The sequence below is a fragment of the Cynocephalus volans genome, chromosome 7, assembly GCF_027409185.1.
Source record: "Cynocephalus volans isolate mCynVol1 chromosome 7, mCynVol1.pri, whole genome shotgun sequence".
Taxonomy (NCBI): Eukaryota; Metazoa; Chordata; class Mammalia; order Dermoptera; family Cynocephalidae; genus Cynocephalus; species Cynocephalus volans.
In genome coordinates this window covers 43,799,057-44,087,414 of record NC_084466.1, presented here as the reverse complement: position 1 = coordinate 44,087,414, position 288,358 = coordinate 43,799,057, and the positions used below count along the sequence as shown (strand labels likewise).

Sequence of the window (288,358 nt, the reverse complement as noted above, 5' to 3'; positions counted from 1 at the left end):
TTTCCTCGGAGCTTAAAGAGCACCCTAATTACTTACAGCTGCTAATTAACTTTCTAATTTAGTTTGAGAGCCAATTTTCTTCTAAAAAGGGCAAATGAAATTATCTATGGAATTGTGCATTTGATAAAATAGTACATTTATTTTTTTTAATTTATGTAGCAAATACTTATGCAGTAGGTAACTATGTGCCAATCCCTGTTCAAGAGCCTAAAAACTGTTAACTTATTTAATGCGTACAAAAATCATGTGAAGGAGATACTGACTTTATCCTAATTTTACTGCTGTGGAAATTGAGGCCCAGAAAGTTTAAATAATTTGCCCAACATTACACAACTAATAAATGGTAGATCCTGGAAAAATTCAGACTGTATAACTCCAGCGACTGAGCTCTTACCTCTGCTGTCTGTGACCTTGGAAATTGTACTTGTCTTATTTCTTTTTTGGCATGTTTATATTTTTGTTAGGGAATTTATATAGGTTCAAAGGTTAATAAAGAGTAACAACTGTTTAAAATATTAGAAACATACTGGCATCTCTGTGCAGATTATTAGTTGCATTGATTGCAATAGAACAGACAAAAAAAATACCTTTCTGGAACTTTAGCCATTATAGGCAAACACTCTGAGATTGTTGTTTTCATCATCTTAGAACAAGGCTATTCTGAAGATGACACTCTCTGATATCCATCAATGTTTCTGCATAGTCAAGCAAGGTGAATAGAAACTTATCACTCTTGAAAAGTTGTGTCTTTCTCAAATCATCTTCCATTTTTGGGGAAAAGAGAGTAAGAGAGAGAGGAGATTAAAACAGAGAAGGTATGTCCTTCCATATTTCTAAATCAACTATGGTAAGAAGAAAACTGTATATCAGTAAAACATCTCGCATTGTTTTATATAGTTATCTGTCTGGGGAATATCACTGAGGTTATTTAGAAAAGCAGCTTTCTGTTTCTTAGTGGAATACTTTTACTTTTATTGTGGATATTTCTGTAGGGAGTGTGGTAACAGAGACTGTAAAGTTCTATCGTAGAAGAGCTATGAAGTTACAGTTGTTTACAATGAAAACAATTGGAGGTAAGTCATGCCAAGAATTTCATAAATATGTAAAAAACAATGCAATGTTTTTTACATTTCCATAAAATATCATAAATGCATTCAAATGGGTTTTACTGAATTTAATGTTGGTTTAGGGAAGGTTGGGAAAATGTAGAGGCAGGTATATTGAACTTCAAATAAATTTTGGAATTTTAAATGACCATAAACTCTTACTGATAGGGAGCTTGCAGTCCCTTTAGGTTTAGCCAGTGAGATCTTTATCTATTACAGTGGAAAGAGAAGAATTCACAGAAAGATATGAATTAAAGAAAATAATCATGGAGACAGAAGATTTTACCCTTTTGAGTAGGTTAATTCATTATTTTTCAATAAAATGAACATCAATTGCTTCTATTTAAAAAATAATTTTACCTATTTTTATGCTCAAAAAGCATGTCAGTATTCTAGTTATAAATCTTGATGCTTGTTTGTTATTATTTGAGAAAAGGTTACTTTTATATTACTGAGTTTGTACTCAGGGCTTTATGTAAAATAGTTTATCAGACTTACATTTGGAGTTCGATTGCAATTGGCTCTGCGATACATAGTTACATTGTGCCCCATGAATTGTCTCATGAATCTTTGTATTGACAACTCTGGCATAACATAAATGTGGAGCTCAAACTATTAAAAGAAAATAGTAATTTATAACTGACAATATCGTTTACAAAATGAAACAAAAACTTTTTTTTCATGTAGTTATTTGGGCTTTCTGGAACTAAGCAATGCAATACTAATCATAGAAAGAGAAATTCAGTGTAATGTGATTAGCTATAGAGAATAGGATGAAAAGTGTTCAGCGACTCTGCCATTGACCTATCTGAGGTGAGAATTAGTTCCTGACAAGACCACAGACCCTTCTTATCAGGAGGGCAAAGAACAGTCTTAAATGGACCTCAATGGACAAGGTTAATGTAAAGTACATTTACCTTACCACAATTCACACTTTGAAATTCTGCCAAATTTTATGTCAGTGTAAAATTCCCTCTAAATATGACAGAAATTCTAACATTATCAAAATCTTTTTTCACCAAAGTTAATTCTGGGAATCCTAGTTGCTGCCACTGAACACAATCTTAATCTTTACAGATTAGTATTTCTTTATCACCCTACTCGAAGTAGCTTTAAAGGACAATAGGTTTGGAAAGGAAATTGAAAAGAGCTGCATTCAGATCTTACATCAGTTTCTATTGCTGCTATAACATATTTAAACAAATTTAGTGCCTTAAAACAATACAAACTTATTATTTCACAGTTCTGGAAGTCAGAACTCTAAAACAAGGCTTACTGGGCTAAAGTCAAGGTGCAGTTAAGGTGTACTCCTTCTGGAGGTTCTGAAGACAAAATCCATTCTGTTCCCTGGCTTCTGGGGGCTGCCGAACAATCTAACTCTTCTCTGCCATGCTCCTCACTTTATTCTAACCTCTCAACAACAGATTGTAACTTTCATATTTCTACCAATAGTCTATTTATGACAGTTATCACATTTTCTCTCAGCATCTCAAAACCCCTCTGCTTCTGCTTGGTATGTAATTCTAAAACCACTTCCATATTTTTAAGGTGTTTGTTAAAGCAGTATCCCACGACCATGTGTCAAAATCTGTATTAGATTTTTATTGATGCTATAACAAATTATTATAAACTTAGTGGTTTATAACACTATTTATTCTTTTGAGATTCAGGAGGTCAAAAGAATAAAATCAAGGTGTTGGCAAGACTGCATTCTTTCTGGAGGCTTCAGGGGAGAAGCCACGTCCTTGCTTATTTCAGCTTCTACAGATAGGCTGCATCCCTTGGAATGTGATCCCTTCCTTCATCACTCCAACATTTCACTTTCACTATCTCATCACCTACTGCTGTTTCTCAAGTTCCTGGTTCCCGCATAAGAATGCATTGGGATTACCTGCATAATCCAGAATCATCTCAAGCTTCTTTTCTTTTCTTTCTTTTTTTTTTTTATATTGGGACATAGTCGATTGTAAATATCTGCGGGGTACAGCATTGAATATCAATACCTGTGTGCAATATGTGATGTTCAAATCAGGATATTAGTATATATTCAACATTATACAATGTAATTTATTTTCATGGCCCTTTATCAATTTCTCCCTTACTCCCCTCTCCCTCCCTCTTTCCCATCTCTGGTAACCTTAGTTCTGTTCTCTTATTTTGAGAGTTCAACATATTATTGTCATAGTTGTATCTTTCTTTCTTTCTTATTTATTTATTTATTTTTAGTTCCACCTTATAAGTGAGGACATATGGTATTTCTCTTTCTGTGCCTTGCTTATTTTGCTTAACATAATATTCTCTAAGTTCATTCAGGTTGCTGTGAATGACAGTATTTCATTCTTTTCATGGCAGAGTAGTATTCCATTGTGTAAATATACCACATTTTTTATGTCATCTGATGATGGACATTTAGGTAGGTTCCAACTCTTGTCTATTGTAAATAGAATTGCAATAAAAATGGGAGTACAGTTATCCCTTTGACATGATGATTTCCATTCCTTTGGGTATATACCCAGCAGTGAAATTGCTGGATTGTATGACAGCTCTATCTGTAGTTGTTTGAGGAAACTCCATACCGCTTTCCATACTGTCTGCACCAATTTACAGTCCCACCAACAGTGTAGGAGGGTTCCATTTTCTCCACATCCTCACCAGTATTTGTCATTCTCTACGTCTTTTTGATAAATGGCCAGTCTAACTGGGGTGAGATGATTACTCAATGTGGTTTGAATTTGCTTGACTTACCTCTACACAGTCCCTTTTACCATGAGAGGTAACATATTCACAGGTTCTGGGTAGTATTAGGACATGAATATTTTGGGGCAACCATTATTTGGCCCTCCACAGATCTCATGTGCAAATTTTTTTTCTCAAATATAGATAAAATAAGACAGTAGAATTAGATAAAGCCTTTCTGGAACAAGCTTAGCAATCTTGACACATTTGATTAATAGCAAGTGCCAAAATATGAAAGGATCTTAAACTACACAATAGAGTGTTGATGTGATATGTAAGCTAAAAGTAAACAATTTAGGATGTGGAACAAATGCATTGGGGAAGTGAGTTAGCAAGGTGAATAGGAATGCTTAGACTATTTTTGTAATTAATATGGATAAAATAGAGTATCAACAATGGATGAATGTAAAATTGAGATAATAATACCTACACTGTTAAATATTGACTAAGAAATAATTGATAAAAAGTATGAGGAATAGAGCAATATTCAGTTAATTGTAGTTACAATTAGTAATCATTCTATATGTTTTGTATCAAAGATTTTATTGTTTATATTCCCACATAACCTTATTGTTTAAAAGATAATATCAGAATGACCACATTTATATTCACATTTAACATAATAAAAGCATTACCACTTGATTTTAGATTTACAATTTAAATTGAAGACAAACTACTTTCATATTTTTATGAAAAGTGACATTGGAATACATTAAGTATAATCCTTTGAGAGAAGAATTCGTACGTGTGAAATATTTGAATATCAGAAGCTGAATTATAAAAAGTTTTACAGAATTTTACTTTTTGTGGAGACCAGCATTCTTCAGTTATTTTGTCTCCTCAGAAATAAATTAGAGAAGGCAGTGAAAATGATGCAAGAGAAATTTAAGTGTTTTAAAAATATCATGACTTTGAAATATCAAACTAATAATAATATAGTTGATAATATATTAATGTGTTTTACATTGATATGAATACACCATTGTGCTATTTCTGTAATGAGTAAATATTTATAAAAAATTTTTTCAAATAAACCTTTTACAAAATGGGCTCTAAACCAAAATTAATAAAACTTAGTTGCATAATTAAGTTTGATAACCTAATAAAAAATTTCTTAAATTGTTGTAAGGAATTATTGATACTAGAATACCAAGTTAAATAAGAAAACAGAAAAGTAAGCAAAACTGTTTACTTTCATATTGTTTAGATTATTTGAGAAAATAAAAATTTAGGAATTGGTTTATTGATTTTTGTATGACTCTTTTTCATTAGGCTTTTATTTTGGTTTTGCATTCTATTTTTGTTTGGGGGTTTTTTTGTTTTGTTTTGTTTTCCTTTTGGTTTGTTTTTGTTGTGTGCTATAGGGATTACATGCTGTAAGTCTACTGTTTAGAGTTAATATTACACTACTTCACTCAAATTTCAAGATACTTAGACTGGTGTAACCCATTTACCTCACATCCTTATGCTCTTATTTCCATATACATTACATCTAAATAATAATTTTAACCCACAATGTAGTTATTTTAATTAGTCTCGTGCTTTCAACGAAATGAAGAGGAAAGTTATAGCATTTTTTTTAACCAAATATTTACTATTTCTGTTATTAGGTATTTTTTTTTTATGTGCCTGAGGTTAATCTGCTATCAAATCTATTCAACTTGAAGAAATTCCTTCAACATCTCTTGCATTGCAGGCCTGCTGCTGATGAATTCTCTAAGCTTTAATTTATATGAAAATGTCAGAATTTTGGTCTCGTTTATAAGATTTTTTGGTTGATTGTAGGATTTGGTGTTAATAATTTTTCCCAGCAGTTTCTATTGTCATTTGGCCTTCATGTCCCTGATGAAAATATTTGTTTCCGTTTCTGTAATGTCACCTTTTGTTTTTTTCTGGCTGCTTTCACGATCTTCTCTTTTTCATATGTGGTTATCAGTAGTTGGATATTATTTCTAATTGTGTTTTATTTTTAAACTTTTTTTTCACTCTGCTTGGTGATAACTGAGCATCTTGGGTCAGTAAGTTGATATATTTCACCAAATTTGGAGAAATTTTCATCATTATTTCTTGAGTTATATTTCTACCCCATTTTTTTTCTCTGTTTCTGGGAATCAAATTATATATAAGGTAGATAAATAGATAATTCCCCATAGAAGCAAGAATCTTTGTTTTAAAGTCATTGCTCTTCAGATTCATCAATATCTATAAGTCTGTATTCAAATTCATTGAAAATTCTTCTGTCATTCTCTGTTTTTATAGTCATTTACTGATGTTAATTTTTATTTTAGCTACTGTAATTTTATTTATAATATTTCCATTTATAGTTCACAAAAACATGCACATGAATTTTTATAGTAGCTTCATTCATAATTGCCGTAAACTGGAGGCAACCAAGATGTCCCTCAATAGATGAATGAATGAACAAACTGTGGCCCATACATACGATAGAATTTTATTCAGTGATGAAAAGAAATGAGCTATCAAGGTATAAACAGACATTGAGGAACCAAAATTTATATTGCTAAGTGAAAGAAACCAGTCTGAAAAGGCTACATAATGTATGATTCCATCTATATGACATTCTGGGAAGGAAAAACTATAGGGATACATAAGGAAGATAAGTGATTGCTAGGAGTTTGTGAGAAGGAAAAAAAAAGAAGAATGAATAGATAGAAAATAGTCATTGAAACTATTATGTTTAGGTTGTTCATATTTTCACAGTGGTTACATGAAATCGTGAAATTATATGTTTGTCAAAAGCAATAGACCTGTAGAACAAAGAGTTAACTCCAATGTAAACTATGGAGTTAAGTTAATAACAGTGTATTAATATTGGTTCATTAATTTTAATAAATGAAAGATATTTAAAACAAGGGAAGTTGTGACAAGGGAGAGATGGAATATGACAAATCTTTGGGCTATCTGCTCTATATTTCTATAAACCTAATTCTGCTCTAAAAAGTAAAGTCTATTAATGTAAAAAAAAACTTTTTTAGGTTTTGATTTTATTTATTTATTTTTCAGGGTTGTGAATTTTAATAACATCTTCCAATAACTGAGACAAAGAGACAAAAAATTAGTGAGATATAGATTAAATGACATGATTATTAACAAGTTGACCTAATTGACAGTTATGGAATTTCTGTCCTTTATTTTTAAAATTTTAAAAAAATTTATTATTAGTTTATTCCTTCATATAAATTTTGATTTTTTTTATGCCCTTTGCCCAACCTATCACTTCCCAAACTGCCTCTCTACCCCCCCTGCCCTTCTCTAGCATCTTTAGTTTGTTCTCTCATTCTGAAAGTTCAGTGTATTGTGGTTCCTTTTTTTCATTTTTCTTTATTTAGTTTGCATTTTTCTGCTAACATTCCAATCTATTTATTGATATAAATGTATTTTCCTCCAAGTCCTTGAGCATATTTATTATAGTTATTTTAAATTCATGCTAATTTCAACATGTGGATTATTATGTGCCATAATTTTTTAACTCTTTCTTTGAGGACAGTATATCACAGAGACTCTGGATTCTGTTATCTTCCTCTGAAGAGAGTTGATTTTTGTTCACCTAGCAGTTAACTTTACCTAAACTCTCCACTCCAAACTGTGTTTCCTAATATGGACAGCAAGTAAAAGTGTTCAATTCTTCTAAAACTCTGGCTGTTGCTCTTATGGTTAGAAGATTGGAGTCTATTCCACATATGCACACTTCTGAAGTTAACCCAGGGCTTGAGAAATGCTTGAATGCAAAAGTTTGGATTACACCTCTGTGCTTCAGTTTCTTTCTGGATTTCTTCTTTCACTTTCTAGATTCTCTGGTAACTGCAAATTTTATCCTTTGGGTCTTCCAGCTGTTGAGGTGCTCTCTCGGTCAGCCAGGCCCGGGCTCCAGATTTCCCTGGCTGTGGCCACTGAGTGATCCCCAGCAGACTCCCTATACCCCCCAGGCAGGACCAGATAAGTTGCCCTCTGCAGCGTAAGCCGAAGAAGGATCCCCAAAGGTGGGTGAGTGCACCACCCACCTATTCAGCCAGCAAAGGGACACTAAGATGTGGTGGGGGTTCCATCAAGCAGTTCTGTTTATTGTCTTTTAAGCACTTGTATTTATATCTAAGCAAGCGGGGATTTCCACACTGAGAGTCAATCACTGGAAAGGTCACATGTGCATGTGCCTTACTTTCCTATGCTTAGCCTACTGATCATGCACTATCATGAGCGCGGAAAAGCACAACTGCCAATAAAAATTTTTGTGGAACTAAAAGTGACACTCCCCCTTTGCATCCTCTAGGCGCCATGTTGTGTGGACCAGGCAGGTGGGGAACTTAAACAGCTGCCATTTGGTGTGGCCTCCTTTCACCCTAGCCATTGCTATAGCAAGTGGAGCAGTTGCAGCCCAACACAAACCAGTAATGATGCAGCATTTTCTTGTTCTATTCATCCTGTGTTGCTTGGTTGGTAGAGTATCCTCAGACAAAAAGCTGCATAAGAATTTTACCAGTGTAGTTTTCTTTCATGATGTTTTTCCTTCCTGGTTTTTTCTGTACTTTTTCATTCTTAGTTCCTTCAAATGGTTGTTTTTGTAGTCTATCACAATTTACAATTGTGTTCTGCAGAATGGTTAGTTTAATACAATATATACCTTCATTATTGGGAGTAGAAAAATTTTATTGGATTTATTATAAACATGTATTCTGTGATAGCTTTTAAAATTAATATTTTATTATTTTATTATCATTTTATTACTACTATTATTACCACTTTATTGGAAATTCTTTAAATGTGGAGTCCTGAGAGATATCAAAAGAAGGAAGACAAAAATCTACCTACAAATAATTTTGGGGCTTAAAGTTACAGGCAAGATTAAAATGTGGAGTATCAAATATGCCTCAAAATTATACATTTTGACTAAGATGCAATTAGGTCACAGCAACCTCCTTCCCTACCATATATATATTTAAATCTCCTAATTTAAACCCACAGGGTTGTATCTTCATACAGGTTAGCACATGAAAGAGGTGCTCATGGAGTCATTAGGAGAGATGGAAAACAACAGTATACTATTACAGCCACTACCTTTTGCTCTGAGAGTTTGCTTCTTTTCTGCTTTTTATAAATGTTTGGTATTTGTCGGGCCTTAAAAACTAACGCCACCTTAAGTGACATTATAAGCGGCGCCATTATGGGCCCACAAGGGCGTATTAACGTGGCAGCCTAAGATGGCACCAGGAGGAAGTAGGGTGGGGGTGTCTGCAGGAACCTTGCCTTAGCCCTTATTGGCCAAATACGCGCTACCACGCTCAAGGTTGCAATAGCTAGGCATTGAGACAGGATGCATGCTCTCTTGACCTTTAGGCTGATAAGATTATATAAAAAACCTCCCTTCCCCATTTGCCTTTAAAAGCAAGTGCTTGTGTGATAATAAACGGAACTGCTCAACAGAACCCCTGCTGCGTCTGAGTGTCCTTTAACTGGGCTGGTTTGGGGCCGACGGTGTGCTCACCTCTCTTCACGGCTCTCTTCCCCCGTCTCCTTCCTAAGGGGACAGGAGGGAAAGAGGAATTCCGGGCTGTTCTCTCGCCCACTGAAAGGAACGAGGCTAGGGCTGTTTGGGTCGGCCGGCGGTGGACCCGACAATACTAGGCCTACAAATTCACTTACTCACTCACTCACTCACTCACCCAGAGCAACTTCCAGACATGCAAGCTCCATTTATCTTAAGTGCCCTATACAATGTAATATTTTTTTATCTTTTAGACCATATTTTTACTTTATCTTTTCTATGTTCAGATATGTTTAGGTACACAAATACTTACTATTGTGTTACAATTGCCTGCAGTATTTAGTACAGTAACATGCAATATAGATTTTCAGCCTAGAAGCAATAGGCTACACCCTATATCCTAGAAGTGTAGTATGCTATCTGATCTAGGCTATTAGCTGTGTGAATTTTGAAATATTAATTCCTTTAAGTCAATTTCTTCTGACCAGAGATTTTGTGAGAATAAAATAGTATAATTTAAATAAAATGTAAAAGTGCACTCAATCAATAAACACTGTTAACTTTTTAAGCATATGGGGCCGTTTCTAACACATAATAGAAATTATTTGCTTTTTTTCTTCCTTCTCCCAGAAATGAAAACTATATGACATCCTGTAATTTGGAAACTATGACTTGAGTTTATTTATATTAACAATAAAACTAAGGAAAATGTTCCTATAATAGATTTCCCTTGCTCTTGCTTTAGTATCCACTGTATTTTTAAAGTTTTTTTTTTTCCAGCTGCAATTAGGAGAATGAGAAAGTAAATAATTTCATCTTATTTTCATTGCCATCTTTTTTCTCTCTTAAATTGTGAAGAATACAATCTCATTTTATCTTTTCCCCGACATTTCAAATTCACTTCCAACAAGCCATTCTGCACCTGTTCTTTGACCTATACTTTCAGAGCACTGTCTGATTCTCTGAATCCAGTCTTTGAAGTAGATCATTTAAAGTATAAAGCACACTAGGGCAAGACAGGTGAGAAAAGCCAAGAAGATAATGTGTTAGTACTTATCTATTCCTAGTTTATATGGTAAACTTTAACAAACAATTTAGCCATAGTTAGATGCCTTTAGAACTTATCATAAAAACCCTTGTCTCACAGGATTTATTATAAAGAAGAATTATAAACCAGCGAAATTATTGGATCCTTCTTCTGTGGATGCAACAAATCATCAAGTATCTTGAGGAAATATCTGTTTCATTATTATTTTTCTAATCATAACCTTTTCAATAAGTATCAGATAACATTGAGTTCTACACTGGTAACATAAAATGTTACAACTTTAACACAATTCTTAGTTTTTAGGTTAAATTTAGTCCAAAATTATAGATGTGCCAAAGAAAAAGCAAGGTACCAGAAATGGAGTTTGAAATTGTTTTAATTTGCACTTTAGACATTTTTTATCAGAAAAATTAGTCAGATATTTCATCTGGCAGGAAAAAGATATGAAGAAAAAATGTTTTAATTTATTTCTTTATCATGAATTTATATTACATAGCCAGAATTTATCAAGAATAAGTGTATAAAATAGACTATAATTTGTGATAATTTTGATTACTGCAGAAAGATGATGTAATGTCTAATGATTAGTGCTGTTGAGCTTATTTTCATGTATCCGTTGGCCATTTGTATGTCTTCCTTTGAAAAATGTCTATTCAGCTCCTTTGCCCATTTTTTAATTGGATTTTTTTTTTTTTTTTTGGTTTTTACTATGAAGTTGTTTGTGTTCTTATAAATTCTGGATATAAATCCCTTTTCAGATGTATAGTTTGCAAATATTTTCTCCCATTCCATAGATTGTCTTTCCACTGTTTTGATTGTTTCCTTTGCTGAACAGGTTTTTAGCTTGATATGATCCCATTTGTTTATTTTTTCTTTTGCTGCTCGTGCATTTGAGGTTTTATTCATAAAGTCTTTGCCCAGTCTTACTTCCTGACGTATTTCCCCTGTTTTCTTTTAGTAACTTTATGGCTTCAATTCTTATATTTAAGTCTTTAATCCATTTTGAGTTAATTTTGGTTTATGGAAAGAGGTACAGGTCTAGTTTCATTCTTTTGCATTTAAATATCCAATTTTCCCAGCACCATTTATTGAAGAGGTAGTCTTTTCCCCAACATATATTTTTGTTACCTTAGTCAAAGACCAGTTGGATGTATGCTTGTGAGTTGATTTCTGGGTTCTCTATTCTCTTCCTCTGTTCCATTGTTCCATATGTCTGTTTTTATGCCAGTATCATGTTGTTTTCATTACAATATCTTTGCAGCATAATTTGAAATTGGGACATGTTATGGCTCCAGCTTTATTTTTTTGCTCAAGATTGCTTTGGCTGTTCATGGTCTCTTGTTGTTCAATATGAATGTTAGGATTATTATTATTATTATTATTATTATTATTATTTGTATTCTTGTGAAGAATGTTATTGGTATTTTGATGGACATTGCATTGAATCTGTAGATTGCTTGGGTAGTATGGACATTTTCACAATGTTAATTCTTCCAATCCAAGAACATGGGATGTCTTTCCACTTTTTTATGCCCTCTTTAGTTTCTTTCAGCAGTGGTTTGTAGTTCTTATGGTAGAGATCTTTCACCTTCTTGGTTAACTTTATTCCTAGGTATTTAATTTTTCTGGTGACTATTGTAAATGGACCTGATTTCTTGATTTCTTTTTTTGCCAGTTCATTATTGGAGTATGAAAATGCTACTGATGCTTGGTTGTTGATTTTATATCTTGCAACTCTACTGAAATCAATAATCAGCTCTACAAGTTTTTTGGTAGTCTTTAGGTTTTTCTATATATAAGATCATGTCATCTGCAGACAGGGACAGTTTGACTTTGTCCTTTCCAAACTGAATGTCCTTTAGTTCTTTCTTTTGTCTGATTGTTCTGGCTAGTTCTTCCAATACTATGATAAATAGTAGTGGCAAGAGTGGTCATTCCTGTCTTTTTCCCATTCTGGAAGCTTTTCCCCATTCAGCATGATATTGGCAGTGGGTTTATAGCATATGACTTTTATTGTGTTGAGATACTTTCCTTCTATTTAAATTAAGAAACCTGGCCAAGATATTGTTTAAAAATCAAAATACATTGAAATTGCTTTTTATGTCTTATAAACCAAAAGAAATATATACAAATAAAAATAGTTGAATTATATTGTAATCCATCGAATTTATGCCTGTTCTTTATTTTAATTGCCTCAAAAGGTTCAACTACACATTTCCCTAAAATTACTTTCATCAAATATGAGAGTTTTACCTTGGTTAAACCCAATAATTTAAAAGGAAAACTATCATGTTTAATTGATTTTATTGTAATATTCCTTGAGTACAGTATGATATTATGACCTTCAACTATAGTCTTGCAGCCGTTCCCTATTATCAATTTGAAGCAGTAGATTAAAATATGACCTTTAACAATTACCAAAAGAGATCATCTATGTTTTCTCTATTTGAAGAGTTATGGGTTCTTTTAACCTTTTGAAGAAAACATATTCATCTAGTGTTATTTAAAAACCCAAATGACTTTATGAGACCCTTTTAATTCCAAAGAAGGAAGATATTTAAAGAAGGACAAGGTAAGTATTAAAATTAAACACTTGGTATAGACTTGCATGTGATGTATTCAAAAGCATGTGAACATTGTGTTACTGCAAATTGATGTCAACCCTACTGAGAGTACCAGAAGCACTGAAAATCTGTTGAGCTTCTGAATGTTACTGAAGAAGCCTCTGGTGAAAGTTTAAAATGCAGTTTGTTAGAACATATATAAATGCAAAATTACTTTCTAGATATTTTTATTTAACATTTATTTATTTAACATTTCCAACAGATTTAATAACATATTAACAATTAATTAATAAAATGTAAGGGAAATCTATCATAGAGTGTGCAGATTTTATCAGAGATTAGTAAATGGAGAGAACAGTTTCACTACAATAAGGGGCTGTTTTACATTTTGGGGTAAATTTTATCTTGACTGCAATTTTAAGGTAGAGCAGGATTGTAATTTGGCAGAAGGGGGTAAGTTACCTAAAATAAGAGGAATCATATAAAAAATATCTTGAACATTTGGGAGGGAAAATTATATTAAAAATTTCACTTCTTATTTTTGCCTATGTGTAACAGATGGAAATACTGTTAGCTATCCTAACTAATATAGCGGGAAAAAAAAAAAGATAATTAAGAAATATAAACAAATAGACAATGTTTTAAAATATATGGATGATCAAATAAAAACAAGATTTTGTAAACACAAAAAGGAATGGTGGTATTAATATTACCAGAGAGAGGGAAATTAAAGTTAAAACCACTAAATAGTATAAAAAATAACATTATGTTGTGATAAGCGATGTTGATTTTGAAAAAATTAGAACACATAATACAGTATATACAAAACAACATAGAAGGTTAGTATATAAAAAAAAGTTAAAAATGCAAGATTTTGATAAATCTTTCCAAGAATTTGAGAAATCTGGCATACCAACAGAAAGGATATCAAAGAATTTCACAGTACAGTTTACTAATTGCTCTCTTTAGTTACCTTTGTAAAGAGTCGTTACAGGAACAGAATAATCAGCTTCTTCAGAAATCCGTGAACGGTTTACAATCAATCAATCAAATACCTAGTTATTGAAAAATAAAAATAAAAATAAATTAAAAGAGAGAGAGTGAGCATTTTTTTAGGTGATACTCTCTGATCATAACCTAATACGATTAAAAATAAACCAAAATATAAAAGACGTGTATAAAAGATGCCAACAGAACTTAATGGAGATAGATTAGAGTTTTAAAAAATGTTTAAGTGAAATAACTGGATAGCCATATGGTAAAGAAAATGTACCTCAACACCTACTTTACATAATACATAAAAATGAAAAGATGTAGACCATGATCCCAACATAAAAAAGCAAAAGCTCTAAATAGTGTAGAAAATATAAAAGAAATCTTCACCACATGGGACATACAAAGAATATTTAAACAAAATACAACATTAACACATAAAAATAATGAATTGAATTAAAATCAAAATTCATACCACCTGCTCTTCAAAAGTTGTCATTTAAAAAAAAAAAAAGAAAAAGAAAAAGGAAAGGCAACCTACAGCCCAGTGATAAACTTTCTCAATAGCTACTTATATAACTGTCAAAGAACCTATGTCCAGAATATATAAATTACTTCCATGACTAAATATTAAGATGTTAAAGAAAATCTAAAAATGCTTCAAGGACTTGAACAGACACTACAAATAAATAAGTAAATAAAAGAATATACACCACAAATGAATGTCCAGCACTCAAATTAATAAATTTAACATAAATTCTCAAAAGATAAGTGCAAATTAAAAAGCAATCAGTACCATCTCATATCCACTAGATTGTTAAAATTAAAAATACCGATGATACCAATAGTTTACTTGGCTTTGGAGCAGCTAGAACACTCAACATTGCAAGAGTAAGTGCACAATGACTCAACTACCTTGGAAAACAGTTTGACAGATAAAACCCAGCACTTACACTACTAAATATTTCTCAAAATAAATGAATTATTTGTCCAAAATATAACTATGTGTAATTATTTATAACAGTTTTGTCACAATATACTATAGCCATTTTATACATGACACAGGAGCTAAAAATACCCCTCTGTTTGGCTGATCAGATGCAACTTATCATGTCCAGTCTTTACAATTTAATTATAAAAATTAACTTCTGGCTGACTCTAGCTAGATGCTCTCAGAATTAAAGACATCATTTACAGGTACCTCTCACTTAAAAATGCATTAATTTTATAAAACTTCAAGCTGACCAAATACAGGGCAGTAATTCATATGACAGAATTTAAAAACTTACACTAATTAATATTCTTTCCAGATCATTTTGTTCAGTCATCCTCCCAGTGACATGAAACAATGTTACCCATTTTTAATAGCCATTAACTGTTGAGGCAACACAGAACAAACCAGGACAGAGTCTGACGAGTTCTACTCAACAAGACAACTTTGTGATCTGGTAAACGGGACTGACAAGAACAGCAGCAAAGAAGAGATTTTCACAGAAGAAAAGTAATGTAAATTCATAGCTTATACTTACATAGACAAGGTAGTGTTTTTCCAATTCTAAAAATAATTATATGAAAGATGGGGAGGGAGTATAAATAACAGTATATTACAAATGGCAAAACTAAATAATTTCAAGTAATAAACTAAACACAAAGTCACAGGAACAATATTTTAAACTATAAAATTATATTTAAGAATATAAATTAGGACACAAGTTTCTGTTATGTTCCTCCAAAGATTGTCTGTGTGTGTGTGTGTGTGTGTGTGTGTGTGTGTGTGTGTGTGTGTGTGTGTGTGTGTGTGTGTGTGTGTGTGTGTGTGTGACATGTGCACAAATACTCCTTGGAGGAACATAACAGAGTCTGATATCTCTGTAAGGTATCACAAGCAAAATTTAGATAGAATTGACTGAACATAAATTGCAAACTCTTGGCCCTCATTAAGTTGATGGCAGGTGAAATCTATCTTTCATTATATTAGCCTTAAACTTATTTGACTTGCTTTGAAAATGCCACAAATATATGAGATTCATCCGGAGATTTGGGTTAAGCTTACATTCAGAGAGGATGACCCTCTCTGTCTTACCTTTATCTAGGATTTCTCCCTCACTTTCCAGGTTCTATAGTAGCCTCAACTTTGTTGTCTAGTGTTCAAGAAGACTTTAGCTTTTATATTCAAGTTTTAGCCACCCTCATGTCATACTCTTTGGCCTACTCTAAGACTAAAAGCCATAAAAAGTTTTTGAAGAGCTGGGAAGTTATCTAATGAAGTTCCCCTCTTCCAAGTTTCAACTTCCTTTTAGGTTCTGTCTCTACTTGATTGCTATCCAGTGCCTTTAGATATCTATTTGTCCAGAGTTTAGAGGTATTGTCTGCAGGAGGATAGGTTGAAAAGTTGTTTGGGTGAACATAAGTCTTCATTTCTTTGGTATAAATGTTCAGGAATGAAATTGCTGCATCATGTGATAGTTGCACATGTAACCTAAGAAGCAGCTGTCAAACTGCTTGCCAGAGAATGGCTATCACATTTTACATTCCCTCCAGCAATACATGAGTGACCAGTGTTTCCATATTTTTGCTAGCATTTGATATTACTGTTGTTATTTTTTATGTTATCCATTCAGGTAGGTACATTGTGATATTACATTTTTTTTTTTTTGCCCTTTTTTCTTTTCATTCTTTTTTACTATTTTTTTTTTTAGGATGATTAGAATATTCAACATTAGGCAATGTGATCATTTTTGTGGCCCTTTATCAATTTCTTGCTGACCCCCCATTCTCCCCCTTTCCCACCTCTAGTAGCCTCGGTTCTGTTCTTTCCTTTTGAAAATTTAATGAATTATAGTAATTGTTATATCTTTCTCTTTCTCTCTTTTTTTTTTACTTGTTTATTTTTTTAGTTCCTACATATGAGTTAGGACATGTGTATTTTTCTTTCTGTGCCTAGCTTATCTCACTTAAGATATTTTCTCTAAGTTCATTTATGTTGCTGCAAATGGCAGAATTTCATTCTTTTTAATGGCAGTGTAGTATTCCATTATGTATATTTATCACATTTTCCTTACTGAGTCATCTGTTGATGGACATTTAGGTTGGTTCCAACTCTTGACTAATGTAAATAGAGATGAGCTAAACATGGGACTACAGGTATCCTTTCAGTATGATAATTTCCATTTCTTTGGGTATATAGCCAGCAATGAGATTGGTAGGTCATATGCCAGTTCTATCTGTAGTCATTTGAGGAACCTCCATACTCTCTTCCATAATGGCTGTACTAATTTACAGTCTCACCAATGGTGGGGAAGTATTCTTCTTTCTCTATATCTTTGGTTGCATTTGTTACTCTGTGTGTTTTTGATAATAGCCAATCCAATTGGTGTGAGAAGATATCTCAGTGTGACTTTGGCTTGCATTTCCCTAATGCTTAGTGTTGTTGAGCATTTTATCATGTGTCTGGTAGACATTTGTGAATCTTATTTTTGAGAAATGGCTATTCAGCTCCTTTGTCCATTTTCTAATTGAGTTATTTGTTTTTACACTGTTAAGTCATTTGAGTTCATCGTATATTACAAACATTAGTCCCTTGTCAGATGTATATTTTGCAAATATTTTCTTCCACTCTGTAGGTTGTCTTTTCATTCTTATTGTTTCCTTTGCTGTGAAGAAGATTTTTAGAGTAATATAATCCCTTTTGTTTATTTTTTTATTTTGTTACCTGTTTGTCAGGCCTTAAAAACTAACACCACCTTAAGTGACATTACAAGCGGCGCCATTATGGGCCCACAAGGGCATATTAACGAGGCAGCCAGGAGGAAGTAGGGTGGGAGTGTCTGTGGGAACCTTGCCTTAGCCCTTATTGGCCAAATACGTGCTTCCACACTCGTGAACACTGCGTGATTGCAATAGCTAGGCACTGAAACAGGATGCATGCTCTCATAACCTTTAAGCTGATTGGAGGATGTAAAAACCTCCCTTCCCCATTTGCTTTTAAAAGCAAGTGCTTGTGTGATAATAAATGGAACTGCTTGACAGAACCCCTGCTGCATCTGAGTGTTTTTTAATGGGCTGATTGGGGCCGGCGGCTGTGCTCACCTCTCTTCACGGCTCTCTTCCTCCGTCTCCTCTCAACAGGGACTGGGGAAAGAGGAATCTGGGCTATCTGCCCACCCACCAGAAGGGACACCAAGGGAGAGACTGATAGCAAGGCAAGGGCTGTTCGGGTCAGCTGGTGGCGGACCTGACACCTGTTCTTTTAGAATATTATTCATATCTTTTTCTAGTCGTACTTTCTGAAGTATTTTCCCTGTTTTCTTTGACGATTTGTGTAGTTTCAGGTAGTATATTTAATCCTTTGATACATTTTGAAATGATTTTGGTATATGGTGAGAGGTATGTGTCTAGTTTCATTCTTCTACGTATGAATGTCCAGTTTTGTCAGCACCATTTACAAAGAGGCAGTCTTTATGCCAATGTATGTTCTTCGTGCCTTTGTCAAAATTGGCTGAAGGTAAGTATGTGGGTTGATTTCTGGGTTCCCTATTATTTTCTATTTTTTCATGTGTCTGCTTTTATGCCAGTACCATGCTGTTTTGGTTACTATAGCTTCGTACTATACTTTGAAGTCAGGGATTATTATGCCTCCAACTTTATTATTATTATTATTATTATTGTTATTGTTATTATTGTTGTTCTTGTTGTTATTATTATTATTATTGCCAATGATTGCTTTGGATATTTGAGGACTTTAGTCATTCCATAGGAATTTAGTATATATTTTTTTCTATTTCTGTGAAGAATGTCATTGGTATTTTGATGGGAATTGTGTTAAATCTGTAGATCACTTTGAGAAGTATGGACATTTTCACAATGTTAATTATTCTAATCCAAGTGCATGGAATGTCTTTCCATCTTCTTTGTGTCCTCTTTAATTTCTTTGAGCATTGACTTGTAGTTCTTGTTGTAGAGGTCCTTTACCTTCTTGATTATATTTATTCCTATGTATTTTATTTTGTGGTGACTATTTTAAATGGGCTTGCTTTCTTGATTTATTTTTCTGCTAGTTTGTTATTGGAGTATAAAAACACTACTGATCTTTGAGTGTTGATTTTGTATCCTGCAACTTTACTGAAATAATTTATCAGTTCTAAGAGTTTTTCTGGTAGAGTCTTTAAGTTTGTCTGCATACGGGATCATGTCATGTGCAAACAGGGATAATTTGACTTTATTTTTCCTGATCTGGATCCACTCTATTTCCTTCTATTGTTTGAATGCTCTGTCTAGTACTTCCAATACTATATTAAATAATGATGATAGTGGGCATCCTTGCCTTGTTCCTGTTGTGTTTTTTCCATTTAGGATGATATTGGCAGTGGGTTTGTCATATATGGCTTTCATTGTGTTGGGATATTTTACTTCTATACCTATTGAGATATTTTACTTCTACATCTATTGAGATAATCATACAATTTTTGTCCTTGATTTTGTTGATGTGGTGTATCACATTTATTGATTTGTGTATGATGAACCATCCTTGAATCCTTAAGATGACTCCTACTTGATCATGGTGTACAATTTTTTTGATGTGTTGCTGTATTCTTATTGCTAATATTTTGTTGAGGATTTCACATCTACGTTCATCAAAGATATTGGCCTTTAGTTTTCTTTTTTGTTTTTGTATCTTTATCTGGTTTTGGTATCAGTGTGATTCTGGACTCCTAGAATGAGTTTGAGAGATTGGACTCTGTTTCAATTTTTTGGGATAGTTTGAAGAGAATTGTATTAATTCCTCTTTAAAAGTTTGGTAGGATTCAGCAGTAAAGCCATCTGGTTCTTGGCTTTTCTTTGTAGGGAGACTGATGTTTACCAATTCAATCTCATTGCTTGTTATTAGTCCCCTCAGGTTTTTTAATTGTTTATTTTTCAGTCTGGGTGGTTTGTATATATCCAGAAATTTATCCATTTCTTTCAGGTTTAAAATGTCTTGGTGTTTAGTTATTTATATTAGTCTCTCATGATTCTTTGTATTTCAGTGGTATCAGTTGTAATGTCTCTTTTCATTTCTCATTTTTGTTATTTGGATCTTTTCTCTTTTTAGTTAGACTAACTAATGATTTGGCTATTTTGTTTATCTTCTGAAAAAAATAACTCTTTGTTTTGTTGATATTTTGTGTCTGTTTTTGGTCTCTGTTCCATTTTTTTTTCTTCTGACCTTTACTTCTTTCTGTCTATTAATTTTGGGGTTAGATGCTCTGTTTTTCTAGTTTTTGAGGTGTGATATTAGGTTGTTTATTAGGAGGCTTTCTATTCTTTTAATGCAAGCATTTATTGCAATAAATTTCCCACTTAGTACTACTTTTGCAGTATCCCACATGTTTTGGTATGAAGTGTCTTTATTTTCACTAGTTTCAAGTCATTTTTGATTCTCTGTTTAATTTCTTCTTGGACTTATGGGTTCTTCAGGAGCATGTTTTTAATTTCCATGTATTTTTATAGTTACCAGAGTTTTAGTTGTTATTGATTTCTAGTTTTAATTTGTTGTGGTCTTCAAATATACTTGATATGATTTCATTTTTTAAAATTTGTTGAGACTTAGTTGGTGACCTAACATGTACTCTATCCTGAAGAATGTTCCATGTGCTGATGGGAAGAATGTATATTCTGTAGCTGACTTAGGAAATGTTTTATAGACATCTACCAAGTTCAGTTAGTCTAAAATGTAGATAAATCCTGTGTTTCTCTATTGATTTGTTTCCTACATGATTATTCCAATATTGAGAGAGGGATTCACGTTCCTTGATATTATTGTATTGGAGTCTATCTCTTTCTCTAGGTCTAATAGCGTTTGCTTTATATATCAGTGTGCTCCAGTGTCAGGTGTGTATATATTTATGATTGTTATGTCTTCTTGCTGGATAGATCCTTTTATTATTATACAGTGGCCTTCTTGGTCTTTTTTTATGGTTTTTGGTTTCAAGTGTATTTTATTCAATATAAGAATAGCTACTCCTGCGCATTTTTGGTTTCCATTTGCATGGTGTATCTTTTTCTGTCCCTTGACTATTAGTCTGTGTGTGTCTTCACAGGTGAGGCTTTCTATTCTTTTGAAGACAGCATATAATTTGTTCTAGCTTTTTAATGCAATCATTCAGTCTGTGTCTTTTGAGTGGGGGATTTAATCTTTTCACACTTGGGGTTGTTTTTGAAGGTATTGTCTTACTCCTGGAATTATATTGAGTTTTGTTTGGAGGTTTTAAGTATCTTTTAAAAATATCTTTTGCTTTTTCTTTTGTCTTTTATTGTCTGCCTGTGTTATTTCAAAAAGTCTGTCTTCAAGATCAGAAAGTATTTCTTCTGCTTGCTCTAGCCTGCTGCTTAAGCTCTCAGTTGTGTTTTTATTTCATCTAATGATTCCTTTATTTCCAGGAGTTCTACTACATTTTTTAAGGTACTAATCTCTTTTTAAATTTCCTCCTTTCTATTGTGGATACTTTTTCTCATTTTGTTGTGTTGTCTAATGGAGTCTTCTTGGAGATCTTTGAGTTTACTTAGGATCTTGCTCAGAATTCCTTTTCAATAATTTCAAGGGTTTCCTGCTCTGTGGGGGTTTGATATTTGAGAATTATTGTATTCCTTTTGTAATGTTATCCTTTCTAGTTTTTTATTTTTATTTTTTTTATTATTTTTTTCATATTCCTAGTATATCTATGTTGATTTCTGGTTACCCAGTAGAGCAGTTGCTTCTTCTATTACTCTGGAGTGGGTTTGAGGAGAAAAACTTCCTCTTGTAGTTGTGTTTTATTTTGACTGCTACATAGAGTATTTTAGTATTGGTTCTGGGTAGATGCAGTACAGTAGTCTCCATGTGGGTACTTCTTCAGTATTCAACATCAGAGTTGCATGTGACTGCCTCCATGACCTACACTCTGGGGCACTTAATGATTTTTTACTGAGGTTAGCAGCACTGTTGAGTCATTGAGGACACGGGCAGGTTCTCACCCTCAAGAGGGATGCTAGGCCCTTTATTGCTGTTCAGCTGGAGTAACCACTTGGGGCGAGTCTTCTTTGGTTTCCTCAGGCAAAATGGTCTGTCTCACATGTGGTCAATGTGGCTGTGAGTGGGTTTCTGTGCTCCCAAGGGAGATGATGGATCCCTCTGAAGCCTCTTGCTAGGGTGGGCAGCCCTGGGTGAGCTCACTGATGCTGTAAGCATGTGCCTGAGACCAAGAGAGGCATACACATCCTCTACTTCCTCTTTGTGGCTGCACAAAATGCAAGGGCACCTCACCAAAGAAGGTGTGTTTGCCATGAGTAGCTAGATAACTTCAATTAGTTTTCTGACTCTGGAAAGTGTGCATGCTAACCTCTTCTGTCCTGAGTTTGGCATCCTTGTTGCACCAGACCACCTGTTTCCAGGGCACAGGAACTGCCTGGTTCCAGTATGGGCAACCAAGAGCAATGATGTGGCCACAGGGAAGTGAGACCTCTGCTGGGGACAGAGTTATATGGTCTCAGGTATTATGGCTGATCTAAACTCCGTGATCACTGCAGAAGTCTGTATCTTTATGGGTGAGGCCAGTTTAGTGTGCCACCCTCCCCAGGTCAATTCAGATGCGTGTGCCACCAAGAGTTCCCTATAGCAGGCATCTGGCTTCAGAGGCCACACCTGAGATAAGAATGCGGGTTCTCCCCTACCTTGTTATGGCTATAAGTATTGTATGTGCATCTTGCCATGTAGATAGGGTCACCAGTTACAGCACCAGGCCCAAATATGGTTCCTTCTGGGTTTGCAGGGAGCATGCACTGACCCCCTCTGTCCTGATGGTGGCAGCCTTGATGAAATAAACCATCTCACAGAGCCAAAACCAAGGGTTGATACTGGTCTCAAGCTTGCCACCACAGTCTGGAGCCCAGGGGGTAGCAGTATGTGTACCTTCCCTGGCCCATGCAGTCACTCTTGCCTGCAGCAGTTTCTGACACTGAGTCCATGGCCACAGGGGTGGCTCAGACTTCCCCATGGGTTGGGTCACAGATCTGCTCACCTTCCTGTGCTCAGAAACTCCTCCTGAGTCCCTGCCACTCCAGAGTGGGGTACGGTATGGTGTTGGCCAAGGAGAATTTTTCCATTCTCTGTGGCAATCCTGAGTCTCTGCACTCATTAAAGTCTCTTCTACTCCCTTAATGTATTCCTTCTTTTTTCCTTTTGTTTTTCTCCTCTTAGTGAAGGTGTGCCTTGGATGTATTCTCCATCTGTGTGGGAGAAATGAATAATGTCTTCCTCTAGTTGGCCATCTTGCCTCTAATACAGACTACATTTTGGGTTTTTAATGGCTAATGGTATTGAAAATTATCACCTGTGTTTATCTGTTTATCCACTTCCATGAAAGGTCTTTCATATCATTGGCCCACATTCTAACTTTTTTTTTTCTAAATCGAGTAGTATATGAGTCCATATATGAGTCCTTTGTTGGTTTCTAAGTATGCATGTAGTATGTGTATATGTACTTCACATTAATAAAATTAAAAGGGACTTCTGCAGAGCAACAGCTTATAATTTTGATATTCAATTAGCTGTTTTTTTTTTTTTTTAATGCATTGTGATTTTGTTATCATATCTAAGAACTCTGCCATATTCTAGGTCCAAAAGTTTGGCCCTATTTTTTTTACTAATAGTTTTATAATTTGTGTGTCCTATATTTAAATCTGTCATCAATTATGACTTAGTTTTTGTATAAGTTGTGAGAATTAGGTTGAGATTGCTGTCATTTTTGTTGTCATTATTATTATTGCCTATGAATGTTCAATTGCTCCAGCATCACTTTTTCAAAACACTTTTTTTCATCCATTGAATTGCTTTTGCATATTTGTCAAAAATCAGTTTGGCATATTCATCTGGGTCCATTTCTAGGTTCATTCTTGTCCTGCTTGTGGTCTTGGGTGGGGGGGAACATTGAATCTTTCACCGTTAAATGCAATTTTAGCTATAGGTTTTTTTTTTTGTAAATTCTCTTTATCAATTTGAGAAAGCTCTCTGTAGTTTTCTGAGAATTTTTATTATGAATGGGTGTTGAATTGTGTTTTTTCTTCATCTTTAGAGGGTGTTTTTGCTGCATATAGAATCTGAATTGACAATCATTTTCTTTCATTATTTCAGAAATGTCGTGACACTTCCTTCTGATTTCCATGCTTTCTGATGAGAAATGCTCTGTGATTCAACTTATTTTTTCCCTAATGACAAGTTTTAATTTCTCTCCTACTTCTTACAAAATATTTTCTCTGCTTTTAGTTTTCAGAAGTTTGACTATTAAATGTGTTTGTGTGAATTTCTTTAGGTTTATTTCCTTTGGGTTTTTGTTCTCATTCTTGAATCTGTAGATTTATGTCTTTGGTTAAATGTGTGAAGTTTTCAGTCATTATTTTTTCACATACATTTTTGTCTGTGCTCTTTTTCTCTTTTCTTGCAAGAACTCAGGTGACTCAAATGTTAAGTATTTTTGGTTATAGTCTTCTAGATTCAAGAGGAACTGATTTTTTTGTTGGTGGTGGTGGCAAATAGTGGTACTAGGTTATGAGACTCTTGATCTTATTTACGGTTTCTATTTTAGTTGCCTTCTTTTGATACCACATTGATGGAGGTAGAGGTTACTACTTTGTTAATGCGGGGAGCAGGTAGAATTCCAGGTTCTGCACTCACCTCTGTTGACACCATAAGTGATGAGCTTTTCATTATTGCTGAGCAGAATGTGAGTTTTGCTATCTGCTAAGACTCTGCTGCTTCCTCCATGACTAGGACAGCCCTTGTTACTATTCCCCATGTGGTCTCTGCTGACACTGCAGCATGGTACCTCGTTACACACAGGAGTGAAAGTACTGGCTCTCTACTTGGTCTTCTTTGATAACACCTAGGTTTGAGGGGGGTCAGAGTGGTGGCAGTGCCTCATTGCAGCCTGGCTTGGGTGAAAATCTAGGCTCCACACTTGACTTTTTTTAGTGTGCTTGTGCATAGTACTACAGTTGTTTCTCTGGTTTTTGACTTCTGGAAAGCAATTATTGTTTAGTAGTTTTCTATCTCATTAGAGTGCTCCTTTCTTGTTTTTTAGGCTCGAGAAAACAGATTTTTATTTAGGCTTTGTGTGTGTGTGTGTGTGTGTGTGTGTGTGTGTGTGTTTGTTTAGTTACTATTATTTCATATTTCCAGCTTTTCCAGAATCTATTCTGTGATGTATGTAATAGAAAGAAAATTTAGAGACTTCTCTTCCATGTCCACTTTCAGGTCCCGAGGTTCCTAGCCAGTCTATCTTCTGTTCATCACCTTTCAGAACATTCTTACGTTTCTTTTACACGTAGTGCCCAGGGTTTTTGGTGTACTTAGTGGGAGAAATAGAAAAAAGTTTATCCACTCCAACTTCACAGTAACAGAGTTTGGCATTGGGACATTTTGAGAGTAAAGAAATTATGTACTTTAATATTTAACTTTAAGAGAAAAAGCATGAAAATAAAACTCATAAGATGATGTACAATTTACCAATGTATATACAAATATAAATTACATGCATTACAGTGAGTCTAGACTCACTAGTGAGATGAAGCAGTTTTTAAATAAATCTATAGAATGAGAATGCTGTTAATTAAATTAGTGCCTCAATATGTAGCAATCAAATGCCTTGAACTAGTTTCCAAGATGTTTTAGTTCTATAGAATAGTATACATAATATATTTGACCATATATTACATCATTTAGTATTTAAATTTGTTATGTCATGAGATTACAGTGTACAATATAAGGAAGGGTGGAAAAAGTTGTCTACTTTTAAGCTCATAATATTTTTATAGCAATAATTTAGCAACCAATTTACACCTTGTGAAAAACAAGATCCAGCCAATGTGCAGGCATTCTTGCTGCATACTTGCTTATGTTTTTTGTCAAAAGCAAACACAATTAGGAATTTGATTTTTTTTTTTTTTTTCGAACTTGTTAGTTGTGTTTCAGTGACAAAACTTTTGGATTCTGGCTTATATTCTTTAAATTTGCTTTCAGCATATAACATTTTTTCTGTGTGCAATTTTTCACACTCTGGTTAGTTAGTCATGATTTTAGAACTATGTAAAATAAGAAAATATGTAGAGATGAGTAGATATAACTTATGACTGAGGTGGCTGTATAATTGGTCAACAAACTGGGACACTTGATGGTGAGAGGTGTGCTATCAGTAATAACTCTGGGACCTCAGGAGAAAGCTGGAGTTGTAGGTAAAACAGGGCATATGAACCTGCAACCATGAAGGCTTAAATATAATTGATATTGGCATTCTCTAAGATAGGTAATGTTTCCTAATATTATCATTTAAAATAAATGAATATTAGTTATTTTTTATCTTCTATTAATTGATTTTTTTCAGTCCAATCAGAGACAAGGCACATATAGGTAAATATCTCCAAGCACTCCCTCTGGGAAAGAATTTGCTTTTTCCTAGTTGACTCACTGATAATATAATTCAGGCTTTCTTCATTTCTCATTTGCATTGTAGTTACATGTTCTGAATTTATATGCCAGTCTTGTGCATATAAAGAACTCTTGTGCATATGAAGACCTCTAGTGCAATCTCTACACTCTATACCTCTTAAATATCTCTTTATGAAATACATAAAATTTCTACTTATTTACCGTTAAATGAAAGACCTTTCATGGTTTTATTCTTGTCCACCCTTTACTCATCTCTCTGTCTTTCTCTGTCCACAACGATTTTGCACTCTGTACTCCAGCCAAACACACTGTCTGTTGTTTCGTGTCAAGTTTGTGCCTAAGGTGCACTCTCTGCTAGAAACACTTTTGCTCCACTTATCTTCCCATTATTAACTACAGTTAATAAAACTGTATTGGATTAGGGATTTTTGTTAAATGAGTAGATTTCAGTTGCTCTTGTAAAGAAAAGTAACTATGTGAGATAATAGATATATTAATTTGTTTCACTTTAGTAACCACTTTGCTATCTACGTGTATCACATATCATCTTGTTATAAACCTCAAATATGCACCATAAAATTTAAGAAAAGAAAAAATTTATTTCAAATTTTGCTCCTTTGATTAATTGATTGCTATAATTGGCTAGCAACGAAGAGGAAATTATTCTGTGGCATATATTATTATGGTGTTACTTTAAATTTAAATTGTAAATATGTTGTACATATAATATGGAGAAATTGCATGTAAATCATCTACAAAACAAAGAGAAGACTTTATGAGATGAGGTAAAAATATATTCAAAGATAAATTAGGCTATTTCCTTAGAAAGATGACATCTCTCACATTATTTTATTAAATTCTGAACTGTTTAAGACACAGAAAGAAGTGAATTCACACCTTAAAGAAAATAATACATAAGGAAATATCCAAACAATATGTTTTTCAAGGGTAAATGTCAAATTACCTAAAAATTATACTACCCTTTTGTAAGAACTATCCTAACTAATTTGAGAATAGAGATGACATTTAAAAGTAAAGTAGGAATGGGAAGAGAAATTGTTGGAGGAAAGATGTATTTCTTTGGCTGATATTTAACACTACCATTCTTCTTAATTATTCTTGACATTTTACACATTTCCCCCATTATTCCTGTAGCTCCCCTAGAGCACAGTTTAAAAAAAAAGGAGGGCAAGTTTCTTTTAAGAACAAATTATGCTTTGCTGTCCTTTAATAAATTCAAACTTTTATTCTTGATCCTACCCTTCACACATAAGCAGATAGCACCACCTGTCTTTTAAGCAGCTGCATTTATAGCATGGATTTCTGTAAATACATTACTAAAAGTAGAATTAGTTTCTTAAATAAAGCAGAAAGGCATTTACATATCTAGCAATTAGAATAAGTAAACTGCTGAGAATTAAAAGATATGCTGTTTAGATATTTATATTATAAATTTCAAATTTTGAAGAACAGCAAAAGATATGCAAATTTTTAATTAACATTGAATAGAATACATACCTCTCATACTACACATTCAAAAATCTAGTGATTTTCTGTTGCTTTTCTCAAATTAAAACAGCCACATTTATTAATTTACTCTATATTTTTGCTATCTACCCACATATGTTCATACCAATCTCTGTGTATCATTTTTAAAGTTTTTGTAATGTCTGAGATTTCCTATGTTTGTGAATTTGCTTATATAATAAGCACAGTTGTATGCTTATTGCAAGAAAGAAACTTATCTTATTCTCCTTCATATAACTTGTGTTTCAAGCAGTACAGATATTTTACTTAAAATTAGCCTAAATTAATATTCATAATTTTATCTCATATTATATAAAATTTATAGAAAAAAAAGTAAGTGCTATGTAAATGATAGTTCTTATGTATTTGAGATTTCAGAAAGCCATGTTCTTTGAGAACTTAGTAGTATTTTGGTAAAATAAACTCAGACTGTGGGTTAAGATACTGTCTGGCTTAGCTGGCCAAATAAGAAATACAAATGCCTGTGTCAGTACATCTCCAATTTTCATAAGGAGAAGAAAGCACAATAGAATGTGCAAAGAGAAAGTAAAAAAGAAACAAATTTTAATCACCTGCTCAATAAAATTAACAGTGCTAACTGCATTAACACTAGTGCTGTTGATAAATGAATACCTTAATAAAGTATTCAGAAATTGAGATCTGACCTACAGTTAAAATAATTACTTTTGGTAATATATATCTATTTGTCTATCAAGCACAAAATAATATTTAAAAAAAACCCTAAAGATATTAAAATTAAAAATGTATACTGTTGGAAAAAAAGAATAATTTAATCAGGTCCCCTCACCTTAGGCACAGTTGGGGGTGGTGTGGCATATTCTTTGTAAGCAAATTGTGTGTGTGTGGTTGGAGTTAGTGCGCATGTGCTGAGCTGTGACCTTGGCTGGCATCTACTGCCTCGGGCATCTGCCTGCGTGTGGCCATGCTCTCCAACCTATGGCTGCCAAGGACCTTTTTGGCTGGTTATCTAGCTCATAGACATGTGTGTGAGGGGTCTGGGGACCCAGCCTGGTGTGTGAAGGGTTTGTGACCCAGTCTGGACAATGGGCTTGAGGTGTCTGTGAGCTCCAGACCCAGCCCTAGCTTGACATAAGCCTTTCTTTTTTCCCAAGTCTTTTTGGAAAGATAGAAAAATTTACCTTTTTGTTAAAAACTTGCTTGTTTTTTAAGTTAATTTGTTAGAGATAGAAAATGTTTTAGCAGCATATATTGCATCAGGTCTTAAGTTTGTGCAACAAAACCAGTGGATTCCAAGATTCCATTTTAGAGGCTTTAAGGTTATGGCTTAGGAATGTACTGACATTCTAGGGATCTACTGTTGTTTTCTCTAAAGCACAGAGACAATGGACAAAGCAAAACGAATGTTCTGTGAGAGTGTGATTGTATCACCATATTTTACATAAAGGTATACTTTAAACTACAATATATTACAAGGAAATTTTTACATTTCTATTAATACATAGGAAATTTTGTTGACATCCATAACAATTAAAAAAATTAATTTGAAAATATCTCATATACTTACAATTCATAATATTATAAACTAACTAATACTTCAACATTTGAATGATAATATATTCAGTCAAACTAAAATTGTGAAAAAAGCAAGAGCTGTATGGCATCTATAATTATTCATAAATAAATAAAAATACATGAAAACGATATTGAGAAAGAATAATGTCCTAAAATAATTTCATATTACATTAGAGTGTTAAAATTTATTTTGCTAACTTTAAAAATAATCTTTGACTTAAATAGTTGCCATTTATTTCAATATAGTCAACAACACTAATAAAATTTAATGATTGAGTAGCATGTTATCATTTAAAGTGCTTCATTTATGTATTTATATTTAAAAATATTTTCCTAAGAGATAGGTGTTAAAATAGAATTTAGATGTTAGGGAGAGTAGTACTAACAGTATTATTTTTAAAAATTATTTTCGGTAATTTAAAATTATTCTAAAGTGTTGAAACAGTTTTTTCTATATTTTGCATAAATCTGTAAAATTCAGTAAAAATAAGATATATAATAATAAACATAAATTTGCTATTTGTCACAATCCTTGTACAGTAAAAAAACCAATATTTTAGGAAATAGACTGAACACTTCATTTGTGTTTAGAAACCTATATTACTTTTGACTCATTTTTGATGGAAAAATGCATCAACTTTTTTTTTTATTGTTTTTCCTACTGAAGAGATTTTTTTCAGATTTAATGAGATACGATTGATACATAAAAATTGCATATATTGAATGTGTGTAATGTGATGTTTTGATACACATATACATTGCAAAATGATTACAATGAAGTTAATTAACATACCCATCACCTCATCTATTTACCATTTTGTGTATGCGTGTTTCAAGAACACTCGATATCTACAGTCTTAGCAAATTTCAAGTATACAATACAGTATTATTACCATGATGTACATTATGCCTCCTGAACTTATTCATCTTTCATTTGAAAGTTTACCCTTTGAACAAAATCTCCCCTTTTCCCCCCAACCCCAGCCCCTAGTAATCAACATTCTATTCTCTGTTATTGTGCTTTTGACTTTTATTTTTAGATTCCAAGTGTATTTCAGATTTGTGATCATGCACTATTTGTCTTTCTGTGTCTGGCTTATTTCACTTAGCATAATGTCCTCTAAGTTTATCCAAGTTGTGGCAAATGGCAACATTTCCTTTTTTAAGGCTGAATAAAGATGCATTGTATATAGGTATATCACGTGTTCTTTACCCATTCATTTGTAGTACTACCCTCAGCTTGTTTCCATATCTGGGCTATTGTGAATAATGCTGCAATGGAAATGGGAGTGCAGATGTCTTTGTGAGATAGTGATTTTATTTCATTTGGATATATATTCAGAATTAGGATTGCTTAATCATATAGTAGTTATATTTTTAGTTTTTTGAGAAAGCTCTGTGCTGTCTTCCATAATATCTGTACCAATTTACATTCTCATCAACAGCAACAAGGGTTCCTTTCCTCCACATCTTCTCCAATTTTTATCTCTTCTTTTTCTGATAATAGCCACTCTAATGAGTTTGAAGAGATATTTCATTTTTGTTTTGATTTGCACTTCTCTGATGATTAATGATGTTGAACACCATTTCTAATTCTTGTTGGCCATTTGTATGCCTTCTTTGGAGACATGTGTGTTTATGTCCTTTTCTATTTTTAATTAGGTTATTATATTTACTTAGTTATTTGCTATTCAGTTGTATGAGTTTCTTGTATTTTGGATATTAACACCTTATCAGATGTATGGTTTGCAAATATTTTCTACTATTCTTTAGTTTCTATTCTCATTTTGTTGATTATTTCCTTTGCTGTGCAGAAGCTTTTTAGTTTGATGTAACCCATTTGTTTATTTCTGCTTTTGTTGCCTGTGCTACTGGTGTAACAACCAAAAAATAATTGCTAAGACCAGTATCAAGAAGCTTTTCCCATATGTCTTCTTCTAGAAGTTTTATGGTTTAAAATCTTTAATTTGTTTTATTGAATTTTTGTGTGTCGTGTAAGATAAAGGTCCAATTTCATTTATTTTCATGTGGATGGATATCCAGTTTTCCCAGAACAATGTCTTGAAGTGACTGTCATTTACCTATTGTGTGTTCTTGGCACCCATGTCAATGACTAATTGAGTGTATATGTGTAAGTTTTCTTCTGAGTTCTCTATTCTGTTCCATTGGTTGGTGTGCCTGTTTTTATGCCAGTACCATATTGTTTTGGTTACTACAGCTTTGCAGCATAGTTTGAAATCAGTAACTGTGTGATGCCTCCAGCTTTACTCTTCTTCCTAAAGATCAATTTGGCTAATTGAGGTTTTTGTGATACCATCATCACAATCAAAGTAATAGACACAAAAGTGTCTTTTGTGTGTTTGTGTGGTAAAAACACCTAAAATGAGGTCTACCCTCTTACATTTTGAAGGGCACGATACTGTATTCTTATCTATAGGCACTACAGAGAACAGCTGATATCTACTTATTTATACAGCATGACTAAAACTTTATAGCAATTTGGAAACTCTTCATTTCTCCCTTCCCCAGATCCTGGCAACCACTATTGTGTTTTCTGTTCCTATAAGTAGTATTTATTACAGATACTTCTATGATGATTAATTTTCAAAATTAGAAAAGATGCAAAAACCAGAAGACAAATTTCATTGCCCACATAAATTGTAGAGTCTAAAAGGAGACTCTTTTCCTCTAATGATGCAAGCTACAAAAGGATACACTCTCAGTGTGAGAATGAACCCAAAATAAAATTGCACCATTTACCTTTGGATAATATTGCTTTAAGTTAAACAAAAGTCTCTTTGGTGCTGAGGAGAGCATGGCAAAATGATGTTGAGAAGTTGTAAATATAGCATTTTTCCAGTAGACATCCAGCTGAAATTCACTTTACTTAGGTTGGAAAAATCCATCAAACCATTAATTTAGTTTAAAGTACTTCCTAAATTTAGTGCCTTCTGAAGCCTGGGAGAAGTAAGCTTCATCATCTGGAGCCCCAAATTTGTCTGAAACATAATTTTTCTGGGGAATGAATGACTCACTTAAAAGTCACTTGGCACATAGCAAGCAGGAAAATGAATAAATAAATATATGTGACAGTGTGTGTTCATGCATATATACAAATTCATTTATATATAAATAAATGGAGGTAAGTATATGTGTATCACAGCAGGAAGAGGAAGAAAAGTAATTCAGCTATTGGAATTATCAGGAGCATAAATAAAAATCCATAAGACAGTGGGATGATATTGTCAATGTATTGACAAAAATAACTGCAAAAATAGAATTCTATACACAGAAAAATATTTTTAAAAAATCAGAATAATTTGAAATATGTTCATACAACAAAAGTTGATAGATTTTACTCCCAGCAAAACCAAACTAAAAAAAAAAAAAATTCTCAAATATATAAGTGCATTTTAGGCAGTAAAACAGTGATAACAAGGTGAATACCCAATATGTAAGAAATGAAGAGTAAGGATAGTAATAAATATATGGATAAATGTAAATAAACATAGACCACAAAAAAAGTATTGATAATTACTTCTGAATTTTCAAGTATGAGATATTTCAAGAGGCCCAAGATCCAGGAAGACCACGCACCCTCTGGTGCCAGCCTGGTACCAAGCAGGTAGGCCTCGCTGCCTCCAGATTCCATCCCCAGCAAAACCAAGTGTGCACTGACTGGAGAGGAAACTCCCTGGACAGGTACGTCTCCAGAGAGGCCCAAGACCCGAGGTGACCACGCACCTGAGCCACTAGTGGGTGACTGAGCAGAAACTGAGGCGGCCGTGCCAAATTGGCAACCCCAGAAGCATCCTTGCTGGGTCTGCCACCAGATGACCCAAATAGCCCTTGCCTTGCTATCAGTCTCTCCCTTGGTGTCCCTTCTGGTGGGTGGGCAGATTACCCAGATTCCTCTTTCCCTAGTCCCCATTGAGAGGAGATGGAGGAAGAGAGCTGTGAAGAGAGGTGAGCACAGCTGCCGGCCCCAACCAGCCCATTAAAGAACACTCAGACACGGTGGGGGGTTCTGTCGAGCAGTTCCGTTTATTATCACACAAGCACTTGCTTTTAAAGGCAAATGGGGAAGGGAGGTTTTTACATCCTCCAATCTGCTTAAATGTTACGAGAGCATGCATCCTGTCTCAATGCCTACCTATTGCAATCATGCAGTGTTCACGAGCACGGAAGCGCATATTTGGCCAATAGGGGCTAAGGCAAGGTTCCCGCAGACACTCCCACCCTACTTCCTCCCGGGGCCATCTTAGGCTGCCACGTTAATACACCCTTGTGGGCCCATGATGGCACTGCTTTTAATGTCACTTAAGGTGGCGTTAGTTTTTAAGGCCTGACATATCCTAGCCAGATGATAGTGTTGAACCAGAAGACCAAGAAATCCCCTGTCACAATGACTAAACACTAAAGGAAAGATATCAGAAATATGAAAAATCAAGAAAGTACACCACCAAAGTTTAATAATTCTCAAACTCTAGATCCTATAGAAGGAGGACCCAACTGTATTCTGACTTTTAGAGACCCAAATCACCTATGAAGACTCACATAGATTAAGAGTGAAAGGATGGAAAAAGATTTACCATGCAAGCAGAAATGAAAAACGAGTGGGAGTAGCTATTTTTATATCTGATAAAATAGACTTTAAACTAAAAACCATAAATAGAGATACTAAGGGCCACTACATAATGATAAAAGGATTGATCCACCAAGAAGACATAACAATCATAAATATATATGCACCCAATGTTGGAGCAGCCAGATTTATAAAGCAAACTCTATTAGACCTAAAGAAGGAAATAGACACTAAAACCATAATAGCAGGGGACCTGAAAACCCCACTATCAATATTGGACAGATCATCTAGGCAAAGAATCCGCAGAGAAACACAAGATCTAAACAACACACTAGACCAATTGGACTTGGCAGATGTCTACAGACCATTCCATCCAACAACCTCAGAATTTTCATTCTTCTCATCAGCACATGGATCATTCTCCAGGATAGATCACATGCTAGGTCATAAATAAAGTCTCAACAAATTCAAAAAAATTGGAATTTCGGGCCGGCCCGTGGCTCACTCGGTAGAGTGCGGTGTTGATAACACCAAGGCCCCGGGTACGGATCCCATATACGGATGGCCGGTTCGCTCACTGGCTGAGCGTGGTGCTGACAAAAAAATTGGAATTTTTCCATGTACTTTTTCAGACAAAAATGAATTAAAATTAGAAATCAATAACAAACAAAATTCTGGAAACTATACAAACACATGGAAATTAAACAGCATTTTACTTAATGACATATGGGTCCAAGAAGAAATCAAACAGGAAATCAAAAAATCATTGAAACTAATGAAAACAATGAGACATCATACAAAACCTGTGGGATATGGCAAAAGCAGTATCAAGGGACAAATTTATTACCTTAAATGCTTACTTCAGAAGAATGGTAAGATGGCAAGTGAACAACCTAATACTTCACCTTAAAGAACAAGAAAAATAAGAACAATCCAAACCTAAAGTTAGCAGATGGAAAGAAATCATTAAGATCAGAGCAGAACTTAATGAAATTGAAACCCCCCAAATGATACAAAAGATCAAAGAATGAAAAAGTTGATTTTTTGAAAAGATAAATAAAATTGACAAATCATTAGCATGGCTCACTTCCTCACTTCAAAAAGAAGAGAGAAGACCAAAATAGCAAAAATTAGAAATGAAATAGGTGATATTACAACTGAAACCTCCAAAATTTATGCCAACAAATTTGAAAATCTGTAGGAAATGGATAAATTTCTGGACACACACAAACTACCATAACTAAGCCAAGAAGATGTAGAGAATCTGAACAGAACAATAACAATAAAAGAGATTGAAGCTATTATCAGAAGGCTTCCAACAAAGAAAAGCCCAGGGAAGTTCTAGCCAGAGCAATCAGAGAAGAGAATGAAATAAAGGGCATCCAGATTGGAAAAGATGAAGTCAAACTGTCCCTGTTTGCAGATGACATGATCCTATATTTCAAACAGCCTAAGCCTCTACAAAAAAAAATCTTCAATTTGATAAATGATTTCAGTAAAGTTACAGGACACAAAATCAACACACAAAAATCAGTAGCATTTCGATTCTTCAATAGTGAACATGCAGAAAGAGAAATCAAGAAAGCTTGCATATTTACAATAGCCACCAAAAAAATAAAATACTTCAGAATAGAGTTAACCAAGGATGTGAAAAATCTCAATGAGAACTTAAAAAAGACACAAGAAGATGGAAAGATATCCCATGCTCTTGGACTGGAAGAATAAACATTGTGAAAATGTCCATACTACACAAAGTGATATACAAATTCAATGCAATCCCCATCAAAATTCCAATGACATTTTTCTCAGAAATGGAAAAAACTATCCAGACATTTATATGGAATAACAAAAGACTATGCATAGACAAAGCAATTCTGAGCAAAAAAATAAAAAATAAAAATAAAGCTGGAGGCATAACACCACTTGACTTCAAACTATGCTACAAAGCTATCATAAACAAATCAGCATGGTATCAGCATAAAAACAGACACACTGATCAATGGATTAGAATGGAGAATCCAGAAATCAACCCACACACCTACAGCCACCTGATCTTTGTCAAAGGCACCAAGCCTGTACACTGTGGAACAGACTGCCTCTTCAGCAAATGGTGCTGGGATAACTGGATATCAATATGCAGGGGAATGAAACTAGACCCATTCCTCTCACCATATACTAAAATTAACTCAAAATGGATTAAAGAATTAAATATACACCCTGAAACAATACACAATAAAAATTCTTAAAGAAAACATAGGAGAAACACGTCAGGAAGTAGGACTGGGCACATACTTCATGAATACGACCCCAAACTCATGGGCAACCAAAGAAAAAATAAATAAATGGGATTGTATTAAGCTAAAGAGCTTCTGCACAGCAAAAGAAACAATTAACAGAATTAAAAGAAGACCAACAGAGTGGGAGACAATATTTGCAAAATATACATCTGACAAAGGATTAATATCCAGAATATACAAGGAACTGAAACAACTTTACAACAAAAAAACAAGTAACCCAATTAAAAAATGGGCAAAAGAGCCAAATAGGCATTTCTCAGAGGAAGATATACGAATGGCCAACAGACACATGAAAAAATGCTCAGCATCACTCAGCATTTTAAAAATGCAAATCAAAACCACACTGAGATACTATCTCACCCCAGTTAGGATGGCTAATATCCAAAAGACTGTGAATGATAAATGCTGATGATGTTGCAGAGGAAAAGGAACTCTCATACATTGTTGGTGGGACTGCAAAATGGTGCAGCATCTATGGAAAATGGTATGGAGGTTCCTCAAACTATTGCAGATAGATCCACCATATGATCCAGCTATTCCACTGCTGGGAATATACCCAGAGGAATGGAAATCATCAAATCGAAGGTATACTTGTTCTCCAATGTTCATTGCAGTGCTATTTACAATAGCTAAGAATTGGAACCAGCCCAAATGTCCATCATCAGTTGAGTGGATATGGAAAATGTGGTATATCTACACAATTGAATACTACTCTGCTATAAAAAATAATGAAATACTGCCATTTGCAACAACATGGATGGACCTATAGAGAACTATATTGCATGAAACGAGTCAGGCACAGGAGAAATATCACATGTTCTCACTTATTTGTGGGAGCTAAAAATAAATAAATAAGTACACAAATAAACTGGGGGGCGGGGAGGGAAGAAGACACAACAATTCCAATTCCTTGAAGTTGATGTAACAAGTGAACAGATGGGAGGTTGTTGGGTGGGAGGGGGGAGAGGGAGGAGTGAGGAAGTCTTTGGTAATGGGCCATAATGGTCAACATCATTGTATATTGACAAAATAAAATAAAATTAAAAAAAAAATACCTAAAAAATAAGTTAAGAAAACTAAAAAAAAAAAAAAAAAAAAAAGAGAGAGAGAGATTTCTTTTTTAAAAGTAATATACAACTTAGGTGAGGACTAGATAAATTTAAGTTTTTTTCTAAGCTTGCCTTATTCAGTAAAAAGATATATTTTTTATTGCAAACTATTAAATGTACATGATAGGATTTCAGGTGGAACCAGTAAAGTAATGGAAAAAAATATGTCAAAAACAGTAAAATAGTAGAAATATCTTCTAAAACATTGAAGAAAGATTAAAATAACTACAACAAAATTTCATCAATCCAAAAGATGGGAACAAAATAGAGAGAAAAAGAAATACAAAACAGGCAGAAAATAAAAACTTAGCCCAAAATAACTTTGGATATCTAAATATATCAGCAATTATATTAAATATAAATGAACTAATTATGCAATTTGAAAGATAAAGAGTATCAGACTCGAAATAAATTACATTCTCTTCCATATGGCAAGAGTGAACAAAACTCAAATGGATGAATATTTAAAATACATAGTGTATTCTCAAACTACAAAGCAATTGAGATTGAAACCAATGGCAAAAAGACTAATTAAATAATCCCATGTTTTTATACATTTCAAAAGATAATTCTAAATAAGTCAAGATCAAACAATATGAAATAAGAATATTAATAATATTTTGAAAAACACTATATGAAAAATACTACATATGGGAACTGTAGTGAAGCTATCTAAAATATATAAAAAATTAGAGAAAAATATGTGTTATTTAAATGTGTTAGTTCTCTACTACTGAGAAAGGATGGAAATTCTCCTTGGTGTTAATTTATAATATATGCTATTGCATAGTCCATGTGACATGAACTGCTTCTGATTAGGAGCGGAAAAGAAACAAAACACATTCAACAAATGAGTGGCTAATACCATCTACCTGAGGTTTTGTTAATACGCTCTAGAAAAGGCACTGTACCTGGCATCGTAGCTGTGATTGGGGACACTATTTGGTTATGTTTGTGGTAATCTATTATCATTTCCAAGATCTATCTGGAGAATTAAGTGGGGATATGAACAAAACTATAATCCTTGCATTCTTAATATCCTTAAAAGTAGTAGTGAATTCTGCAATCCCCTCAGAAAATATAGTTGTTTTTTTTCTGTTTTTTTTTTTTTGTTGTTGTCCTGTTTTTAATTTACTCTCTTAATTGGGCCTGGAAGGAAAAATTTTGGAGGCTTCCATTTTCCCTTTGCCATGTTAAAAGCTCTTGTTTCATAAACTGAGGACCCTGTACAAACTTCCAATTATGTCTATCCTGATCACATACTTATGGACCAGGAAAATAACCACTGGGTGAATTATAGAACTAGTGGAGTCAATGGCAGTCAACTCTTGGACTGGATTCCATTTTTACATGTATTCTATACGTCCCAAATTAATAAGGGTGCCATTATAATTCTTCATGTCCTTAGTTATTGACTGCCTTGTGCCTAAGAGTACATAGTTATCTGAGTTGTGCACTTGCACTGTTGCTGCAGGATTCTTCCTCCTGAAATTCCAAAGCTTAAATCAAAGGTTCTGAGCTCAAAATAGTCTTAGTCTTAAGAACTGGGAGAGAGATGCTGACATTTTTTGGGCAAGATCCCTGTGCCTCCTGGTCATCCTTTATCATTTTTTAGAAAATTTAATTGAACCTTTAAAAAATAAGTAAAACTTTTGTTAGATGCCCAGTTATTCTTCCTTGGGGTGCCATTTCTGTAACTACCTGTGGGTCAGTCTCTCCTAGTTGTCCTTTTGACCTTGTCATATATCACAATAATTGCATCCTCTTGACTTGCCTTAGTCCATTTTCTGTTGCTGTAACAGACTACTAGAAACTGGGTAATTCATAAAGAAAATAAATTTATTTTTTACAGTTCTGTAGGCTGGTAATTCAAAGGTCAAAGGCTACATCTGGTGAAGACCATGTTGCTGGTGGGGATTCTCTGCAGAGTCCTGAGGCCGTGGAGGACATCCTATGATGAAAGGGTTCAGGAGAGAGGGCCAAACTGGCTTTTATAACAGACCCACTCTTGTGATAACTAATCCGCTCCCTTGATAACTCATTAATGTATTAATTGGTTAATAGATTAATCTATTCATGAGGACTGTGACAATCTCCTGCCAAAGGTCCCACCTCTTAATTCTGCTGCATTGGGGATGAAGTTTCCAACACTTAAACTTTTGGGAAACACATTCAAAACATAGAACTTGTCAATACATGAGTCCTATCATCCTAATTACTAGTGGTATGCCTAGCTCCCTAGTGTCCTCTCATAGTGTCATGAGTGACTTATTTGGAGAGCCACCATCAAACTTTTGGTGATGCTGGTGCCCATCTCACCAGCATCTTACTAGAGGACTTGGTAAATGGTGTATCAACTGAAGCTTCCCCTGCAATACAATCACCTGACAAGTTTTAGGCTCTTAAATAAGATAGCCACTTTAGCAGCCAAATTTCTAGGTATTTTAATCTTTTCATTTCACTGTATGCAATGCCAATTCTGACATTTCAATGTCATTTCTAGTAGTATATTGCTTCTTTCATGTCTCTTCAAGTCATTCTAGGAATAAGTCTGCCCTGTATCCTGGGGTTTTTGCCAAGATTTAAATACTGTATTCCACATCATTGCTCTGAAATCAATGAATTCTTTCTTAATCAAAGAATCTCAAAATTCAATCTGTCACAGACTACTGCTTTCTGGTGGTACATGCTAGGTAGGTCTTGCAGCTCCTTTGGTTTTTAGTCCCTTTTCTCCTTTTCTGATAAGGTCCAGAATCTTCAGCAAGTGGTGTAACAACTCTAGTTATAGTCCTAATGAAAAGTAGGAGCAGCTCCTGATTGTGGTGGGGGTTATCCTGTCTCACAGCACAGAGGACTCTGCAACATCTCAGAAAAGAAATGTGTGCTAACTTAGAATATGAGGAGTGGCCTATAACTGCAGGACTTATAAATTCTCAAGAATCTGAATATACAAGATTTTCCAAGGAATAGAGCCAGATATTCCTGTCCCATGTGTTAGGGTCCCATTATTTCCCAATCAGGGCTCTGACCTTCATATAACACACCAGCCTTGTTTGAGAGGTCAACTTTCTTTGGAACTCAGCTATTCTGACAAGTAAACTCTCTGGTCCTCAGCTATTTCTGAATTCCCACTGTTGCACATGAAAGCCTACTTGCACAGTTCCTACAATACTGCCTTTCGAAGGTTAAAACAAAGATTTGATTCTCCTGTTCTCTAAATCTGCTAATAATAATAATAAATTAATAATAATAACTGGCACTTACTGAGCACTTATCATATGCCAGACACTACGCTAAGTACTTTGATCATGGTAAAATTCTTACGAATATGACTTCCTTCTATTTTAATTCCTGACAAAGTTCCAGAGAATAACTCTGAATGTTCAGCTTAAACCTACTGCTCATCTCTGTACTAACCAACTATGTCCAGAGGTTTCATCAGGATATAACTGTTCCCTGCTGCAATCACATACTGGACATAGATTGTGAGATGAGGAGGAAAAGCGGTCCTCAAAAAAAGGGGTTGATAATAGGTAAATATAATTTTTGATGTCCAATTATTTACTAGTAAAGGAAGATGTAAAGGACAAATGAGATTACATACAATTATGATGATACATTTTAACTGCTCACAGTAATTATTTATTAATAGAATTCATTAATTAAGATTCTAACTATTCAGAAACAAAAGGGTAAATTTATAATATTACACACTTTAAAAATTATTATATCAATTCTTGGAATGTTTACATTTTTAATACAAAAGAACTACCACTTTAATGCAATTATTTATAATATACAAATGACATATTCTTTAAAGTACATTATCTAAAGTATCTAGTTAAATTTTGTTTTCAGAGATTAAGCATCAAGAATTACATATTTTTATTAGTAAGTCTACAAATACACACATGCACACATGCACAGACTTTTTCACAATTCTAACTTTGTTCACCAATTCTTTTTTGTTAATTTACTTATTTATTATTTTAACTTTACAATGAATATACATCGTAGTTGATTTTCATGACCCTTTACCCATTCCTCTTCTCCCCCCTCCCCCCACATCATATCTGTTCACTTGTCTTAACAATTTCAAGGAATTGTGATTGTTGTGTCTTCTCCCCCCCATTTGTTTGTATATTTATTTACTTATTTATAGCTCCAACAAATAAGTGAGAACATGTGGTATTTCTCTTTCTGTGCCTGACTTGTTTCCCTTAATATAATTTTCTCTAAGTCCATCCATGTTGTTGCGAATGGTAGTATTCCATTCTTTTTTATAGCAGAGTAGAATTCCATTGTGTAGATATACCACAGTTTCCATATCCAATCATGTGTCGATGGACATTTTGTTCCAACTCTGGTTCCAACTCTTGGCGATTGTAAATAGCTCCGCAATAAACATGGGAGTACAGGTATCCCTTTGGCATGATGATTTCCATTCCTTGGGGTATATTCCCAGCAGTGAAATAGCTGGGTCATATGGTAGATCTATCTGTAATTGTTTAAGGAAACTCTATACCGTTTTCCATAAAGGGTGCACCATTTTGCAGATTGTTCACCAATTCTGAATTCAGATTTAAGAGTGAGAAGTTTTCATAGAATCTTCAAAATATATTTACTTATACTTGAAAGCATTACAACATAATGTAGTAGTAAAGGATTCTGTATTAATTTGGGAAGGGTTTGAATCTTTCTATGTCACTATTAATTAGAAAAAATCTACATTTAGCTGTTAAAATTATACTTTCTTTCCTTATTATCCTCATTCATGCATATATGTATGTGTTTCTGATATTTATACTAAAACTTGGGGAGCAAATGCAAATAATCATTGGATATGACTTCCAAATTAAAAAGTAAATACAGTACTTCTTTACTCTCCTATGTACAGGAATTTCTTTAAGAGACATTTTGAAACTGATATCATCAATAAAAATACGAATAAAAACCTGAGTCTATTATATATTGCCAATATAATTTAAGATTTCTGTTGAGTTATATCTTTGAGCCATGAGCTAGAAGCAATAGATACACTAAGTAGTAATGTATAACTCTGAGCACTATTGATAAATTCACTAAGCTTGATATATGGTAGAACAGCACATCTCTTTCTATATATTGCTGCATCTATCTATCTATCTGTTTACCTTCCTATCTGTCTTTATATCTATATCTACTCCCAGATATACACAAAAATACACAATTAACACACACACACACACGCAAATATTTCGCATAATGATAATTTTAACTGTAATATACATATTATAATTTCCTCAATCTATATCAATTACTACCTTGAAAAAGATTGAAGCTCAATTAACTTATTGTAGATCATCTTAGAATGCAAACAGGTAAAGCATAATTGTCCCTACAAATATGGCTTACTTTCTGTAACCATCTCTTCTCAGTTCCATGGCAAATAACTCAATGAAGTCTTGCAACAAATAATGCAACTATCATTCTAACACTTCAATAATTTTAGACTATAATATTAGTAGAGGATAAACGTAAGCAAATAGAATTTCATTTTCCTTCTGATTTGTAGATTAAGTTTAAAAATACAATTTTGAAAGCTAGTACAGATGGCAAATATGTCAAAATGTGGAGGACATTCAATCTCATTGCCTAGTGCTCAATTTTCTAAGCGCCTTATATTGACCCCAAAGTGTTGAGATGAGTTAGATGGAAATACCTGATCAATCAAAGGGAGTAGCTTGATTGCACAGCCAACCTTTATAATCTCCCATTGAACCAGAGAGAGGTAAAATGGTATATATAGCAAAGTCATGAAGATTGATGGCACCTGCTTCTTCAAAATGTACCCTGTCTGCATGCAAACCATTCGACACGCGAACTGATGGAAAACAAAGGGTGTTTGCCTAAGAAAACTGCTTCGGCAAGCTTAATTTCCATAGCCATTTGCACAGCAAAAGCAAGATCTAATAGGTCCCAGAGAAATCAGCAAAGCCATGATAAGAATTCAAAGCCACAAACTAAATAAAAAGAGATTATTAGCTACATTGCACTAGGCAAACAGTAAAGACTTAAGTGATCAATACTTGACAAGAGACATGCCACAAACTTCATGTATAGGTCAGGCTCACACACCGTTTTTTAAATAAATCGACTGACTCTTGGACAAGGCACATAAAATGTCACTTTTTATCTCTCAGTTGATATTTTCCTCCAAGAGGGAAAAAACCTATCTATTCACCTCCCTGAGAGATTTGATGGAAAAGATAGTCACTCCTGATATAAGGTTTAAAGGGGAAAACTGCAATCAAGTGGAAATTTTTGTCAGTACCTTAATCTCTGATTTGTAGAAGGTTTTGCTTTGGGATATTTGGTATATCTGAGGATTGCCACCAAAGAGCCCTTCTGTTCTTTAATGGCTGCACTAAATCTTAACAAACGTGAGCATGAAAACTATTGTGCTGCACTTGTGAGGCATATATCAAAGTTATATTTTTTAAAGCTTGGGAAGGCAGTTGAATCATGCATGCTCTTTATGGAGCTCTGATCAGGCTGATAAAGGCAGTTCAGCTTCAATAAATGCTTTTTAAGTGAATGTTTTGGAAAGTGAATAGGAAATTCAAAGCTCAAACTGTTGCCAAACTGCTCCCACAGCACTTTGATCACTTTGTTTCTGACATTTTGTTGAAAACGTCTTGTTTTTATTAAAATGTTGGCATCTAGAGACCAAGAAAGTTAACTGTAGTCACTGAGAATATAATATACAGTAAATCATGGAATGACATGACTTATTAAGTACTTTGTACACATTCCTTAAAAAGAAAACTATTTCCCTGTGGGGTCAAACACAGCATTGCACTTGTCTGAAAAAAAAGTTCATATTGTTAAAAGAAAGACAAGTACAGAAGATAAATCAAATACTAGTACTGCCTCAGGCAAAAGGAGAAGATATATACCTTTACTATCCAAAAGACTAGGAATTCTATAACATAAAAATTAATTAAAGATATAAAGAGACATTGAGACCCGAATTGAAAACCATGCATGCATATGCTGCCTTTAAATTATGATTATGGAACATATATCTTTAACTGGAAGGACAGAGAAGATAGAATATTATGATCCTCTCACATTTTACATGCTAGAAGAATGCTTCCATAATTATTGATTCAGATTTCTCTGATCACAAAAGTAACAGTTTAAAATATATGGCTTCTGCAAATTTAAAAGTTGAATTTATCTGAAGTGTAGGATATTTGTGAAAACCAAAAATAGTCACTTGAAAATTACTCAAATATAGATACATACATTAGTATAAGATCAAGAATCTAACTTCTTTATACACTTAGATATATGTAAAAGTTATAGCAGAACATTCTCTGCTGCTATTGCCAGCAAAATAATAATATTGATGAGGAATTGAAGAAGAGAAAGTAGTATATTTCTTTCTTCCTTATTCTAGTTACAAATCTAATTTCTCTAACATTTGCTTAACATCACTAGCTGTAATTTTAATACACTTTTTCAAAATTTTTATTCCATTAATTTGTAAACTGATGCTATCCCCCTGAGCCACTGCATGAATTTGTGACAATTTTCATAGTTTTCATGTACTCTGAAGTATCGGGGAGCATAAAGTAAAATGATGGCTCTGAAGAACTGAGGAAAATCAATGAATAGAGATTAAACTCCAAATTAAATTATCAAGGAATTACCAAGGGTGGAAGATTATGTATATACACACACACACATACATATGTATATACATACATATAGCTCCCAACAAGAGAAGTAGAACATTATCATTTAACACTGACCTGGGTGTTTAGGACAATGCATTGGCATGTGTCACTATTTCAAACACTTAGATTAATTTTCAGATTAAATAATTATAGAATCAGAGATTTGATTGAAGACTCATAGAAACAGCTCTATCTTTGATAATGGTGAGTGAGTAATTTGGAACAAACCTCACCTCACTCAGGGAACTACTGCTGAATAACAACAGCAATAATAATCTTTTTCAATAAGTGAAGGCTCTGGAAAGTTAGGAAGACAACAAATAATTACTATATAAGAATCCTTGAAAGGAGAAAAACCAGGTAGGTGAGTCTGGCAATAGAGACTGCTTTTCTTTTGAAGATGTTTAATTATGGGGGTGGGAGCTGAAAGAAAGAGGGTGGAGTGGAGCTTTTGACAGCTCCCAAGGAGAGGGAAAGATTTGATTCCATATCTTGACAAAGGAGAATGGCTTAGTGAACCTTGTCACAATGAGTTGAAACACTGATGGTCTGGAACTTATGAAAAAGGATCACTCAGAATAATACAGACTCTAAAGCGCATCTTCAAATCATATTAATTCCTGATATTGCAGTAATATGATGTGGGAGAGAGAGAGTGCCCTCTGTCTCCTTGGAAGAAAGAAAAAAAATTTCCTGGAGGACAATATCATTATAGTCTTGAAAATATTTCTTAAACAATCTTCCAAATATAGCATCTAGACATAAAGAAACATGGCTAAGTACATGAGGAAATAAGACAAGATATAGGAAAAAATGTTAGAACAAAAGATACCTTCAGAAAGTGAATGTTTAGAAATAAATATGATTTCTATATTCCAGGAAATTAATGGAGAATTTTAGTAAAAAACTAGAAACTATGAAGCAAAACTTAAAAATAAAATTGCTAAAATAAACCAATGTTGGGCTGCAACCACTCCACTTGCTATAGCAATTGCTAGGGTGAAAGGAGGCCACACCAAATGGCAGCTGTTTAAGTTCCCCACCCGCATGGTCCACACAACATGGCACCTAGAGGAAGCAAAGGGGGAGTGTCACTTTTAGTTCCGCAAAAATTTTTATTGGTAGTTGCGCTTTTCCACACTTGTGATCAGTGCATGATCAGTAGGCTAAGCATAGGAAAGTAAGGCGCATGCACATGTGACCTTTCCAGTGATTGGCTCTCAGTGTGGAAATCCCCGCTTGCTTAGATATAAATACAAGTGCTTAAAAGACAATAAACAGAACTGCTTGACGGAACCCCCATCGCATCTGAGTGTTCCTTTGTGGGCTGAATAGGCGGGCGGTGCACTCACCCACCTTCCGGGATCCTTCTTCAGCTTACACCGTAGAGGGCAACTTATCTGGTCCTGCCTGGGGGGGATAGGGAGTCTGCCGGGGATCACTAGGTAGCCACGGCCAGGGAAATCTGGAGCCCGGGCCTGGCTGACCGAGAGCACACCCCTACAAACCGAAAAAAGGGTTACTTAATAGTACATTAGAAAAGCTGAAGGGATTTTTAGTTGAATAGATACAGATTTTAAGAAAATATTTAGAGCAAATTACAAAAGGACAAAGTTGAAAAATTAAAAAGATACAGTTAGATATAAAGAACACAGTGAGATGGTCAAATATATACATAAGTGAAGATGCAAAAGAGGCAAGAATGTACCGGAACAAAACTTGAAGAAACTGTGATTGAGAATACATAACATTGATTCAAGATAATCCTCAGATTCTAGATTTGAATACTTTGAGCAGGAAAAATAAGAAAATAATCCACATATAGATACATCACGGGAAAACTTCTCATAAATCAAGACAAAAAGCAAATCTTAAAAGCATTTTCAGAAAAAATAAAGGTTACCTTTCAAAGAGCAGAAGTCAAGTTGACAATTGATCATTCAACATGTATACACACACACGTGCAAACACAGATACAAATGGAAACCAGAATACAATACTGACAGCATAGAATTTTATCTTTCAAACATGAAACTGAAATAAAAACATTTTCAGACATAGAATCCAATGGTATATACGGTCCAATGGTTTAAGTACTATTCATGTACTGATAACTAAATACCTATCTCAAGCCCGTTACTATATTCAAATGTCTACATGATATCTCTGTTTGGATGTTTCATAAACATCTGAAACACCGTATCTTATATCAAAACTGAATTACTGATCTAATTGCCAAGAGTTGCTCCACCTACAGCTTTCCCAGGTAATGGCTGTTGCATGTGCCTGACAACACTCTTTTACTCTTTTCTTATATCCCCTAGGCAATCACCATCTATCGTGCTGTTTACCAAATATATCAATTAAACTACTAAACCATCCATTATCACTCTTTTGCAATCTCAAATTATGTTAATCTTTTCCTGAAAGCCCTCAATGGAGTCTCATTTTACTAATTACAGATACATATTTTTTTCTTCTAATGACCTATAAAACCCTAGGTGATACCTTCTTACTTCCATTTTCTTCCTGTCTGATAGCATCTCCTAATACCTCATCATTGCTTTTACTCTGTTTAATTCACATTGGCTTTTCTGTTGTTCCGCAAACACATGAGGCATTCAAGAACTGTGAAATGTATAAGATTTTTCCTTACTTGAAAGTTAAGCAGTGAGATAGCTATAGTTCCACAGGAGCTGGCTGAAGAGATGAGATTTTTGTATCAGAAACAAAAACATTTAATACAGCAATAAAGTAGTGAGAACATCATACTTTCTTAACTAATTCTCAAACCCCAGTTTCTACAAGACAGTCTGCCAAGGATCAGATGATGCCTGTGCATGCATAAAGTTGTGTCACAGGAGAGGAATAATTTTGAACTTAAGAAAACATTTTAAGTTCATTTAACATTTTAACTTATTTTTAAAAAGGACTATAAACAACCTGCCTCCCCTCAAGAGGGAAACATTAACATTATTATAACATACAGCAAACGAACCTAGACATGATTTCTGTTTTCCATGGATGTTGGTGTACAAACAACATAGAAAAGTGCTTTTTAGAGGGATAAATACCATATGTACTCTCTCATAAATGGGAACTAAGAGATAAAGAAGAAAGGAAAGAAAGTCTATAGTGCTACATTGGACTTGCAGAGAGGGAGAGCATATCTAGGAATAGAAAGTGGAATGGGGAAAGGGAGATGGAAAGAAAGATTGGGGATAATTGATGGGATAATTGGGTGGGGGACACGGGGTAAAATCACAATTTGTGGTAATGGACATGCTTCCAGTATGAATCTGGCCATCACAACTTAGGCACAACTGGTGACAATTTGCTTTGTATCCCATGAATATTCATAACCAATAAAAACAGAACAAAACAGGAAGAAAAACTAAATAAAGTGCTTTTGCTTACAAGATGTACAGAAACGTGATTGATCCATGGAGAATTGTTTCCTGATATGGTCCTATTCTTTTAGGTCTTTTAGAACTTTGCTACAGAGTAATGTCATACAAAATAGCAAAATAGAAAACTCATTGGGGTCAGTCCCCCTACCAAAGCCACAATTGAGGTAGAAAGAGAGATTTAGAATCAAATAATTCAGAACTGTGGCACCTAATTGGATACTTGTAACAACTAGGAGATTGTTGGATGAAATGAGAGGTTGGGACTCGTAGGCAAGAAAGTGGCATGCTTGAAAAGGCTATCATCTCCCTTTCCTCAGTCTTGGCAAAACCTGGGGAGTGAGACGTAGTCTGCACTTCAGGAGCAGCTGGCTGGTGGCAGGTAGGTCTTTGTTTACCAAAATGTTGTGGTTGGCCACTTCATGGGTATGGCAGTGCCCTGAAGGACCTGTACAAATGTTTGCCTTGGGTTTAGCCCTCTGGACCACAGCAGCTTTTTCAGATACATTGATCAAAAGAATTTTAAAAATCTTTAAGTAAACTTTTTTTTTTTTTTTTTTCGGAAGCAGACATGAAAGTCTTAGTCATGTCCCTCTCATACTTCAGTGATAACAGAACAGAAACTACAGTGAATGCATATAATGAGAAATACACGAATTGCAAAAATAGTTTGGGAAAGTAAAAAAACACAGAGCTGCAGACCTCATCAAATGAAAATCAGCAATTCCTGAGGAGTTAGAGAATCAGATTTTCAGAGTTATCAAATTATAATACTCAGACCATGCAATTCTAAGAACAAACACAAATCATATAAAGAAAGAAGAAAGCATGGGCCATTTACAGGAAATTTAAAAATAACAAAAATTATCCCTGAGGATGCACATACATTCATAATACTGAGACAAAATGAGAATATCAATAGAGATAGAAATTATAAAAAGGAGCTGAACAAAAATTTTAGAGCTGCAAAATACAATAACTGAAGTAAAAGTCTTCTAGAGGGGTTTAGTAGTAGATCTGAGCAGGAAAGAAAGAATCAGCAAATTTGGTGATAAGGCAATTAAAATGATCAAATCTGAGGAGTGAAAAAAGAATAAAGAAAAATAAATAGGGATCTGTGAGATACCAACAAGTATATCAATATATGCTGTAGGAGCCCTAGAAGTAGAAGAGAGAAAAGGGGGTATAAAAATGGTTGGAAAAAAAAAATGCTGAAAACTTCTCAAATCTGATAAAATACATTTGTGCAAATCCCCAAGAAGCTCAAGGAACTCCAAGCAGGATAAACCCAAGAAAACTCATGCTGAGAAATATGGTCAGATTGTCAAAACTCAAAGAGAAAGTAAGGATTTGAAAGCAGTAAGAGATAAGTGACTTGTGTACAATGGATACTCAGATTAATAACTGATTTCTCATCAGAAATTGTGGAGACTGGAAGGCAGCAGGACAACATATTTAAATTCCTAAAAGAGAAATAAAACAAACCTCTCAATGAAGTATTCAGTATATGACAAAATTATTCTACAAATAGGAAGGAGAAATTATGACATTTTTGGATAAACAAAAGCAGAGGAAAGTCATTGCCAGTAGAACTGCCTTAGGAGAAATGCTAAATGGAGTCCTTCAGGCTGAGATGAAAGGACATTATTCAGTAACTTGAAGCCATAAGAAGAAATAAAGATCGCTGGTAGAGGTAACTATGTAAGCATAAACACAGTATTATTGTAGTTTGGGTTTTCATCTCATCTTTTTTTCCTATATTACTTAAAAGTCAAATGCATAAAACAATAATTATAAATCTATGTTAAAGAGCACACAATGTATAAAGATGCAATCTGTGACAATAAAAACATAAAGAGGGAGAGACAGATATATAGAAGCAGAGTGCTTGGATACTATTAAAAATATGTTAGTATTATTCAAACTTGTTATTTTAAGGTTATGAATTCTAATACCCAAGTTAGCCACTAAAAAAATAACTAAAATGTATACATAAAATGAAAGAAATCAAAATAGTTCATTATAAGATATTAACTAAATACAAACAGAAGCAGTAATGGAGAAAACGAGGAACAAAACATTCAGAATCAAATAGCTAAATAACAAAAGTAAATCATTTCTTATCAGTAATTACTTTAAATGTAAATGAATTAAACTCTCCTTTTAAAAACAGAGATTGGCAGATTGGGTTTTTCAAAAACGTGATTCTTCCATATGCTATCTACAAAACCAACAAACTCACTTTAGAAACAAAGACACAATGAGGTTGAAAGTAAATGATGCACAAAGGTATTCCATACAAATGGGAACCAAAAAATTGCTGAGATAACCATATTATTGTCTGACAAAATAGATTTTAAATAAAAAAGTAACAATGGACAAAATATAATATTACATATCGATAAAAATTCAATCAAACAAGAAGATATAATAATTATAGACATATTCATACATAGTCCCCAAAAGTATGGGAAAAAACAGAATTTAAAGGAGAAATTGACAGTTCTACAACAATAATTGGCGATGTATGCCCATTTGTTAATAGCATATGGAACAATCATACAGAAAAGCAATAAATTAGATCAAACAACATATACAGAAAACTCCACTCAACAACAGTAGAATACATATTTTTCTTAAGTGCACATAAAATGATTTGTAGGGTAGACCATATATTAGGCTACAAAAGAAGTCCTAATACATTTTAAAAGATTGAAATCATATAAAGTAACTACTTTGACAGTAATAAAGTAAAATCAGAAAACAACAACAAAAAGGAAACTAGAAAGTTTACTAATATTTGAAATTAAACTATGCACTTTTTTATTGAAACGTAATTGATTGTACATATTTGTGGGTTACAGTGTTGAATACCAATACCTGTGTGCACTATGTGATGGTCAATTAGGTTAAATACCAAACATTTAATACAATATTGACACTAATTTCTCTCATACTCTTCCAAATAATTGAAGAGGAAGGAATTCTTACTAACTCAACATTACCCTGATACAAAAACCAAAGATACAAGAAAAAACAAACAAAAAAACTATAGAAAATATGTCTTGTGAATATAGATGCAATAATACAAACAAAAAAAAGGCACACTGAATTCAGCAGCTTATTAAAATGATGATTCACCATAAAAAAAGTGGGGTTTATCCTAGCAATGTAAGGGTGGTTCAACATATGAAAATCAATTAATGTCATGCAACACATTAATAGAATAAAGGGGGAAGGAGGCAGGTGATTATCTGAACTGATACAGAGAAAGTATTTAACAAAATCCAGAACATTTTTATGTTTTTTTTTAAAAGTTAACTTTCAACAGAAGGAGACTTCCTTAGTATGGTAAAAGTCATATATTAAAAACCTATAGCTAGTATCACATCAGTGGTGAAAACATAGCTTTTTATCTCATGTCAGAAACTAGACAAGGATGCCTCACTATTATCACTTCTATTTAGCATAGTACTGCAAGTTCTTGTTATAGCAATTAGACAAGGAAAATACATAAAATTCACCTATATTAGAAAGGAAGAAATAAAATATTTTCTGTATGGAGATGACAGGATTTTATATGTAGAAATCTCTAAAGAATGCACCCCCCAAAAGAAAACAAAATCCTGTTAAGAGCTAAAAACTAATTCATCAGAATCATAGAATGCAAAAATCAGTTGTATTTGTATATATTAGTAACAAACAGTATGGAAAGAAAATTTAAAACATGCATTTACAACAACATTAAAAAGATTAAAATACTTAGAAATAAATTTATCCAAAAAGGCAAAACTTCTACACTGGAAATTGCAAAGTGTTGCTGGAAAATATTAAAGTGACATGGGTACAATTGTAATTTGTGGTAATGGGCATGCTGCCAGTATGGATCTGGCTTTCACATCTTGGGCATGAAGGGTGACAATCAGCTTTGATATTCATAACCAACAACAAAAAAGACACAAATAAATGGAAAAAGTTTCCATGTTCATGGGTTGAAAGGCTTAACATTATTAAAATGTCAATACTAACCAAAGCGATTTACAAATCCAATGTAATGCCTATCAAAATCCCAATAATGAATTTTTCCATAAATTAAAAAAAAATTCAAAATTCATATGGAATCCCAGAGACCCTCAAAAGCAGAAACAACCTAGATTAAAAAAAGAAAGTTGCAGGACTCATACTTCGTGATTTCAAAACTTAGTACAAAGCTGCAATAATCAAAACCCTCTGGTACTGACATATAGACCAATTGTATAGCGTAGACCCTACACACTCACATATATATGGTCACTTGATTTCTGGCAAGGATGTCAAGATTACTCAATGGTGAATGGACAGTCTTTTCAACAAATGGTGATGGGAAACAGGATATCCACATGCAAAAGAATGAAGCTGGACTCTTACCTTACACCATATACACAAATTAATTCAAAATGGATAAATAACTATACTTAAGAGCTAAGGCTATAAAATTCTTAGATGAAAACATAAGGAAAAGTATTCATGGCATTAGATTTGGCAATGATTTCCTGGATATGACATCCAAAGCACAGACAACAAAAGGAAAAATGGATAGATTTAATGTTATTAAAATTAAAAATATTTGTACATCTAAGGACACTATGAAGAGAGTAAAAAGACAACCCACAGAATGAGAGAAAATAGTTGCAAATCACATATATGATATGGGTTTAATATTCAGAATATATAAAAGAAGCTCTTTGAACTCAACAACAAAAACAAGCAATCCTATTCAAAAATAAGAAAATGACTTGAAAAGACATTTCTCCAAATAAGATATATAAATAGCCAATAAGCAAATGAAAAGATGCTAAACATTATTAAGCATTAGGGAAATGCAAATCAAAACCATGAGATAATATCTCACATCTATTTCAATAGCTACTATAGAATAAAACAAACAGAAAAACAAAAAATAGCAAATGTTGAAGAGCAACTACAGAAAACAATTTGATGGTTCCTCAAAAAGTTAAATATAAGACCCAAACGTGTACGTATATATTAATGTTTATAGCAGCATTATTCACAATAGCCAAAAGGTGGAAATAATCCAATTTACTATCAATGCGTGAATGAACAAACAATGGGATATTATTCAGCCTTAAAAGGAATGAAGTTCTAATATGTACTTCAACACAGATGAACCTAGCAAACATGATGCTAAATAGATTTAGCCAACACAAAAGAACAAATATTGTGTAATTTCACTTGTATGAAGTATCTAGAATGAGAAAATATAAAGACAGAAAATAGAATCAAAGTTACCAGGGACTCAGGGTAGGGGTAATAGGGAGTTATTGCTTAGTGGTTACAGAGTTTCTATTTGAGTAATGAAAAAATTTTGGAAACAGATAGGTAAAGGTTGCATGAGATTGTGAATACACTTCATGCCACCAAATTGTTTGGTTAAAAATGGTGCAAATGGTAAGCCTCATTTTATTTATATTTTACCATATTTAAAACGAACACACAAAAAATCTTTGCTCTAGAAATTCCTTTTCTTTGAAATGGATTTTCCCTAATATCTACTTGGCTAACTTTCTCTCTTCTTTCTTTTTTTTTTTTATTTTTTTATTTTTATTTTTTTAATTTTATTTTGTCGATATACATTGTAGCTGATTATTGCTTCCCATCACCAAAACCTCCCTCCCTTCTCCCTCCCCCCCTCCCCCCAGACAATGTCCTTTCTGTTTGCTTGTTGTATCAACTTCAAATAATTGTGGTTGTTATATCTTCTTCCCCCCCCCCCCCCCGGTTTGTGTGTGTGTGTGTGTATGTGTGTGTGTGAATTTATATATTAATTTTTAGCTCCCTCCAATAAGTGAGAACATGTGGTATTTCTCTTTCTGTGCCTGACTTGTTTCACTTAATATAATTCTCTCAAGGTCCATCCATGTTGTTGCAAATGGCAGTATTTCATTCGTTTTTATAGCTGAGTAGTATTCCATTGTGTAGATGTACCACATTTTCCGTATCCACTCATCTGATGATGGGCATTTGGGCTGGTTCCAACTCTTGGCTATTGTAAAGAGTACTGCGATGAACATTGGGGAACAGGTATACCTTCGACTTGATGATTTCCATTCCTCTGGGTATATTCCCAACAGTGGGATGGCTGGGTCGTATGGTAGATCTATTTGCAATTGTTTAAGGAACCTCCATACCATTTTCCATAGAGGCTGCACCATTTTGCAGTCCCACCAACAATGTATGAGAGTTCCTTTTTCTCCGCAGCCTCGCCAGCATTTATCGTTCACAGTCTTTTGGATTTTAGCCATCCTAACTGGGGTTAGATGGTATCTCAATGTGGTTTTGATTTGCATTTCCCGGATGCTGAGTGATGTTGAGCATTTTTTCATATGTCTGTTGGCCATTTGGATATCTTCCTTAGAGAAATGCCTACTTAGCTCTTTTGCCCATTTTTTAATTGGGTTGCTTGTTTTCTTCTTGTAAAGTTGTTTGAGTTCCTTATATATTCTGGATATTAATCCTTTGTCAGATGTATATTTTGCAAATATTTTCTCCCACTCTGTTGGTTGTCTTTTAACTCTTTTAATTGTTTCTTTTGCTGTGCAGAAGCTTTTTAGTTTGATATAATCCCATTTGTTTATTTTTCCTTTGGTTGCCCGTGCTTTTGGGGTCGTATTCATGAAGTCTGTGCCCAGTCCTATTTCCTGAAGTGTTTCTCCTACATTTTCTTTAAGAAGTTTTATTGTCTCAGGGTGTATATTTAAATCCTTAATCCATTTTGAGTTGATTTTAGTATACAGTGAGAGGTATGGATCTAGTTTCATTCTCCTGCATATCGATATCCAGTTATCCCAGCACCACTTGCTGAAGAGGCAGTCCCTTCGCCACTGAATAGGCTTGGTGCCTTTGTCAAAGATCAGATGGCAGTAAGTGTGTGGGTTGATTTCTGGATTCTCTATTCTATTCCATTGGTCAGTGTGTCTGTTTTTATGCCAGTACCATACTGTTTTGGTTATTATAGCTTTGTAGTATAGCTTAAAGTCAGGTAGTGTTATGCCTCCAGCTTTATTTTTTTTTTTTTTTTTATTTTTTTTTTTTGCTGAGCATTGCTTTGGCTATTCGTGGTCTTTTATTGTTCCATATAAATGTCTGAATAGTTTTTTCCATTTCTGAGAAAAATGTCTTTGGAATTTTGATGGGGATTGCATTGAATTTGTATATCACTTTGGGTAGTATGGACATTTTCACTATGTTGATTCTTCCAATCCAAGAGCATGGAATATCTTTCCATCTTCTTGTATCCTCTCTAATTTCTCTCAGCAGTGGTTTGTAGTTCTCATTATAGAGATTTTTCACCTCCTTGGTTAACTCAATTCCTAAGTATTTTATTTTTTTGGTGGCTATTGTAAATGGGCAGGCTTTCTTGATTTCTCCTTCTGCATGTTCACTATTGGAGAAAAGAAATGCTACTGATTTTTGTGTGTTGATTTTGTATCCTGCTACTGTGCTGAAATCATTTATCAATTCCAACAGTTTTTTTGTAGAGGTTTTAGGCTGTTCGATATATAGGATCATGTCATCTGCAAACAGGGACAGTTTGACTTCATCTTTTCCAATCTGGATGCCCTTTATTTCCTTCTCTTCTCTGATTGCTCTGGCTAGTACTTCCAACACTATGTTGAATAGGAGTGGTGAGAGTGGGCATCCTTGTCTAGTGCCTGTTCTTAAAGGAAAAGCTTTCAGCTTTTGCCCATTCAGGATGATATTGGCAGTGGGTTTGTCATATATGGCTTTAATTATGTTGAGATACTTTCCCTCTATACCTAACTTATAGAGGGTCTTTGTCATGAATGAGTGCTGAACTTTATCAAATGCTTTTTCAGCATCTATAGAGATGATCATATGGTCCTTGTGTTTGAGTTTATTAATATGGTGTATCACATTTATTGATTTGCGTATGTTGAACCAACCTTGCATCCCTGGGATGAATCCCACTTGATCGTGATGAATAATTTTTCGTATGTGTTGCTGTATTCTGTTTGCTAGTATTTTAGTGAGGATTTTTGCATCTATATTCATCAAGGATATCAGCCTGTAGTTTTCTTTTTTGGTTATATCTTTACCTGGTTTTGGTATCAGGATGATGTTTGCTTCATAGAATGAGTTTGGGAGATTTGCGTCTGTTTCAATCTTTTGGAACAGTTTGTAAAGAATCGTTGTCAATTCCTCTTTGAATGTTTGGTAAAATTCTGCTGTGAATCCATCTGGTCCTGGGCTTTTCTTTGCTGGGAGCCTTCTGATAACAGCTTCAATCTCCTTTATTGTTATTGGTCTGTTCAAATTTTCTACGTCTTCACGGTTCAGTTTTGGGAGCTTGTGTGTGTCCAGAAATTTATCCATTTCCTCCAGATTTTCAAATTTGTTGGCGTATAGTTGTTTATAGTAGTCTCGAATGATTCCTTGTATTTCAGATGAATCAGTTGTAATATCGCCTTTTTCATTTCTAATTTTTGTTATTTGAGTCTTCTCTCTTCTTTTTTTTGTTAGCCATGCTAATGGTTTGTCAATTTTATTTATCTTTTCAAAAAACCAACTTTTTGATTCGTTGATCTTTTGAATTGTTTTTTGGTTTTCAGTTTCATTCAGTTCTGCTCTGATCTTAATGATTTCTTTCCGTCTGCTAACTTTAGGATTGGATTGTTCTTGTTTTTCTAGTTCTTTAAGGTGAAGTGTTAGGTTGTTCACTTGCCATCTTTCCATTCTTCTGAAGTGAGCATTTAATGCAATAAATTTTCCCCTCAATACTGCTTTTGCAGTATCCCACAGGTTTTGGTATGATGTATCATTGTTTTCATTAGTTTCAATAAACTTTTTGATTTCCTGCTTGATTTCTTCTTGGACCCATATGTCATTAAGTAGAATGCTGTTTAATTTCCATGTGTTTGTATAGTTTCCAGAGTTTTGTTTGTTATTAATTTCTAGTTTTAATCCATTGTGGTCTGAGAAGATACATGGGATAATTCCAATTTTTTTGAATTTATTGAGACTTGATTTGTGACCTAATATGTGATCTATCCTGGAGAATGATCCATGTGCTGATGAGAAGAATGAATATTCTGAGGAAGTTGGGTGGAATGTTCTGTAGATATCTGCCAATTCCAATTGGTCTAGAGTCTTGTTTAGATCTTGTGTTTCTCTACTGATTCTTTGCCTAGATGATCTGTCTAATATTGACAGTAGAGTGTTCAGGTCCCCTGCTATTATGGTATTAGCGTCTATTTCCTTCTTTAGGTCTAATAGAGTTTGTTTTATAAATCTGGCTGATCCAACATTGGGTGCGTACATATTTATGATTGTTATGTCTTCTTGATGGATCAGTCCTTTTATCATTAAGTAGTGTCCCTCATTGTCTCTTTTTATGGTTTTTAGTTTAAAGTCTATTTTGTCAGATATAAGAATAGCCACTCCAGCTCGTTTTTCTTTTCTGTTTGCATGGTAAATCTTTTTCCATCCTTTCACTCTTAGTCTGTGTGAATCTTTATGGGTGAGGTGGGTCTCTTGTAGGCAGCATATAGTTGGGTCCTGCTTTTTGATCCAGTCAGCCAGTCTGTGTCTTTTAATTGGGGAATTTAAGCCTTTAACATTAAGAGTTGTTATTGAAAGGTGTTGATTTATTCCTAGCATTTTATTGGTTGCTTGGTTGTCTTAGGTGTCTTTTGTTCCTTGCTTTCTGATTTACTGTTTGGTTTCTTTGTTTGTTGGTTCCTTAGGTTGTAGATAGTGTTTTTGTTAGCTTGTTTTCTCTTCATGAATGCCATTTTTATTGTACTAGCGGGTTTAGATTTTTCTTAGGTTTTTATGGCAGTGGTAGTTATTTTTCAGGAACCAAACCCAGTACTCCCTTGAGGATTTCTTGTAAGGGTGGTCTTGTGGTAGTGAGCTCCCGCAGTTTTTGTTTGTCTGAGAAATATACTATTTGCCCCTCATTTCGGAAGGATAGCCTTGCAGGGTAGAGTATTCTTGGCTGGCAATCTTTGTCTTTTAGTATTTTGAAAATATCATCCCATTCCTTTCTAGCTTTTAGGGTTTGTGATGAAAAGTCTGATGTTAACCTGATTGGGGCTCCCTTATAGGTGATTTGACGCTTCTCTCTTGCAGCTTTTAAGATTCTCTCTTTGTCTCTGAGTTTTGCCAATTTGACTATGACATGTCTTGGAGAAGGCCTTTTTGGGTTGAATACGTTTGGAGATCGTTGAGCTTCCTGGATCTGAAGATCTGTGATTTTTCCTATACCTGGGAAGTTTTCTGCCACTATTTTGTTGAATATGTTTTCAATGGAATCTCCATTTTCCTCCCCTTCTGGAATACCCATGACTCGGATATTTGAGCGCTTGAGGTTGTCTGATATCTCTCTCAGATTTTCTTCCATGTCCTTGATTCTTTTTTCTTTCTTTTTGTCTGCTTGTGTTATTTCAAACAGCCCATCTTCAAGTTCAGAGGTTCTCTCTTCAACTTCGACAAGCCTGCTGGTTAAACTCTCCGTTGTGTTTTTTATTTCGCTGAATAACTTCTTCAGTTCAGCAAGTTCTGCTACATTTTTTTTCAGGACATTGATTTCCTTGTATATTTCCTCTTTCAGATCCTGTATACTTTTCCTCATTTCATCATGATGTCTAGCTGAGTTTTCTTGTATCTCATTCAGTTTCCTTAGAATTATCACTCGAAATTCCTTGTCAGTTATTTCAAGGGCTTCTTGTTCTATAGGATCTAGAGTATGAGATTTATTAACTTTTGGTGGTGTACTTTCTTGATTTTTTGTATTTCTGGTGTCTTTTTTTTGGTGTTTATTCATTGTGGCAGGGGGTTTCACAGTCCACCGGTTTGAGACTAATGACTAACTAGGATGTTGCTGTGGTTGCCAATTTGGTATGGCTCCCGCCGTGACTGCTCAGTTGGCCTCTAGTGTCTTGTGTGTGTGGTTGCCTCCGGTCTTGGGCTTCTCCGGGGAACCACCTTTCTGGTCAGCTTGTACTCTGCTGGGCTGGTGGATCACGCACCACAGGGTGTGTGATCTCTGTTGAGCTTTCACTTTCTGTACAGGACTTCTCCCCGTTCCGTGTGCTCTGGCCCAGGCTGTTAGATCGTGCAGTGGCGACCCCACCGGGTGTGTGGTTTCTGTCAAGTCTCCGCCTCCCTGGCCGCACGTCTCCCCCCTCTGTGCACACTGTGCTGGGCTGGGGTGTGTCTTCTGCACCCCTCGTCTATCAGCTGGGCCTTCAAGACCCTGCTCAGCACCGCCTCGCCCAGGAAGTCTACCAGGTTTCTGCTAGGCACAGACGACCGGTCTCTCTGGGTGCCTTTGTAGCACTGTGTAGTTCTTTCTCGGGTCTTGTTCACCTTTGTATCCCCCCAGTATAAACCGAGTCTAGTGCCCGCCTGCAGCCTGCTCTCCGGCAGGTTCTAGCGGACCTGGGAACTCTCCTACCACACTATTCCCAACCAGAAATTCGTTAGGCTTTTTTCCAAACTGGTGGTCGCAGAGATGGTATCTGCCTCCCAGTAACAGGAAGTTTACCGGGCCGGAGTCCAGGGTGTGGTGGAGTGACAGTCGGCCCGCCCGTATTTCCTAGCCCTCCCAACACTGGTCGGGACGCCCCACACCCCCAGCCCCGCCAGAGAACCGCGGAGGGAGTGGGAGAGGAGGCCGGCCCGCAGGGTCCGGAAAGCCCCGCGCCAGGCCAAGCAAATGGGCTCAGTAATGGCCGATCAGGGCGGAGCTGCCCGCACCTGGGAAAATGGAGGCAGCACTGGGGCAGTGAGTGGCCTGGTGGTGCAGGTGGGAGCCGGGTGGGCAACCACCCCCCGAACAGAGCTGTGCCAGGGATCACTCACAGTGCTGTGCCAGGTCGGGCGCTCGCTCTGTCTCTGGTTTGTTGCCTTCCGTGTTCTCGGCGCTGCCGCCTCGGGCTGTTCAGTCGCGGCGCGGCTCGGGCGCTCCCCGGAATCTTCTTTAATGCCGGCCTGAAACCTCGAATCCTGAATAGGGCAGCTGGCCGCCTTCAGTGCGGCCCCAGCCTCCGGGATCCTGGCTGCATCCACAGCAGCCCTGACGCCGTGTTCCCTGTTTCAAGACTCGCTTTTGCAGCTAAGAATCAGTTCTTTTCCTGCTCCACACTTCAAAGCTGTTGCCGGTAAATGAGGCAGCCTCTCCTGCCGGGGGCAAAGTGGCGTTGAGCCCCCACGACCGGCCAGCAGCAGCAGTCCTCCCTTAAGAGATGGCCAGAGGAAGGTCCACAAGTTTCCCGGCTGCCTGAGGCCCAGTGGCCGCCTTTTCCACCTCAGCTACTCCGCGCCAGCCGCCGTAGCCGCCGCCATCTTGAAACCAGCTCCTTTCTCTCTTCTTTCAAGTCTTCTCACTGAAGCTTACCCTGGTCACTCTATGTAAATTACAGCATAACTGCTTCTTTACTTCTACCTTTTTTTAAAAAGAACTTATGATTTTCTAATATATGAGTATATTATTTATCTGATTTTTCTGTTTACTGTGTATGTTTTGTTAACTACACTAGAAACTAAATTTCCCCAAATTTGTAATATTTGTTTTACTCAAATACAAAAGAAACAATATCTAGCACAAGTCACATTCATGGAATATTTGTTGAATTAAGAAGTGAATTATAAAGTTTTATGCTTAATAACACTCTTCAGTGGAAGTGTAAAATACTGGGTTTTATTTGGAAATGGAACATCGAAATATGTTGGGGATTTCTGTGATTACGCTTAGTGAAAGAAGAGATTCTTCATACTTTGCTAGTTTTAGCCATTCCTTTTGTGACAATTAATGGCTGAATAGTACAAAAGCTCTTGACGTATATACCGTGGTTTGATTCAATAGAATGCCCTTGGGAACATGTAGCATATGAACATATTTAACTGAAGACATTTATTTTTTCCCTGTTTTGCTTGCCCTAAATTGTTTGACAACCCTGCCATGTAGACTGAAAAACACAAACATTGATTTAGTTATCTATAGAGTAATCACACATTTTTCACACGCACATTGACTTTTGGGAAATGCCTTTTGCTGTATCATAGAAGAACAATATTGTATCAAGGCTAAACTTAAGAAAAGAGACTTACTTGTTTACTGAATCAAAATTAGCCTCTGTGGGTGTTGAATTGAAATCAAATTTCTGTTAAATAGGGCCCCAAGAAATCAATTGTAACCAGCAGTTAATGACCAGTTTGCTAACAGCTTGAGGCAAAGCCAAGGGCAGTTAACACTCCAACAAATTAGTTGTTAACTGTGCTAATGACCGATTTTGCAGGGATTATTACTATTATAAACAATCATCAATCTAGCTTTACCACTGAGTCTAGGAAAGTTGGCATCTAAAAATGATTTTTATTTCCTCAGTTTGATACTCTGGATTCTAGTTAATATGATAAGCTAAAATGATATAATGCTAGATTTTCTGCTTTGTTGGGAGTAAAATTAATAAAAGTTTTTTTTCCTTCTCTTTATTTGTGATATAGTTGCATGAATATTCATATTTCTGAAGGTTTGTTATGAGACTCAATAAGAAATAAGCATAAGAATATGCAAATTCTGAATGTATATTTATTATCAATTTATAAAAATATGCATTTTAAGATCATTGGACATCATAAAACAAAATTGGTCAGTGACAGTAGTTTAACACTGGTAGCAAATATCAGGTTAAAAATGGAATACAGAATATATAAAGTAGATACAGTTTCAAATTAAGTTTTGGGAAACTAAATCTTAAAGCATTTAAGAAAAATATATATAAGTTTTTATAAATCAATATTAATCTTAAGTTGTAAAAATTATTTTGAAGTAAATTTCCTACTTACCATTAAATAGAGGAAAATGAGATTATTGCTAAATTCTGTATTTTAATTAAAAACATAATTTTAGACTTATCTCTAATTTAGTTTTAGATTGGTATTTTGAAGTGACTTGATGTTAATTAACATTTAATTATAATTCATTGCTACTATGATTTAAGTGTGGCCCCCAAAGTTTGTGTGTTGGAAACTTAATCCGCAGTGCAACAGTGTTGGGAGGTGGGGCTGTATTAGTCTGTTTCTGTTGCTTATAGGAAAATAGCTGAAACTGGGTAATTTATAAAGAAATGATATTTATTGCTTACAGTTTCAGAGATGGGAAGTCCAAAGCACAGATAACACATCTGGCAAGGACCTTCTTGTGGTGGCTCTACAGCAACACAGGGTATCACATTGCAAATAACTGAGCAAGAGAGAGGTAATCTCCTCACTTGCTCTCCTTTTAAACCTATCATAACCATGCCCATGACCACCCATTAAAACATCAATAGATTAATCTGTTCATGAGGGTACAGTCCTCACCATCTAATCGCCTTTTAAAAGGCCCCACCTTTCAACTGCCATAATAGGTTGTCCCACCTTCAACATTGTTACAGTGGGGATTAAGTTCTAATACATGTATCTTAGGGAGACACATTCAACTCATAAGAAGGGCCTAATGGGAAGCCTAATGGGCTCTGTTCTCATAAATGGATTAATGCCATAATCATGGGGGTTGGTTTCTTATAAAAGTGAATTCATTCTTCTGTTGCCCTCTGCCACATATTCTCTTACCATGTAATGCTTTTCAACAAACTATGATGCATCAGAAGGTCCCTACAAGATGTTACTTCTCATTCTTGAACTTCCCAGCCTCCAGAACTATGAGCAAAATGAACATCTCTTTATAAATTACCCAGTCTGTTGTATTCTGTCATAGCAACACAAACGAAGACAGGAAATTGGTACTGAGATGTGGGGCGGTTGCTCTAACAAATACCTGAAGATATAGAAGCAGCTTTGGAACTGGGTAACAGGTAGAGGCTGGAAAAATTTTGCAGGAGCAGGCTAAATAAAGCACAGATTGCCCTGAATGGAGCCTTCTGGTGAGGACTCAGAAGAAGACAAGAGCTGTAGAAAGAGCAAAAATCAGCTTAGGGATTATTTAAGTGGTCATGATCAGAATATTGGTAAAAATATGGAGAGGAAAGGCCATTTATTCTGATGAGGTTTCAGACAGAAATGAGAAACAATGTATTGAAAACTAGGGTAAAGTTTATTTTTGTTATACCATTACAAAGTATTTGGCAGAATTGTGTCCACATCGTAGGACAATGTGGAAGGGAAAACTAATCAATGATAAACTATGATATCTGGCAAATAAATAAATACATAAAAAATAAATCCAAGCATCAAAGTGTTCAAGGTGCTTCATAACTTCCTATACTAAAATGAGAGAACGGAGAAACGATTTAAAGTTGGAATTTATATTTAAAAGGGAAGCAGGACAGAAATTATTGAAAATCTCTCAGCCGGTCCTGTAAAGAATAAAAATATGTGTTTAGGAGAGAATACTGAGGGTGTGACAAAGTGACTATTTGCTAATGAGATTAATATGAATAGAAGAAAGCTTGGTTCTATTCATCAAGCAATGACAGACTGATCCCAAAGGCATTTTAGGGATCATAGAGGCAATCTGGGACCTTGAGGGCAAACTTTCCTGAGACATGATGCTCATAGTACCTCGGCACTATTGCCCAAGGCTGCCTCAGGACTCTGCTCCCTGCATCTGGAACAGCACTCTTTGGCTACCCCAGCCTTGGCTCAAGTGGATCCAGGTGCAACTTGTGCTGCCACTTAAAAAGGTGCAACTTGTAAGCCTTGGCCACATCTATGTGGTGCTAACTCTAGATCCACAGAGCATGAAGGCTGTGTAGCTGTGGTAGCCTTCACCTAGATTTCAAAGAATGCCATGGACTGCCTGGGACCAGGGAAAAATGAGTCACAGGAGCAGAGCCACTACAGAGAATTCACACTTGGACAATGCTTCGTGGAACCATGGAAGTGGAAATGCTATCAAGACCCCAGAACTATAGTGCTACCTGTGTGCAACACTAGCCTGGGACAGCAGCAGGCATAAGACTTTAACCTGTGGGAGCTGCTGGCTGGACTGAGCTCAGCAAAGCCACAGGCGCAGGGATGCCTGAGGCCTGGGGGGCTTAACCACCCCAGTGTGCCTAAGATGCAGGACATTAAGTCAAGGGATACTATTCTGCATCTTTAAGACTTAATGCTGTTTCCCCTATTGAGTTTTACACTTGTTTGGGACCACTTACCTCTTTCTTCTTGTCTGTTTCTTACTTTAGGAATGGGAATGTCTTTCCTATGCCTGCCCCAACATTGTACTTTGGAAGCATGTATATCAATAATTTCCATGCTCACAGCTGGAAGGAATAAGCTTCAGGGTGAGTTTGCACTTAGAACTTTTGAGTTGATGCAGGAATGAGTTAAGTTTTTTAAGACTATTGGTATAGAATAAATGTATTTTTCATTGTAAGAAGCGCATGAATTTTGGGGGCCAGGGGCAGAATACTATGGATTGAATGTGTCTCTTGATGTCCATGAGTTAAAAACTTAATCCCCAATGAAACAGTGTTGGGAGGTGGGGCCTGATATTATGTGTTGAGGTCATGAGAACTCCACCCTCATAAGTGAATTAATGTCATTATCGCCAGATAGGGTCTAGTAGAAAAGGGAATTCAGCACCTTCTTGCCTTCCTTCACATGCTCTCTCTCAACATGCTGCCTTCCATCATGTTACTATTTAGCAAGAAGGCCCTCACCAGATGTGTTTTTTGATTTAGACTTCTAGCCTCCAAACCAGAAGAAATAAATATCTGTTTTTTTATAAACTACCCAGTCTCAGATATTCTGTGATAGCAACCTAAAATAAACTGAGACAATTGCCCATATCACGACTTTTTTGTAATACATATATTTTACCAGATGGATAAACATTGTGGTTGTTGTGTTGAATTTTAAGTGCAGTTGCAGTAGTGTTATTATTTAAATGTTTGCATATAACTTCCTTTAAATGTTTTACAAGTACAGATATAGGCACTGGGAATTAACAATAATAAGGTGTTTTCATTGCTATAAATGTATTTTTAATTAGAGGACAGTAATGATAAGTTATTAATAGTTTCACTACATTCTCCATAGACTGTTAAAGTTGCATTTCAAATTAGGTAATTATTTGAGTCATTAAAATATACATTACTCTACTTCTCTTAAACTATTCTAGAAGAAAAGTATGGCTACTTTTGTAACATATAACTTACATTTTAAAAGATTTTTGTTTTCCACTTGACATTTGTTATATTACAATAATGCCTAGAAGTCATCTGTAATGTTAAAAAAAATCGAAATAAAAACACCATATCCAGTCCCACATAATTAAAGGTAATAACATAATTTATTTGAGTAGTCATCTATCTCTAATTTTGATATAGATACCAGAAATAAGGGAAATAATGTTTACCTTGAATGACTCTATTGATACTTACTGCTTTTCAATTTGCTTTAATTTGCTCTTTTATAAAATTAAAGAAACATTTAAAAAGTCATTTGAAAATACAAAATTTTAATTTATTTCAGCATTGTCTTATGGATTAGATTTTTAAAAAAATATTTTGCAAATAATGTTTGTGACCTTTAAACTTCTTGAATTTATATAAACATTGACATAAACTCTGTAATTTTAGTAACTATCTCAATTTACAGTTATTCTCAGTTAAGTTTATAATCCTTGAATACAGAAACTTTATCTATATGTACTTTATATTCCTAATAAAAACATACTGTTATTTTCTTCATAACATGATTGGTTTTAGTGATTAATTCTATTCCTCCCTTTCTTATTTCACAACCAACTATAAGCTGTTTAAACATGGATTTCTCAACATGTATAAATAAAGAAGTAGAAAATATAGGTGAAACTAATAGACTTAATGTTTACCTTAATATAAGGATCTTGTAGAAGCTGTTTTACCCAAATTTTTCACTCACTGTTTTACTCTGGTCTTTGATAATTGTAGACACTTCATTTTTATTTTATAATGTTTAAATCCACTGATTTAATTGAAATTTTATTTTTTTCCCACAGAAATATAAACTCTTTGGTTCTCTTGCTCTATTATTTTATTCTAATGATCTTTGGTTTACCTCACCTTCAATACCTGGTTGTCCCAAAGCTATTTTGTCTTTGGGCTGATTTCTTACAATATTGTTTATGGTCAAGACATAATTCATGATATTGAGGTTATGGCCTCCCACATGCTCTTTAAATACCTATAAATGGAAATGAATGACTTGAGACCAGAACAGGAGTTTTTCTTATGCAAGTATATCCTTCTTTTGGTTTACTTAAGAGATATTTAACATTCCACTTTAATCTTTTCTCATCCATGATGGCTTAAGAGTAACTAGAGGTCTAAATAAGCTTATTTCAATTCCTATAGGAGTTTATCTTTGCCACACAATTTATCATTGCCCAATGCTATTATTAACTTTTTTCTTTTGTTTGATTCATTGTTTTTGTAACTAATTTTAAAATTTTTGCATTTAAGAAATTATTTCATATTTTTTCTCTGTAATCTGTACTTACATTTTAAATATTGTATTCAGTAGAGTGTAAATATCTATAGTGTCTTTAATGAATTAAGGGATAACTCACACACATTTTAGATTAGTAAAATTAAATATGCATTGGACATCTTCAAGTAAAAAATGTAGAGCTTCACGAGAGATTGTCACTACCGCCATAACAAAAATAGCAACCTATATAAACTGCAAAATTATAATGTTTTAAAAAGATATCAAACTGTTGAGAACTCCAAGCAAACCTAAGTAAACTAAATTCCAAAAAGTGACTGGTCCTTCTACCCAGGGGCTCTAAGTTTGCTTTCCTCTCTGGATGATAGGCAGGTATAGTCAGGTCAAATATAGATGGGAATAAGAAGAAATAGCTGGTGTTTAAAATAACTTCAATTGTTGCATATTTGGTAGTGTTGAGGATTAGAATTTTGTGAGGTCTTAACTATAACCCACCAACTCTATCCCACAGTCTCTTTCTTACTAAGTTCATGAACATAGTACACCAAAGGGCAAAAGAGCTCACTCATACTCATATTTCTGTAAATTATCCCAGGATTTCACAGAGTGCAAGAATTCATAGATTGCTCAAGACAGGAGTGGGCTGATGTTTCCTGATTCTCACAGTGTTTTCTCTATGTGCAAAGTAGTGGCCCACAGAATTCAGGCAGAAGGGCAGAAGAACTAAAATAAATTACATGTACTTATTAAAAGTAAATAAATAAAAATGAGGATTTTATTTGAAGGGCTTAAGAAGACCCTGGACTCAACTGAGGAAAGTAGTGACTTAAGGACAGTTCAATTGGAATTATTCAAAATGGACAGAAGGAGAGAAAAACAAAATAGGGTGATAATGGGACAAAAGAAATATCTGAAGAGATAATAGCCAGAAATACTCCAAAATTGCTAACAAGTATCACCTCACAGATTCAAGAAGCTCAGAAAACGGTGAGCAATACAAATAAAACCTCACAGAGACACACCAGAGTGAAATGGCTAAAAATCAAAACCCAAAACAGCCAAGGAATAAAAGTATGTTTCATGCAAGAAAGCTAGTTGGCTTCTCAGCAGAAACAATGGCCACCAGAAAACAGTGAAATATTATTTTTTAATTGCTGGAAGGAAAAAAAAAGAAAAAGGACAACCTAAAATCTATATTCAGGAGAAATTACCTTCAAAAGTAATCCAAATGATTTTCAGGGGCCAAAAGCTATAAGAATTAGTTGTCAGAAAAACTACATTTAAAAGTATTGTTAAAAGATATTTGTGAGGTTAAAAGACATAATAGAAGTTACAGCATGAATCAGCATGAAATAAATAATAGAATAAGACTTTGTATTTGAAAGTTCCTTATGTTTCTATAAAATAGATTAAAAATAAAAAATAATTACGGCAATTATTAAAAACATAAAAGGAGTATTTATTGCATATATATTTGAGTATATACCATATGGAAGGTTTTTGATATATACTCAAATATATAGGAAATAAATACTCCTTTTATGTTTTTACTCTTTTTATGTTTTACTCCTTTTATGTTTTTCAGTATAGAGAAATCTGTTCACAAGGCATCTGTTCCTGACCTTCCAGAAATTAACTTCAATGCCCCAAATGCTGGGCCAGCATCTCTAAGGATTTTGAGGTATCAAGTTCTATTTTTTTTTTATATATATCCATTAGTACTCTAATCTGTTACATTCATTTAATTAAAATCCTATTACATTGACTACTGTCATTGTATCTATGTTATAGCAATATTTATACAAGAAGAAGCCTCTTAGGTTGCCAGCTATTTGATAAGAATATGTAATATTATATAATGCCAATGGGATCCCCTAAACGTATTAGTTGTTTGACATGATAAATGGAAATTCATGCTCCTGCTCCCTAACTTTCTTGAAAAGATCTTCTATATTAAATACATTTTCATCAAAGGCTCTCTAGATACAGTCAGGAGAAAAGACATGAAAAATGTCATTGTCATATATCATAAATATATTAAAATAATAATATTATCTCTTTATTAACCCATCACATTTAAATACACAGAAAAGCATAACTGCCTTTGTGTATTACATTTGATTCATATTAAATACCTATTTATGATACCTTTCTTTAACTTTCACTTCAGACACTAAACCATAGTTTTGGGCATCTAACATCACAGTTTGAAAGCAGCACTAGCAAAATATTAGGGAAGATTGTCACTATAGAAAAATGGATTATCTACCCAGGTAATAGTATCATCCATCTAGATTTGAGGTTTATTCAGGTGTTCATGAAACAAGAACTAATTTTTTTCTCCCTGAGATACCAAACATTTCGATTAAAATGAGGGAAAAAATGGCCACTGACTTGGATGCATCTAAAGGTAAAAACATTTTGTAAAATTCAGTGTTCCTCCTGGACTCTGAGTATTTGTATTTTTTAAAAAAATAACTTTATGCTTCGATCAATTGGGAGATACAATCCTATTAAACATTGTTAAGTTTCATAACTTAAATGTTATAAACTGAAATAATGGGATTTTGTTAAAAATAATTGAACCATACTAAATCATATGCTCTTCTGAATAGGTTTTCAGTAGTATTGTGTTATCATTATTTAAAAAATGCGCCATTTTACAGCTTTATATTAGAAAAAAATTGCAAGAGATCTGCCAACATTTGTGCTGACCCTAAAACTTACATCAGAAATTACTATCCCCGATGACCATTTGATTAATTTAGACCTAATAGAGTAAAACACATGTAATATACATGAGTATTTATCTTTACAGTTCATGAAGCAGCTGCTAGTCCCAACTTTATAGAAATTAATAATGTGGACTAAAGTGATTTTGCTACCTGATATTTACAAGATTTACACAGTTGCTGTTATGTCATTTACACATGTATCAGAGCACGGTTTAAGCGTCATGTCTTTTAAATAGTTCATCCTTACTATTTCAAACGTTATTATTACCTCTGATATCCAGATTTTAGGAGATAATACCTGTATCAGGCAGAATATTGACCCTCAAGTATGTACAACAGTAATCCCCAGCAACTGTGAACCTGTTACATTACATGGCAAAGGAGAATTAGGATGTTGATAGAATTAAAATAGCTAGTCCAGCTATCTTTAAAACTGGGAGATTATCTTGGATTACCTATGTAGGCCCACTGTAAACAAAGGGACCTAGAGAATGGAAGAATCAGAAGAGGAGGTTAGAGTGATGGGATGTGATATGAACTTGGCCCACTGTTGCTGGTTTTGAAGATGAAGGAAAAGTCCCCTAAATGTGTCTGAACTCTGGAAGTTGAAAGGGCAAAGAAACGGATTCTTCCTAGAGCCTGCAGAAGGAGTGTGGTTCTACTGTAACTTTGATTTTAGCCAGTAACACCTATTTCAAGCTTCTGACCTGCAGAACTATGAGATAATAAATTGTGTCATTTTAAGCCACTAAGATTTTGGTAATGTGTACAGCAGCAATAGAACACTGGAATAGTCCCTTAACATTTAATCAGTAAACTTTGTGATGTTTTTGATTGTCTCATTGCTTTAGAAAGGCTAATGTCTTTTCTCTAAAAATTGCTGATAGCCTTGTGATAGAGACATTTTATCTTTGCTTCATCTTCTTCCTCCCATGTGGCTTGTACATAGAAGGCCCTAAGAAGATAGTTTTGATTCTGTACGTACACAATGTGAGCAAGAAGCTAGATAGAGCCAATAGTTATACATAGTTTAGAAGACAAACATATTGAAATATTTGCCAAAAATTCCCTGAGTATAAACAGATGAAATGCACATTTTAAGTCATAATGCTAGACCAATGTCTTTTCTTTCCCTGGGGATACAATGTTAAAATATATATCAATATTTGTTTGCACATATTAATTTGTATACTATGATATTAAATAAATGACCTGTTGATTTGTACTTCATCTCTTCTACATGTTCTTTGAAATTTAAAAATACTATTATTCTTGCTGACTTACTTGTTTACATTCACTGATATTGGAAATATGTAAACAGTATTATGAAAAGCCATGAGTTAATGTTAATCAGAATCAACTATTTTGTTTAATTCAATTCCTTGAAGTGATTGACTGGATTTGTCCCCAAATATGAGAGGACTCCAAAAAGTCTGTGAAAAAATTGAATTAGAAGATGAAAATGAACTGCTTCTAGAGGAACTGCAGGTGTAGCTGCTGTGTCAAACTTGTGTCATTAGGTGGCAGAGAGAAGAGAGGCTATGTTTTGACCAGTGAGCCTTTGACTCTTGACAATGTACTTGAGCGTGGCAATGTGTGTTTGTGGGCAACCTGAAGCCTATCGTCTAAAACTTTAGTACTTTCCTAGCTGGCCTGAGTCACTGACGGTCCTGCGTTTTCACAGCAGGAGGTAGAAATGGGTCAGGACAGTGATGAGCAGAGAAAGAAGGGAGGCGACTGTTATCCTGGGAAGATCCAGCATGAGCACTGGCCAAAATGCTTGCACCCTCAGCCCAGGTCAAGATGCAGAGGCCAGGAAGGATGTGAGCCCAGCTCAGTAACAGCAGCCAGTCAGAAAAGAGTGCAAATACTGGCTCTGGGACCTCAGCATCACAGGTGCAGCTGTGTGTCATCTCTCGGGCACAAAGACCAGCACCCAGCATAGCTGCAGCCTCATAGCCACTCTTTCAAAGTTTTAAGTTGAAAGATTTGAATTGAAAGATTTATTTAATGCTCTTCTCCAAGGAAATTATTTCTTCTGTGTTGGCGAAATTTGAGGAAACAATTCGTTCTGAATTGAAAAAAAATAGATAAAAATGAAAAACACAAACTTTATTTCTCTACATAATCTTCATCAAGTTTAAGACACTTTTGTAAGTGATGTTACCAGCCATTTAGTCCATTTGTTAAAAATTGAGGGTCCTAGTAATTTAAACATGTCAGTACAGTCTTTTTTTGTATTATTAACTGAAGAAAAATGGGTGCCCTGTCAACACTTTTTAAGATTAGGAACCAAAAATAAAAGGGAGAAGGGGCCAAATAAAGACTGTCAGGTGGATGCCTAATGATTTCTACCTGAAACTCACAAAATTGCTCTTGTTTGATGAGAGGAATGAGGAGGAGCATTGTTGTGGTAGAGAAAGACTCACTAGTGAAGCTTTTCTGGGCATTTTTCTGCTAAAGCTTTGGCAGACTTTCTCAAAACACTCTCAATAAGCAGATGCTATTGTTCTTTGGCTCTCCAGAAAGTCAACAAGCGAAATATTTTGAGCATCCTGAAAAACCGACTCTGTTTTTGACTAGTTTGCTTTTGATTTGACTGGAGCACTTCCACCTCTTGATAGCCATGGCTTTGATTGTGCTTTGTCTTCAGGATTGTACTGGTTAAGCCATGTTTCCTCTCCTGTTACAGTTTTTTCATAGTCATGGTTCAAGATCTTGATCTCACTTGTTTAAAATTTGAAAAATGCTGCTCTTGTTTGCAGCTGACCTGGACACAATAGTTTTGGCACCCATTGAGGAAAAAATTGCTCAACTGTAATTTTTCAGTCAGAACTGTGTAAGATGAACCAAATGAGATTCCTACGGTGTTGCCTATTGTTTCTGCTGTTAATTATTGGTCCTCTTCAATTAAGGCACAAACAAGATTAATTTTTTCCTGGGAAACTGACGTGGATGGTCTTCCACTGTGGGCTTCATCCTCAACATCATTTTGTCCTTTTTAAATATATGTTATCCATTTGCAAACTGCTGATTTTGGGGGGACATTGTTCCCATAACTTTTTTGTAAAGAATTCATGATTTCACTATTCTTCCACCCCAGTTTTACCATCAATTGGATGCTTTTTCTTCCTTCAATTTTAGAATTCATCTTGCTCTTATAGGGGCTTTTTTCAAACTTATATCTTACTCTTCTTAGTGCCTCAAACTAGGTCCTATTCAAACATATTATAACAAATTAACAGGCGTTTATTTTGTGGCAAAGATATTTTGCAATTCGTGCATAGTTTTTTCATGATACACATTTTTCATGAATTTTTGAAGACTCCTCATATATCTGAATAAACATAATCTACTTTCAGATTGATTTTACCTCTGACCCAGAAATACACTATTGTGTAGGTCACATGAAACAAGCATTAATTATGATATAATTTATTCAAAATATTTCAGAAATCTTCATTATTCATAACCCATAATAAAAGAAAAATAAAATGACAAGAACCCTTCTGGGTTATATGCCTCCTGACTCACTTTATCACTACTTATTTTGCAGTGACTTCCTCAAAATTTTTTTAATAGTTTCTATTACCCTGTTGTCTTAGTCCATTTGAGGTGCTATAACAGAATACAATAGATTGGGTGGCTCATAAACAACAGCAATTTATTTCTCACAGTTCTGAAAGTTAGGAACTGCAAGATCAATATGACAGAAATTTGGTGTCTGGTGAGAACCAGCTTCCTGGTTGCCAAATGACTGACTGCTTGCTGTAACTAACCTCACATAGCATGTAACCTCACATGGTGGGAGGGACAAAGAAGCTCTCTGGAGTGTCTTTTATAAGAGCACTAATTCCACTTCTGAGGGCTCCACCCTCATGAACTAATTACCTCCCAAAGGCCCTATGTTTTAATACCATTATATTGGGAGTTAGATTTCAGCATATAAATTTGGGGGGAGCACAAATACTTATAGCACCTCCCAAATATATAGACCTCTTTCTGTCATACAGTACTTTTAATATTTTCCACTGTTTAAAGTATATTTGGTTAGTTGCAGAATAGCAGTGATTTCTTCTCATTTATCTCTTTTATATGGAACCATGCCATTATTACATTTACTGTGCCTATGTAGAGAAGAATTCTGTGAGAGTACTTAACAAAATTTCTGAAATAATATAATTGAAAGATAATGTAAATTTTTCCATGAACTTTTTGAAGTACCCTTGTATATTACCTTTTCAAAGAAAATCAGTGGACTCAATTTATAGACAAATATGTTGCATTACTTTCTACAGTAAGTCAAATTCTTAAAAATATATATTTTCTCTCTCTTTCTCTCTCTCTGATAGCCTTTGAGGAAGTGCTGAGCATATGGAGGTATCATTCATAAACTCATCAGATCTGAGGAATATAAACTGTTTTACAATGTTGTTGTTTTTTTAAAAAATATAAACATCTAAGAAATTAGCTCTGTTAACTCTTTCATATAAACTTTTATAGCCACACCTTAGTATAAATATGGAATTAAATTCAGGGTTTCTCATCAAATATAGCTTGTTTATAGGTTTAAATTAGACATTTTATTAGTTGTTCTTGCCTTAGAGAAACCTAGGAAACTTCACTGAGAAGACAAAACTCAACTTTCAACTGTTTTGATAATAATAATTGCCATATTAATAGCAATTTTCTTTTTTGGTTCTTACTATGGTTCAGTAAATTCCATCTGCATTATCTTGGAAGCACATGAACTGTCATTGCTCTTCTGAACCAAACTGCCTGTATTTAGTGGGTTTAAATGCCCCTTTACTTACTTCTCTACTTCAAATCTCTCATTTGTAACACAAAGGAGATAATGATGGTAGAAACATAATTGTGTAACTTTCTCATACCCACCCTCTGTTTATTGACCTCCAAATCACAAAATTCCTTTACTACCATTTACAGCTCTTTAAGAAATGGTTAATTCCAGGGTCTACTTAACTTCATTCGTCAGTACCAACCTCATCAAATACCTAGTCAATTCCACTTGGCCTATTCGCTAGACCTTTTGGGCATGAATTGCTTCTATCAAATTAACTACCATGCCCTCTGCAAGAAGGTACACTGACAACATAATTTGTTCACCATCCTCTGCTGTCATGTGCTAATTTCAGGAAGTATTGCTCTACTTGTTCTATATGGCCCCATAGCTTGGAATTTAGAAAAGCAACAGGGCTAGATTTTTCAGTGTGTGACCAGTGCAGTCATCCTCTACTTTATTTAATGCTTTATCCTCACTTTTTTGAATTTCCTAAATGAATTTCAATCTAATGTCTTAATTTCTTGAAAATGTGTTTTGTAAACAAAGACAATGGATCATGTGCATGAGCAGAGGAGATACATTCAATATTTGTGTCTGTCATTTCTTGCAAATTCATTCACCTGTAGCACCTGTGACATCCATGGGAAAAGAAATCTGTAGCACTCAAAATGTATGGAAATTTAGTGAGACTCAAAGTCAGTACAAGATACAAGAGAGCCTGTACTTTACATTCAAATCATAACTTGCTCCAAACACAGAAAGAACTCAATGGCATTATCACAAGCATGAATCACTAAGCAGCCCTACTATATCCATTTTTACTTGTGTTACTTTCCTGTAATAGCTAAACTACTTATGTTAAAAATGATGACATAAAAAGGGAAAGATAAGGAAACCCATAATTCTTTATTTTTTTCTGTCCTTTCTTAGTCATCAGTAAGCTTGAAGTAGAAAGTGTTGGTAGAATATGCACATATCATGAAGTGAAATAAGAACATTTCAGCTAGTTTTGTGCAGCATTTTTTTCTGTTCTAGTAACAATAAAGTACATTTGCATGTACAAGCTATGAAACACAAATGGCATATTTTTGGCAATTTTGAATACTAATTAAGAGTTTTTATATTTACCTTTAAAATTGAATTGTACGGTATAAAGATAAATGGATAATTCGTGTTGATGAATATCTACTTATTTTATTTTATTTATAACAGTATTAAATTACAAATAAAAACACCATGGCAAGTCTAGAAAGAGACCAGAGAAGACAGGAAAAAGCTTTATATTTTAATATCTTTAATGACACAATTCCTGATTTTTGAACAAGGTTCCTCACATTTTCTTTTTCAATGTGCAATTCATGTTATGTAGCTGGCTCTGAATGGAAGTGTATTATGGCTAAAGGAGTCTGATTTTAGAAATATTGAGACTTAAGTATGATTCATAGTGTCTTTCTGGCTGAGAATACATGGTTAAATTGCTGAACTTGATTGAGTCTCTGAGTTCCATTTTATTATTTTTAAAGTAGAAACAATTAATATTTTTCTCTTAGAGTCTCTATAATGATAGAGCAATGGAGTAGCTCCCCTAATAGAGCACAGAGCAAGTGTCTTTAACTGGGTATGTTTTCTTACTTCTATTTTGTCTTCTCTGGAAACTCTGAGTATCACTCACTTAAGAGTAAACCCAACATAATCAAGTTTTATTCTAATTATTAAATAGATACTCTAAAACAAGCTGTGGTATAGAAGTGATACTTAGGAATAGCCCCGTCAAGCTACTTTGCTCTTCACTTTCAAAAGCAGGAGTGTTCTACACTTTCTCTCATAAAATGAGAGCAAGAATAAAGGAGCTGTTTCTATGCAGGTTTCTAAGACTCCTGTTGTACTTATAAATTTTCATGAGTCCCTTGTAATAAAACAAACAAACAAACAAAAATGGTGACCTTTCTCTGTCCTGTGCTCCTGGTACCAGACGTGGGTTGATTTGTGCAAAACTTTTAAGAGCAATGTTTCAGTTTTAAATGTCAACTTTCACTCTCAAAGTTTTTCTCCTTATACCTACTACCTTCCTCTTTCTAGGGCTTACCCAATATTAGGGGTGTCTCTATTCTCTAAGCAAGATTGTGCTAGATTCATTTATATAGTCTTATATTGGAATAAAATAGACATTTCAGGACTTTATGAAACAGATTAAGTGAAAAGACTTTTTTTCCTATTAAATGTGATTGCAAGGAATATGAGGTGTCTTCAAAAATTTCATGAAAAGATTTGTATTGTCTTTTAATTCTATATTTTCCGCAAATATTTTGAACTACCCTCGCATTTAGATATTGATCAATCTGTTCTTGATTTCGCCTACCTGAGGGATTCTTCAACAATCCAAATACTTGTGAGCTCTACATATGAATAGGTTTTTAGGAAACAGTGGTTGACCATGTAGAAATTGTCCATGGTGGTGCAGATGACTATTCCTCTGGACATCTGGACAAGGTTGCAAAGTAGGAGAAGTATAATTGCTCAGGTAATTATGATCTAAGAGGAAGAGAGATATTTTATTGGTTATCTGAAAACACTCCCTTGTTGTAAGTATGTAACCTAGTTTTTAGAAGAAGGAATCAGAGAGCTAGACTTGATTGAAAATATCAGCCTCCGATTAGTAATCTGTTTCTCTGCTTCCTTTCTAGCTGCCCTTCCCCTTCCACTCTCTTTGCCATGCCCTCAAGCAAGAGAACAAAGCAGTATCAAGAGTTTCAGGCCCCATAAAATAAATTATATCTCTTATTTATTACTGAATTTATCATCTTGCATGTCTGTCTCCAACAAAGGAAGGAAAGAAACATTAAGGATGTGAAATAAGCATAAGAAGGGCCTAAAAAATACTTGCTTTCTCTCAACAGTGGTTTGTAGTTCTCACCATAGAGAATTTTCACATCCTTTGTTAACTTTATTCCTAAGTATTTTACTTTTTTGGTGACTGTTATAAATGGGCTAGCTTTCTTGATTTCTCTTTCTGCATGTTCACTGTTGGAGTATGTAAATGCTACTGATTTTTGTGTGTTGATTTTGTATCCTGCAACTTTGCTGAAATCATTTATCAACTCTAAGAGCTTCTTATAGAGTCTTTATGCTGTTCGATATATAGGACCTTATCATCTGCAAACAAGGACAGTCGGACTTCAGTTTTCCAATCTGGATGACCTTTATTTCCTTCTCTTCTCTGATTGCTCTTGCTAGTACTTCCAATACTGTGTTGAATAGGAGTGGTGAGAGTGGGCATCCTTATCTTGTTCCTGTTATTAAGGGAAAAGGTGAAAGATTGGTTTTTACAAAAGTATATCTTTCAGGAGCAGTGTACATTTATTCCTTCATCTTTAATTAAATCAGTACCCGAAATGTTCTGAGATGTTAATGAGCCTGAGTTTCTCTTATCTCTTACTTTGACCTTCAAGTGTGACATTTTTTCCCCTTTGGAATGCCATCATGAATGCAGATATGTGAGGACACTCAATTTTGAATAAAATATGTCAAAAAGTATTCTATTGTTTGTCTATTTCTCATTTTAGAAATGATCTATTACTTTTACTCCGAAAGAACAATGTTTCATTCTTCCTCAACTTATCATTTTTGTGGTTTTCTCTTAGGTTAATTTTGGAATAGAAATACGGAGTATCAACTTGAAATTTGAATTATAATAGGTGTGTAAGTGAGCCCAATATCATTCAGAAATATTTCATCTGGTGTAAAATTGGTATGAGACAAGTATTTTTAAAGAAAACATAAACTTGTCAATCAGAATTCCTTTCCCGTTTTACTAGAAGACTGCTGTGGTTACCTTAGAGATCTTTTGATATACAAGAATCAGTACACCAATTTTAATTTTAACAAGATTAAAATTATAATTTTTCAAGTCTAGTCAAATAATAAATTAATCTTCAATGTTAAACTTATATTCTCAATATTATCCAGATATTTTTTCTTTTAGATTTGAGAATTTGTTGCAGACTTTTGTGGTAAAAATGAGATTTCCTTGAACTATTTAACTGTTCTGTTTAACAGTTTCATTGAAGAATTTACTTTGTAAAACTTTTTCCCTAAATTAATAGAACTGGCATTGATAAGCAAGCAGACTACTCTAAAAGCCAGAAATATTAGTACCTAATAAAACATTGATGTCATTTAGCACAATGCTTTAATTTTACAAAACAGAAGTCTGAGATCCACACATATAATAATTAACCCAATTCCAACCACCTAGTAGGGGCTCGATAAATATTATTTGTTGCCTATTTTGAAAATGTTACCAGTTTTCACATGCTAAAAGCAGTATGCAAAATAATGTGCTAGGAATTTTGGAGATTACAGAGGAAACAAGGAAACATCTACTCTCAAGAAGAAAGTGGCATTTGCATAAATAACTGAGAATATTTAGCCATTTGAACATTTATTGGGTATTTACAATGGAGAAATCATTCTGTGAGTTAATGATGAAGTAATAGTGAACTCAGCAATCCTGTACATAGTTTTCTAGAGTTGAGAGTCAATTGGGAGAAAGTTTGTTAACAATTTAATACATTAAAATATAATTAGCAATTATGGTAAGTGCTATGAAGGAAACAGATGACATAATGAGAGATTATATTAAGGGAATCTAATTAATATAATTAATATTGAGGTATAGGAAAGCTTTCTCTAAAAAAGGGGGGTAATAGACTTAGATCTAAAGCAAAACGAAATAAAATATGGATTATTCTGGAACAGGAGAAATCCTTGTATATTTGAAAATTGAAAAAAATCGATGTGGGTAGATCTTAGAAAAGCATGCAGAAAATGACACAAGTGGGGTGGGAGGAGGGATGGAGATAAAGATGCGTTCATCCAAGTCATGCCCATAACATGGGTTTTAACATATTAAGTGCAAAAAAAGGCTGATAGAAGATTTTAATTAGATTCAATATTTTGTTGTTAAAAAATATGTCAGTATTACAAGTTCTGGTATTATTTTTTTAACTCTCTTTAATCTGGTCCTTGAACTCAGCCCTTACTCTAGCTCATTACATGGACTTGGGAAGGCTTATCTTATTATACAGCAATCAGAAGTCAAAAACTAGCCCTTCATTCCTCCACAGACTTACATGCTTGGATATCCTAGTGAAACAAAAACAAAATAAGTTTTACCTTTAATTTGCCATTTTGATCAGGCTAGTCTGCCTATTGTTATCTCAGCCTAGTCTTTTCAATATGTCTGATGTATTCATATGTCACACAAAATTACAGCTCAGAAATTGACCAACAATGATTCATATTATATTTTGAAATTAATGAAACTGGTTGGAATTGGAGTGCTAGTAAGGCCAGGGATGCCAGAGATACCTGACTTTTGCATTGGCTGAATTACCTCTACTTTTTATGAGATAAATATCTTAGGAGGTTCTAAACATACCATATTTTTTTTCTTTCTGTTTTTTAGAAAAATATCAGTCTATTATTTCTGAGCCATGGCCCATCACTCCAATGTGAACTCATTTGATAAGGTCTGATGGATTATGGAGTATGTATGAATCTGTCTTCACAATTGCACACCTACATCATGACTTTTTTAATACCCACAGATAGACTACATCTATCTTATAGATTTGCAAACAAATATCTGTATGACATAACAGAATGTTTATGTGAGAAAAAAAAAAATCTATGGAAGGCAACAGTAGTCTACCGATTCAGTCATACGGAGGAACTAGAAAGCCATGACCATGTACTTTCCCTCTTCCAATACTAGTTCTATTCATTAGCAAGCAAAGCCCTAATGATGTTGAGGTCTCTCAATAATATATTTTTGAAAGTGAGTTGGGGGAAATTGGAGAGACAATTGAAGAATGTGGCTGTCACCCCACTCATAGAAGCCTAGATTGATGCACTTTAATTCTCTCTTTAATCTATTAAGGTCATGTGGTTAAATTCTGTTAGCTTTCATTTACATGCTGTTGAGGCCTCTGTTTCTGCAATCTCCAGCTTTCAGTATATTTATGAAATTATCAATACGTCACTATCACCTCCATTTACTTTATTGCATGTATTTCAAATTAATGAAAACTCAAGGCTTATAATAAAATCAAACAATTCAAAATTTTATAAGGCAAAAGTCAAAATACCTCCTATGTCCCACCTTTTACCAACCCAGCATGTACATAATGTAGCAGTAAACACCGTAAAACATTGGTGAGAGATTATACTGTACTTCCAAATATTTTTCCCTGCATTTACAAATGTGTTTGTGTGCACTCATGTGTATGTGTGTATAGTTTTTCTCAATATTTTTTATGAGAATATTGAAATATACAGAAAACTTGAAAAAATTGTAGAGTGAACAATTATTAATGAATACCATCAATAAGTGTTCAATATTTGTTCACTATCCATTTTTTTTGAATTTTTAAAGTAAGGTTAGTTGATGTATAATTTACTTACAGTAAAGTTTTCCCTTTTTACACTTACAGTTCTATAAGTTTTGATAGTAATGTTAAACTCAATTTATTGATATTCTCGTTACCCCCCAAAAGATCCCTTACTGCTTATTTGTAATCAATTCCTTTCCCCACTCTCAGCCCCTGCAATCACTGCTCCCATATTTTCTCTTCAGTTTTTCCTTCTATAGAGGATCATATAAGTGAAGTCATAGGATATCCATGTCCATTGCCACTTTGCCACTTTCTGAAACATGAGCATTGTAGTCCCTAAAACAGGCTTGTGTAAAACTCATCCTTTCATTTTCACTAATATGCACAAATTTCCTTTTAAATTGTTTCCTTTTGGATTTTGTTTCCCACTTAAACCCAGTTCTATTTCAGACCATAGCCCAGCTTTTACATTTATTTAAGCTTTCTATTTGAAGAGGATAAAGCCCAGTTTTATTTTTTATCATACCACTAAAGTTTATATATTTATTTATTTTTAAGGAAAGATTTTAATTATCTTCTTATTTTTTATTTTAATTATTTTAATTAATCAATATACAATGTAGTTGGTTTTTGTATCCCTTTACCATTTCCTCCTTTCCCCCCTTTCACCCACCACATCACCATAATTTCTGTTCACTTGTGTTAACAAATTCAAGGAATTGTTGTGATTGTTATCCCCCCTATATTTATTTGTTGTAAATTTATTAATTTATTTATTTTTAGACCCCACAAATAAGTGAGAACATGCGGTATTTCTCTTCCTGTGACTAGCTTGTTTCAGTTAATATCATTTTCTCTAAGTTCATTCATGTTGTAGTGAATGGTAGTATTTCATTCTTTTTTATAGCAGAATAGTATTTCATATGTAGATATACCACAGTTTCCATATCCACTCATCTGCTCATGGGCATTTGGGCTGGTTCCAAATCTTGGCTATTGTAAATAGAACTGCAATAAACATGGGAGCACAGGTATCCCTTCAACATGATGATTTCCATTCCTCTGGATATACACCTAGCAGTGGAATAGCTGGGTCATATGGTAGATCTATCTGTAATTGTTCGAGGACCTCCATACAATTTTTAATAAAGGCTGCACCATTTTGCAGTCCCACCAACAGTGTAGGTGGGTTCATTTTTCTCTGCAACCTTACCAACATTTATCATTCTCAGTCTTCTGAATATTAGCCATCTTAACTGCAGTTACATGGTATCTCAAAGTGGTTTTGACATGCATTTCCCAAATGTTAAATGATGCTGAGTATTTTTTCATGCATTTGTTGGCCATTCATATATCTTCCTTTGAGAAATGCCTATTTAGTTCCTTTGCCCATTTTTTTATTGTGTTACTTGTTTTTTTTTTTTTGCTGTAAAGTTGTTTAATTTCCCTGTATATTCTGTATATTAATCTTTTGTCAGATGTATATTTTTCAAATATTTTTTCCCACTCTGTGTGTTGTCTTTTTACTCTGTTAATTGTTTCTTTCACTGTGCAGAAGCTTGTTAGTTTATATAAGCCCATTTGATTATTTTTCCTTCAGTTGCCTGTGCTTTTGGGGTTGTATTCATAAAGTCTGTGCCAAATCTTACTTCCTGGAGTGTTTCCCCTATGTTTTCTTTACGGAGTTTTATTGTTTCAGGATGTATATTTAATTCTTTAATCCATTTTGAATTGATTTTGGTCTATCATGAGAGGTATGGTTCTAGTTTCATTCTCCTACAAATGAATATCCAATTTTCACAGCACCATTTGCTGTAGAGGCAGTCTCTTTCACAGTGTGTAGATTTTGTGCATTTGTCAAAAATCAGATGGCTGTGGGTCTATGGGTTGATTTCTGGATTCACAATTTTGTTCCATTGGGCCATGTGTCTTTTTATGCCACTACCTTTGTAGTATATGATGAAGTCAGGCAGTGTTATGCTTCCAGCTTTATTTTTTTGCTCAGGATTGCTTTGGCTATTCATGGTCTTTTATTATTCCATATGAATGTTAGGATTGTTTTTTCCATTTCTGAGAAAAATGTCATTGGAATTTTGATGGGGATTGCATTGAATTGTAGATCACTTTGGGTAGTATGGAAATTTTCACAATGCTAATTCTTTCAATCCAAGATCATGGGATATCCTTCCATTGTCTTGTGGCCTTTTAATTTCTCTCAACAGTGGTTTGTAGTCCTCATCATAGAGAATTTTCACATCCTTGGTTGACTTTATTCCTAGGTATTTTATTTTTTGGTGACTACAGTAAATGGGATTGCTTTCTTGATTTCTTTTTCTGCTATTTCATTGTTGGAGTATAGAAATGCTACTGATTTTTGCATGTTGATTGTGTCCTGCAACTTTGCTGAAATCATTTATCAACTCTAAGAATTTTCTTGTAAAGGCTTTAGGCTGTTTGATATACAGGATCATATCATCTGCAAACAGGGAAAGTTGGACTTCATCTTTTCCAATCTGGATGCCCTTTATTTTCTTCTCTTCCCTGATTGTTCTGGCTAGAACTTCCAACACTAGGTTGAATAGCAGTGGTGAGAGTGGACATCCTTTGCTTGTTCCTGTTCTTAAGGGAAAATGTTTCAACTTTTCCCCATTCAGGACGATATCAGCAGTGTGTTTGTCATATACGGGTTTAATTGTGTTGAGATACTTTCCATCTATATCCAATTTATAGAGAGTATTTATTGTGAACAAATTTTGAATTTTGTAAAATGCTTTTTCAGCATCTATGGAAATTATCTTATGGTTTTTGTCTTTGATTTTGTTGATGTGGTGTGTCACATTTATTGATTTGTCTATGTTGATTTCTATTAGCTAGTATTTTATTGAGGATTTTTGCAAACTATATTTGTCAAAATTATTGGCCTGTATTTTTTTTTTTTCTGTTGTATTGTCTGGTTTTGTTATCAGTGTGATGTTTGCCTCATAGAATGAGTTTGGAAGAATGGCCTCTGTTCCAATTTTTTGGAATAGCTTGTAGATAATTGGTATTAATTCTTTTTGGAAGGTTTGGTAGAATTCTGCAATGAAGCCATCTGGTCCCGGGCTTTTCTTTGTTGGGAGACTTCTGATAACAGCATCAATCTCTTTAATTGTTATTGGTCTGGTATTATTTTCTATGTCTTCTTGGATAGTTTGAGTGTGTCCAGAAATTTATTCATTTCCTCCATATTTTCAAATTCATTGGCATACAGTTGTTTACAGTTGTCTCTAATGATTCCTTGTATTTCTGAGGTATTGGTTGTACTATCACTTTTTTCATTTCTAATTTTTGTTATTTGTGTCTTCTCTCTTCTTTTTTTAATTAGCCTTGCTAATGGTTTGTCAATTTTATTTATCTTTTCAAAAAACCAACTTTTTGTTTCATTGATCTTTTGTATCTATTTTTGGTTTTCTATTTCATTTATTCTGCTCTGATCTTGATTATATCTTTCCATCTACTAACTGTGGGTTGGATTGTTCTTTCCTTTCTAGTTCTTTAAGGTAAAGTGCTAGGTTGTTTACTTGCATTTTCAGTTCTTCTGAAGTAAGCCTTTAATGCAATAAATTTCTCCCTTAGTAATGCTTTGGCAGTATCCCACAGGTTTTATTAAGATGCGACATTATTTTCATTTCTTTCAATAAATTTTTTGATTACCTGTTTAATTTTTTCTTGGACCAATATATCATTAATTCGAATGTTGTTCAATTTCCACGTATTTGTATAGTTTCCAGAGTTTCCTTTGTTTTTGATTTCTAATTTTAATCCATTGTGGTCTGAAAAAATACTTGGAATAATTCCAATTTTTTTTAATTTGCTGAGACTTTATTTGTGACATAACATACCCTGGAGAATCTTCCATGCGCTGATGAGAAGAATGAATATTCTTTGGTTGTTGGATGAAATGTTCTGTAGATATCTGCCAAGTCCAATAGGCCTAAAGTGTTGTTTAGATCTTGGGTTTCTCTGTTTATTTTTTGCCTAGATCTTTCCAATGTTGAGTGGATGTTCAGGTCCCCTACTATTATGGTATTAGTGTCTCTTTAGGTCTAGTATTGTTTGCTTTATAAATCTGGCTGCTCTGATGTTGGGTGCATACATTTTTATGATTGTTATGTCTTCTTGTTGTATAGATACTTTTATCATTAAATAGTGGCCTTCTTTATCTCTTTTTTATGGTTTTTTTGGTTTAAAGTCTATTTTATCTGATATAAGAATAGCTGCTCCATCTTGTTTTCTGTTTCTGTTTGCATGGTATATCTTTTTCTGTCCTTTCACTATTAGTCTATTGTTTCTTTACAGGTGAGGTGAGTCTTTTGAAGGCAGCATATTGTTGGGTCCATCTTTTTAATCCAATCAGTCAGTCTGTGTCTTTTGAGTGGGGAATTTAATCCTTTTACACTAAGAGTTATTATTGAAAGGTGTTGATTTACCCTTGGCATTTTACTGATTTTTGTATGGATGTTTTTTTTTTTTTTTTTTTTTTTTGTCTTTTTCGTGACCGGCACTCAGCCAGTGAGTGCACTGGCCAGTCCTATATGGGATCCGAACCCGCAGCGGGAGCGACGCTGCGCTCCCAAGCGCTGCACTCTACAGAGTGCGCCACGGGGCCGGCCCTGTATGGATGTTTTAAATATCTTTTTGTTCCTTTCTTTCTGATTTACTGTTTGTCTTCTGTGTTTGTTAGTTTCTTGGGATGGTAGATAAGCTTTTTTTCTCTTTATTGTTAGCATTTTTATTTTTCTGGTGGGATTTGTTCTTTGAGTATTCATAGTACTGATGGTCATTTTTCAGGTACCAGACCTAGTACTCCCTTGAGAATTTCTTATAAGGCTGGTCATGTGGTAGTGAACTCCTACAGTTTGTCTGAGAAATATACTATTTGTCCTTCATTTCAGAAGGATACCCTTGCTGGGTAAAGTACTTTTGGCTGGCAATTTTTATCTTTTCGTATTTTGAATATATCATCCCATTCTCTTCTGGCTTTTAGGGTTTCTGATGAAAAGTCTGATGTTAGTCTGATAGTGGCTTACTTATAGGTGACTTGATACTTCTCTGTTGCAGCTTTTAAGATTCTCTTTTTGTCTTTGAGCTTTGACAATTTGACTATATCATGTCTTGGAGAGGATGTTTTTAGATTGAATATGTTTGGGGATCTTTTAGCCTCCTGAATCTGAAGATCTGTGTTTTTCCCTATATCTGGGAAGTTTTTTGCTATTATTTCATTGAATATGTTTTCAATGCCATTTCCTTTTTCCTCTCTTTCTGGAATACCCATCATTCGGAAATTTGAATGCTTAAGATTTTCTGTTATCTCTCTTAGATTTTCTTCAAATTTTTAAATTCTTATTTCTTTATTTTTGTCCTCCTGTGTTATTTTGAACAAGACATCTTCAAGGTCAGAAATTCTCTCTTCTGCTTGTTATAGCCTGCTGGTCAGATTTTCTGTTGTGCTTTTCATTTCATTGAATGAATCCTTCGGCTCCATGAGCTCTGCCACATTTTTCTTCAGGTCATTGATTTCTTTGTGCCTTTCTTCTTTCAGTTCTGTATACTTTTTCTCCTTTCATTGTGTTGTCTAACTGAGTCTTCTTGTATCTCATTTAGTTTCTATAGAATCGTTGCCTGAAATTTCTGGTCAGTCATTTCAAGGACTTCCTATTCTGTAGGATCTATAACTTGAGAGTTATTATATTCCTTTGGTTGTGTCATACTTTCTTGGTTTTTCATATTTCTGGTATCTCTCCATTGGTGTTTAGTCATTGTGGCAGAGGGTTTCACAGTCCACTCACTCCACCCTGGTGTCTGGCCTGGATCCTGCAGGGGCTGCTGATTTGCCACTGCTGCCTCGGGGCCTGGGTGTCAGAAGGTCTGCCACTCAGGGATGGGGAATCTCCTGAGCTGGGTCCTGCAGTGTGGCATGGTGACTGCCCGGTTCAGCGCTGCTGCCTCAGGGCCTCTTTAGTGCTGATAGAGAGAATCTCTGCTGGAATGACCCTTTTTGTTGTGTGATTTGGGGACAGCTGCATCAGGCACAGGCCTTAGGCTGCTTCTACTCATTGTGAAAAAGCCAGCAGATACTAAAGCCTGGTTTTAAATGACCCCGCAGTCCTGCCTTCCAGTCCTATATGGAGAATTTGTATTTCCTGAGGGTCATTATTGTTTTAGCTTCAACATCTTGTGACTTTCCTTTAAAGAAGCCTGTAACTTTTCTCTTCAATGCCCTGTTAGATTTCAGAATGCTTTGTGGCTAGAACTTCACTCTTAATGGAGATTGAAAAAGAATACATATAGGAGGCTATCTTTCTGGGTTATTGGAACCAAAAAAGTTTATGGAATTAAATGTAATAGTTTTGAATACTATATAAAGAGAAAAGAAAATAAAGAAATATATATTTCAAGACTTCCTTTCTTGATGGCAGCATACATTACTTACAGGTTATTTTACATGAATTTTATTTGTAGGCTTTATGGAGTTACCACTTTTTTGAACAGAAGAGTCACAGGGTTTAAACTCTGTTTTAGGTAGAACACTTATTGGTGGCTTGAAGGAGAAGAAAGGATCTGCAGTGAGAAAAAGTAGTGTGTAAGTCTTTTTTAATAACAGAAATAAAAGAATTAAGAGTACTTAACTGAGTCAATAGGGCTGATAGTAATTAATAGTTATTAATATATATTTTTTTTTTGGAAAGGAAAAGAAACTGGTCAAGAATTCAGTCTTCCAGCATTGTTAAACTACCCTTATGTTTACCATCGTTTATCATCCAAATAACTAAGTGATACTTGTATCATAAATGGGGAAAGTGAATATCACATGGTAATTATTCATATTGGAGGCAGATGAAATAAATGGTAATATAGTGGGTAGGATTTGAAAAATTCTGTGAAAGAGTCTACACAAGTTTCTAAGAGCTGAATTTTATCCAGAGTTTTAGACTATAAACTATTTCAGTGTATCTACATGCTAATAGTGAATACGTATATTTATAGTGAACAGATAATGAATACCTTGTGCATAACTTAAGAATGTGGACTCAAAATGTCAAATATTAAAATGTAAATTTTCAGGGATACAATCATTTCTATGTGAAATTTTATTATTTATTTACTTATTTATTTATGTTTTTGGTGGCTGGCCTGTTCAAGGATGGAACTCTGGACTTTGGTGTTATCAGTACCATGCTCTAACCAACTGAGCTAATCAGCTAGCCCTGACATTTTATTCTCATTAGACAAAGATAGTTATAAGCAAGAAAAGTATTTAAATGATAACCGTATATGAAAATGATATTTCCATTGGCTTTTTTCCATGGGGCTGAAAAACACAGAATTCTGAATGGTCAGAAAATAGAGAAAGGTTGGATTTAGGGGTAGCTGTAATAAATAAAAAGGCTGCTGCAAATGTGGGCATAGAAATAGGATAGAGCTTGTCATTGGGTTTGAAACCTCAGTAGAACTGGGGACAGGCATGAATTAAGTCAAGAGGCTGGAAATTAATGTTCTAGAATAGTTTGTGGTCATAAGATTTAGGTGTTCATAAATTGGTAACTGAATCAGAATCGTTACAAATTTTGACCTTGTGTGAGAGGTTTGGTCTATAGTATTAGTGATAACAATCAGTTAAGCTAATTGTAAGTGAGGTTACAGAATAAATTCTATTTTCCCTCTGGCCTCCCCTTTTTCTCTCCCACAGATTCTCTCTTTATTCCTCCTTTCTACTTCCTTCACACTTTATTCTTCGACACTTATGTATTCTCATTAGTTCAACATAAGAGTAAAATGGTATTTACCCACCCTACAGAAATACAAATAAACAATTATAAAACTTAAAAACGAAAACCTATGTAGTATTAGTAAACATCACAATTACACTGAGAGTACTTTTCTTTCAATAATTGAAATTGCTTGTTACATATGAAACAATTAGTTTCTATTATTTAACATTTCATTCAAAAAGTAGATTGGTCTGTGAAACGTATCAATGGAGATACTGATTATTTTGTGTGTGTCTTTTTTGTTCACTATCTAGAAATAGCACAGTAATATATTTATCCCTCTCCTATAATTTTTATATTTGTTCTTTGCCTATTGCAAGTATAGCATAATTTTATTTTTCTCAGCATGATCAGAAACACAAAAGTGAGATTCAAAAAGGAATTTTACTTGGGTTACTTTAAGTGCTGTTCATGTTGGGAACATGTCAGTCATGTTGGGAGATATATTTCTCACTTTTTCTATAGTTATATTTTGTGACCTAGTGAAGATTTATGCACCTCCAGGTACCTATGTTTACAAGTGTATAGGCATGTTATAAGTTGCAACTTTAAAAGAAAAGAATAGTAATGTAGGAACTTTGGTAATTTTTGTCATGCCTTTAGGGCATTGACAGTTAATAACAATAGCAACAGCAACAAAAGAGCTGTATACTGATTTTCAAAAAATATAAAAAGTTTCAAGATATTTAATTTCATTTTTTTCACTTTATTGTAATTTCAATAACAAGTAATAATAATAGCCATTTTAAAATTTAAAAAAGCAAAAAGATAGAATAGCATAAAGAGGAATATATTTTAACCTTTTTATTCTGTAGCTCAACAGCAACAAGGTACATATTAGTTCTTGTTGAAAACAGGCTTTTCAAGTGACTGAACCATGGTCTTCTGGGGCCCAAGCTTCACCACAACTTATTTCCCCTACCTGTCACTTGCCTTGTTGTTTTAGTTAGGTGGCTGCCAGTATCTAAGAAAAAAAATCCTAGGTGACCACAGTTTAAGAAACATCCCTTGAAAGAACATAATAAAATTCCAGTTAAGCACTAGCATTCTAAAAATGTACTAGCTAACTAGAAAAAGCACACATATAAACACTCATCAGTGATTCTGTAAACTGCCCTGTGTTTCAAAGATAGTAAGTTTTTGTTGATGTTTTTTAGATAAAAATTTCTTAACGAATTGAAAAACATAGATCTCAGTTATCACAAATCATAGTGAATGAGCTTTCGGTTAAAATTAACAAGGCACAATAAATGTCATCCTGTCTGAAGTGACAACCTTGGCTAGGCAATGTAACCTATGGAGCCCCAACCCATGAAGATTGGAGTGGTGACTGTCAACAGAGTCCCCAGGAATAGGATAATATTTTTAGTTTACCTAGCATAGCAAGCATTTTAGTAACTATCCAATTTAAATTACTTTATAGTGCAACTGAAAAGTTTTATCTATTTATTATTTGTTTGTATAATATAGACACACATGTATACACGTGTGTGTGTGTGTGTGTGTGTGTGTGTATATATATATAGAGAGAGAGAGAGAGAGATAAAAGGTAGATAACATATTTACTGCCTCTGTGTTAAAAAAGGCTGATTGCAATATAAAATGACTTATTAACTTGCTCCAGGAAATAACTATTCCTGCAAGATGTGTAAAACAACTATGGGGCTTACTTGTCAGATTTAACAGTGTGCTCACCAAGACTCACATCTAGGCCCTCTCCTCTCATGATCCCCAACCCACTCTGACCATCTGAAACAATTCTTTTCCCTTAAAGACACTCCTTAGAACCATCCAGTCTTGAATCTAAAACCCAATAAATAAAATTTTACCTAATTTTTCTATTTTGGAACATTTCCAAGATTCTATGAAGGTGTTCTTCTCCTAACAGTAACAGATTGAATAAACAATGCTTCACTGTTTGCTCACCATGTTGTTCTGGCAATTATATGTGTATGTGTACTGCATACATATGTACATTCATATGTACTACTTATAGCTATACTTAACGATAACTATAAATAAGAGCTAAAACTATACATCATATTCTTTGAATGTTTATAAATTGGCAAAAAAATGTGCCAAGTACTTTGTATCTTTAACCCTGTCTTAAACACTATCAGGAAGGCAGTAATGTACAAATATTTCATAGTTGAGAAAATGAGTCTTACACATGTGATGTGTTCACCATACCATGAGTATGTGCCAGAATTTGTGCCCAAGCTATGCAACTCGAGTTCAGTATGCAACTTCACACATCCAGGGTCATTAAGAGACATGTGGTAGCCTGAGGCACAAGGAAAAGTCAGTAATAAGATGTTTCTTAATTTAAATTTTTATAGAACCATATATTTTATTTATTCATAAATGCATATATTTATAAATATATTTACATTAAAGAGATTTGGACACATCAGATTACGGTTTGTTGCAACTTTTGAGATAGTTAATTATACTTATGGTGACTCACTCACAAAACTAACAATTTTTATTTTTTATGTATGCATCTTTTTCGCATAACTTGTGCTAAATATCAGGCTATTAATTTTTTAATTAAAACTGTTGTATGTATTTTCAAAATTTTTTCTGTATATTACGATGTCTTAATGTCTTAAAAAACCTTTTTTGCTGGGGGAGAGACTGCCCTTCCTGGGCTAGCCAATTCTTTTTTTTTATTATTATTATTTTTTTAATTGAAACATATCAATTGTACATATTTATGTGGTACAGAGTTATATTGTAATATATGTATACAATGTACAATGATCAAATCAGGGTAGTTATCAAATTCATCATCATAAAGATTTTTTATTTGTGATGAGAACATTTGAGCTTTCTTCTAGCCAGTTGAGAACATACATAAATTATTAATTATAGGCGGCTATCACTATTCTACACCATTAGTACTTATTTTTCCTATCTAGCTATAATTTTGTGTCCAGTAACCAAATTCTCACTATCCTCACTTCCCCCTCTCCTTCCCAGCCTCTTGTAACCACAAGTCTACTCTCTACTGCTAAAAGTTCAACTTAATAATTCTTTTTAGCTCCTATATATGAGTGAGAACCTGTGATATTTATCTTTCTGTGTCTGGCATATTTCACTTAACATAATCATATCTTGTTCATCTTTGATATGTTTATTGATTTGTACTTTTAAAAATACTGCATTAAACTATTTATCTTGATTACTGAGGTCAGCACACCATTAAATGTTGTGCTCAAGGCAAGCGCCTCACTCATTTCACTTGCCCTGGTTCTGTGGCACATCCACTGCCATTAGCACTGCTGGAATGAAAGAATCTGATTGAAATTTCTCATCAACCACTCATTTGTTTAATGATTATGAGAAACTCATATAACTTATCTGGGCTTCAATTCTTTCATCTAGGAATTGGAAATTATAGTGCACAACATATAATGTTATTGTGGTTATTCAATTAGTGATTCATAAAGTGCTTTAAAAAGTTTATTCAAATATTATTTACTTTATTTTAAATAGATTTACTAATAAAGTAAATGAACAATTAAGAAAGATAAGTCTAGTAATCATTAGCTGTTACTCTTGTATATTATCTTCTAATTTAAAAACATTTGCGAATATCTCAATAAAAGTTTTTATTCTCCAAAAAACCCTGTTAAGGTTATGTGGTAAGCAAATTTATACTCATTTTATTGTTGAGGAAAATGAGACATCCAAAAAAGTAATGCAGTTAGTAATTAAATTACTCTCTTCTCTCTGTTAGTTCATTGCTCAGTTCTGTTTTTGTGCTGCTGTGCCCCAATTACCATGTGAAAATATGAATATGTCTTGAAAAGTGAATTGAAATTGCTCCAATTTTATTATGAGAACAGCATTAACCTTCAATTTAAACAAGTAAACAAACTAACAAACAAAACACTACTTGTACATTTTCCTTTCCATTGACAAAAACTCTGTATATGATTACTGAAGTCTGAGCTAGAACGAATAGACACTGAACTATGATTATATAAGATATTATCATTAAGGAAAACTAGGTGTAGGGTACACATAAACTTCGTTTACTAAATTTGCAACTTCGTTTTAGTCTTAAGCTATTTAAAAAATATTTAAAAGCTTTTTTTTTTTTAAGCCTGGGAAAGAATGTGGAGAAAATTACCTGTGGGGAGGGGTGTCATAGAATTTGAGTGATCTTCAAACAAGATCTATAAAATCTCTGTGCACTTACTTGTTAATTTTCAATTTTAGGGATAGAACCAGAGTTTTAGCAGAGCAGGCATCTTTAAAGCCTCTTAGAAGAAATTTTCTTCAGAACTATAATAAGTTTAGAAATAAAATTTACTTTAATATAATAGTAATCGATTTAACATTATACATTGCATAAAGTACATTATTATTTATATTAGATTTAGTTATGTACAGTTTTATATAGCACTTGAGATTATCTACTAAAATTCATTAATTTTGTAGTTGAGAAAATAACTCATACGATGTCAACCAAGTTACTGGCTCTGGCACTAGGGCCCTTTAACACAACATAAATTTCCTACACATTTCTATGCATATAACACAGAATACTGACAAACTTATCTCTGTCACCCAACTCAAAATAAGCAAGAAAGAATGAGCAACTAAATGAGTTTTCAATAATGATGTATATTAAAGAATAAATTTCTTACAGAAAGGATTTAAATCCCTCATTAAAAGCCTAATGTTCTAATTCTAAGAAACTTAATTATTCATCTTTCAATTTATTTTTATTGTAATTGAGATATAATCCATATATCATGACATTCACATATTTAAAGTATTCAAAGAAACGTTTTGAAATATATTCACAGAGCAGTGAAACAGAAAGCACAATTTAATTTTAGAACATTTTTATCACACTGAAAAAAACCACGGAGAGAGGACTTTCTGAATGGGCATGAGTACTGTGGACCTGCTCCCAATGCAACAACCATAACTGATTAACATCATAAAAACAGAGACAAAACCAAACTCTTAAACTCTCTGAAAATTGTTCTGCAGGCATACAACAAATGAAGAACTATTTATTCAAGAAAATGCACTGAAAATAGGTTGGAATAGTTGGAGTCTGTGTCACTGAGCCGCAACTCCATCCTCGCTGCCTAGCTCTGCATGCTAGAAGGGCAAACCCAGGTGGGCATGGCCAAGAATATGAAGATGCTTCTTCCCTGAGTTGTGAATCAAGGGCTACAGTGTCTCCCTGAAACAGGCAGTTTTCAAACATTTCTCATCTGCTGCAGTCCTATGTTGCAAAGGCTAAATTCCAATATAGTGTAGCTAAGACATATGTCTATAAGCCCTTTGTCTATAAGCCCCCACTGGCAGGGCAGGATTTCTGTGCCAGGCACAACAGTCCAAGAATATTGAAGTGCCAATTTTCTTGACCCAGTATGCTGATAGGGTAGAGGTTCAATGTAGGGAGAGGTGAGCTAATAAGACCTACCCTGCCCAGCACCCCACTTATGAAACAGTAATGTCACTCCAAGAGAGGTAAGCCACTGTCCCTGCCCTCAGCCCAGGAGCACTGGCTTGGAGATTTTGCCTAGGAGAAGAGAAAGTTCATAAGAATAGAAGGCTTAGAAGCTTTCACCTAAAGTATTTACTTTATTGAAGTCAGAGTATTGTGGATTTCAAAACTGTGGATATTTTTGTGGGTGGGATGCAAATACTAAAAGATGGGGAGGTCCATTAAAGCAACAAGCTAAAATGTAGGCCAGTTAGTTTACCAAAAAGAACCAGGGAAAGGGATAGCTAAGAGGAGCCCCTCCTGTGGTCAAAACAAACTTCGAAGATGAATTGCACAAACTAACCCTTTAAAGTGGCATGACTTTAATTAGATAAGACTATAAAACAATTTATGCCCCAATGTATTTTCAAAAAGTAGAGAAATCAACTGGCAATTAGTGCAGACTAACATTTGTGGGTAAGACCAACAGAGGAAGATGGCTTAACAGAAAAATCAGTGAAACATAAAGTCAAGGAGAGCCCTGCTAAAATGACAGTCATCACAGGACAACTGTTCCCATGTATATCACTGTCCTCAGAGAAGCAACATTACATGTTTCACACTGCAGGAGAAATTATCTTCTGTAAAGTTATCGAACTAAGTTAATGAAGAAATAAAATTTCAAACATCACCAACAAGCTCTGGGGGTAGAGAAGTCATTCTCTACAGATGTTGCAGTATGCTATCTAAAATGTCCGGAAATCAGGAAAAATATAGGAGACATGCATGCAAAGGAGAAAGAAATTGTGAGCCATAAAAGGAAAAAGAAAAAAAAAAAACCAATAGCAACTACCACAATCACCATCCCCCAAAACAAAACAAAACAACAACAAAACAACAACAAAAAAAGACAAAAAAACAAGCAGCAGAAACTGAGTATACATGCTGGACTTAGCACAAAAACATTTGAAAGCAGCTATTTTAAATATGGTCAAAAACTAAAGAAAACTATGTTTGAAGAAGTAAGGAAAACAAAGAAAGTTCTCATGACAATGTGTCACCAGACAGCATCGATAAAGAGAAATGTTATTTTAGAGAATTGGAAATTTTGTAGTTGAAAAGTACAGTAACTGTATTAAAAAAACTAACTACTCTGGATCATGTATCCCTATGATCTGGCAGAAGTAAGAATCAGCTAACTTGAATATAGATCAAGAACTTTTATGCAATTTGAATAAAAGAAACTAAAAAGAATGAAACAAAATGAACAGTCCCAAAGAAATATGGAATAGCACCAACCACACCAACATATGTGTAATGAGCATACCAGGAGAGGAAAGAGAAAGGAGTGGAAAGAAACTGAAAAATAATGACTAAAAACTTTCAACTTTTATGTAAAAACAGTATAGACATTCAAGAAACACAGCAAACAAGAAGCAGGATAAACAGAAAGAGATTTACACCCAGACACATCATACTAAAAATGTTAAAAGATAAAGAAAATGAGAAATACTTGAAGGCAATAAGAAAAAAAAAAACAGGCAAACAACTTATGTGTAACTTCAGTAAGATCAACAGCTGCTTTCTCATCAGATTCAATGGAGAACTGAGGCAGTGGGAAAATAACTGACCAAATTACTTAAACAAAAACAACAAAAAACTGTCAACCATGAGCATGAGCGTTATACTAGCAAGGGATTTTAAAAATGAAATAAATAAAGTCATTCCATAAAATAAAGTCATTCCCACATAAAAACTAGAAAATTTGTTGTTAGAAGACAACTTTACAAGAAAATTTTCAGGAATTTATTAAGGATAAAAGATCTTCTTCAGAACAAAAGTAAATGCATAAAACATATATTTTTTATTTTTTTCTTTAGCTAACATAAAAAGCAAATGTGTAAAAATATGTCAATATATTATTGGGCTTATAACAAATACAAATGTAATATATTTGACAATAGAGTTGGTAAATAAGAAAATTAATGAAACAAAAATCTACAAATACATATTTGTTCTCCTTCCACCTCTCAATTTTTAAAAAAGACATAAAATTACAAAAAGGAATAATTACAACACTGAATTTTTAGGATTCTGACATGTATATGTAATATGTATAACAAAATTATCAGTAAAAGGGAAGGGAAAATAGATTTATAGAGAGTAACACTTTTATGTCTTTCTGGAATTGATTAGTAAAAACCTGAAGCCAATTCCGATATGTTGCTTTATATGTTAAGCCCCAGAACAAACACTAATAAAATAACTTAAAAATATAGAAAAATAATTAAAGGAATAAAATGGGACATTAGAAAATATTCACTTAATAAAAAAGCTGGTAAAGGAGAAATAAAGAAACAAACAAACCAAAAATGACACGAGATATATTTAAAACAAAAGTAAAATATCAGATGTTAATTCAAATATATCAATGACAACATTAAATGTGAATGGAGTAAACAATCTAATCAAAAGAAAAAGATTGTCAGACTGGATTAAGAAAAGAAGATACAACTATGTATTGTCTACAGGAAACACATTGTGCATTCAAAGATACAAATAAATTGAGAATAAAAGGATGGAAAAAGATATATCATGTAAAGAGCAGCTATAAGAAAGCCAGAGCAGTAAAAACATCTAAAATTGAAGACTGAAAAATGTTGTTAGAAATAAACAGAGACACTTTATAATGATAAAACAGTTAGGTCATCATGAAGATGTAACAACCATAAACAAATGAAAAGTTTCCACTTGTATTCAACATTGTATAGTGGGTTCTAGACTACAAACTAGGTAAAAATTTTGTAAAAATATCCATTTTGATTAGAAAGAAGCAAAATACCTCTATATGCAGATAACATGATCTCATATGTAGAAAATACCAACAAATCCAACAAAAAACCCATCACAACTAATTAATGAGTTCAGCATAATTGTATGCTACAAAATCAATCTACAAAAACTAACTATTTATATTAGTCTGTTTCTATTTCTTATAACGAAATACTTGAAACTGGGTGATTTATAAGAAAATGAAATTTATTGCTTACAGTTTCAGAAATTAGGAAGTCCAAAGTCCAGCAAACACATATGGTGAAGGCTTCCTTGGTGGTGACTTCCAGTGATGGTAGGGTTTCACATTGTGAAAATGGTGGAGCAGAGAGAGAGAGACTCTTCTCTTTTCTTTTAAAGCCCTCAGAACCACAACCCTGACCACCAGTTTTAATCCATTCACTATGGCACAGTTCTACAATCTAATCACCCCTTCAAGTCTCCACCTCTCAATTACCATAACAGGATTTCCCACCCTCTTAACAGTCACAGTGGGGACAAAGTTTCTAATACATAAAAGTTGGGGGACACAATTCAAGCTTCAGTGAGTTTGAGGGGAACATAACTCAATCCACTACATTCTGCCCCTGGCCCCCAAGACTCATGCCCTTTTCACATGCAAATACATCATTTCATCTCCAAAGTCTTAAGTTGTTTCAACTCAAAATTCCAAAGTTCAAAGTCCTATCTGTGAAGTCAAAACAAGTTATCTACTTCCAAGATACAATGGTGGGACAAGCACAGGGTAAATATTCCCATTCAAAAAGGGAGAAATAAGCCAAAAGAAAGGAATAACAGGTCCCAAATAAGTCCAAAACCCAGCAGGGCAGGAATTAAATCTTACAGCTAGTGAATCACATACCTTGACTCTATGTGTGGTGTACTATGCACACTGGTGTGCGAGTTGGGTCCCTAAGTTCTCAGGCAGCTCCACTCCTATGGCTTTCCTAGTCTCAAGCCACAGTTTAGCTCTACCAGGCTGGTGTTCAACTCTGGTAGCTCCACAATTCTGAGGTCTCCAAAGCTTTCCTGCTCCCATGGCTCCACTAGGCATGGCACTGATGGGGTTTCTCTGCTGCAACTCTGATCCCATGTTTCCACTTGGCATTGCTCTAGTGAAGGCTCTATATGGTGAATCTGCCCCCAATGACAGATCTCTTCCTAGGTCCCCAGGATTTCCCATACATCCTTTGAAATCAGGGTAGAGACTCCCAAGCCTTCAGAACTCTGGGAGCCTGAAGACCTAAAACCATATGATGCCGCCAAGACTTCCTGATTGTATTTTCCAAAGCTGTGGGTCTAGTCATACCTGGGGCCAATTTAGCCATGGCTGGAGCAGCCAGAGCAGCTGGGGTGCTCATGCTAGAAGCAGCTGCTGAGGTGGCCCTGAGCAGTGAGACTGTGGAGGGTCCTCAGGCCTGTTCCCAGGACCATTTCATCTCCCTAGGCTTTTAGGCCTGAAATGGAAGGGTTGATGCCAGAGTCTTCTGAAATGTCTTCAGGACCTTTATCCCCTTTTCTTGATAATCCTGTACTTTTGTGTTATTCTTAGTACCTTTGAACTTTTCTTCTGAAAATGCTCTCTGATTCTCTACCACATGGCCAGGCTGTGAATTTTCCAAATCTTTACACTCTGCTTCCCTTTTAAACTCTGGCTTTATGTTGTGCCTTTGCCACCATCAAACAGCATAAAAGTTGCAAGTAAACATGTAGCTTTCTTAATGCTTTGCTGCTTAGAAATTTCTTCTGCCAAATACTCTAGTTCACAACCCCTAAGTTCCAACTTCCACAAAGTCCTAGGGCATGGATGCAATGCAGCCAAGTTCCTTGCCTGTTCACAGAAAGAGTGATCTTTGACCCAGTTTCCAATAAACTTCTTCTGATTTCTATCTGAGTCCTCCTTAAAATGGTCTTTACAGTCCATATTTCTATCAGCATTCTGCTCACCACCACATAAACAGTCTCTAAGACATTTTGAATTTTCCCTCATCTTTTTGTACTCTTCTGAGTTCTCCAAACTCCTCCAGCCTCTCTTCAACACTCAGTTCCAAAGCCGTTTTCACATTTTTAAGTACTTGTTATAAGCAACAACTTACTTCTCCGGTATCAATTTTCTGTATTAGTCTGTTTCTGTTGCTTATAACAAAACACTTGGAAATGGGTAATTTAGAAAGAAAACAAAATTTACTGCTTACAGTTTTGGAGGCTAGGAAGTCAAAAGTTCACGGAACACATCTGGTGAGGGCTTCCTTTGGTGGTGACTTCAGTGACGGCAGGGTGTCACATTGCAAAAATGGTGGAGCAGAGAGAGCAAAGATAGAGATAGACTCTCCTCTTCCTTCTTTTTAAGCCCTGAGAAACATGCCCTGACCACCATTTTAAATCCATTCACTATGGCATGGTCATACAATCAAATCACCTCTTCAAGGCTCCATCTTCCATTTACCATAGTAGGATTTCCCACTCCCTTAACAGTCATAGTGGGGACCAAGTTTCTAATACAAAAAACTTGGGGGACACAAGTCAAGCTTCAGTGAGTTTTGGGGTGACATAATTTAGTCCACTACAGTATTGCTATACAATAACATCAAACAATCTAAAAATGAAATTATAGGAAAAATTCCATTTACAATATCTTTGAAAAAAGCAAAATACCGAGGGATAAATGTAACCAAAGATGCTTGTACACTGAAAAGTATAAAACATTGTTGAAAAATATTAAAGACCTACATAATGGAAAGTCATCTAACATACAAAAATTAGAAGACTTAGTACTTGTTGAAATGGCAATTCACCTCAAATTGAACTACACGTTCAAGGCAATCCTATCAAAATTCCAGCTTGTATCTTTGCAGAAAACTACAAACTAATCCCAATACTTATACACTCATGAAAAAATTCATATTATATTTTTTCTTTTACTTTTTTCAATTTTGTTTATATTTATTTTTGTGGGGTAAGTGTTCTTTCAATACATACATATACTGCACAGTAAATCACTTAGGGTAGATAGCATAGTTTTGTACCCATTAGTACACCCAGTCTCCTCCCCCGAAAGGTCCTCCACTCCCAGCCTCTGTTAATCACTAATCTACTCTCTACTTCTATGAAACCCCTTTTTTTCTTTAAGATTCCACATATGAGTGATATCATGCAGTACTTGTCTTTATGTACCTGACTTACTCCACTTAACACGATGATTCCCAGTGCCGAAGTCCAGCTTCAGTGAGGGGTGAGTACCCGAAAAGGGATGGAGAGGGTTGGCAAAAATAATAAACACAGGCAGAGACCTCAATGCATCAATATACACATTCTCTCTCTGCGGGCTGTCAGCATGTTACAGCTGGAGCCCAGTAGAGCATGAGACAATGCCTTTTATTTAGATTTTTCTCTGCAGGGTTTTTTGGGTACTATTTTTATTGTATCAGCAAGCTTAAATCAATAGTCCAAAAAGCAGGGAGGAAACTTTTTTAGAGGTCAGCCAGTCCTTTCCTTTTGTCAGCATGTCTCAAGTGATCAACTCATGCTTCTTTTTCCTGGAATCAGGTTATCAGATTGGAACCATCCCTTCATTGTCTTGAAGTTATCTTGTGACCTTTTTCTGTTAGCAAGCTGTGGCTAATATCCACCCTATTAACAGGATGGCAGCTATTTTGGTTACAAAAGTGTTAGATAACCTATATCTATTCTTAAATATAAATACAACTTTGCTAAAAGGAAAAATGTTAACATTTAAATTCTAATGGGGGTCTAATGATTTTATGTTCTAATGGAATGAACCTACTGTTCACATGGAAAAAGAACAGTGGATATTTGAGCAGCATTATCATGCACATTTTAAGGTTATGCATTGGCCGTGGCCCTGTAATCTTGATCTAAGTGTAAAGTGTCATTGTGCACAGCACCATCCCTCACAAAACCAGTTGCACTTTCTTATTGTTCTAAGATCTAATTTTGCAGGTTTAATAATTTTACAGCATATATTTTTATCCCAACACCTGATTCTTAATGATTTATTTAAAACTGGACACGACCAAGTAAAGGGAATTCTATGGTTTCATTCCCATATACTTAATTTATCCCAATCATATAATTTCCCATTAATACCAACCATTCTCTTGCCATTAATATAATCTCCAGTAAATTATGTTTGCCAACTTACATCATATTTTGGACATCCCCTAGGGGGATACCGAATTTTTCCTTTCCCCATTTTGTATCCCATATATCCATTTACCCAGATGGTCGGGAGAGGATGGAAACTTCCTTTTTGAAATAACTTCACATGTTTAGGCTGCAGCTCAAATTTAGTCATGAGTGGTGCTTTTGGAACACATGTTGGTGTGGTCAATTTATCATAAGGTGATAATTTTAAATCGTCCAATTTACTAGGATCTTCTGTGGGAATGTTTAGTTCAATGACTGCAAAATCATATGTGTTATTTTTATAATCTTTTGGGAATTCAGAGAACTGCCACGCTAACCAAAATATCGAAAGAGAAAGCAAAAGAAGTACCACAAAGCCCAGGCAGTAGCCCTTATGGTTGTAGTGAGTGCTCGTAGCTGTGGCCTTGCCAACAGCTCTCCCTGCACTGGCCTTGCCAACTCGGAGAGGGCAGCCCAAGCTGATTCCTTTAGGATCCTGCCATGGCGTGGACTGCACCACCCAGTTCCATCCATGTTGCTGCAAAGGATAGAATATCATTTCTTTTCATAGCTAAAGTGTATTCCATTGTGTATACATACCACAGATTTTTTTTTTTAATCCTTTCTTCCACTGATAAGCATTTAGTATGATTCCATCTCTTGGCTATTGTGAATAGCATTGCAATGAACACAGGAGTGCAGGTGTCTTTTTGATGTACTGATTTCACTTCCTTTCGGTATGTACCCAGTAGTGGGATAGCTGGATCATAAGGTGGATCTATTTTCAGTTCTCTGAGGAGCCTCCAAACTGTTTTCCACAATGGCTGTACCAACTTACATTTCCAACAACAATGAAGGAGTGTTCCCTTTTCTCTGCATCTCTCCAGCATTAATTTTCTATATTGTTGATAATAGCCATTTGAACTGGTATGAGATGATATCTCATTGTGGTTTTAACTCAGATTTCTGTGATAATCAGTGATTTCAAGCATTTTTTCATTGTGCTATTGGCCTTTTTTATGTCTTCTTTTATGATATGTTTATTCAGGTCCTTTGCCCATTTTTTAAATTGGGTTACTTGTTTTTCTGCTGTTGAGTTGTTTGATTTTCTTATATATTCTGAATATTAGCCTCTTGTCTGATGTGCAATTTACAAACACTTTCTCCCATTCTATAGGTTGTCTCTTCACTTTATTGATAGTGTCCCTTGCTGTGCAGCTTTTTACTCTGATGTATTCCCATTTGTGTTTTATTTTTTAATTCTATCTTTCCATAAACTATTTGAAGTACTCTCACATGGATATTCCTAGGACCTAGAATAGCCAAAACAATGTTGAAAAGAAGAACAAAGTTGGAGAACTCACATTTCCTAATTTCAAAAGTTCCTACAAACCTACACTAATCAAGACAGTTTGTATTTGCATAAGAATATATGTGTATATCAATGGAATAGAATTGAATTTCTAGGAAAAAAAAACCCTTATATTTACAGTTGGTTTCCTTTGAGAAGGATGACAGCATATTTCTACGGGGAAAGAATAGTTAATTCTAACTATTTTAAGAATTGTTAAAATTTTGGAGGAGATTCTATCCTTTTATGCTCCTTTGGGTAATTGCAAGGCTGCTGTTTTTTCACAGCTACTATAATTACAAGGCTGCTGCTATTCAAGACCACTGTGGAGCTGGGCAGAGGCAAATGTAAATAGACCAAGTTTTAAAAAGCCAAAATCCCTGTTGTTCTTGCCAAGGTTCAGCAGTTTTTCTTGAATAAACACTCCTCAGATTGTTGCAAGCCTTTGGTTAATTTGTAGACTTCTTAAAAATATAATTTTGACAATTTTTTAGCATGTTCATTGTTTTTGTGGTTGAAAGATTTATAGAGGTCCTTACTCTTCTATTCTAAATGTCCCCTTATACCCATTTCTAAAAGTATATAAGAAGGAGCTACAAAACCTTGAGAAAAAATAATTTAAAAAATACAAATATTTCCATGAGCATTTTGAAGTACCTTGTATAAGTAAGATAAAATTAGAATATAGGAGTGTCATTTTGTAAACTGGTACAAGTGACAGCTTTGATGTGTCAGCAGTGATGACTGCCAAAACTCAGGAAGATTCGTGTTCAAAGGCAAGCAATATAGGGATCATGATAGCATTATTCTAAAGATTAAATATAGATTATATATAAGATGATAAGCATCCAAAAATGTATGTTTAAAGATATCCACAAAGGAGACAAAGTTGCTATAAAGTGAGAATCACAGTTAATGAACTAGGATACACGGCTGAATGTGAGTGGGGCTGGGGAAATTTTTGCAAAGTAATATCAAAAGTCTAGTGGAGTTTCCAAATGTGTTTAGTGGTCTCAATTTTGTTTCTTCCAGATATCAATATCCAAGGACTTGAAGGCATACAATAAGTATTTTTTAAATGTATTATTTCATTCAACAAACATTGAACACATACTTTGTTTTGAGCTATATATTTACAAACATTTCAGGCCTTTATTCTTTAAACTCTATGTTAATAAATATGAATATTTTTATTTGGATGACAATTAACACTAAATGCTATTAAAGTATTCTTCAAATGGATTTCTCCTGCATGTCCTTTGTCTCCTTTAACTACCAATTATTCTGTTGTCATAGTCAGAAACCTCACACACTCTCTACCCTAACCTAATTAATCTTGAAGTATTTTCAATTACTTTAATCCAATGTTTCTCAAAACTGTCTAAGTCATCATATTATCTTTAGTTCAGGCCACTATAGTCTATAGCTTGTACTCTTTATCTAAAGCACAGAATATAGTCTTTCCTATGCCAATTCCAATACACTATCATAATCAGAGTAGTAAAAAAGAATATAAATATAATAATGTCAAACTTTCCCAAATAATGTCAATCTTGTTCTAATTAAGGTTTTTGAAAAGTGGTACTATTGGCATTTTGGACTAGATAATTCTTTGTTATGGGGGCTTTCTTATGCATTGCATTGTTGGATGGTTTCTACCCACTCAATTGCAGTAGAACAGTATCCCCTACAGTCTTGAAAGCAAAAATGTCTCCAAATGCCCCCTGCTGTGGCCAAAATTGTCCCTCACTGAGAGCCACTCTGTCAGACAATCAGGAAAAATTTCACATCCTTGAATACGACATATATGGGTCTTCTTAATCAGGTTGCATTTGCCAATTACGAAATTGACTATCTACCTCATTTATTGCAGGGTCACTTGTTTAATTTCATGTCTTTTGAGGAAAGAGAAAACTTTGTGTCTTCATTATCATAATGTTCTAAACGTCTAACATTTGTTAAAATAATCACAGGTAAATCTAATATGGGGTCTGCAGCACACAATTAATCTCAGATCACCACCAAAGGGGATGAAACTTTTAAAGAATTCCCTGTCTCAGTAAGGAGACCCCTGTGCATTGGAAAGTTTGGTTTATGGATGTGAATATTTTTGGCAAATGTAAAGTTGGGAAATTCTGAGGTTGATGCCAAACACTTTTCCTGAAATGCTGAGGGGCTTGTTTATTTACGTAGGTAATAAAAAAAATTAGTTTTAAATTTTATATCATAAATGAAAAATTATCAAAAGTTCAGGAAGTTGTTTTAAGTCACACAAATTAATAATGATTTGGGGCACTGTTTATTTGAGTAGTAGTCTAATGTCATTTCACATAAATAGAAAAGTCTTTGAGACAATTGAAAACCAATAGTGGTAACTTTTCTATGAAAGAAAATCTCTCTGGGTAGTTTAAGAGGCCTTAAGAATTATATTGAATTACAGTGCAATCTGGTAAACCAGATTCATCAAGAAAAATTAAATAATTTGGAATCATGCTCTGTTTAAAAAAGGCAATAGTATTTAAAATATTTTATTTAAAATATTCAAGAAAAGTTTTTTTTAAAATTAATTTTATTGTGTATATTTAAAGTATAGAGCATAATGTTATGGAATACATATAGATAGTGAAAAGGTTACTATAGTGTAGCAAATAAGCACCACCTACCATGTGTTCAGTTCAGGCGCTGTCCTACAATGACAGTGGCTAACATTTGTTGAATAATTTTACTTGGCACCTGGTGAGTGCTTTCTATCAATTATTATACATAGTCCTTAGAACAACTCACTGAGGTGGGTTTAATTGCCTTCATTTTTCTGATGAAAAAATTGAGAACAGAGCATAAAAGTAACTAAACTATTTCCCACTAATGTATACCTTATAAGAAATAAGCTGGGATGCAAACTTTGTTTTTCTTCTTTGTTACACTTCTCATTGTGCAATGGAGATGCAAAGAAGATAACTCAAAGCAATATGAATGCAATGAGAAGCCTGAAGGGACTGCAACTCAGCAACTGCTCTGTTAGAAGGAGAAACTGGGTATAGCCCCAATTCAAAGTTAGCTTCTGTTTTTTATTGTAAAAACAAGGAAGTTTCACAAGGAAAATCAGTTGATTCAATCATTTCAAAAGGACACAAAGATATGGGCAGTGTGACAAAAGTTATTTTGGCTAAATATAGCTTAAACAATAGAAACTAGTAACATCATTTAAATTAACAATGGGATACTCCAAAGTACAATTTGTGAAAAGGTGAGTTGATCAAACTGTGATCATTATCTAATCTAAAATATAACCTCTCCTTAAATGATTTAAGCAAGAGTTACATTCTTATGATTAAATCTAAGTATAATTGTCTCTAACGTTTCCACCAACAAACAGCTTGCCCTTAGCAAATGCTTTTTCACACTTTTCTCTACAGCAATCTTTTCAACATCTTTTAACAGCAATCAGTATGTTAAATAATCAAAGTACATAATCCCATCCCTAAACAGTGATTAGGGTTGTTAGATGGGCCATTGCCACTAGCTGTGGGCTTTTGCCTCCTACCCGAGGACTTTTCTCCCATACATGCATTACCTAAAAACCTATCTAAAAATCAACTGAGAATCAGCATATACTTGATTAGAATTGATTTGATTGGCTTTTGCCCACTAGCTGTGAGCTCTTGCCTCCTAGCTAAGGACTTTTGTCCCATAAGGTTTTAGCTAAAGAGCCCTGTCTGAAATCAAAGGACAATCAAGATTTTTAACCCTCTACACTTATTCATAACTACTATACCTCAGTTTTTTCCTACTAGAACACACTGCCTCTTAATAAATAAACAAAAGAATGAGTGAATGAATAAATGTTGGCTTTATCAGTGAATACACTTCTAGGACTCCTTTATTTTGTAGAAGTTAACTATACAACCTTTTATTTTGGTTATGATGTTAAGCAGAGTAATGCCCCTCCTCTCCAAACATGTCTGCATTATAATCACTGGAATCTGTGAATATATTATGCTACATTAAAAAAAGAATTAAAGTTGCAGATGTAAGTGAGAGTACTAACAGCTGACTTTAAAACAGGGAGATTATTCAGGGTTATCCAGATAAGCCTTGATATGGGTTAAATTGTATCCCCCAAATCCATGTATTAGAAACCTAATCCCTAATGTGGCCATGTTAAGAGGTTGGGAAATCCTATTATGGTAATTGAAAGATGTGGCCTCAAAGAGGTGATTAGATTGTGAGTGACATGCCCTAGTAAATAGAATAATCCATTGATGGTTTAACGGTGTTCATGGACATCGTTCTTCAAATGGCTTAAAAGAAGAGCATGTGATATGGATTCAATTGTCTCCCAAGTTTCATGTGTTAGAAACTTGATCCCCATTGTAACTGTTGAGGGTGGAATATCTTATCATGGTAACTGAAAAGTGGGTAACTGAAGGGGTATTAGATTCTTAGGACCAAGCTCAAATAAATGGATTAATAATGGTGGTTATGGGCGTGGTTCTGAGGGCATTAAAGGAGAGCATGTGAGTCTCTCTCTCTCTCGCTGCTCCACCATTTTCTGCCATGTGAGACTCCTGCATAGTTTTTTTTTTTTTTAATTTTATTTTGTCGATATACATTGTGGCTGATTATTGCTCCCCATCACCAAAACCTCCCTCCCTTCTCCCTCCCCCCCTCCCCCCCAACAATGTCCTTTCTGTTTGCTTGTTGTATCAACTTCAAGTAATTGTGGTTGTTATATCTTCTTCCCCCCCCGTTTTTTTTTTTTTGTGTGTGTGTGTGTGTGTGTGTGTGAATTTATATATTAATTTTTAGCTCCCACCAATAAGTGAGAACATGTGGTATTTCTCTTTCTGTGCCTGACTTGTTTCACTTGAGACTCCTGCATAGTTATAAAGCTACCACCGGAGAAGACACTCATTAGATGTATTCCCTTGACTTTAGACTTCCCAGCCTCCAAAACTGTAAATAATAAAATCCATTTTCTTATAAATTACCCAGTTCCAGGTATTTTGTTGTAAGTAACAAATGGACTAATACAGCACATGAGAAGCTCTCTCTCTCTGCTCAAACCATCTGCCATGTGACATGCTGTGCCGCTGTAGAGTTATCACCAAGAAACAAAGCCCTCACTAGATGTGTCCCTGGACTTTGAACTTCCCAGCCTCTGAAATTGTCAGCAATAAACATTGTTTCCTTACAAATTACCAGTTTCACATATTTCTATTATAAGCAACAGAAAGAGACTAAAACAGGCCTGATGTAATCAGAAGAGTCCTTAAAAGTGGAAGAGGGGTAGACGGTGAGACGTGAGGCAATGTGAGAAGAAATGACCCACTCTTGTGGGCTTTGAAGATGAAAGACAAGAACCATGAGTCAAGGAATATGCTTGTCCACACCAAGCTGGAAAATGTAGGGAAATATTCTCTCCCCCAAAGTCTCCTGAAGAAACTAGGCTTGACAATACCTTGATTTAAATGCAGTGAGACCTGTGTTGGACTTCTGATCTACAGATCTGTAAGACTGTAAATTGTGTTTGGTAATATTTTTACAGCAGCCACAGGAAACTAATAGAGTTGAGCTTTGTAGATTTTAGTTGTTTTGTTTTGATAAAGTATATGATTACTTCTAAAATAAATAATAACTTTTTCATTGTCATTTTGTTATTAATTTTGGTGTGTATGTAGCTTCTTGTCTTAAGAGAAGCTGACACTTATTCTGAGTGACCATAAAGCCTGAGGAACAGGTATGAAGGTACTTCAACAATTTTGTGGAAAAACACAATTAAAACATAATATCAATCTTTCCATGAACTTTCTGAAGTATTCTCCTATGGTAAATAGTCTCCTGTGATAATATTTTTTTTATTTATTATTGAATGCTAAGTCCTAAAATTGGGGGCCTGTTGAAGTATAGTTTCCAGAAAGATAAAATTATGACTTTTATAATAATATAGAATATAGAGAATGTAGAATAAATAGTTTACTCAACTCATTAATAAGGGTTTAAAAGCATCTGGATGGATGGGATAATATATACTTTTAGAAATGAATGCTAGAAAGAAATTACTACATTGATTACACACAAAATTGATAGTATTTTACAGGCAATAAAACTGAAACTTTGAGATTGTATTTTTGACTGAACAAAATTAATTCCATGTTTTCTTTTTTTTTTTTAGGCCTTCATCATGGCATGCAAATTTACATATTCTGTGTCCTTAATTGGTAGGAAATCTAAGGAAAACATAAATACATTCTCCACCCAAATTAAATAATCAATGAGTAGGCCTTTAACGATGATCCTGAGGGACATTGAACAGTTATACTGTGCTCTCTTTTGCTTGTTTCCAAATGTTGGGTCATTTTTATTAACAGTTCCCTAATGCTTACCATGAATAGTGTTCAGAGATTATTCTTGATTACAAAAAACTCCTCATTTTATCGTTCATTTCCCTATTTATATTGATGTTGCAAGTGGTGTTATTGAAAGTGCAATTTCTCCTTTAGTGTATAATACCAAAAAATTGAAGTCAGAGATTTATGTTTTTCTGGAAATTTTGTTAGTGGATATAGGATTGGATGTTTAAAAAGACTATTATTTGTTGTTCCTTCTGAAAGCTAGAAAACCAAATCTAAGAATTTCTCTTCAGAGATTTCTCTTACAATCCCTATAGATTTTTGTTGAATTTTACTGTTCTTGTTTTCCAAAACTGTTGAAGTCACTGGTTTACAAGAAAATGATTTTTATTACCACTTGTGAGGCTGAGATACTTCTAGATACAGTCATAAGTATGAAACTTGTTCTTAATGGTGAGCTTCTCACATCTAGTTAAAGGTGAGTGAACGCTTCTCAAATACTGTACTACATGGAAGAGCCTCAGTTGCACAATTGATGGACTACATGATCCTTATTTTCTTATTAAAAGAGCTATATTGCTATGAAAAATTAAAAGATTCATTAAAATTACTTGACTTTAAACCCTAAATTTTGGTGACAATTAGATCTCATTTAAAATGCTTTATTTCTAATTATAAAATGACAGTATACTCTTGAGGGTTAGAGATTAATAAGAAAGAAGGAATTATTTATACTCTTAAAACCATAGAAAATTAAACATTAAAACATAGTGCTGGTAATATTTCAAAACAAACACGTACAATTAATTTTGTCTCATTGGGTCGCTTGTAAATGATTTTTGTTCCTTTCAGCCTAGGTTCACCAGTTAGTGTCCATATAGTTTTCTGCTGCTTGAAAAGAGTCCTAGAAATTGACTTGGTTTATAGTATTTACTATGGCTCTTTACAGTTGCCTCAGCAATGTCAGTTGTAAGCTCTGAAACCTGTACCAAAAAGTCAATTTCTTGAAATACCATTAAAAGTACCCAGGTTAGTCTTTTTTTTTATGAGGATCTGATGCTGTTTCTTTGTTGAAGACACAAAATACGGCCTATAGCTGATATAGCTAAGCCTTTAGTAAAGTATTAGAAGAAAGAAAAAACTTCTTGTTTATGGCTAAATTTTTATAGTATCTAAACAGTATCAGTACATCGGAAAATAAATTTCCTTTTAAATAAAATAAATAATTATTGCATATTAATTTGATTAATTTTTCCTTAAATATGAATACCTGTTTTTTGTACTGAGGGTATTAACACATATGTCTCTTAATCCATTTTGCCAAGTGCACACATCACTGAAACATTTATATTAAAATATTTTATAAAATTATCCTTTGATTTGGCAACACTTCTTCACAAAGATCTTATAGTAGTGTGGGAGCTAATTGAGAAATCAGAAGAACTCTAAACAAACCAAATTATCTAGTATCATTCTTTTTATACAGTATAAAACAATTCTTTGAAATTTCCCCCAAAAGTCCTGTGGGAAAATTCAAAGATAGTTTTAAGTATGAAAGATACACTGTTTTTTTTTTTTTTCCTTCTAAACTGAGAGAAGACAATATCAAAATGATTAAGAAAATTTTGATCACTTGACTAAGCATGACTGTAGTAGCCTGAGAAACAAAAGTTTGGTTACTTATTAATCAAACTTGCATATAAGTAAACACAGAACATAACACAATCTAAGAAACTATAGCTCTTTCCCAGTCAAGGGCATGGCAAAATCAGCAGAAAGCCAGAAGTGATTCTTGTGAGACCTGAAATTTCCTACCTGAAAAGATTTTATGGAATGTAGCAACAAAATCTTACTACTACTTGTTAGAACTAATGGTCTCAGATTAAATTGTCATTTATCACAGAGGAAACTAAAATCTAGTTTTACATTAATATAATATTTGTCATTAAAGGATTCACAAGTTCCCTCTCTCATTTAAAATTACCTTATGAGTAAGAACACCAACCTTTGTTAAAAAAAAAAAAAATGTGCTGCTTTTAGATTCATTATTTGCAGTAACTATAAAGGAAGGCAAATAACTTACTTTCTGAATGCTATACTTTTATCTAATTAAATATTGTCTTTTTCTAACCTCTTTTGCATTCTGAAACGACCAACACTTTACTTAGGACAAAACTAGTGCGAATTTTTCATTATTAATCAAAAGTCATTCCATTATCTTGTACACTAAATGGTGCTTTTCTGCCACTACCCTTCTAGTATAGTCTTAATGCAAATTAGTTTCACTAGGAACTAAATTAACTAAAATCTATTTCGCTGAGGGCATCAAAAGTATCTTGGATTTTAAATCCCATTTGTGACTAGTTAGAAAGATGGAGGTGCTCTATTTGTAAGATTTTTGTAAACAAAATGTGAAAGTCAAGATACATTATTGAGACATATAAACCAGTTGAAATATTTACATATTCTTTTCCACAATTTGACTTCGGATACTAATTTCTCAATGGGAAGAAGGTGAATTATCTCTTACTCAAATGTGTGCATTTTTTAAATTGTTACCAACATAAATAGATGCTAGCAGTGTTTCTAAACAAAGGATCATTGAAATTCTTCACCAATGCCCATTATTTCTGCTGTGTGTAGATAATCTCCTGGAATTTATTATGAAACAGCATCTTTCATATACTTGTTTTTGTTGTGGTCATGGTGGTGGTGGTTGTTATTTGTTTTCCATTAGAATCCAAATGAACTTCTTAGTGATATTTCCCCAAACCATACTTATTCAAATAAAGTACTTGACGTTCTCCTTCTTTAATATTGCTCTAATTTTAGTCATAGAAAATACTTTGGAGTACAATAATTCTTGAATAAATTGACCGCCCCGTCATTATGTGTTTGACATGACCACTTTAGTTCTCTCACCAAACTTGATGTATTCTCACTTTTTTCCTTCATTTATGCAGTGTCCATTTACACACTATCTCAGTTCTTTAAGTCCCTATTTAACATATCATAGATATATGTGTGTGTGTATGTATATATAGTCATCTGGTTAATAGATTTTTAAAAAGGGCTCTGAATTCATGTGCTTGGGTTTGTATCCTGACTTCATCATGTGACAACTACTCTATTCATCAGTTTCTTCTTGAGTAAAAAGGGTGTTAATAATAAAATCTACCTTATAGGGATGCTATGATCATTAAAACATAAATTAATGTAATGCATCTTTTACAGTGTCTAGCATTTAATAAGTACCTTACTAAGTGTTAGCTATTATCAATCCTATATCTAGGAGAGGTTGCACAAAGTAAGGGATATTCTAAAAGATGAAAAAGAACCATCTGAGATTGGAAGTTATGTATGGTTCTGCTTGCATTAGATCCTCAGTTATCAAAAAGTCAAATTACTGAAAGAAATGATCTTCAAAAGCTTAGAAAAGATGGCATCAGAAAAAGGGTTTGGAGATATATATATATATATTTGTGTTGAGTGAAAATTACTGGGGCCTGATGGGAATGTGGATTGTTAAGCAACTGACTCAGAAAGAAACACAGATGTTCTCACCAAGAAGTTACAAGTTAAACTTTAAGCAAATGTTATCTGTGCATTTTTTTAAAGCAATAAGAAAAGGAGCAGGGGTATGAGAGGTTGTCTCAAACATTACTAAAAGAGAGATATCAGGATGAGCCCAGGCGTCTACTTCAAGGAAGAAAACAGAAAGCAGGAACCATATTGGACCTGAGCAGGAGCCTGGACCTAAGCTATAAAATGTGCCCAATATGCAATACCCCAGCACACCCTGACATCATGTTCTCTAGCACTTTCAGTACATTGAATCTCCCTAATCCTCTACTTTTTTTTTCCAGACCTCTCAGTCCATTTCTTTGACCAAACAGAAACTTGACTTTCTTCAAAGATTTCATATTTATCATCATTTTCTACAGGACACAGCATTTCTTTATTAAAAAAGGAGGGGCAGTTGGCAACTGTGAATTCCTTCATGTTGATTATCCTAAGTGACCTACGCTCTTTGGCTTCCAAATTACTCACTTATGCCACTCTCTCCTGATTGAGTCCATTTACCAGGCACCAGGATACTCCAAAACCGCTTTTAAAAACTTTTTTTTCAGTTCCGCTTTCTAACCTTGCATATAGATAGACTTCAGTGTTTTCACTGTTCACCCATTCCACAAAACAGCTTTGTAACTCCTTGAACTCCTTAATTTAAATAACCTTTACATCCTCCACATTGTAGTTACATGCCTACATACAAACCAGCTGGTTTACCTCTTCAATAAAAATAAATAAATAAATAAATGGCTCTGCTAAAATGCAATGCACATCTGATGTCTGCACAGTTCAAAGCAAAGGCATGCAGACTTGAAATTTTGTTTTAACTCTATAGGTTTTCAATGAGAACAAGACACAGCGTACCTTTGTTTTACATCATTGATGAACACATAAAATGCTTTCCTCATCTCCCTACCTGACTCCAAGAACATATAAGCTATTATTTAAAAAGAGAATATAAAGAAAAAGCTCTGTTTAAAATCACATATCTCATCCATTAGTAACAAGTTGAAAATTATTTAAAAGAAAAAAAAAAAACTACATAGGCAAAATTAGTGCACTTTCATGACCAGTCATCCCTTCCTTGGAAATTTATCACTTCTATTATTTTCTTTCCTGCCTTGGTGGTTTACTCTGCAAAGGACTGTCATCACTTGAGGCTTCAATTGTTGCAATGATTTTTAATGAGTCTGATTTCAATTTGTTCCCACTGTAATATATTTACACTCTGCCGTGCTTGTAACTTCCTAAACTAACTATGCCCATGTCATTTTCTTGGTAAAATATCTTAAAGTTTTATCATTTATTCATTGAATAAATATTTGATGCTTATTAAGATCTACTCACTATTGTAGGTTACATGGATACAATTCTATACAAAACATAAAATGCTTCTAATATCATGAAGCTTAAATTCTAATTTTAAAAAGTACAGAGTAGTGTGATGGAGAGTGATAGGGTAAAGGCTACTTTACAAGGTTTGTTAGGGAGAGGCCTTCTAAGCTGCTGACATTCTAGTTAATTTATCTAGGGGATTCAGCCAGAAAAATTACTGGAAGCAGAGTATTTTAGACAAAGTGCAAAAACTAGTGTAAGACACTAGAGCAAAAACAAACTTCTAATGTCTGAAAAGCACATATGATCTGCTTTGCCCCAGACAGAACATGAGGAGGAGATGGGCAAGAGATGAGGTAGGAAAGGAAGACTGGGCCAGATGGTTCTGGAATTTCCATGACATAGAAAAGGCTTTGTGTTTTATTCTAAGTGCTATGTGATTCTAAGTGCCTGTGATTCATTCTGAGTGTTATGTGATTTTAAAGTGGAATTAGGATTCTTTTGATTCCAAGTTAAATAAGCTTAATTTGAAAAATTTTAAGGTTGGAAAAAAAGGAGAATTTAACGGAAAAATATTGGAATATCTCATAAAACTCAAGGGTAGCTGTGGAGTTCTCAGGATCAGAACTAGGGATTGGAGAACTACCGTGAATAAATGATCATTTTTTTTCCATGTTTGCTTCTTGAAGTGTGTTTGCTTTGTCATTCTCTCTTTCTTTGAAACAGACTTTTTTTGCTCCTTGTGGAACACGGCCATCAACAGCTCCCAAGTGCCATAGTTTATTACTAGTACAGAACCCCTCCTGTCTTCCTGCCAATTTCTGACTTTGTCTCTCTGTCTCTGTCTCTCTCTCTCTCTCTTTCCCTGTTCCTTCTAAAATTTTCACCTAGGTCATGATTATACAACCAACTATGGACATCAGAAAAGCCATGAGCGAGGAAAACATTCATAGGCAGATGTACTAATGTGTTGAACATCCAGACGTTCCTGAAAATGGAGATTAAGACACACAAAAAAATAAACAAATAGCTCTATATTGTAATAATGATTCACACTTTCCAAGCACTTGTGATTTTACATGGCTGTCTCTAAGCAATAGTATCAAGTGGACGTGAGATGAGTTACCCCAGTTTTGGAGATAAATTAAGAGTTAAACATTTAATGACTTGGTTGTGGTCAGCAGCTAGTTGTTGGCTGAGAGATGAGTTCTATTTTTGAGACAAAGTTATCTTCATATCCATATACGTAATGCAATTCATAAGATTAAAGAAAGCATTTTACCCCAGTAATGAAGGGCCTCCATAATTTTTTCCCAAATGCTTTCTATGTGAACTTTCAATGCAATTTTTAATGAGTTACTCAGGGCTGTCAAAGGAAACCTACATGCTACATCTCCACAAGGATTGATTCCATTAGGGCTTATATTCCTGTTTATTTTAGGGAACATTTAAAGTATAAATCTCCTTGATAATCAATTGTTATCCGTATATTACTCAATATGATGGTTAAGCTGAGAAAACTTGCCAAATTTAACTCCATACAAACTTATAACTATATTTTCTGAATTCCCTCTTACTAATAACAAAATTCCAAGATATCCTTACACTGTTTATCATACCATCTCCTAACCCTTTTCTTTAACTGATATATGGCTATTCCTTGAAGATGCTATTTCTCCAGAGACACACAATAGGGGATATTTATCTCCCCGACACCATATAATTTGGGGACAAGAGGTAGGATAGCTGCCACTACTCATTAGAAATATTTACCTTAGGTTTACAGTCTTCCTCTAGATTTCTTTTATTGTCTTTCTTGGTGACTTCAGCATCTAGGGTAATGATCCCTTCAAAATTTATTTGTATCCGTATTCCTCTCTCCATCACTGTGTCTAAATGACCATCACCTTTAGCCAACTAATCAGTTTCTCGTCATCCTAATTTGTCACCTACAATCCATCCATTCATCTTAAATATTCCTTTTATATCTCAAATGAGAACATATAAGTGCTCTTCTTAAAACATTAACATGATTCCTCTTCTATTTAGAACAATACCCTATGCATTATTTCCAGAAGCCTAGGCGAACCTGGCGATTCAAACCTCTGAAGCTCATCTGATGCCTCTTATAGTTCACTTCATTCTCTTTATTTTTTCTTCTCTTAAAAACCCTCTGACATTCTCTGGATAATGTTATGTTTTCTTCCTGCTTCAGGGTCTTGACAGTAACTTCTCTCTCTCTCTCTCTCTCTCTGAAATTCAGAATATGGTCTCCTTATATTCCCTTAAATATAGATATAGTTGATTCTTTCTTATCCTTTAACTTAGATACCAATTCTTAGAAAGAACTTTCTATCTAGTAAGTTCTTCTTCTTACTTTTTATAACAGCCTGTTAATTTATTGGTTTATTCTGTTGTAAAGTGGCATAGGCAAAGATGCATTAAATTGTTGTTTTTCATAAATATCAGTATCCTTTAATAGTTAGAAGTAAATTAGGGCTATATATCTCTTTCTAACTTCATAAGTTACCATGAAAATAAGCTTCAGATCAAATTCTGCCATACACTAAACATCTATTAGAAAAAAAAAACGAAAAACAAAAAACAAAACACTTAGAAATATTTAACATTCACTTCCAAGACTTTGTATCATTTCATAAACTCATTTTATAACATATGCACTAGAATCAAATTAAACAGTGTACGATTGCCAATTAACCGTACAATCAAAGGTAGTTACCAATAGTGCTCGAAGTCAGTGGCAAATGAAAGACTTTCAAGTTCAAGTGTCAAGCATCATTTCAAAGAGTAGAGACAACCGTCCTTATCAGATTCTAATACACTGTTTAGGTAAGGACAGATACATCCACACAGCATTTCTAACACACTTATTTTGAATACCACACACGTCATTAACAATAATTCATTTCTAACACGGATTATGTTAATTAGTAAAACACCTGTGCTGATCAGAAATAAATATAGTAAATGAAAAGATTGTTGGGCTTCTTCTGCAGTGGTTTTTAAATACTATTTAATCACTTCTGTAGAATGTAATCCTGATAAGGACATTGGATAATTGGGGGTGTGTGCATATATATATTTATATGTATGTGTGTGCATTATATTTATATGTATAAATATATAATTATATTATAAAAATTATATTTGTGCATGTGTGTATATACACACACAGAGACACACACATAGAGAGAGACTATTAGTATAAAATGACATAACTCATAACTGTTAAGATTGAGAACGGAGACCATTTGTGTACTATTTAGTGTTCGTTCCAGGAAATTGCACAGGAACCATAAGATAATAAACCAATAAGTAATATCACTCTTTTCTTCCAGAAATTCCTGCAGATTGATTTATCTGTGACAACATTCTGCTCTGCTGAGTGAACACTTTTCTTATCAAACAGTATATTAAGAACTCTTCAAGATCCTCACTGCACAAGTTGACCAGTCCTAAACTATCACATCACGTATCCCAGTCAGTTCTCTATCTTAATGAACCTTCTTAAATGATTTGATCTTAGGCCCCAAACCTTATAAATATCCTCAACCTACTTTGTTCTTCCAAGACATTGCTAAGATTCTGTCAAAGTTGTACTCTTCCTTACTGGAGTGAATTTTAATGAACATAGCTTTACTTAATTAACAGTTGCCTGGTGATATTACTTACTTACATACTAAAGTATTTTCAAATAAACTGCAGACAACATAACTACCTGTATATTGTTCGCACCCCTTATGATGAAAGCTCTATGAGAGCAAGATACATATATATCTCATCCAACATTATATTTCCAGTTGCTAGCCAATACCTGGCACAGAATCAGTACTCAGATAATACTTGGGAATGAAGGCAAACACGAGTCATTACTCTCTTTCATTGCACCGTCTTCCAGATATTTTCTTGCAATCCAAATTTTATTCTGCTACAAGTTTCATTTCAAATTCTACTTGGTTCGGAAAGTCAGCCTGGCTTCACCAGTCCTGACAAATTTTACTGTTTTGGTACACTTTGTGCCATTAATTTACCACATAATATTTATTTATTTTTTGTGTTATTTACTACATGTGGGTGCAGGAGATTTATTTAAACAATTACCCATGTTTGAGATTCTTGAGACCAGTGTTGTTTTATATACTTATGTACTTTTATAGCCACTCTGTTGCTCCCAATTCCACCCAGACATGCTACACGATCTTTTATAGTCATAGAAATCTAAACATTATTCTTAAAAATTTGATTACTAATATTTAATCTTCCTTTTCTACTTGTGATTTTCCTTATTGATATGCTTAATTTAAAAAAATTGAATATATTTATCTCAACTAAATATATATTTGGATAAATCTCACCCAGTAGAATTTTAATTCAATTATCATGGTTTTCATAATGATGAAGTCCCTATGCTCTTAAATATTACTATATGTTCTCCTGACTCAACATTTATGTTAGGAATGGCTATTAATTTTGGAAAAAATATTCTAAATTCAGAAATAGGCAAAAGAGAATAGTGTGTGTTCTGACAGTACGGTGTTGGGATTGATGTGTTATTGTCTATTTTACAACTCTGCAAGGGCAGAGGATAGCTTGTAATTATTGGCCAGTAGAATAGAAGTACTTTTTTTTCATTGGGACCAATAACAGCAAAGATTGTGGTTTATGACCCAGTTGGACATTAACTGATTGTATGAATAACCCACGTTTTGTATCTTATCCTAATATTTCTTTGTTAAATTTCCTGAATTGTCAAGTGTTCTTTGGACCAGTTTTAACATCTTATTTGTTCCTTCAATAATTAATAATTTAAATAAAATCATTGACACATCTTTATTCTATATATTTGAATGAAAGTCATATTACATTTTGAAAATTATGTAATTATTATAATATACATTTAATATAATATTATAACACTATTAATGGAATCATGGTTGATACTGGTGTTTTATACAAGTTTATAGTCATTTAATAAGTAAGATAATGCTTTTTGTTAGCAGAAATTCATACTGAGCAGTAACCTAATTTAACAGTGTTGCTGAATTGATAGTTTCCTCTTACAGCTTATAAAAGTAAGAAAAAGAAAACCCTGCTCTTTAAAATGCTGCCAACAGTAAGAGAAAATTTTCTGACGGTGCAATTCTTCTTAGAGAGTGAAGAGCTTTTTTGCTTGGGAAAACTTTGTTAAAATCTTTTGATTAAACAAACATAAGTAAAAGGTAGTTCTTTTGCCAGTAGTATTTCAGGTGATTCTCTTCAAGTTTTCAAACTTTAATATGCAGAAATTCACCTTGGTGCTGTTTGTAAAATGCAAATTCTTTAGTTTTAATTTCAGGAATTTGATTGAGTAGTTCTGTTTGAAATAACTTCAAATCAGCTTAAAAACATCATACTCATATGCTACCTTTTGCCCTCCCAGTGCATATGTTTTATCTTTTCTCTCCTTCTCTGAGCCCTGAGAGATTGAGTGCTGTATAGATTGTATAAACCCAGTCTCCCTTCCCTCTGCCTTCTGGTTGGCTTCATCCTATGAAGACACAACAGTAGTTCAAAAGAAGAAAAAAGAATGAATTCAGGTTGCATAGTCCCTTACTGCTCTGCTTTTGTGTGTTTCTGAAAGTGGATGCATCCCTGTAGAAGTTCAGGGTCTGTCAAATGACTAAATTATCACTGAGATTCAGTGCTGCAAATGGTTTCTAGATGTAACTGTCCTTGGGTAGCTTGAAACCACCTTTGAAATCACTTAATCTCATCTACAACACTTAAATAGGTGCTTCAGTACAGACTTTTAAAAATACAGATTCACTGTGCTATGTTTTGAGAAAATCACGACTGTTATAACGAAAAGAGTTATAGGTTGTTCATGCTTTCTTCTTTCTAGGAACAGTTCCCTAAAGGAAAGAAAGACCACAGTGGTGCACTGGACTTGTAGAGGGAGAGAACATACCTAGGGATACAAAGTGGAGTAGGGAAAGGGGGATGGGGAGGGAGGTCAGGGATAATTGAGGGGATAATTGGGTGAGGGACACAGGGTATAATCACAATGTGTGGTAATGCACATACTGCCAGTATGGATCTGGCCGTCACATCTTAGGCATGAGTGGTGACAATTTGCTTTGTACCCCATGAATATTCATAACCAATAAAAATAGAACATTAAAATAAATAAATAAATAAATTTTATCGTAGCTAAAAAAAAAAAAGTAGAAATGGAATCGTAAGAGCAGAAATAGTTTGGGGTTGGGGAAAGGGTGGAAGGAATGAAATTAATAAAGGGGTGAACCCAGGAGGGGAAAAAAATGAAGAAGGCTGTGCATTCTTTGGCAAATTTAAAGGAGTTGTTTTATCCTCGCATCTAGTTGGGATTGCTTGGTGTTTTAATAATGGAGGTTCCAAAATAATGATATTACTGTAGGGATTATTGAATCTTAGCCTTTCTGGCTTGTTATTCTTTATACGAAGATGACGATTATATGTCTTCTACTCTACACACACACACACACACACACACACACACACACACACACACACACACACACACACACACGTACAAAATTTTGCATGAAACTCTGAAGGATTTAAGCACCTCAGATTAAACAGAATTCTTGCCTAGAGTATAGACATTCAATCCAGCAAGAAAATGCTTGCAGAGTAATATATGCTTAGATCCATTTGTATGAGTGTGTGTGTGTGTGTGTGTGTGTGTGTGTGCACGCACATGCGTATGCATTTAATCTCATAAGATTCATTACATATATTTAGACAAATATGTTTATGTGCACGTATAACAGGCACGTAAGAAATGTTTACATAACTAAAAAAAAGGATCATAGTACACCTCTTATCAGGTCTGAGATTTCTTTTTTAATGAGGATTTTATGTGCAAATTTCTTGGAAATAATTGCAATTCTTGTTAAATTAATATAATATGATTATATTTTTCAAGTCTACTATGTTGATATTTCTCTTTCTCTGAACTATCAAATCCATAGTTCATCACTATGTTATAATAGAAATCAGGAGAACAATATTTTTGCTTCCCACCTCTGCATAAAACTGCAATGTAATTAAAGACTTTCATTAAATAAATAAATAAATAAATAAATATATATATATATGTAACAATAGCTTTTCGTTTCCATTAACTCATTTGTTTTCTGTGGGCATGTCCCTTGGTGTAATCTTGGTTTATATATCAACTGTACTCTCAAAAATCCATGAACTACAATCCTCCCATTTTCACAACTATAGGGAAATTATTAGTAATGATTTAAATTAATAAAACCCTGTTATGTTCCAACCTGTTAATATAAATATAAAATAGCCACTTGCAAATTATTACTAAAGCGTGAAGTAATACTGTTATTGACTTGCATATTGTAAAATGGCCTTAACTGGGAAAGGATGAGATTGGAAATCCAGGTAGCAAATTAGATTGATGTGCTGTCCTCAGTGTAATGGCATTTTCATTTCTGAGCCCTACCAAGTCCAAAACAAAACCATTTTTTATAGCTGTTCAAAATCCTAACAGAAATGAGTTCAGGTGGTCTCAACTCAGTCTCTCATGTACAAGGGGACATATCAGAAAGCTGGCATAGACTGATGGTAATTTGTCACTTTCACTTTTAAAAAGCCATGGGATTACAAGCATGACCAAACAACAGCAGAAAGAAGTATTTCTAGCTGCAGTGTTTTTATTTTTTATTTTTTTTCATCAGATAGAAGTATCTTGTTAATTTTACAAGAATGGTCTAGTAAAACAAATGAGGAGTATATTTTGTCATGACACAGTAATTGAAAATTTCTTTAATATTTACTTATTAGCATTTACAATAGGAAGTGTATGTCACTTGTAACCACTGTTTACAGTAAACATAGCAACAAAATGTTATCGTACATATTGAAAACCATTATACATCAGACAGGCAAACAAAACTTAAATCTAGGTTTTCTTATGCATTTTGATCCACATGAAAAACAGTAGACTCCTAAAATAACAAAATTCACAGATATTTGTGTTCTAAAGCTTGTAAAAATTTATATTAATGTTTTTTTCAAAGAAATCAAATAATAGTTGAAAATAATTACAGTAAATATAAATAATTGTGTAAAATTCAATAGTTTCATGCCTTCAAAAGTGTAATAATGTGGCATTGCAATAGGGAGAAGTTATTTTAGATGTTTGCTGTGGATTTTCAACTTTTCATTCACCCTCAAATCTCTTGTGACACATTGATCTCATGGAAATCTTAAATGTCAACTGTGTGACAGTAAAGAGAATATATCAGTTTTTGAAAAATTACAGAATGTGGGTCACAAAGACAGGACACAGTGTAATTTATTCAAATATTATTTGGATTCCTTCTCAGATATTGGCTAACCAATAATTATTAAATCAGACAAGAAGTCAGAAGTATTTTTGATAATAAAAAATCTAAAAGTATGCATATCACAGTGCATTTCCATTTTGAATACAAGGAATAGTGAAATATATTCAGGTGTCCTTTAAAACAAATTAGAGGAAAGATGGAGAATGTCAGGGCTTATTAAGGAGCAACAATAATTCTATTCCCTTGGAAATGTCATAAAAAACAATAATGCAAAAAAGAACTTTTGTTAGTTGATATTGAAATGGAGAGAAAGTTTCCATAGAAATTTATTATGGTTTTCAGTCTGGTGAGAGTAAATTCTTTGGGTTACACACTAGATGTTTTCTTATTATGAATGTTGTATATTAGAGCCAAGCTTCACTAATTGATTATTTATCATAGTTTACTTTTATAAAATTTTAAGGAATCATGTGATATAATAGCTAAATTTATTTTTTAAAAGGTAGCATTAATACATAATTTAATAAATGGCTATTAGAGGGAATGTACATTTATTTATACATTATGAAATTCGTATAAATCTTTAGTTTATTTTTATCACATTTTGCTGAGTTTTGCTGTTGTTCCCTAGAACTACATAGCTTTCACACTTTCTGAGACACCATTATTTCTTTTCAACAAAAATAGAACCTTATGAAGAAAGAAAATAAACTGACCTAATCTTTTGTTTAAAATGAGATTTAAAAAACCTTTCACCTCAATCAGCATGTGTAAATATTAAAGAAAAACTTAAATCAAAGAGAATGAAATCAGTTGTGTCTAATGATTTTAATATTCTTTAATTGAGATAGATGAGCCCCCTTTCCATTGTAATGCTATTGAATTAATTTGCATTCATTTTCCTTGACAAATTGGTAATTGTGGAAAAGTTTTCTTCTTGAATTCCAGAGAATTCCATGTCATTGATTATCGAAAAGCTAATTCTTAAAATTCAGCATGGTCCTCTTTATTTTTAAGACTAACACCAAAAATATTAAACCAACACATCATTAAATTTAATATCTTATTTAAACTCTTTCTAAAAAAGTCTAAGATGTTTTATTCACTCAACATCTTTTTTTAGATATAGTTAACCTCACCATGATTCAAACATCCTATAATTACTTTCAAACCACAATACCTTACTTTATCATTTTTTATCTCACTTTTTTATTAGAATTAAGTTCAAGTTTATTCTGTTACTCTCAAATAAATAAAAGAAAAAAATTAATCATAGGAAATTTTAATGTGAAACATGAGAGAATATTTACCTGAAATCCACATTATTTCACCAATGAGAATCAGGAGTTAACATGATCCAAATAGTCTCAGTCAGCTTATAGGTTGCTTCTTTCCCAAAGCTCTTTTTATAGAAAATGATAAGCTACAAATCACTTTTTAGATAGGACCACTTTACTCTTCAGTTTCTATGTCCTATCTACACTCTATTATGCTCTTATCTTAATAGTTTCAGTAGTCCTTGACTGATGGAAAAGTTAATGTCCTAATGAAAGAGTTGTGATCTTAATAAAATTAGCCGATTCATTGCAATGATTTTTCACATAATTTTTTTAAAAATAGAAACTTTAGTTAACCTAATCTATTTTTGGCAAATTGGTCAATTTTAACCAATAATAGGAGTAGACTTACCATATATTAATTTAACATTATAGTAGGTTCCATAGAGAACACAAAGCTGCGTAAGATAAAGTATCTATTAAGTGCAATAATGTACCAGTATAAGAAGCTAAAGATATTGTATAATAAGTTCATAATAAAGCACAAATAAATTAATAGTGATAACTGAAATCACTTACAGCAAAATATATAACTTAACTATTTTGACTGAGATCTGAGATCACCTTTGTCCTAACTTTTTGCTCTAAGAAATTCTTGCCTTGCATACAATATTTTCGATCTTTGCTTCAGGAGAGTTCTACAAACAATTTATCTTGGCAAACAATTTGCTCATTTGGGCAAATAGTTTTCTCATCAAGACAATAGTTTATTTACCTGAACAAAAAGCTCAATTGACAGAACAATGGTTTTCTTATCAAACTTTGTCTTAAGACCTGCATTTTCAATGCCAATCAATATTAATGTGTTACAAACCTTGACAAACAGTCCTCTGTCTTCGATGACCTATGTTAAATCAGTTGAACTCATACCCTAAAACCTTATTAATATCTTTTCCTAACTTCTGCATTTTAATCATTATTAAGATTCTGCCAAGATATAGTTCTCTCTTGATTCTGTAAGTTTAATTAATTCAACATCGCTTGATCGATAGATTTTTTTCCTAACTTAACTACTATTTTTTTTCCTAACTTAATTACTGTAGTCAACAATGGCCAGCCCTAGAGATATTGCCAAGATGGCCATCAAAGCTTAAGACCCTCTCAGAAATCTGCATTCCTTAAGACCCCCGAGTCTCCTGCTTGGGGTGTTTTTCTGACTGTGATGGTGAGGTAGGTCCCATTTTAGGTCTGAACACTTAATGCTGAGACAATTTTGTCTTCTAGAAATAAAAGAAGCAATTTTTAAGGAATCTTTTGCTTATTGCATCATTTTTAAAAAGGCTTTTTCTTGGTCTTAAGTCATCAAGAACTTGTCTTATTATTAAAAACGTTGTAATTTATATTTTGGATTGCCCTTTCCACTTTCTATTGTGAGTTTATATATGGAAGTTCATAGACAAGAAGATAAACACAGACACAATAAATCTGCCTCTTAATTGAGTCCCAACTGCTAATAAATCCCAAAGGTCTTATCAGATTGGCATCTTTATACAACAAGTTTTGCCTTTGGTCAACTATCTTTCTAAATGACAAAATTTCACCAAAATTATAGTGGCCACTTAGAGAAGCTCTTGATGTAAAGACAATTGTTCATTTGAAAGGTGTTTTAAAACAAAAATTGATAAAATTTAAAATATCAAATGATTTGTCTTTTAAAAAGTTATGAGGAAATTTGAAAAAAGAAAGATTATAAAATAACTCTGTAAAGAATATCTTGAGAAAGAAATATAAAAAACATATAAAATTTAATATGCTTATTTTTTTAGATCCTGTGATAGTTATTTTTATGTGTCAATTTGGCTAGCCCACAGTGCACAGATATGTGTTCAAACATTCTGGATGATTCTATAAGGGTGTTTTGAATGCAATTACCATTTAAATCAACAGACTTTGAATAAAGCAGATTGACTTCCATAGTTTAATCAGTTGAAGGTCTGAACAGAACAAAAAGACTGACCTCCACTGAACAAGAGTGAATTCTGCCGCAAACAGACTTTAGACTTGAACTGCAACATAGGCTCTTCCAGATCTCCAGCCTGTTTGACACTCTGCCGATTTTGAATTTGACAGCCTCCATAACCATGTGAGTCAATTCCTTAAAATAAATCTTTCTTTATATATACACATCATATCAGTTTTCTTTCTCTGAAGAAGCCTGATTAAGACACATTTCACAATATAAAATTGTTCTATGCTCCTTAAGAAGCTGAGGCACAGAAAAATAATGTGGGTAAATAAAGGAGGTACTGTGCAATGAAACCAAGCACTTAATTCAGGCTTCTCTTAAACTCTTCAGAAGAAATTTCTCTAAACATTGAAGAATAACCTTTCAAAAAAGTTTATTGATAACATGTGCTGCAATATTAACCTTAAATCCTGCCACTATCATAGTCACATCCTTGGAAAGAATAGGACTACTCAGGTGGTAGAATTTTGTATAACAAACTTCAGATATTAACCATGTGTCAGCCAATAAATCTCACCAGTGTGTCTCTGAAAATATTACCTCTCCTCTTGTAAAAAAACACCTGTTAAGTAATTTTAATCTTGATCTACTAATTCACTTGTGTCTACATTAAACACTAATTGAAGATTGCTAGGAGTTCTTGATCTTATAATCTGAACCTTCTTCTGATACTGACAGACTTATTGGTGTTGAATATATTAAAGTTTAGATTGTCTCAGGTATACATCTACCCAACTTGTACATTTTTCTTTAAAACAAAATACCAGCGAAGAACCAAAATCAATCACGGAAAACCTAGTATAAAAAACAAAAAAAACCCCTCATCATCATACTTGTACCAATTCTTGTAATACTTTTATCCTCCTAGTCACAAAACACAGCAGAAAAGTACATTGTTTTTTTCAATACTCCAGGGCTATAATAGGAAAATAGTCATCTTCTGCTTTCCATGATATTGGACCCAAGTACTATTTTTCCTTCAATCCCACCTAAGCCTACATATTTTGTAATTGTGTATCAGTGCTCTGATTTTACTTTTTAATGCCCTCCTCACTAAGTTAAATACTGTTGGATTTTTCCTAGGATGATCTATAATATATCTGAAGTATTATGCCACAAAGCTTTATTAAGATACCCTCCACTTGCCACAAGTCCTTAACCCAAGACCTAAGTATACTAAATTTCCCTGTGATTCTTTTTTTTTTTTTTTTTGTGACCAGTAAGGGGATTGTAACCCTTGGCTTGGTGTCACCCACACCGCGCTCAGCCAGTGAGTGCACCGGCCATCCCTATGTAGGATCCGAACCCGCGGCCTGGGTGATCCCTGCGCTACTGCGCTCCCAGCACTGTACTCTCCCGAGTGAACCATGGGGTCGGCCCCCTGTGATTTTTTTCTTATCCAACATGTGGATCATCTCTTGTTGTAGTGTATTGAAGATGTGATGCCTAAAATTGATTCCATGTATTTACTTAGCTCAAAAAGAACATAATTCTTTTAAGGAAAGTTATAACTTTGTCACAACAAGGACTATGACTCACTCCAGGACATAACATATCACAAGAATTTAAGTCTTTCAACTCAGACAGACTTCATGTTATTAATTTTTCCTTTTTTTCATCAAGGTCATCTAGAGATAATTAGAGAATTCCTTGGTCTCACTGACTACAAACAATGGGCCCATTACTTTTCTGAAATCATTATGTATATTTATAATTTAATCATGTTTCCAGTGGATGAAACCCTAAGCAAAAGCAAACATTTCATGATCTAAAATTAGGTCTTCAGTAATAGCCCATCTATCCATGATCAAATGATCCTGATAACCCTTGGTGTTATGACTCAAATTCATTGGAATCATCAGATTCCAGTAGTTCCTTATAAGACATCTCTTCACCTATGGCAAAGTCTATTCCTCCTGTTTCATCTAAATAACAGTTTGTGCTCAAAGAATGAAAGCCTCTAATGGATTTATATTTAGATTTTCTTTTAAACTTGATGTTTCTTCTTGTTGAAAAATTTTCGTTGCTCATTTAAAATATTCCAAAATTGTTGACAAATAGATTTATCTATCAACAAGTAGGTTTATCTCCTATAAATTTCTATTACTCCCTCACAAATTTCCAAGCATCAACGTTATTCTTTAAGTCATAGCACTTTATTTATATAATAAGAATAAAAGGGAAACAAATGACTGACAGAACTCTGCCAAGAATTTTGTTTGCCTCAAACATATTTATTTTATAAATCCCTATAGAAAATATAAAAACAATGTTATTTGTTAATGTATCTTGTTTTAACAACAGAACAGGAAATCATCAGGATATATCAAAACAAAATTCAGAGGCAAGAGAGCATGCCCAGGGTCCTAGGCAAGGAGCTGAGGACCACAGCCCTCTCTGCTCAGAAGCAGGCAGGACAGCACACCTGGGGTCCTAGGCAAGGAGCCGAGGGCAATAACCTCCACCCAAAAGCAGACAAGAGAGCATGCTGAAAGCACCACACCATCCCAGTGGCCCACAACAACCACCATCACAGCCATAGCTGCTGAAAAAGCAGCTCAGTGCCACAGCAGCAGCCCCAGCCACCATGCAGGCAGCCTGCCAGATACTCGACTGCATTGACACTAGGAGAGTCACCGGGAAAGACCAGAAAAAGAAGAGGTTGCCTGTCTCCTCAAGGCCCGCTTGATAGTAATAGAAGAAGCAACTAATCTACCACATGTCTAGACATCAATGCAGAGATACTAGAAGTATGAAAACCCAAGAAATACAATGCCACCAAAAGAATTCTCAAATACCAGTAATTCTCAAATACCAGACTCCATAGAACTGGAAACCGTTGAAATGACTGAAAAGGAATTCCAAGCAATAAGTTTAAGGAAACTCACTGAGATAGAAGACTCAGATAACTTAATGAAACAAGAAATAAACATCCAGAGTACAAAGGAAGAAATTTACAAAGCAATTAATACCTTAAAAAGAATGTAGCAGAACTCATGGAGCTGAAAAAGTCACTCAACAAAATTAAAAAAAAAAAAAAAAAAAAACCCCAAAAAACACAACTGATAGCTTAAGCAGCAGGCTAGACCAAGCAGACAAAAGAATTTATAATCTTGGAGATAGTCTTTTCAAAATAACCCAGGTAGTCAAAATAAATAAATAAATAAATAGCAGACAACCTTAAGTGCACAAACATTTGAATCATGGGTGTTCCAGAAAGGGAGGAGTAAGGAAAAGGCATTGAAAACCTGTTCAATGAAATAATAACAGAAAACTTCCCAGGTATAAGGAGGAGGAGAGACACTGACCTTCAGATCCAGGAAGCTCAAATGTCCCCAAAAAGATCCTCTCCAAGACATATTATAGTCAAACTGGAAAAGCTCAAAGACAAAGAGAGAATCTTGAATGAAACAAGAGAAAAGTATCAAGTCACCTAAAAGGGAGCCCGTATCAGACTAATAGCAAGATTTCTCAACAGAAATTCTACAGGCCAGAAGAAAATGGGATGATATATTCAAGATGCTGAAAGAAAGAAAAAAAAAAAAAACTGCCAACCAAGAATACTATACCCAGAAAGGCTATCTTTCAGAAATGAGGGGAAAATAGTGCATTTTCCAGACAAACAAAAAATGGTGGGAGTTCACCAACACATAACTAACCCTACAAGAAATCATAAAGAAAGTCCTCCATCTGGAATTAAAAAAAAAAAAATCAACACTACCATAAATACACAAGAAAGAACAAAACTCACCATTAGAACAAAAATGCAAACAAGAAAGAGAAAGAAACTAAATCTTAACACCACTAAAAGCCATAGTGACAATATAATAATGCCCCTACTTTATTTCTGACTTTAGTAATTTAGTAATTTGGTCTTCTCTCTTTTTTCTTGGTCAGTCTAGATAAAGGTTTGCAAATTTTGTTGCTCTTTTTAAAGAATCAACATTTAGATTTGTTGATTTCCTCATTGTTTTTTAATTCCCTTTTTCATATATTTCTGTTGTAATCTTTGTTATTTCCTACTTATATTTGCTTTTGGTTTAGTTTGCTCTACTTTTTCTATTTACTTAAGGTAGAAGTTTACATTACTGATTTGAGATTTTTCTAATTTTAATATAGATGTTTACAAGTATAAAATTTCCTCCAAGTACTGCATGAGCCCTGCATCCTATAAATTTTGATATGTTGTACTTTGATCTTTATCTCAAAGTACTCTCAAATTTCTCTGTGATTTTTCTTTTTGCCTGTCATTTATTTAGGAGAGTGTTGTTTAATTACCACACTTTGTGAGTTTTCTAAATTTCCTTCTGTTATTGTGGTCACAGAACATATTTCCTATGATCTTCGTCTTTTATATTTTTTTTAAAGGAAGAATTTAAACAAAACAAAATTTTAAAAAAGGAGGTCATGGAAAGATTTCCATTATCTTTCAATTCTATTTTTCCGCAAACTTTTTGAAGTGCCCTGTGTTTATGTTCTGTTTTATTGATTTTTTATGCAATTTATGTTGCTAAACATAGATATTTAATTTCTGTTTCTGATTTCTTTTTATTAAGTGAACTTGTTAATATTCATAGAAATTAATTTGCCTTTTAAAAGCTTATTCACGTTCCTCTATTGAAATTAAGTTGACATTTGCATGTTTTTGGAAGACTGTAGAGAGCTCGCTCAAATAATTGAAGGGATTATAAAATGAAAGATGTAAATTTTAACAGGTTTTACATCTCGTTTTTGTGAAAATTGAAGCTGTACTTTCTACAGAGTATTTTGTTATTCATCTGATATTCAGTTTACATATCTGTTATTTGAACAAATAAATGTGCATATTGTTATACTTTAAAAACTAATAATGAAGTAAAATATTCTTTAAATAAAAACAAACATACAAACAAAAACAGAATTCAACTTACTCATAGAATATGACAGCTTTCTAGGGACCAAATCAACTCAGATGGCAGAACATAGTACATGCCTTGGATCTTGACAAATGGGTAGAGATAAAAGAGCTAATGTTCATTGTGACAGAAGACACATTTTGCATGTAATATGTGATTTTGAAATGCTTTGAAAACAGCAATAATTCTTGATAGTATCAGGAATTGCAATTCAGAATGGCCAACAGATTAGAGTACTCTTTATTCTCTGATACTTTAGAAATATGTAGTCATTCTACACCTAGAAGTTGCACAAAAAAAGATTACTTGAAAGCAAAGGGAAAAGTTTTAGATAATCATTATGAAACACAGGAACTTTAATTAAGATCTTGACCCCTTGACACTCCAAAAGCGAATTTTAAAAATAATTTCAAAGATGGTTTGAGGGAATGACAGTGACTGCTACCATAACTTTAAAAAAAAGAAAAAAAATATATTGGGAAAAATTTGGTTATGAATTAATTACATGAAAAAAACCTTTGGTACTTTCAGATCAGATACCTACTATCTCCCCCCCAAAATGTGCAATAATTTTATGCTAAACTTTCCACCACAGCAAGAACACAAAGATACTATACTCAATCAATATTGGAGTGGGGAGCTGCTATGGACTGAATTGTGTCCTCTCAAAGTTTAATGTATTAGAAACTTAATCCCTACTGTGATGGTGTTAAGATGGTGGGGAATCCTATTATGGCAATTGAAAGGTGTGGCCTTTAGGAGGTAATTATATTCTGAGGATCATGCCCTGGTGAATGGATTTGTTGATGGTTTGATTGTAGTCACAGGCATGGTCCTGTTGGCTTTACTGGGAGAGTGAATGAGAAGGTTAGTCTCTCTCTCTTGCTTCTGCTATTTCACCATGTGATACCCTGCCCTGCTGGAGTCACCACAGAAAACAAGGCCCTCACCAGATGTGTTCCCTGGACTTTGGACTTCCCAGCCCCTAAAACTGTAAGCAATAAATATTGTTTCTTTACCAATTACCCAGTCAGAAATTTTTGTGATAAGCAACAGAAACAGACTAATATAGGGGCTTTGATAAAATTGTTGAGGGATCTCTGCTTTGTGTCTCATCTGACATTACTATTATCCTGGTAAACCTATAAATGTGGAATATGCATAAGAGGCCCAGCCTTAGGGTCCCTTTGAAAAAATTCAAATGAATTTTATAAAGTATTCCCTGCAATGAATTTTAAGTATGTCTTGGTCATTGTTTGCTTATTTCCATGATAGATTGAAGCTTTTGCTTGATGGAAGGCTACTGATTCAATGTTAGCAAAAATATTGCTTTATTCCCAATCTGGGGATTTCCAGTCTATATCTCCAGTGAAAGAAGCATCAATTTGAACTAACTAACATTACAGAGAATGGCAGAGCTTTGCTAATTTCTCAGAAATCTCACTGTTCAAATTATACTCAATCTTCCAGAAAGTTAGAAAGAACGAAAGTAATTCTGAAACTAAAATTTGCAAAGCATTTAACAAACCTTGATCTTCGATGGGCCTAGGGTATTGTCATTGATTTTAATGTCAAAATCAATGCCTTCTGTGCTTCATCTACACTTACTCTTACTTATGATTTAATAACAAGCAACCCACCCACCTAGAGATATGCTGAATAACGGCTCTGCCCTACTGCAAACATGCATGACAAATACTTCAAAGGATTCATGCAAAATAATCACTCATCATCAGATGGTACGATTGGCCCTTTCTCAACATTGTTTTAAACAGCTCTTGCATGACATAAATCTTGCAGATGTGACATTCTGGAAGGAAAATCAGAGAAAGACAGCCTTAAAATTCCTATGAAAGGATATGTCAGCACATGCGTAAAATTCCAACACGTTGGTCCTTGGAATCACAGCTATCAGTTAAGGAGACAGAGCACCCTTTTATCAGTGGAAGGATGTTCTGGCTGGAGACTTCAAACTGAGAATTCTTAGACATTCCTCAGATGCAGGCATCTTCAGACTCATGTACACAACTATGAAAAATAGAAATTTTCCTTCTAAGATCCAGAGAACAGGATCCAGGTGAAAGAAACAGCAGAATATTACACTTTAATGCACATTAATTGCCTTTATTTTCATAAGTATTTTCTTTTCCCTTTGCTGAATTTTAAAGGAAAGTTCACTATTTAGGTGAAATTTCTGATTCAGACCACTAGAAGATGATCTCTTACTGTCTGCTCTTATTGAATAATATCAAAAACATGTTTGCTAAAAAACAGGTAATTAGGAGGCTTCCAACAACTACTATCGGATTTGAAGCACCAAAGCCTATAAGTTACTACAGGCTACAGGCAAACTGGGCAGGGATTTGTCTTGGTAGAATGTTGCTACCCTTCTTAATTGCCCTAATTGTCTTATATTCAAATGGACCCAAAGTTTATTTTTTCATATAAATTTCTCCTCTCAAAAATAAAAGGAGGGGAGACAGATTACTTGATAACTAAATTCAAGATGGTAAAACTTCAGTCCTTGATTAATTAACTTAGTGGCCTCTAAATTCAACCAACAAAAAGGATTTCTTAATTGGCTTCAAGTCTCTTTATTCCATACTTACAAGGGACTCAGAAAGTGGGGGACATTCTATGTTCTGTGATTCAGATAATGACTAAGAAGCCAGAAAAGATCCTGGAGGCCACAGAACAACTTGCTCTAGAAGTTCCCCTGATTAGAAGGACAGCTGGCTGAAAGAGAGCATCCCTTATTTGTAATTTGACTTCTTGAGAAGGGGAATGTGCCATCTTAGAGGAAGACTGCAGTACTTACATCTGTACAACTTCCTGTGCCCTTTGAAAATATAAAAAAGGTCCAGGAAAACAAATAATTAAAATAAGCTATTTAGCTGAAATCTATAGGTGGTTCTGTATTCTCTTTATATTGGGATAGAATCCGTTTTCTTGGTATAATTTCAGCACTCTTGACTCTCAATTGACAAGTGAATAAAAATTCTGCTTGAATTCATCTCAGATTAAATAATGAAACAAGGTGGGAACTGAGAATCAATCTTATCAGCATCAACATAACTGTTGGGACTTAGATTTGAGAACATCTGTGTAAACATAACTGCTTGCTCAAGGAGGCAAGATTGTACATCATCAGTAACTTTACTGTTTTTCTTAGGAATTTATTAGAAACCTTTTCTCCATGTAGTTTACTCACCTGGACAATCAAATGTCTTATCAAGATGGTACTTTATACTTCTGTATAAACAGCTCACTTAAAATTCATAGTAACAGCTTGTTAAAATTTGCCTCAAAGTCCTCATTTCACAATCCAAAAATATTGTGTTATATACTTTGCCCAAAATAAGCGAGTTTCTTGCCTTGAAACTACTTGAGCCCAGACCCCAAATCCCTTTAACTAACCTTAACTATTTTTTTCTCTTTGATCATAATACTCAAATTTATCAAGATAGTGTTCTCCCTTGCTTCAGTAAGTTAAATAAACTTAGCTTTTCTGATTGAAGGGTTTTTCTAGTAGTTTACATGATGATGTCAATGTCAACAACAGAGACAGGAAAAAAAAAAAACTGAGAAGATGGAAAATGTTGGAATGCTATTGAATGGGCCATCAAAAAAAATTTCATGAATAGCTAATTTGGAATTTGAGCTGATATAAGGGACCCTAATACATATTACCCTATTGATTGAAACTAGGTAGGTGTGATGACATCAACAGAATTAAAGTAATTCAGGAGTAATACAGATATACAGTAATACAGATGTTAAGGGAAATTTTTGTCACTTTTGTGATCATCTGCTTTAAAATACCTACATTGAATACCATTGGTTATGTGTTTGAGGCTTTTCAGTGTGTTAGATGGGAGTTAGTGAGTTGAGAGTTATCAGTACAAAGATGATTATGACTATGAAGAAAGTGAAAAAGAGAAGAGGGAACACAATGTAACCCTCTGGGGACAACATTAATGACCAGGAAGTAGAAGAGAATAATGATAAAAATTGTGGAGGAAAAGCTACAGCAAAGAAAATGCAGCAGACTTTGAGTGCCACACAGGCCTTTCATACACAGAAACAAACCTAGAAGTTGAGGGAAAAAATGGCGCCACTGTAATTTGAGCATAGAGTTGTGTCTGGGGAACAATAGGTATGCGTGTGTCTGGAGTAGAAGAGAGGGTCATAGAAACAAGAGGCAGGGATTTAGGATAGGAAGCACGTTGTCTTAGTAGAGGGGAGAAATAATGAAGGTCTACTCTCAAGCAGCCGTGTGCGGAAATGAAAGGAGAGATTCGAATCAGGCTGTTCTATACAGGAATATAGTTAGAATCTGATGTGCGATTTACTGAACCTGTACAATCTGTATTCTGTTTCAGATTTTCTTATTTCCATTTCTAAGCTGTTTCTCTACTACATTTACTTGATTTACATTTGTTGTCACATTTTAAAATTTCTTTTAGAGCTGAAAAAGATCACACATTCCATATCTGATATACTCTAAGCAATAAAACTTCATATCAACATTAAAATGTATAAAATTTTAACATTTAATGAATCAAATTATGCTTTAAGTAGTTAAACATGTAATAAAATAATTAATTGAAATATATTTCTATACATTTCTCTCTACATTTTGGTGTTCATGTGCTTTTTTCTTAGCCTCAGAGTGGAGAGGGGGCTGATGAACAGTGGAAGTTAAAGGATTGCTAGACCAGAAATTCAGACACAAAAAAGGGTCAATGTTCAGTTTCTTACTTCCTGAATAACAGACAAGAAACTTGAAAGTTAGACCTTATTGGGAAACAAAGGGTTTTCAAATTTCTGTATCCAGACTGGCCAACTGTACACTAGTTTTACTACTTGCCTAAGAAAGGAATAAAAAGACACAATCATGAAGGAATGAAAAAGACACATTTGAACTCTTATCATCATTGTGAACTGTAATAAAAAGGGAAAGGCCAATGCATTACTACATGTAATGGCAAACACTGGCTATAAAGTTTAGGAGAAATTACAAAAAAGCTCATTTCCAACAGTGTGTGGGAAAATTGCTCAGTGACTTCAACAGGTGAAAGCAATTTAGGTGACCTGTGTCCCTCATTGCCAGCTCTTGTTGTGCAGGGGACACAGATTTCCAATATGCCTGAAGGAGACATGAGGTTAAAGAGAGATCTTTGGTCATAATGAAAAGACCACTATATTTGGGAATACCAACAACAGAGGCCATTGCCTAGGATCTCAAATGCTAGCGTTTGATGAAAGCATATTGATTCCTGCCTAGATTCCTGTCATTTTGAAAGACACAGAGGATACATAAGACATGGATTTGTATCCCTCTTTTCTTTTGCTCTGCACAAAGACACTTTAGATGTCCACCTTCACAACAGCCAGCTAGTCACCATCTTGGTTAAAAGCAGTACCCAGTGGGGCCAGAACTCTGAAAATATAAGAATTTTGCATAATTTATTCAAGCACTTACTAAATTATATAAAGTTACTAAAGAAAGAATTGGGTTGAACTAAAGTTACTGGTTGAGTCTAAGTATTATTTTGTTTTTGTTTCCTTTTTTTTGCTACACTAATGTTAGTAGGGATTGGTAGGAAAAAACAGATTAACAAATAGGAAATTATTTTTAAGGAAATGTTTGTTGGTAACCTGAGTGAATTGTGAATTCTGCTACATATTTTTCTTCCTCTACTCTCATATAATTCATGCACTTGCCCATTACTTTCACTACTAGGATGAACCATTGCATTAAGTTGGTTGATTGAAAGTAATAACTTGGCAGATTTTTTTTTGTCTCTATGCAGATTCAAGTAGAATTCACTGTTGTAATTGTGATTAAACTCCAAGTATCTGGCATATTAATATCTTTCTGAAAAGTACATGTACTGAAGTTTCTGTCCTTGTAGAATTATCTGTTGAAGGAATCTGTACTTTAAAGTCAGCAATCTGGGAATGGAGCAATGAAAGAAAAAGATTAGAGGATAGAATAAACTATGTGAATTTAAAATGTTGTTTTTGTGCTACTTCAAAAGAGTAATATATCTAGAGCAATTTTATCTAAGCAAGTTTCCAATCAATTTCCATTATTAGTAAAGAAGAAATTGTTTATATTTTATTTAATATGTTATAAAATGTTTGAATGCAAAGTCAACCTACTTTTTTTGTAAATATTTTTTAACACCCCAATTAATTCTATGTAGTTCCTCTCATCAGTGTGGAATCCAAGGGAACAAATGCTGAAACTTAAATTTTGCACCCAGAAATTTAAATTCATTTTATAATAATAATATTATATGTTTGCCTTTCAAAACAAATTAATTTGCCAAAAGAAAGAAAGAGAGAGAGAAAGAAAAAGAGAGGAATATAAGAGAGAGAGGGATGGAGAGAGGGTCCTTTGAAGGCATTTTAGAGGTCTGTTTTATAATTATTATTTTAAATTTACACATAATAATTGTATATATTTGTCGTGGTTCACTCTCAGTCAGCCAGGCCCTGGCTCTGGATTTCCCTGGCTGTGGCCACCCAGTGATCCCTGGCAGACTCCCTATCCCCCCCAGGCAGGACCAGATAAGTTGCCCTCTGCGACGTAAGCTGAAGAAGGATCCCCGAAGGTGGATGAGTGCACCGCCCGCCTATTCAGCCCACAAAGGAACACTCAGATGCGATGGGGGTTCCGTCAAGCAATTCTGTTTATTGTCTTTTAAGCACTTGTATTTATATCTAAGCAAGCGGGGATTTCCACACTGAGAGCCAATCACTGGAAAGGTCACATGTGCATGCGCCTTACTTTCCTATGCTTAGCCTACTGATCATGCACTGATCACGAGCACAGAAAAGCACAACTACCAATAAAAATTTTTGTGGAACTAAAAGTGACACTCCCCCTTTGCTTCCTTTAGGTGCCATCTTGTGTGGACCATGCGGGTGGGGAACTTAAACAGCTGCCATTTGGTGTGGCCTCCTTTCAGCCTAGCCATTGCTATAGCAAGTGGAGCGGTTGCAGCCCAACATCTCCCCCCTTTTTATTATTTTGTGTGGCAGTTGATGACGGCTAGTCACTCGACCTCATCATTTCTCATGTGGTTGTGCCTGTCTTAGGTTGTGCCCATTTTCCGAGGATCTTACCCATCACTGACTATCCAACCAAGTGGAGATTTGATAGAGCCTCACACCCGGGTGTTGATTTTTTGTAGGGCCATGTTGACCCATGTGTTGGGGGGGTGATTTTCGTGGGCACCCTTTTCCACCACTTGGGTGAGCAGGGTGATAGACCCTATGTTGCTTTTTACCATGGCGACTATTTTTCCCAGGATGCATGGTCCTAATGTGAGCACTAATAACAAAATAACTATAGGGCCGGCCAATGAGGAAAGCAAAGTGGTAAGCCAAGGAGAAGATGTAAACCAACTTTCAAACCAACTAGAGTTGCCCTCTCTTTCTCTTTTGCATCTTTCTAATTCCTCCCTAACCTTTGATAAGGAGTTTGACCACCCCTGAATGGTCAGCATAAAAGCAGCATTCTTCGTTGAGGGCAGCACATAATCCTCCTTGCTGGAGAAACAGCAAATCCAGGCCTCTGCGTTTCTGCAAAACAACTTCAAACAGTGATGTTAATGATTTTTGTAAATAGGACATTGACGTTTCAAGGAGATCTAAATCCTTGTCCACTTGTTCTCTGAGGTGTTGGGTTTGTTGGTGGACTAGGGCTATTCCAGTGGCTCCTGCAAAAGATTAATAACAGAATCCTCAGGGCCATCGTTGCCCTGGGTGTTAAGGGTTAATATTCCTTGCTGTTACCCATATGGGGCTGGATGCATCAATAGGGAAAATGCAACCAAATCCACGGCCCATAGTTAAAAGTGGATCTGGGCCTCTCCATTGTCCCATAAGGGGGTCTTTCCATCTTACCTGAACATCGGGGGGAGCAGGCTGTGCTGCCCAATGTCATTGGAATGTGGTAAGAGGGTTGTGTTTTGAAAAATTTAATATATTTAAGGTGAATAATGCCATTCCCAGTTATAGGTGGGGGCTCGTAATTCCCCCCTTTTGTTTTAAAAGTTGATTTTTTAGAGTTTGATGGTGACGCTCTATTATTGCTTGACCTTGTGGGTTATGGGGGATACCAGTAGAATGTTTTATACCCCAAAAGAGTAGAAAAGCTTGAAACACTTTACTTGTAAAACATGGGTCATTATCGGTTTTTAACTGACGAGGGAGTCCTAATGTAGCAAATCACTGTAAAAGGTGACTTTGTGCATGTTTGGTCTTTTCTCCTGAATGGGCCGTGGCCCAACAAGCACGGGAGAAAGTGTCTATGGACATGAAAATATACTTTAACTTTCCAAAAGCTGGAAAATGGGTGACCTCAGTTTGCCACAACATATTAGGTTTTAACCCTCGGGGGTTGACCCCAGGTGACTGTAATGGAGGCACCTGTAAATAAGGGAGGCAGGATTTACAAGTATGTACTATTTTTTTAAGTTGTATTTTTTAAAATAGGGACTTAAAGGAATCGGGCATGAAGCCCTCTCCAATTAATATGGGTTAAATCATGTAATTGAGAAGCCTGCTGTACTGTATTTACATTGGGCCCATTGGAGACCAGATGATCAGAAATACGGTTTCTGGTAGAAAGGAATCCTGGCAAGTTTTGATGTCCCCTTAAGTGTAAAATATAAATAGGGTTGTCGGGCTTTAAAAACTAACGCCACCTTAAGTGACATTACAAACGGCACCATTATGGGCCCACAAGGGCGTTTAACGTGGCAGCCTAAGATGGCACCAGGAGGAAGTAGGGTGGGAGTATCCGTGGGAAACTTGCCTTAGCCCTTATTGGCTAAATACGGGCTTCCGCACTCGTGAACGCTGCATGATTGCAATAGCTAGGCATTGAGACAGGATGTGTGCTCTCGTGACCTTTAAGCTGACTGGAGGATGTAAAAACCTCCCTTCTCCATTTGCCTTTAAAAGCAAGTGCCTGTGTGATAATAAACGGAACTGCTCAACAGAACCCCCGCTGCGACTGAGTGTTCTTTAACGGGCTGGTTGGGGCCGGCGGCTGTGCTCACCTCTCTTCATGGTTCTCTTCCTCTGTCTCCTCTCAATGGGGACCGGGGAAAGAGGAATCTAGGCAATCTGCCCGCCCACCAGAAAGGACACCAAGGGAGGGACTGATAGCAAGGCAAGGGCTGTTCGGGTCGGCTGGTGGCAGACCCGACATGGGGTTAGACTGCTGTTGGAGAAGGGTTCTGGCCTGGATTATGAAGGGGGTGATAGGGTTGCAGTCTAAATGCATGTGGGCGTTAAGCAGCCCTGGCAACAGATTGACCACATTATAAGCTATCTGAAAACAAATTGACAGAATGAGGAGCGTGTTGCAAGGCCAAAACAACAGCTAATAATTCTTTATACTGAGCTGAATTATTACAGGGCTGAAAATAAGTTTGTGCAGAGGGGTTTTGTGGCCGTGCCCCTGGTTTGAAGATTACAATGGCTGCTCTTGCCCGTCTTCCATCAGTGAACACATTGTATCCATTGGGCAAGGGACGGGTGGAAAACAACTGTGGGGCTTTCCAAGTCAGATGGCTGAATGAGGCTACCCACTTACGGGGCTCATAATGACAATCAATGATCCCTAAAAATCCTTCTAGAGCCAACGCTACCCTGTTGTTATTTCTGCTCAGCCAGGTAAAATCAGTTAGCTTGTACAGGAGCACAATTTTATCTGGCTCTTTAGCATAAGGATGTTATTCTACCCCTCTGAATTAAGTCTGCTGTTTGATCTATGGCGGTATAAACTCGGGGTGCTCCCTCAAGTGAAATATGTATCCATTGAAGGGGTGTACTTTCTTGGACTAGAATAGCCATCATGGAATTTTGGCTGTCAATAAGCCACAACTGTAGAGACTTATGAGTGTGGAACCTGCCTAATTGAAGTTGGTTTAGCTGTTTTTGGATGTTAATAAAAATGTGTTTATAATCAGTGCTTAGTTTAATTTTTTTTGTTGGGGACTGGGTTTTTAACAATTCAAACAATGGAGCTAAATCTCCTGTGGAGACTGGCAGCCAAGGCCTGAGCCAGTTAATTTCTCCAAGTACCCCTTCTAACTCTGGTAATGTATATTTGTCTTGGATAGACAACTGAGGTCTTAATGGACTAACTCCTTCTAAAGTTAATAAAGACTCTAAAATTTTAAATGGAGGCAGTACCTGAATTTTATGAAGGCCGAAATATGAAGGTGCCCTTGAGTTAAACAATTTTGTAGCATCTTATAAGCTGTTGTTAATCTATCTGATGAGGGACTTCCCACAATAATATCATCCATGTAAACATACAATGTTACATCAGGGAGCTGTTGAACAGGCCGAAGCAACTGGAACACATAGATCTGACAAAAGGTGGGGCTATTGGCCATGCCTTGAGGCAGGACAACCCACTCATATCGTTCATCAGGCCCCTGGTGATTGACTGATGGGACTGAGAAGGTGAATTTTTTGTAATCCCTGGGATTAAGGGGAATGGAGAAAAAACAGTCTTTAAGGTCCACCACTATAAGGTGCAAATGACTAGGTATGGCAGGAACCCATGGCAAGCCTCTTAACAGTGTTCCCTGTATGACCATGTGTTTGTTAACCTCTCGGATATCTTGGAGCATCCTCCATTTTCATGATGTTTTTTGGATGACAAATACTAGTGTATTCCAAGGACTAGTGGATAGGCGCAGACATTTTAAATGTAATTGTTCTGTTACAATTTCTTTTAAAGCCTGTAATTTGGTGGATGGAAGTGGCCTCTGCTCCACCCAAATTGGTGGTCTGTCTTTCCACTCAATGGGGGGGGGGGGGCGACAGGGCAGTGGCCGTTAGGTTTGGGGGTGTGTCCTAACCCGGGGAGAGGCTCATGAGCCCTTTTTATGTCAAATATGGGGTCTCCTCTACAATTGGGGCAAGTGCCAAATTGTTGTAGATATTTCTCTTCATCTAGATTATCATCATAAACCCCCTTGTGGTCTGTGGTGATGTAAGCATCAGCTTGGCCTAAAATGTCCTGTCCCAGCAGACTGGCGTTAAGCCCAGAGGTTATGAGAGGCCTGACTTCACCAACAGTGCCATCGGCATCCCTCCATTTTAACCACCCTTTGGTTTGATATGATGGGGTCTGGCCACCAACCCTGAGAACATCAGGGCCAGGAATTAAGTCTCAACTCGATAGGATCTCTTCCCGCCTGAGGACCGTCTAATCGCCCCCGGTGTCAATAAGACATCTGAATTTTTCCCCTTCAGTGGTGAGGTCCATTTTTGGCCGCACACCAGGCACTATAGGGACAGTCCATAAGGCTTTGGGTTGTGGGTTGTTTTGGGCAGGCTTTCGGTCTGGTTGGGATGGTAAAGGTCCCCCTCATGGTGACGGGGCTAGGGGCTTCCCCAGATGTAGTTAAAAGGATTGCCCTGTTTATTGAACTTTGACTTGCAATCTCTTTTCCAATGGAACCCCTTTCCACATTAGGGACAAGGTGTGGGGGGAGGTTGGCTACCCCACTTTTTGGGGCAGCAGTTTCTAAAATGTCCTAGTTCACGGCACCTGTAGCACCACTTTTCGGTGAGAGGTGGAGCATTGTTACTAGGGGGGGTGCCATAGCGGCAAAGGCCTTGGTCACTGCATCAGTAAGGGCCTGAGATTGGGCTTGTAGAGCAGTGGAAAGGGTTTTAGCTTGGTGATGCTGGGTCCCCACTTCTCTAGAGGCAACGACCCGACCCACTTTTCAATGGATCGGTCTCTTAACCCAGCACAAGCCAGCTTGTGGTCCACCGTCATTCCATCCCAGACAAGCATTTTAATAAATTGATCTCTTAAGGGCCCAGGCGGAAATTTCCTTTGTATGTTTTCTTCTACTCTCACGATAAATGAGGTGAGGTCCTTGGTGAGCCTTTGGGTTATCCCAGAAATGGGGGGCTGTGTGGGCCCTTCTGCAAGTTTTTTCCAAGCCGACAGAGCGGCAGCCCTAACCTGGTCTTGGTACGGAGGGGGAATAGTGGCCTGTCGAACCCCAGTACTGTATTGGTCTGCCGTACCATATAACATGCCAAAAGTGGTGGGAATAACAGGATTGGCGGCTTGATTTCTCTCTGCAAGGGTGTGGCACATCTCTATATAGAAAGCGCAAAACTTAATGAACATGTTAGGGGGTAAAACCACCTTGCATAGCATTTTCCAATCCTGGTGGTGTGTGGCTGGTGTGCCAGCCCTTGGAGGATTGTTTCTGCCCAGAGGGAATTTGGTCCATCCTCCACAACAGCCTTTTTTTTAACTCTTTTAAATCATGGGCCTCCCAGGGGTACCAAGGGGCTGGCCTATTGCCCCCCGGGTTGACATTGACCAGGAAGGCTTGGGCCCTGGAAGTTATGTTGGACGAAGGGTGGCCCCAAGGCCCCCAGGGTGGTGGATTTTTAGAGGGCATTAGGGCAAGGAATGCATGGGGATGATTGGGGAAAGTGGGGGGGGGTCGATAAAATTGACCCACTGGGCACCTTGGCCTGTATCTGGGGGGCTGGTAGTACTCTTCGAATGGTTATCTAACAACTGAGGGATGGGCAGGTACAATTTTGGTGAGGGTTCCTTTTCGGGCGTTGGTTTGGGGTGGACTTTGATAGCCTTATTGCCTGGCATACCTTGGGACTGCTCCTTATCAAATTCAGCCCACAAACATTCCACCTCAGGTGGGGCTGGTGTCCCGCCTGGGCTTGGCTTAAAACATAACTTTCGGGCAGACACGATTGGGGAAAACCATAGGGGCGGCTCAATTCCTTGATGAATTTCTCGTTGTCGGGCTAAAACCTGAATACCGTCCAAGTATCATAAGAGAACAAATCAGCCGAGGGTGCCCAGTGGGTTACACCCAATACTGCCTCCCACATCTCGCTAGCAGCGGAGTCGCTTAAATTTAAACCTTGACTCAGTAGCAAATATTTTAAGGCCTTAATGGCAGGGTCAACATGTTTGTCCTGACTATTCCCCATGTTGGCAAAATCTTATAACTGAAAAGGAAAGAAAAGAAGGGGAAAGAAGGAAAGAAAGTGAAAGTAAAACGAGGGCACACCTGGCCCGAGAAGCTTACCCCGGTTTTCTCCTGGACTGCTTCAGGGCGACGTTGCTCCCTTCCTGGAGGCCCCACACGGGAGGTCTAGCCTCAGTTTTAGCTGCCCGTCTTTCAGGGCGTGCAGTGAGTCTGTCCCGCCAAAGCTGGAGGGAAAAGAGGTTATCGGTTAGAAAGTTCCTCACATGCGGCACCAGCTGTCGGGGTGCCATCTTGGTCAGCCAGGCCTGGGCTTTGGATTTCCCTGGCCGTGGCCACCGAGTGATCCTCGGCAGACTCCCTATCTCCCCCCCCAACCTCCCCCCGCCAGGCAGGATCAGATAAGTTGCCCTCGGCGGCATAAGCCGAAGAAGGATCCCCGAAAGTGGGTGAGTGCACTGCCCGCCTATTCAGCCCACTAAGGAACACTCAGACACAGCGGGGGTTCCATCAAGCAGTTCCGTTTATTGTCTTTTAAGCACTTGTATTTATATCTAAGCAAGCGGGGATTTCCACACTGAGAGCCAATCACTGGAAAGGTCACATGTGCATGCGCCTTACTTTCCTATGCTTAGCCTACTGATCATGCACTGATCACGAGCATGGAAAAGTGCAACTACTAATAAAACTTTTTTGTGGAACTGAAAGTGACACTCCCCCTTTGCTTCCTCTAGGCGCCATCTTGTGTGGACCATGCGGGTGGGGAACTTAAACAGCTGTCATTTGGTGTGGCCTCCTTTCACCCTAGCCATTGCTATAGCAAGTGTAGCGGTTACAGCCCAACATATATTTATGGAGTACAATGTGATATTTGGATACATGCATACAATATATAATGATGAAATCAGGGTAACTGACAAATATTTTATCATGATAAACATTTGTCGTTTCTTGTGCTGGGAATATTTGGAATCCTCTCTTCTACTTATTTGAAATTAAAAAAGAAATTATTGAATAATCCCTCTACAGTGCTATAGAACATTAAAATTTATTCTTTTTATCTAGCTATAGTTTTTTGTCTGTTGGCCAACCTCTCTATCCGCCCCCCTCTTTTTCCAGCTTCTAGTAACAACTATTATACTGTCTATCTCTACCATATCAACCTTTTTAGCTTCCACACATAGGTGAGAACATGTGGTATTTATCTTTCCAAACATAGACATCTATTTGTATGAAAAGTGATAAACTGAGGACACATACAGAATTTACCATTATGTAAGCGATTCATTGATATGTACTTAAAAATTATTCTTATACAGTTGTTATATTAGATTTTTCTAATAGACAATACTTTGTTAAGCTGCCTATATTTAATATTTTGTAGCCATTTTTTTCCACAAACTTTTTGAAGCTAAAGTTTTGTACAGAAATGTAGAAGAAAAAAATAAAGAATATCTGTTTTTGAAGTATCATTTCTGATGAATAAATGGAAGACTTTCATAATTGCTATGATCTTTGTATTGTAGTACAGCTTCCTGAGAATGCTCTGTTCCATGAGACGAAATTGAATGTTGCCGAGATATCTTGTCCTGAAGCCATCTCCCTTTATTTGTGTGCTTATCTTAAAATGCCAATTGCCAGAAAACCCAGAGATAAACCCAAGTGTACTTATGAATGCTTTATTTGCCAAGAAAATAGTTGCGTTTGAAGGGAAAGATGGAAGGAAAATAGTTGAATAAAACATTTGGCAATGCTAATGAAGAAAATCTGGAAGTAATGATACAATTGACATAAATAGCACCAGTTCCCCATTGTATTTGCTGATGTTTTGTAAAAATCATGTAGTGGAGAACACAGTCTTGAGAATCAAAATGCCTGGATCTCTGTCTTTGGTAAAGTCACAATACTGAATTTGATCTTAGAGCTAAGGAGTTAAATCAGACCATTTATGAAAACCTTCAGCTCTGAGATGATATGATGTGAAGTATTTTTACTTTTGTAATTTAATTATGCAGCTCTTGACCCACTTTCAAAAAGTGTTCAAGAGATGGTAAAAGAGACTCCTTTAAATGAACCTTAAGATATCAATATGAAATTTGAAAACTGGGACATGGGATGCTGATGCTTTTTATTATGATGTTATTCTTTGAAGGGTCTTTGTGTGAAATAAAATTGCTGTTAGAGGCATTCTTTTAATGCTTACTCTATTCATTCTTTTTTTGTGGAAATAAATGTGATATTGAGTGCATGAGTGTGTGTGTACATCTAACCTTGTTCTAGAAAATATTTCAGGCAGTTTGGTAAAACATAAAGTATCTCAAAAGAGAGATGCCAGTTGAGAATAAAGTAGTTTAGATTTTATTTCAACTCAAATACGTTCTCTGTTTTTATTTTTTCCTACTAGATAAAATTTAATGTAATAGTCATATCAGGATAAAATATTGATTGTATGCTTTTTTTTCTGCAGTGACTAGATTTAGAGATTTGCAAGCAATCAAGAGATTATTAAATCCATTTTATTTCAGATAAGCATGAAGAAGGTCAATTGTTTATAAGAGTGCAGTGTCAACTTTCCCAATACCTAAAATTTATCTTACTTAAACTTTAAATTTATATAAAAAAAGTTAGAAACAATAATGTGAAATGTGTCAAATTGGATAAAATGCCATACATTGTGACATAGTATGTGTAGTGCTAAAAAAATGAAACACACCCACCAGGCATATATGACGTCAATCTCTTTAATTCACAGTCACACATTTTCTCTATTTATACATATATTTTGTAAGTGTGTATATGGATTCTTTTCTTTTTTACCATAATTATTATGTGAATCATATAATCACAAAATCATATTTATGGGCATGTGTAACACATTCATTTGTATATTCACATTGTATCCTTGGATATCACAGAAATTTCAGGTGAAAGTTAGTCAAGGCCAATTCAGTATAGAAGATCTGAAAACCTCCTGAAATTATTTTAAAAGTCAGACTAAAAGTGAAGAAGAGATTAAGGGGGAAAAGAGGTAAAGGAAGAAAAGATTTAATACTCACTTTGAATGATATTTTTCCCTTTGCTAATTGCAAATTCTAAGGTATAAAATCACACTGTATGGTTTGTAATAATGATGATAAGATCTGGCATTTATTGAGTTCTACTACTTATTATTTCAGCTGTGTTGAATTAGGAAAGAGAAAAGACTCACAGCCTTTGAAATCAGATTCAAATAGGAAGCAATATGGCAGAGATTTGTCTTAGTTCAGGTTGCTATAACTAAGTACCATAGATTGAGTGGGTTATAAACAACAGATGTTTATTTTTCAGTTTTGGAGGCTGAAAGTTGGAGATCATGTTGCCAGCATAATAGGGTCCTGGTGAAGTCCCTCATCTGGTTTGCAGACTGCCAACTTCTCCTTGTATCCTCCTGGAAAAAAGAGAGTGAGAGAGCTCTCTTGGGCCCATTTTATAATGGTACTGATCCCATTCACAAGGACTCCACCCTTATAAACAGATTGTATCCCAAAGGTCTCACTTCCTAATACCTTCATATTGAAGATTGGGTGTCAACATAAATTTTTTGAGGACACAAATATTCAGTCTATAACAAGATTTAAAGATTAGTCTATTTACTGATGTTAATAGATTAGAGAATCAAGCCCAGTTATAAGGACACAACCAAGACCCCTAAAACTTCCTCTCAAATCTTGGTTCTTAGATGGTGCACCTGATGAAGTGCTTAAGACTGTAACATAGAAAGACCCTTGAAGTCTCCAAGTGCTGCCTCACACACACTTCTCACATGGGGAGGCAGAGAGGATGGGCCTCCAGACGTAGAATGTATAATTCATATCTAGAATCTAGAATTTATAATGTATATCTGGAATCTGCAATGAATATCTGGTGTCTGGCCAAATCTTGCCCCAAATGGAACCAAATATGGGAATATCATCCCACTCTCTCCACAGGTAGACACAATATAGAAAAGAAAATTAATTGAGCCATCTGTGCTATGTTATTATTGTTTTTTTTCTAAATTCTCTTAATAGGTAAATCACTCATAAATCATAAGAGTTTGGAGAATTTGAAATTCTATTTAAGGAAGTTTGGAAAAATATAACAAAGCACAAATGGTTCTATAAAATAAGTTCCAGTTTTAATAGGACTGAGGGGGAGTGAGCGGAGGGGTAAATGTGGACCATCTTACTAAACACTTTTTCCTTGCAACAAGATGTCAATTTGGAGCTTCTACTGAAGAGTAAAATTACTAAATATTAGATGTCAGAACAAGTTCTAATATAGGCAATCCTCTGGTTAAGTCAAAGTAACTATCCAAAAACCCATGTTATATTGTACAATGATCAGTGATAAATAGTGAAGAAAGTGAATATGAAAAGATGATTTTTGAAGCACATAGTATTCACATTTCTCCCACAGGGTCTTCAGTAGGCCCACTCATGGAGCTCATTATGTGTTCCTGGATGTTTTCAGAGCACAGCGAACTGAAATTTACCTTCAAACTCAGTTGCCAAGAGCAGAGGTCAACAAACATTTTCTGTAAACAGCTAGATAGTAAATATTTTAGAATTTGTAGGCCATATGATTTGTCACAACTGTTCATCTATGTCTTTATAGTGCAAAAGCAGTCATAGATAATAGATAGGCAAATGAATATGTGTATCAATAAAACTTTATTTACACAAACAGGGAGTGGGCTGGATTTTCCATAAGCCATACTTTGCTGATCTCTGATCTAGAAGACAAGAAAATAACTATCTAGATGCTTTAAAAGTAGAGCTAATGAAAGTTGCTATTTTGGGATTAGCCATCTCTCTCATGGTACATTGGATCAAAGGTTCTGAAATTTCTAAGAAAATATAGATAGAGACCACATTAGAGAAAAGCCAGTTTGAGCCAAAAATGGAGCCATCTGGAGGAACCACTTGGAAGATACAATTATGGAATTCCAAAAGAGAAGGAATTGGTTTAGAGTGGATCTCAGGAAAATCCATTAGCTAAAAGGGGAATAGTCAGCTAGAGTAAAGTACATTATCAGCATTTATAGAAAATGCAAAATTTATTAAAATGTCATGAGAGTGAGTCAGTTTTAAACATTTGCCATCTTGAGAAAGTACTACCAAAGTAAAATATTTTCTCACCCTTTACTTCTTCCCCTTCACTCTGACTCTGGTAGAATCAAAACTATGGTTAGCAACCTGGAGGTGGAGGAAAAATACTAGTGTGTGATAGAAAGAAAGGTCACCTAAGAGTATTTGTAAAGTTCTGTTACACTGTGTTACAGTTGTACTTGGTTTCAACTACATGGGAAATGTTTCTGAACAAATAATAAAAAATTCAAATAACCCGCAATATTTTTAATTCTATACAGATTACTAATGAAATAGGTCCCCAGGCATTTACTCACAGTCATTTTACTCCGTATTTAATCCACGCTAACAACCCTGATTACAAGAGGTTTTTTATGTCCAGCATAGTTTGGGAGCAGTCCACTTAAAGGAGAAGGCAGTAGGCAGTGGGACTGCTAAATATGAATGATTAAAAAAACAATACTGATATTTGGATAGTTTGGCACTGAGGAGGAAGGGAGGAAACCCTCAAACAAACAACAAGGAAACTACTTATTATGATACACTAAAATTTATTACAGCTGTCAATTATTTTTAAAAAATTACAGATAAAAATATAGAGAAAAGTTTTCAAATGTTCTATTGTAAAAGAGTGATTTATGTTTCAGTGAAATAACTACTTATAGTAAAGAGGTCAATTTCTAAAATGTCCCCGATAACATGTCCTTTTATTTAGGATCATAGTCTTTGTTTATTTTTTCAACTGAAAGTACATTAGAGATCAACTTATTGCTTGCAAAAAACCCCACACTTTTTGTTTTTTTATAATTGCCTTTCTATAATTGCTTTCTAAAATTGCCTTGTTAGAAATTTTTGGCTCTTTACTTCTTGGGGTTACATCAATGTACCTGGGTGTAACATAGTAAACATTGTCATAATTTCGCAGTCAATTGTCTATGCAGGAGACAGGTAATATGACCCCAAATGATTACATCAAATGTCTACCTAAAAGATGTACAATAATTTTTCTAAGAATTGTATGACCATCTAACAAATACTATAGAGTCTTCTCCCCAATTGGTTTTTATTTTTAAATAATCATTTTTATCTTTAGACAGGGCAATAAGGTGTGAAAAAATTGCCAAAGGGGCCAAAATAAATCACTTGGATAACTGCAGCTGCAATTGTACCCCTTTTTTCTTCCCCCTGGTAAATTGCCTTCCATCCTATAATCTTGTCAAAACTGCTATCTTCCTTATCTATTCACCAGCTATGAAAATTTGGGGCTTGGCTAGGAATCTTGAGGTTTGTCTTCCACATTTCTTTCTGGATTAATAGCACAATTAAATGGGATCTACATCATAACTAAAGAAATATGGAAATAATTCAAAGGCAAAAAGAATTGAAATCATTTCCTAGTGGTTTAATTTAATAGAAAATAAAATGTTTTAGAACATTGCCACATTCAGAATGAATAGCATGATTCTGGAACAGCTATGATTTCACATCTCTAATAACTAAATAACAAGTCCAGATTACACTTCTTATTCCAACTGTACTTATTCTAAAAAATTGATTTGCCAAACCCACAAAAGGAGTGACACTAGAGGTAGGTCAAGGCCACTCTATTTCCATTCTTTAAGTTTTCTTTTCACCCTGCTACAGTTAACTCTTCCACCCCCACCCAAGAACTGCTACCCAATTTCACAGGCAAAATTTTATGTACAATCTTAATATATATGACTTACAAAAACAATAATAAAAATATTTATTTTGTACATTAAGTTATTTTTTTTTCTTATAAAGTCAATGAATAAGAAAAGCTAAAACTGCTTATATGATTTTTATTCATAAAAGTGGCCTCTTTTGTATACTGACCTCTGGTCAGTTATATATATTATATAACTGACCATCATTTACTTGTTGAAGACAGTAAGTAACAAGTTGATGTTCCCTAGCTTTATTTACTGTTTAACTGGGTGCCTTAGGTGAATAGAGAAATTTAAAAAATAAAAGCAGAAAGATTAGGACAGAGCTACAACTTTTACTAAACAGCAACACATTATAAGACCTTTAAATATATCTACAGAGATGGCATAGGCAACTTTATTGAGGAACGCACATAAGCAAATTAACCTCACAGTTCAAGTTAACACATCAGTGGTCTCCAATGTGTTAAAATTTGACAGCACACTGAGTGTTTTCTTTAATTATGACTCTACAAATGTTAATATTACCAACTGATGCTTTGGAACCCTTGGATTACTTCTGTGGGGCTCAAGGACTCCAAAGAACAAGGTTGGAAATCACTGCACCACAGCATACTACATCTTTCCCCTACAATTGCTCTTCAGTTACTTTGGTCGGGAAAAAGAGAATAAAGGCCAGCCTGGGACAGAGACATATGATGGAAGAGCTGAATATGGACAACTAAATTTAACATATCTGAATATTCATAAGGCATTTCTCTGACATTTCAGAAGAATTTCAGTCTTTGTAAATTACAATTTTGATCTGAAAGTGTTGGAGAAACACAGTAAAGATAAAATTAGGCACTTTGGATAACACTGATTCACCAGGCCAAGGGGGTTTCTTGGGTATGTGAGGTTTGAAAATCTTTTCTTCATCTGAACATAGGGGCTTAATAACTGTGACTATGAGAACATGGTTAAGTAAGGCTGAGGCTGTTCTATTCCCATGCAATACATATATATTTTTAATGATTATAACAAGGGAATAACAAACCTGAGAGTTTCTTCATACATTGTATATTGCAATATATTTTGACAATTTTGTATTTTTTCCACTTCGTACTATTTCTGTCAGCAAGTAGAGAAAGCCATCTTCTCAGTATCTCAAAGAAGACAAAAACATGTATAATTCACTGGCAATCATGTAGGTATAAAACAAGGCAGGTCACTTCGGGGGAAGAAAAGTAGTGACAATGTCACTTCTAATATGCTTGATTGTAGATGACATTGTATTATCTTCTTTCAAATATGAAAGAACTTTCAATTTTGCTTCAACCCGTTAAAAATGAGAAACCACAAAAGCAGATGGTAACGGCTAATTATTCATTGTGATCTTAAGTAGAATGCAAAGGTGCTTTTCTGAGAAACTATTGTCTGACAAGCTCTTAGAACCCAGACTCTTTCACCACTGTCTTATAAAAGAACCAATAAATTAATTGTGGGTCATGTAAGAAGACAGTTTCTACTGAACTTTGGCAAAAAATTCCCCTAAGTTACTCTGATGTAGTGATATCAGGACACTATCCCGATACATACAAATACATCTAGCCATTGATATTATAATTATGATATTGAATTGAGACATTTATGGAGCATGTCCCTACAGATTCAATTGGCTGAAATTTCTGACAAAACTAAAATCCTATATTTCCATGTGAATTACAACAAATCTCCAGGAAGAACTCATGCTAGAGTAATGTCGATTTTATCAAAAGTCAGTGAGCCTCTTCATCAGGTTATGCCCACAAGTGGACCCAAGTGTGTGCACGGATACACTGGGCATGGAGATGAGAATCAGCCCTAATGTAGCTACAGGCCCAAGGTATTTCTTCGGCAACTACCATGCTGCTTCAGACAGTAAAACCTGAGGCAGCACGCAGTGTAATACTGTGCCAGAGGCAGTGGAGAACAACTTGTTCTTAAGTCTTCTCATCCCCCTCACATCTCACTGTGATGCCTAGAGAGTAAACATATGTTCCTTTAGCAATAAATTCATATTTAGTTTAAGGCACTGGTTTCCCGGTATAAGCAGCTACTACTACAAATAACACTGGAAGTCTTGCTCAAGAAGTTGTTCAGAGAGGTGGCAGGCATGTTCTCTAGTAGGTTAACAGGGAATGCATCTCACAGTAAGATGAGTCCAAGAGTGGCTTTATAATGTAATATATATCTCATCCTAAGTAGCAGGTATCCTAGGGTCAAAAGTGTCTTCTAAACATTAGTGATTAGACTACAACCCCATCATGTACCATTTTTCTATTCAATAGTAAGGCCTTTGTATAAGTTACTACACAGTCAAAAATTCTAATGGTGGGCCAGAACCAGGAAAATGTGTAAAAAAGAAAAAAAAAAAACAAAAAAAAACTGTCCTGGCCCTCGAGTGTATTTGTCTATTATGAAGACACCTGATGAATACAAGTTAGTGTTGAGTTCTTTATTTTGAAGCAACAGTGAAGAAAGTAGGAGTAGAATTGCCTTTTACACTGAATTGGTAAAAAAAATCCCCACAGAAGTCATTAGAAAGAGGAACCTGAGCAAAAATAGAATTTCCTTATTCTATCTGAGATAGTTTGTAACTTAAGAAAACCAAAACATCAATTATAATATTGTTTCTATAATAGAAATATTCTGGACTCCAATCAAATTAGTGTTTGAGACATGATCCTTTTCATAAATAGAACAGTGACCTGTAGTCATATCAGTATTTCTTAACCAGATCTATTTTCATTGCATGACGTCAGTCAATTGACAAAAGAAGACAAAGAAACAGAAAATATATCCTTGGTTTCAAGCATTTGGAATCTAATGATATGTCTACCAAAATTCTTAATATGTTGCATGACCTGAAAGTATTTTTAAGAAGGCTAAAATAGAAATTTAGAGTTCAGAGACTTGAGTGCTACTCTTAGCTTCTCCGAAAATTGGGTAGCATTCTTGTTTTTCAGAACCTGCATCTTAAAAATGGTAATGATCATATCCACCTGCTTTATATCAATTGTGGAGAAATTACTTGGGGAAAAGCAGACAAAGTAAAACTTGGTTAAATAGCTCAATATTGTAATAGTCTGCTTTTAGTAATGACAGTGATGATACACTTCAGGATGTAGGACTGAGCAAAGACTTCATGAATAAGACCCTGAAAGCACAACTACCAAAAGGAAAAAAAAAATACGCAAATGGAATTATATTGAACTAAAAAGCTTCTGAACAGCAAAAGAATCAACCAACAGGGTGGGTGAAAAGACAACCTATAGAATGGGAGAAAATATTTGCAAATTATACAACCAACAAGGGATTAACATCCAGAATACACAAGGAACTCAAGCAACTTCATTGTAAAGAAACAAATAATCCAATTTAAAAATGGGCAAAGGAGCTGAATAGATATTTTTCAAAGGAAGACATACAAATGGATGAGAGGTACATGAAAAAATGCCCAACTAGTTATCTGGGAAATGCAAATCAAAACCACATTGAGATATCATCTCACCCCACTTAGACTGGTTACTATCAAAAAGCCAGAATAATAAAGGCTGTCAAGGATGTGGAGAAAAGGGAACTCTTCCACAATGTTGGTGGGACTGTAAATTAGTGTAATCATTATGGAAAACAGTATGCAGGTTTCTCAAACAAATGCAGATAGAGCTGCCATAGGATTGATTCAGCAATCCCACCTCTGGGTATAAACCCAAAGGAATGGAAATCATCATATCAAAGGGATACCTGCACTTCCATGTTCATTGCAGCTCCATTTACAATACCCAAGATATGGAACCAACCTAAATGTCCATCAACAGATGACTAGATAAGGAAACTGTGGTGTATATACACAATGGAAAACTACTAGCCAAAAAATGAATGAAATTCTGTAATTTGCAGCAACATGGATGAACTTGGAGAATATTATGTTAAGTGAAATAAGCCAGGCACCGAAGGAGAAATACCACATGCCCTCACTCATAAGTGGGAGCTAAGAAAGAAAGGAAGAAATAAAGAAAAATTTCAGGAGAGAATAGACCTATAGTTACTAGAGATGGGAAAGGGGGAAAGGGGGGAGGGTTCAGCAGTAATTGGGTAAGGGACACAAGGTATAATTATGATTTATAAAAATGAATATTCTGATAATATTGATTTGGTCATCACATACTATACACAAATACAGATAGTCAACTCTGTACCTCATAAATATGTATAATCAGTTATGTTTCAATTCAAAAATAAAATAATGACAGTGATAGAATAATTGTCAAGAACAAGTGTTATGTAAAATATATAAGAAATTGCATGTTGATAAAAATGAATTACGCCTTATCAGTTTAACCGAAAAGTAATTGTAACTAAATGTAATTACTATTAGCAGCTTGTTGATCAGACATGTACCTTTGGAAAAAAAATAGCTTTTTCAAAAACAATAAATTTAAGTTAAATAAAGTTAACTTTGGGTAACTGATGTTTTTAACATGAATAATTAGCTTGAAAAATACTATTTTAAGGAATCATTTACATTAACAAATTTTAGTGCCATATTAAATGGAAAATATAATTTTTCATTACCACAGGTACAAGCAGTTATTATCATTAGTAAATAGAATTTTTTACAAATTTTTAACATGCATAGATACAGCTTTGCCAAGGTTATTTTATTTTTATTTCCTAGCTTTTAGAATTTCTCTCTACCTAATGCTTTATATTTAAAACAAAAAATATATATATTGTATTTCATATTCAGAAATTTAGTTTTAAAAGAGAAAGAGAAAGTGGCCAACTGATCAGATGTATTCCTGAAGTTATTAGTTTTTGTTCTATTCAGTTTGCTATTCTCTTTGATCATTTCCTACATTTTCTTCGAGAATACATGAGATAAACATGATTGAATTGCACACAGACACTGCCTAACCATCTCAGACTTAGTGCTGAAATCCTTCTTACGGCTATTTTGATGTATCTTGGTATTCGGAAATGTGAGAATTACTGGATATACAGTCATCTAATTTTCTTATAATATTAATTTTTATTTGTAGCATAATAGTAATAATATTAATAATGTATCATATCCAGCCAAGAAGCAATAACCAAGCTAGACCTTTCAAACAAAGGAAATTTAAAACAGGGAAATAGGTGGTAGAAGAGCCGAGAAGCTAAGCAAGTGTTGGTAAGGGATTAGGAAACTCCAGCCACTGCTAGGTCTAGAGTATTAGGTCTCAAACTTGGATTCCTATTAAAATATGATGCCTAGATTGTGCCCCAGAAATTCTGATGTAATTAGTCTCAGTGTGGTCTGGGCATTATAATTTTAAAATGTAGTATGCAATCAATGTTTTCTGCAAATGGATTATGGGGGGGGGGGGGGTTCAACAGCCCAGAAACCACATCCAGGAGTTAGAACTGGCTGGGGCTGGCCAGTGCCAACTGGAGCCATGGAGGTGCATTCACTACTGGAAGCAGCACAAGACGCAGAGACAGAGGGAGAACATTCTGGCTTCTCTCCTTCTTAATACCGTAAGAGTTGTACCATGATCCCTAAAGATTCCAACTATGTACCTGGAAGACAGAGAGCAAAGTAGCTTGGGAAACAAAGTTTCCTACAGCACAGAGCAGGGCTGAGGAAGGTAAAAACATCTGAGGTAGAAAAGGAAGTTGATCACTGTCCAGTATTTTCTAAATGATCATTTAGAAAAACTTAAAACTGAATAATATTTGAAATTAGCTCTCAATTTATTCTCTTACTGATAATTATAATTAACTACCTTGGTATCCTAGCTTTTTGTTTATTTATTTATTTTTAATGGTGGTGAAAATAATATATCAATTTTGTATTTCTCTCTATATACATACATATCTGCATTGGTAGAATAATCCCTATATGTAACAATTTCACACATTCCCTTTTTATTTTCCTTTACCCTTTATTCTTGCTGAAACATTTATGGTATTTTTACATGCCATCAGCTAAAAAATATTTAAATAATAAGAACATTTATCAACTTGCAAAACAAGGACAGAGACAGGGCAAATTCCAGGGTTAACTCACCATTTCAATATTTTCTCTCTGTCCTTTGCTCTCCTTATTTTACCAGTTATGTCGCGTTCTCTCCTAATGTTTAAAGCATGACTATATCAGTTCCTGGTATTGCATCAATAAATAATCACATCCTGAACCTTTTATTAGCAGTAATGAAAATAATTTCAAGACATACCATGTTAATTTCCTTTGACCTATTAACTAGGATTGGATCACTTGCCTCCACCTTAGTCATAAGGGTTGATGAGAAAGTTAGTATCCAACAGTTTCTGAGTTGGGAGATGGAATGTTGGGAAGAAACTAGTTGGCTAGGCCACCCTATCTTCTTCAGCTTTTTCTACCCCCCATCCCTCCACCCAGACCTCTCCAGCACCCACCCCGACATAATTCATGTTAACAGTCTTGAATATCTCCTTTCATTAGAGATGTTGCTTTGTAGTAATGTCATCCTATAATTGTACACGTACACATACACTTTTAAGAGTCTCATGCTGTACTGAGTGGGCTAGCTGGCTGGCTACATACATACACTTTTATATGTACATTATATGCAATCAACCAACAGGGGAAATTCCTCCAGGTTGGACTGCAGAACTCTAATTCATTCTCTTTAATGATTTGTGGTGATATTAATAAATAATAAAATATTACTCAATGTAATATTTGATCTGATGTGATTTGACATTACTGAATTATTCTTGAAATCCATTTTGTTTTTAATGTATTTTTAACCAATATAAACAATGCTGTGATAAATATCTGTATATATATATTTTATATATAAGTGGCTTTATTTCTAAGCACAGATTCATCACAGGGTGTTACTTAGTAAAAGGGTTTATATATTTTTATTTTTTATAGATATTGTTAGATTGTTTTATGTATATGTTATTTATATTTCCATTGCTTCTATAAATCTCTTGCAGATCAGAACCTCATGTTTTTCTTAATTTTTGCAAATGTTGTATAATAGTGTTGTGCAAATGTTGTAGAACAGTGTTGTGCAAATGTTGTATAATAGTGTTGTGCTAAATACTGGTGAGGCTGAATATCTTTTCTTGTACTTATAATTTTGGGGGAATTTCTTATTCATATTCTTTGCACAGCTTTATGTTGAACTGTTTGTATTTTCGTTGTGCATTTTTAATAGAGTTTGTATAATTTAAATGTCTGCACACGTTATTAAGATTTTAAATATTTTTATAAGATCTATATCTCTCATAACTCTGATGGTATGTTTTATCATACAAACATTTAAATATTATGCATTTTAACATGTATTTTTTTTCTCTGATAGCATCTGAGTTCCTAGTCTTGGTTGGGAAGGTCTCCTCTGCCCCTATATTATAAAAGCCATCTCCCTGATTTTCTGGTACCCTGTTTTTGTATTTTTAACATATTACTTTTGTTCATCAGTATTGTATTTTATATTACATGAGGTATAGGCATATTATTATCTTCTTCCACATAGACAACCAGATGTGTCACCACCATTATTAAATTGTTCATCCTTTTCCTACTTTGGGCTTTCACATTTCATTAAATAAGCATATATGTTGTAGAATATATTCCTCAATTATCTATTCATTTTTACTAATTTATTTGCTATTTCCAGACAAAAAAAAGCCATAATTGTGTTCCAGACCCTCTACATAAATTTTAAATGTGAAAATGAAAATTAGAGTAGAAAGATGTAAAGTCATATATTCTCTGTAAGATTACATTTTTAGAACATGTATTTAACGTCTTCTTGAAAATAACATCCTGTCTGATTTTGTTTGGTTTTGTTTTATTATAATCACTCTGTTTATGTTTTTAAATTGTAAAATCTAATCTATATGCATTTGTTGCAAATGATATTATCATTTTTACTTATGTTTATGCATGTATAAATTTCTTTTACACTGCCATTCTCTCTTTTTAAGGAAAGATTGACTAAGGAAAGTTGCCAGATTTTTAAGTTCTAATGTGTGATTTGGTAGATTTATTATGGTTTCTTCTTTAATGTTTACATTTCCTTTTCTATATCTGTTGTACATGTAGTCTACTATTACTTCAAAATGAGATAAATCTTCTTGCAATTAAGATACATTTTTCACCATAACGACGTTCTAGTTTCCTTAAATTGAAACTTTTCCAATGCTGTCACTTCTCTCTTCTCCTCAAATCTTCTGCCTTCCCAATTGAAACATCTGAAAATCTCGCTTTCTTTTTCTACCCATTAAGAACTAAGCTATAATTGATTAATAAGTATAATGCTAAAGTATTACCAAATGCTATTTAATTTTTAGATATTTTCCTCATTTTAACCTCTTTGAAATTGAAATGAATCTTACAATTAATGGCATGTCACAGTTAAATGGAAAGATTAATTCTTTCTTAGAAATACAGAAAATAATAGTGAGGATTATTAATAATAAAGGACTTTTTAGTTTTGATGAAGCCATTACAGTATTAGAAGTTTCCTTTTGGTGTTTGCTTTTCATATCAAGATTTCTCACTTATAAATCTAGTTACCCTATTCTTTGAAGTTCAAATATGTGTTTGCGTGTCTGTGTGTAGCAAAGAGATACAGAGAGCCTGAGAGAGAGAGAGAGAGCCCGGGAGAGAGAGAGAGAGAGAGAGAGATCAGAGCCATGTTTTGCTTACCACTTGTTCCTCTTTTCTTCACTGTGTGGAGTTAGATATTTGTTCTGGCTCATTGGTTGGTTTTAAGAGAGTCTTGAGTATAGATATCCCTCATTATGTACACACTCTCTCACTGAACTGAACAACTGAATAGATTAAGATATATATATATATATATTTTTTTTTTTTTTTGAGATAATGCTTGTATTAGGTTTTGATAGGTGTCATAACAAATTATCACTACCTTAGTGGCTTAACGCAATACAAACTTATTATATTGTAGTCCTGGAGGGAAGAGGTTTGAAATGGTCTAATGGGGTAAAATCAAAGTGCGTTCAGGCTTGCATTCCTTTTGAAGGCTCTAGGAGAAAATTTTTTCCCAGCTTCTAGAAACTGTCCGCATTCTTTAACTCAGGCTCCTTCCCTCTTCCATTCCAGCAAATGCATCACTCAGACTTCTGCTTTCAATGCATTATCTCATCCGCTGGCTCCCCTGTGTCCCTCTTTCACTTATAAGGAAACTTGTGATTAGGTCTGTTCAGATAATCCTAAATTATCTTCCCAACTAAAAATCTGCAAAATTCCTTCTGCCATGTAAGATAGCATATTCACAGGTTTCAGGAATTTGGACATGAACATCTTTGAGGGTAATGGGGCATTATTCTGCCTGCTGCAGTGCTTGAATAAAGGGAACTCTGGTTACTTAATACATGAAACTCAGGAAATAAATAGATTTGGATCATGCAGCCTTACTCACTATCCAAACTTGCTATTGAATTATTGCTAATCAAACTCAGGAATGAACAGATTCGGGCAGTTAAATGTAGTTATATTTTCCTCCAGTGGCATACTTATGTGTCATCTACTTTGAGTTATTCATTTCCTCTAATAACTTTCTCTTTCTATGCCAATTTAATGATATTTTTGTTAAGAATAGGATTATCCTTGTTTTCTGAAAACATGATGTCATTATTTTCTATCTTGTTCTTGTGCATGTTAATCTCCTGCCAATCTGATGCTCTTTTTCTTTGTAAGTTTTTAATTTTTCTTTTACCTTGAACTATTATAATACTTTCTCTTTACATTTAAAGTTCAGAAATTTGAATGGATATGTGTATTTGATCCTTAATTCCCGGTTAAATTCGCTGAGTCCTTTCAATTTGTATACTCTTCAATCTGGGTAAATTTATTTAGTCTGTTTAATAATTGCCTCTTTTTCATCTGCTTTATATTTATTTGTTTAGAATTTCCATCTCTTTATAGTTTTCCCAGTTCTTTAACATTTCCCTTGCAGTATGCAGTCTAGGTTATTTAGATAGGATTCAACAGTGTCCATACTTTCTATCATTCATCCACTGAATTATTTATTTAGTAAACCACATTCTTTAGAACTAGAAATTTAATTTTGTACAGAATTTAAATCTCCCTGAGGGATATCATTATTGTTACTATACTACTAGAATTACTACTACTACTACTACTACTACTGATTTGTTTCAAGTTGTTATTGGTGTCCTGGTCTCCCTGGCTCCAAGAAGAAAAGAAAGTGAGATAATAAGTTGAATTATTTCCGATTCCTAAACTGGACAAGTATACCAACATCAGGGATTGAGGGATCAAGGAGGCTTCTTAAGGTTCACGATAGCCTTGAAGATAACCTTCTTTGGCACAAATATAGAAACAATTCGCCTTTCACCGCCTGTTTTACTGACAACCTCCATCAGACCTCAGTGAGTCCAGTGAATCATATAAGAAAAACTGCATGTGACCTATGTGACTCCAACTCCTATCAAGAAGAACATCAATTAGAGCAAATAAAGACAAACCCGGGTGGTGGGGGAAGGGGAGGCCCTGAAGAAAACACACAAAATACCCTTGAAATAAATAATAGCAATAAATAATATCAATACAAGATATCATCTGGAAAGGCTCAAATCTCTGATGGTCAAACCCTTCTTAGGATCTGCCGCTCTTCTGTATTGATCCTTGGCTCAGCAGACTGGGTAGAACACATATCCCAGTTATGTTGCCATCAAATTCCTCAAAACCCAAATTTCTTTATGCATATTGCTGCCAGGAGGACCCAGGAGTCCTTTAAGCTAGGAATGAGAAATGAATTGGAGGTGGAAAGGGAAGGAGAAGAAAGCGTGGTTAGGTTTCCTTGTTCCCAAAGTCCCTCTGTCTTATGATGACCTTTTGAATCAACAATCAAAAAGCATTTATTTGTCAGGCCTTGGCAAGGACTTTGTTAAAATTAGATCTGCAGTGAAAGATGCAACAGACTCTGGAGTCAGTCTTTTTTGTTCAGTTCCTGACTCTTGTACATAATAGTTTTATAGGGTTGGAAAAATTCTGTTTACCAATTTCAATATTTGCATATTGGGGAAAGTGATAGTATTCACTTATAGAGTTGTTATACATATTTGACGCATACACACACGCACCGGTTTCTGGCAAATGTTAAGCATGATACTGTTTTTATTATTAAGCTATTTTATTCTCAAAACAAATATGTGTGGTAATTATTATTAGCACCATTTTTGTTGTTGTTCTAATAAGCAATCTGGGGCTCAGGAGATAAAAGTACCAGACCCAAAATCAAATAGGCTTGAACTCAGGATATCTAAATCTAAAGTCCATGTTATGAATTAAAGCTGTAAAATATGCTCATGTTTATTTGCCATTCACTAATAGAATTCATTTATGTATTTGGTCAAACAAACTTTGGGTAAAGGAATTAATAAACATTTAGCAGGAAGAAATACTGAGGAAAACAGTATTATTTAATGTATTTGTTGTCATTTTTGGAATATGCTATACACACACACACCTATATATAAGAAATAAACAGTGCAAATAATCTCAGAGAGAATTTCTTAACAAAAATTCAAGTTTTAGTTCTTTCTCTATTGTGGGATTTTCTACCTCCAAGTATTTGCGTTATCCTTTACTGACTAACCTTCACCTGAAGTTGTGACTCACTCTCCATAGTATTTCATATGAAATCAATTGCAACTTTTTTTGGTTTTACCCCTGAATAGGCTGCCTAATCAGTAAAACTTGTCTTTTCAAAGAAGTTGAACTAAGGCCACTGCACCAAAATTTCTTAAAATTGGCTAATTTGAGAAAGTACAAAATTGGTGGGTTTTCGTATCCTCTTTGAATTCACAGCTTGAATTGTTTTGGATGTTGTGTTTTATTAAATCAACTCATATACTATCCTTAATAAAGAGAATTACAACTTGCACCATGCCTATTGCTTATATATTTAGTATTTTAGAGCAAATTCCCAGTCTAGAAAAAAATTAATTATCAGTGGCACTTTTTGATTTTTGAGTAGACATGCAAAGGATATATCAAACTTATATGAAAAGAGTTGCATATGAAAATACTTATGCTTTTGGAAAACAATTTTGTTTTACTAAACTTATAGATGTTTACCAACTGAAATGAAATATGATAGAACAAGCTGGGAATGGAGACATGAGAGAAGAAAGAACTAAAAACATTTTTGTATGCAGCATGAAAACAAGTGTGTACAAAAAAACCCACTGTATAGATACTTGGAAAATCTAATTTTCCCATCTATACCACTGTTAAGTCATATGATGAGTGTGATGTATGAGACATTTATTACAAAGCATTCTGAAAATCATCGAAAAATTACAAATCAATAAAAAAATCATTATAGATTTCTATGGTAAATTAAAATAATTTTACATAAAATAAAAATGCTCAAAACTTGTTTAAAATGAATGTTGATATAATGTTGGTCAATTAAGAGGTTATGTTCATTATCATTCTTAAATTGAGAGTTTTTTTAACAAACTAAATTCTTTTTTGTTTTTTTGTGTTTCTTCTACCATTCAGGTTTAACTGAATACATATTTTTAGACCTACTCATCAGAAATATGCACAGTGGCTACAACAATTAATTCATAAATTGAAAGTAAAGATAATGAAGTAAGAATTATGTAGAATGGATAAATAGAATACACACAAAAATGAAGATTCAATGGAAAACAGGAGTTTGTATGCTGGTGTATTAGTCTGTTTTTGTTGCTTATAACAAAGTACTTGGAACTGGGTAATTTATAAAGAAAACAAAATTTATCACTTACAGTTTCTGGGGCTGGGCAGCCCAAAGTCCATTCACTACTGCACAGTTCTACAATCCATTCACCTCTTCAAGGCTCCACATTTCAATTACCATAATAGGATTTCCCACTCTCTTAACAGTCACAGTGGGGGCTAAGTTTCTAATACATGAAACTTGGGGAACACAGTTCAAGCTCCAATGAGTTCTGAGGGGACATAAGTCAATCCACTACATTCTACCCCTGGCTGCCCAAAACTCATGTCCTTTTCACATGCAAATACATTCATTTCATCCCCAACGTCTTAACTTTTTTCAGTTCAAGAGTCCAAAGTTCAAAGTCCCATCTGTGAAATCGATAAAAGTTACGTACTTCCGAGATACAGTGGTGGGACAAACATAGGGTACATATTCCCATTCCAAAAGGGAAAAACTGGCCAAAAGAAAGGTGCAACAGGTCCCAAACAAGTCTGAAATCCAGCAGGGCAGGCATTCAATCTCAAATCTAGTGAATCATGTACCTTGACTCCATGTTCAATGTTCTCTGCATGCTGGTGTGAGGTAGGGTCCCTAAGTCTTCTGGCAGCTCCATTCCTATGGCTTTCCTGGTCGCAGGTGAGGCTTTAGTTCTGGCAGGCTGGTGTTGCACACTGGCAGTTCCACAGGTCTGGGGACTCCATGGTGGTCCTGCTGTCTTGACTCCACTAGGCACGGCACCGAAGGGGTTTCTCTGCTGGAACTCTGACCCCACATTTCCACTCGGTATTGCTCTAGTGAAGGTTGTCTGTGGTGACTCTGCTCCTGTGACAGATCTCTTCCTGGGCCTCCAGACTTTTCCATACATCCTCTGAAATTGGGGTGGAGGCTCCCAAGCCTCCACAGCTCTAGCATGCTGCAAGCCTGCAGATCTAATACCACATGGATGCTGCCAAGGCTTCCGGCTTGTATCTTCCTAAGCTGTACATTCGGCCACACCTGGGGCCAATTTACCCACAGCTGGAGCATCCAAAGCAGGAGGGGTGCTCGTGCTGGAAGCAGCTTCTCGAGATGGTCCTGGGCAGTGAGCCCGTGGAGGGTGACTCGGGCCTGTTCCCCAAGACCATTCTGTCTCCCTAGACCTCTGGGTGTGTAATGGAAGGGTTGGTCCCAGAACCTTCTGCAATGTCTTCAGGGCCTTTTTCCCCTTCTCCCAATAATTCCATTCTTTTGTGTAAATCTTCTTAGTACCATTGAATTTTTCTTCTGAAAATGCTCTTTGCTTCTCTACCACATGGCCAGGCTGCAAATCTTCCAAATCTTTACACTCTGCTTCCCTTTTAAATTCTGGCTTTATGTCATATTTTTGCTGCCATAACTCAGAGTAGGCTGTTAGAAGTAGCAATGCAGCTTCCTTAATGCTTTGCTGCTTAGAAATTTCTTTGGCCAAATGCTCTGGTTCACAACTCCTAAGTTCCACTTCCATAAAGTCCTAGGGCATGGACACAATACAGCCAAGTTCCTTGCCAGTTCAGACCAAGGGTGATCTTTGTCCCAGTTTCCAATAAACTCCTTCTGATTTCTATCTGAGACCTCCTTAGAATGATCTTTACAGTCCATATTTCTATCAGCTTCTGCTCTTCACCATGTAACCAGTCTCTAAGACATTCTGAGACTTTTCCTCATCTTTTTGTCTTCTCCTGAGTCCTCCAAACTCCAACCTTTGCCTAACACCCATTTCCAAAGCTGCTTCCACATTTTCAAGTATTTGTTATAAGCAACACCCCACTTCTATGGTACCAATTTTCTATTTGTCCATTTGTGTTGCTTATTACAAAATACCTGAAACTGGGTGATTTATAAAGAAAAACAACATTTATTGCTTACATTTTCTGAGGCTGTGAAGTCCAAAGTCCATCTGGTGGTGGCAACAGTGACCCACTGGTCTCACATTGCAAGATGGCAGAAGCAGAGAGAGCAGAAAGAGAGATAGATAGACTCTCCTCTTTTAAAGCCCTCAGAACCACACCCCTGACCACCAGTTTTAATCCATTCACTACTGCATGATCCTACAATCCAATCACCTCTTCCAGGCTCCACCTTTCAATTACCATAATAGGATTTCCCTCTGAACAGTCACAGTGGGGGCTAAGTTTCTAATACATAAAACTTGGGGAACACATTTCAAGCTCCAATGAGTTCTGGAGGGACATAACTTAATCCACTACAGCTGGTAACAAATAAAGTTGAAAAAAAGCTGATATAATAAAATATGGGAAACATTTATTTCAATATCTTCTAAGAACATTTCTTTGTCAGAGTTAACCATGTACCTGTTCTTCAAGTTCATGCTCATATCATTGTTTATTCTAGCATGTCTTATCAGATGAATATGAAATGTCTTAAGAAAACATAATTATCCTAGAAATGGTATCACTTACTTTCATTTGCTAATGATTTAATTAGAAAAAATAACTTGTTATAGCATAAACATAACATTAAAAAGTATATTTTTATTCTATTTAGTTCATTATTCTGGAAGTCTTTTCTAAGTCTGGGCTCATAAGAGATATTTGGTTTTATTTGAATATTAAGATTGTGATATAGTACCAACATAATAAAATTAATGGTTTACTTTTTGGTAAAACAAAATTTTTCTTCCATTTAATGTCATAAATGCACTGGTCTCTATCACAGAAATATCGTTTAGAGAGAATTAGCAAATATTTATTAGTTCACATATTTCAAGGACAAAGTAAATTATGTACTGCCACATTAAATGTTTTCATAATGCTGGTTAGCTTATATACAAATGGTGAACAGGGAACACCCTTAAGATAATGCAAATGTCATTTTGGTTCACATACTGTATGTCTCCACAGATTAATATTTCACACCACCAAGTTGTAGCAACTATATCCAGGTACACTCACAATGTTAAACTCAGGAAGACTATGAAAAAGGTCATACCACATACAGTGGCCATTCATGTCACATTTCTCCTGTAAACTGGCTCCTTCAGATCTCAGATTCCTTTTCTTTGTGTATTTGCCTTGCTTTTCATAACTAGGCAGCCTAAACTCTTCATAATAGGGCCTTATCTTGATAGATTTCTTACTTTATAAATCTTATGTTTACTGAATATTTCTATATCTACTAAGAATTTAACATATTTTAACCATGTTCATGTTTCTTTATTTCTTTTACGATAATTATTGGGAATTCTTTGTGTTATGGTTATACAGTCACATAGTTTTTGAGTGAACTGTTCCAAATGCATTTTACACATTAGCCCTTATATTTTTAGACAGTGAATTGCAGAATGCAAAATTTTTCAGTAATGCATATTGAGTTATAGAAGAAATGTTTGTTTAGACATTAAAGGATATATAAGGAGGAATAATTGTGACTCTACTTTCAACACTTACAGCATTTTTTTGTAATTTTTTTAGAACACTACTATGTATGCAGTATGGACACTTTGATGGATGGTTTTTTATGGAGTTTACCATATAGGAATTATGGAGTAATTAATTTATATTTTTCTTTTAAAACTGTTAACATAAAAATAAATTTAATTAATCAGAGACCTTTTTAGGTTTTATTTATTCATTCATTAAACAAATATTTATTGAGTCCCATTTTGGGCAAAAAAATAGTAATCTCAAAATATGAATATGGATGTTGAGTAAATTAGATCCACAGGGTGCTGCTCTCATTGTATTTGGGGGAGGAGGAGGAGAAACAGACAATAAAGAAGTAAAATCGTTTTATAAGATATTTTCAAAGAGTGATGTGTACAAAAGGCCAATGTTCAACATTGCTAATCATCAGGGAAATGCAAAATAAAACCACAATGAGATATCATGTCACTCCAGGTGGAATGAATATTATCAAAAAGACAAAAAATAACAAATAATAGTGAGGATGTGAAGAAAAGGACACTCTTATAACACTGTTGGTGGTGTAAATTAGTACAGCCACTATGGAAAATAGCATGGAGAGTCCTCAAAAAATTCAAACAAAAAAACTCCCATATGATCCTGCCAGTCCACCACTAGGAATATATCCAAAGGAAATAAAATCAGTACGTTGAATAGTTAACTGCACCCCCATGTTTACTGCAGCACTATTGACAACATCCAAGATATGGAATCAAGCTAAGTGTCCATCGACAGATGAACGGATGAAGAAAATGTGGTATATATACACAATAAAATATTCCACCATAAAAGAAGGACAAAATCTTGTCATTTACAGCAATATGGACAGATCTGGTGGTCATTATGTTAAGTGAAGTGAGCCAGGTACAGAAAGACAAACACCACATAAACTCACTCATTTATGGAATCTAAAAAAGTTGATCTTATAGAAGTAAAGAGTAGACTGTGGTTGCCAGAGGATGGGAGTCATAGAGGAAAGAGGAGGTTTGGGAGAGGTTGGTTGATGGGTACAAAGTCACAGGAAGATAGGAGGAATTAACTCCAGTTTATCTATATGTAGTGAGGTGACTATGCTTAATAATATAGTGTATATTTTCAATTGGTAGAAGAGGATTTTGAAAGTTCTGGAAATTACATGTACTAAAATGTCACACTGCACACCACAAATATGTATAATTATTATGTGTCAAAAAAATAAAAATAAAATTATGTGACTGAAGTGGGGGTGACTTTAAATTAGTCAGGGAAAAAAATTCTGAGAATACGGTATTTAAATAGGGGATTCAATTATATTTTTAAAAGAAAAGAAAAGAAAAGTACAGAAAAAGTTAAGCAGAATGAGATGACAAGATGGAACTTTGAATAGGAAAATAAGTGAAAAGTAACAAGTGACATTTTCAAGATGTTATCTCATGTTATTAAATTCTTTCTTTTAATTTCAAGCTGCTTGAATCAACCCACAGTAAGATTTCATTTCAATATATTGGTTTATATGGTTGCCTTTTCATGGGACACACTCAGCTTATGCTTTCTGGGTACGGAGACTGTTTGCCATGTTGGCAAGAGCACTGCATGGCCATCAGGAGACCTAATCTCTCTCTTCTGTATATAAACATATAATCTTGCTGTCCAATTGTAATTGTAGTACTTCATATCCAAGTACTAAAAAAATTTGAGACAAACAAATATTTGGCTGACTAGCTCTTAGATAATATTCTGACAAAATATTACCTTAAAATGTACCTACAGGTACCTTCAGCATGTTTCTTCATGTAGAAGAGTATGTTATCTTAAAAAAAAAATTACTAAAGATCAGACTTTGTTACTACTCTGTGAACTTTCATTAAGTGCTCCAGGACTGGAGGAGGATATGTCCCTCACATGCCATGATCAATTAGTCACCATAAGGGATAAAAATCTACCAATTATTTTTACTAGGATAAAATCATTAAGCAAATTGTTTTGTAAATTTGGTACTTTTAAACCAGCAAAATTATGCTAAGAACACAAGAAAGCATTTTTATACATTTGTTAGTAGACTAAGCAAATTATTATATTAACATGTTACCATTTTTTTTCACAATTAACATACATGAATTTTGTATATGAAATCTTTAGTTTATAGTTATTTCTATCTTACTGGATTCAATTGGTCTCCACTGGTCAATTACTTTTACTTTATTTCAACCCCGAGGTACATGAAAAAAAAAAAAAAAAGACTCGGTATTTTTTGTACCCAAATGCCTGAACTTTACGTTTGAATCCTCCAGACTGTCATTATAGTTGTGGGAAAACAGCTTTTAAATTGAGCCTTAAAAACTGTCTAATATATTTTAAAATATTGAATTTTTAGAGCATCAGAGGAAAGGAAGTGGAACAAATTATCCAGTTAGCTAAAGATTTCAAGTTCATTTTAGGTTCAATCACTGAAGTCAATTGCATTTGGAATTTTTAGATGTAATTCTTTCTGCAAATTTCAGATCCCAGGTGGCGTCAAATACAGTATTATAGATCTAAAGCTTTTTGTTATAGAAGACTTGCAGCATTAATAGGCTGACACTGTTTGGATAACCTCAATCATTCATAAGCCTTTTAAAATACTTTTTATCATTTTAGAGTCTAATAAACTAACAGAATTCAATTTTCATGTTACTTGAGTCTTTGAAACTCTTACCAGAATTCTGACATCCATTAGCCATTACCTGAATTAGGTGACCGCTCTGGTAAAGAATAAGCCATAACAAATTATCTCATTACAAATATAATATACACAACAGCTGGAGTTTTTCTTTCTCTTATTCTCATTCTGATTGACGTAAGCTGGTAGCTGTAGTCCCCCATTTTGTAAATAAGGTTTTTGGCAGGTTCAGAAAGCAATGTATTTTGCTAAAAGCTTTGTTATGATACAAGGAAATAGAAATCACAGCTTATCTGGATTTCAGTAGTTTTATTTTTTCATTTTCCCAGATAATCAATTCAGCCACTTATTTTAATGTTTGTGTATGATATTTCTGTGCATTTGCTCAAGCTACACTTATCTTACTTTTAGAAAAAGACAATACTAAAATAACTCGGCACTGAAAATAACTTTATATTAGACTTCACTTGAGGTGGCACAATATAAAATGTTTTCAAAAATTTGTAAAACACTTGGGTGGACACTTGAATAAAACTGAATTAAACAACATTTGAATGAAAGGAACAACTAGAAAAATCTGAACTGCAAATTATTTGTTAATTTTCTCTTAATTTAGAATGTAAAGAAGTTGCTTAAAAACCCTAAAAAAGATTAATGTATATATTTGTACATATTTGTTTCCAACACTAAGCACATAATTATGCTTTATCTTTAAGCTAGAACCCTCAAAAAGTGAGCATGATATTGACACTGTTCATTGTATTAAAAATCTCTTCCTTTGTGTTTTCTTTTCCTAAGCAGTTCTGTCAAGCAGAAAGGAACATGTGCGACCCATTTAAAAATGATCATATCCATTATTTGTAGAGATACCAAATTATACCTTAAGTAAAAGTATCATTGCTCCTTTGTTTTCTTTCTCACTCGCTCCTCTCTTTCTTGCTCCTCCAGTGATACTCGTGACACAATGATCCATGCCTGTAGGGACTGTCTCACTGACTTAACTAAGAAACTTTAGATATAATCAAGCCGCAGAAGACTTAGACTGTCATTCTAGCTTTTCTCTGTAATTGATCCCTCTATACACAACTCAGCCTCAGGAAGAAGCATGACATAAGCAAAGGCAAAATAAATCTGTAAGGATTATCAACTGTGGGAATAAGACAGTGTTTTTTTCAAAATCTTCATGAATTATTAGGGATGAGAAAGGAGCAAAACCAGAGATTTTATTTTTAAATGTTCAATGACTAAAGAAAAAAATAAAAATGAAAAACAGTCATACCAAATAGCAAATCAGAAATTGGAAAAACTGAACATCAACCTATTGCTTTTTAAGTTTCTCTACCAATTATTATCTCTCCTCTCCTGTGCAAACTTCAATTTCTGATATATGCTCTTCATACTATAATCTAACTAGGACAACTTATATCATTCTCCTTAAACTGTTTTATTATATTACCCTTTATTTTTATCACATTTTATTCTCTGTAAAATGTTCCTGCCACTTAAAAAATATGTGTCTGTGTGTTTGCAGATATATATGTGAATATATATGAGATATCATGCATATATGATATGTCTATGTATAATATATATAGATATGATAGAAATCATATGGATATATGATAGATCTTTTAAGCATTCAGTTATAAAATTTAATTACATATGCATATTAAGAGTAGGTATCTTGTATAGCATTATGTAAAATAAATCTTGAACAGCAGACAATTATACTAACAGAAGTTGAATTTTGTGATTGTTCTGTTCATTCATATTGAGTAGAATGACACAGAGCTAATAATTGTATTTCTAAATCTCAGACTTGCCAGTTAGTTATTCATTAATTTTTGTGTTTATTTATTCATAGTGTTCAGCACTACGACAGATTTTAGTAACACATTAGTGAAGAAAATGATGTGATCTCTGCCATGAAATCACAACCAATATAGTTACACATTTTACTTTATCTATTGCAGAAGCCAAGCTCAGCTGTATGGCCTCTGACATATTTGAGTTTTATGCTTGATCCCTTGGAAGAAATGTACAATTAACTCTCATAGGGAGACAGGAAGAGAAATTACCTTAGCTGTTTTCCACTTTCATCACCATCTTTTGACTTCTTTCTTTCATATTTTTGCAGAATGTAGTAACACACATGCACACAGTAAGCCACTTCATGCTGCTGCATATCATAGCCAATTTAATGGTTACTCAAAATAGGGTAGTAGTTCCTTTGTGAGAGACCTAATGATTTCTTCCACCCATAGTTCTTACTTATGTATAACTACTAACAACCTTTATTTTTATATGCATGTACATAGAGCTATTATGGTATCTAATATTCAGTAAGGCATAAAAATTATCACTATCACTTACAGCATATTTGTATAAAAACAAATATTTGTAATTCACATATTCTTCCTATATATTTTTCTACTGGAACTTGGCTTTCTTTAATCTCTGCGATTTGCAGTGTACTTAACCCTTCCTCTTCCTGATGCAAAGTGGTCTGCACATTACTAATTCTTCTGGTTTTAATCCATAGTTACACATGAGAATGTAGGGGAAATTTTCTCTGCAAATTATTAGCAATGTGCCCTTGTTCAAGTTATTTAACCTCTCTATTATTCGATTTTTTCATCTGTATATCAAGGATAACGATAATATTTATCTTGTAGAGTTATTATGAGAATTAAATGAATCAATCTTGTAAAACACCTGTAAATTTTCCTGGAGTCTAGTACGTGTTAGCAAATATTATTTTTAAGACAGCAACTCATGCCTGCATTATTACAGGTGTTAGAAATGTTGAGAATAATAAAATGTGCCTTATTTCCCTATTGTTACTACTTCCTCCCAAGGCCCAGAGTAAACATACATCTTGTGTTCTGTGAAGTTGTTGCTAACACTTCAGAGAAGCTAGTTATCACAGTTCCTTTAACATTCACATAACACCTGTGTCGTGTCAGGCTTTTTCACCCTATTTAACCTCAATTAACTTAGGTTAGTATTAAAACCTAATATTTCTGACCCTGGGATGAAAACCCACAAAATGTGGTTAAAATTCTGGCTTTGCCATACTTATAACTTGCCAAAACTCAAATAATAGTATATTTTCAAAGGATTTTTGAAAAAAAAATTAATAAATAATGCCTGTGAAAGGACCAAACCCAGACTAAACACATATAAATGCTAACTATATTACTATAATTATTGATCCTCTCATGTTTTTACCATGATTTCAAGTCTCTGTTGTCTGATGGTTGGTGGTCAAAACAGAATTTAATATGTACTTTATAAATGAGCATTTATTACACAATATTATAAATCTAATGAAATAGGCAGGTGCTTAAAGAGCTACCAAATATTGCATAACAAATGCTATAATTGAACTATTTAAAATATTAATGAGAACAAAGGATAGGGGAAAAAAATCTTTCCTAGAGAAGAGAAGGTTTAGAGAAGTTTCCTGGAGGAAATAATTGTATTTAAGAATTTTAATAATAACTTGTGGTATAATCCTTTGAAGGAGAATAGGAAAAAAGGAACTTGTAGTCAGAGGAGGCAGCCAGAGATAAAGCACACCATTAATAGGGTGCAGGAGATTGAGGATACTCCGGTTCGCCAGAAGGACTCAAGTACAATGCATGAGTGACGAGACGTGGTAGGAGATAAGACTAAAATTTCAGAGGGCTCGTATATTGCTGAGGGACTTACGTGTATAGACCTCAACTCCTGTGCCACAGAGTGTTATCAAGAGATTCGTTTTAATGTGACCAAATTTTATCATGCTTTTAATTCAATTTTTCACAGTTATATATTTTTTAAAGTATAGTGAACACTTCAAACTTTGATGTTCACTGGTGCAGTGCACAGGATTTCTCAACGTCAGCACTGATGCCATTTTGGCCCAGATAATACTTTATTAGTATGAGGACCACACTGTGCATTTTTTCATATGTTTAGCAGCATCTCTGACCTTTGCCTAGAAATGTCAGAAGCATCTTCCACCCCAGTTGTGGCAACCCAAAATGTCTCTGCACATTGCCAAATGTGCTCTGAGGGCCCAAATCACCCCCAATTGAGAACTGTTGTGCTTAAGAAAAACCATTAGGACAAGACTGCTCATGCAAATTTGGAGACTAATACACACATACGCTGTTTTTATGACTGGAAATATTTCAATAAGTATATTTGTACCTTTTTGTTCACTTCTTTCTATCTCTCCTACTAAAACCTATATCTGCATATTAAATGTGCCTGAGAGTAAATCATGTTAAGTGCAAGTAGAACTACTTGCTTAGAAGGCTCAATCCTGTTCTGTGGATTTTGCTGTCATGCTAAGCACCTTGATAAATCTGTATAGTAAAATGAAAATAAAACTAGTATCTTAAGGACTTTAGGGCTGAAATACTTTATTAATAAAGAGGAAGAATAATTTGTAATCCCTTGGGAACATGTGGGAGGCTTAGGAGTAGGAGAAGGGCATGAACTGAGGATCATAAAAGAGATGAAGCTGGGGCTTAGGGTAGAGATAAGCAGCCGGTGAAAATCCTGGGTGGTTCTGTATTCGAGATATTGTTTAGTCATAGAGATATTTTATGCTAGTATTTTTATAAATACTCTTTACTTGATTGTAAGTTTAATTACTTTGCTCTCAACTTACCCAGATATATTTTCATATGTCTGTTAGTTGGTGAAAGAACTAACTTGTATGACTAGGCTTATAGTCATACAACTAAAGTTTATATTTAAACGGAAGTTTGAAACCAAGTTTAGATGTGTGTCCATGGTTTATAACCGGCAATGCACATGCAATGTTGGGATGACTGAGAGTTGAAAGATTTCAATGAAAGCAGGCCCGGGGTGCAGATAGTCACAAGGAATTAAATCACTCAGGGAACCTGGGAAATGTTGGGGACTCACTGACCTACCTCAACGTATAGATGGGGTTTTAGCCAGTCTTACCTAGAGTGAGGTTTTCTAGGAAAGATTCCAGGTGACATGTGAATTAGGCAAGTCAGAGGAGATTTCACTGTGGCTTCACATCCTGCCATATGTCGTAAAACAAAATGAATTGCAAGTAAAGAAATAAATGGTTGTGTTGGTTCTTAGCAACCTGGGAAATTTGCAGGTAAATATATATTTCCTAAACACCTCAAAAATCTTTCCTTCCTTCCTTCCTTTCTTCTTTCCTGTTTTTTTTTTTGCTTTTTTATTAAAAAAAAATAAACATCTAGAATGCTATATAGTGCATTATGTCTTAAGAACAAATTACTTTGTAAGAAAAAATTTTTAACAACAATCTATGTTTGACTTCACAATGTAGAAAATATCAGATCCTATACTTTTATAAACTGAAATACTAATTTAAGGTTTTTATAAAACTAAATAAAGATGATTTCTCAAATGATCATTGGATGGCAAAGACTGGATAAACTATCAGCTTTTTAAAATAAAATTGGAAATTGATTTTCACTTTATAGGTTTGGAATTTTTAAAACATTCACAGTAAATGGCAAAATGGAATGAAGTTTCTTGACTGCCAGTATGTAAACTGTCCATCCCATTCCTTAGTCCAGAGAAGACAAATAACCCTTAGTCAGAATGCACAGAATTTTGTTGCTTAATTTGTCCCATTTTTCTTTTTGTTGTTGTTGTTGTATAACTTTGGTAAACAATAAACTACTGTCTTTGTACAAAGCTCAGCACTTCAAATGAACTAGGTTCATAAGAAATATATATAATTTCAATTCAATCTTTATATTTTCTGACCTACTTTACTCAAAATCTGTATCCTGGAGTTATTTTGTATGAAAAATTCTTGTTATTTTACACATTTGAAGTTCCATTGTTCTTTTCAGCACTCATTACATCTCTAGCTTGATTTTTTATTTGCCATTAATTCTCTGTTCTCAAATGTTTGCATGATAAACTCTCCTATGCCCCAGGAGAGAGTGTATTATAAAGTTAGAGCATGAGATGTCTGAGTCTTTGTCAATGATGGTTGCAAGAGAGCTTCTCGTATTTGTTGAGAGGAAACTGATATCACACTCTCCATCAGGAACATTTTTTTTTTTTCCCCTAAGAGACTGGCGAAGAGCCAGTGAAACACTCAGTGTAGTTTTCTATTGATTGTCCTATGGCTTTCAGAACAGTATGCATTTCTGTATCTGAAGCAGTGTGATTCTATCATGAAGGAGTGTAAACCTCCTGCAGACTGATAAATGTAAAGATGTCAATTTTTATCAGAATTGAAGTGATGGAGTCATGGTTTTAATATCTTAGGCAGTAGAAAGAATTCAGTACAAGTTAGGGTTGGTGTTGATAACAAGGTTCCATGTCATTTATTAAATGAGATACTTTAAAAAGGCATACGTTATAGTTACCTGATTAATGTTTTGTATTTTGGATCATATATTAAGTAATAGCCATTTGGGGTGGGTGAGAATATCAGGCATTAAGATATTAAGTATTTCTAATTATTTAAGTTTCCTAAAAAAAGCTTTTATCATAAAGCTTCTTTGCTTTTGACTGTGCCTTCTCCACTACCTGGGTTGTCCTTCCTGAGGTTTTAACATTATACAAATTTTCTTACCCATCAAGATCCACTTCAAACTATACTACTGGTTGTAAATCATAAGGTGGAAAAGTGACAAAAATAGTGTGCTCAAAAACAAACAGTGTTTAATAATTAGGTTAGTCAAAGTTTGAGAAAAAGACAATTTATATAAAAACAAAGTATTTTATACCAAGTTGTAAACAATCAGATAAAAAGAAAGTAATATCTGGTTCTTTGCATAAATTTAATCACGGAAGCATAATATTTTCTGGGTACAGTTGGGAAAAAAGTCAACAAGCATTAGCTTTGTCTTCAAATAATAAATATACAGCTAAGAATCAGGATGACTTAAGACACCAAAACCACTTTTCATAAAGCAGCAGCTCAACAACGAGGATGAAAATGTTCAGGTGTTACCAATGCACAGAATTTTGCCATACGGAGGGGCCTGGTGATGGAGTTTAAACCTCTACTACCATCCAGAGAGAAAATGTGCAGATATCTGGTTGGAGGAGAAAGGAGAGTTTATTTTGTACATATTTGTAAATTTAGCAGATATTTTTTGACATGTTCAGGGCCCACAGTCCTTCTCCTCCCCTGGCATCAGCCAGTATGATTGGGAGAACACATGTTTACAGATCTGTATGGACATACTTGTTCACCTAGGTAGTCAACACTGCTGCACGGGGGAAACTTGAAAAGGGAAAAAGTGGAGACTCGTTCTGTTGGTGTAAATTTGCTTGTTGTTGGAGCCACAAGTGTGTCAGAATTTGTGCCGGGGGATTGGGCTGATCCAGAGTCAGGAACAGAATAGGGAGAGATGTCACATACTTCTCTTCCTGTTCCTTTCAAACTTACTTTTCTTCTCTGGCAGCACCTATAAAATCAGAGTAAATTCCTCATTTGATTAATCACTGAAAAAAAAAAAACCCACCCTCTTTGAATTGCTTATAAACACTAGATTAAACAATAAAAAGAGAAGATTTTTTTTTTTAAGTGAGAAGACCTACATTAAACAGTAGTTAGGGAAAAAGTTTCTAAGATAAGAACTAAATATATTGTAACTGAATGATTTTCATTTTCTTTTAAGAGCAAAAAAATTTATTCTTCTCATATAAAGAAAAAATGAGCCCTGGAATCTTAATTTACGTGACTTTTAACATGTAATGGTCTTGGATGATGGGCATGACGACACATCAGCAGGTCTGTAGCTTCTGGATAGTATCAATTCTGAAATATTCTTTCCCTCTATTGTGGGAGTAAATACAAAACATTATGCTGTGCAGATATATAAGAAGATTGGAGAGCTTCATTGAATTTATTTCTTAGAAAGACGTTAAGAGATGTGATATCTCTTATTTTACAGATAAGGAAATTGAAGCTAAGAAAAGTTATAACTATTATGTCAAAAAAAAACACAGAATAAGTAACAGGGTATTGCAATCTCTTATAACATAGTCACATGCCTTTCTTGTTTTCTTTCTAAGGAAAAACAATCTATTTAACCCCTATTTTCTTTCAACTTTCATCCTCAAAGTTGACATTTTATTCCTAAAGGAAATTTGGGCTAATATATATTATCTTCTTAGGGATGCCTTATAGTAAGGACCCACTGACTTTTAGGTGTTTCAGCATTTTGAGGTATATGAAGAAGTGCTTTGTAAATGTAAGGCTATGTTAGTGGAGACTAGCATGACCGTGGTGGGTAGTGATTATAGCTCATATTCCACCTCTGTCTCTATCACGACCTTCCCAGCATTTTAAGTGCTTCTTTTCTCTGTCTAGACACACTTAAAGAGGAGTTTCAATTTCTCCAAGGTCACTTTCAGACTTCGCCTGAACGAGTTCAATTGAAATCATTTTGTGCATGATGACATGAATTTTGGACTCCATAGTTATTATTTTTATTTGTCAACACTGAATTTTATACCTCTTGTTATATTATTGCCAGAATAAATTCAAACCCCTTCTTTTTTGAATGTGCTGTTTGTTATTTTATTCTTCTCCTCAATGCCTACTTTTACATTATCATAGCAGTTTCATTAGTATTGTTTCAAGTAGTATCTTATTTTATCTCAGTAAATAGGTCAAAGGGAAACATTAAAAATAATGGAATCCCTTTATATACATCTGTGCATTATTCAACAAGTATAAATGCGATCTGAGCTTTTATACCTCTAACTTACAAAGCATTAATATTCTTATTTATCTTTTTTGTCTCAAGCCCAATGCTTTATATGCATACATATATATTCAAATCATAAAGGAGACAATTTTACAGTACCTTAATTTAGCATACTTGTAGTTAAACACATTAATAGATTAGGAGCATCTTTTCAAAATGAATATTTTTTAAACAAAATTTTCAGTACCTATTTTAAATTGGAGTTTAGATAGACATATTAGAAAGTTCTTTTATACTCTATCGGTGAATTCTGTAGCAGGATCTCAAAATGATATATATTCAAAAGGATATTCAATATAAAATTTTTACTTTATTCTAGTATCTTAACTAATAATCTACATAATAGCATTAAAATATAAGATTTGAATAAAATTACAAAGACTAGACAAAAATATTTTTTAGGATGCATAGGAAATGAGAACTACCATGTGGTTTACTTGGACTGACAATTTAACCTGAATGACATTTGGTTTTCTGATATTTGCATCTCAAAGAAACTATTGACTATAATACAAATTTTACTTAATTTAATAATTAATTCCATGAAGTACAAAGCAAATACAGTACTCAGGGTCTTTCGGGTCTCCATTGCTTCTAACTACTTTCAATGAATTATTTGTGATCATAATCAGTCTTTGGACTGTACAAGTTCTGTTTTCATAATAGCAACAATATACTGAAGTGGGAGTTACTTTTTATTGCAAATTGCAATATTATAAACAACTTTTAAACAAACAATTTTTTTGCCCAATTATTTTTTAAAAGGATTGTATACTAAAAATAATATTATTCCTTTATGCTATTACTGTTGTTAGACATAAAACAAACATTGCCTTCGTAATAGTTTAAACTATTTAAAATTTTCATAGTGAAGGATGGAGTATTGAGCTGAGAGTTTAGAGACCTGCATTCCACTCCCACTCCTGTCACTTGTTAATCACATCATGGATTGATTGCTTCACCTCTCAGTGGCTTTCGGTTTTCCCATAAATAGAGGAAAATGGTCTAGGTGATCTCCAATATTCTTTCCATTCCTTTGTGTAAGTTTGAAATTGTGCAATCTTGGCAAGTTTTCAAATATGCAAGCAAGAATTTAACTCCATTAATTCACTGATGGCTGCATAATCTATTTGCCAGGTTGGACTTTAATAACAATCATTTGCATGGCATTTTGTGTGAAATGTTTGAATTGTGATTTGAATAAGGGCCAATTTTGTACATAATATTAATAATCTCATCACAGTCTTTTAAAAAGTAGTTTTAGTGTTTGCTTTGAAAGGCAATATATTATCACTTTAAAGATTTTAAAAATTACAAAATATAATTTTAAAAGTTAAGATCACTTCTAATCCAATGACTCCAAAATAATCATTGATAGTGTTTAGGTGTTTTTTCTTTTGTTCTTCTACCACACATTCATTCAACAAGTAATCATTAAGTACTCTACTGCCCTTCCTGTCATTTTCTGTATTCCTTTGAAGTCCTATTGCTTTTCTTTTTTGTGTGTATGTGTTTACCTTTCAAATATTAAGAACATTGATGTTATACTTCATATTTGTTGAAACTTTTCCTAGTTTATTTGCCACTTAATTTTTATAACATGCTAGAATTTAATTCTTTTCCATATATATATATTTTTTACTTTTCCTTAGTGCTTTCTTCTATTGTTGTGATGATTATTAATCCCTTCCCCATTCACAGATTAAATGAAAAATTACATATAAGTATTCAGTAGATATGTGTACTTATTGGTGACTGTATTATTCTTGTGGCTTTGTTTTTTAGTATTAAATGCTATAATCTTAAAACAACTAAAATCAATTTTGTCTTCTAGTGTAATATTAAAAATTGGGTAGACTTTTTCCAAATAATTGCCAATTTCCTTTAAACCATTTGCTAGCTTATTCATCTTTTCCCTAATACCTTTCAGTAATTTTTGCTTATCATATATTAAATCCTTAATATAGCTGGATTAAGATTTGAGATATAGGATTTGATCCTAAATCTGTTTATTTTTTAATCCTCTTTTTACACTGTTGCAACTCCATGGAATTTTGTGGTGTTTTAAAGCAAACCTGCCCAAACCCTCATTGCATTTATTTAGTAAAGATTATCTTGGAAATTCTACATTGCTACGTATTTTCTATGCATTTTCCCATTAAAAAACAAACAAACAAACAAAACCCAAAAAACTTTAGATTGTTCTTATTTTTAATAACTTACTCTTGAAAAATGAAGTAAAAATAATAATAGATATTAGTGAATATGGTTTTAATAATCACAGAATTAGTCATATTTTGGTAGGAAAAGGAAGCAGGGAATGATGAGAACATACTGATAACAGAAGTAAATTGAAAAAATAAATAAAGAAGTAAATATAACAGCATATTTATAGTAATCCCAGAGTCAACCAGTCATAACGTAGAAAACTATGTGTAGCTGAAAATGATTATTTATATTCCCCAAAGTTTGAAGAAAAGTTTTACTTAGTAGAATTTTAATTTTTTTCTAACTAATAAAAATGCTATAAAACATTTTTCGTAATTTATACTTCTGAAATGATCTTTATCAATTTTTCTCCAAAAATTTTCAGTCACATTATTCATGCGAAATTCTTCAACTACTTTTTACCAATCTTGAAAACTTACCTGAAAGAAATGGATGGCTGTAATGAATCACTATTTGTAAGTATAAAAGTATCTCAATACTGAATAAAATACTTTACTTTCTAAAATTTCCAAATCACATTTGGTAACACAACTTTCAGATAGATTCTCAAGGATAATATTAAAAATATATATCAAGTAGCTTAATCTACCTTAAAGAGAACTATAATATGTAACATGCATTCATTAGAAACCATATCTGCTGAATTTTAAGAGTATTTGGTAATTAATAATACCTATCATCCTGGGCTATGAATATTACATATATGTTGATATGGGCCATGATTCCTTATAAAATCATGCATTCTCTAAAGGAAGATGAATTCCACTTTAAGAGTTACTTAGTCTCTCTGGAGATAGAAATAATCTGTAGTTCAAAAACATAATGATCCAGCTGTTTAAAGAGCATGCCAAACGAGTCTTATCTTTCATGAAATGGCTAGATTTTTTTCTGAAATAAAATATGGTGGTTCGTCCAAGTATAGAGAAACTGGAGTTTCTTTGAAAGATTCTCAGGCATGCTCCTCAAGAGGTTGAATTTTAAAGTAAGTGATGTATTCCTTCTTTACTCTCAGCATGACCTCAGAGACAGTTAAGACTGCTTTAAAGTTTTAACTTTGTTAAAGAGACTTAGAAGTTTAAAATAGTCCAACAGGGGGCCTGGAAGTAGGAGGGCAAGTGGAATATTTTCAGGGTTGGGCTAACTTTGAAGCAAAACATGAATGGTATTAAAGTGTAATAAAATCTCATATCAAAGGCTCTGTCTATAGATCAGTAAAAATTTAGAAAACCTTGGAAGATTTTGATGATTAAGGCAAATAGAGCATTTCTTTATAATACTTTTGCTGTCATAAAACCAAATAATCAGCCACAATAACCATACCAGTATAACTGGGATAAAGGCAGTATAGTTTTCACAAAGACATAGTTAATACTGGCCAGTTAAGATACAGCTTATATATTCTTCTGAAATACTATTGGGATATGGGTATAAAGTTTACAGTGTTCTTAAGGCATTATGCTTTATTAATCAAACTATTAACTTAAAATGCATCTAGATAAGACAATATTGACTCCAAGGGAAACAAAATATAACTTTGTACATTTAGGTACCTTTTGGAGGTGTCCTTGAAGTGGCATTAACTATATTTTTGATTGATTTGTCATTTTTAGCCAGTTGAAGTATTTTATGCAGAGTTTAGCACTGTGCAAATAGAAATGAAAAATTCAATGATGAGTAACAGGATTTTAAATTAATAACATAAACATTGCATACATCCAGTTAGAAAAGAAAGACATGGTTAATTAATTGAATCTACTCATTTAGCACTTATTTTAAAATTTAAAGTCCTAGAACATGTCAATTTATCTGTATTTTCATTCTGCAGCTACACCAATTAAGCTAAGTCACAATTGCTATTTATGTCCTCTATTCTGACCTCTTTATATTAACTTTCAGTAGTGTGTGATTTAAACACATTTTCTTCATATCATTCTTGTGATTAAGTAAATTTCCAGGTAAGTTTCTATAAAAGGGAGTCAAACTTTTTCTTTATCTTTTTAGGTAATTGATATGTAGATTTTAAATAGTTAATTATTGCATCCCTATTAAATTCTATTTTATTGCTTTCCAATAAATGTCTTCCAGCCTAATAAGATTATTTTGAATTCTACATAATTATATTTTATAGATACGCATCATCCATCAATTACACGGTTATGTGTTTTGATCTTCACCAAAACCATTAATGAAAATACAGAGGAAGTTACACAGCTCCTAATACAATTCAGAGATGCAACTTCAACATCTTCTTTCTTCATTCCTCTCTTTTTGATTAATATATATTGTTAATTCATTAGCATTGAATTCACTGACAATAACACTGTAACGCATGCCTGAAGCAACATTATCTAACACAGATATTTTATCCATAAGGTACATCGCAGCCTCCCTGTGCTTAGGAAACCTAGATAGCACTTCAGTACTACTCTTTGGGGCCATGTTAAACAATGATATCACCAAGAATAAGCACAACAATGCAAAAAACATAGCACTAAATAGAACACAGAAATGACACTTGTTTACAATATGAGCGCTTAAACAAGAAGACAAAGCATAACCATCATGGACCTCAGCTGGCAACATGTGCATCAGGTGTTTCAAATATTTTTGTTGCTGTGCACGTGCATGTGCCTATGATTCACCAGAAAGCACACACAGTATTGATTTTAGAGTTAGAAATAACTTTTAACTAGTAGGTGAATTCACAAATACAAAATCTGCTATTAATAAGGATTGACTGCTTATAATAAGCACTATTCTAATTGCTGCAGAGAGAAAATCAAATGAAACCTGCTTCAAAATGCTTTTACTTTTTTTTTAGTATTTGGGAAACCTTGATAGTCACAAATTATTTGGAACTTATTTCTTTCACTCTTTACACAAATATTTATTAAGTACTGACTATGTATTAATCACTTTGTTATTTGCTAAAGGTATGGCAGGGATCAGAGAAAAAGATGTGGTCCCTGGCCACCACAGAGATCTCAGTAAGAATATAGGCAGGGTAAGACAAGCAGTGGAATGCTGTGAATGGGAAAACCCAGGAGACAAATGAGGCACATGAAAGAGGCACCCAGCAGAAACATACAGGTTAATAATAATGTCTTGATGGACATGACCTTAAAGCTGAACCTTGAAGGAATGAGAATAAAGAAACTGCCAAGTAGAAATTGAATGAACACTATTAAGTAAATGAAAAAAAAATATATATCCAATGGCTTAGAGGTGAGAGACAGAAATTAAAAGTAGCTTAGTATAGCAGTTGGCAGTGGGACGTGAAGGAGGTTAATGTGTGGGAATATTCATATGTGGAAAGGGGAATGATAAAGGAGAAATGGTTATATAAATTACTTTAGAAGTGTAAGCAGAGGCTAGATCATGAAAAAACATTAATTTAAGTTAGTTTAAGGAGTTGTTGATTCTTCCTGAGAGCAAAGGGAACACTAAATATACAGCAACATCATTGGAATTAATCTTTATAATAATAGTTTGGTTCCAGATTTGAGATTCATTGGCCATATGAGGGGTGGGGTGGGACAGGGTCACAATAACTGAGGAATTCTGTAAGAAGCTGTTTTGGTAATCCTAATGAGAGATGATATGAGGTGGCCTGAATTAGGGTAGTAACAATGAAGATTGAGACCAATTAATTAATTTAAAAGCTGTTAAGGAGCTAGAGTCAACCAGAGTTGTTGATTGATTGGATGAGGGTAGAGGCTGTTGAGAAAAGCATTCCACCTTGGGCCCGGAGGATTGTGTTTGTAGACAGTAACCTTTAGGGTTGAAATATCATTCATTTTTCTCCAGACAAAGAGCAGGGTTGCTTACTTACTATAAAAGTAGTAAGTTTCCTTGACAATGGCCTGTCTAACTGGGGTGAGATGATATCTTAATGTGGTTTTGATTTGCACTTCCGTGATGATTAGGGATGTTGAACATTTTTTCATGAACCTTTTGGCCACTTGTATGTCTTCCTTGGAAAATTGTCTATTCAGCTCCTTTATCCATTTTTTTATTGGGTTATTTGTTTTATAACTGGGTATTTGTTTGAGTTCCTTGTATATTCTGAATATATATCATTTGTTGGATGTATAGTTGGCAAATATTTTCTCCCATTCTGTAGGTTGTCTTTTCATTCTGTTGATTGTTTCCTTTGCTGTGCTTCCCAAACTCAGTGTACCTCTGTTGTAAGGCAACTCACTAAATGTGCAGGTACCTATCTAGGCTGATCTGCATTGCCTACATGGAATCTGGAGATTGTGGAGAAGTGGTGTGAACCAGAAGCTCTAGCAACATTTTTTATTTTTTTTATTTTTTAAATTTTTTATTTATTTATTTATTTATTTGTCTTTTTCATGACCGGCACTCAGCCAGTGAGTGCACCGGCCATTCCTATATAGGATCCGAACCCGTGGTGTGAGCGTCGCGGCGCTCCCAGTGCTGCACTCTCCCGAGTGCACCACGGGCTCGGCCCCAAGATTTTTTATTTTAATTGATTAATAAAGCCTTTTGTTTCTGACCCAGCAGTCACCAATCCTCTGCAATATCCATGAATTAGTAACAGACTAGTCTGTTAAGTTACAAATAGGGTAAATTCTAAGACTATTCAGAGTTCCTCATACGGTTAAGTAAGGGAGTCAGAATTAATTCCATGTTTTTTATTTTTATTCTTTTGCTTGGGTAACTGAAGATCACTAGGATAGGGGATATAAGATGGAGGATGAGCTTAAATGAGTTGGAAACAAGATTTGTTTTAGAAATGTTGGGTTCGAAATGTTGAAAGCATACACAAGGAGAGAGGTTCAATAGAGAAACACGTAGATCTGTAGACAGGGACATAGATTTAAAAAAATTAAGATTTTAAGACTGTAATTTTAATAAAATTATAATTTCAATAAAATAATATGGAAAATTCTAGAGTGAACATCTAGACTGCTTAAAAATAGTTTTGCACCAGAATCTACAGCCATTTAAATATTTAAGGGTCAGTTCTAGAAAAAAATGAAAAGGAACGATCAGGAGAATTTGGATAGCAGGCAATGAAATGGTTTAAGAATAAAGTGCTCTGTAAGTGAAATCATGCTAAGATTTTACATGATTATTGTGTTTGGCAACAAGATGTTCATTGATAACTAGAATGAACAATTTTTATAGACTCGATGAAGGTAAAAAACAGATAATAATAGGTTATGCAGTGAATGGACTGAAAAGAAGTAAAAACAAGATGCTATGAAGGAAAGAGAAGAGCTATGTTGATGGAGAAGAGTTTATGAATAAAGGAGTACATTTTCTAAAATGGAAAATATCTGAGCACAGTTTGGTTAAGGTAGATGAAGAAAATAAGCCTTGCAGCAAAAGTTGAGGGAAGCATTCTCGGCTGGCTTCTCTTTTCTCAGCGCTGTAAAAAAGAGAGTTCATCAGCAGAGAAAGGAGACAGCTGGGGCAGTTAGAGATCTGAGGGTGGTGGGTAATATTTAGAGGTGTTGCCACTCAGAACTGGAGAGAGAACTGCCCGAATATATGCAATAGGATTGTTGAGTACTTGGAGAGGAGAATTGATGCTGAAGACTACGTGTACAGGCCTTTGAGGTTCTGTGAGATATTTCTAGAGCAACCCTCAGCATATAGTAAGTTCATTTTACAATGTAAATTAGAGATAATAGACCACTGAATATATGGGGTAGAGAGTTTTCACAAATTGGTGAGATAGAAAAAAAAAAATGAAACAACTTACTTGAATATATTGGCAAAAGAAGGGTTGGATGACAAGCCATAAGTTTTAATTTGGGCGAGAAAGGAAAATAAAAACCTGGAAGAGAAAAATTAGAATGTTTGAAAGGCCTAGATGTTTTAATGAGCTTGAGAAAATTACTAGTAGGAGTAATTTAAGGTGGAAATTAGATGATAAAAAGTTGTATCATAGATTGAGATATTGCAGATTACACATAAAGTCATTTAAATCCTTTACTTAACAAATATTTATTGAGATCTTCATACATGCTATGAACTATTATAGGTGCTGGAGAAATATTAGTGTAAGAAAAAGTTAATACTCTTACCCTCCTAGACAATGAGAGAAATTTGTCACAATTTCATTTGGTAAGTAGACCTCTATATGTTTTTCAATACACTTGTGTCTAATTTATCCTGTTTTTTCTTTGAAAAAGGATTTTATTTGTATTAGTCCATTTTCTGTTGCTATAACAGAATCTGAAATAAGGTAATTTATAAAGAAATAAAATTTATTTCTTACAGTTTAGAGGCTGAGAAGTCCAAGGTCCAGGGAACACATCTGGTGTTAGCCTTCTTCTACAGCAATGTCTGGTGAGAACTCTCTACAGAGTTCCATGATGACAAGGGTATCACATAGCAAGAATGAGCTGAGCAGGAGAAAGCTAAACTTCTCACTTGCTCTCTTTATAAAGCCATCAAAACCATGCCCATGGCCACCCATTAAACCATCAACAGATTAACCCACTCATTAGAGCATGGTCCTCGAGATCCAATCACTTCTTAAATGCCTCGCCTTTCACATACCATAGTTGAATTTCCCCCCCTTGTAATACTGTTAGAATGGGTCAAATTTATTAACTTTTTGAGGACATATTTAACCTATAGCAATATTGCACACCTTTGTTTCAAATTTGTTTTTCCCTCCTAATAGTCCTTGTTTAAATCTAATTTACCATCTTTAACAGCTATAAGGTTATAGTATGAAAAAAGCATAAATCTTTTTTGATGGAATCTGCATATCTAATTTTGCATTTTTTTCTATTACCAACATTGATTGGAGTATCTGTACTAGAAGAATAAAAAAAAATAGAAATATTGTGTCAAAATGTGTGAAAACTTTAATTTTTAAAAGGTATTATCAAATTGTCAACAGTATGTCAACTTATAAACCTACCAATAGTTTTATGAAAATGCCTGGTTTTCTGCATTCTCATCAATATAAGGTTTTGTTAATCTTTAACTTTACAAAGTCCTGTTTATGTTTATTAACTTTATCAGTGGTAAAATATAACTTGTTTTTTAATTGTTTTTTAAAAAACAAAATATATTTGTTTTTTAAATTGTGTTTTAAACTTTTTTATGAGTTTAAGAAATAGTTTCAGACATTTTGGCCTTTAGTATTTCCATTTCTGTAAACTTTTTATCTTTGCTCATATTTTTTATTGGGTTATTGTCATTTCCTTGGTGATTCATTGAGTTCTGCTTTTACATGTATGTAATATATGATATATCATTTATATCATTTCTAATTCTACATATATAATTCAGACCATATTTTGGTGAAATATTTTTTTACAATATATTGGTATTTTAAAACATGTAATGATATTTCATTTACTTTCTTATAATGTGTCTCTGAATATGCACAATCTTATAAGAGCAAAATCTTGAATAGAGTATTGTCTACATATTTAAAATATTAAATTGTCCTTTATCTTAACTGTTTTATCAAATATGATTTTGATAGGATGATTTGTTTATAGAATCAGACCTAAATGTTTCATGAAATGTGTCTTCTGAAATCCTGCCATACAAATGATAAACACAAAATAGTCTGTGTTATGCATTTTAAGTAAAGAGTATGCACATAAACTTAATATTGAGAGTTAGATAGGAAATCACATTCTCTAGTAAATATACTTATTAAAATTTAAAAGACAGGCTAAATAGGTATGGTACATATTCCAAATATTCCCCAATTATACCATATTCATTTCCATAGTTGATCTTTTATGCACAAATGTCATGCATGTGAAATAAACTGCCAGAATGAGTTAACTATATACTTGAATACAGAGAAATTGTCATTTCTGTTACTAGAATTAATGATTATTTCAGTAGTTATTCTGGTTATTTGTCATTTGATGACCATAAATCATAGGGGCAATGACCTTGTCTGTCACATTCACCATTATATCCTCGATGACTACCCCAGTACCTGGAATATAGGTGACAATCAATAACATTTTGGATGAATAAATTCAACTGTAATTATCCACTATTAATATTTCTTTAACAGGATCATGCATTTATACAAAACAAGTTATGTCTAAAAGGACATGTATAATTCTTTTTAAATACTAGGCTTCTAAAAGCAAAGTCCTCAATACATAAAAAACGTATGTTATTATACACTTCTTTTAAACAGCAGCTAATAGTACATTTTCAAATTCTTCCTGTTGTTGTGAAGATATTAGAATACCGTCTATGATGTTCACAGAAAGCTTTCTCCCTTATTATAACTTCTTTTTTCTTTTATGCAAATAAACCATGTCTTTTTAGAAAATAGAAAAAGAAAACTCAGAATACTGTTTGATCGATAAAAATCTCACATTTGGAAATTGCAACAGGGTTCCATGTCTAAGAGGAGATTTAAGCTAGCCCATGCCTCTGAGATTTTACTGACTTCTCATCTGGTATATATTATATCCACATTTTATTGTCTGTGTAACTTATGGCAAGACCTTAGAGAAGCAACCGTGTCCTTGAATACACTATGCTTTTCTTACTACACAGAGAACATTCAATAATAATAATAATACTACCACAATAATTTTAATGAAAGAAATAAGATGTCATATTTCTGCTCTGCACATGTTTACCAAAAAAATTTTGTAATTGAAAAGGTTAGCAAATTCTCTACCTTTCAAAATCTCAAAGCAATTGTAAATTGCTGTCTACCTATATTCTTTGTTTTTCACATTATTCAGTTGTCAGAAATGCAAAAGTAATTATCAATGTAAATAGGGATGTTGACACAAATAACTAAAATTAATATTTTAAAAAGCATATTATCTTATCTATTCATTTAAGCTCTATCATCTGAGTTTTTAAAGCAAGAAAATAAGTCTTTCCTATCATGTTTTGTTAACCAATATATGTGTCCTGGCAAAAAGGAGGATTTAAATAATTTTCTGTATAAGTCAGGTAAAAATTGGTTATTAGGAGCAAATAAACATTGACTTGTTATTAAGGTTAATGTTCATATTTATATTGGTAGCAAAGATCTAGCACACGCAAGGTAAAATGGAAGGTAAAAATTGTCTACATTAGTCAATGTCTGAGAATGGTGTATATTTTATTACACATTTAATTAGAAAATATATATGGTTGAGGTAACTGTGCATAACATTTTAGAGTACATTGCCTTTAATCTTAAAGAAAAACCATCCTCCCGTGCTCTAAAATTTCTAGGTAAATTATTCACATTGATAAAATTCATAGGTCATGGTCACTTTTCAGTTTAGTTTTGCAAGGTGGTCAGAGCTTTGGAATTGCTTGTCCTTTATTTTATTTTAATTTATTTGAACTGCCTAGTTGAAGAGTTAATGAGCAATGAAATGGCCAAAGGGTAGATCACAAATAAAAAAAAGACAAATATATGGATTTTTTTTCCATTTTGGAAGAGACAGCTTACAGTCAATCTAAGCAACTGAATTGATTCATCTTACAGTGCCAAACCTTTCTCATTAATTAGTAGAAAATCCTTTCCAAGTAAGATAATGCAGTTGTTTTTCTTAAAGATGTTTTACATAGATTAGTTTTCCATTTTGTATTAAATGGGAGAATGTTTAGAAATTAATGAAAAAGTAAAGTTTGCTGATTCTGAAAAGCTGTGAAAAATGAGGAAATGGTCAGACAGAAAATAGTAAAATGAGGAAAAAAATGTTGAATCTCAGAGATTACAGCCCAATAGGTTATATGTTTATTGTCTATTAACCATAGACCAATGACTATTGGTTACTGGCATAATGTCTCCATAAATTGCTTAAACAGACAGAATGAGAAATGTTTATTATTTGGAACTTGAATAGTTTACTGATTAGAAGAAATACCACAGTGCTTGTTTTATAGGAAGCGCACAATAAATAATTTTTATCTTCCCTATGCCTGAAATAAATAAACATATTCTGGGTTACATTGCATTTTATGACTAATTGAGAGCGAAAACCTAATCCTGTTGTCAATAGATATGGGCTTTAAGCATAGATACTTCAGGTATCTGTTTACAGCATTGCCCTATTAAACAGTTGCTTGGATAAGGCCTGGAGGACATGCTTATCAAACTCTCAGATGTAAAATCAATTGGATGTAAAAATGAGGCTATCCCAAAGACCTTTGCAAATTGGAGGAAAAATAAAGACTTAGATGATACTTAAGAGAAATACAGGTTTTAGTTTTTGGTTTCAAATATCAACTACATATAAAATACAATGTGGAAGACTTTTCTTAGCACATGATTAATAAAATGAGAAATTTGCTGAAAATTATTCTTCATTAGGCAGTAAAATGTTATAAATGCCAAATACGAAATCTTCCAATGTATTTCAATATTTAGAAACTTTAACAAGCTTCAAGGACATGCTTTGTAATGGTCCAGCTATGCTCCGTGTTCACCAGACAATATTGAAATTCTCTGCCCAGTTGGGGCATCCCATTGTAATGGCACGTTTGACATTCAGCATAGATCTAAATGAAGGTGAACAAAGTCATATGATAACTAGAAAAAAAGTTATATGGTTAATGAGTGAAGTAAGTGGAACCTTCACATCACAGGAAAATATTTGAAGCCATACAAAATGTGTCACATGCAAGTAGATGCATCTGACTCTTGGATATATTAGAGGGGCAAAAATGAGATTAAGTAATACAAATTACAGAGAGGAAGTTTTTTTTGGTCACTCATTATAATAATGAATTTTCTAAAATTTATATTTATACAATAATTGGCAATTTTGTGAGGTGGCATTTTCCTTGAAGTATGTATATTCAAGATCTTTGGGATTTTAAAGGACAAATTTTCAATTTCGGCAGAAGATGAAGTTGGTAGCTAGATTTCCGTTTAAGTCTCAACTCTACTAAATCTTTGAGAGAAATTTTGTGGTTCACAGTTTCTTGAGTACGTCTATATTTTATACTGTATTTTATGCAAATATTAAAAATATTCTTTTATAACTTTAATTGACCACTCTGTGTAAATAGCATATATCTACACATACACACACATATTCATTTTATATTTACAAATTAGATGAATATCTTAACTCTAATATTTAGAAGTTTATAATGTAAGAATTATATAAATAGGAAGAATTTAAAACATTCTTCCTATTTAAGTTGTAAGTTAATTTTTTTATTATATTTGCCTATTTCACTATTGATTTATGAAAAAAAAACAACACAATGTGGATGAAAAATACTTTACAAATGCTTTTGAGATTTTTGGGATTTCTGTAGAGATGCATAGAATAGAAATAAATTTTTATTTCTTTCATGTAGTTGGTGAACTGGCTTTTACTCAAAAAAGATGCTTCAAAATGAGATGAATGTTATAGTTAAATTATGTTTCAAGATTAATATAAAGAACACATTGAACTACACTTTTATTTATTTTATTTTATTTATAAATTACTTTATTACTAAGAGTTACACTGTGAGATATTTTGTACAGTGAATAGAATATAGCTTTCTAAACTCAGTCTGGCCTGAATCAAATGTCTGCTTTTGCTTAAAAAGTGCTTCCTCTTTCTTTCTCTCTTAAAATATCTTGTTACACTTTACTCACTTATTTTCAGATCATGGTTGTCTGTTGGTAAATAAAACTGCCAAAAGCCAAATTATGGATTGGAAGGGGTGAGTGCTGTATTACCTTATCCTTCATTTGAAGATATACCATTATGTTTTGAATCAATATGATTTATAGTTTTGTTTTTACTTCCTCGGTATTTTCATTGATTCACTTATGCAGACTAATTTTCTCCTCTAACATACTTTCCCCTTATATTTACATGTCTGATAGTTAACAGACTTTCACAGTGGCACATAGACTGTAAAATAGCTAACTAATGCTGCTGATAGGGGAGGCACCCAGGCAGGCATGAGAACAGGCAAGCTACTCACCCAGCCCTGCCTCATCTATGCAGAAGGCAGGACTGCATGCACTGCACCACTGCCATGAGGTTTCACACAGCTTCTGCAGAGGTGGTCCACAACAGCCACCACCACAGCTAATATTGTTGCAAGGATGACTTGCTTCCTCAGTAACATCCACAACCACCATTCATGTGACCCACCACATATTTGACTTCATTGACACAAGGATAGTCACTGGAGGAGGCTGGAAAAAGAAGAATAAGTGTTTTTCCTCAAAGTCCACTACAGAGTACCAGAAGAAGCAACTAATCTACCAGGTGACCAAAAATCAACTTAGGGATACTACAAACACACACGCGCGCGCGCGCGCGCGCACACACACACACACACACACACACACACACACACACACACATCAGAAAATATGACACCACCAAAGGAATTCAGTAACTCACAAGTAACAGGAAACTTTTAAAAGGACTGAAAAGGAATTCTGAGTAACTGTCTTAAGGAAACTCAATGATATAAGAGAATACTCTGCAAGACAACACAATGAAACAAGTAAAAATATCCAGGATATGAGGGATGAAATTCACAAAGAGATTAATACCTTAAAAAAGAAAATAGCAGGGGCCAGCCCTGTGGCTCACTCAGGAGAGTGCAGCACTGGTAGTGCCAAGGCCGTGGGCTCAGATACTATATATGGATGGTCGGTGTGCTCACTGGCTGAGCATGGCACAGACCACATCATGCCAAGGGCTGTGATCCCCTTACCAGTGGGGGGAAAAAAAGTAGCAGGACTCCTTGAACTGAAAGCCACATTTAATAAAATAAACACAACTGAGACTTTAAGCAGCAAATTAGAACAAGCAGAGGAAAGAATTTCTGGATTTGAAGATGATTTTTATGAAGTAACTTGGGCAGACAAAAAAAGGAAGAATTTTAAAAAAATGAAGAATCTCTAAGAGAACTAGCAGACAACCTTAAGTGCACAAACATCTAAATCATGAGTGTTCCTGAAGGAGAAAGGTAAAGTCATTGAACATCCATTTAATGAAATAATAATGGAAAACATCCCAGGTATAGTAAGAGACACAGACATTCAGATCCAGGTAGCTCAAAGATCCCCAGTTTCATTTCAAAAGTATCTTCTCTAAAACACATTATAGTCAAATTGTCAAAGCTCATAGAAAAAGAGAATACTAAAAGCACCAAAAGAAAAGCATCAAGTCACTTATAAGGGAGCCCCCATCAGACTAACAGCAGACTTCTCAACTGAAACTCTACAGGCCAGAAGAAAATAGGATGACATATTCAAAATATTAAAAGAAAAGAATGCCAGCCAAGAATACAACACCTGGCAAGGTTATCATTCAGAAATGAGGGAGAAATAGCATATTTCCCAGACAAACAAAAACTGCAGGAGTTCATCACCACATGACCAGACTTACATGAAATTCTCAAGGGAGTCCTGCATCTGGAATCTGAAAAACAACATTCACTACCACAAATACACAAGTAAGAAACAAAACAAAACAAAACAAAACAACACTAGAAAAACACAAATGGAAATGAGAAAGACAAAAGAAACTAAATCTTACTACCTCAGAAAAAACCCCCCACAAACATTGAAGAATAGTAATCAAAGGAGAAGAAAAGAAAAAATGATACCCAAAACATATTTTAAAAAGCTGGGAATACTGGATATCCACATGCAGAAGAATGAAACTACACCTGTACCTCTCACCATATACCAAAATCAACTCAAAATGGATTGAAGAATTAAGTGTAAGACCCGAAACTATAAAACTACTAAGGGAAAATATAGGGGAAACACTTCAGGAAATAAGACTGGGAACAGACTTTATGAACAAGAGCCCAAACGCAAAAGCATTGAAAAATAAATAAATAAATGGGATTATACCAAACTAAAATGATTCTGCACAGCAAAGGAAACAATCAAAAAAGTGCAACAACAACCTACATAGGGGGAGAAAATATTTGCAAAGTATATATCTGACAAGGGATTAATATCTGGAATATACAAGGAACTCAAGCAATTACACAATTAAAAAACAACCCAATTAAAAAATGGGCAAAGGAACTGAATAGACATTTTTCTAAGGAAGACATACAAACGGCCTACAAAAGAACACTGCTGATTTTTGCATGTTAATTTTATATCCTACAACTTTATTGAGATCATTAATCAGGTCTAAGAGTTTTTTGATAGAGTCTTTAGTTTTTTTCTATATATAGGATCATGTCATCTGCAAAGGGACAGTTTGACTTTGTCTTTTCCATTCTGGGTGCCTTTTATTTCTTTTCTTGCCTGACTTATCTCGCTAGTATCTCCAGTAGTATGTTACACAGGAGTGGTGAGAATGGGTATACTTGTCTTGTTACTGATCATAAGGGAAAAACTTTTACTTTTTCCCAATTCAGGGTAATACTGGTGGTGGGTTTCTCTTACATGGCTTTTATTGTGTTGGGATACTTTCCTTCTATACCTAATTTGCTGATACTCTTTATCATAAAGTGACTTTGAATTTTCTCAAATGCTTTTTCTGCATCTATTGAGATAATGATATGGTTTTTGTTCTTGATTTTGTTGATGTGATGTATCACATTTATTGACTTGTGTATGCTGAAATATCCTTGCATCACTGCGATGAATCCCACTTGATCATAGTGTATAACTTTTTGGAGGTGTTACTATATTCTGATTGCTGTATTTTATTGAGAATTTTTGCATCTATGTTCATCAGAGATATTTGTTTGTAGTTTTCTTTTTATGTTGTATCTTTGTCTGGTTTGGGTATCAAGGTGATGCTGGCCTCAGAGAACAAGTTTGGCAGAGTGGCCTCTGTTTCAGTTTTTTGGAATAATTTGAAGAGAATTGGTATTAATTCCTCTTTAAAGGTTTGGTAGAATTCAGTAGTAAAGCCATCTGTCCTGGGTTTTTCTTTTCTGGGAGATTGCTTATTACTGCTTCAATCTTGTTGCTTGTTATTGGTCTGTTCAGGTTTTCTGTTTCTTCTTGGTTCAGTCTGGATAGTTTGTGTGTGTCCAGAAATTCATTTATTTCCTCCAGGTTTTTAAATTTGTTGGCATATATTTGTTTATAATAGTCTCTAATGATTTTTTGTATTTCTGTGGAATCAGTTGTAATGTCTCCTTTTTCATTTCTGATTTTTGTTATTTGGGTTTTCTCTCTTCTTTTTTTTTTGTTAACCAAATAATGATTTGTTTATTTTATTTATGTTCTGAAAAACAAACTTTTCATTTCATTGACCTTTTGTATTGTTTTGAGGTCTTTCTATCATTTAGTTCTGCTCTAATCATAATTATTTCTTTTCATCTACTAATGTTGGGCTTGGATTGTTCTTGTTTTCTAATTCTTTTAGGTATAGTGTTAGGTTGTTTACCTGAAATCTTTCAATTTTTTTGATGTAAGCATTTATTGTTATCAACTTCCCTCTTAGTACAGCTTCCAAGTATTCCACAGGTTTTGATACGATGTGTTTTTATTTTCATTGTTTTCTAGTAATTTTTTTATTTCCTGTTTAATTTCTTCTTGGACCCATAGGTCATTCAGGAGCCCACTGTTTAATTTCCATGTAATTTGTATAGAGTCCTGGGTTTCACTTGTGTTTATTTCTAGTTTTTATCCATTGCGGTCTGAAGTGATAGTTGTGATTATTTTGATTTTTGTAAAGTTATTGAGACATGATTTTTGACCTAACTTATGGTCTATCTTGGAGAATCATAAGAAAACAAAAAAAAGCCTGAAAAATAGAGCTGGAGAAAATCCATGAAAGGGCAGCTCCCATACATGTCCGCCTAAAAACAAAAACTATCACAAAAGACTCTGCAAAGCCACAACCTTACACAGAGGCCATCATAACCTTAATAATGAATACTTCTACAAGGACATCTGCCCAGTAACTGTGTGTTCATCTTCATACTGGGATCACCCTTGTTACTGATCCCTGTAGCCAAGGACAATTATCCCCGAACAATTATGGAATTCTCCATCATTTTTCCTTTTTCTCCTTTTACGTATCTGAATATGCGCATAGTTTACTACGTCTGTGTTCCCATTGCAATGCCCTATTTCTAAATAAATGCCATTTTCTTTTAGAGAACACTCTTTGTTTGTTACTTATGTTGACAAAAGTCTAGATTTAAATATACATGTAGTTAGAGCAAAATAATGTGGTAAAACTATCTGTCTTTCTTTGAGGAAGCTTTTGACTTATTTTTGACTCAACTTATTTATTGTGATTTATTTTCTAGTTTTGATTGCCATATCTATAGCCTATCTACATTGCTGTTATGAGGACAAATATCTATAGGCAAGTATGTAATGATGTGATAATTATGTCACATAAAAAACTAACAGAATTTTTTTTTCTTTTTTTTTTGTTTTGTCAATATACAATGTGGTTGATTATTGTGGCCAATTACTGAAACCTCCCTTCCTCCTCCCTCTCCCCCCTCCCTCCCAACAATGTCCTTTCTGTTTGCTTGCCCTATCAACTTCAAGGAATTGTAATTGTTGTGTCTTCTTCCCTCCCCTCTCCCATTTTTTTTTGTGTATTTATTTATTTATTTTTAGCTCCCACAAATAAATGAGAACATGTGATATTTCCCTTTCTGTGCCTTACTTGTTTCACTTAATATAATTCTCTCTAGGTCCCTCCATGTTGTTGCAAATGGCAGTATTTCATTCTTTTTTTTATAGCAGAGTAGTATTCCATTGTGTAGATACCACATTTTCCGTACCCACTCATCTGATGATGGACAGTTGGGATGGTTCCAACTTAGCTATTGTAAAGAGTGCTGCAGTGAACATTGGAGAACAGGTATACCTTTGACTTGATGATTTCCATTCTTCTGGGTATATTCCCGGCAGTGGGATAGCTGGGTCATATGGTAGATCTATCTGCAATTGTTTGAAGAACCTCCAAACAATTCACTTTCTGACAAAAGAAAATAGATTTCCAGTAAAATGTTATTAGAGTAGGAAAGTATGTCAATTAGAAATGCTTATTTCTCTGTCTTTTTGATAATGGGTAGTCTAACTGGAATGATGTGATATCTCAATGTGGTTTTGAATTGCATTTCCCTGATGATTAGTGATGTTGGACATTTTTTCATGTGTCTGTTGGCCATTTGTGTATCTTCCTTTGAGAAATGACTATTGAGCTCCTTTGCTCATTTTTTAATTGGGTTACTTGTTGTTTCACAGGTAAGTTGTTTGAATTCTTATATATTCTGGATATTAATCCTGTGTTGGATGCATAGTTTGTGAATATTTTCTCCCATTTTGTAAGTTGTCTCTTCACTCTGTTAACTCTTTCTTTTATTATGCAGAAGCTTTTTAGTTTCGTATAATCTCGTTTGTTTATTTATTATTTTATTTTATTGTCTGTGCTTTTGGAGTCTTATTTATAAAGTTTTCATCCAGTCCTACTTCCTGAAGTGCTTCCCCTAACTTTCATTTAATGGTTTTATAGTTTCAGGTTTTACATATAACTTTTTAATCCATTTTGAGTTGATTTTAGTATATGGCAAAAGGTATAGGTCTAGTTTCGTTCTTCTACATATGGATGTCCAGTTTTCCCAGCACCACATATTAAAGAAGTAGTCCTTTCACCAATGTATGCTCCTGTTGCCCTTGTCCAAGATCAGTTGGCTGAAAGTATGTGGGTTGATTTCTAGGCTCTCTATTCTGTTCCATTGGTTGGAGTATCTGTTTCTATGCCAGAACCATGCTGTTTTGGTTACTATAGCTATGTAGTATAAATCGAAATCAGGTAGTGTTATGACTCCAGCTTTATTTATTTATTTTTCTGCTCAGGATTGCTTTGGCTAATTGGGGTCTCTTGTTGTTCCATATGAACATTAAGATTTTTTTTTTCTATTCCTGTGAAGAATGTCATTGGTATTTTAGTAGGGATTTCACTGAAGACAGAGAATAACAAATGCTGATGAGAATGTGGAGAAAGGAGAACCCTCCTACACTGTTGGTGGGACTGTAAATTAGTGCAACTTTTATGGAAAACAGTATGGAGGTTCCTCAAACAAGTACAAATAATATTTCCATATGATCGCACAATCCTACTGCTGGATGTATACCCAAAGAAATGGAAATCATCATGTCAAAGGGATACCTGCCCTCCCATGTTTATCATAGCTCTATTTACAGTAGCTAAGAATTAGAACCCACCTAAATATCCATCGACAGATGACTGGATAAGGAAAATGTGGTATATTTACACAATGGAATACTACTCTCCCATGAAAAGGAATGAAATTCTGCCATTTGCAGCAACATAGATGAACTTAGAGAAAATTATGTGAAGCAAAATAAGCCAGGCACAGAAAGAGAAATACTGCATGTCCTCATTCATAAGTGGGAGCTAAAAAATAATGTATAAACAAATAAGCCCCCCCCCAAAAAAATCCCAAAATGGAAAGAAAAGAAAGAAAGACAGCAATCACAATAATTCATGGACTTTCAAAGGGAAAGAACAGAACTGAGGCCACAGAAGAGGAAATGGGGGAAGGAGCTAGTGAGGCATTGGTAAAGGTCTACAAAAAGTGATTCCATTGTGTAATGATAAATATAGTAAATTAAAATAAAATCAGATTTCAGCAGGGTAGATGACAGATGCACTGACAGCTGTTTTATTTCACTGAATTAAACTAAATTCTGAACCAGGGGGAAAGAAAAAGAATAAAGTTTCCTTAACTTTTAATCTATTGTTCTCTCTTGATGGCAAGAGTTAAAATCATTCTGCAGTTTTCAGAGATGTAGATCTATGATCTGAATGCACATTACTTAAAGAGATATTTTTAAATGTTTAGAAAACGAGGAACTCAAATTATGTCACCTTCTGATAATTTCTAAGTAGGAAGAAAATATGATCATTAATACCTAATACTCATAAGAACTCAGTAGCATGCAAAAGCAAATTATTATTTTGTATTTATAACATTTAGGAGAAAAATACAAGCTTGTCTGGCTGGTTCAGTCAGTTAAAGTGCATTGTCCATAACACCAGGGTCAAGGGTTTAGATCCCCTTACTGGCCAGCTGCTCCCCACCAAAACAAAACAAAACAAAACAAAACAAAACAAAACAAAACAAAACAAAACAAAACAAAACAAGTGATAAACAGAGGAACAGATCAGTTATTACATGGAAGTTAAGTCCTTACAAAACATAAAATGTCCTAAGAATGTATATTTATATTAAAAGTTTCATTATATCCTCACAATGTTCTCTCTGTAAGTGGGACCTCTGAATTATATCAGATCATTTTGAGTTACAGAAACTGTGTCCTTTCAGTAAAAGCAGCTTAAAAAGATAATTTTAGATTGCATTGAATGTTAAATGTACAATACTGGCCTGCTCCCCTCAAATAAAAGTAAATATTACTGTATTCAATTATAATATTATTAAGCATTTATCACTTATAAATACAATATCAAGCACTTTATGTGGAATGTAGTTTTCATTTAATCATAAAAATAATGAAAGGTTGGTCTCTAATGCTAAAAAAAAATATTTTAGATGGTTGTAAAGAAAGTTTGGAGTAGGCATATTATACATTTTCAGTACAGTTGACCCTCCATATCCACAGATTCTTCATCCTCTAACCAATCATGGATGGAAAATATTTTTAAAAAATAAACATAATACAAAGAAAAATACAGAATAACAACTATATAACGTTAGCATTGTATTAGGTATTACAAGTAATCTAGAGATGATTTAAAGTATATGGGAAGATGTGCATAGGTCATATGTGAATATTATGCCCTTTTATGCTCTTTTACATAAGGGAATTGAGCATCCACAAATTTTGGTATCCATCTGGGTTCCAGGAACCAATCCCTCAAGGATACCAAGGGATGACTATACATAGTTCATAGACCTTGCAAGATGTGGAAAAGTTGTATTTCATCTCATTTAATGACTTAAAAATATATTTCTGTGTTGAAAAATTGTTTCCAACTAAGAATGTATTTATGTGACTTGAGTAAATTGTTGAAAATGCTTTTAGTGATTTTTTTTTCTTTTATTGTTTTCACTGTTAAGCATTCTATTGGATTTTCCTGTATTTCATCCTGTTTGGGTGTATGTCTATCTGAAATAATCAAAACCAGGTTATCATTCAGGGATTTTGGTTGCAAGTGAAAGTTCTGAATATCTGAAGCATAGATAGAATTATTTGTAAATTGATGGGAAGAAACGATGAGAAGAAAGAGAACCAGGCATAAATGAATTGTAAAGAGAAGATACAATGACAGAGGATGTTTAAGTAGAAAACCCAGCCTAGGTCCTGCTAGGATTATTTGGGCAAGATGCTGCCAGGTGCTCTACAGCAACTCTACCTTGACACCACACCTATGATGCTGCCCTAGGAGTCATCTGTCAATTAATGTCTTTTTATCTTTCTCTACAGATTCAAAGTTCAAGTTGATTACACTTAATTGGTCAAGTTTAGGATATGTTTAATGTTCAAGCCATGTTTTTAGGGGAAAGGAAGTTGCATAAGGCCTATAAGCATTCCAGAATGAGATCGGAGGCCTGCAAAGCAAGGCATTTCTCTAAATCAAGATTCCCATTTATGCTCAGAGGTGCTTTATAAAAGTAAATGTCTATAACTTTAAGAACTTTTACTTTTTTTATTCTATTTTTTCCTTTGTCTATAAATTAATATATGCTAATTATGCTATAGAGAATTAGGAAAAAGAAAAGTACAAAAAACCCCATAATATACCTATAATTTAACTACTAGTTAAAAAAATAATTAATATTTATATTCTTATTTTTGGTCCTTTAGTTAAACATATTAGGAATATGTTTATGTGTACATTGCACTTACACATACATATGTACATACAACTCACATTTATTTTCCAAAATCAGATCCTATATAGATTTAATTTTGTATCATGTTTACTTAACACTTCAAGAGTAGTAAAGATTATCTAAAAACATCATATCTAATGTTATGCATCATTTTATTCTCTCTGTATCACAATTAAATTAAATATCCCTTTACTGTTTATTATATAAGCTATTTTCTTTTACTTGTTATTCTAAGTGATACAGTAGACGATGTTGTTCAAAAACTTTATGTTTTTGTTTATTCTTTTTTATTGAGGATAGATTTTCTCAAAAGGAAATTACTAGAAGGTTAGACATTTTAAACTTCCTGAAATATATTGTTTTTTTTCTAGAAAAATTAATTAATCTACTCTCGGTGTAAAATAATGTCATTTTAAACTGTCATTTAATGATAACATTATAAAGAATATTATCTTACAGGGAACAAAATCTTGCTCTTTTGGTTTGCATTAGTTTGACTATTTGTAATGTTTATTAGTTTATTTTACAAATATGTATTTCTTGTGTTGAGATTATGATATGGATAGGGAATACATTGGTAAAAAGAGGCCAAACTGATTTCTTCTCTCCTAAAATTTGCAACATAGAAGAAGAAACACTCATAAAGCAGTTAGAAGCTAGTCTGGAAGAGTTATGAAGTAGAGATTATGCTATGGGATGACATAATAGGAGTAGCACAGCCAAGGCTAAGAGAGTCAACAATGCTTTCAGAAAGACAGAGCATCTAACATGACAGATGAGCAATGGAAGGAAGAGCAGAAAAATATATTCCAGACAGTGAAGAAGAAGTAAGTACAAAAACTTGGTAACATGAGAGTAAGAAATAAGGAACTTGAAGCTACTTAGGTTTGCAACATAGAGCATGAAGGGTGGTAGCATAACATGAATATGAGAACATAAACAGAGCTAAATCACATTAAGCTAAGAATATAAATAATAAGCCAAATTAAGATATTGAAACTTTATTCTGACGATGAAGTTTCACTGAATTTTTTTTCTTCTATTTTTTTAATATTTAAAGTATTTTAACATTTTCTTGTGCATATTTGTGGGATACAGCTCGTTGTTTCAATACATGCCTATACTGCACAATGATTCACTTAATGTGGATAGCATAGTTTTGTACCCATTTGTCTACCACTGTTCCTCTTTATTTTTAGAGCTAGAAATATCATTATAAAATTTGAATATTTGGAAGACCATTCTATATATGTGCCCCTACATAGAGTTTTATAGAGATAGAAGAAGGAAGCTGTGGCGATAATCTTGATGAGAGATAATGATAAAAAACAAACAAAACACTAGTCTTGGAGCAGGGAAATAGAAAAAAAAGTGTTTTGAAAGATACTTAACCTGATGAATTTCATATTGGGTAGTAAATGAGAGAGAGAAGGATGAATAAATTATTATAAATGGTTCGGTTTGGAGCATAATACTTTTGAAGTGTCTGGTCTGCAGTATATCAAAGAGTAGGTGGCTAGTGCTTTGACTCATATTTCAGAAGAGATGACTGAATGAACAGCACAGAAGGGGCATTGCACCAGACACCAAGCAACATCAACAAATGTCTAGAAATTAATAGGCTTATTAGTCTCTGCTAGTCTTTATATTTATCCTATTATTCTGCTTATATCTTTTTTTCTCCCTAGTGAAGGTTTAAAGTTTCTTCTAACAGTGCATACTAGATCTTTGTATATTAAGAATATTATACAGTAAACTTTTCTCATTGTTTCAGTTGTATTTTATCAAAATTGTTGATTTTCTATGATGGTCAAATTGGCATTTATAAAGGTGAGCCAGTCAACCACACAGTATTGCCAGTTTCCAAATTGTGGTGGACTTTTGTCGATTTTCTAATATATCTATTTCATAATTAAATTGATTCTGCTTTGTGTAAACTTACTTATACATGTAAAAACTTTATGAGAGATTAATGTTAGGCTATTTCTCCATTACAATAACTAAAAACAACTTCTCAGCAGTGGAATAGATGAGGTTTGCTGCCTAGCAACGCTCTTCCATGTATATTCTGTGTTACTTAGCAGCAAAATTTCAGTAACGCGCTACGTTGAATTGGTATAATACCAGTCTTTCCTCAGTTGAAGATTTTACTGCTACCCAGCTCCAACCTCCTCAAAAGTTACATTATGGGATCTGGGCAGGGCAATAAACCAATGTTCCCAGTTTGCTTTGGCTCTGTATTCAGAACGTTGTCTTCCCAAACATCCTCTCTTTATGTACCAGGGGCCCGAGAATGAAATTTTGAATAAAGAATCTAATTTCTCTCAAATAAACTCATATTTTGTTGACCTTATGCATCAGCATTTTTGGTGGTGGGATATATGTCTAAAACCCAGATCTAAATAGAATAATTTTTATCATAATTTTGTGTTCCTAGATCTATTCTTCTACGTTATATAGTTTTTTTTTTTAAATTAGTTACAATAATGAACTATATCCAATAATAATCCATTATTTGGCATGACAAGAGGAGCAAGCCAGCAATTGATTTCAATTCAGCAGTGTTCGCTTTATAGTTTCCTCTGTCAATTTTAATATGTTTATGGTATTTCTTTGGCCTCATTAACACTGGCAAAGTTTTCAAACATATCAAGTCTTGTAACATCTTAGTGGAGCTATTACTTACTCAAAATTAAGCACTGGACTTTTATTATGTCTATTTAAACAGGAACCTAGAATAAAACAGAACATAGGGTATTAAGATGAGTAAATGTTTTCTGAATGAGAATAGAAGACCAAAACTGGTGGCTTGTAGATGATGTATGCTCAATCCATTTATCCTTTTATTTTTTTAAAAGTTATCCCAAATGAAAATATACAATTAGAAAATAGTAAAGTGGACATGAATGACAAATCTAATTAATAATTAAAGCTTTTCAAAAAGAAGCCCCAATTATATGAGGTACCTAGAGGAATAAAATTCATAGACACAGAAAGTAAAATAGTGTTTGCCAGAAGCTGATGGGTGGAGGAATTGAGAGTTATCGGTTAAAGTATATGAAGTTTCAGCTTGGGAAGACGAAAAAAGTTCTGGAGATAGATTGCAGTAGTGGTTTCAAAACAATGTGAATGTATGTTAATGTCATAACAATGTTGATTCCACAGATCTATACACTTAAAAATTATTAAAATGGCAATTCTAATGCATATTTTACCACAACAAAACACTTAAAATGAATAAACAACATGTAAAAAAATTATATATTGTTAACCAAATGAACATATATTAAGATCACTTTTGTTTCTTAAAGAATGAGAAATGTTGAAAATCATTAATAGTTATTAAAGTTATATTATTAATAATATTAAGGTCTTCTCATGTGCCAAGTATTGTTCTAATAACTTTACGTGCACTATTTTACTAAGTTTTTACAACTGTAGTAATTATAATCATTATTATATTCATTTTTTAGAAGCAACAGCTGAAACATACATAGGTAAAGTCACTTGCCCAAAATCACAGGTTGAGGAAGTGACAGAGCCTGGAGACTAACCATAGAACTTAAGTTCTTAAACGTTGTGTTACACTGATCACATAGGGATAATTTCTATTCGGAGTTTACTATAGGTCAGATACATATTTTAAATAACTTTACAAGTTTTATCTCACTTATTCAGTGGAAGACTGTTACTTACTAATATCAGTAACAACTGTTGTATAAATATATTACAATTGGTTTTTGACAATTTCTACAATAAAGCAGATACTAAATATATACTATTTCTAATTGTGTAATCTCAGAGTCATTTCTACCAAATGTTGTATTGGTCACACTTTAACTCCTTGTCAATAAAAATGAAAATGTATGATTTGGATCCTATGAATATTAATTTCTTTTGGTAAATTTGTTCTTGGTTTATCTGTTCTCCTTTTTATTTTTCAAACTTTTGTTTTCAGTCAATAATACCTATGGCAGGTATAATCTATCTCAATAACTTGTACATTACATTAATATAATGACTGTCTAATTTATTGATACATTTTTACACATCACAGCAAGTTGATGTGGAGGAGTCTTTGAGTAGCAAATTTAAAATTCTATTCATACTATATATAGGCAATATATGTTACATTTAAATTATGGAATTTTAAGTAAAATTGAAATGCTGTATAAGTACTTTTGAGTGATTATGTAACAAAGATACGAGGTTTGTCCTATGTGGAACACAACCAACTTCAAGTCAAGGATAGCAAAAATAGTCCACCTTCACTAGGACACAAGCAAGATGAATTATGATGTATGTTTTTACTTTAGATATGAAGAAGAGGACTGGCGTGGTAGCCTGCATTGTAATGAGCTAGCTTGTTATTTTGATCGTAGAAGAAACTATTAGGCCCATGTTCTCTCACAACATTTCCAAGAGAACCAAACTAAAATAAAAACTGAAATAGCAACCATATTAAGTAGAGGCATTAAAAACAACAACAACAACAAAAAAAAAAACCCTCACATTTTTCTAATTCATACATTAACAATTAAAAAAATTTTAGGATAAATAGATTTACGAGCTTACCTTTCAAAACTGGGTAAGTGCAGCTCTGACCAAAACAACCTCAATACTTACATATAAAACTACAAAGATAAATTTTCTCCGGCATTCACATCTAGAATATTCAGTAAATCTTTTGACCGACCTTTCTCAGTCTAGCCCATGCTAGACTGCTATGCTAGAATTTTAGGCTACACAATCTTTAAACTTCTTGCTCTTTTATATCTTTTATAGAACAAACATCTTGAGTTGTTCACACAAAAAATTTTAATAAAGGCTTCAGATAACAAACGAGTTACTTTTTTTTTTCTTTTTACAAGGCTTGGGAAATTCAAGTACCTTGTGAGAGAAAACAATTTGTTACAAAAAAGAGACTTGAAGAGTTTCAAGATGGCGGCGGCTGCGGCGGCTGGCGCGGAGTAGCTGAGGTGGAAAAGGCAGCCACTGGGCCTCAGGCAGCCGGGAAACTTGTGGGCCTTCCTCTGGCCATCTCTTAAGGGAGGACTGCTGCTGCTGGCCGGTCGTGGGGGCTCAACGCCACTTTGCCCCCGGCAGGAGAGGCTGCCTCATTTACAGGCAACAGCTTTGAAGTGTGGAGCAGGAAAAGAACTGATTCTTAGCTGCAAAAGCGAGTCTTGAAACAGGGAACACGGCGCCAGGGCTGCTGTGGATGCAGCCAGGATCCCGGAGGCTGGGGCCGCACTGAAGGCAGCCAGCTGCCCTATTCAGGATTCGAGGTTTCAGGCCGGCATTAAAGAAGATTCCTGGGAGCGCCCGAGCGGCGCCGCAACTGAACAGCCCGAGGCGGCAGCGCCAAGAACACGGAAGGCAACAAACCAGAGACAGAGTGAGCGCCCGACCTGGCACAGCACTGTGAGTGATCCCTGGCACAGCTCTGTTCGGGGGGTGGATGCCCACGCGGCTCTCGCCTGCACCACCAGGCCACTCACTGCCACGGTGCTGCCTCCATTTTCCCAGGTGCGGGCAGCTCCGCCCTGCTCGGCCATCACTGAGCCCATTTGCTTGGCCTGGCGCAGGGCTTTCCGGACCCTGTGCCGGCCTCCTCTCCCACTCCCTCCGGGGTTCTCTGGCGGGGCTGGGGGTGTGGGGCGTCCCGACCAGTGTTGGGAGGGCTAGCAAGTACGGGCGGGCCGACTGTCACTCCACCACACCCTGGACTCCGGCCCCTGTAAACTTCCTGTTACTGGGAGGCAGATACCATCTCTGCGACCACCAGTTTGGCAAAAAGCCTAATGAATTTCTGGTTGGGAATAGTGTGGTAGGAGAGTTCCCAGGTCCGCTTGAACCTGCCGGAGACCAGGCTGCAGGCGGGCACTAGACTCGGTTTATACCGGGGGGATACAAAGGTGAACAAGACCTGAGAAAGATCTACACAGTGCTACAAAGGCACCCAGAGAGACCGGTCGTCTGTGCCTAGCAGAAACCTGGTAGACTTTCTGGGCGAGGCGGTGCTGAGCAGGGTCTTGAAGGCCCAGCTGATAGACGAGGGGTGCAGAAGACACGCCCCAGCCCAGCACAGTGTGCACAGAGGGGGAAGACGTGCGGCCAGGGAGGCGGAGACTCGACAGAAACCACACACCTGGTGGGGTCGCCACTGCACGATCTAACAGCCTGGGCCAGAGCACACGGAACGGGGAGAAGTCCTGTACAGAAAGTGAAAGCTCAACAGAGATCACACACCCTGTGGTACGTGATCCACCAGCCCAGCAGAGTACAAGCTGACCAGAAAGGTGGATCCCCGGAGAAGCCCAAGAACCGAGGCAACCACACACACAAGACACTAGAGGCCAACTGAGCAGTCACGGCGGGAGCCATACCAAATTGGCAACCACAGCAACATCCTAGTTAGTCATTAGTCTCAAACCGGTGGACTGTGAAACCCCCTGCCACAATGAATAAACACCAAAAAAAAGACACCAGAAATACAAAAAATCAAGAAAGTACACCACCAAAAGTTAATAAATCTCATACTCTAGATCCTATAGAACAAGAAGCCCTTGAAATAACTGACAAGGAATTTCGAGTGATAATTCTAAGGAAACTGAATGAGATACAAGAAAACTCAGCTAGACATCATGATGAAATGAGGAAAAGTATACAGGATCTGAAAGAGGAAATATACAAGGAAATCAAAGTCCTGAAAAAAAATGTAGCAGAACTTGCTGAACTGAAGAAGTTATTCAGCGAAATAAAAAACACAACGGAGAGTTTAACCAGCAGGCTTGTCAAAGTTGAAGAGAGAACCTCTGAACTTGAAGATGGGCTGTTTGAAATAACACAAGCAGACAAAAAGAAAGAAAAAAGAATCAAGGACATGGAAGAACATCTGAGAGAGATATCAGACAACCTCAAGCGCTCAAATATACGAGTCATGGGTATTCCAGAAGGGGAGGAAAATGGAGATTCCATTGAAAACATATTCAACAAAATAGTGGCAGAAAACTTCCCAGGTATAGGAAAAATCACAGATCTTCAGATCCAGGAAGCTCAACGATCTCCAAACGTATTCAACCCAAAAAGGCCTTCTCCAAGACATGTCATAGTCAAATTGGCAAAACTCAGAGACAAAGAGAGAATCTGAAAAGCTGCAAGAGAGAAGCGTCAAATCACCTATAAGGGAGCCCCAATCAGGTTAACATCAGACTTTTCATCACAAACCCTAAAAGCTAGAAAGGAATGGGATGATATTTTCAAAATACTAAAAGACAAAGATTGCCAGCCAAGAATACTCTACCCTGCAAGGCTATCCTTCCGAAATGAGGGGCAAATAGTATATTTCTCAGACAAACAAAAACTGCGGGAGTTCACTACCACAAGACCACCCTTACAAGAAATCCTCAAGGGAGTACTGGGTTTGGTTCCTGAAAAATAACTATCACTGCCATAAAAACGCAAGAAAAATCTAAACCCGCTAGTACAATAAAAATGGCATTCATGAAGAGAAAACAAGCTAACAAAAACACTATCTACAACCTAAGGAACCAACAAACAAAGAAACCAAACAGTAAATCAGAAAGCAAGGAACAAAAGACACCTAAGACAACCAAACAACCAATAAAATGCTAGGAATAAATCAACACCTTTCAATAACAACTCTTAATGTTAAAGGCTTAAATTCCCCAATTAAAAGACACAGACTGGCTGACTGGATCAAAAAGCACGACCCAACTATATGCTGCCTACAAGAGACCCACCTCACCCATAAAGATTCACACAGACTAAGAGTGAAAGGATGGAAAAAGATTTACCATGCAAACAGAAAAGAAAAACGAGCTGGAGTGGCTATTCTTATATCTGACAAAATAGACTTTAAACTAAAAACCATAAAAAGAGACAATGAGGGACACTACTTAATGATAAAAGGACTGATCCATCAAGAAGACATAACAATCATAAATATGTACGCACCCAATGTTGGAGCAGCCAGATTTATAAAACAAACTCTATTAGACCTAAAGAAGGAAATAGACACTAATATCATAATAGCAGGGGACCTGAACACTCCACTGTCAATATTAGACAGATCATCTAGGCAAAGAATCAGTAGAGAAACACAAGATCTAAACAAGACTCTAGACCAATTGGAATTGGCAGATATCTACAGAACATTCCACCCAACAACCTCAGAATATTCATTCTTCTCATCAGCACATGGATCATTCTCCAGGATAGATCACATATTAGGTCACAAATCAAGTCTCAATAAATTCAAAAAAATTGGAATTATCCCATGTATCTTCTCAGACCACAATGGATTAAAACTAGAAATTAATAACAAACGAAACTCTGGAAACTATACAAACACATGGAAATTAAACAGCATTCTACTTAATGACATATGGGTCCAAGAAGAAATCAAGCAGGAAATCAAAAAGTTTATTGAAACTAATGAAAACAATGATACATCATACCAAAACCTGTGGGATACTGCAAAAGCAGTATTGAGGGGAAAATTTATTGCATTAAATGCTCACTTCAGAAGAATGGAAAGATGGCAAGTAAACAACCTAACACTTCACCTTAAAGAACTAGAAAAACAAGAACAATCCAATCCTAAAGTTAGCAGACGGAAAGAAATCATTAAGATCAGAGCAGAACTGAATGAAATTGAAAACCAAAAAACAATTCAAAAGATCAACGAAGCAAAAAGTTGGTTTTTTGAAAAGATAAATAAAATTGACAAACCATTAGCATGGCTAACGAAAAAAAGAAGAGAGAAGACTCAAATAACAAAAATTAGAAATGAAAAAGGCGATATTACAACTGATTCATCTGAAATACAAGGAATCATTCGAGACTACTATAAACAACTATACGCCAACAAATTTGAAAATCTGGAGGAAATGGATAAATATCTGGACACACACAAGCTCCCAAAACTGAACCGTGAAGACGTAGAAAATTTGAACAGACCAATAACAATAAAGGAGATTGAAGCTGTTATCAGAAGGCTCCCAACAAAGAAAAGCCCAGGACCAGATGGATTCACAGCAGAATTTTACCAAACATTCAAAGAGGAATTGACACCGATTCTTTACAAACTATTCCAAAAGATTGAAACGGACGCAAATCTCCCAAACTCATTCTATGAAGCAAACATCATCCTGATACCAAAAACAGGTAAAGATATAACCAAAAAAGAAAACTACAGGCCGATATCCTTGATGAATATAGATGCAAAAATCCTCACTAAAATACTAGCAAACAGAATACAGCAACACATACGAAAAATTATTCATCACGATCAAGTGGGATTCATCCCAGGGATGCAAGGTTGGTTCAACATACGCAAATCAATAAATGTGATACACCATATTAATAAACTCAAACACAAGGACCATATGATCATCTCTATAGATGCTGAAAAAGCATTTGATAAAGTTCAGCACTCATTCATGACAAAGACCCTCTATAAGTTAGGTATAGACGGAAAGTATCTCAACATAATTAAAGCCATATATGCCAAACCCACTGCCAGTATCATCCTGAATGGGGAAAAGCTGAAAGCTTTTCCTTTAAGAACAGGCACTAGACAAGGATGCCCACTCTCACCACTCCTATTCAACATAGTGTTGGAAGTACTAGCCAGAGCAATCAGAGAAGAGAAGGAAATAAAGGGCATCCAGATTGGAAAAGATGAAGTCAAACTGTCCCTGTTTGCAGATGACATGATCCTATATATCGAACAGCCTAAAACCTCTACAAAAAACCTGTTGGAATTGATAAATGATTTCAGCACAGTAGCAGGATACAAAATCAACACACAAAAATCAGTAGCATTTCTTTTCTCCAATAGTGAACATGCAGAAGGAGAAATCAAGAAAGCCTGCCCATTTACAATAGCCACCAAAAAAATAAAATACTTAGGAATTGAGTTAACCAAGGAGGTGAAAAATCTCTATAATGAGAACTACAAACCACTGCTGAGAGAAATTAGAGAGGATACAAGAAGATGGAAAGATATTCCATGCTCTTGGATTGGAAGAATCAACATAGTGAAAATGTCCATACTACCCAAAGTGATATACAAATTCAATGCAATCCCCATCAAAATTCCAAAGACATTTTTCTCAGAAATGGAAAAAACTATTCAGACATTTATATGGAACAATAAAAGACCACGAATAGCCAAAGCAATGCTCAGCAAAAAAAATAAAGCTGGAGGCATAACACTACCTGACTTTAAGCTATACTACAAAGCTATAATAACCAAAACAGTATGGTACTGGCATAAAAACGGACACACTGACCAATGGAATAGAATAGAGAATCCAGAAATCAACCCACACACTTACTGCCATCTGATCTTCGACAAAGGCACCAAGCCTATTCACTGGGGAAGGGACTGCCTCTTCAGCAAGTGGTGCTGGGATAACTGGATATCGATCTGCAGGAGAATGAAACTAGATCCATACCTCTCACCGTATACTAAAATCAACTCAAAATGGATTAAGGATTTAAATATACACCCTGAGACAATAAAACTTCTTAAAGAAAACATAGGAGAAACACTTCAGGAAATAGGACTGGGCACAGACTTCATGAATACGACCCCAAAAGCACGGGTAACCAAAGGAAAAATAAACAAATGGGATTATATCAAACTAAAAAGCTTTTGCACAGCAAAAGAAACAATTAAAAGAGTTAAAAGACAACCAACAGAGTGGGAGAAAATATTTGCAAAATATACATCTGACAAAGGATTAATATCCAGAATTTATAAGGAACTCAAACAACTTTACAAGAAGAAAACAAGCAACCCAATTAAAAAATGGGCAAAAGAGCTAAGTAGGCATTTCTCTAAGGAAGATATACAAATGGCCAACAGACATATGAAAAAATGCTCAACATCACTCAGCATCCGGGAAATGCAAATCAAAACCACATTGAGATACCATCTAACCCCAGTTAGGATGGCTAAAATCCAAAAGACTATGAATGATAAATGCTGGCGAGGCTGCGGAGAAAAAGGAACTCTCATACATTGTTGGTGGGACTGCAAAATGGTGCAGCCTCTATGGAAAATGGTATGGAGGTTCCTTAAACAATTGCAAATAGATCTACCATACGACCCAGCCATCCCACTGTTGGGAATATACCCAGAGGAATGGAAATCATCAAGTCGAAGGTATACCTGTTCCCCAATGTTCATCGCAGCACTCTTTACAATAGCCAAGAGTTGGAACCAGCCCAAATGCCCATCATCAGATGAGTGGATACGGAAAATGTGGTACATCTACACAATGGAATACTACTCAGCTATAAAAACGAATGAAATACTGCCATTTGCAACAACATGGATGGACCTTGAGAGAATTATATTAAGTGAAACAAGTCAGGCACAGAAAGAGAAATACCACATGTTCTCACTTATTGGAGGGAGCTAAAAATTAATATATAAATTCACACACACACATACACACACACACACACAAACCGGGGGGGGGGGAAGAAGATATAACAACCACAATTATTTGAAGTTGATACAACAAGCAAACAGAAAGGACATTGTTGGGGGGGAGGGGGGAGGGAGAAGGGAGGGAGGTTTTGGTGATGGGGAGCAATAATCAGCTACAATGTATATCGACAAAATAAAATTAAAAAAAAAATAATAAAAAAAATAAAAAAAAAAAAAAGAGAGACTTGAAATTCATCCCAGGCAGTCAGTCAGCAGATCGAGCCTGTGTTCTTATTCTCAATCCTATTTAACAGATCAAAAGAATAAAAATATAATTAAAAGTAATGGTAATTGCTATCAACATACACAGTACAATAAATTACAGTTATATTTCACCAAAAAACGTTTTCAGTATTAATAGTAGATAACATTTGTTTAGAATTCATCAAATGAAAATAAAGTGACTGAGAAACTAAAAAAAAAAGAGAAATCTACGTTTTAGTTTAGCTCCAGATATAAACTGTATCTAATCCTCAATTGCAGGATTTACTAGCACAGATACATTAATTGCGTTCCTTTTTTTTACATGGTATTAACACAAAGGTGGCTTGAGGAAAATCAATTCTTTGTTTAGAATCTGAAACATACTAAAATTTCAATAGTTGCTGCTACTATTTTCAGGGAGATGTGTGCACATTTATGCAAAGATTCTGTAATACATTCTTGTTTTAACATTCATGAGCTACTTTGCTATTCATGTTAACTTAAAGCATGGATATATGTGCTCCTGACGGTATTATATTGCATTATATCTTCTTATGCTATACATACATTTTCTCTATATGTGGTATGAAAGGTTTTCAATTTTGTAAAATGTCAGGAACAAAATAGAAATGACACAACATGTTTTTAAAATATGAGAGATGACATGAATTTGTAAATATTTCAGAAAATTTGGAGAAGTTCTAGATTAATAGTTACCAGTCATATTTTGGTTCTAATGTAACTTCTTTATGGAAGCCTTCCATAATCACATGCTCTACTGCTCTCCCCTCTAACCCACTATTGATCATATTAGCCTGTTTGTTTACTTTAAAAATGTCAATAACTATATGATCTTATTTATTTGCATATTATGCCTGTTTCCTACACTGTAATGTAAACTCCACTCACAGTCAAGATCTTCTTTCTGTTTTTGACCACAGCATCCTGATTAGAACAACATTTAACTATGGGATTAATATATATATTATGAATATATCTATGAATGAATAAATAAATGAGTGAATAAATATTTTCACTATCATCATTTATTTTTTCCGTATTTTCTTATTACTTATTGATATTACACAACTTGAAAAAAAAAGTATATAGAAAACTTTGACGTTGCAACTTCATTTTCACTTGTTTTTTCATTGTTCAAACATGATTATCTGAGATAGTGCAAACTTTCTAGACACTAAAATTTGAAAAAATAATGCCACTTTTTTCTATAATAATTTCTCACATTTAAAAATTATTTGAAAAGTTTCTGAAAGATGTGGAATCATAATACCCACCTAAGAAAATATGTAATAAATCTTAAAAATAAACACTCACATATTTTTACATATTTAGAATTTATGGGATAAAGTATCTTTGTCATTATCTAGTTAAATATAACTATTGCAAAAATATGTGGAATGAGAACCAAAAAGAGCATAATGACACTTTGATATATAATAATAGTTTTAACCATAATATTCATTGTTATGCAAACTGTCTTAAATACATTTTATGTCTACATTTACTTGTGAATTCTTAAAATAGGGCAAATTGCTACATTATTCATTTTGCTATGTGTAATTATGAACACTGCAATGAAATGTGGCATTCTTAAATTCAGTTGCCAAGCCTTATCCATGAGTAAGTCTTCTGAGGAGTCAGAGGAGGCAGCTGAAGATGTCATATGATTTGAAATAACTGGGAAATTATTTTTACTTAAAATGAAACATCTCCCTCACTACCTTTCTCTGTACCTGAAATTTCATCTTTACAGATCTCTCGGGTTTTAATTTTAGTTTTCACTTAGTACTTTGAAATGTGAGTCTTCTGTCTTTTACAAATGCTCTTTGAGAACTCATTTTGAGATTCTGGGAGGACATCCTTTCTCATAGCCACCAAAGAGCTATTTTTCTATTTCAGGGACGTCTCTACTTTTATAACGTTCCAATATGATCCATAAAGAAGGGAAGACCATCCTTCTAGCTGGCCAGATTAGCCAAGTCATCCCTGGGGATAAATAGTAAGTCACTAACATTGCGCCAGACAGCACTCATATGCCTCGGAGGGGGTTAGTTGAGTAGAATTAGAGGGAAATTGTGAGCAGGAAGAGAATCCACACAATCAAATCTTCGAATATTAACTTTAAGAGACTACCCAGTCTAACCTTTAATCTTTCTAAAGAAAATGAGGATCAAAGAGATTGTGATTTTTTCTCACAGAAACACAGATAGTTCCAAGTGAGAAATTACACTCACATGCCTGACAACTCTCTTTCCTTTTTTTACTATGTACAATGGCCTCTCACCCAAATCAGAGTGAGAGGAAAATACAGGTGGGGTCTAATTAATCTCTGATGCTGCTTCTTTTTTGTGTGTGTTGTTATTTTGTTGTTGGTGGTGGTGATGTAATAAAACTCATTGTTTTGAATGAATTTCCCATCAGAATGAGGCTTCATATTCAATTTGTTAAGCAAACAAATAAGAAACAATACTTCAATTCATTATTTAAACATTATTTGTTCTATTTTTAGTTCTAATTTATGAGTAATAAATGCAAATGTTTCAGTTATTAATATTTCTCATTTCCTTTTTCTCTTTTATTTTACAGTTAGCATTATTATTTTTTAACATACCATATGTTTTACTTATTTTATTTATTGTCCATTTCCTGCACTTTTCACCAGAAATGAGCTTTATAAGCTCACAGATTTTTACTGATTTTATTCATTGTTATATTTCCACTGCTTCCAATAGTATGGCACATATTCTGTGTCTAATAATGATTTCTAAATGAATGACTGGATGAAATTTGAGACTAGATAAGCACCAACTTAGTTACAGTAAAATATTAACAGTAGTGCTCCCACCACTACTACATATCATTTCTAATGCCAGATATAATAAATGTATAAGGCTATTGCAGATGTTTTAAACAGGCAGTAACAAAGGAATCAAGGAAAATCCACAGAACAGTAATACTAGAGAATAGCAAATAACATCCTTTAGTGGCCTCTTATTTTATAGTCCAGATGTCCGTCTTAAGTCAGTTTTAATTCACAGCTTCTAAAACTGCACTGCAAATGATTGCAAGGTTTATAAAATTTATTTCTCTATTTCTTCTCAAAATTTCCTAATGAATAAAGATATAAATACAGAGGAATTGACTTCAGTCAATTTTCATGTATTATTCAGTGCTCTTCTCTGTATATATAGTATCTAGATAATCTTTAATTAGCTACCTTGGGCAGAAAAGGTCTTTTTTAGTATATTAAAAAGTAATAGGATCCAGAGAGCAATTCAAGGTAAATATAGTGTTGGATTGCCTAGTGAAGGTGACAACTGCTTGGTATTATTTTAGTTTTAATAGTATATATTATTTGATCATAAGATAAAAATTATCTGCAACTCATCATGAGACAAACATAATTAAAAGCATTTGTTCTCCATATCTCTTCAATAAATGAGAATATTTAATAGTTTGCTGATTTTTAGATACAGTGTGTGATCACTGAGATCATAATCAATATTTTTACCTATCTATAATGAGAAAGTACATTGTTTATTATAAGGTATATAACCATGGTGCCCACATTCCAAACTAACTAGTGATAGAGTTCTTTTGGCACAATCGTGCATTAGTGAGTGTCTGCCTTCATTTGGTTGACTGCTTAACATTTTTTATTAGCTTATTCATTCTAACAAGTCGTGATATTTCTTCATTCCCTTAGCCCAACCTATCACTTTCTCAACCCCCTCCCTCTCTCCCCACAATCTCTAGTTTCTTTAGGTTTGTTCTCTCCTTCTGAAAGTTCAACGTATTGTTGAGGCTTTTTCTTTCTTCCTTCCCTCCCTCCCTCCCTCTCTTCCTTCCTTCCTTCCTTCCTTCCTTCCTTCCTTCCTTCCTTCCTTCCTTCCTTCCTTCCTTCCTTCCTTCCTTCTTTTTTCCCACCTTCCCTCCCTCCGTCCCTTCCTTCATAGCAGCCAGTTAGGAGTGAGAACATATATTTCTGTTTCTTTGGCTTATTTCATTTAACTTAATTTTCTCCAGACTCATCCATGTTGCTACAAAGGACAGAATTTCATTCTTTTTTATGGCTGAGTAGTATTCCATTGTGTAAAAATACCACATTTTCTTTATCCAGTCATCTGTTGATGGACACTTAGGTTGTTTCCATATTTGGGTTATTGTAAATAGAGCTGCAATGAACATGGGCGTGCAGGTATCCCTTTGACATGATGATTTCCATTCCTTTGGATATAATACCCAGTAGTGGGATTGATGGATTATATGGTAGCTCTATCTGTAGTTGTTTGAGAAAATTCCATATTGTTTTCCATAATAGCTGTGCTAATTTACAGTTGCACCAACAGTGCAGAAAAGTTCCCCTTTCCCTGCATCTTCGCCAGCATTTTTTATTCTCTGTCTTTTTAATAATGGCCAGTGTAACTGGGGTGAGATGATATCTCAGTATGGTTTTGATTTGCATTTCTCTGATGACTAGTGATGCTAAGCATTTTTTCACAGACTGCTGGCCATTTGTATGTCTTCCTTTGAAAAATGTCCATTCATCTCCTTTACCCATTTTTTTAATTGGATTATTTGTGTTTTTACTGTATAGTGTTTGAGTTCTTTGTATATTCTAGATATTAATCCCTTGTTGAATGTATAGTTTGCACATATTTTCTTCCATTCTGTAGGTTGTCTTTCCGCTGTTCTGATTGTTAAAGCTTTTTAGTTTGATATAATCCCATTTATTTATTTTTTTCTTTGGTTGTCTATGCTTTTGGGATCCTATTCATAAAGTATTTGCCCAGTCCTATTATCAGGAGTGTTTCACCTTTATTTTCTTTTAGTAATATTATGGTATCAGGTCTTCCATTTAAACCTTTAATCCATTTTGAGTAGATTTTGGCATATGGTGAGAGGTACAGGTCCAGTTTCATTTTTCTGCATAGGGATATCCAATTTTCCCAGCACCATTTATTGAAGAGGCAGTTTTTTTCCCCAAATGTATGTTTTTGCTGCCTCTGTCGAATATCAGTTGGCCGTAAGTATGTGGGTTGATTACTGGGTTTTCTATTCTGTTCCATTGATCCAAGTTTTGGTTTTTATGCCAGTACCACATTGTTTTGTTTACAATAGCTTTGTAATATTATAGGATTAGATACTACCTGTAATTTCTTGATTACAGTCTGCCTGTAACTGTTTCTCCTATATAATCAGGATTTTTTTCAGTCTTCCTATTATGATTATGCACGATAAGATTCAGGCTGTAGGAGATGGCCGTTCTTGTAACTAGGATTTTATTCATAAATGTGTAGCTCATGATAACTGGCTAATCTACATGTTACACTGAACTGCCTTGACTTTTCTTTTTTTTCATTCATGAGATTATGGTAACACATGTTCAATAAAATTACAGTTTAAATCACATTCTTTATATGCCATTAAAACCTTAAATAATGTATAGACTCAGTGAATTAGATGGCCTTTAAAATGCTAGTTACAAAAAGCACCATTTCCTGCATCCTCAATCTTATGGTGCATAATCATAATAGGAAGACTGAAAAAAAAATCCTGATATAAGGGAGAAGCAGCTACAGGCAGACTATAATCAAGAAGTTAGAGGTAGCATCTAGTTATATATAAGATAAAAAAATAAGTCTTCAGTAAAATGTTGTAGTAGACAGTAAAAAAAGTTAAGTAAAAATGTGTTTATAACTTGGAAATAGAAAAGAAAGGCTTTCCTTAAAAAATTCAATACAGAAAAATAAAGTATTTTGGTTTTACTTGATAAGTGATGATGATAAAAATGATGTAAGTTATAGAAAAATTATTTACCTGTCTTTCCCCTTCGTTTTGCCCTATCTCCCTCTACCCTCCTTTTTATTTCCTGCAAATATCAAAAGAATATTTATTAAACACATGTAATATACAGATGTTCTACTTACAATGGGGTTATGTCTTGATAAACCCAGACTAAGTGGAAAAATTCTAAGTAGAACCATTATAAGTCAGGGACCATATGTACTAGAACTCAACTTGGTACTGATACTATAAATACAAACGAGACAAAATCCCTGCCTTCAGAATTATTATAGTGGAGAATGGAAATCTGCGCTTAAAAAGATGTCATTTTTCCCTTTAAACAAATCGGCATTTATGGGAATCTGGCTATAAAGAAGTTGCTGGTGTCGGTGGCCTTATTCTTATTTCTATACTGCACTTACTGCAATATTTGGCACATTGAAGTTGTTCAAAATAATTTTGCTGAATTACTATTTTTTGCATATATTATACTGAACTTTCTGAGTAGGACTTTTTCACACTCATATTCCTTTGTAAGTATTATTGCAGTAAGGACTTTTTCTGTAAGTCTGTTGATGATTGGAAGAACATATTTAAACATTGTCTATTGATATTTAAAAGTTTATATCATTGATATGTTACAGAGTAACCAAACATCTCTTCTTTCTCCTTTTATATGTCTTTGCATCTCTTTCTTGACAACACATGCTCATATATTCAGTCGTAGCACAATCACAGTTCATACACAGAGGAGAAAATGAAGAAATGAATCTTCAATGCATTTATCTACAGTCAAAGTGTCATGCATTTATGAATGATAAAGAGGCAATTCATTGTAGGATTTCAAAGCGTGTGCTTGTCAGTCAGAAAAAGTGGTTTCTAAACCAAACACCAACTGCCTGATTGATAATGGCATGCTATTTCCTCTTCCTCCCAAAACTATAGGCTCTATGAAGGGAAAGATCCGTCCATCAAATTCCATGCTGTATCTCCAGTACATTGTACAATGCATAGTACATAGTAGACACTCAATAAATGTCTTTTAAAAGTGAATAGTTTCCAAAGTTTCAAGGTTTTCTTAAGACTTTTTGAGGAAACAAATATCCCTTTTTACAGCTTGCTTTAGCTCTTGCCTCAGTCAGCTTTACTGAATACTTTCGAGTAGATTAGGTCTCCTGATAAGCTTTAATAAACACCTCATAATTGTCTTACACAGCATTTACCACACTTGCTAATTATTAAGTAACTTTTATTATTTTTCTTTGTCTTTTGTAGACTGTAAGTTGCATGAGTACAGAACATGTCTGTTTAGTTAATGACTTTTCCTGCTAACTGCAATATTCCCTGAAACAATACTAATAAATCAGAAAAATTATTTAGGAAATTACTATGCTTTGTCTCACTAGTTGACTTAACCCTTTGTCAATTTTAGCACGGTTTTGGTAATACAATGACACAATGTTAAAAGGGAAATATTGCAGGTTTCATATGATGTTTCCTCCCTTCTCACAATCCAAAATTCGTAAAGATCACAATCTGCAATTAAGTTAGCCCAACTAATTCTAAATTGGCATCTATTAGAATATCACTCCTTTGTATATTTTATTAAATTAATTTATTGTTTTAAAAAGTTATTGTTTATTAAAATAGGATAAGCTAATTTTACTTCAATTAGACAAGAAATCATATAGTTAATCATAAAGTAACAAATCTTAATTAGTGTTTGATAAAGCTTCAAACTCACTGTACTTTTAGACTAGAATTATATTGCCTTTTAACAACCAAAAATATGAGGAGCAAGGTAACCTTTGAGAAAAGAAAAGAGAACTGTCATCTTTATTGCCAATAGGGCACAAAAACATGACAGATTTTTTATTAGTTATATTCAGGAAACTGATGACAAAGGTGTCCTGTCAGTGAATGATAATTGTTGAATTTCTTGGGGTAGGTTAGAATTTCATTGTTTTTATGTAAAGCTGTGAGGTGAGAGAAGTGTGCCTTTTTCCATTTTAGCTTTTCATTACAAATCTTCTCTCTCTTAACACATAGTTTCCAGGGATGTCCAGTTTACTCAAGTCCTCTTAATTTTACAAATTTTCTCACTTCAGCACCCCACACAATTATCTTCTCTGACGTAAGATCCAAGCTATTTATTTCAAATCTCACATCCAATGCTTCATTGTCTAGCTTATCAGCTGTTGTCATTAAGTAGTCTGATAAATTAAGTTATACACAGCTAATAGTGCATTTTACTATCCTTTGCATTCATATTTTCATTTGAAAAGTAGATGTGTGGATGGGTGGGTAGAACACTTCAAATTTGCTGTCTTAGCAAATTTCAAAAATACAGTACACTTCTATTAATATTGTCACAATTTGTACAATAGATGTCCTGAACTTATTCCTCCTACCTAACTGAAATTTTATATCCTTTGACCAACATCTCACCAACTCCTTCTACTTTCCCACCCCAACCCCTGGCAACCACCGTTCTACTCTATGACTATGAGATCAACTTTTTAGATTCCACACATACCCACATACAAGTGAGATTATGCAATATTTGTCTTTGTTGTTTTTTCCCCCCAGCTTTATTGAGATACACTTGAAAAATAAAAATTACATATGTTTAAGGCATAAAACATGATTTCTTTTTACTTCTGTATGAATTGCAAAATAATTACCATATTCAGCATAATAAATATATTCATCACCTTACATACCTTTTTTTTGATGTTGAGAACCTTTAAAATCTACACTTGTAGCAATTTTCCAGCATACAACACATTATTACTAACTACAGTGACCATGTTGTGCACTAAATCTCCAGAATTTATTTATCTTTTCTAACTGAAACTTTATCTCTTTGATCAACATCTCCCTGTTACCTTCCTTGCCCCAGCCATTCCACTCTTGCTTCTATGAGTTTGACTTTTTTAGATTCCACATATAAGTGAGATCATTCAGTATGTGACTTTCTGTGCCTGGCTATTTCATGTAGCATAATGTCCCCTGGGTTCATTCATGATGTCATGCCACAAAAAATAATAAACATGAGGTGATGCATGTCAATAAGATCAATTTAGTCATACTACAATGTATACATATTTTAAAACAATATCTTGTACATGATAAATATATACAATTAAAAATAAAAACAAATCATGAAAAAGTGGATGTGTGGAAGTCACACTATCATAACTCAAATTAGTATAGAAATATTCAAGCAAATATAGGGACTTTTTGTAGGTAGATTTAAAGCATATTAGAGTCAAATTCTAGCTCACCTGGTTAGAGTGCAGCTTTGTAAAACCAAGGTCAACGGTTCGGTTTCCCGTACTGGCCAGCCACCAAGAGTCAAATTCTAGTTGACTTTCAAATGCTGAGTCCTAGCTACTCTGCTATCTCATGTGATTCTTTTTTTTATTTGCAATAAAAATATCATTCTGTAGTCTCACTTATTAATCCTTTTGATCACAGGGTATAATCTTTAATTTTTTAAAAAGCTTCTGCAATATTCTTAGGAATAAAAGAAATAGTCCTTTATTTAAAATGGTTAACCTATGAAATGTTATATTTATTATTCCTATCACAATGATAGTGCCAAGCTTGTCAGAACATTGCTGAGAAGATGTGAAGCTGCCTTTGGGCTATGTGCAAAGCCTGTTAGAAGGGCATTCGAGAATTTTCTTAGTACATGGGCATCATGATTGCCATTATCACTGGAACACAGTTTAGGCCTCCTGGCAAAGGAGTTACACAGTATTAATATTTGAAAAAAAACATACAAAACTCCCCCTGTTGGCAGAAAATAACAGCAAAAATTACCTGTAATATACAAATCTTTCCACAGGCATCTTTAGAGAAGGGAAAAAAGTGCTAAGAATCAATCACATGGAAATATAATAATCAGAAACCAATCAGCAAGTTAACTGCTCTGAGGCAGTGAGTGGCTTTCTAAGGGCTGATATGTAATGATACATCGTCAGAAAAACAGGCTTATAGGTAAGTAACCTTCATTTTTCCAAAAGCAATGCACACAATCTATTATACTGGCATGATAGCATAGCTGGAGGCATGGAGAACTCTTAACTTGTAAATAGATTTTGGATAATGGTTTACTCCAAATGACTTCATTCTTGAGGCATATTATATATAAAATTTTTTTTTAGGAAGGTGTGATGGCAAGACTAGCTAGTTCTTTTGTAATTTTCCAGTGTTATAACATTTTGACCCTTAGAAAAATGTTCAAGTAGTGCTGTTTGACCCTTATTATTTTGTCAGATTTCTTTTGTTGTTGTTGTTAGAGTAACATCTTCTCAAATGCCAAAGGTTTTCAAGATTCATCTAATGATTTCAACATTAGCTTTCAGAGACAGTTTTGACATGGAGTGTGCATAACTAGTAAGGCATAAACTGGAACCACTCTTCTTAGGTAATGATATTCTAACAGAAACAAAAATCTTAATTCAAGGCCCTAACACTAACTAGACTCTTAGGTATTTGCACACATTTGAAGAGATGGGATTTTGGGGGAGAATATTTTTCAAGGCAGAACTACAGAAAATACTTTGTTTCTTTTGCCTATGAAGGCAAATTGACAGGTCTACATTAGTACATCTGCAAGATATTATTCTACGTAGACTGCCCTGTGTTCAAAAGAGTTTGATCATTTTGACTGATGAATGAATTACTCTTTTTGGATCCCCAGAGTTCATCAGCCTATTATCTGGAATTTAAATATATTATTTTTGTTTGACACAGTCTTTACCAAACATATATGATTTTTTTTAACGTTAATCCCTACAACATTCTGTGAAACACTACATTGGAAATACTTATTTAGAAAACGATATTGGCTTGTCTTTGCTTATATTTAAACCAAAATATTTTTCTAAGGAATGAAAGCACAATTAAATATACAGAGTTTGAAAAATAATTCTTTACAGTTAGTTAATGTTAGAGGCAAAATTATATTATGCTTCCATACGTGAAATGATTTTAGGTATTCACAATGGCTGTTTTTACATTTCCGTTTTCTCTACATTTTGCAGTACACATAGCTCATGGAACACAATATATGATAGTCATAAGTCAATCTTTCTTCACCAGAAATATGACAGAGTTGTAAGTCACTAGGGAGCAGAGAGAGGATTCTAGACTGATATTAAACTCAAATGCTCATAGGTGGGAAAGAACATTGTAATCTCAGGGAAGTGAGATGACTGAGCACAGACGCAGGCTACTGCATCTGCTTGTCTAATGTGTAACATAGAGATGATGAAGATGTAAAGAAAGGCAGTGCTCAGAACATCAAATGCTTTATATGAAAAGCCAAAGAGTTTGGATTTGGCCCTGTAATCTGAGAAGAGGAGGGTTTTACTGGAGGAATAACTGAAGAAAAATAAAAATGTTTATGACCAGCATTTTTCTCCTGTAAGTTTAAGAGCCTTGTTGAATTCCATGAATAATATATATTCTTATAACTTGGATGATCTATTTTATTGAATAGAAGAATGTTACTGAGAAATTGGTACTGCTCTTTAATAATGAAAATATTAATATTTAGATATATTTTAGAATGAATAACGCAGAAGATTTGTCATTCATTCCTCTCATTTTTGATTTGCTTTAGAATTCACCAGGCAGGTTCACATGCATTATCTCATTGCTTGCTCACTTTTATAGAGAAAGTAATCAAAGTTCAGAGACTTCGGGTTACCTTTTTCATCTCATACTGTAAAAGAGCTGGAGATTCAAATTGACTCCTTCAATACAGCATTTGCTGAGCACCTATTAAGTGTCAGGTATTGTGCTGGGCATTAGGAATAGAGCAATGAGTAGAATATTTCTCCCTTACCCTCTCCAAAAGCACGCCTATTCCTTTTTTATTTATATAGGCTCTTAGTCTGCCTGGATTATCCCACCTAACGCATTGTTACCACCTGTGATCTCCTGGAAAGAACAGATGCTAGGGCACCCTTGATATCATCAGATTGCTCCTAATAGCCAAGTTCCAGCAGGGACATGACACTGCATCATTCATCATTAGCATTCTACAAATTCCTTTTGTTAATCTCTTTATTCTCAAGTTTGTGGTTATATGCTGGTTTTACTATACTCACCCTAAATTCTGTTTTCTCCTTTGCAAAAATTGACATCCTACATTTAAAATTAGATTGTGTCAGGGCTCAGAACGTCATATAGTATCTTAGCATACTGAGTAGTTTAATCTGAAAAAAAACTGAGAAAACTGAAGAAACAGGAAGTTCTCTGACCTTTTCCTGCCCTCTCTCTCCTGAAACAGGCCATAGAAACTGAAATTCCCCTCACCCTTTTCTCCTTTGAAGTATGTCATTAACCTAGGAAGATCCCTCCATGATTTTCTTCCTCTTTCCTCCCCAAAGACTTTCATATGACAAATGTCCTGCCCTATTCCCAATGGAAGGACTGTCACACAGGGAAGCCAAGAAGAATCTGAGCAAACAGGCCTTGCTCAGTTGCTCTATTCTATCACCATCAGATCATACCTTTTTGTCCTCCAATCAAACTTTCGTATGACTGTTCAAGAAACTACAGTTTTCCCTGGGTCTTTAGGTCTTCATTTCTGAAGGTTCCTGGGTCTTGTAAAATATATTAAATGAATTGCTTATACTTTTTTCTTGTTAATCTGTATTTTATTATAGGAATGAACCTAGTGATGAGCAAGGCAAAGATACTGCTCTTTTCCCTATGCAACAAAGCCTAAAGGTCTACATGCCGCTGGTAGGCACCGAGTTGCTTATTCCTACTCCTGAGAAGAAGCTACAGCACATTTTGTTCTGTATTTATTAGAAATATAATTTGTTCTTAGTTCGTATAAGTAAGCCTTTCTGCTGTTGGAAAGGATAAGTATAAGTAAGAGCTTTCTCTGTCTGTATAAGTAAGAGCTTTCTGCAGAAAGCTCTTATCCCAAAATGTGGTGCTCTGACATATTGGAATAAAGAAGCAGCCTCAAGGTCTCTCTGACCTTTCCTCTCCATCCCCGCTCTTGCCTCTCAATCCTCTGTCTCTCTCCAAAGCACAAGGTGAAGCTGTTTCCTTATCTGCCTAAAGTCCAGGCACGCCAAAGAAGACAATTACCTTGGGTCCTGTCTCTGAGTTTTCTTTAACCCATGTCATAGAAAGGAAGAATGGAGTCTGTCAACACTGCTGGACTAAATTTGTCACACATCATTATCTCCTATTTTGGTCCCAGTCAGTATTCCGATGAGAATTCATTTACTAGTCATTGTCTGCTCTGTAGATCAAATAGACTTTGTTCCAGACCATTATATATTCTCCATGTCCATTACATCTCCCTGGGAATAATTTACAACTATACCCCCATCTCCCCTTTCCCTATGTAGATGGGTATATAAGTTTTGTACCTCAATGGAAAATGGGGCCATTACTATCTTGTGATTCCCCCATGCTTTGCCTTCTCTCAACATGTTAAATAACACAATTGTTAAGCCTTTTCTTCATATTGATTTAAATTTGTCAGTTATTTCTGGGGTGAAGAAGTGTTCCTTTGTCCCCTACAATACTTAGTGCAGAAAAAAATCTAGGGAATCAAGTCTAAACACCAATTAGGAGACAAGTTAGAAGGCTGTTGCAGAAAGCAAAGTAAGAAATGACGAGGGTCCATCCAACGTAAAGGACGTAGAAGAAAAAAGCAGAATATGAAGCTATTTAGGACACAAAATCAAAAGTTAGAAAGAGAGCAACAGGATAGATTTTGTGGTGCTTATTATAAAACCGTACTTCAAAAGGTTGATGGAAAATGTCATTAAAAGAAAATGTGAATATTTCCATGAACTTTTTGAAGACCCTTCATATACTATGTATTACTGCGGACTCTAGAAACACCAAGGGAAGGTATGAAATGAGACTTCTTTTTAAAAATTGTTATAATAAACAACAACCACCACCATGACAACATTGAGTAAAAAAAAAAAAAAAAAAAAAATGAGAGATTACTTAAAATAAATCAAAGTGATATAGTAAACAGCTTAAATTTGAAACTAGGATGATATTTTTCTTTTGTAGTTGTTCAGGTCCATAGCACTCACTAAAAATAAGATTTTATATCTTTCTGCTCTTTCAAGCAGCCAGCGTCCATAAGAATCTTATCAACATGTACAATCCTATAACTGAAGTATTAATTATCATTTATTCCTATATTTCAGGTAAGTAAATTAGGACATTTTTTCCTGTATAGCTTGGTCCATCTTCTATATTTTTTCCTTGAATATACTTTACCTACTCCAGAATTTTTTAAGAATTAACCAATACAATTTTTAAAAAAATAGTAAACATATGCATTTAAACCTACATTAAGATTTCCTTTTAAAATGTAGTTTTCTTGTTGTAAATATTAAAGATGCAATCAGTCTCTATTTTTAGTATCTTTTAGGACATTTCATAATGATGTACTGACATTTTTATGTGTCTGGATCCAAAATTTTACCCCTCTCATAAGGCATTTTCTTTTTTAAAAAGGTTTACTAGGAGCAGGAGCCAAGGTGAGTGGTGTCCTGCACACCACCAGGGTCCAGTCTGGAGCCCCAGAAAGCCCTCCCACTTCCTAAGGAGGGCCCAAAGGGAGCATCCCACAAAAGTGCCACAAACAACATTTCTGTGCAGGTTGTCCACAGGAGTCACCACCACCCCTATTGCCACTGCAAGGACAGCTTAACACTTCAGTAGCAGCCGGAGCAATGCTACAGGCAAGCCACCACACACTTGACTGCATTGATAGAAGAAAATTCATCAGTGGAGCCTACAAATAGAAGAGGAAGTCTTTCTCCTCATAGCCCACTCCAGAGTAATAGAAGAAACAAGTGCTCTACCAGATGACTAGACACCAACTAAAAGATACTAAAACTACAAATAAACAAGAAGATATGACACCACCAAAAGAATAGAGTAATTCTCAAGTACTAGATTTCATATAACAGGAAACCCTTGAAATGTTTGAAAAGGAATGCAGAACAATGATCTTAAGAAAACTCAAAGAGATAGGAGAAGGATCATTTAGAGAAAACAGTGAAACAAGAAAAAATATCCAGAATATGAAGGAGGACGTCTACAGAGAGACTAATACCTGAAAAAAAAAAATGTGGCAGAACTCCTGGAACTGAAGGATTCACTCAATGAAATAAAAAACACTACACAGATTTTGAGCAGCAGGCTAGAACAAGCACAAAAAAGAATTTCAAATCTCAAAGATGATCTCAGATGGACAAAAAAGGAAAAAAGAATTTTAAAAAATGAAGAAAATTTAAGAGCACAACTCAAGCACACAAACATCTAAATCATGGGTATTCCATAAGGGGAGAAGAAAGGAAAATTCATGGAAAACCTATTCAACAAAATAATAACAGAAAATTTTTCAGGCATAGGGAATGATAGAGATCTTCAGATTCCGGAATCCCAATGAACCCCAAACATATTCAATCCAAAAACATCTTCTCCAAGACACATTAAAGCCAAACTGGCAATGTTTAAAAATAAAGAGGGAATTCTAACTGCAGCAAGAAAAAAGTGTCAAGTCACCTATAAGGGAGCCACCAATGGACTAACAGCAAACTTCTCAACTGAAACCCTACAGGCCTGAAGAAAATGGGATGACATATTCAAAATACTAAAAATTCAAAATAGAAAACTTGAACTGGCCAATAACAAGCAATGATATTGAAGCAGTAATCAGCAGTCTTCTGATAAAGAAAAGCTCAGGACTAGATGGCTTTATTGCTGAATTCTACTGAAACTTTAAAGAGGAATTAACCATTCTCTTCAAACTATTCCAAAAAATTGAACAGTAGCCATTCTCCCAAACTCATTCTATGAGGCCAGAATCACCCTGATACCCAAACCAGACAAAGATATAACAAAAAAGAAAATTACAGGCCAATATGTTTGAAGAACATAGATGCAAAAAATCTCAACAAAATATTAGCAATCACAATACAGCAACACATTAAAAAAATTATACACCATGATCAAATGGGATACATCCTAGGGATTCGAGGATGGTTCAACATTCACAAGTCAATAAAGATGATACACCACATAAACAAAACCCAGGATAAAAACCATATGATTATCTTAGTAGATGCAGAAAAAGCACTCAACAAAATTCAACATTGCTTTATAAGACACACTCTCAGCAAATTACGTAAAGAAGGAAATTATCTCAAAACAATAAAAACCATATATGACAAATCCACTACCAATATCATCCTGAATGTGAAAAGCTGAAAGCATTTCCCTTAAGTACAGGAATAAGACAAGGATGCCCACTCTCACCACTCCTATTTAGCATAACGTAAGTACCTGTCAGAGTAATCGGTCAAGAGAAAGAAATAAAGGGCATCCAGATTGGAAAGCAGAAAATCAACCTGTTCCTATTGTCAGATGACATGATCCTATATAGAGAGAAAAATCTAAAGAGTCTACCAAAAACTCTTAGAGCTAATTAACAATTTCAGTAATGTTGCAGGATACAAAATCAACACCCCAAATCAGTAGTTTTTTAATACTCCAATGATGCACTAGAATAAAAAGAAGTCAAGAAGTAAGTCCATTTATAATAGCTATCAAAAAATAAAATATCTAGAAATCAATTTAACCAAGGAGGTGAAAGATCTCCACAATGAGAACTACAAAACACTACAGAAAGTAATTATAGAGAACACAAAGATGTGGAAAAACATTCCATGCTCTTGGATTGCTAGAATAACTATCATGAAAATGTCCATACTACCCAAAACAATCTACAGATTCAATGCAGTCCCCACCAAAATACCAATGGCATTCTTCACAGAAACAGAAAAAAAAATCCTAACATTCATAGGGACCAACAAAAGACCCCAAATAGCCAAAACAATCCTGAGCAAAAATAGATACATACATACATACATACATACATACATACATACATACATACATACATACATACATACATACATAATAAAATAAAGCCAGAAGCATAACACTTCTTCAAATTATATTACCCAATTCCAAATTATATTACAAAGCTATTTTAATCAAAACAGCATAGTACTGGCATAAAAACAGACACTCAAACAAATTGAACAGAAGAGAAAACCTGGAATCAACCCATATATTTATAGCCAACTGATCTTTGACAAAGGCCACATACACTGGGGGAAAGACTGCCTCCTCAATAAATGGTGCTGGGAAAACTTGACATCCATTTGTAGAAGAAAGAAACTGGACCTGTATCTCTCACATATACCAAAATCACTAAAAATGCATTAAAGTCTCAAGTGTAAGACCTGAAACTATAGAATTCCTGGAAGAAAACATAGGGGAAACACTTCAGGAAGTAGGACTGGGCAAAACTATATGAATAAGACCCCAAAAGCACAAGCAAAAAAAGAAAAAATAAATAAACAAATGAGATAATATCAAAGTAAACAGCTTCTTCACAGCAAAGGCAACAATCAACACAGTGGAAAGACAACCTACGGAATGGGAGAAAATATTTGCAGACTATACACATCCAACAAGAGATTAATATCCAGAATATACAAGAAATTCAAACAGCTTCACAGTAAAAAATAAATAAATAAATAAACAAACAAACAAACAAATAAATAAATAAACAAACAAACAAATAAATAAATAAAATAATCTCATTAAAAAATGGGCAAAGGGGCTAAATAGACATTTTTCAAAGGAAGATTTACAAACAGCCAAGAGGTACATCAAGAAATGCTCAGCATCACTAATTATCAGGGAAATGCAAATCAAAGCCACACCGAGATATCATCTCACCCCAGTTTGACTGGCCATTAAAAAGGGAGAGAATAACATATTTTAGTGAGAATGTGGGGAAAGGTGTACCCTTCTACACTGTTGGAGAGACTGTAAATTAGTACAGCCATTATGGCAAACAATATAGAGTTTTCACAAACAACCACAGATAGAGCTACCATATGGTCTAGCAATCCCACTGCTGGGCATATATATCCAAAGGAATGGAAATGATCATATCAGAGTGATACCTGAACTCCCATGTTTATCACAGCTCTATTTACAATAGCCAAAATATGGAACCAACCTAAATGTCTGTCAATGGAAGACTGGATAAAGAAATTGTGGTATATATATATGCAATGGAATACTACTCAGCTATAAAAAAGAATTGAATTCTGCCATTTGCAACAACATGGATGAGTCTTGAGAAAATTATGTTAAAGGAAATAAGACAGATGAAGAAAGAGAAATACTACATGCCCTCACTCATAACTGGGTGCTAAGAAAGAAGGACAGAAAGAAAGAAAGGAAGGGAGGAAGGGAGGAAATAAGACAGATGAAGAAAGAGAAATACTACATGCCCTCACTCATAACTGGGTGCTAAGAAAGAAGGACAGAAAGAAAGAAAGGAAGGGAGGAAGGGAGGAAGAAAGAAAAGAAAGATAAGACCACAAGACCAAAATACTATGTTGAACTTTCAGAAGGAGAGAACATACCTAAGGATGTAGAGATTTGGGGGGTGGGGGGGGAGCAGGGGGTTGGGGAGTGATTGGTCAGGTAAGGGGAATAAAGAATAATTATAATTTGTAATAATGAATATGCTAATAAAATAAATAAATAAAAATAATGTTCAAATTAAAAAATAAGAAGAAATAAATGAAAAATAATGCATAGTAGCTGACCCTCAATCCAATATAAGACTATTTTCATTACTTAAATTTGTGTTCTGGAATGGTGATGATAGAAAAGGGTTAGTATTTCCATACTGATCTCACTCAGGAGTACAAACAAGAAATGTGTTTATTTGAATTGACAAAAACAACCTCAAGCACTTTAGATGCTCTTTTATAAAAAAATATTATGATTGTATTTCATTCCTCCAGAGTGTCACATACATACCCTGAAATCTTGATTTCACTAATACTCGATAGGTCCATAGAGACTGATCCTGTAAAACCTATAAATGCCTTACTGTAGGAGGAGAAACACAGAGTTCCATTAATAGTCTATTTGGGATCTAAATTTCACAATATGTTAAATAAGGGAGAGTCATGACTCTGTAGACAGGGTTCAGTGAGCGTCCTCAACTCTGAAATATGAAGGTACGATATAGAACAAGGAGGAAATAACTTCCAATTAACACAGGAGTTGGAAAGGCATTTCTTGATTGCTTACAGAAGAAAAATGGAAATCTATCTTGCTTATTATTATCACAGTGTGACATCATTTTTGAAGGCATCAACTGGAGCTCACTTGTTAACATGGTCTAGATGTTAAGACTTGAGTAGTCTTAGGGTCATGTGGGAGTCAGGCTCATATGTGCATGTGCAAAGCTGGATGGGGATTTTCTTAATTATTACTTATGCTCATTTAACAACTGCGCATAATCCTGCCCACAGGATTAAAGCTCCAACTATGTATTTCAAGATGTTACATGATCCAGTAACTGTTGGCCTATTCAGCATAAATTCTTGCTACTTTTCTATGTTCACTCTATGTTTTGACTGCATTAATTTGGTTGCAATTACTACATACCTAGTGTGCTGTTGACACCTCAATGCCTTTGAACACAGTTCCCTTTGCCTTTTATTCAAAATGTTAATAAATATTTACTAACAACATATATTTAATAAGTGTAGTGGGTTAGAAATCTTGATTCTCCTTTGATCTTAGAATAGGACTTTTAGGTAATGCATGAATGAGCCAAAAGGATCTTGAGTAGGGGACAGAAATCCACAGATAAGTTTGGCAAAAGCCACCTAATCAATTCTAATCACTGCTTAGGGATGGGATTGTGTACTTTGACTGTTTTAGGTTGCTGGTTGATTCTGGCTTGAATGACTATTGATTATTTAACCTACTGATTGTGGGCCGAGCCTGTGGCGCACTCGGGAGGGTGCGGCGCTGGGAGCGCGGCGACGCTCCCAGCGGCCGCGGGTTCGGATCCTATATAGGAATGGCCGGTGCACTCACTGGCTGAGTGCCGGTCACGAAAAAGAAAAAAAAAAAAAAAAAAAATAACCTACTGATTGTTCTTTAGATATGCTAAGAAAACTGCTTGAATGCTGTTTAAATATGCTAAAGGAATCACTGTAGGAAGTATGTAGAAAAGAAAATGTTTACTAAGGACAAGCTGTTTGTTGGTGAATTGACCTAGCTGTTTACAAATTACATTCTGGAATGTCACATTGTTAATTTTCTGCTGTTACTAGTTTTACACTGCCTGCTTTTATGTACTTCTTTGATGACTGAATCAACTGATTTTTCTTGTGAAACTTCCTTGTCTTGTCAATAAAAAGAAAGGCTGATTTTTGAATCAGGGCTGCTCCCCCAATAGGCAGCAGTCCCTCCAGGGGCTGCTGCTCCTGTGATGGGCAGCAGTCCCACCAGGCCTCATTCATGTTACCTTGAGTGAATTCTTTCTTTCTCTTTTTTCCACCTTGGTTACAAAGAGGAAAGTGTAACAATTAGGTATTTATTTTGGCTTAATTATGTGCTAAGAAATGGGAATTATAATGGTAAACTCCAAAATATGATCACAATATGTATTCATTTAATAAATGTTTATTTTTAATATCTACTTTGTGCCATGCATTGTTCTATGAATTAAGGATACTGTGATGAGCCAAATGTAAATTACCATCATCACAGTACAGTAGTCTTTCCTTATTCGGGGAGACATGTTTCAAGACCCACAGTGAATACCTGAAACTTTGCATATTATAGCACCCTAGCCAAGGTATGCCAAGGTCAACTTTTCACTTAAAGAAAACACTTTATGACTTCTCTTTGGCATATCCTAATTGCCAGCATAACTACTCTTGTGTTTGGGGCCATTATGAAGTAAAATAGGGTTTACTTGAACACACCCACTGTGATGTGGTTTTGTACTCAATTTAGAACTTATGACATTTTTATTTCTGGAATTTTCCATTTAATATTTTTGGATCATGTTTAACTGATGGTAACTGAAACCATGGTAAGGGAAATCACAGATAAGAGGGGACTACTACATATACATTCAAGTGGATAGCAAAAATTGCACCGAAGAAAGTTAAAGAGGCAAGGAAGACTTTTTCTAAGGCTATTTTAATAAGAAAGAGACCATAAATAAGCAGAACTTACCTCCACTGAAATAAAAAGCAGGAGGGGTTTTTATTTTTACAGTTAGGAGGAGTTAGTGCCAAAATACTGGCTGATGTTTGGGATATGTGGCTGATCAATGGGATATGTGGAGTATATTGAGTTATTTTCTGAATTTGCAGTTATTTTTCTCTGTTATTAGGCTATCTTTGTTTGCTAATTGGCACTTATGGAAGTTAAACTACTACTCTTCCCAGAGAGTGGGAGGTAGGCCTTCTATCTCTCTGACGATTACATTTCAAAGGACGGTTCTCAGTCCTTGAGAAAGACATTGCTGGTGTGAAACTGGCAAGAGGCTTTTAAAAATTACTTACATATATCTCACAATGGCAGAGAAATAATTTACAACAGCAAGTTTTCTAAAGAAAGTGCTCTAAGGAAAAGGAGGTCAAGACCTAGAATCATGAAAAGCCTGTCTAAAATTTAGTCAAACTGAGGGAAACATGAAGAACATCTTGGTCAAGAGAAGAAACCAAGCAGGAGAAAGTAATGGGGAACAGCTAGTCCAGAATTGGTTTGAAGGAAGAAGACGGAGGAGGTGATATTTCTGCAGAGGTGAAGAGCCTGGGACCAAAGTTTCTACAAAGAGAAAAAAGAGAAGATGCTTTTTTCCATAATATTCCCCTTTTCACTCTTATACTTAATATTGCCCTAAAACAGAAGGAAAATTTGAATAGTTTCTCTAGTCTTTTTTTTTTATCCTGGGACTAGAATAGAACTTGGCTATATCATAAGAACTTGGCTTCTGGTCTCCAGCTATTCAGCAACTGTAAGATGGTTCCATAACAAAATTCACAAAATACAAACTATTTGGGAGGAAAGGTTAAAGGACTAAATTTCTTTCTTGTGACAAAGAAAAGTTCTCATGTGTTTCATCCACTGGGTCACCTTGCATTGACACTTAGTGTGAACTGTTATAGCAAATATGTCTTTAACCAGTTATTACTATTCAACCTATAGTCTCTTTAAATCACATTTAGTACATTTATGCCAAATATTAGAAAACCATATTTCACACTGCCATGAATTTTAAAGGCCTTTATAAATTTCTTGCTACTGACAAAGGTATTTGTAATAAAAATTGTCTCTTTAGCCACCTCCTTATAATAGGCTGAAAACTCCAAATTAGAAGATAGATCAACAAGTCTAAATTTAAAATGTAAATTTAATTATGTAATTTTTGAGACAATAGAGTATCATCACTATTATATTTATCCATTTCAAACAAATTCTAACAAAAGTGCTGCCAAGTGGAGGTCCTCTAGGTCTTTCTTTAATAAATATGCTATGTTGACACTTTATTTGCATATTAATAAGAATGAAGTACTTGAATTTGAATATTCTCTTAGGCATGTTAAATATTTCTCATGGAATTTTATTTCCTTATTATTAAAATTTCCTTATCATTAAAATTGTTTCTTCATATACAAAACTAATAGGGAAAAAAGTAAACTCTAGGCACGCATTTCAGTGTAGTAGTTTCATTATACCTCTTTTCTCCCCCATAAACACACACACAGTTAGACAGATTTTCAGTAAATGGCTTTCGTACTACCCAAATTTATAAACCTGAATGCTTTATGAATAACGCAGGTAAGAATGGAAAAATTTCAAGAAGAGTAATTGTGTACAAATTGAGTTTATAGAGTATTCTAGAATTATTGTTGTTTGGATAGTAATAATTTTCAAAAAAACAAAAACACAAAAACAAAAATAAGGTATGTCTGGCTCTAACAGTACTAAATTATTTAAGTTATTGCAAGGATTATACAAGTCCATATTTTAATAAAGTGAAATTTTTAAATTTAAACACAGTTTTGACTAGGTTGAAAAGTAGATAGCATAAGCAACAATCAATGAGAAGTCCTTAGTTATCCTTAAAAGATAAACTTAGGAACATTAAAACTTAAAGAGTTTATTTTAACAGAGTGATTCAAAAATTGGGCAGTACCAGACTGTAAGCAGTTGGCTCCTCTGGGGGGCGTGCAAGGGAAAACTTTTATAAGGTATTCACCAAAACAAGATGAAGAAAATATATTTGAGTGGTTAAAGACAAAAGTCCCCAGTTAAAGGTCAGTTTGGCATTTTCTGCTTGGTTAAGTTTCATGGTACTTGTCTACATTGAGCTGTGCTACAGTTTCCTTATACACGATCCCAAAGCACTAGAGCTATCTCAGCCTAACAAACTTCCATTTTTTTTAATGTTCTAAAAATACACACTTTTTGTTTAGTTTTTAGTTTTATTTATTTTTTTAATTTATGGGGTACAGAGTTATATTTCAATACATTTATATAATGTGTGATAATCAAATCAGGATAGTAGAGTATATATCATCACAAAAATTTATCATTTCTTTGTGATGAGAGCATTTGCGCTCCTCTCTTCTAACCATTTGCAAACATACAATAAATTATTGTTAATTATATACACCTAGCACTATTGTAGAACACTAGAACTTAATTTTCCTATCTAATTCTAATATAGTACCCTGTAATCAACCTCTCCTTCTCCCCTCCTCCCGTTATCTTTCCAGTCTCTAGTAACTACAATTCTACTCCTACTTTTATAAGCTCTACTTATATTTAGCTCCCACATTTAAGTGAGAACATGCATTTATCTTTCCATGCCTGATTTATTCCACTTAACATAATGCCTTCCAGGCTCATCCACGTTGCCCCAAATGACAGGATTTCATTCTTTTTTATAGCTTTTATATTCCTTTGTGTATATATACCACATTTTCTTTATCCATATATCTGTCAGTGAACACCTAGGTTGATTCCATATCTTGGCTATTGTGAATAATGCTACAATAAACATGGGGTTTCAGATAGCTCTTCAGAATACCAATTTCCTTTCCTTTGGATAAATACTCAGTAGAGTGCACCCACTTTAAAAAAAAAAAGAAAGAAACTAGATTAATGAAAATGTATGGTAGAGCATAAAAAAATTAATAAAACCTATTTTAGACTTGAATAAATCGTTCTCAAAAATATTACTACAGTGTGGGAACAGAAAATAATTCTATTACAAAATACCTTGTTTAAAAATATCTTTGATTATAAGTACCTAAATCTTTGATTTAGGTACATATAAATAATTTCTCATGGAAAGAAATTTGCTCTTTACCATAAAAGAAGTGCGATAAAATTCATTAACATTAGGTAAGAAATTATTAAATTACTGAGAATGATTTTTGCATGTTAATAATTTGTTAATTTTAGTTGAAATTTTCAAGTAATTGACTACATTAGCAATTTATAAAAAATAATTATTTTTTATTAAAAGCTAATGCATTCTAAGATTATTTTGCAGCAATAATATTCTTTGTCAGGTAAATATTGGCCACTAAACATAGAGTTTTCTTTATGAGAATATTTGCCTATTCCCATTTTGACAAGGATAAAAATCTCCAATTTTTAGCATTATCGCCAGTACATGGTACAAAATAAAGGCACTGTGTAGCATGGAGGAAGCAGTCAATATCTGATTAATCCGGCTAAACAAGATTTATACTGCAACACATCCTCAAGCTTCAGCCTATAAATTATGAAGAACCTTCTCCCCCAACTCAGGGACATATTAGCAGCTGCTGTTCAAAGGACAGGCAAAGAAAGTCTTTCATGGGCTAAATTTAACCAGATGTCTGGGTTCTAAAAAAGTAAAGTTTAACATAAACATTTCAAAGCTATTTGGATGGATACATGTAATTTTGTGTATCTTCATATTCTGTGATGGTGGATATGTAACATGTTCATAAGTTTCTTTAAAATATGTAATAAACCGATGGACAGGTAAGTGTATGAGATTAGAATTTATTTCATTAAAGAAAGAAAGAATTGATAAGCATATTTGAATGCCTTAGATTTAGAAAGATCTTTCTAGCCTCAAGTGCTGAGAGCTGTTAGCTGAGTACCCAGGCTTTAAGTGTTCAAGTGTTCCTCCCATCCCCGCTCCCCAGAGAACTTAAAAATAGTAACCTGGCATAAAGCCCATTATATTAAAACAATAGAGATATTTAAAGAGAAAAAAAAAATACTTTCCCAGAATAACTACAAGAATTTATTCTTCTTCTTTTTCACTTTAGCCAGAGAATGATTTTGTAGAAATTATTTAGACTAAAAAGTTAGACTGACTTCAATTTGATTGCAGATACTGATACTTATTAAGGTCATTAAAGGTAGGTATGTTCTCTGTAAAGCTTTCTTTTTTTCTTTTTCTTTTTTTTAGGATTTTATTTATTTTTTAAAATTATTTTTTGAATTGAAACATAATTGATTATACATATTTATGGGGTACAGAATTGACTATCAGTATTTGTGTAGAGTATGTGATGATCAAATCATTATTATTAGCATGTTCATCATTACAAATCATAATTATTCCTTTTGTCCCTTTCCCAATTACTCCTTAAGATCCTTCACCTCCCCCTTTCCCACTTCTAGTAGCTATAGGTCTTTTCTTTCCTGAAAGTTCAACATTTCCTTCCTTCCTTCCTTTCTTCTGTCCTTCCCTCCTTCCTTTTTCTTCTTTACTTCCCCCTTCTGAGTGAGGCTCTATGGTATTTCACTTTCTGTGCCTGGCTTATTTCACTTAACATAATTTTCTCCAAGTTTATCCATGTTGCAGCAAATGGCAGAATTTCATTCTTTTTTATGGTTGAGCAGTATTCCATTCTAAATATATGCTACATTTTCCTTATCCAGTCATCCATTGATTGCATTTAGATTGGTTCCACATCTTGGCTCTAGTAAGTAGAGCTGCAATGAACATGAGAGTGCAGGTATCCCTTTGACAGGATGATTTACATTCCTTTAGGTATATACCCAGAAGTGGGATTGCTGGATCAGATGGTAGCTCTATCTGTAGTTGTTTGAGAAACCTACATACTGTTTTCCATAATGGCTATGCTAATTTACAGTCCCACCAACAGTGTAGAAGGGTTCCTATTCTCCACATCCTCACCAGCATTTGTTATTCTCAGTCTTCTTGATAATAGCCAGTCTAGCGGAGTGAGATGATATCTCAAAGTAGTTTTGATTTGCATTTCTCTGATGATTAGTAAATTTGAGCATTTTTGCATGTACCTGTTGGCCATTTGTATATCTCCTTTGGAAAATGTCTATTCAGCTCCTTTGCCTATTTTTTAATTGGATTGTTATTTTTTTGTTTGAGATCCTTGTATATTCTAGATATTAGTCCCTTGTTGGATGTATAGTTTGCAAATATTTTCTCCCATTCTATAGGTTACTTTTGGTTGTTTTCTTTGCTGTGCAGAAGCTTTTTAATCTAATTCCATTTGTTTGTATTTTCTTTTGTTGCCCATGCTTTTGGGGTCCTATTCATTAAGTCTTCACCCAGTCCTACATCCTGAAGTGTTTCCCATATGTTTTATCTAGGGATTTTATAGTCTCAGGCCTTATACTTAAGACTTTAATGCATTTGGAGTTGATTTTGGTATATGGTGAGAGACATGGATTTACTTTCATCCTTCTACACATAAATATCTAGTTTTCCCAGCACCATTTACTGAGGAGGCTGTCCTTTCCCCAATGTATGGTCTTAGTGCCTTTGTCCAATATCAATTGGCTGTAAGTACCTGGGTTGATTTCTGGGTTCTCTATTCTTTTCCATTGGTCCAAGTGTGTGTTTTTATGCCAGTCCCATGCTGTTTTTGGTTACTATAGCTTTGTAGTTGAGTTTGAAATCAGGTGGAGTAATATCTCCAATGTTATTTATTTATTTTTGCTCAGGATTGCTTTGGCTATTCAGGGTCATTGGTTGTTCCATTTGAATTTTAGGATTTTTTTTTTAATTTCTCTGAGGAATATCCTTGGTATTTTGCTAAAGGTATCATTGAATGTGTAGATCGCTTTGGGTAGTATGGACATTTTCACAACATAAATTCTTCCAATTTGTGAACATGAAATGTCTTTCAATCTTTTGGTGTCCTCTTTAATTTCTTTCAACAGTGTTTTGTAGTTTTCATTGTAGAGATCATTCACATCTTTGGTTAAATTTATTCTTAGGTTTCTTATTCTTTTGGTAGCTATTGGAAATGGGCAACCTTTCTTGATTTCCTTTTTGCTTGTTCAGTGTTGGTGTGTAAGAACACTACTGATTTTTGTATATTGAAATTGTATTCTGCAACTTTACTGATTTGGTTTATGAGCACTGGGAGTTTTTAGATACAGATTATGGGTTTCTGTATATATAGAACTGTGTCATCTGCAAGCAGTGACAATTGGACTTCATCCTTTGTCATTTGGATGCTCTTTATTTCTTTCTCTTGCCTGATTGATATGGTTAATAGTTCCATTACTATGTTGGATAGGAGTGGTTAGAGTGGGGTTCCTTGTCTTGTTCCTGTTCTTAAAGGAAAAGCTTTCACTACTTCCCAGTTCAGGATGATGTTAACAGTGGGTCATATATAGCCTTTACTGTGTTGAGATATTTTCCTTCTATACCTAATTTGGTCTTTATCATAAAGGTATCTCAAATTTTGTCAAATGCTTTCTCTTTACATATTAAGATAATAATACAGATTTTCTTTGTTTTTATTGATGTGCTGTATTATATTTATTGATTTGTCTATGTTGAAATATCCTTGCATCCCTCGGATGAATCCCACTTGATCATGGTGTATAATCTTTTTGATATGCTGTTATAATTTGTTCACTAATATCTTGTTGAAGATATTTGCCTTTGTGTTTATCAAGGATATTAGCCTATAGCTTTCTTTTGTTGTTGCATCTTTGTCTGATTTTGGTATCAGGATAATGCTGGCCTCATAGAATTAATTTGGGAGAAAGGCCTTTGTTTAAATTTTTTGAAATAGTTTTAAAAGTATTCGTGCTAATTCTTCTTTAAAAATTTTGTAGAGTTCAGCAATGAAGCCATCTGGTCCTGGGCTTGTCTTTGTTGGGAGGCTGTTGATTACTGCATCAATCTCATTGTCTGTTTTTGGTCTGTTCAGGTTTTGTATTTCTTCTTAGTGCATTCTTCGTAGTCTGCATGTGTCCAGAAATTTATCCATTTCCTCCAGGTTTTCAAATTTGTTGGTGTATAGTTGTTCATAATAGTCTCTAATGATTCTTTGTTCTTCCGTGGTATTGCTTGTAATGTCTCCTTTTTCATTTCTGGTTTGTGTTATTTGGGTCTGCTGTCTCCTTTTTTCAGTTAGTCTGGCAAATGGCTTGTTTATTTTGCTTATCCTCACAGAAAACCAACTTTTTGTTCCATTGATTTTTTTGTATCATTCTTTTGGTCTCTATTTCATTTAGCTCTGTTCTGATCTTATTTCTTTCCATCTGCTAGCTTTGGGATTAGATAGTTCTTGTTTTCCTAGTTTTTTAAGATTTAACGTTATGTTGTTTATCTGAAGTCTTTTTATTCTTTTGACGTAAGCACTTGTTGCAATGAATTTCCTTCTTAGTACTGCTTTTGCAGCATCCTGTATGTTTTGGTAAGTTGTGCTTGTGTTTTCATTTGTTGCAAGGAATTTTTTGGTTTCTTGCTTTATTTCTTCTTTGACCCACTGGTCATTCAGATGCATGTTGTTTAATTTCCATGAATTTGTATAGTTTCCATAGTTTGGTTTGTTAATTCATAATTTTCTTTCATTGTGGTCTGAAAATATGGTTGATGTGATTTCAGTCTTTTTAAATTTGTTGAAACTTAATTTGTGACCTAAAATGTGTTCTACCCTGGAGAATGATCTATGTGCTTATGAGAAGAATGTATATTCTGTTGTTCAATGAAATGTTCTGTATGTGTCTGTCATGTCCATTTGGTCTAAGATGCTTTTTAAATCCAATATTTCTCTGCCAATTCTTTGTCTAGATGATCTGTCCAGTGCTGAGAGTGGTGTATTAAAGTCCCCAACTATTACTGTGTTGGTGTCTATCTGTCCCCTTAGATCTAACAACATTTGATTTATTTATCTGGGTTACCTGATGTTGGGTGCGTATATATTTATAATTGTTACATCTTCTTGCTTCATTGATACTTTTATTATTATATAATGTCCTTTTTTGACTCTTTTTATAGTTCTTAGTTTGAAGTCTATTTTATCTGATATAAGTATGGCAACTCCAGCCTGTTTTTGGTTTTCATTTTAATTGAATGACATTTTCCATCCCTTCACTATTAATCTATGTATCTCTTTATTGATGATGTAAGTTTCCTGCAGGCAAAATATAGTTGGGTCTAGTCTTTGAAGCCATTCAGCCAGACTGTGTGTTTTAAGTGAGGAATTCAGTTCATTTACATTCAGGGTTGTTAGTGAAAGGTATTACCTTATTCCTGCCACTTTAGTAATTTCTCTATGGTTGTTTTATATTTCTTATGTTCCTTTCTTTCCCTTTTATTGTCTATCTTTGCTGCTAGATGTCTTTTTTTTTATCGTAGTGATAAAATACATTTTATTTCTTTTTTTCACTGGCATATCTGTTCTACTGCTAGTTTTTATTTTTTCTTGTGTATTTGTGGTGACATATGTCTTCCTTTTGATTCCGTGTGTAGGACCCCCTTGAGGATTCATTGAAGGGCCAGTCTTGTGGTGAACACCTGAAGTTTTTGTTTGTCTGGGAAAAATACTATTTCTTCTTCATTTTTGAAGGAAAGCTTTGCTGGATATAGTATTCTTAGTTGGCAGTTTATTTATTTTTTATTTATTTATTTTTTCTTTTAGCACTTTGAATACGTCATCTGTTCTTTCCTGGCTTGTAGAGTTTCTGAGAAATGTGAGGTTATGATGGGGATTCCTTTATAAGTAATTTGACACTTTTTCTTGCTGTTTTTAGGATTCTTTCATTGTCTTTGACTTTTGATAATTTGACTGCAATGTGTGTTGGGGAGGTCCTTTTTTTGGTTGAATCTCTTTGGGGATCTTTGAGCTTCCTGGATTTGTGAGACCGTCTCTTTTCCAATATTTGGGAATTTCTCAGCTATTATTTCATTAAATAGGCTTTCAAAGACTTTTCTTTTCTCTTCCTCTTTCTACACACCTATAATATGATATTTGTACACTTATGGTTATCAGAAAGATTTCACAGGTTTTCTTAATTTTTTAAAATTCTTTTTTTTCTTTTCTTTTTTTAGTCCAAATGTGTTAATTTTAAAAACCTGTCTTCCAGCTTGGAGATTCTTTCTTCTGCTTGTTCTAGCCTGCTGTTTGTGCTCTCAGTTGTATTTTTTATTTCTTTGAATGAATTCTTCAGTTCCAGGATTTCTGCTTAATTTCTTTGTTTGCTTGTATCTGTTTGTTGAATTTCTCATACATGCCCTTGAATTATTTTTACTTTATTGTGATTTCTATCTGTTATTTTATCCATTATTTTGAGTTTCCTTAGTATTGCCTTTTGAGATTCCTCCTTAGACAGTTTATCAATTTCCTGTTCTTTGGTGTCTGGTGTTGGAGAATTGTGATCTTCTTTTGGGAGAGTCACACTTCCTTGTTTTTGTTTGTTTGTTTATATGCTTTTGGTTTCAGTTTTTTATGCTTCTCATATCTCTGTGTTGACATCTGGGCATCTGGATGGTGTAGTCACTTCTTTTAATTCTAGGAGTGGCTTTTGAAAGGGGAGACATTTTCTTGTAGAAGTATTCTATATTGGCAGTCAGTATTCTATATTGAGCACGGTAGTGCAGCCTTCATGTGAATTCTTCAACTGTATTCAATCTTAGAGTTGTCTGTGGGTGCTTTGTGGCCTAGGCAGAGGGATCCTGGGCAGTTTCTTGTTGGGGTGCATTTCCTGTTGGGGTGGGTCTCTTTTAGTCAGTGGGTAGATGTACGTTGATCCAGCATTTCTTAGTGGGTCTGAAAAGGGCCACTGGCTCAGCTGTTGAGCCTGGAGCAAGCGTATGTGAATGATACAGGAGCCAGTGGCTTTCTGGAGGCATGCTGTAGGAAGGGGAAAAAAACTGCTATCAATTGCTGTTGAGCCCAAAGTGAGCCTGAAAGGGTGCAACTGAGCCCAGCAGCACTATAGAGGCCTGGCTTTGGGAGGGAGTGCAGCTCGAGTTCATACTCTAGGCTCTCAGTCTTTCCATTCTGTTGTAGGCTCCAGGCAGCCTGCACCTTGGTCCTACCTGCACCAGAGCATGCAGTGCCTCCAACAAATGGACTCAGGCTCACTGGGTCTGGTGCAAGGGTTTAGGCTCCAAATAGCTGGGATTGTGGCCCTGCCAGTACCCTTGTGAGCATGTGGAGGGTCATGATGGGAGGTAGGGCTTCTGCCAGGCTAGCTATGGGCTGTGTGGACACCCATGGGCTCAGCTCCCATGTGCTGTGCAAGATGGGCCACAAATGTGGGAACTGCTGTACTCCAGCAGATTTTCTGCTTAGCCAGTCTGCCTGTTTGCCATGGAGAGAGGGGTGCTGAGTGAGTTGAGGCGTGGGTCCCAGAAAGAATAGGAGGACTCCCCTGAGGTGGAGATTGCTGGTGTTTGTGGTGACTGTGGGAATAGCTGGGATCTTTTCTAGCTCACCTTCTCTCTACCTGGTTCCAGGCTGGTCCCTGAAGCAGGGCCAAGGCTGGATGCTCTGCTCTGCTCTCTATGGGGCCATTCCTTTCTTCCACGCTTCACGAGAATCTCCTTACTCTCCCGATGCTCTGCACCATGTTTCCTCAGGTTCCAGTCAAAATATATTTGCTTGCCTGTTATTTTGGTCTCTTTTTATGGGGAGGGCACTATCACTAGACCTCTCTTGTTGGCCATCTTGGAAAGGAAAAAAGAAAAGAAAAACTGTAAAGTTTTCTGAAGCTGTTTGTTTATCTAGTAAAATAGGGGTAATAATTTTCAGTAGTAACTATGAACTAAAAACTTATGTAAAGCACTTAACATATGTGCATTAGTGTCTCTCAAAGAATATGCATCTCTAAAAACATAGGCTGTTTTACATTAATTCTTGTTCCTTTTTACTGTGCTGGCTCTAACACGTGCTTTTGTCATTACTCATTTGTAATGACATAAGAGTATCCTATATGATATCATTAATTTACTTCTTTAGAATCTTATGTTAATTACACAATCACCATCCTCACAAATTTTATCTTAATTTCTCTGATCAGATTTTCAAGGGCTTTTACTATTTCTCTCCTAAACTCATATTTTTTCTTTACTCACTACTTCTCTTCCCTGAATGTATACTCCTGTCAAACTACATGACCCCCTTTTTCTCAGATATTTCTTTCTCTGTTCCTTTACCTGGGTCATCAATCCCTTATTTTGAACTGCCTTTCCCCCACTGCTGTTCTAGCCTATAAAAATTTCCGTCTTCTAAGATTCAGCCAAATCCTGCATTTAATTTTCACTGACCTTCATCTTTCCCCTCCCTTGTTTATAAAGTATTTATATAGCACACATAACAAATTGCTTTATGTTGCAATTGTGTAATCTTTGTATCTACTTTCTAAATTATAAATGAGATGAAGACCCAAATACCATCTTGTACATCCATGTAACCCTAGCTAAAATATATGTATATATCTTTTTCTCTGATATTAAGCTTTCATGAAGCATGTTCTGCTCAAGTATATGAATCCATTCCCAAATGAAAATCAGATAATTTGATCGTTTTTTTGTTTTTTGGGATTTTTTTTGCCATGAAACCTAACCCTTAAATATGGAATACATACTGCACTGTGTAATAGTCTTATAGTAACATATTTTCTGAAAATTTAGAAAGCAATGTAAAGTAAGAGTGATAACCCTGAAATAGAATTTTAAAATTATCTTTTCATATTTATAAAAACTGAAGACATAACTTTGGGCAGAAATATATATATGTGCAGGATACCAAAACACATACTTATTGAAGGAATTCTATAAATAAAGGTGTAGAGCAAGTTTACAAGGATTTTTTATGAGGTTATTATAAGCTAACCTCGAGGTTAATGGAAAGTTTACTTCAGAGTACTTAAAAAAAAATGACTTGCTAATACTCAGTCAGCCAATATCATTAAAAACTATTTTTAAAAAGGGGTCATTTTATCAACAATATATGAGGATATTTCAAAAAGTTCACGGAAAGATCCATATTATCTTTTAATTGTATTTTTCCACAAATTTTTGTAGTACAGGTAATTTGTTAACAGGTAATTTGTATAACAATCAGAAAGGTGTATGAAAATATATTCAGACTGATGTCTTTTGTAAGAAGAATATAACAGCAACATCCTCCACTGGCTGGGGTTTATGCAGCTTCTTCTTGGGCCAGAAGCCAGTAGGACATTGCAGTAAATTAGTCTTGAAAGAACAAAAGCATAAATGACTATTTCAAGTTCTAATTCAAATATAAGTGATGACAACCTAATAGGAATGCCTTGGATTGAGTGTCCCCCCAAAACTTAACACTCACTGTGACAATGTTATGACATTGGGAAATCCTGTTATGGTAATTGAAAAGTGGGCCCTTGAAGAGGTGATTGGATTGTAAGACCAAGCTGTACTGAATGGATTAAAAAGGTGGTCATGGGCATGTTTTGGAGGGCTTTAAAAAGAGAGCGAATGAGGAGGTTAGTCTCTCCTTTCTCTCTCTGCTCTGCCATTTTACAGTGTGATACCCTGCCATCACTGAAGTCATTACCAAAGAAAGCCTTCACCAGATGTATTCCCTGGACTTTTGGACTTCTTAGCCTCCAAAACTATAAGCAATAAATTTTGTTTTCTTTATAAATCACCCAGTTCCAAATATTTTGTTATAAGCCACAGAAGCGGACTAGTACAGGTTTCCTTTACAAAAAAGGATGATAGACAACCTTGATTAAATAAAGCTAATTAACATATCCAGCACCTCATACACTTACAATTTTCTTTTTATGGTTAGAACATTTACCAGTTTTGAAATATACAATACATTAATTATAGCCATCATGTTGTGTAATATATCTCAAAAACTTATTCCAGAAAATACAGCATGCAATAATATGTATAATCATTTGTGTCAGTAATTACCGCATTTAGTTTAATAAAAGAGGATAACAAAAATTAAAGAGTAATGTGAAAAATAATAAGGACAAAGAGGAGCATATTGTACTTTCTGTTCTTTTTGTAAATATCCTTCAACAGTCCATTGTGAATACATAGCATATAATTATTCTGAAGACAAACTGGCTGGCTAAGTTATAGAAACCAGGCAAATACATGCTGCTGCTGACCATTTTTTTGTGAGTGGAATTCAACTGCAGTAGAAATACTCTAAAGGTATAAAAACATAAGCAGTATATTGAAGCAGTGAATTAACAATTAATAAAATAACATTTGTCAGAAAATTTTAAAAACATATTTTAAAAGCCAATTTTATAACAGACAGAATAAAGAAGAGAATAAAAGATTAATCCATTTTGTCAATAGAAAGAGTGAAATAATGTTACATACATGCGATTAAAGCAGAGAGATTATAATCTACGATATGAATGATTAATGTGATTGCACATGTTTTATTCTATGACCACCTGCCATCAAATGTCAAATTAAGCTTGCAAAAAATCAGTCAACCTCAGAAATAATTGTTATATATTTTGTTAGCAACGTTACTACTTAAACACAAACAGAAATTTATATTTACATTTTCAAACCTTGAATTTCTGTCCAAGTCTGTCAAATTATTTTTGCTTCTATTTCATTCAAACCAATTTGATGTCTCCCCTTTCTCTCTTTCTCTCTCCACCCAGATGCATACACACCACCACTACTACACTCATAATTATATGATCTGTTTACCACAGTTGAAGACTACTTATTAAGTTTGATATTTAAAATGTTAAGCTTATCTTATGTTCCATGATTTCAAGATAAATAAGACCAACTGATCTTGCAGCAAATGGCTAGCATTTTGATCTTTATGTTAGTCTGCATGCAGATCTGTCAACCCAGGGCCATGTTGAAGGAATATAAATGTTTATGCACAGATCTTTTATCAGTCTTAATGATACAGATCTGATGATATTTAAGAGTCTTAAAGGAAGTGTTAGTTAATAGTTGTTTAATAAACTTATAAAATTTGTCCATTCCTTGAGATCAGTGGTCAAAACGTGAATATGATCTTGATAAACTGAGGCAATTTTGTTATAAAATTTTGCCAAAATACCCATAATAAATTATGCTATAAAATATCTCAGTGTTTAAATGATTAAATATATTCATCCAATCTTTTTTTAAAAAGAAGAAATACAGCCCATTAAATTCAATCACACCTAACAATCCTTTCTCCTCACTAACTAATCAACTTGGAAATAGGGATATGAGACTGTGAAAATTGATCAAATCTTAAAAGATGCTTGAAGCCTCTATTTCAGTAAAAATATCAGTGTCATTTTACCAATTCATAAATAAATCATTCTATATTTCCCTTTGTGAATTTTATGTGGGAGAGCTTAAGGACCAAATATGAAATATTATAATTCTCATAGCCATATGAGTTTTGCACTGAAATACAAAGAATAAATGAACACAAAAGCAATCCTTTCTCAAAAAAGAGGAGGAAGGTGAGTCAGCAAAGTAGGAGGGGAGGGATGAAGACAAACAAAAGACCAGCAGCGTTCAAGTGAACAAATTCAGGAAAAACAGAAGAAGTTTACAAAGTGGTAAAAGTGTTACCCTGGATCACTGCAAAGGGGATAAAAACAATATGAAAATAAACTTTCTGAAGATAAAAGTGGGTCATTGAGCTAAATCTGAGTTCAAAGAGTAAGGACTGAAGACAATTATATTTTGAAAGCAAGAGCAGGAGACCGTCAAGAAGCAACCAAAAACGTTAGTAGGAAACATTAGGTTTTGGCAAAAGGAGAGGGTCTGGTCTTATTTATTCATATTATCAAAGGAGTGAAGATTTCCTCACTCTCAGGACAGCCTCTGTTACAGATATACTATGACCTTCTTATTTTAGCTTTTATTATTGATTTTTAACCTAGATACAGACCTTCAGATATGTCATCACAAAAACATTTTAAATGAGCGTAACCTTCTAATCTGGGGAATCTTGCTTTTGAGAAATCAGAAAGTGACAGAAGCACAATAAATTGTCAACAGCGATCTAGCTGCCTTCAACACCCTTGCAGCATTACTTGTTGATTTATATTAGCTTACTGGGACTGCTACAAAACTCAGGTCTCTCATCTGTCCACACATCTACTCTTCAGGCCAGAGGAGAAAAATAGTTTCTTTCTTCTTGTCCACCTTCCAAACATCATGTGAATTCATTCTTTTGAAAAAATCCAAACCAGAATTTTGCAGAGAACCTTGTCTAGATACATGACTCTAATTTCTCATTGCTCAGGAAAATAGAAAAAAATTCAGGAGAACACAGTTATTCAGAAATGAGATTATCAGTTATTTATCAGAAAAATATAGTCTTAAAATGTTTAACAAAGAGTAGATGCTAAATGTGAATGGATGGGGAGAAAGATCCAGGACATGTTTCATTATCTTGCAGGACATATTTTCCAATGTCTGGGCAGGGAGAGACTGGGAAAATGAATAGCACCAAAAGGAGATTTACAAGTGCTACCAAGATTATTGAGGAAATATAGATGGACGTGTTCTATTTAAGTATTTTCCTAGAATGAACCTTTAATCTTTTTTTTCAAAGAATCAACCATGAAAAAGAATAAACACATTCATATATAACTAGAGTGTACAATCTGGTATTCAAAAACATCTCTGGAAACAATGACTAGGTATATATACTGAGGTTGAAAAATTAATACATAATAATTAATTGAGTCATATTATCACAAGATTTGTTAAGTATTAAAAAGTAAAACAAAATAATTTAGAACTAAAATTATCTTTAAAGATCAACTATTTTAACAATTTTATTTTAAAAATAAGGAATCTGAGGTTCAGAGAAGTTGAGTTTCTTCATAGCAACTAGATATGTGCACAAAAATATTTGTATTTTTATTCCTAAGATTCTTCTGTCTTTATGACACCATCTTTAGGTTATATCATAGAGAGTTTTTGTCTTTATCTATTTAGCATCTATTTTTCTACTTTTGGTAATAACCCCTGTCTTGATTTGAAAATAATCATACTTTCACTGGATATATTCCTCGTTGAACCATTAATCAAATTGTCAGATAACCCTCCTCTCCACCAAATTATGTACATTTGACAAAGCTAGGTTAAACAGATGCTCTATCTGTTAAATTTAAGGTAAGGTACACAAGACTGAAAAGTTAGGAGACCATTTCTACAGTAGTATCCTAAAGAGACCATGCATTAAATTTTGCTATATAGCTCATTTTCTGTTTAAAAATGGATTATTTTCCCCTTAAACTCTGTGATGTAATTCACATAATTCCCCCCAAAATTATTTATGCTTACAGTAGGCATAGCAATTATTGTTACTTGCAATCAATCCTAATTATACAAAAACTGCTATCAGAGAGTGGATGCTCAGAACAGATGGACAGGGAGGTGTAGATGATCCAGTAATGTGATAGTGGAGTAAAAGACAGTGAGATTCCAGTTCATGTTCCAGAACAGGCTTACCAAACCATGATGTACAACTGGAGTAAGGATATCTTAAATGAAACTTAGAAACATCCAAATTCCCAGATCCCTCTAAACACATTCAACAGCTGTTTATGAAGCTGTTCCTTCTGTGTAAGACAAAAATAAGAAGGTTTATAGGGTCCAAGTCTGCTTATTACTATCAACTGATCACATTTCTGATCTTAGTGTGCAGAATAGCAATGGCAGAGACTAGATGTAATCATAATCACCAACAGAAAATTGAGTAGTTTTATTTATCATAGGCACCTAGAATTATGTGGTAATAATCATAGCTACAATAATAGCTCAAATCTGCAAATGCGGATAAATAATTTATATAAGTCCTCCACCACCAATAAATGACAAAATTAAAAAAAAACAATTCCGTTTTTGCAAACTTAGCTCTGAATTGAGACATTCTGTGAGATGATTCAAATTTTAATTTTTAGGCTCGAGTTATTTCACAGACTGGGTCCCTTGAATATAAATACCTTTGAAGGGCTCTTCTATAAAATCATAAGTGCATATTTTAACTATCCTCTTAGCCTTGTCAAAATGTCCTATGGTCATTAACCCAGGTGACTGCACCTTTGAGCAAAGCAAAATAATTTAATCTCTTTAGGAAATAGTGGATATTAGCTCTGAGCTTACTTGAATCTCTCAGAAATCTGGACACCACCTTTGCTCCTGAGGCACAGTAAAGTATTATGGAGAGCAGATGACAAATGTAGATTGATTTTACAGTAAGGTCCTTTACCTAGATAGGCTATTTCCTTCATTTTTGAATACATGGTAGACAAAGATATACTCAGCTCCTATGAGAATACTCACATGTAATTAGAATTGTTTCGGTTGTGGGGCTAAATAGAAGACATTGAACCTCTTACTGTTTACCATGCGTATTAGTCCATTTTTGTTGTTTATAACAAAATACTTGGAACTGGGTAATTTATAAAGAAAATGAAATTTATTGCTTATAGTTTCTGAGGCTGGGAAGTCCAAAGTCCATCTGGTGGTAGCAACAGTGACCCAGGGGTTTCGCATTGCAAGATGGTGGAAGCAGAGAGAGCAGAGAGAGGGAAAGACAGATTCTCCTCTTCTCTTAGAGTCGTCAGAACCACACCCCTGGCCACCATTTTTAATCCATTCACTACTGCACGGTCCTACAATCTAATCACCTCTTCAAGGCTTCACCTTTCAATTTCCAGAACATGATTTCCCACCCTCTTAACAGTCACAGTGGGGGCTAAGCTTTTAATATACAACTTGGGGGACACAATTCAAATTTCAGGGAGTTTTGGGGGGACATGATGCAATCAACTACACCGTGTAGATTAGTTCATCAACTACTTGAAACATTCAAGAGGAGAGATTTTCAAGAGTTGCATCAGGCAGTGACTTTAAGTTATAGCTGTTATTCCAGACATGGACTTCTTATCAATTAATATGACAACTGGCTCCTGGAATATAGTTATCAGTTTGGCAGATGCTTTCATCTGCATTATGAGAATGAAAAGTATACTATATCAGTAGGAATTAATCAAAGAAGCTGAGCTAGTTATATAGAAATAAGGGATGCATTATAGAAATGAAACTATGCAATTGTGAGCATTGGTGGAGAATTCTCTAAAAGGCAGTTGCCTCTGCGTATCATGTTGTAATGTAAGTCACAGTAGCTAAGCTATGTTTTTACAAATCTTTAGTCTGGAAGGAAACCTGGCTATGAAATGGCAGAGAGGAAGGAAAATGAATTCACAGGAAAAACTGGAACACAGCAATTCAGAATTCTCAAAACCAGCATGTAATGTAGAAGAAAAAACAGAATTCAAATATGTCGAGTAGAAATATGCAGCTGGCTCATATTAGCTCCTGAGAGCCAATTGTTATATTTTCAGAATTTGTTGAGACAGTTAACATCACACTAGTAGGTGTAAATTGGCCACACTGGGAGAATTTTCACCATGGAAATTGGCAAATGCTAATTAGACCTTTTATTTTCTGGAAAACCAACTGCTACACATTCACTTCTGTCTCCAAATTTTGCCCAATTCTTTCATGTTATAAACCCTACTTCAGAATCATTCAGGAAAGGGATTCCATAAAATGTAGTTCCAACTTAGCTAAGTTGACAAAGTACAAAGCCAGCTCACAGCCAGACACAACATATTTCCACTTGTCTGGCACAGCTATAGCTCCTTTCCATTTTGCATCAGATATGTCAACTCTCTGAATCTACCACGCTGATGACATTGTGTGGATAGAATCTGGAAAGTGTGTCGTGTTTAGATTCCTAACTAAGGGTCTCTCAATAAGACCCCTTTGTGGCCTGGATCCCATTTACCTATAAATGGGTAATGGATTTACCTATAAATGTGGTGGATTTTTATTTCCATTTTTTATTCTCCTTAAGTAGTAATATAAATCACACATTTGCAACCGTTTGACCATGAGTGGAGGAAACCTTCCACTTTCCCAGACCTTGAACTTCAGCTTAGCAATGTAACTTGCTTCAGCCAATGAGATGAAAGCATCAGCATGAAATATGTGTAGATGTTTGGATTAGTACTTTTGTATTTCTGCTATTTCAACATGCAAGAAATACATCAGTCAGCCACTGTCCCTATCACCCAAGAACCAAGCCCAGCTGAGCCTAACTGAAGCCAGCTGAATTCACAAAAATTTCAGCTCACCTGAGCATCTGTGACTTGAAGCAGAACCATACCAGCTCACCTGGAGAGCTATGGAAAAGAGGATAAAAGAAAAGAAAAGCTTACTATTGGACTTCAATGAGTTTGTGTGGAGGGAAATATTAAGAAGCACCTAGTTTCTGGTGACTCCAGGTAATCCTTAGCATTCCTTTGTGTGTGGCTTCCCCCCAATCTCTGCCTCTGTCTTTACATAGTATTCTCCTCTGTGTGTTTATCTGTGCATCCTCTAACCATCTTATAAGAACACTAATAATTAGATTTAAGGCTCACCCTAATCAACTATGACCTCATCTTAACTGGTTACATCTGCAAAGACCCTATTTCCAAATAAGTTCAAATTCTGAGGTTCTGGGTAGACATAAATTTCTGCAGGGCATTATTCAGCTCACTATAGTCCGCCCTCTGGTCTCCCAACATTCGCATCCCTATGACATGCAAAATCTATTCTCCTCATCTCAACATCCCTAAAAGTCTTAACTCATTATAGCACTAATTCTAAGTTGAAAATATCATCTCAAAATATTCCAAATCTCATCATCTAAATCAGATGTGGATGAGACTTTGGGTAAGATCTTGGGGCAAATTTTTTTCTACCTGTGGACCTGTAAAACTAGAAAACAAGTTGTCTGCTTCCAAAATACAATATGGAGGGACTGGCATAGGGTAGGCATTCCCACTCAGAAGAAAATGGCAAGAGTAGAGGGATTACTGCTCTAAAGCAAGTTCACAACAAAACAGAGCAAGTTTCATCAGATTTCAAGTCCTGGATTATTTCAACAGTTTTCTGTGGCTTAATGTCCTTTCAGATCCTCAGCAGCAGTGGTGATTCCACTCCGCATAACAAATGACATCACACCTCAGTGGCTGAAATGACAATTTATTATTATCTCTAAGGGTTCTTTGGGTTGACTTAGCACAGCAGGCAGTACTTGCTTGTGTCTTACATAAAGTTGCAGTTTGCCTCTAAGGCTGGAGTCCCTTGAATGATCATCGGGTATGGAAATGCCATATGGCCTGCTGGAATGACTGGTGAATGACATTTACCATTGGATAGGCTGTTTATTGGAACTCCAGCATATGGCCTCTCATGTGGTTCTCAAAACATGGCAACTGTGTTCTAAGTGGGAACATGCCAAGAAAAAGATACTCAAGAAGCAGAAAGCTGAAGCTACTGATCAAAGCAGGGGCTACTCCAGGGACTACTATGCTGTCATGGTATTGGTCTGCCATATTTTATTGGTCAATGTAGTCACTAGCCTTCTCAGAATCAAGACTACTGAGAAACAAAATCCACATCCTGATAGCGAAGTGCAAAGGCACATTGTAGAAAAGCATATGAGATGACAACTAGTATTTTAACCATATTCTTAACTAGAACCACCAGTTTATTAAATATTTTCTATTTTCTGTTATTGCAAGTGAAATATAGTTAAACCTTCCAACACTACATAATACAGGTCACATTTTCTCCATCCTCCAATCCAATAATTTTTTTTTTTTACATACTTTCCAATCTCCTCAAGGCTTTTAGGTTCCTGCCCACTGCCCAGTTCTGACACTAATGGCACATGTTGTGGGTATTTTTAATACTTATATCTCAATTCTTGGAACTAATTCGTGTTACAGTTTTCTGTTCTTGAATATCAAACTACACAAAAATGCAATAGCATAAAACATTCATTTATTATTATCTTCTGTATTTCTGTAAGTTGTCTGGGCTTAGCTAAGTGATTTGTGCTTAGGTCGCTCATGCATTATACTCAGCTAGCACCTAGGGCTAGAGTCACCAAGAAGGGTCACTGACACAATACCCATAGGTGATGCTGGTTGTCAGTCGGGAGCTCAGCTGGACCTTTCAACAGTATTACCTATACATGGTCTCTCAATGTGACTTGTGCTTCAAACAGAATGGTACCTGTGCCATGTGGGGAACATCTCAGGAGTCAGTATTCCAAAATGTGTGAAGCTACAAGGTTGTTGAAGATCAATCAAAGTTATCCAGAACTAGCAAAGTGCCACTTTTTCCTTATTCTACTAGTTAAAGCAGCCCCAGAGACTGATCATGTTCAAGAGCTGGTAGAAATAAAATGTCATTTTTTCAGGAAAGCGTGGAAATACCACATTGCAGAAAATCATGTGGGAATGGACATATTATTGAAGCTATCTTTGGAAAATATAAATTTCCAAAATGACTTTGGAAAGGGTTTCTCCTATGAAAGAGACCAAAAGGTAAATATCTAAAAATATTTCTTTTTTTTATTCTGGGTGCACAGATAGATAGCATTTCTAATTGCTTTAACTCTTAGAATGGCCATATCACTTAACTTCTAGCCATTAGACTGCACATAGAAATGTGTGTTCCACTTTCATGTCTGAGCCACAATTCTCCTCAGTGTACTGTCCCCCATGTTATTTGTCTTTTTGGAAAACATATGCTGAAGATGGCAGAACCTGTGTGATCCTGGGTACTTAAATGACTGTGTGGATGAGACAGAGCAATTTCTGACATAAACCCCTGACCTGGATTCTTAAATGTGTGATGTGTAATGTGTGTAGAATTTTAATATGATCCCCAAAGACCTTCACCCTTGTATAATCCCTTGTGTTGAGTGTGGGCAGAATCTATCAGTATGACGAAATATCACTCCCATGATTATGTTACATTCTATGGCAAATAAGCTTTTACAGTAAAATATTTGTCCGGAATCATTAATTTGTTCCTTAACTGTGTGAAATGGGTTATTAAACTTATTTTGTGTTTACTTTTGATTATTTTTCTTCCATCTTTTTTGCTCTGTTTTTTAAATGTTACATCTTGTGACTCACTTGACCCTCCATAAATCTTTAATTCAGATTTTATTTTTTTTCAAATTTACTATCATAGAAGCTATAGATTTTTTTTAGTTGGTGTCCAATAATAAGTTTCCATAAACATTATGTATCTCTTTCTGCTCTCTCCTTCATCAACTACTTATTTTCCATTGTGCTTTGTTTTGTTTTGTTTTCTGTTCTTGGACATTTTTACTAAGTTTTACATGTTATATTTGAAATATTGTTTGTGGGGTGTCTCTGACGGCTGGGATAAAGATACTATCTACAAGAAGATATTTTGATATGCTTCAGGTAGGCTCTAACCAGTACAGATTTGATCTATAATTTACTGCTTGAACCATTATTAAATCCTGATTATGCAAGTTCAGGCTTTAAATCAGTGTCAATGCCAAAGGTATTTGCCACTTCTCAGACACAGTTTCCTTCTTCCCGCCTTTTGCAGAGACAAAGGATGTAAGTGTTATGGGTCCAATTGATTGGTCCAATTATCCCAAGAGAATACATTCCTTGAGGGGTACAGATTCAATATGGGAAAGATCTCTTAAGGCTGCTCCATTGTGGTAGTCTCTGGAATATGATTTCTAAATTCCTTATTCTACTAGGCCACCAAATTATAGCAAACTTTATTTTATTTTATTTTTTTAAGTAGTTTTTACTTTAGAAATAGTTTTAGATTTACAGAAAAGTTTTAAAGATAGTACAGAGAGATCCCGTAAACCCCTTACCCAGTTTCCCCTTTTGTTAACATCTTACGTTATTATGGTACATTTGTTACAGGTACATACAATCATGTTTCAAAAATAATAAAACAGAACAAAACAAAAATAGGAAGTTTGTAAAAGGGAAGTGAATCACCAGGTTAAAATTGGGGAAATTATATCACAGAATTAAGAGAAAGACAGAAAAACCACGTTTTCCTTGAGAACACTTGCCAGTATTAAAGTTTGCTATATACAGATATATATATACAGATATAGCAAACTTTAAGATATACAGATATATATATACAGATATAGCAAACTTTAATACTGGCAAGTGTTCTCAAGGAAAATGTGGTTTTCTGTCTTTCTCTTCATTGTGTGATATAATTTCCCCAATTTTAACCTGGTGATTCACTTCCCTTTTACAAAGTTCTTATTTTTGTTTTGTTCTGTTTTATTATTTTTGAAACATGATTGTATGTATCTGTGGAGTATAGCATTGAATATCAATACCTGGGTATATTATGTGATGCTCAAATCAGGATAATTACTACATTCAACATTTTATACAACATAATCATTTTTTGTGGCACTTTATCAATTTCTCACTAACCCTCTATCCCCTTCTCACCTCTGGTAGCCTCAGTTCTGTTCTCTCCTTTTGAAAGTTCAATGAATCATTGTGATAGTTGTATCTTTCTTTCTTTTTTAAATTTATTTGATTATTTCTTAACTCTCACATATGAGTGAGGACATGTGGTATTTCTCTTTCTGTGCCTGGTTTATTTCACTTAATATAATTTTCTCTAAGTTCATTCATGTTGATGCAAATGGCAGTATTTCATTCTTTTTTTTTTATGGAAGGGTAGTATTCTACTGTGTATATATACCAGATTTTCCTTGCCCAGGTGACCATTAATGGATATTTAGGTTGCTTCCAACTCTTGGCCATTGTAAATAGAGCTGTGATAAATGTGGAGGTGCAGATATCCCTTGGACATGATTATTTCCATTCCTATGGGTATATACCAAGCAGTGGGATTGCTGGGTCATATGGCAATTGTATGTGTAGTTGTTTGAGGAACCTTCATACTGTTTTCCATAATAGCTGCACTAATTTACAGTCCAATCAACAGTGTAAGAGGGTTTCCCTTTCTCTGCATCCTCATCAACATTTTCTGTTCTCTGTATTTTTGATAATAGTCACTCTAACTGGGGTGACATGATCTCAATGTGTGTTTGCATTTGCATTTTCCCGATGCTTAGTGATGTTCAGCATTTTTTCATGTGTCTGTTGGTCATGTGTGTATCTTCATTTGAGAAATACCTATTCATCTCCTTTCCTATTTTTAAAATGACTTTTTTTTTTTGTTAAGTTGTTTGAGTTCTATGTCTATTCTGGATATTAATCCCTTGTCAGATGCATAGTTTGAAAATATTTTCTCCCATTCTGTAGGCTTTTTCACCTTGTTAATTGGTTCTTTTGTTGTGCAGAAGCTTTTTAGCTTGATGTAAGCTCATTTGTTTATTTTTTGTAGTTATTTCCCATGCTTGTGGAGTCTCATTCACAAAGTCTTTGCCCAGTCCTGCATCCTGAAGTGTTCCCACTGTGTTTCTGGTCTAATCTTCAATGCATTTTGAGTTGATGTTGGTATTTGGCAAGAGATACAGGGCTAGTTTCCTTCTTCTACATATAGATGTCCACTTTTCCCAGCACCATTTACTGAAGAGGCAGTCTTTTCCTCAGTGTATGCTGCTGTTGCCTTTGTCAAAGATCAGTTGGCTATAAGTATATGGGTTGACTTCTGGGTTCTCTATTCAGTTCCATTGGTCTAATTGTCTGTTTTTATGTCAGTACCTTGCTGTTTTGGTTACTATAGCTTTGTTGTATAATTTGAAGTCACATAGTGTTCATTGTAGAGAACGTTCACCTCCTTGGTTAAATTTAGTCCTAGATATTAAATTTAATTAATTAATTAATTAATTAATTATTTCGTGACTATTGTAAATGGGCTTGTTTTCTTGATTTCTTTTTCTGCTACTATATAATGGAGTATAAAAACACTACTGATTTTGGTGTGTTGATTTTGTATTTTGCAACTTTACTGAAACTGTTGACTAGCTCTAAGAGGTTTTTTTGTAGAGTCTTTAGGGTTTTTTTTTATATATACAATCATGTCATCTCCAAACAGAGACAGTTTGACTTTGTCTTTTCCAATCTGGATGCTCTTTATTTCTTTCTCTTGCCTGGTTGCTCTGGCTAGTACTTCCAATACTATGTTAAATAGAAGTGGTGAGAATGGGCTTCCTTGTCTTTTTTCTGTTCTTAAGGGAAAACTTAAAACTTTTCCCCATTCAGGATGATGTTGGTAGTGGTTTTGTTGCATATGATTTTATTGTGTTGAGATACTTTCCTCCCATGATTAATTAACTGAGAGTCTTTATCATAAAGGGATGTTTAGTTTTGTCATTTTTGTGTCTATTGAGATAATCATATGGTGTTTGTCCTTGATTTTGTTGATGTGATATATCACATTTACTAACTTGTTGAACCACCCTTGCATCCCTGGGATGAATCCCACTTGGTCATTGTGTACATATTTTTTGATATGTTCCTGTAGTCTGTTTGAAATATTTTGCTGAGGATTTTTGCATCTATGTTTATCAGATATATTGATTTGCAGTTTTCTTTTTTTGTTATATCTCTGTCTGGTTTTGGTATCAGGTTGATGCTGGCCTCACAGAATGAGTTTGGGAAAATGGCCTCTGTTTCCAATTTTTTGGTGTGGGGGGATAGTTTGAAGAGAACTCATATTAATTCTTCTATAAAGGTTTTGTAGATTTTGGCAGTAAACCCATCCTGTCCTGGTCTTTTCTTTGTTGGGAAACTGCTGATTACTGTTTCAATATCATTGCTTTTTACTGGTCTGTTCAGGTTTTTAATTTCTTTCTGGTTCAGTCTTGGTAGTTTGCATGTGTCCAGAAATTTATCCATTTCCTCAAGGTTTTCAAATTTCTTGGTGTATAGTTGCTTATAATCATATCTAATGATTCTTTGTACTTCTATGGCATTGGTTGTAATGTTTCCTTATCCATTTCTGTTTTTGTTTTTAAGTCTTTCCTCTTCTTTTTTATTTAGCCTAGGTTTGTCTATTTTGTCTATCTTCTCAATAAACCAACTTTTTGTTTATTTAATCTTTTGTATCATTTTTGAGTGTCTATTTCATTTAGTTCTACTCTGATTTTAATTATTTCTTCTGTCTACTCATTTGGGGGGTGGATTGTTCTTGTTTTTCTGGTTCTTTGAGGTATAACATTAGGTTGTTTACTTGAAATCTTTCTATTCTTTTGATGTAAGTGTTTATTGTAATCAACTTCCCAAACAGATTCAATCCAGAAGCTTCTCTTTGTGATACATTATAGTGAAACCGGCAAAACTCTAAGGCAAAGAGAGAATCTTAAAATCATCAACAGAAAAGCATCAACCTACTATAAGGGACTTCCCACCAGACTAAAAGCAGACTTCTTAACAGTAACTGAACAGGTCAGAAAAGAATGGGATGATATATTCAAAATAAAATAAAAAACAAACAAACAAACAACAACAACAAAAACCCTGCCAGCCAAGAAAACTATACCCAGCAAGGCTATCTTTCAGAGATGAGGGAGAAACAATGTATTTACCAGACAAACAAAATCTGTGGGAGTTCACCACCATATGACCATCCCTAAAAGAAATCCTTAAGGGAGCCCTGTATCTGAAATCTGAAAAATGATAATCACTACCATGAATACACAGGAAAGAACACAACCCACTGATAGAAAAGAAATGAACATGAGAAAGAAAAAGGAACTAAATCTTGCCCTTGAAAAAAAAAATGCCAAAGACAAACAATAAAAGGACAGGAAAAGATAAAAGAAAATTAAACCTACAAATGAAAATCAGTATAATGCCAGGAGTAAGACAATACCTTTCAATAATAACCACAAATGTAAGTGGATTAAATTCCCCACTCAAAAGACACAGACTAACTGATTGCATTATAAAGCTCAACCCAACTATATGCTGTCTTCAAGAGACACATCTCACCTGTAAAGACACACACATTAATAGTGGCAGGATGGAAAAAGACATAGCACACAAACGGAAACCAAAAACATGTAGGAGTAGCTAGTCTTATACTGGATAAAATAGACTTTAAACCAAAAACCATAAAAAGAAACAAAGGAGGTCATTGTATAATGATAAAGGGATCTATCCAGCAAGAACACATAACAATCATAAATATATATGCAGCCAACACTGGGGCACACAGATATGTAAAGCAAACATTATTAGACCTATACAAAAGAGATAGTCCCAAATATAATAATAGTTGGGGAACTGAACATTCCTCTCTCAACACTGGACAGATTATTTAGGCAAAAAGTCAACAGAGAAACACAGGATTTAACTTACACTTTAGATCGATTAGACCTGGCAGATATCTACAGAACATTTCATGAAACAACTAGAGAATACACATTCTTCTCATCAGTACATGGAATATTCTCCAGGATAGACCACATGTTAGGTCACAAATTAAGTCTTAACAAATTTTTAAAAATTGAAACCATTTCAAGTATCTCTTCAGACCACAACAGATTAAAACTAGATATCAATAACAAATGAAACTCTGGGAACTATACCAACACACGGAATTAAACAACATGCTCCTGAACAACCTATGGATTCAATAAGAAATTAAACAGGAAATAAATAATTTCTTGAAACTAATAAAAATAAGGATACATCATACAAACCTCTTATGTTTTTAAAAAGATGTTTTCAAATTGTTTGTTCATGTGCTTTAGTTGTTTTCCATGGTTTGGTCTAAATATTTTAGTGCATTATATTTTGGAAATGGATATCTCAAATAACATGTCTTGTGTTCATATAACTTACAGCAGAAGCTTAAGTGAGGTCAATATATAAACAAATTCCTGAGCAGTGGTTAATTATCCAGCCAGATGTTAGGTAACCTGTCTGTAGCAAGAATAGATAGCTAATGTCAAAGTCATTTAGGAAAGAAGTAAATAAATAGAGCTCTTTTAATTACCTGGAAATTAAGACTATTCATGGACTGTATGTGCTTTTTAACAGTTACGTTACAGAATAGTTTCTTTAAAATTTTCCAGAAAACATGACTATTCTAAGAGTAATGAGCTTATAAACAGAATGAGAATCGTGACAAAAATGCTGGCTACAAAGGGGTTCAACAATATGGACTATTTTCACTAGATATATCCTTGTTTAAACAGCAATTGCATAATTTTTCTAGAAGAAATCACTACCATGCGGTTCCAATATGTTTAGCAATTTGTCTCTTTTGCAATAAGCAATCATTTGTAATTTTTTTTTTTTTTTTTTGCTTTTTCTTCTTTCACTATTATAATCTGGGAATTTATGGAAGGTTTTTAAGATCTCTCATACAGCAATTCTCACATCTCATACATCACAGAAGAGGAGGAACTAGTACCCATGAAATATACTTTCTCTAACACTTAACAGTGGAATTAATTTGTTTTTACTGTAAAATGGTAGTATGGCTTTTGAAAATCAAGTTACAGCATTTGCAATGTGACAGCACACTGAGATGTTGTGATGTTTTACAGCAGAATGGAGAATGTGCTATAAATTAGTGACTTTTGTAATCTGTTTTCTTCTGTGTCAAGAATACATGTTGCTCAGGACCAACGTATAGGCGTAGAGAAAGAGTCAGCTATAATTATTCTTAAACACATTCCCTAAATATGTGCATTTTTAATTATAAAACTATGGGCTATGTTGGTATACATGTTCTAATATCAAATAAGGAATATTTTCACCACAGATTGCTTCTCAGACAGCAGTTTGGCCACTCTCAGCTCTTTAGGACTCAAGTGTCACACATAGAAATAGGGATGCTACCGTATGTAGCAGAGAAAAATATTGATAAAAGCTGAAGAGGCCCATGTGTCACCTGGCCATGTTCTAATATAGCTAGGGATGACTTTAGTGATTTGAGCGTGGCAGAGTTAATGCTGGACGATCTACTTTCAAAAAAGCTTTTTCACTTATGTGCCTGGTACCTTCACTTGGTTGAGTGGAAGGCTTGGCTCAGCTGGGTCTGGTGTTCAGAGATATAAACACAGCCCCTCTAGCATGACAGCCTCTGTGCAGTTGGGAAGCAACTCAGCTCAGTTTTATTGCAAATAAGGTGGAAACTACATGGCATTTTATGGCCTAGTCTTGAAAGTCACATACCATCACAGTTGCTGTACTCTATTTGTCAATGCAGCCATAAAATCACCCCAATAAAAGGCAAGGCAACAGTCTCAACCTCTCAGTAGGAAACATTTCACAAAATGTGCAGCTCATTTTTAAAGCCCTTAAACCTACCTTATGCCCACGAATTGTTTTCATGCCTCCTACATATACAATAAACTCCCTCCCTCCCATGATCCCCCAAAAGTCCAATCCCTTTATAATATCAGGATCAGGATTAAGGTTTAGGATCTCTTCATCTAAACCAAGTCAAAATGCATATGAGACTCCTCAGACTCTGTTCTTCATTACAATTTTTATCAATATAAAAACTAATGAGCTAAAGAGAAAAATTACCTTCTCCTCTTAAAATTAGCATAAAGTGGAAGAAAAGATATTACAAAACCACAATTGCCACTGATACTCAAAATGGAAAAAGGGAAAGCATGTAGAAGTCACTGGTCCTAGCAAGTCTAAAATCATGCTAAGCAGACATGGTCAGTTTCCTTTTATTTATTTATTTATTTTGTAGTGTTCTTTTAAAAAAAAAATTAATTGACAAATTGTAATTATACATACTTATGTGGTACAATCTGATGTTTTGATACATATATATGTTGTATAATACTTGGGTTAGGGTAGTTTATGTGTTAACCACCTCATGCATTTACGATTTCTCTGTGGTGAAAACATTCAAAGGCCTCTCCTCTAGCTATTATGTAATATACAACACTTAACTGTTAAGTTGGTCACCCTGCTGTGCAATAGAATATCAGAACTTATTCCTCCTATCTAGTGGAATGTTATACCCATTGGTCAACCTCTCCTTGTTTTCTCTCTCCCGACCCCAACTCCTTCCCAGTTTCTAGTAACCACTATTCTATTCCACTCTCTGTCTCTATAACACCAACTTTTTTTTTTTTTTTTTTTTTTCAGATTCCACAATAAGTGAGGTCATATTTCCCTTCACATAATGTCCTCCAAGTTCATCAATGTTGCCACAAATGACAGGATTTCAGTCTTTTCATATGGCCGAATAGTATTCCATTGTGCATACATAACACAATTTTTTACCCATTTATCTGTTGTTAGACACTGGTTGATTCCATATCTTGGAATTGTGCTAGTGTAAATTGTGCTGCAATAAACATGGGAGTGCAGATATCTCTTCAATATACTGATTTCATTTTCTTTGGGTATATGCCTAGTAGTGGGATTGCTGGATGAAATGGTAGTTCTGTCCATTTTTCCATTTTTGGGGGAAATTCCATACTGTTCTCTCTAATGGCTGTACTAGTTCACACTCCTACCAACAGTGTGCAAGTGTTCTCTTTTCTCCACATCCACACCAATGGTTCTTTTCTTTTGTCTTTTTGATAAGCTTCTGGAGATGATTGTTCATGACTCTTGTTTCCTCCTCCTTAGTCATTCTTCCTTTTCCATAAGAAATAAGACTATGCCTATAGCTAAGTAATCTTCTTAGCCTCCTTCCTGCCCATTGCACATCCATTGTAGTGTTTTACTCTCTCTGTTCCTATAGTCGAAGTTGCTATAATTTAAATAAAAATGAGTTTCTTATGGACCTCTTTATAATTCGATCTATAAGACAAAAGCCACACACACAATCTCATCAATATTCACTCTTCTTTACCTTAGTGAGGTAAAGCTCACCTTTACCAAAGGTAAGCTTGCTATGAAAAAAATCTTAAATATTCTTAGAACTCTTATTAGGAAAGTGAGACTATGAGGCACACCCTTCAGAAGTTTTGTTTTGTTTTGTTTGTTTGTTTTCCTATCTGAAAGATTTTATGAGTTTAAGCTTAAATCGTTTTTTGTGTGATCTTACTGAAGGGATTTATAGACATATCCCTAGCCAAATCTTTACCCTCAGACTACATTTCCCTGATAGCACTCTGCATTTTATCTTGAGATTCTCTCTTATTTAGACAATCTTTTCTTGCAGAGATTGCAGATGAGAAATCACATTATTTTTTAACACAATTTGTCCATTTTCCTTTTTAATTTCCTTTAAATTCTTCTTGAAAATTGAAGAATCTCATCGTTACCACATCTTTATATCTGTATCATATAATATACAGCTAAAAGAAACCAGTTCACCTTCTACTGACACCTTCACCAGTTCCTTAGCCAGTTCCTGATAGTTCAGTACATATATTTTCTACTTTCCACTTTAATTCAGATGAGTATTTTTTAAATGTAATGTAATACATTACAGGAGTTTCCTTTCTGCCAGTTTACAATAACATTTTTCCTACTTCAAGTTCTCATTACCTACATGTACACACATATGTATGTATCTATATACATACGCACACACACACTATATATATATATATATGAAAGAGAGAGAAAGAAAGGTTTTCTATTCTTTTCTATACTTATGATCTCTCTTTCTGCACTGCTGTAAATATGAAGAGATGGTGATTGTTATGATTATACTCTGTATTTATGCAGATACCAACTTCCTTTTCAATGGTCTATTTATATACTAACTTTCAGGTATTAGCTAATAAAATAAAACTCTATAATTATATGATCCATCAAGTTTAAGTATTGGTTTGAAATATCTAAAGCGATTTTTCAATGGTTCTATGAGACAAGATGGTGCACTTTATTATTTCCTATTTGATGCTAAGGAATGTAAGGACCACAAAGTTAATTGATTTCCTCAGGATAACTACAAATAAGTGGCAGAGCCAGGACATGACACTACATATTCTTCTTTTTATTTCTCTGCTACTTTCAGAGTACAGGGAACAGAAAAGAATGGGTTATGGTCCAAATCAGTCTGTAACTCAATATTTCTGAATTCACTATGAAAAAAAGATAAATGGTGAGACAGAAAGCCCAAAGTAAACTTCTATCTATTATGCTCTTTCTGAATATTTTCTTGGATATAGCACAAGATTTTTTTAGAAGCTCTTTGTCTTGGTATATTGGGTTATATTTTATATAAGTCTTTTTTCTGTACATGCATTCTGCTCTACATTAAGTTATATAATCCTGAAGAACAAAGTAATTGGTTTGTTTATACCACTCTCCAACATTGCCCATGGTAAATACATAAATGCTGCTAATTCCACTTAGGCAATTACCTAAAATGTAAAGTTACATGGAAACAATTCATCTGTTCTATTATTGTATGTATGTGTATGTTTGAATATGAAACCTTTATAATGCATTAATTAAAGATTTTGCATTTTTATAAAATGCGTAAAATTACATATTAATTAGATTTTTGATATAAACTTAGCAAATGTAGCTTCTCAGTCATTATCATTATGAAATCCCCATGTCACAATAATCAGGACAAGATAAAATGTCTGTTTAGTATTAAAGACTTTTATTTTCACTAAAATAATTATAAAATAAATCTACATTCATACTAATATTGCCTAGAAACAGGTAATCCTGTCTTCCATACTGTTTACTCTTTTATTTAAAGTTATCTTAGTTCACAGAGAAGCTATACAGTAAGTATAAATATATGTTTATAACTTACAAATCATTCTTTCCTGCTTATTTACTGAATGAAATCAGTGATTTGGGTGAAGTTGCACTAAAGAATGTGGAAAGCAATGCTCATTTCAGCAGTATGCAGTTTGCTTCAGTTAACACAACACATAGACTGTGGTATGTAACAGATGGTGATATAAAAACAAAGTAGGATTTCCCTTTTGATGCTTTTATATTTATGTGTCTATTTACTGATGAAGAAAACAGCTAATCTGATAATTTTTAAAAAAGGAAATGGAGTTTTAAGAGAATTTATGAAGAAAGCATTGCTACTTTGCATGTCATACTGAGGCTATTACAAAAACAGAAATAAAAATAAGTTTTTCAGTTCACATAGTCTGCTGGGTATAGCAATAAAAGAAACAGCAAGGACATTTGTAAAACTTTGTGTGTGCAAAACCATGCTTTAAAACTACACTTATTCAAAGTCTTTCCACTAATGCTTGGTAAATGATGAATTAATTAACCTAACCTCATTTTTAACACTGAACAATACCATGGCAAATTAGCTGTGTGTGTGTGTGTGTGTCTGTCCATATGTGTGCGTGTGTCAGGATGTATGTGCATAAAAGAAGCTCCCTGACCGTGAAATGAATGAACTCAAATACAAAAATAATATAACCGATTTTCCATCTTGTATACAAATTTAAATCACTTTCATATATATGATTTTCACAACAACTTTACATCTTATATTCTCAGATAAGGAAATTAAATTTCAAAAAGTAATTTATCTAAGCTTATAGAGTAGATATATGGTGGTCCTGGGGTTATGAGTCACTCTATAACTTTCAAAACTATGCCACAGAGTCAGAATACAGGAGAAGTCAACTTTGAAGAGAAGGAACTACTAAAACATAAACACAGTTGGTTTTGCTATGACATCAATAAAAGTTAAAGCTTCAGGATTTCCTTACACTCCCTTACATAACACATTCTAAACTGGATATACTTGTCTGGATGATCCAACAAATTTATTTCTGTTTAATTTCAGAATCTCCACTTAGAGGTTCCCCATGTCATCATACGGAGATATAACCATTGACATGGATTTACTTTTGCCTTGTGGTTTAGAAGAAGCTGTGGCTATTTTGGGGGAAAAAAAATGTGGCAATGTGGTGACAACTATGGATCCTTTCCTTCAGAATAATGTACTCTGTATCCCTATGTGAGTCATTTCCACACTTCACCTCTGAAGATCTCTTCAGAAACCTGACCTTGAGAGTAAAAGACTTGAGAGCAAAGATCATGTGCTATTCATCATATGTAGTGCAGTGCTTGCCATCAAGTATCTGCCAGTGATTGATAACCTGAAATGTCCTCCTTAATACAGATGTATTTATTTCAGGCAAAAATAAAAAGATTAGTCTACTGAGAGGTCTACAGCTTTATGAATAAAGGACATTTCAGAAATATTAACTATTTCTATCACCAATCACCAAATAATGAAAGAAATGAGTCTTCTCCAATATTGCATATGTGATCAATCTAAATGAGATTTAGATAAGAGCAGAGAAAATGGTCTGCTTATCTCTGACCCTAAAATAAAATTCAGATTGAATATATGTCTACTTTATATATGCTGACTAGGAACAGAAAAAGTGAGACTACAGAGTAGATTACAATCTGGGGGTACAATTAATAGGCCAAATGACATGATGTCATCTTATTCTCTGTGGAAACTTCTACAGATTTTAATATACATATGTGGCTTACATATATGTGTTTTACTGCACTGTACAATATGTTTCTTTTTTCCCATTTCTTTATTGATAAAATATTTTCCTTAAAAAAAATCTTACACAAACACACCCCTATACCCAAACACACACTTTTTTATTATTGGCACTATGCCCTTTTATATACTAGGATCTTGATGTCTTTCTTATTACTTTTATGAGATTTCAGTATTATTCGAGTTGCTTTATAATAGCATTAAAATCTAATTAACTTTGTAAATTCAATTCAAGGAACAGCAATTTTTGAAGTGAAAACTTCTCAACTATAATACTTTTAAAAAGTATTATACATACTTTTAAAAAGTACTATACAAGCAAAAAAATGAGAGAAGAAGCACGTTAACCATTAAAAAATTGAAGCAAGTAAGGGTGGGGAGGGGCAGAAGAACTGAAGCCCTAGTAGAGAATCTAATGTCACACACACACAAAATGACTCGTATTTTAAGGATCTAAAATATATTGAATTATGTTAGTAAGGTTGAAAGAAACAAATATCTGAATCCAGAATCATATTGCTAAGTATATTAAAACATAAAGCAGTATGTAGCAAAGCAATGGTAATTTCTTGCCACTATTTAAAAATTATCTTGTTGGACACAGTGTAGCAAATGTCATCTTATCATGATGCTGATCCCCACTACTAATAGGGTGGAGTCAGAAAGGTGTTGAAAGAATGCCAAGTCTTCAGTGAGCTGACCCTGACCAAGTAACATCCTTAGACTCAACACTTGAGAAAACTAAGCTGTATTCTTATTCTCTCTATAGCAAATCGTTATCTAATTTCAAACTATCTGGCTCATTCCTCATTCACATGATACAACTTCAGTATCAAAATCTCTGGGGAAGGCTTTCATGGCCCCATAGGTTAACTAAATATTTCTGAGTGTGTTTTAGTCTGTTTTGTGTTGCTATCACAGAACTACCTGAGACTGGGTAATTTATAAAGAAGAAGGTTTTCTGGCTTACGATTCTGGGACAGCTGCATCTGGCACGGGCCTCAGGCTGCTTCTACTCATGGCGGAAAGTGGCAGGCAGCCGGTGGGTAGAAACAGATCACACGGCGAGAGGAAGCAAGAGAGAGAGAGAGAGAGAAGGTGCCAGCGTCCTTTAAACAACGAACTCTCGCGGGAACTAATAGAGTGAGAAATCACTCATTAATCCATTCATGAGGGATCTGCCCTCATGACTCAATCAGTTTCCAACACTGACACATTGGGGATCAAATTTCCACTAGTTTTGGAGGGGACAACACATACAAACTCCATCAGAGTACCTTTAACTGAACTCTGAACTCTGTGATGTCATGGGTTAGTCTTTCTTCCACTTACCTGGCACAAAGTGAAGAGAGAATATATCTTTACCCACTAATTTGAGAATTATTCCTCCCATGTTCCTGTTTGAGGACCCATCTCTTTCCAAGATGAATATTCATCCTTACAGGGAAACAATTACTCTTCATGTGATTTTTCTGGCTCAGCATAGGACACACGTAATAAGTGATTCATTAATATGTAAATGAATTACAGCTTCTCTGTCCTTATTGGATGTGAAGAAAAAAAAATTATTTATAAGGGAAAAATTAATGAGAAATTTGGAGAATATTTTAAAATCAAGAGGTAATATACATAATTTCTAACATAGAGTAGAAATTAACCATGAATTATCCAAATAAATCAATCAAATATAAATTACTCATGTTTTAGGAATAGAGAATATTTTTTTGTTTCTATTTGTTTTTATTTGCTTCACTTATTAGCTATTTTGCCAAATTGTCTAACAAATACATATTAATTTAATATTTTTTCAATAATCACTTTTTTTTTTTTTTACATTTTAACTATTTGTACAAGCACATTCTTAGATAAATTTACTAAAAGCATTGAATGACATAGATTTGGTCAAGTTATATAGAAGAAATAACATTGTAAAGTAAAGTAGAGAAGTGTCTAGAAAATCAGGGTCTGGGTTTAAGCAGATTCTTGTTCAACACTCATTTCTGATGTTTATTAACCTGTGACTTTAGACAAGATCATACTAAATTTTCTCATTTATACAAAGGGAATAATAATAGCTCCCTCTACACAAGATTGTTCAAAGGATTGAATGAAATAAGGATTAGAAAAAAAGTTCACAGTGCCTAGAACATAATAGAAGCTCAATAAATATTAACTATTAACTTTAATAAAGAGGTAACTAGCATAATCAATAATACACAAAACAGTATTTAAAAAGAAATCAATCAGGCCTAACTAATCAAGCTATCTAGTTGAGAATTCCAGGAAATAAAGAGTTATCAGGATTACATATTGTAAAATGGATGAAAGTCTTTGTGAAAATTGGAGATGGAGGTAGAAGGGTCCCACTAACGATCAGCAGAATCACTGATCCATAAAGCATGCTGTAAGGTAGCCTAAAGGATATCTTTGAAAAGAGAAACTCAGCACAAAATAAAGAGGCACAGAATTACAGAAGCAATTGGGAGAAAACCATTTTGAGAAGTTTTGAATTTATTTTTATTTTTATTTTCAAATCCATCTTGATGAAAGTTCTTCAAGTGTATTCTGCAATTATTCTTTTACAATTTAAAGGAAAGAAAACAAATGGTATAGATGCTGACTGAAAAAAAAATTCTACCTGTGAGATATCATCAAATAAAATATAAATACAAATACACAGCTGTATATCAACAAATTTTATATCAAAGAGTTATAAATAACAATGTGCTTTCTTTGTTATTGTCAACTAAGTATGAAAAGTCACAAATTGATTTTTTTAAGGAATGTAAATTATTAAATTATGCACACTTTAAAAATATACTAGATTTTAAGTGATATCAGTTGCCTAAAGAATTCATTAAATCAATAGTAATTTCAAAAGAGTGGCAGAGTGATAGTGAATTAAGAAAACGTGTAGCTGCATGTGGCATTAAAGGGACATATTAAGTCAATGTTGTACCCCTAGTACAACTGTCATTCCATTACCAATAAGCTGAGTTTTCAGTAAGTCTGCAACAAAGTTGACATTTCTGAATGGTTTCATTTTTAATAGCACAAGTAAAAGTTGAAGCCAGAGGAGCCCTCATCCATTTCTTAATCAGATGTCTATGTCTTTTAATATAGAAGAGACATAAGAATATGCAGTATCTGGTAGTTTCAGTGAATACTAAAATATTCTTCAGTGGAAAGATCCAGCTGAATTGTTTGGTTCAACATTGTGATGACCTCATTCTTAGATAATCTCTCTCACTGTGCCTTGGGTTTCAGGTAGTTCTGATACTGTTTTAACCTAAAAGAGATATGAAAAAAAATATTTATAATAGCAAGATATTAGAAAGCATTTATGAAAAAAAATGACATAGTCTAGAAAAGTAATTTTGAAGAAGAAAATTATATAAGCAGATAAGCAGTAAGTAGATACATCCAGGCACAAAGTACAAACTAGTTTTAACTTCAAACAACTACAAAGACAAAAGACACAGATTTTTTAGATTATTTTATTTTAAACTGATTTTAGAATTATAGAAAAATTACAGTTAAAATTCCAAAGAGTTCATTTATATCCTTCACTCTACTACCCAGCAGGCAACAGTTTTGCGGAGAAACAGGATTTATATGATCTCAGTATCTCTCTTGAAATACTTATCAACTACAAAGGGAGAATTAGTACCTTTACAATGGAGAAATATGATAGACACCAACTACACCAAGTGAATAAAGTTAACATCGAACAAAATTTTTTATCATCAGTGCCTCAAAAGAAAGTCTTCTTTTTTAAAAAAGAAAATCTTCTATCACCAATTGTTCCATAGCATATCCTTTGGCTATTGTATAATGAGGGTCTCAATTACGGTTTAATAATAAACATCAGAAAACCTTAAAAATGTTATTTAAGAGACCTGACTCTACTTAGGAATGTATTTATGCAGTCTTTGTGGAGTTTAAAAATTAGAATATTTTATGTAAAATCAAGTTTCAAATTTTTGTTGTTGCTGTTATTTTCTTTTGGTCTTCTTTTCAAAAGCTGGAAGATCTCCTCAGCTTAGGTTTGCATTCTTTCATGGTGACTGCCATCTTAAGACAGAGAGAAGCTCTTTCCGGGTCCTCATTAATTTGATTGTCTTATTTCTGAGCCACTTACATATGTTACCTGCCTGATTATATAGACATCAGAGTCTCTGCTCCCAGAAACATAGTATTACGCCATTTGGAAACTTCCTCCCCCACCCTCTGTGTGTGTGTGTGTGTGTGTGTGTGTGTGTGTGTGTGTGTGTGTCTGTGTGTGTCTGTGTGTGTCTGTGGTGTATCTACATCTTTGTTTTTGTAATTTAAAGAAGAATAGGAGAGGCAAGATAGCAGACTTAGCATTATCTCTGACGGGATATAATTACAATGGGATGTGGAAAGGTTAAATTTTTATTTATACTTCTATGGATTGTTTGACTTCTTAAAATTAGTATGTATTAATTTTAATTCAAAAGAAAATCTCACAACAAAGATACTATTACTATTAAAGACAAAAAAAAAAAAAAAGAAGGTAGAGAAAGAGGAAAAAAAGCTAGAGAAGAGGAAGAGAAAGAGAAAGCAAGCAAGTTCTCACTTTGATAGAGAATCACAACCATGTACATTTTACCAGGGTCTAAATGTGAAGAATCATTCCACATAAATGGGACTAGTTTTGTCTGACATCAGTCATATAGTTAATATTAAAAATTCCTACAGCTGGCACATTCTGGGAAAAGAGAAAATGCTGCAGTTTGAAGACACTAAGTCCTTTCCCTTAACAGATTGGGAGAATAAGAACAACCACCACAAAATTAACCAAAAACAAAACACAAATAAGCAAACGAATAGATTAAAGTATTGTTTAAATAATCAAAGATTGAGTACTGTTTTCCATATGTCTAAAACATATGTTTAGTACTTAAAAGATTTTTCAAGTTTAATAATTTGACTTATATTTACAATATATTTTGGAAATAAGGAGGTAATTATCATCATTCTTGTATTTCAGATTTTAAAAAAAGAATAGAAAATGATATTCAGAAATGAATTTAACTTCCTATGTTTACACCAAGCTGGAAGTAAAAGCAAAATGTGTGATTTCTTCTTAGACTACTGATCCTTTCTCTACAATGTGATGACTTAAGAAGCATTAGAAAAAGTCAGATAGTGGAGTATTCAATTTCATCTTCAGAACATGGAGACAGATTCTTATAAAATTGATATGTGAATTCCATTTGGCATGAAGACCTATTAAGTTATCTTTAGAACATTTTCCCCTAATAGCTGTCTGGCATTAGTAAGCCTCATTAGAATCAGGTTTTCAGCTGGCAAAATAGAGATGTTTAATACCCATCCCATGACCAAATTAATAGTTCTGGGGTTGGCATAAAAAGTATGCATCTTTAGATGAGTTTTTCAAGATTAAGAAACTTCATCTGTGTTATGCAAATGTTATAAACTGCTGGCTTGCTAAAATGGAAAGGAAAGAATTCATATATGTTGAAAATGTGAGGAAAAAGTAAGGATTTTGAATGGTTTTATTGTTAAAAAAAAAAAAGAAAGAACAATGCGCAGACAAACTTGGCTTGAGTAGAACATGCAGGACTTTAGTTTGGACAAGGTTAAGTGAGGTGATTTTAAAGTTGCTGTCAACTGGGCTCCATCTGGCCATGATTTTGCTGTTCTGAGAGTAGTTTCTCTTTCAACTCAAGGTCAGCGTCAATGTAGTCTTAAAACATCAACAGGAGTAAATTTGATACTGCAGGAGCCTGGGGCTACTGCTTGTATTTTTCTGTGGTTCTATATCTCTATCTGTTCCCAAATGCCCATTCAAATAATCATTCACATCATATATTAATAACAGAACTTGCAAGGTTAGGCACGGAGTTTTCGACAAAAGTGCCCTGAGAAAAGAAATCCTAAATTTATTCTGTGTATGTGAATTTTGGAATAATCAAAGCTCTTTAATCAACAGTACTACTTACCTTGCATTTTCTAAGGTCAAATAGTTTTGCAAGGTGGAGGGTCATTTGAAGAAGAGGAGAAACCAAAATCTGGCCAAACAGGAAAAATAATTGTTCTAAAATAATCCGCATGAGACATGATACAAGTTTTCACTAGTGTTAAAAAGAATAGAAAGAAAAAGGCATTTGTGGAGTGATTTTGGAAATATTTGAAAATATTTGATAACAGATATAGATAACCAGAGAAATGTCAAAAATGTCATTGAATTTAGTTTCCTAACAAGATCATGATGTTCTTTCTTCAAATGAAAAAGGGAGGTCCGGGGATTAAGCTAATTTTGGGAAATATTAATAAGTTTATTTTCCAACATGTTAAAAAGCTTAAGGTGAAAGGAAATCTAGATGGAAGTTAGAATGGCTTATAGACTTGAATATTCAAAAGTTGACTATTCCTAGTTTGGGAAGAGTTAACACTTTTTTCTGCATTTAAGAGCTGTTTGTTTAAAGGAACTTGGCACCTCTCTCTCTCTCTCTCTCTCTCTCTCTCTCTCTCTTTCACTTCCTCTCGCCATGTGATCTGCTTGTATCCACCAGCTGCCTGCCGTTTTTTGCCATGAGTAGAAGCAGCCTGAGGCCTGCATCAGATGCAGCTGTCCCAGAATCGTAAGCCAAATAAACCTGTTCCTTATAAATACACAGTTTCAGATATTCTGTTATAAGCAACAGAAATGACTAACACATGCCCTTTCTGAATTCCTGGCATACAGAACCAGTGAGGTTAATGAAAATGGTACTGCTTCACCCACTAAGATTAGGACTCTGTGTTATATAGTAATAGTAACCAGAGCAACCTCTGTTAGTCACCCTCAGTCATTCAGAGCTTCCTAGCTAGGGTCCCAGGCATTGTGGAACAGACAAGTCATACCCACTGTGTCCTGTCAGGATTCCTCATCCACAGAATCCATGAACATTATGAAACTTTTTTATAACACTAAAATGGGATGGTTTGTTATCTGGCAATAATAACTAAAGCACATAGCCTTTTGCAAATACAATAAAATTCATGGATGTCTTCCCTACAGTGCACAGTATCAATAATATTGTTTATAAATATGGGGAGTTTCTAGACTTCTTTGTTCTTATCACACTAATAAAAATAGTTGACACTGAGCAGGTGCTTATGGGCAAATACCTTCAAGAATGATTTATCTGAAGAAATTGAACTGTCTCTCACCATAAACTATGAAGCAATTACTTTAGTTACCCTTATTTAACATACGCAGGCCACTCACCCAAACCCATAAGGTAGGTAGTATTGCTATTAGTATAATTTTACATATAAAGAAACTGAAGCTCAAAGAGATTAAGTAATTTTTTCCAAATTTGTGTGATTAGTTAGCTATGGAGAAAGGGTATAAACACACAGTCTATCTTGAAATTCTGTGCTCTTAGCCTCTATGCTATCATGCCTCTCAGATAAACCTAGAGAAGCTTAGGACCTAATCTAAGATTTTTTTAAAAGTTCAAATATAGAGAGATAGAGAATAAAACAGTGATTACTAGGGTGGGAGTGGGGTGAGGGGAAGAAAATGGGGATATGTAGGTCAAAGGATATAAAGTAGCAAATATGTAAGATAAACAAATCATAATACCTAATGTATAGCATAAGGACTATAGTTACTAATTATATTAACGATTTTTGCGAAATTAATAAATTGTAGCTGTTCTGGCCACAGGGGGGAAAAATGGGTAACTATGTGAGAGGATGGAAATTCCAATTTGTTCCACTACAGTAACCATTTTACTCTATATATGTATCTTATAACATCATGTTATATAGCTTAAATATACACAGTAAAATTTCTCTGAAAAAAACAATCAAATAATTACAAAGAAAACAAGAAATGTGGAACAATTTAAACAACACTTGGTTACAGATTGTGTTTAAACTACATTTAAGTTTCTTAACTCCAATTCCACACTTCTTCATTCAGTATGCCTCAGCGAATGACTCTAATTAATAATTCTTCTACTTTTATATGTGAATTGAACAGTAATTAAGTTAATTAAGATGTGTTTTTCTAAAAGTATAAGTCTGAAATCCTACATAAGACGTAAGTACATTGGGCATAGCAGGATACCAATCAGGGTCATTAAATAAAAGTAAGTTAATTAAGAACATTAAGCTGTTTTAGGCATGGTGATCTGACCTAAAAATACACAGCCTTTTCTTGCTCTATTAAATTTGAATTGTGCCCTTGTAGATCTCTGCCTTTTAGAAGAAGCTAAAAGATATCTAAAAGTAGAAAATTAGAACATCAGGGGATATTTACAATCACAGAGGAATATCTTCTTGAACTTGCCTCAGATAGTTTTCATTATGAATGTTTTAACAAGAGAGAAGTGCTTATCATGAAAGTGATTTTCCCGTCCAAAGCTGATATTCCTTAAACTGGGAGAAATGCATGTAAACTGGGGAAATACAGAAAGGAAAGAGCTATATCAGCTAAATCAACTGATTCACATTCTGTTAACAGAAGGACAGGTGTTCATCTTAATCTTTCTCATGCCCTCTTTCATTCTGTTACATTCAGAGAGCAGGAATATTTCCACATTGTCCTTCCCACATTCCCTTGGGCACGTGCTATATCTTCTGCACCAGCCTGCTGTATTTTAGCTGATAGTGGCTGCTATATTAGACAATTTATTTGACAATTTATTTGGCCCAGTTCTTTTTCAAGCATCTTTCATATCTTTATTCTATTATTTGTGGTCCTGTTCATTTTAACCAGGCAGACATAAATAACTGTTGAAAAAATGGCACGACTCTTTTCTGTTTTAATGTCCTTTGCTGTCACTCCTCTGCTCACTTTTGTTTTGTGATTTAAAAAAAAAGAAATCTTCAATATGATCAATTCTTTATTTTCCCAGTTGTCTCTACCAATCTCCTTTTTAATTTCTTCCTTTTTGATAACTTGTTTATTGTATGAAGTGTTTCGGTATTGTTAATTTCTTGCCTCCTTTCTTTTAAGAACTGATAGAGAAACTGATTTCTGATTGTTTCCTTAGTCCTCAGATTTAGAAGGATATTTCTTTGTCAAATCACATCTAAGTCATGTACAAGAATTGCCATTGGGGCAGCTTTTCTGAACTTACTTTCTAATTAGTTTCTAAGTCTCCCCACACTCCCACATTTTAATTTTATTCTCTGTGTCCTTTTTATTAAATTGTTTTTATTTTTGAATATTATTTCACTACAAAGTGTGCAACAAGAATTCTCTCTAATTCACTATTTTTACAAATTAGGTATCACATATTCCTCCAACACCATTTTAAAAGTTTTTCATTTACATTTGACCTTTTGATATATCTTCTTGATTTTCTGAGGATGCCTATTACATGTTATAATTATATGTGTATGTCTATGCTATTTATAACAATGTAAATATGACATTTATATTATATATAATATGCACATACAACACTGTGTTTGTTTTAAATAAAATAATTGCATTAATTTCTGTCTACACTAAGGAAGCATCCAAAGTGCATATCCCTTTTTGATCATGAGACTAAATGTCTCTTAATTTTGACGTTTCTTCCTATACTCAAAAGCACCCAATCCACAGAAATAATAAGGCCACATAAAGATTTTGTCAGTTAATAAGGGCCTTTTGTTATAGAGCTCTTGGCCATCTGTCCAGCCTCGGCTTCTACAACAAACCTGTATTCTTTATGTTATAGTAGTAATTAACTATTTGTAATTTCTGATATATCACAATCACACCATAGAATTTCAATTGTTGGCATCAAAGGCAAGGGCTGTGTTTTTTCTATTGTTGTTTTCTCAACATTTAGCACCCGGGTGGCATAAATATTTGTTAAAAAAAGAAATAATAGACAGGTTCCAACATTTCAGGTACCTAAAATGCTTCCAGCCAATCTTTCTTTATTGTCTGCATGCTTTCTCCTAAGTATGGGCAATTCACTCATCAATTTGAGTTTTATGTAGTTCCACAGTCTTGGAACATTTCAGCTTATCAAGAAGATTTGAATTGCCTAAATGACACAGTCAGGCCTATAAGACAGGTTTGCTAAATCCTACTGTTCTAGAATTTCTAGGGGTCCTGGAACAGTATTTTGGATTAGAAATTATAACAACAGTATTTCAATATATTAATAAATACATATTTTTTTAATTCTGAGCAGGTGTTGATTTTTTACAATAAGAAACTTTTCCAAAGTGAAAAATAACAGCTTTACAATACTTGTCAATAAAGCAAGTATTGGTAATTTCACTTAACAGTTTTAATGAAGGAATTGTAGCACTGAATCTGTTGAAAAGTTCTTGATAAAAGTGCTGCTCTTTGTGATGGGAATAATTATACTGTAGAGTAGGCATAAAAATACCCCATGACAGTTAAACACAAGTAAATAAAATGCAAGTGAGAAAAATTTGTTAAAACATGATTGAATGTACATTAAACGATTTAGTCTAGGTCTACATTATCTTACATTTTAATATTATTTACAATGAAGTCAACATATTGTGCTTCAAATGCTCCTTTATATCTAGAGTCAGTGTCATGGGACACAGCAGCGACTCCCACTGCACTGACACAGGTAGTTTATGGTTCAAACATCAACTTTGAGTTTGCCAAGTCTTATCCTCCAGCACTTTTCTGTCTCTCTTCGATCCCTTTATTAAATGGTATCCTCTTCATTCTAAAAAAACTCTTTGCAAAGTTGGACTGGAAGAACTCAATGGAGCTTATATAATGATGCCTTTGTGTATCAGTTATATAAAAATACACAGTTCTCAAGTGTAATCTCTTCGTTCACTTGTCTAATATCTCCCTATTCTCTTTAGCCTTATAATAAATATTATCCCTTCATTAGCATATAGTTTATTAATACTTTGTGATATTTAGTAATAAAGGTGTGTGTACTATAGAATAGTACTTTTGGTGTTACATACATTAAAGTGGTAAGGTAAGTGTGGTATATTTTCCATCGTTTTTGTATTTATTATTAATTTAAAACATTTATTAAGTAATTGTTTTATAAATTCTATAGTAATGTGAACAGTGCTTATCTTAAAAAGCAACATGAGGAGAATTGTATTTTATTATACTTAACCTGGCTAAAACGAGCAGAAGAGATTTGCGAGTAGAAAGACTAAATGCAGAGATTTATAGGAAAAATATTGCAACTGCTTCTTGTAATTTTGTGATAGTATCTGAATCTCGGGGTTACATTTTTTTGTCCTTAATCACTGTATTTTTATTTCATTCAGTCCAAATAAACTTTTAAATCTTTCCCAAACGTCCAAACACCCTTCCTTTATGCAGAGTAATCCCACCAGCATCTCCTACGCTCAGCAGAAAACCTTGCTTCTTATTTCAGGAAAAAAAAAAAAAAAAAAACAGAGGCAACTTGAAACTTCCCTCAGTTTTCTTCTTTTCCTCCTTTAAACTTGCTTGGAGGGAAGAGTAGCCCCTTCTATGCACTAGAATACTCCCCTTTGAATGTTTTTGGCAAACTTGATCATTCACTTATAAGTTCTTTTATTTTATTTTCAATCTCTCACCTTCAATGAGTCCTGTTCCCTCCTGTAAATGCACATTTTTAAAGGAAACAAAAATAAACAAAGAAAACAAACAACAAAGTGCTCACATTTCTACCTCCAACCACATAACATGCCATTTTCCTTCAACATCAAGTTTCCCCCAAATCTTGCATTAGCCTCTTCTTAATTTATTCCTTCCTTCATTCGTTTCTATCTTCCTCTCTTTCATTATGCATTTCTGAAGTCAAAATATTTATTAAGTACTTAATATGCACAAGATCTTCTGTCAGGTGCTGGGGCTCTGTAGCCAAAGGAAATACCATCCTTCCTGTAAGCCAGTTATACAAGTCTGACCAATATCAAAGCATTAAAATACGTTGTGATAAGTCCTATAAAATGGCAGAAGGAAAAATAATTGAGAAATGTATAAAAGTGAAAGGACTGTTATTTTATAAATTAGATATTCTTTAAAATTCAGCTAGAAAAGAAGAAAAATATCCAACATATGTTCAGAGCTTACCAATTTATTCATTCCCTTCGCTTCGTGAATGTGTACTGAGAAACAACACATGCTAAGCACTTTATTCAAGAGTGAGTACTGATAAGAGAATGAAACAATGACATGGCTCTTAGGTAAGTAAACATTTAGTGATGGTGATGAAATAACTCTGAAGGCAAAGAAGAGGTGCCTATTCCAATCTGGGGGTAGGTAGCAGAGAAAAGGTTCTAAGGGAGGTTATTTGTGGTTTGAGCATGAGAGTCTGGCAGTTAGCTTGGGTGAGACTGTAGAGGGGCAGAGGTTGCCATGTGCACAGGGCTCTCACACTTTTCCATGAAAGCTCCATGGCTCACAGTTTCACGGGCTCAAAACGCTTATGTACAAAGAACAAAATTCTCCCCTTTCAGTCTAAAAATATGTGCAAATTGTACATATTCATGATAAGGAACTTCATTTTTTTTTGTTTTTTGTTTTTTTGTTTTTTTTCCTGAATTCTTCAGGGAGGTAACAGAGGATATTCAGATGCAAAATGACATGATTAGATTTGATATTTAGATATGTCATTTTGTCAGCCTTATTAAAAAGGTTCATGTCAGGCTGGGATTACAAGTTGATGCTAAAGTTAAGAAGCTGTTTAAACACAGTTAAAAATGGTAAGAATGTGAATGAAGGTTGTAGTGGTAGTAATGAATAGATGAGTAGAGATTTGAAATATTAGGAAAATATGATGCACTATCTTTGACAGCTGTTTGGGCAAAGAATTGAGAGAAGGAGTCCCTGAAAACTCACAAGCTTATGACTACTACTTAGTCAGAAAAGATGCTCTTTATCGAGACAGGTAATGTAAAAGAAGAAGAAGTTTGGGAAGAAGGAGGATTATAATCTAAACACTTCGGAAAAAAATCCCATCATCTCTATTGGCTTTTTTATTGTTTTGTGACAACTACAAACATAGCATCTCAAAACAACATTCATTTATTAACTTACAGTTATGGTGGTCAGAAGTCCAGGTATGACATGACTGCATTCTCTGTTTGGGTCTTGTCAAACTAAAATCAAAGCGTCTGTTGGGGCTGCTGTTTCCATCTGGACCTTGGGGCTATTCTTCCAAGATCACTTATTGTGATAGGTTGAGAAATGGCCCACTAACAGGTATCCACATCCTAATCACTGGAGCCTGTGAATGTTACCTTATGTGACAAAGTCTTTGCAGATGTGATTAAGCATATTGAGGTTATCCTGGTGGTCCCTAACTGCAACAAAGAGAGAAGCAGAGGGAGATTTGACATATACACGCAAAGGAGAGAAGGCATGTAAAGATAGAGCAGATAGAGATTTGAAGATGCTGTCTTTGGAAACTGGAATGATGTGGCCACAAGTCACAGAATGCTGGCAACACCAGAAGCTGGAAGAGGCCAGAAGAACACATTCTCCCCTGGAGCCTCCAGAGAGTTTCAGTCCTGCTGAAAACTTGATTTCTTCCCAGTGATACAGATTTTGAACTTCTGGCTTCCAGAACTATGAAAGGATGTATTTCTGTTGTTTTAAGGATCAGTTTGTGGTACTTTTTTATAGCAGCCACAGGAAAATAAAATGCTAGTTTTTGGCAAAATTTATATTCTTGTGGTTGTAGGACCAAGGTAGCCAATTTCCTGGTAGATATTGACGAGGTCACTCACAGTTCCTTTCCTTGTGGTCCCCATAGCACTTCACAGCATGAATGTCTGCTTTCATTCAGAACATAGAACATGAGCTTCTCTGGCTTTCCATTCTGCAACAAGCTGTAGAAAACTCTCTGAGATTAAAGAGCTCACGTGATCAGATAAGGCCCACCAGAATAAACTTTTTTAAGGTCAACTAATTTGAGACCTTAATTGCATTTGCATCATTCCTTCACAACAGTTTCTAGTGTTTGACTAAATAAGGGAGAAGTTGTGTGCACACAACTTGGGCACATCTTAGAATTGTGCCTACCACTATGTCCTCATTACCCATACACTGTTTTTGAAATCAATATGATGAGAAGAATCACCTGGGTATTTGTTAAAAATGCTGACTCCTAGACCTCAACTCAGACTTACAAAAACAAAAACACAGGGTTGGAACACCGGGACCTGCTTTTTCTACAGTTCCCATGCGAAAATTTTAACATCAATTTACTGAACACTGCAAGTCTGTCCTTGCAAGAATACACAATCCAACAATAAATAAAAACTTCTAAAACTGACCACTAACTGACCATTTATGAACAAGTATTTCACAATCCCAAATTAGTTTCTGAAACAACAATTCCACAGTCTATATCCAAAGTTGCGAGAGAGACAGAGGTTGCTAGCTTTCTGGTCTCCTAATCAGATAAATTAACTTATTACTTGGTGATAAAAAAGTATTAATTTGTTGGGAGATAATCACATAGTTGTTGTGTCTTAAAAAAGAAAAAAAAATGCCCATAAATGATTAGAGGTAGATACAAGAGTATTATGAATGAAAAGACATATTGTCTGGGATCTGTGTTTAAAAAGCAGGTGAAAGTTATCTGTTGTTACTCTTTTTCTAAGTTCTGCAAATGACTACATTTTCCAGCCTCTGTGGCAATTTAAGTATGACCATGTAATTAAGTTTTGACAATGAAATATTTGCAGAAGTGATATTTGCCATGCTCTCTAGTGTGGATTTTTTTTTTTTTTTTTTTTTTTTTTGTGGCTGGCCACTGTAGGGATCAGAACCATGACCTTGGTGTTATAAGGCGGCACTCTCAGGATTTTAAAGAGTTTCGAAGAGAAAAAGCCTCCCTCCTAGTTATCATTTTATTTTTCACCTGCTGAAACCTGGGTGTGGTAAACTGGTAAACTAGCATTAATAGCGGACACTCGACAGCAATACTCTAGGATGTTGCTGAAGCCTCCAAAGAAAGAAGACTGGGTTTTTGATTCAACAGTTGGAAAATAATCACCTGCCAGTCTGAAAAAACCTTGAATAGTTATGTGAGCAAGAAATAACACTTGTGTGTTTGAGCCATTATACATTTGAGTCTATTTTTATAGCAGTTTATCTTATCCTAATAAATATAATGAAATTTATTTTGTATGTTTTTCTGGGAAAAAAAAGTAACAACACAAAAAGCTAAGGTAAACATTGGAAAAATTTAGATAAACATTAAATATTAATCTAAAATAATACTGATGAAATAATTAGATTATTTAAAAAATTTATAATACCTATCAAGATATAGGTATAGTTAATTCTAGGTAATGTTAAATATTCAAATAAGAAAATTTTAATGAAGATGTACTGTTACACTGGTTAAGGTAAGACCTCAACAGAAAGAATACAGAGGTGTACCTGCAAATATCTAGGCATCAACAAAGATCTTGAAGCCATACCTGAGTAAAGATGCTTGTTAATTACTAACCTGAGGTGGTCTTTTTGACTAGAAGTACCCAGAAAACACATTAACTGTCTGAAAAGGATCAAAAGAATATAGGGCATGTCCCTGTTTTCCTCTAGAGAGATGGGAAATAATTAGTTTTGTAGAACAAGATAGAGGAAGTGTGGTGAAAAAGTACCAGATTGTGTCCCCTACATGCTACCTGTTCAATAAAATTATCACAGACATTCAACTACATATTTTTTGTCTGATTCTAACACTGTGTCTAAATTATTATAGAAATGTACATTTTACCAAATAGGAACTAAAGTTAAATATATAGTCTGAAGTTATCATATTTCATTTCTTCTTTGTTTATCCTGAATACCTCTTTTATACTTTGAGATGTTTAAAAAAATCCTGGTGACCAACACTTATACAAAGCTTGCATTTTAAAACCACCAGAAACATCAAAATTAGCAGGAATCATCTCCTGTGAAATTAAGCAATTTCAAGTGAAAAGAAAGAGAACTGTGTGCTGGTTCCCTTATTTATTCTCTCACCACTTGAAACTATTTTCTATCTTGCTAAGAGAACAGAACAGTGTCTTATCTTTGATAATAATATAGCATTGTTTGGATCAAATTAGGAAAGATTTTAATAAACAATATGTCCTGATACATAATTATTACCTGAAAGAATGGCTCAATATTAACCATTCTAAGCTATAGTTTCTTTCCTCTTTTATGCACTGTTTTGCCTATCAGAGTACATTGTGGTTAGTTAATCCTTATTTGACTCAAGTGGCTTCCTCCATAATCACTGAAATAAATCAGTTGTTGTTTTAACTTGGAGTGTTTTCATTGACAAATTACAACAAAGTATAATCAGTCAGACTTAAAAAGGAAATGACTGCATATTGCTTTTTTTCACCCATTTATATAAGTTACCACTTTTCATAGTTAGTGAATGACGTTGTTGTTGGGAATAGTCACCTTGTGTAAAAATGTAAATCAATCACTGAAATAATAATATCCTCAGGGAATAACAGCACCATACAGCTCAAAAGATCATAGCAATTATCTAATCCAATGGTTTTCCAACTAGATCTGTGAAAATTAAGTTCTCTCAGAAATGGGAGACTACCTTGGGAAAAAGGGACCAATTTCTGTGTTTCATTCCCCCATCTCAGCCAAAACACATTGACTTTTTTCTGTTCAGTAGATTGTAATAAAAATAGGGTTTGATTTACTAAAAAAACAGTTCTAAATAACAGTTAGAATTAACAATACTTATTATGCATATAAGAAAATTTTAGGTGAAGTAGGTTCCTAAACATGGATAACAAAGAAGTAGTGAAGGAGAAAAAGTTACAGTGATATAGATAGATATTAGCTGTCTTTGACTTATTTAAGCAGAGCTTATTCTTTCAAATATTTCTTTATCACCATATAATATTCCTGCATTTCTTATCTATAATTGATGTGTTTTTTTTAACTCTTAGGATTGTCTTTTTTCCATTCTTTTTTGTTAAAATATATGCAACATAAAATTGACTGTTTTAACTATTTTTAAATGTACAGTTCAGTGGCATTAAATACATTCATAATGTGCAGCCGGCACCACCATCCATCTTCATAACTCTCTTCATCTCGGAAAACTGAAACTCTGTATTCTTATTAAACAATAATTTTCCATTTCCCATTCCACAGCTCCTGGTAACCACCATTCTACTGTCTGTCTCTTTAATTTTGACTACTTTAAGTACTTCATATAAGTAGAATCATAATATACTTTTTATGTGTGGAATTGGCTTATTGAACTGAGCACAAAGTCCTCAAGGTACATCTATTTTTTATCACATGTTAGAATTTTCTTTCTTTTAAGGTTTAAAATACAAGGTTTTTATTTTATGTATTACACCACATTTTGCTTATCCATTCATCCTTCGATGGACATTTGGGCTGCTTTCATTATTTAGCTGCTGTGAATGGTGCTGCTGAGAATATGGATCTACAAATATCTCTTTGAGATCACTTTTTCAACTCTTTAGGGTATATACACAGAAGTGGAATTGATAGATTGCATGGTAATTCAATTTTTAATTTTTTGAGGAAAGACCATACAGTTTTCCACAGTGGCTGTACAGTTTTTACATTCCCACCAGCAGTACACAGGGCCTCCAGTTTTCCTCTAACCCTTCCCTTAAACACTAACCCTAACCCTAGTTATTCTGTATCTTGGCCAACACTTGTTATTTTCTGTTCTTGTTTTCTTTTGTTTTGTTCTGTTTTGTTTCATGGTAGCCATCTAATGGGTGCAAAGAGGTATCCAAATGTAGTTTTGATTTGCATATCCCTAATGATTAGTGATGTTAAACATTTTTTATGTGCTTATTGGGTATTTGTATATCTTCTTTGGAGAATTGTCTATTCAAATCCTTTGCCCATTTTTGCTGATTTTCATTTTTTAACATTTATTTGTACATGTTTGTGGGATACAAATGTTGTTTTAATATATGCATATACAGTACAATGATTCACTTAGGGTAGATAGCATAGTTTTGTGCCCATTGGTCCATCATTTTTCCTCCTCCCTCCCTCGCTCCCATGTCCACCCAGCCTCTGGTTACCATTATCCTAATTGCTACTTCAAAACTTCAATAAGAACCATTTCTTTCTTTTTTTTTTTTACATTGGAGATGATTTCATGAAGTATTATTCTTTTTGTGTCTGTCTTACTTCACTTAACATGATGGTTTCCAGTTTGATTCATGTTGCTGCAAATGATAGGATATGATCTTTTTTTAACAGCTGAGTAGTATTCCATTGTGTATATATACCATAGGTTTTTTATACATTCATCTCATCTGTTGGTAGACGTTTAGGTTGATTCCATCTCTTGGCTATTGTGAATAGTGCTGCAATGAATAAGGGACTGCAGGTGCCTTTTTGATGTATTAATTTCTTTTCCTTTGGTTATATACTCAATAATGAGATAGCTGGGTCATAGGCAGACTTCTTTTTAGTTCTCTGAGGAACCTCCATGTTTTCCAAAACAGATGTACCAATTTACACTCTCACTAGCAATGTAAGAGAGTTCCTTTTTCTCTGCATTCTCACCAGCATTTGTTACTTTTTGACTTGTTGATGATAGTCATCCTAACTGGAAAGAGATGGTGTCTCATTGTTGTTTTAATGTGCATTTCCCTGATGATTAGTGATGATGAACAGTTTTTCACGTGCCTGTTGCCCAATTGTATGTCTTCTTTTGAGAAATGTCTGTTCAGGTCTTTTGCCTATTTTTAAATTGTGTTATTTTTGTTTTGCTGTTGAGTTGCTTTATATGTTCTGTTACCCTGCCTAATTTCCACTGAGACCAGCTGCCCACACTGTTCCCAATGTTCCCCTGGTGGGTCAGCCTTTCCCCTGCACTCCAACTGTTTCCCATGGGGCAGGCTGTTTACGCATCCCTCCTGATAACTCACAGGCCTCTGGGCAACTCTTTCTCCAATCAGTTCTGGCAGCTTGCTTCCACGTGGGCCAGGGGAAATCCTTCCAGTGGTTTTTATGGCCTGTGGGCTGGTATGGTATGCTTTGAAGCCCTCCTCTGCCCTGCAGTCTGCAAGCAGGTTTACATGAAGGATGCCGCAAATTTTTCTGGCTTTGATCCATCCATGTTTAACAGCTAGTCCTCACCTCCATACCAGGATGGCTCAGAACGATAATTGCCATCCCTACGCCCTCTCACCATCACTTCTTGTGCCTTTACAAATGCTGTGGGTCTTTCCTCCTCTTCAAGTAGCTCCGGCATTTACAAGTTGGCAGTCTTTGCTTTTTAATAGCTGCAAATTGTTTTGTTTTGTTTGTTTGTTTTGGTTTGGAAAAGTTCAAGAAGGATTGGTATTAGTTCTCCTTTAAATGTGTAGTAGAATTCACCAGGGAAGTCATCAGGTCCAGAACTTTTCTTTGCTGGGACATGTTTGATTACTAATTCAATCTTTTTTGCTAGTTATAGGTCTATTCAGATTTTCTATTTTTTGTGTGGTTTAGTAGGTTTTGTGTTTCTAGAAAATTGTCCTTTTCATCTAGATTATCCAATTTGTTGGTATACACTTTTTTATTATGCTCTCTTCTAATCCTTTATTATTTCTCTAGAATCAGTAGTAATGGCTCATTTTCGTTTCAGAATTTAGTAATTTGAGCCTTCTTTCTCTCTTTTTTTTTTCTTAGTCCATCTAGCTAAAGGAGTGTCAATTGTGTTCATATCTTTGAAGAATTAACTTTTGATTTGAGTTTCTCTATTGTTTTTCTGTTCTTAATTTCACTTATCTCTGTTGTAATATTTATTATTTCCTTCCTTCTCCTAGTTTTGGGCTTAGATTTTTCCCCTAGTTTCTTAAATTGTAAAGTAAGGTTGTTGATTTCAGATCTTTCTTGTTTTTTAATATGAGCTATAAATTTCCTCCCAGCACTATTTTTACTGTATCACACATTTTGTTATTATGTGTTTTTGTTTTTTTTCATTTATCTCTATGTATTTTCTAATTTCCCTTGTGGTTTCTTCTTTGATCCATTAGTTATTTAAGAGTGTGTTTTATAACTTCCACAAATTTGTGAATTTTCCAGTTTTACCTTTGTTATTCATTTTTAACTTCATCCTGTCATGGTCAGAAAAGATATTTTGGATGGAGGAGTTTCAAGATGGCGGCGGCTGCGGCGGCTCGCGCGGAGTAGCTGAGGTGTAAAAGGCGGCCACTGGGCCTCAGGCAGCCGGGAAACTTGTGGACCTTCCTCTCACCATCTCTTAAGGGAGGACTACAGCTGCTGGCCGGTCGTGGGGGCTCAACGCCACTTTGCCCCCGGCAGGAGAGGCTGCCTCATTTACAGGCAACAGCTTTGAAGTGTGGAGCAGGAAAAGAACTGTTACTTAGCTGCAAAAGCGAGTCTTTTTTTTTTTTTTTTTTTTTCATGACCGGCACTCAGCCAGTGAGTGCACCGGTCAGTCCTATATAGGATCCGAACCCGCGGCAGGAGCGTCGCCGCGCTCCCAGCGCAGCACTCTACCGAGTGCGCCACGGGCTCGGCCCAAAAGCGAGTCTTGAAACAGGGAACACGGCGCC

The 288,358-nt window shown here is 34.4% G+C and overlaps 1 pseudogene; it reads left to right on the top strand.

Moving 5' to 3' along the window:
• The first annotated feature begins 71,267 nt into the window (after positions 1 to 71,267).
• On the top strand, positions 71,268 to 71,377 carry LOC134382878 (small nucleolar RNA SNORA17; annotated as a pseudogene).
• The last annotated feature ends 216,981 nt before the right edge of the window (positions 71,378 to 288,358 follow it).